The sequence below is a fragment of the Emydura macquarii genome, unplaced genomic scaffold (assembly GCF_026122565.2).
Source record: "Emydura macquarii macquarii isolate MOO-44397 ecotype Brisbane River unplaced genomic scaffold, CSIRO-AGI_Emac_v2 contig_1483, whole genome shotgun sequence".
NCBI lineage: Eukaryota > Metazoa > Chordata > Testudines > Chelidae > Emydura > Emydura macquarii.
Genome location: NW_027131620.1, coordinates 14,694,747 through 14,964,237, shown reverse-complemented (window position 1 = coordinate 14,964,237; position 269,491 = coordinate 14,694,747). Strand labels below are relative to the sequence as shown.

Sequence of the window (269,491 nt, the reverse complement as noted above, 5' to 3'; positions counted from 1 at the left end):
TCTATGTGTCTGATAATTCTATTTTTTACTATAGTTTCAACCAATTTGCCTGGTACTGAAGTTAGGCTTACCAGCCTGCAATTGCTGGGATTGCCTCTGGAACCTTTTTTAAAAATTGGTGTCACATTAGCTATCATCCAGTCATCAGATACAGAAGCTGATTTAAATGATGTTACATATCAGAATTAGTAGTTCTGCATTTTCACATGTGAGTTCCAACAGAACTCTTGGGTGTACCCAGTCAATAAAGGGATAGTTGAAATCCACCATTATTAGTGCGTTTTTTATATTTATAGCCTCTCTGATCTCCCTGAGCATTTCACAGTCACTATCACCATCCTGGTCAGGTGTATATACCTACTTCCATATTCTTATTATTCAAGCATGGAATTACTATCTATAGAGATTCTGTGGCACCGTTTGGTTCATTTAAGATCTTTATTTCGTTTGACTCTATGCTTTCTTTCACATATAATGCCACTCTCTGGCCAGTACGACCTATTCTGTCCTTCCAATATATTTTGTACCTTGGTATTACTGTGTCCCATTGATCATCCTCATTCCACCAAGTTTCTGTGATGCCTATCATATCAATATCCACATTTAATACGAGACACTCATTTCACCCATCTTAGTATTTAGACTTCTTGCATTTGTATATAAACACTTAAAAATTGTAATTTTTTAGTTGTTTGCCATTATGTGATATATATTCATTTGACTGTCTCTCATCAGCTCCTACCTATATTTTATCCTCTTCCATCCTCTCCTTCTTACTAGTATATAGAGAATCTCCATTAATAGCTTAATTCCCAGAGCTACCATCTATCTCCAGTTTGGAGGCTGCCGGAATGATTTGCAGTCTTCGCACAAGGCTCCCTTCAGAGTATTGGTGTCAGGAATGTCCTTTCACAACAAAAGGCCATCAGCAAAGGGCTATGAAATGCATGCTGAAACACTAACATTTCAGACACATGACATAATTTATTCCTGGTGGGATATGGTTCTTACCTTCAGAAACTTCTGACTGCTTGGCAAAATGGGTAGAATAACCTTTCTGGACTAAGAGGGGAAGTGAATGGCAGGTAACAGAAGGATGCAAAGGAAAGTTTTGCTGGTGTTACACCATTCGCTGAGACAGACAATGATCAAACAGAAAAACCAAACCTAATGGAAGGGACTTCACAAAACTTTAATCTGCTGCCACAAAAGATTCTGCTGTTCACTATGGGAGTCACCTATGCTACCAAAAAAGAAAAAAGTTAGAAAACATTGTTTGCACAGTTACACTCCTAGAAGTCAGGAAGAGACATACGTATAGTCAGGGCCACTCAAGAAAATCTGCTGCCCTGGGCAAAACTTCAGTGTGCTGTGCTCAGTCTAGAGAGCCTGTATTGTGGGGCAAAGGAAGCAGCAGCCACAGCATCTATCAGCAGAGCTGGACGATACCCGTCTCCTGAGACGTGGGCAAGTGGTACTGGTGGTGCTAGCTGGAGGCTCTATGGGGGGCTGCTGGGCAGGGGCTCCCCTAAGCTGCTCAGGTCCAGAGACTAGGAAAGAGGTGGGAGGGGACTGGGAAAGCACAGCAGCCTGCCTGACCTGAATGGCTTACATCAAAGACTGCTACACATTAGAGTGCTCTCCCCTTCACATCCCTGTGGAGCGGTCTCTGCAGGGCCACCCAGGCAGCTGGCTAGTTTGTCTATAGCTGAAGTGGCCTCTGCTCATGGCAGGGTGCCCCAGTCTTTGCTCTGCCCCTTTTGTGTAGGTATCGTTGCTCCTTTCATTACACTCTCACATCATCTCATTGTGTAATTGTTTCTTGGAAACCAGGATCACAGCAGACAATTAGATAGCAACATGTAGCATTCTGTAAAACCTGTGTGTTCTTGTATACTCATTCTATATCCATTGTGGTAATGGTTCAATAGATCTTTCATGGCTTAGACCTGTTACATGCACTCTTCTCTCACTCAGCTCTGTAGTTTAATAATTGAGGCCCCTGATCCTGCAGACACTTGTACACATGCTAACTTTACTCATATGAGTAACCCTATTGGCTTCAATGGAACAACTCACACTAGTAAAATTATTTGCGGTGTTGTTGCTGTGTTGGTCCCAGAATATTAGAGAGACAAGGTGGGTGAAGTAATATCTTTTACTGGACCAACTTCTGTGGGAGAAAAAGACAAGCTTTCGAGCCACACAGAGCTCTTGTGCGGCTTGAAAGCTTCTCTCTTGCACCAACAGAAATTGGTCCAGTAAAAGATATTACCTCACTGCTAAAGCTGAGCATTGAGGACAGTGTTTGCAGGACTGGGGGCCTTACTCAGCAACCATGTGCAATATATTTTATTTTCCAATCTGCAGCAAAGCGTTCTTTAGATGCAGTTCCCGGAATGAGGCAGATAACCACCAAGTTAACTAGTCTCCACACGCACGCACAGCATGGCTCCCTTCGATGCAGCTCAGGAGGGGAATCTGTTAACTACTTAGGAACCATTGGGGGTGTTTAGGCAAATTCACTCAGGTTGTAACACCGTAGAGGTACCACCACCGGGCGAGGTTTGCCTGTATTGGTTCAGAAGAGTCCAGCAGACAAAGGAAGGACTTTGGATAAATAGCCTGAGTTTCAACTGACTCATGCCAGCTTTCTGTTCAAACAAACGGACAGGACCTTCTGTCCGAGGAAGGCCCCATTCCTTCCTGGGAAGGGTTGGAAGGACTTGACCTGTTCAAGGGAGGTTCTTGTTTTGAGCAAAGGGTGGTCTCAACTTGTAATCCCAGCAAAATCCCTGTGTGTGGTTTCAAAGACTAACTCCTACCAGATCCCCTGCTGTCATAAGGGGTGGGAGGAATTGGGGTGTCTCTGGTAAGCTTATTAGCGTGTGTGTAGGGTTTTTTATTATTTTAATGTTTTTTCTATAATGCTTTCACTGTAAGAATATATTTGCTTACTTAGAAAGGATTGTGTGGCAACTTAACTGTGAGCAATTACAACTGTTCATAGCCTCTGCGGAGGAGGCACAGCAAGCCTGCTTAGGCCGCCTGGCTTGCTGGAGATATCCCAGTGTAAGCAGGGAACAGTGCGGTCTGGAAAAACGGGTTAGGAGGAAGAGAGATGTGACTCTAGCTCAGAGAGGTGTCAGCTGAGGAGCCTGAAGCATAGAGTGGGTGCCCTCAAGGGACCATGAGGGGGAAATACAGGTGCAGTTGCCCTAAACCGTGACAGTCTGTACATGCCAGCAATTTTTCATTTTTTATACTACACTTCATCTATAGCATGCTGTGCATAGTCTACTGTGAATTTTTCATATATATGATTTTAAGTCTGCCTACACGAGAGTACTAGATGATGCTACAGTTTTTTAAAAAAAAGAGTCTTTCTCTGTACTACTTGAGAAATGGTGTGTGCTCATCTAATTAAAGACTAGCGTCTTTAGAGCTGGTTGCAAATTGTTGATAAAAATCAGAAAATAAAAAGTTAATCCTTTTTTTTTAAACCCACCCCCACCCCTGCTCTATCTCACCTGCAGACCGTGGCCGGGCTAAGATGTATATGAGCTTAACTAGGCTATTTTCTGAATTTTAAATGCTTATTGATGACACTGCACCATTCTTTTAACTTCATTTTTTAAAAACAAAAATATTTCCTTGATTGTTTCTTATTACAGAAAAAAGATACAAAAAAGAAATTCAATAATATGGAAATTACTGAGCTAGACACCACCAGCCTGTCATGTCTCCTGCACTCTGACATGCATCTCCTATGCTCCTTAGGAACGATGCAGCTTTTTATCTTACAAGATGCTAAATAAACAATTTGCTGCTGCTTCCACTTTGATTAGCTAGAGCTCTTACCATTTATCATAGATTTTAGAGGTAGAAAAGACCTATCATCCTGTCCAAGGAAGCAGTGTTCCCTGAAGTTCATTTTCTTGTGCTTTGTCCAATTCAGCAATAAATGTTTGAAGTGAAGGGGCTTCCTGGGAAGTCTGTTCTGCTGTCTGCTATATCTCACTGGCAGGGAATTTCTCCTGCTATTCAGCCTAAATTTTCCCTTCTTAATTTCTTCTCTGTCCTCCTAGTTATAGCCTCATCTACCACATGAAATTATTCCTCCCAATCATTGGTGTTTCCAAACTTCAGCTATTTGTAGACTGTTATCCTGCCTTCCTTAATCAAACCACACATGATTCTCTCCTTTAATCTCGCCTCATAAAGCAATCCCGCAGTACCCTTGCTCTTCTCTGAACTCCCTCCAGCTTGTTCAGATCTTTCCAGGCAGTTGTCCAGATGTGGTCACCCCAGAGCCTCTAGAGAGGGACTGTTACCTATCTTTCTAAATGAAATGTTCTAATTCCTGAGTTATCAAATTGGTGTGTGTAGCCACCTTCCCTTTCCTTATGGCTAGATGGGAGGGCGGGGAAGCAGGGAGGATCCTAAAACTTCTTTATTGTAACACGAGGTCACAGTGTAGAAAAGGTTGAGAAACCCTACACCAGTTAAATCACAAGTTATTGGATGCAAGGTGGTAATCACTGGGTTAAGTTTTGTGGCCTGTATTATGCAGTAGATCAGACTAGATGTTCACATGGGGGTTTTCTGGCCTTAAAATAGACTGGTGAAAAACTTGCAGCCCCAGTGGAAGGAAGGCAAAAGTGACTTTTAGCCAGCTGTGCACCCTCCCAATTCTGGGCTGTTCTAGAGCCTGATATGGTCCAGCAGCCTGACCCTTCCTAGTCATGGATGGCAGCTCATCCAGAATTCCCATATCACTAGAGGTTCATTCCTTTCTGCTCCCACCATGCCCTCTTCCTGTCTACTGCACAACCTCTATACTGAGGCTTATGGGGTGGGTGTGGCTGACAGCTGTCGTCCTCACTGCCTGTGTCGGGAGAATTCTCCACTGTTACAGTTGTGGGATTTTCCTTCTAGCGTAGTCCAAACCCAGACAAACTCGAATGATGCTCTGTGCTGATACTGTTTATTCTGTGGATTACAGTTCTCCTGGCATAATGTGTCACAGAAAACGATACCTTAAACCTCGGAAGTAGGGTAGTTCCTCTGATCACAGGGCAAGTGTGAATATTCCCTTAGCACACCAGCTGCGTGGCTTGATTTTGTGTCATGCAACAAACAGACGGATGGCAGATGGGAGCTTTGGGTTTTAAAATTCGTTCAGTTCCATTAGACTGCTTTTCGACACTCAGAATTGCAATATTAATGGTGGTTAACACAGGTTTCCTGGAAACAAAGATGACAACTTGAAAACAAATACGTGACCTAAGGGATACGTTTGTGGGGGTGAGGAATAGTGGAAAGTTGATAAGTAATCGAGAGGAGGATGGAGAGACATATTTCTACAAGTATAAAGGTGACAGCACATCCTATGTGTCACCGGTGGAATCACAGCCACATCCAGTTGTTTGCCTTTTGGGAGCGAGGGCTAGGATGGGATTTGAAGCAAGTGATTTGATCAAATGTTAAATGGGGGTTAGGACAGCAAAGACCCAGATGTGGCTCTTGCTCAGTTTTGGGGAAGAGGATGATGGTAGGAACAGTGAGATCACCGATAAGAATGGGTGAGACTGGGAGCCTGGTCAGCAAGCCCTCTTTAACCACAAAACACTTCCACGCCCGTGGCCCTTAAGGAAACTTTCTCTGAAGTAAATGCAGAAATAACACAGATTTTGGATGGTCCCCTGCACCTGCTCCGAAAGTGTCCTTCCGTTCATTGAACACAGAGGGGTGATGAGACGGAATGTTCGGAGCACAAGCAGGTAATTACCGCCTGGAAAGTGTCTCTGCCTGGACATGGGAAGCGGGGAATGGAAGGATGCAGGAATGGGGTATCACAACGAGGGAACAGGAATGATGGACATCCACTGAATATCCAGCCAGGTGATCATAAGCACCTAGCTAGTCATGGATCTGCAAGGAGGCTACATCCCTTTGGGACTTGCCTTGTTGATGCCGAGGAATGAAACTGTTGACACATTTGTATGTATATAAAGAATTGTGTTTTAAATCGCAAAGTCCAAATGCACTTACATTCAAGACAGCACATCTCCCTGTAAATACCTGATTAATTAGGGATGTAACAATTGTATCTACATCTGTTTTATTAGGAATGGTTTATTACAGTTATAATTCAGTAACCAGCACTACAAAGCTGTTTGCTTCATATTAATGGTTGCACATTTCATTGCAAATGGCTTAATGAGTTTATTCAAGTCATTTATTGTGAAATGTGGAAGCCATAGAATTAAGCAAATGCATTTTCCAGAGTTATAATTGTACTGTGCTCTGTAAACACTCTGTAGACTATTTGTGAGCTGTGTATCTAATCCTGTACACTATTGATAAGATGCGCATAAACAGTATAAATATGGAGCCCCCCCCTTATAGCTCATGAATATGAAAAATAAAGTTCCTGCTAGTTTTCTTCAATCTGGAAAGTAATCTCAGTACACACAAGAAAAATGGCAGATCTGGGTCCTACAGATGTAGAGAATTTGATTACACTTTAACACACATTCATACCCTTCAGTCAAAGAATAAAACAGTCACACAAACCCAACAACCTCAGCAGCTCTGGAGGGCTAAACAAAGTTATGGTTCACATAAAAGAGCTGGATATTGTTTAGAAGAAGCAAGTCTTACTTCTGTTTACCCATCTATCTACTCATTTAATCTATTCAGGATTTTATACCAGGCCCATGACTATAGTGTTTTGCTGGTGTCCAAGGTTAGCCTGTGGTAGAGGCAGTTATTAAACTGGAAAAGTGTCAGCCGGAGTAATTGAGAAACTTACTACAGAGGTACCTTTCAGAACAGAATTGTGCTTTAAATTAATTTTCCATTTTCTGCTAGAAGAGTCACTTTAGGCTCATGGTACAAATTTCAAAAGCACTTAAACGAGTTAGGAGCTTTTAAACCCAATTTTGAAAGTGACTCAGATTGGGATTTTCAAAGATGCCCAGAAGAGTTAGATGCTCAGCTTTGATTGAATTTCAATGAGAGTTGAGCCCCTAACTTCCTTAGGTGCCTTTGAAAATCCCAGCTTTGGTACTTAGAGCTGTAGGGTATATCTACACTGCAATCTGGTCCTTAGGTGCCTACGTTTCATTGAAAAATCACTGCGTCTTAGGGTCTGCCTACATAACAAAAACACCTGCAGCTGGCCCCTGTCAGCTGACTTGGGCTCACGGGACTTAGGTTTTGGGGCTATAAAATTGCAGTGTAGACGTTCAGGCTTGGGGTGGAGGCCAAACAGCTATGCTGCAATTTTCTAGCCCCGCAGTCCAAGCCCTGCACGCCTGAGTCAGTTGACACGGGCCAGCCGCGGGTGTTATTGCAGTGTCGACACCTAGGTACATAACTTCATTGATTTCAATAGGTGCCAAGGCACTTTTGAAAATCCAACTAGGGACCTATTTGCATCTTTAGGTGCCTAAATACCTTTAAACATCTGGACCGAAGTGCTGAAGTCACTTTTGAAAATGAGATTTAGACTCCTAAATGTCTTGACCACACTTTGAAACTTTATCCCAAATCTCTATTTGACCGCTAATGATTAGGATTTTTTCTGATAAACAATGATGAATAAGCAACAGTAGGCCTGGGTAACCTTGGATGGGACAGTAACAAACCCTGTAAGGATTACGAGGGGAGGAGGAAATGGTCTATGAAAATGTATCTGACTCTTATCTTTCCTAAACACTGTGGGGCTTTCAGATCTACTCTGTGGGGACTGAGTCACCAAAACTGTTAGTGGTATAAGTGTTTGCAGGTCCAGGCCCTATGTTAGCAAAGTGTTTCTCTGTACTGCAGTACTATGATTTATTTGTGCTGTGTAAGTGCACACAGCACTTCTCAAAACATAAGGAAAAGTCCCTACCCCCAAAAACTTAACAGTGTAACTTGAGGAAATACAATACACTGGACAACAGTTCCAGCACCAATCAGCGGTGAGGCTTTGGAGGTGAAGTGAATTAACATTAATATTTTATTTATTATTTATATAGGGGTAAATCTTAGAGGCCTCAAACAGAAGAATTTATGGGACAAGTGGGTTTTTAAGGAGGGATTTGGAGGAGAGGGTAAGTGCATTGGATCTGATTCAAAGCCCACGGAAGCAATGGAGAGAATTTGAGGTTGGGATTTTCAATGGAAATTAAAGTAATTAGGTGCCCAAATCCTATTGAAATTCAATGAGAGTTGGGTACCTAACTCCCTTAGGCTTCTTTGAAAATCCCAGACCCTGTTGACTAGAATGGGTTTAGGATTTGACTCTTAGTGCATGAGAAGTGTGAAGCAGTTCTGTGCGTAGTGGATGATGCTGAAGAGAAGAGTGAGAGAGAAACAACAACACACACGCTCAACATCACACCATCAACTATTTGTTAAAGGAGAGTGAGAAGCCTTTCCAAAATGTAATATGTTTAGGATCTTGAACTGCTATCTGCTATCAAATCACAGATACATTCATTTAAAAACAAATAATTGGAAATCCGGACTAGTTCTCTATTCACTTGGACTTTCCATCCATTCTTCCACATGACCTTTGTAATAGAACCAGGTTGAAATGGTCAAGGGTAATAAGAGAATTAATTTTAGACAAGATCTCGGGCATGTAGATAGTTTCCTTGTAATTGGCTATGGTAATAAAGACTCGTCTGATATACTCCTTGCCTTGATCTTTGCATCAATTAATTATTCTGGAACAGTTCTAACTGATAACTCATTGGTGGTTTCTGCTGCTGTTCTGAAATGATAAAATTATACAGTTGACAGGATAGGCCCAGACATGCACAGTTAATTGGGTTTTCTCAGAAGGAAATGACACAGTATAATAATGTGCCCAGGGTGCCATCAGAAGTGTAATTTCTCATTGCCTTGGTAAATGAGAAAGGGTTGGGAGAATGCAAGTTTAGGATTGCAAATTGCTTTAGAATTTATTCCAATATTGCAGATATTTTAAAAAATAACACCATGGCAGCTGATTCACATACACACCCTTCCCCATCCAAAACTATTGTTTTCTCCATGGCTTTGGTGGAATCCCATTGTTTTTTCTAACTAACTCATGTTTTATTTGTCTGGTCACACACTTACAAGGTAGCCTTCTTGCTCGGTGGTTCGTTATAGGTTTGACAGAGTCAGATCTGTGGATCATGTTGATATTAGATTTCTGTCTTCATCCCTCTCTCTTTCCATATGCACACAGGGAGGAGGGGGCTAATTCATTGCTCTTGTAACTCAATTGAAAACTGGAATTACAACAGGGATAACTTTTTGTCTCTTGTTTTCAGCAGAGCTGGTCAAAATTTTATACATTTAAATTGTCTGATGAAAAATTTCATGTTTTAAATATGAAAAAGGGGGATTTTTTTCACAATTTCCTGCCCTGGTTATTGACCAACTCCAGTGGGATAGTTATTATGATAGCCTGTAAGTGCAACCACAATAATAATACCTGTCTGTCTGCCTGCCCAGACTGCACTCTCTTGCTTACATTGTCTTTAATTTTATGGTTATCCCAGGGTTGGATTCTCACTACTTTTTGGTTCTTATACTGATGCAGAGCTGGGCCAATGAAGAGAGAGAGCCTTACTCAATTTCTCCTGCTTGGTCTTTCCTCAGAATTACCGTACTCTTCCTCTCTTCACTCTGTATCCTTTGCCAGGCTGTCTCATCTCACTATCTACATCTCCAGTCTTCTTCACGAAGTTCTCCAGTAGCAACCACTGTGGCAGTTCTTGGGGTACCCGGGACGGTAAGTCATCTTATTACTCCCTGTCTGCAGGTGTTAGGGAGCTACCACTATCAGCCTGTTAGTTACTCAAGCACTCTCCTCTGGGATAGGCCATCCCTGACTTTGCCTTGCAGATTATCAGTAGGTACATCCCAGTCTTTGAGTGCCCTGGAAATGTTCCTCTGAGGGGCAGTGAACCCCAGTTTATCAGTTTAACCTTAAATCACCACTCCTGTGTAATGCACAGCACTTACAATAAAACAAAAGAAGATTTGTTTAAGAAAATCGAGATTCCACTAGAAACAAGAGAGACATATGGAAACAATTGGTTATAATACAAAACAACATAAAATGCAAACTAAGGCCTATGCTTATTAATAGCAACCTTTCTTAAGCCTAAAGTAACTCTCCCCCATCCCCGCAGCAAGAGCAGTGTTTTGCAGAATGAGAAGGTCCCCGAGAGCGTGGCTAATTGTCAATGGCTTCTTTGTGTTTAAGAAAGCGTCTTTATAACTGCCTCACTTGGGTCCTCAGAAGAGCTTGATCCTGGGATTAGACTGGGTCCAAAAATGCTTGGTACATTTGTGAAAAATTGTGATGAAAATAATTTTGTTTTCATTTGGGTTTAAATATTTTCTTGAATTGATTTTTTTTTTTTAACTGGAGACTGAATTTTCTGCCAAAAACTGGGTGGGGAAAAGGTTTCTTTTGTTTTTTGATGAAAATCTGGAAAAATGGAGATTTTTCCATGAAAAATTTCATTTATCTAAAAAAGCCTTTTTAATCTAAAGAGCTCTTTGAATGAAAAATATTCACTGTCTGGGACCTTATCGAAAAGCTGCAGTAGGCTCATTAGATTGATATGTGAACCACCTACTAGAGGGGACAAAGTATGGGCTACACTTTAAGCCTCATAAATCCTCCTGCTTGAGGCAACGTGGCCAGAGCATAGAAATGACAGCCAGGAAAGGTGGGTTCTAATTTCTCACTATGCCCCGACAACCTGAATTTTGGTGAATCATTTCAGGCCAGATTTTCAGAGTTATTTAGGCACCTAAAGATCACAATAGGAGTTAGGTGCTGAACCTGCTTAGGTGCTTTTGAAAATCCCACTAGATGCCTATTTTCATCTTTAGATACCTAAATACCTTTGAAAATCTGGCCTTTCCTCTCTCTGTGCTTCACTTTCCCTATCTGTGAAATGGGGATATTAATCCTTTCTGAAGCGCTTTGAGATCCTTGGATAAAAGATGCTATGTAAAATGCAAAGAATTAACATTGAGTGCTGGATAAAAAAGGTGAAATCTTTTTGAGCCTTTCCTGCTAATCTCATTAAAACTCTGTTTTTATGAGTTGGAGGGTTTGGTGAGGTTTTTTGTGCTCCTACTAGTGCCCTGCATCAGCATTCATTTTTAGAATGCAAGTGACAGCTGCTGAACTATTATGTCAAAACAACACATCTGAGACAGCAAAGACAGAGAAGATCCTCTTTAATCAGACGAGAATGACTCATGTTTGACTAGGTGGATGTTAAGTCTAAGATCTAGCTGCTCAAGCTTTCCCCAAGGACAAGGTGGTGTTAAGAGTTTTACTCACTGATCTGGTGTTCCCCGCTTGTTTTTAGTGGAAATCATTTGATACAGCCTCTGTCAGCATAATGTTAGAATTACCACCAGGAAACTTTAAATATCCAGTAAGTCTCATGAGTTTATTTTCTAGATGCCGCAGCAAAAAGATTAAGATGTGGATCCAAACCAAAACTCCCTCACCAAACTTTGGAGAAGTTTCACTCCCAGAGCTGGGGAGGAAATTCACAGCCTCATAGACACGCTGCAGTCAGCCTTATAGACCATTTTCCTGACTCTCTCGGCCGGATGCTCTGGTCTGCTAACTTCACTTTGCACAAGCAACCTTAGATAGCTAGTGGAGAAATTTCCTCTGGGCCGGGGAATTCTGAGAGCATATCCACCTTCTGTCCTAGAATAACCCTTCCCCCCAGCTCACTGCAGAGGGAGTGATGGGTATTTGGAGGGTGAGGAGGGGCATGGCAGCTATAGCCGATCCTCAGCTGATATACATTATTACTGCTTCTTTGCATCTCTAACTTGCTGCTTGGGATCAAGGAGCCACTGGGGTCCCTCTCAGCCTCTCACTATGTCTGAGCACAGCTTGGATGCAATCTGGGATCTGGCCTTTTGATTTCCTCCTCTTTGCACTGCTCTGTATATTCATCTTGTGCCTTTTCAGTGTCGTTCATACAGCCTCACTCGTATGGATGGATTATAATGGTGGCAGACACACCACCAAACACCAGGAACAATGACATATAACTTGATAAATACCAGGCCCTACCAGCTCTCCCCGCTGCAGTGTGGTCACATTCATGGGAACATTTTTACCCCAGCATGCCTCTCTCGGGCTGGTCCTTTAAATTTGGCATAGGCAAGTGGCTGCAGCCATAAACGGCCATTTTCAAGTGGTAGCTGCTGTCTGCATCTCCCTCTCTCTCTTCCAGCTAATAAGTATCAGTTATGTTCATCCTTTCTTATAGCTGAGCAGGTGGTATGTGCTCACAGGCAGCCTGTCTCATGAATGCCCTGTGACCCCTTTTTGCAAACATCTGCATGCTCTCCTTTGGGCAATGTACTCGGGTGGGAGGCCTCTTACCAGACATATTGGCAGCTCTGTGCATCCTCCTCCTCCAGAGCCCCTGAGACTGGGCAAACAAAGACTAACAAAGACCAGGGGCTGGTTTGGCCCTGGGCAGCCCTGGATTGAGGGGACCCAAGACATCCCCCCTGCTCAGTCCCAGCATCAGCCTCTGCACAGCACAGAGATGAACTCAGCCCAGAGATCTAACCTTTCTTACTCTCCTGCCATCTTGGATTATCCAGGATTTTGGATCTTCCAGTAGCTCACCAGTTCAGCAGCTCTCCACTCCAGTCCAAATCAGACCTGAAACCGAAACCATCCTTTCTCACTTTTCAACATCTTCCCTCTTTAGATTCTGTTTCTCATTATAACTATGCTGTGCCTTTTAACTCTGGAAGGGCTTTGTGTACATGTGTTCAAAAACCACCATATAAACCAAAGCTATTTTATGTTGTGTGGTGTATTCTACCTGAGATAATTTTGTAAACCTCCTGTTGTTGTCAATGGCTGTTCTGCACAAAGACCGTGGGCAGAATTACTATGTGTGCCTAGCTCTGGCTTAGAAAATGGCTTCATTTTATTCCTATTGACTGAATTACTGACACATTAGAGCTTAAATGCATTTAAAAAAAACTTGGCTGGGAGCAGGAGTGGCCTGAGCAATCTTGACTTCAGAGCAACTCTTACTGCTGCTTGGTTGCGTTTCAGTACACGAGTTTTTTCTCTGCTGCAGTTTTGCTGGAGTTTTATCAGCACAAAGATTGTATCTTGTGCTATCAGGTGGTGCTGACCATTTACTCTAGGCACTTTCTGCAGTGGACATTTTATTTTGAAAATGGAAGGAATTAGGAACAGGTTAGAGAAACTCCATTAGGTTTTTTTTATTATGTAAGTTAACCAGAGATGGCTGATTCTTCCCAAGCAGACATATCTTAGTGCCTTCCAGAGATCTGAACCATACAGCCCACACTTGCTTGTGCTCTGAGAGGTCAACTGAACCGCTTGAGAATACCCTATGTGGAACAATTCTGCACTGAATGAGGAGATAACTAGATGACCTAATAGATCTTTGCCATTTCTCTGTTTAATTAATCAGGACTGGTAAAAGTTACTGGATTGACAGCCCGAAAGGTCAGTTGTCTATTTATCCAGATAATAGGAACAGCACTGATTTCTGTTTATACAGACAACAGCTCACCTCCCGCTAAGCTGCAGATATGTCCCAAACGTGACCTGAAGGGTGACAGGAGAATTGAGCTTCCACTGACCATTCAGTCATTGGATTCTTTTCTGAGGCTGCAAATGAGGGCATCAAATAATATCGGGTTTTGTGATATGCACATCGAATCCGTTTGTCCTCTTATTATGCCCCTGTTCATTAGGCATTAGCGTGATCCCACCAAACTCATGTAATTTAATTACCTGAATTTATCATAACACAATAATATGATGATAGTTTTAATCACCCCTGATCTGGGATAGCTTTGAACTGTGGTCTCAGCTGAAAGAATGAGGTCTTGTTTGTCCCTAATCCCAATAATGCACACACTTTGTTGTTGTGAAACAGTTAGGCCTGTTACACACACAACATACGTGACATCAACACTGAAGAAAGGGACCATTAAGCCATATAACAGTGCATGCCATCTACTCACCTTACTGTTACCACAGCCTGCAGCCTTAATGGTGCCAGCCTTCAACCACCCCTTAACCAAATGGTCCCTTCTAAACACATGACACTGCCCTTCTACACCCACCATTCACAGTGCTATGTCCTCCCGGTTGATCTGAGTTACGTGTTGCTGGATTGGGGGGTGTATGTCTGATGTGACACACATTGGAGGAAGGGAGTGCTATTATCCCCATTTCACAGACTGGGAACTGAGGCACAGAAGGATTAAGGGACTTGCTCAAGATCACACAGGAAGCAAATAGCTTGGCCCACTATTGAACCCACCTCTCTTGAGTCCTACGTTGGTGTCTCATCCACAAGGTTGACCTTCTAATCCAATCAGGAATAGTTGCAATGCAATAAAACAGAGCTTTAGATAGGAGCTAATATTGATTGAAATAGTAAAGCAAACAGAGGACCCTGTGATGCCATTTACCATTTCGTTTAACATCTTGTTAAACCCCCAGCCCGGTGGATTGTAAATTACTGTCATTTAGACATACTGAGAGGCCTTTCTCCATGCTGCAAGCTGACGCTGTCTTGTTGGCAGCCAGAGAGGAGTGGGAATGCCAGGTCGTCCTCCCATCTGCCAGTCACACGCTTGAGCTGGCAGCTACCAGACTGCGGCTGTGATCAGGTATGAAGATGCCGTGAAAACTAGGGAGAGGAAAACAGGTTCTGATCAAATAAGAGCAAAGCTGAATCTTAATCTTTGCTTTGAAGCAACCTAACCTCGCATAAGCAGACACCTCCCTGCCTTCTCCACATAATCTCAGCAGGCTCCCAGCCCTTCTGTGAACCAGTCCCTGAACAGCCCCACTGCCCCCAGGTCTAAAATCAAATACTTAAATATTTTTGGATGGAAAATAGCTATAAAAACACAAGGAATGCATTTACTTTATTTATTATTAAAAAGTCTCCAGCCTGGTTCCCTCTGGTTCCTCCTTGTACCCCTCAACAGGCTCCCTGGATCCTTCCATTCCTATGCCTCAACCTTTCCAACTTCTTGATATCTGAGCACTTGGCATGGCAGCCTGTGTGCTGGTCCCTGCTCTCCATCTTCTCACTAGAGGAGCGGACGTTCATGGGAACTGCATGCCAGCAGCCTGTTTCACCCAGCTCTCTGAGCACGCGCGTGGTGTGACAAGAAGGGCAGGTGTTTGCTAAGCATGCTTGTGCTCTGTGGGGAGGTGGGTGTCAGAGAGGAAGAAGTGCAGGAAAGGGGCACTTGAGCTCCGCTGCTGTCAGTAGTAAATGATTTTACTCCTCATTCACTTTCCAAGCACTCAGCATGTTTTTCCAGCAGCCATTTACTAGGCTGCTCAGTCACTGCCCACGAGTAGTAAGATGAGGAGAGCTGATAAGGAGCTTCTGAGGTTTCCAGAATGAGCCTTTAATTGTGTGTTTGGACTCCAAGTTATTCTACTTGCTAGCCTGCCTTCCTTCTGACATGGAGCCATCCTCCTCCCCCGTCCACCACTTCTGCCCTCCTTTATCCCTTGCCTGGCTGGCACCCTTCAGGCACCTTCGCTCACTGTTCTCAGGGTTTCCCTTTGTACCGACACCCCCCCACACACACACTCAATTTTTTCTCTCTCGCTATCAGACGTATTGTCTTCAGTTTCTAGCCTGCCTGTCCCTGCAGCTCTGACCCATTTATAGCAGACTTTATTGATGATTAAAATCCGCCATTTGGAATCCAGTGTTTAACAAGCAGAGGGCTGCTTGAGGCAGGCACATTGGGATCAGGGGGTCCCCTTTGCTCATTTGAAGTGCCTCGCTCCTCCAAAATGTGACGCTGTAAATACACATAATGGAGTCCTGTTCTTTGATGTGATTTTCACTTTATTCTGCTTTTATTAGTTCCTATCCAGAGTTCTGTTGGTTGGGTAGCAAGGACTCCAGATTGAAGATTCTCTGTTTATATGTAAAAGGTTTGTATCTTTGGTGCCAGCCCTCCAGTGTGGCTGTGGGAGCTGGGAATTAAGCTGCGTTCTTCCCTTCTCACCAGAACCAAAGGTGCGGCAAGTCACATTCTATCCAGCTAGGCCAGCTCAGTGCTGTCAGTAGAGTTGCAGAGGTGTAACTGACTGGGAATGAGTCAACAGTTCTATTGAGGATGGACAAGAAGGGTTAGAAGGCAGCTCCCTGGTAGCTGGTCAAACTCAGCAGCATTAGCAGGAGTTAAAAAGCAGTCGCCTTTCGTCACTGAGGGCAGCAGACTTGACCAGGAATGCTCACGGAGTCGGTCCGGGAAGTAAGAGGGTGAAGAAGGTGCCAGTTTTCCACAGTAGCTTTTCAGAGCAAGAGTCACACTTACAAAAATGTGTGTCTAAAGAAAAGGGGTGTCTAAAATGTGTGAAAACCTGGCCCAAAGTAGATAGAACATTTATGTCCATGTTCTTTGACTGGAGCTTTGGGTTCGGCTGCATGGTTTTGTTCAATATTTGTTCGCAACCCCAGGAAATGTTACAAAAGCATTGTACGCTCGCTAGATTAAACGGCTCAAGTTTCAGAATGTAAAGCAGTTTCTGGCTGGGAATGGGAAGGAATCCTGATATGCAGCCTCAGACGCAGTACTGTACACTTCACTAAGGACATTTATAGGTAATTTACCTTCCTTTGAAGTATCAGATGCTGTCCTCTGCCGGAGAAAGGATATCTGATGAGATGGACCCGCTCTGATATGGACTGGCCGCTCTTATCTTCCAAGGATATTTTACATTTTAAACATTTAGTATAAAAAGACCATTTTGAAAGCCCACTAATGCACTCATGGATATTAAATGGGTCTGTTATAAATGTACAGGGACTCAATGTTGCTCTTCCTTACACATATGTAGCTCCACTGAGGTTGAAAGCATGTGACTAAGATCAGACTTTGGCCTTATCTCTGTAACAGCTGGAATAATGCAATGGATATATGAGGAAGATTGAGGGCATTCGAGTGATGCTAGGAACTCTGCCAAATTGGGAACGAATACATGACACACTTGTGAATTTCATTAAGAACATGGTTGACGGGGCCTTTCTTTCAGTGCTATAATACAATAAAGACTGATGTCTGGGAGCTATTGAAATGGTTATAATGGTCTTATTGAGGAAAGCAAATGTAATTAAAAGAGACAGTGGCAGTTTTTCATATTCAAAACATTGCACTTTGCATTTGAAGGCAATTTTGGCGGTTAGCACAGGTGGTACAATCCCAGAAATTTAACCTGATCTAATTTTGATGTCGAATTGCTAAGGGGGGAAAAAAATTAGTTCCCCATCTGATGCCATCTGACACATGTGCAGAGCTTAATGGGGGAAATTAGGCAATGGAAGCAAGAAACAGCATTTAGGGAATGAATGGATACGCCAGGGAAAGCAGGAAGGAATTCAGCAATACACAGTAAGAACCAGGGCCCACTTCAGTATGGCAATCAGCACCATGGAGAAAGAAAAGGGGATATTGTATCTTAGGCAAGTCTGTGCATCTGTCCTGCTACATCCCATAGAGATGGAGTGAGATGGGAAAACCCCATTGAATGATGCAGCCTGCAGATGACATTTTTGCTGGGCCCGTGCTGTTTAGCTACATGTTTTCCAGGACAATAAACAAAATCAGCCATGTCCTTTTCTTTCTTTGCTCAAGTATTGGCTCTTCTCTGTGTGCTGTAAAGAAAGATGTTCCTTGGCCTGGCCAACAGGTGCCAAGATTGAGTTGTGGATTCGGGAGGCTGTTGAGCAGAGATGGGTGTGGAAAGGTTTAATCTTCTACAGCGTCCAGAGTGGAGGTTTCACCCAGTGGTGTGGTGGGATGGGTGGGGGTGAGCTAACTGTAGTGCTTTGTTTAGGTGGAGAGAGGGAGACAGGGCTTGGTGAACGATGTTAGCAAAGGTCCACAAACTGGGCCTGGACTGGAGATCTTTATTTTTGTATTGATTGGACTAGAACGGGGAACCCCCCCTGATTTGGGGTGATTTCAGGATCCATTTTACAGTCTCAGTCTTTCGGTGTTCTGCAGCGATACCATTCAGAGGGGCTTTCAGAAAGACCTGTTAGAGTCGTGTAAACAAAGCACAACTAGCTTCCCATTACCCACAGTGTACACTGGTTCTAATACTGCTACCTAACTCTCACCTACCACCTTTCACCAGCAGATCTCAAAGTGGTTTATAAAGGAGGTCACTATCATCAACCCTATTTTAGGGAGGGGGAAACTGAGGCAAAGAACAGCAACATGACTAGCCTAAGCTCAGCCCAATGGCACAGCCAGGAATAGAACCTGCATCTCTTGACTCCCAATCTAGTGTGCTTCCCACACTTGCCTTGTCCTGTTAGTCATAAATTGTTCCCCACAAGGGGATCAACAGTGTTTTGGCCCTTCTGCTTCCTTCGTGTTATGACAATGAAGTGTTTCTGGTAAAATAGCAACCAACCCAAACCTTCTCTGAGGATAAAAAAAACCAAAACCTCTAACACCTCTACCCCTCCCTTTGTTTTGTAATGATATGTCTGGATTCTTTTGGGGACCAAAAGTGGATGAGCCAAAGTGCTGTGAGAAAATAATTTTTTGTGGCTTTTTCTAGATGTATCCAAAGGTAGCAGATATACTGCAGGAAAATCTGTTTGTGCAAGACTTTGAGCTCAATTGTGCAGACTCAGGAGGGTTGGAGAATCATCCGAACATTTGGGATACTAGAATATGTGTCCTAGGAATGGGCTGGATGGTCTGACAGGCCTTTTTTTGTATTTGACTTCTACAATTCTGTGAAATGGACCTTTGTGAAACAGATGAGCAGTAATGAATGGATGGGTGAACTTCAAATGTTCAGCGTCTGTAGTTTCAGGAAACCCTGCTCAGGAAGGGAAGTATTTTCGGGTAAATAGTTATCTTGGTGGCTAACAAAAATTACCATCTTAGGGCATTACAATAAAATATATATCCCTAAACCTCTGACATGTACCTGATTTTACACTAACCATATCTCCAGATCAAAAAGAGCGGGGTGTGATGGGAGGGAAAGAGTTAAGGGCAGCAGTAAAACGGCTGATTTGTCTTTCATCTCCTCAGATATCAAGGAGGATTTTTGCTGTTACTGACTAATTTCTGAACATCATACTATCAGTAGCTACAGGCAACGTTATCTTCAAGATTCCCAATGAGCAGGTTTCACTTATTCATTGATTTTAAAATGATAGTATATTGTGGTTTACAGCAGTTTAAGCCTGATGTGACTTAGGGTCTTGAAGGAGGCAAAAAGAACTATGTTACTGGCAGCTAGGGAAGAATCTCACTTTGATCAAGGAACAGAAGCATGTGCAATAATTACCGATGGGTGATCTCAAATTTTGGGCACGGGGACAGATCCTGCACAAGGTTGTGGTGGCAAATAGTTGTACCAGATGCCTTCTCTGGCAGTGAAGAGGTTTAGGATGCTTGATCCACCCAGCAGGATTTATTTATTTTTTCTTTAATAATAATGCATCTGAAATAACTTTTTAAAAGTGTAATTATATCTTAGATCTAGTGCTCTTTGGAAACCATCTGAACTAAAAATTATGGGTGAAATCCTGCCCAATTGAAATCTATGGGAGTTTTGCTATTGGTTCCAGTGGGGCCAGGATTTCACCCTGTCTCTCCAATAAGCTATATCACTCAACTGGAGTTGACCCAGAGTAGAAGCACAAATCTGAATCCACTGGTCCATTGGCTGACCTGGAATCTTGAATTAGAACACCCCACAACCGGGAACAAGGAGGTCTGGATTCTGGACCTACATCTGGATTTGAGGTTTGTGAAAAACTGGGGAGATTAGAATGAAAGAGGCAGTTGTTGTGATTCATCTTCTGGCTCTTGGTTGGCATCCCAGTAGTATTGCTAAGTGACTGAGAGATGTGTCATATGAGAGAAAAAGAGAAGCAGATGGTAGCTGGGCGTTATAGTGGGAGGAAAACCCAATTAGAAGTCCCAGCCTGGCTTGTGGCATGGATCTCTATCTTGCACCCTGGCTAACTGCCAGGCAAAAAGAATGACCCGACAGTGCCCGTGGTTGGATTAAGAACATTTTCTTTTCAGTTAGAGACTGATATTGAGGCAACTTCTCAAAACTTCTTAGAGATTCTTTTCACTGGAAGACAGAGAGAGAGACTGAGTCAGAAAAGGTAGGTTAGCTGCTTTCATAGTACAGGTTCGTTATTTCTATACATGGTTGTTTTTTTTTTTAAGGATGGTTTTGTGGTTAAGGCACTGGACTGGGACCAAGGAGATCTGTGTCCTATACCCTTATCTACCACAGACTGCTTGGGCAAGTCACTTAGGCCAAAAATTTCAGAAGAGGGCACAGATTTTGGTTGCCCAAACTGAGACACCAGGGGCCTCATTTTAAGATGCAATGAGCACTAACAACTCTAGTTGAAGTCAGTGAGATGAAGTCTCCATGCCTTAATTTCCCCATCTACAAAATGGGGATAGTAACTTTCCTACCTCATTGAGGTTTGTGAGATAGGCAGATGCTCCAATGCCAAGTACCACAGAAAAGACCATTAAATAAATAAATTAAAATGTGTTTTCATCAGAACCAATGAGACAAGCCAGGCCAGGCCAGGCCAGGCCTCATCTGGCATTCAAAAGTGTGATACGAAAGCTGCGAGAGATCCCTCTAGCACGAGGATCTGCAGCTTATTCTGGGAGGAGCTTTACAGCCAGAATAAATGAAGGGCTAGGCGTGTTTGCCATTGTAAATTCTTTCCTTTTCATACTCCTGCTCAAAAGCAAGGAGCCTGATTCGCAGAAGGAGCTGAGATGGGCTCCTCTTGTCCTTGCTGGAAGGATAAATACGTTGTCAAGCTCCATCTGTGAGTCAGTCCAGGCAGAGTCCACAACAGTCCCTTTGTCCTCTAGTTATTTAGGGTCAAGTCCTGTCATTGTAACTCAGGGCCAGATTTGGAGGGGAGCTCAGTGTCTGCTGAGCATGCGGCTCCCGCTGAAGTAGATGGCGAATTACAGGAGCCCAGAACCTTTCAGGAGCAGGCTTTAGTTCTTATTCAGGCAGAGCTCCCAGTGAAGGCCATGGGAGCTTTGGCCCCTCTTATTTGTCTGTCATAGGTTGTTGACAGTCTGGTGGGATAACACATTCTGGATGGGGGTTGGACAGGATTTCCCTGGAATTTGGCCCAATTCTGTGATGCACTGGCCCCATTGAAGTCAATGTCAACATTCCCCTTGATTTAATAGGTCCAGGGTTTCAACCCATGTATTTTTAGCTGCTTTTAATGTGATTTAGTTGCTGCATACAGGGAGAAGGGTCAGTACCAGCTGGAACCAGCTCTTTCTGGACTGCAAGTGCTTTGCAGGCCACTGTGTTCTCTGGACCACAGTGTAGGAAATACCATGCTAGTGTAATAGTCCTTCAAATGGATGTTGCATATCAAGCTGCAGCCAGGGCACAAGCTCTTTGCTTCCAGTAGCAGTGAAATGGTTGAAGAAGGAAGACTGGCCACTGCAAGGAATGCTACAGATGCAATGTTAGGGGATAAGCCAGATTTAGAAACAATGGATATTGTCTCTGTGAGGAGAAAAAAGATGTTCTGAACAGAGGCTCATGGTGGACAGATTTATGTGTTTGGCAAAAACACGACCCATGTGCATTGCTGGCTGGCACTGCCCTTGTCATGTGGGCTTCCTGATCTGATTGGACTGTTTTTTCCAGCTGATGGCACAGCACAGCTACAGAGAGTTGTCTACTTATTTTAACTGGTTCTACATGTGTTTTTGTTCAATAGGTTAATCTGGCATTGAGTAACTTTTTCAGCCGTTTTTTTCCGCTTGCGGTTTCTTCGCCTGTGTCCTGACAAGCCGAGAGAGAGAGCACAATGGAAAGGAACAGGTGAACAAGATCCTGCCAAGGAAAGGCTTAGGGGCAAAGCAGCATGTCTATCATACCATGAGAATCCAAAGTCTCCTAAAGAACAGCTCTGTGCAAAGACTCATCATCCTCTTTCAGATGGGTCCTGGGAGAGCTGCACGCCTTTCAGGCCAGCCTGAGGCTAACCCACAAAACCCTCTTTGTCAATAGCGGGATAAACTCTCCCTGCACAGTTCCCCATGACAGCTGTGTTTTGGAGGCATTTGGCTGCTGCCAGCCATTTGGGAGGCTTTCACAGCACCGAAGTACAAGTGAGCGTTGCGTTCCTACACAGACTTGGAAGGGCTCTGTCCTTTTTCAACAATAATGGCAAAATCATCCCTGTGGATTTGTGATCCTAAAGTGATCATCTGTAAGGGTCAGGGACAACCTGCTTCCTCCCTATTTCAGAAACACCACAGCATCCACCCACAGTGAGATGATGTGAGACACCATCCCAGTGATGCCTTTTTGTCTCATTTTTATAGAGGCATTTTGTAGTGCCCCCTATACTTAGTCGGCCTAAACTTTCCATTACAAAAGATTCTTGCCATCTTTTCTTTGAGGTATGCTCTCACATCTCCACTGTTTGCATCAACCCTTTAATATCTGGCAGGGGGAATGTCCTCAAGCTATGGAAGAACTTTTTTCTTTTCCCCATGAAATTCTGTTCCACTTTCGCTGAGATATAAGCTGTTAAAAATCACCATTTCCCTGATCTTGCTTGTGTGCCAGATTAATAAGTGACTTATTACTCTAACATTCCAAAGTGCTGGACTCACACTGTTGCCACGGCAGCAACATGAGCAGATGACATTATGCTGGGAAGACCTGCTTGAAGAGCTGGGAGGGTAAGAGGGCTGAGCTGGGGTCCCTCCACCCAGACCGGCCCATAGTCCCAGTGGCCTGTAACCACCTCTGGGGGCCCCATAAGGTTCTGGTGCTCCCCCAACTTCTCAGGCAGAGGAAGAGAGAGACATGGGCTGAGCTCCCCACATACCCAGGACCTAGCACCTGGCCCCATGAGACCTTCCTCCCTCTCTGGGATAATATCCTTCTCCTGCTGCTTCCTAATGTTTTGAGTCCTCTAGCTCAAACAATACGCAGTCTGTGCTGACAGTTCAGGATTCACATGCTGCTGCATCATGGGGATAGGGAAACTGGGACAGTTACACACAATAAAAAACAACTAGGAAATTACATACAAAAATCTACATTACAATAATATTATTTAGGTTGTAAAGTCAAGCACTCAAAAGTTGTGACGTTAGCGCTCAAATGTCAGATTTTATGGATGCCTGTGCAACCTTAATTTGGCCTCTTCAGCATATACATTCTAATACAGTTTTTAATTACACATGCTATTTTTTTCCCCTACAGGACTCCTGCATCATTCAGGGCACAAGATAGATCAGTGGTTCCCAACCTGTGGCCTGGGCGCCAAAAGAGGCCCACTGCTCCCCTCCCGCTGGCTGCAGAAGGGAGCCACAGCTTAAGGACCCAGGTGGAGCATGTTTCCACAGGGCTTAAAAGACCAATGCAGTCTCCTCGCTGCAGCTAAGGGGATGGGAGATCAGCGCTGCTCTCTCCCTGACTGTAGCAGGGAGCGTGGCAAAGTGCTCTGCCTAGGTCCATAGGTTCTGGGATCCCTGCTGGAACCAGAGAGAGGGAAGTATTGATCTCCTGTTTCTCTGGCTGCAGAAGGGAGCCACTGCCTAGGGACCCAGGTGAAGCGCACAGGGCTGGAGGAAGTGTGTGGGTTCCCTGCTGCAGCCAGGGAGCTCCTTCCGTCTGGCTGCAGGGGGGGCCTGCTGGTGGAGACTGGTGGCCCTTCAGGGTTGTAAAAATGGTATCTATGGCCCTTGAGCCAAAAAGGTTGGGAACCACTGAGATAGATGCACAAGGGGACAGAATCTGGCATGTCCTCATTTTCAGTTGTTTGACTTTACAACCTAAATAATAATCTTTTTTTGTTTGTAATATGAGAATAGCTTTGCTGGGTGACCTACATACTCAGAGGGTGAAGAACTCCAGCCCACCATAGGCAAAAATTAACAATCTGTAAGGAAATGGCTGTGTGTTCTGGGATCTGTGAGAGACTGCACCAAAAAGATTTGAGAACAAATTAGTGAAGAGAATTTCAGAACAGCATGTAGCTGGAGCAAAAAAGGAGGCTATTTGCATATTTTATTTATTCTTTGATTACTGTAGGCAGTTCTTGATTCTGAAACCAAGAGTCTATCTGGCACTGTCATCTTAAGAGTTATGCTGAGCACTTTACATCCTCAAAGGACTTAATAAATATTAACCAATCACTCCCTGCAACACTCCTCTGAAGTATTATCCACATTTTACAGGGGGGGAAACTGAGGCACAAGGATTAACTAACTTGGCCAAGAAAGCATGGAGTGATCACAGAAAGTGTCCCTGTTAGAACTAGGAATAGAACTCAGGAGAGCTTGGGTTCCAATGCTCTGCTAAGGCCACCAAACCATTTTTGAGATCTCCTTACTTTTTGTAACATTGGATGAGGTGAGTGACTGCCCTTAAAACCCTTTTGCAAATCCGAAAAATTAGTTTATTCTGGAGTTCCACTAGAAGGCTAATCTCATAGGTCCTGGCACATAGCTCAGGGTTGGGGGGGGGACAGACATGGTGGTTATTTAGGAAACTTGCAAAGCGTTGTGGGACACAAGACATCCTGTGTAAGTATACCAGTAATAGCTAGTCTGTAACCAGTCTCTCAGTACTTCTGGGAAAGGTGCAGGCAGTACTGTACCACATTCCAGCCTACATTTATCACCCATTAAAACAGAACATCAAAGTCACTGTCAAGAAACAGGTGCCTACAGTATCTTACTTTCATTTTCCTTTTAATTTTTGTCACATACATTTTAGATTTCCTGAAATGGAACCCTTGAACTTCTGGATGCAGTCTGAAATTGCCCCAGCTAATGAGCTCATTTATATTAATAGGAATTTAATTCTTCTTATCAGGGCTCCCAGTGGCACAGACAGAGGGACTACCCCTTTAAAGAGCTGGCCTCCACACTCCTTATAGAAGCGCTTTACACTGTTGAAATTCTATTTGCCGGGGTATTTTACACTTCAGTGTAAATCAATATGTCCAAATGAGAAAATTTTAGAAAAAGCCATATGTGTTCTGGACAGTAAAACCATCAAGAAATGGGCTTATTGTCTGTATATCATTGGTCTGCATTTAGTATCTGTTTTCCAGTGGCCAGCATCATGTACATTTACAGTGCTGTTAGTAAATATTAATCTTTTAGTGTTCTTTTTATATTAAATGCTCATGATTTCTTGACCAGACACCGCAGAAACTTTTCTGTTAGCCAAAGGTGCTGTCTAAACTCTAATGTTAAAGAGGATTTTGTTTTGGATAAATGAATGTCTTTGTCCTAGTAGGCTTGTACTTTATTATCCATTCTGCTTTACTCTGAACTTTAGCTGACTCTGGTGTGCTATCAATAAGCTGAATTTTAGCTAGACTGTAGCATGTGATTAAATAATGGATTGTGTATCCTTTTTACTCTAAACTCGTGACTTTTAGGGTAATGTCCAGAAAGGAACCACTTGTAACCTATAGGGAGGGCAGATATTGTCTGTAATTAATAAGATAATAATAACCGAAGGATGCTTTTAACTTATCAGGAATTACTCTAACAAATGATTTCTGTCATAATGGCTTGTTATAGATAACTTTTGTAATTGATAAAATAGTGGATGGTTGACCAGATGTCTTTAGCTTATCAATTATGTAAATCAGATTCCATGAAAAGAAGTCCATGCTCAATAGTCCATTTTCTTTGGCTCTTTTCTATGAACACACGTGGTAGTATATAAAGAGATGCCTGTTATTATAGATGTATGTTGTACAGGACAAAATGGTGTAATTGATAAAGGATGCTCATAAATGCTCTGTAATTGATTAACTTAGTAATTGCCAAAATGGACATGGAACATGTGGTCTAGCAGGTGTATTCTATAATTAATGTATCAGCACGATATTAATGTATGGTGTCAGGTCTAAGTATTAAGAGCTAATTGTGGTCACAGATGGTCCTTGCAGTGATAAATGAGTTACAGATATCATTGGCTTATTGATTCAAAATAAGATCAACATGAGAGAGGATTTTTCTTTGTTTTGAACAGCATATAAGAGATGAGTTTTAGGGAGCTAGTCAGACGTGATCTCAAGTAAGCTGTCTCATTTCCCCAGTTCAGATTTGGTATGTAGGTTTCCTTTTCTGTATTCTGTACAGTTCTGGATTAAGAATTGCTTGATTGTCTTATTTTAGTAAGACTTCAACTGAGTTTATTTGACATCATGACATATTAAATCTGAACACGCAACAGAGCTATATTAATGATTGATAATAAATAAATAAGATTAGAATAAACATGCAAATACTAAATGAGCTTGTTATGAGCAGAGACACCGTGAAGTGTGGATGCAGCCACATGTACGCTACATGCTGCCACCAGTGTAGGCAAGGGCCTGTGTATCGCAGAGAATAAAGCACTGCTTCTAGGCAGGGACACCAGAAGCTTCAGGGGTTACTAGTTAGAAATACACACACTGAATATTAACCATCATTTTTAGAAGTGAAGTGCAGCTCTGTGGATCATAACAAGTGCTTAGTAAGTCTGGACCTAGGCTCCCACCCTTTAGGGACTTAATTTTGAAGAGCCTTCTTTAGCTTTCTCAACCTCTCATGGCTCAGATCGTAATGTCGCCAATTTATTGCATCATTTGACTATCAAATCTGTCTGTAAAGAGGACTAAGGCTTGATTGTGAGCACAGCCTATGGGAATTCATTTTTATGAAATAATATAAATTCACACTTCATCATGTCTGGATGAACTTCATCTTAATGTTCCTTCTTCTTCTCTTTAATCTTTTGCTTTAGATGCACTGCTACTGCCCTATGTATTTGTAGAGTAATTATCATCAAGACATTCAAAAATTATTTTATATCTAATTTAATACATGTAACTCTGTTTCATATTTGATTAAGTATTATTAGCAGCATAACTATCCATAAAATCAAATATCATTAAAAGACAATAGAAAGCAGGATGCAATAATGATTATCTGTGGTAAGGAATGTGGAACCATTATTGAATTATGTAAGGGGCAAAATTTGCAGGCACATGGTTGGCTCACTTTCTACTTTGATGGTTACATGTAGTTCATTGGATCAAATGCTTTGCCTGCTAAGTAATTTGCTTCTTGCCTCTCATATTTACTAGCTCAATTATTGATCTTCTTGGGGATGGGAAAGGAAAAGAGAGAGAGAAGAATTTCCCTTTTTAAAAATACATGTTTTATTTGCCCCCCTGAAGGACTTTTCCCTCAGGAAAAAAATTGACAAATGTTGTTGTTGTTGAATAATATTAGGTTTTCATTTAAAAAAAAAAAAAAATCAGTTTTTGGCAACCATAAAGCAAAGTTCTTTCCCCACAACCAGAAAATGATTTGGGTTTCAATTGCTAAGAACCTAAACGTTTTCAAGATGTTGGTTTTTCAACAAACCACCCCACATAAAAAAGGCAAAGAAAACAGACAGAAAATGTCAGTCCAGTTCAAAAAAAAGAAACCGTTTCTCATTGACAGATCATTTTGATGGAACTTTTACAGCCAACCGCGCTGCAGACAATAATCCATGATGGTCTTTTCATCCAAAGGCCCGGTGTAGCTCTTTGGTTGGGTTCCAGGGCAACAAGACCAACCCAAGGATGTTGGAGGTTCTGTAACTGGAGGTCTAGCTTACACCAAAATAAAACCGCACTGCTCTTCATTCCAGTTCTGTGCTGCCTCAGCTGGGGAGCGAGGGTGCTTTCCAACGAGCCTTTAATCAATGAGTGCATGTGATGCTAAGGAGCATGTGGTAGAGTAAAGGAGATTGAGACAATAAAAATGGTCACAGGGATTGGACCTGCTAAAATGGCTAGTTATGCCTTAAAATGGGGTCTCTGCTGAATCACTTGCAGTGTATTGCAACCTGAGGCTCAGGAACTACAGGCCAAATTCATTCCCGTTGAAACTCCAGTGACTGCAGTGGTGGTTTTACAGTAAGGAGGAATTTGGCCTCCACTTAAAAGAAAAACTAGTACAAACGGCCAAGGATATTAAATGCCCCTGGAGCTCAGCCGGTTTTCCCACTGCTGCGAACCTTCCACGGGAAAGTGTGTGCCCAGCTCCCATCCCATGTCACATTTTTAATGTGTGATCATAATTGCATTATGCAAAGCATCACACAACATAGTGATATCAGACTACAGGGAGAGCTGGAGGCACCATTACAAGGCGCTTTTATACACTTTAGGCTCTCTCCCCATAGACAGGCTGCCAAAACACTGTGCAGCTCTTACTACCATATGTGCTGATTTCTCTCTCCCTCCCTCTGCAATAAATTATGATTAGGAGTAGATGGAACTGAGCCACTGGTGCTTTGAAGCTGTTCAGTTCACTTGTTCGTTGACTGGTTGGGTTACGTGCTTTGCCTAGCAATAAGCTTCCATTTTAACATCCATTTCATTAAGCTTAGTGGTTATTGGCAAGATTATCTGTCGCTTGAATCAGGGAGCGTAAAGTGTCCTCTTACTCCTTTGCCCTGGTATCACCGCTTCCAGCACATTGCGAGTCGCAGACGAGGCATAGCTGCTACATCCTCACTTCACACAAGCGTGTTGGGGAAGCTCCACCCCGGCCCACTCCTCTGGTAGCATAGTTACATTGGTGTGGCAGGAGCATACACTGTGCCAGAGATAGCGCCAGTGCAAATTAATCGCTCCATGGGGCAGTGGGCAGACTGGGTGGGAAACTGTGACTCCCCAAGTCACAGTCTAACGTAGGCTAGTTGACATGTTTTAAAGATGGGCCTTTTATCCTGAGAGGCACCATCCTGGAGCTGAGACATTAAGTCAAGAACCCTTCATGCCTCCCCAGTTTTGTTACTTAGGTGTAGAGCAAAGTCCCTACAGCGCCCTTCACAAGTGAAAGGGGAACCCTCTGAGCCGCAGGTCTGAACTACACAGAGTCTCTGAAACTCAAGGTTCAGAGCAGGATGGGGTTGACTCGGGCCTTTGTCCTTGAGTTACTGCGTGGTGCAGATTATTGTGGGAAGGCAGTTTTAAGAAGTCCTTAAACTGAGGTCCACTCTGCTGTGCTGCATGGAGATTGATGGCACCTTCAATAACAGCAAGGGTTCTTGGGAAATACGTCCAGTGTCCTTAACCGAGAACTCCCCTCCTCGTCACCGGTGTGAAGTGTGCCGCGTTCTATTTGGTCGTCAGTCTTCACTGCTGAACTTTTAACAACAATCATTTAAGTAGCTCTGTAAGATCACACACACATAGAACGAGACATGTTCCCTTCCCAAAAGAGCTTGTCGTCTACCTAGTACAAGCACAAGACAGGACACAGGGCAATGGGTCAGGAGTGGGAGGACATTGAAACTCAATGAGGCGAACAAGGGAGGATGGATTCCCTGGAGCAGTGGGGAGAGTGTGCTTGGCAGATAAGGCCCGGGAGAGAGGAGGCTGCATTCCATTTGGGCAGTACGTATAAAAATAGGTCAAGTGCTTTGGGTGCCTGCTACTGCTGGGGAATCCTTGTCTTCTCTCAGTCCCGGCTAACGTGCCTTTTCTCAGTTCCATCGTCTGAAGCTCTGGTTGCACTAGTGCTGAGTGAGTCATGCCTGCTGTTTTTCTGCTGGGGTCTAACGCGTTACTTTGTCAAGTGCCTTGACATGCTGTGGCAAAATCGCCAGTGCACCGTGCCCCTTCGTGGCTGTATATGGCACTGCAAAAGCTGTGCCTCAGTTTCCTCTATCCATTCGTTGGCCCATTTTGGCTGTTGCTGTCACCTGACCCTCCAGCCAAACCAGGTAACAGAGCCAATCCTTTGCAGGGCCTCAAAGTCCTTAACTTAAAAGTACAACAGAAAATAGCAAAACAACTGATCTTCAGCCCAGCTGGGCTCAGCTGTAGCCTTCTTTTGCAGGCTAGCCCCAGCTGTAACTTGTTCCAAGACTAGCCCGTTCCTGGCTTTCATTCCTCTTGCCTGGGGGCTGTCACATGTTCCCTCTGTCGGTGAGGCTGCAGTCCCTGATCAGTGCCAGGCTTGCTTCCAGCTCAGTGTCCCAGGCTTCAATTATCTCTCAGCCCAAGAGAGCACGCTCCCAGCTACCTCTCGGGTGACTCTCTTCCCTGACCCCTCTGTGTTTTTTGCTTTATGAAGACTCAGCCCCTCCATAGCTGGGTTTGATAACCAACTAGGCCTAACACTCCTCTAGGTGCAGCTCGGTGGATTAATTGGCCTTTTGGGAGACTATAACTCTTTTGTCACCTGGGTGGGGGTATACACCCCATCACACTACCTAGAGTATTGAAGGTACGCTGAAAAAGCCCAAGTCCCTCTGTACTTTAGCCATATAGCTGGGGACAGCGGCGCGCATTATGAATATGGAGAGCACAAACCTAGATAAAACTGGCCCCAGAATTACACCCATAACTAGATTGTAACCATCAGAGAGCCAACAATTAAACCCTTTAAATGTTCTGTAACACAGCCTGCTTACCAACAACAGCTCCTGTCCCTTATGCGCTGGTTAAAGTGGTTATGATCTTTTGTGTCAATAGACTGTAACAGGTCTGACACCACAGTGGGCTGGACCCTGGATTTTTCCACTCGAACAATTTCTATAAATTGGCTTTAACTAGGGGAAACGAATACTTAGTGCGTCTCATCTTCAAAGGACAAACAAGCTAAGCCGCCTTCACAACTGTCCCATGAGGTAGGCAGTCTTCCAATGTGCCTGATGTGGAAAACTGAGGCAGAGAGCAGACTAACATAGGAGTACATAACGAGTTCCAGAGCTTGGATTAGAGCGCAAGAGTTCTGGTGCTCAGACTATTAGACAAGAGAGAAAAGTGTGTGGGAAATGTAAACAAATTCGGTCAGAATTTTTTCTTCTGGAATCAGGGGTTTTATCTGAAAGTTGTAAAATTTCTTTTGAGTTCTAGTCCCTAGTTCTAATAATGCTAGACATTATCAACTATTGTGATACTCAAAAGGTATATAAGAACTGAAAAAGGGTTTTATTAAACTGAAAAGAAAATTAAAAAAACACACACCAGCTATTCAAAAATGCTATGCACATAATTTGACTAGCTTTGACCATTTATGCATATAATTATCCAATTTGCATATGCAAATGTGGTAGTTGCATGTACAAATTAGGTGTGCATGTATCGTGTACCTTTTTGCACAAACATTGCATATGTGGTTACTGTGAATGCTTGTGCAGATTGGGGAAATGCTGTGGACAAATGGCCAATTCTAGTTAAATTGTGTGCGTACATTTAAAAAAAATAGGTTCTCAATTAAAGTTTTTGAGTCAAATGAGTCTAATTGGTTCCAGAAATCAGGGGGTTTGTGTTAAAAGTCTGAAGACGCTTATTTTATATTGGAATTGCATACCAGTTTAAATAATATTAGTTCCACCAACTCAAAGAAAAGTACCATTGAGTAGTACATATGGCCCTTTGGTCTGATGACTTGCACAATTTAACTAACACCTCATTCTTTTATTTCCTGGAGAAGAAAAATGAAATTGCTCAATCAGAAAATTCAGGTTCTTGACTCAGTAACTACACATGCAGTCTGTTTGTCCAGTTTCCACATCCAGAGCTCTTTATTTGACAAACTCTGCTGTCATCCCATCTGCTTGTGGTCAATCCTAACATCAAGGTCAAGGCTTAAAGATGACAGCTCGCTTCATGTGCTCACCAGTCTGATATCTGTAAGTACATCACTATTCAGAATGTAATATTGTTTGGGAAGTTTTCTGTTTCAGATGAGTTATGGCTAAATTAGATCACTGTATATTTCAATGTACAGTTCTAAAACACTCAAGCCCAGGAAGTTCGGTATCTAAATACTTTTGAGGATCTGGGCATTAGGCCCTGATTCAGAAAAAGCATCCCCGTACATGTATGCACTTAGGCACACTTTTAACTTCCCGTATGTGCTTATATCCCTTTGGAATCAATGGGACTTAAATACATGCTTAAAGTTCAGCATGTGCTTAAGTGCTTTCCTGAATCAGTGTCCCAGAGATGGGAAAATAGGGCACTGTATAAAATCTGCTGTCAGTTACAATGATTTCAGGTAGCCTAAATCTCTGTGCCAATTGACCATAGTTATTGTATGGTTGACCAGTAAATATGGCCATAAAACAAACAAACCAAAGGCTCAGTTTTATCCATAGCTTTTTATTTATTTCTGCAGTCTGCAGTAGGGGACCATTGCTTTAAAATCTGTAGACATTTGGACATATTTTACAAGACAGTACAGTTTCTGAATGTCACACATTGATCATAGTTTCATATCACTACATGCATATAAAGACATTGATTTTTCGAATTTTTTGATTTTTTTTTTTTTTTTTACAGAAACAACTGGAGTGATCAGTAAACTTCAACAAAGACTAACTTAAAGTTACAAAAAAAAAAGAAAGAAAAAAAGAAAAAGAAACGGTAAGACTCGAAGTGCACTAATATATGGCTAATGGAATCATTGTTACCCCATAGCATACGGGTGTTGAGTAGACGTTGCTCAAATGGTAAAAAAACATCTTCTGATGCGCTGTCCCTTTATGTGACCCAGTCTAATAGAATGAAGAACACATGCTGACTGGGCAGAATCTGTTGGGGCAGTAGGACATGCATGGCAACAACTACCCTTCAATATACATTTTGGGCTTGCTTTATCATTGCCTCCACTTGCCGCAGGTATAAAATGACTAAACACAGTGCAAAGCATTGGAGAATCAGACTTTATATTTTCTGTCCTTTCACAAACCAGGCTCATTATAATTCCATCCAAATCTGCCAGGAGAGTCCCAGGAATTTTTCCAGTTTTTATTTGGTGTTAAATACCAGCTTTGCTTAAAATTAAAAAAAAAACAAAACATGCCATTTTTATGTCACTAACGTACTGGCTTGTGTGTATGCCCCCACTGCCCTCTGGAGAATACAATCAGAACTGCTCACCTGTGGCTCATAGGCCCTCTATTGCTACCAGAGTGTGTATGTTTGCTGACACGATGGGGGTCTGTGCTTTTGGAGCAGGAGGATCTTCGTTCTATTCCTGCAGGCACTGTGAAATTCTGAATGGGGCTGATATATAGCATAGTGAAAGACAGCTGTGACTTCCCTAAATGGTCATAGGTTTGTTACAACATGGTATGTCTTTGCGAGCATAAAGAGTAGTGCATCTCTAGATGTTTTCCCTCCATTCAAGAACCACTTCACTGGATTGATTAAAAAGCAAGACTCTTCCATGTTAAAGTTGTTTACAGCAGATCAAAATCTTCTAATGCAATAATATATAAAAAGGTCAAGATTGGTGCAATTTAGTACCTGTGGCCAGTCTTTCAGACTTAGGTATAAAGAATCACTCCTTTTCATGGCTTCAAAGTAATCTGGAGGATCTGCCACAATGACAAACCAGCAAGGAATGTTTTATTGTGAAAGCAACTCTGTACACTAACTGTAAAAAAAGCTGGAAAGGATTGAAAAGAGTCCTATACCTCAGGTCCCAAACCAACAGAATATAAAACAAAGCTGGTGGTCAAATGAGGCAAAGTGAGGTCAACAGTACTTCAGAAACGGGACAGATGAGGATAAAAGACGAGAGACGTGACGGGGGCAGCTCAGACTTGAAATATTGCACAATAACCATGAAGGACCGCACATAGATCAGAATTGACCTGTCCTGAAATGGTCTTACTTGCAGATGAGCAAGGAGACTAAAAGGTGCGACACAATCAAAGTAACTGATAAATTATCTGTTGGTAATTTCTTCTAAAAATCAGCAAGTCCTTGTCTAAGATCCTGATACATTTTAAAAATATGAAATGTGAAATCCTAATCCCATTGAAGTAAATGTGAGTTTTACCATTCACTTCAATAGGGTCAGGTGTTCCCTCAAGGTGATCTAGCTCATTTAAAGAGAAATAACGTAGAGTGATCACAAACCAACAAATCTGAATGAAATGATTGTCATTCCCTTTCACGCACTTCCATCTAACTATTACTGCTTTTCACCTCCCCTACCCAGATGGTTTTCAAACAGGTGCAGTGGACAGATGTCTGCCATCCCTGAGATTAAAAAAAAGCCTTTAGTTTTCCACTAGATTTTAAACACTTAGGCCCAAATTCTCTACCGGTATAAATGGGCACAAGCTCTATTGATTTCAGTGGACCTTTCCCCCATTTACGCCAGCAAAGAATTTGACTCCTAAAATGTATTTGCTGGCATCTCAAAAAGATCCGAGTATAGTGGGTCTTTGCGCTGAGCCCAAATGTACTTGTTTTATATAATGCAGCATAGCTGCAGTGTTATAAGCATCCAGTTAAAATTTCAAATGTTTATCCTTGCTCAGACCTACAGAACAACAATACAATAGTATTAATCTCTATTTAAAACTGGAAAGTATTCTTTTCTGAGCTTCTAACATGAACATTTATTGTGCGATGAAGCCAGAATCAAGCAAAAGAAAACTGAGTCATATTTACAGATATGAACAGTTGTGGCACCTGACCATTGGTGTCAAAGGACACTTTTTGGTGGTTTAGGTAACACCAGCAACAAAGGGGAATATGAACTTTTAGCTTTCAGAAGTTTTGTTTGTCTTGCAGAAAAATAACATTTCTTTAAGCACAAAGGCCTAAATTATATTAGTACATGGCTGCAAAACACATGCTGGAAAACAATCACCTTTTTCTTGGGATGATTGGTATTTGAATGTGTTCTTCTGTCATGCGGGAGAGCTAGCAGAAAGTAAAATTTAACACTGGAAAAAGCAAATGTGATTTACTGCAATGGTGAATTTGGTCCATTGCATGTTGAGTAGACCAAGTATTTTATTGATTATATTTTATATGATTATAGATGCCAGAGGTGCAGAGCTATTGCATTGGCTAGTTGGAGATGTGGCTGGCTTTCAGAAAAAGAAACACACATTTTCCATTCATTTATTTCCTCACATGCTAGCTGAGTCTTGCTAATATATAAATCATGGGCAAAGCAACCTTTGCTGGTCATTACAATGTGATTGCATATTGTTTATATATTTTCAAATGTACAGATTTCTAATTAAACCATGTTTCAGGTTTGTTCTCTAGGGTTGGGGCATATAGGAAAATTCCACTGTGTAAACATGGAGTTGGGTTAATAGAAAGGACTGTGCTAGCTTTTCAACTCGGGAAAGAAATTGCCAATGTGCAAACAGTCTCCTCTTCTTCATTTTATGTTTAAAGAGTCGGACCCATCTAAAAAAAAAAATATGGATGTATAGATTTAGGGCCAAAGCTTTCCCAGCAAATTCCCCATTGACTTCATGGGGCCATGAGACGGTTTATGTCAAGGCATTTTTTTTCTCTTGTATTTTTGTTTCATTGTAGGTGGCATTATAACTGGACAGCAGCAAAATGATTAAGAAGAACTAAGTACATGGACAAAACTTTGCCTTAACCAGACCCAAACCCAGTCCCTTTCTGAAGCTTGTATATTCAGGAATGTGGATAAATAATTGTTCTCCACTATTCCTGGCTTTGCCCAGGACTGAAGGTGGCAATACCAAAATACAGAACAATTGGTTAACCCTGCAGTTTTAGGCAAAACCCCACTGGGCTTGGAATTTCAGTGGGAGCTTTACCTGAATAAAGGTCAGGTCTGCAGGCTGGATAAAAGCCTGAACTTTCAGTTCCGGTGCTTATCCCAGTTCTATTACTAAAACTTTTGTAGTTGACTCCATCACTAATTATGATGATGATGGGCATTTCCAAATCTAGTCTTTTACACACTGGGCAAAAACTCCACTTGACGGAAGTCAAAGGCTGCAGTTAAGGGTTGAAGTCAGTGGAATTCCTCCAAATCTACACCATTGCCTTTGAGATCACTGTCTGGGCCATTCTCTTTTTTTCTAAGAAAAAGCATCTTAGTTTCTATGTACAGTCCCTGTTTTGGTGGTGTTTTTGTTTTGTTTTTTTAAAGGACCACAAGCAGGAAAATACAAAAACATGACAACATCAAATAGACTCTGTGACCTTTTGCAGACCTACTTCAGGAGGGATGTTTCAGGTGTTCTCAGAACAGAAACGTAATGAAAAAACCCCCAGGAAATCAGCTATGTAAATGAACAACAATACAGCTGCTAATATATTATTCTGTAATACAAAAAGAAGAAATTTGACTTGTTTGCCCTATTATAAATTTGCTAAAAATACAGATATATATTTATATTTTATATATATAATATTTAAAATCTGAACAGAAAAATAGACTACTCTGGAATGCATGAAAGTCACATGACTTTTCCATACATCAGATACTTATAGAGCCAACACAATGGCAAACAGAAGGTACAGAGGTAACTAGAACATCTGTGCTTTAATCAAGAACTATTTAAAGCCATATTCTCCCCCAACTGGGTGATTCTAAAGCAATCTAAGCTAATGCTTGGTTCATTTTGGTTACCGTAAGTGTAGTGATTGATAAAATACGAAAGCTTTGCTAAAGAAATTGTTACATGGGATTCTCCACCTCCCCATTTTGTTGATTGGCTAAGCTATACTGTACAATGTAAATGCCATACGGTTTGCATTGTTGCATCACCTTGCTCAGGAATTCTACTACTTGCTTAAAAAGAGGTGTTTGAGAAGTCTGGTAAAAACTATTGGAGATAATGTTATGTGAAACTTATCAACAGAGAGGGAACCTGGCATTAGCAACCTTGTCTTTGTAATGAGTTTTAAATACCTCTGTTATTTATTAGACACTGTATCAGCCATAATTCTGTCAAAACATAAATATACAATAGATACAAATATTAACAATACATTACAATTTTACAGAAAATACTGTTTTTCCTTAGAAATGTTTACCATATTAGCTGCAAGGGAAGAAAAGGCTACAGTTTATCACAGCCATAGTTGCCAAAGAGACCAACCCTGCTGGATTTGTTTCTATGTGATGTGCACAAATTAATATTCCCCAGGCCTTTGATACAGTATGTTCAGAAAGAGAATATGTGTTCCATTGGCATTCTTTCTTCTTCTTCTTCTCTCTTATTGATTCTTGAACCTTTCATAAAAATGTGAGTTTCACAAGAGTCTGTTTTTTTTTCCTTAAGTGTGCTTAGGTGAAGTTTCTAAGAAAAGGCACTGAGAAATCTACTACAATAAGTTACTGCTGTTTTCCTTTGTACAAAGCTAAAAGTCAAAAAATCTTTTGCCTCCCCATTAAGAAAACTGCACCCATTCCTTCCATATATATATATATATATATATATTTAAAGTTGTATATTGCATAAGATACAAGCAAGAAGCCAGACATCATGTGCACATGGTCCTTTCAATTGTGATGTCCTTTGCTGCAGTAGATAAAATTCTTTCTCCTTGCTTGATGCGTGGTATACAGTAAAGGACCTGAATGCCTGATATTAGTGATTGAACTGCAGACTTTAGCTTGATGCAAGAGATATTACATATTTCACCTCCAATTTTATAAGATTAGGGAAACATTTATCAAATGAACTGTAAAATAAAGTTGCCCTTTAAATGACTATGGGATTTGGCGAGCATTATGTTTTCAAAGCACTGCCTTTTCTTCTGTAATGAGCACAGACTCTTTGTCTAGCTTAGTTTTTCATTTAAGAGTAGATTTCCCAGTGCTTACATATATATATATGTATTATGTATACACACACACACACACACACACACATATATATATATTTCTTATTCAGACTTTATTTCATTAAAATAAGTTAACCATATATCATTTTTAACTGGGCACAAAATGAGAGCTACATCTTCACACACAAGAAAGAAATGCTCTTCAAGCATATTATATGCTTAACTTTACATTATTCTCTTTCTATAAGAAATCTATAGGACTTTGGCCATTAAGACTTAAAAGGTAGATTTTGAATGATACTTTTGACAGCCAAGTTCAAAAGTGACTCAATAAAATGCTACTTTAATGGTAAGACTAAATAGATGCAATAAGGTGTGTGTCATATTCGATCACACAAGGCAGAGAGAGGGCCTTTGGTTACAAGGAGAGTTGCACCAGTTGTTTTCATTAAAAATGACAATTATTAATCTATACATTTTTGTCAGTGCCATCTAAAAACCAAATGCATCAGTTGGAATGAATGTGTGGTAAACACTACAGTGTATGGCTATATTTAAATGTGATCACCTTCTTGATATGTAAAATATGATTTTTTTTTCTTACATGAAAGCATCAGCTCTAAAAATATTTAAATTGGAAATCACTATTATTTACTTTATCAAAAAAGTTATTTTCCCTGATTTTTTTTTTATTTAATTTTTTTACATTTGTGCTGATGGCTGACATGACTGATGACTTAAACATCGAAATTAAGCTGAGACTCCTCTTTTTAATATTTCTCATTTCTGCTCTATGGCCTACCAGCCCAGAGACAAGATCAATACTTAAAGCTTTATCTGCTGGAAAGTCACTTTAACTTTATTTTCTAATAATTACGCAGTCTTAACAAGTAGCTCAGCAATACGCTGTGCTAGTTCCCCTAAGTACACTTGTATTTACTAAGGGCCAAAACCTGATATCCTTAGCCAGGCCAAATGCCCATTCAAATGAATGGGTGTTGTGTTTGAGTCAGGACTGAGTAAAAACTGACTAAGGATCCTCAGGAATTGGCCCTATATAAGTGCTCTGAAGATGCTTTTGTATCACAGGTACTTTTACTTATTCTGAGTACCTGCTGTGTAACACTTTGTATGGCCTGAGGTCTGTTCTCCTGTCATGGAGCTAATCCTTGAGGTCCTTACTCCTTTCTCTTTCGTCTCACTGAAGAAATTTCCTAGGATTTAGCCGTATTAAGAAGTGAGTAAAAACTGTGCGGAAGGACCTCAAGCTATAACCCAACATGAGGGGGGGTAATCTGGAGAATTGCTCTACATACTGTGAGCAGAATAGCTCCATATATCTGTACAGTATTGTGCCTAGGATGGCCCTCACAAAGCTGTCATTACAATCCATAACAAGTCCTAAAACATACATGTGCTTATTGCTTTCATCTGTACGTGCTGCATTCATTGTTACTGATAGACAGAACTCTAGTATAGTGTGGACAGACAGTTACATTCAGGACTAACCAACGGCTCTTTTGCACTAGAAAGGAACAAAATGCATTAGACCCAGATAGCTTATCTTCCTAGAGCTGCAGCGTAGTTATAAAGTGACACCTGATATTTACATACCACGACCTGTTGCATGCAAAAAGTTACACATCACACCAGGTACTCATAAATATGTATCAAACTCTTATTGTCAAAAGTTATTTACAGTGTAGCTTTACAGTAGAAACAGACACAACATTAAAGTGTTACCATCACAGTTATCACAGGACGGCTTGTGTTTTGTCATAGGTGTGTAACAAATCCCAGTCACAACAGGAGGCACAAATGAAGATAGTGCTTGTTTAAAGTGCTAGATTCTTACACTCTGGTTTGTTATTCCACCTGCACACAAAAAATAAAAACAAAATGCCCCTGAACATAAAGGGCTTTTTTTTTTTTTTTTTTTTTTTTTGACTATTACAAATCAAAGAAAAATGGTATTTCCTACACAAGTGGACATAACTTTATAGAAGGACACTATTTAAAATCTAAGCTGGTTGCTGTTAGTTGCATTTGTTTAAAATGGTCAAGTTTTAAAAAAAAATGATTGAATGTTATTAAAATAGTTGACCTGATTTAACTCTCACTTATATCCATTGTAACTCCATTGGTTTCAATGGAGTCACTCCTGATTTACACCAATGAAAGTGACAGCACAATCAGGCCTGTTGTGTATAATTAAATAATTCCTCTTTTTGCATATTTCATTAACACTTGCATATCTAGTCATTCTACACCCAAAGAGTGTAAAATGCTTCAGACTGACTCATTCCTCTCCTCCTACTGTAAGAGCTAGATTGAGGCTGACCCCATAAATGAATGTGGAAGTCAGAGTGGGAGGGACACAAGGAGCCATAGCTGCCACTCTTTACCCTCTGGTGTAGGGGCCAGCTGCAACACAAGCACTCTACAATCTTGAATGCCTGGGGGCTCCAAATGGGGCAGGCTCATGGGCCCCTGCCTTCTGCACAAGGCAGGTGGTATGGGGTAGTGGAGCATGTAACACCCTGTAAACGTGTTGCACTCTCACTCAGGTGTACGCTACCCCAGCACCTTGGAGGAATTGTGGCCTTGGAGACACCTACTTCTGCGTGGCCTCTTCAGACTCCCCAAATGGCTTGGAAGCTCCGCTCTAGCCCCAGATTAGGTATTGGTTTTAGTAGTGGATAAGCGCAAGTTTCATTATATTCCAGGGAGTGTTTTAAATTAGATACAAGTGGTGCAACTCACCCTGATATTTCAAAATAAAACTGCGGGTCCTACAGTATCTGGAAGAATTAAACACACACAGAACATTTTAATAATTTATTTCTCTAGACCACCGTTATTTTAAATGGACAGAAGCTTAGATTTACCCATAACGCAAGTGTTCCCTGTTACCTTTAGACACTGTATCCATCGGAAAGAAAGATGTAGATGGGAATATCTGGAACAGCTGCGGTGAAGCAGCAAGTATTGTGTTTCTGATAACTTTATACCAACCCCAATGATTTGTTTCAGAGTTTGAATCTGGCTGCCTTGGCCTTTTTTATTGAAGTAACACAAATCAGATGTTAACATTTCCAAAAGGAGATCCATCGTACAAGGAGAATGGATGCATATTTGGTCATGCTGACTTCAATGAAGGACATAAAAGGAGATCGAAGTGTGAGCAAGGTTTGCAATCTTTATTTTTATTGATGTTTGTAGGATGAATCGGGCAACATCTTTATAGTTGTTCCAGAGAAGGATGTTTTCATAAGCCCACACCAAGCCTCCTCTCAGACTGCCAGAAACAAGTGGCTTGTTTCAGTCAAAGTTCATGCCATGCAGAAGCTCTTGTTTTGTGTTGACTGTAAAGACATTCCTTTTAATTTTCAACAAGTGTTTTTGGAGCATGTCAGATGCTTTGATCATGGATGTTAGCATGTCCTCCACCCCCTGGTAATATATGGACCTCAGGTGAAATGTGATTTTCTAGTTTGATAGTCTCCTGATTGCCCTGGTTTTTTTCAGTGATACCTTTCATGGAGTAAATGCAGTTTTGCCTTATAAACGTAGGTGAGGTGGATAAAGCAGCACTCTCTAAATGGTTCTTCTCCATTCTATAAATGTTATCGTTTGGCTTTAGATAACCACTGTTTGTAACATTGTACTTCGGACTTACATTTCCTGGCGGGCTTGAGTCATAAAGCAACTGACCTTCATCATCAGTGTCAGCATCTATATATTTATGTATACTGGCATCATGAAAGTTGAAAGCTATTGCTATCTGCTTCTCTGGCGACGTTGGGGGTGTTCTAGCACTCGCCGTTGTGTAGATAGAGGTTTCTGGACTCACTAAAGAGCGATCAGAGAGTAAGGAACTGTCTGCAGCAGCAGCAGCTCCCCAGTTCTTGAGAGCATCGGGATATATTCTCAATACATTTGATGCGGGTACTAATGTGCTGTTGTCATCTTCCATAAAGTTGACTTTCAGAGATCTTAATTTTAAAGGGTTACTGGCTTTTTTGGAACTGTTGGGACTTTCTATGAAAAAAGTAGAGCAATGGCTACCTTCAGGATTTGGGTTTATCTCCATGAACCTGGTTCCACACCCCTCTGCCCTGATTTGCTCCTGAATTGGATTAACACCTCCTTTGCAGGGAAGTGTAGAAAGTGGACTGTGAGAGAATCTCCCCGCGTCAGGGAAATCTGTAGCACAACTTATAAAACTGTCAATGCTTGACATGCTTCTCATGTCAATGATCCCGTCAGCACGAGTGGTCAGCAAAGGGACCATAGGGCCAGGAATGGTCTCCATTTCTAGCTCTTCCTTTTGCTTTCCAGCGTGTCCTGGGTCTTTAGTGTTGAGGTTTGGCTGTGACTGAGTCTTTGCCATTTTGTTGTACATGTCCTCCAACTGCTGGACATTCAGGTGCTGAGGGCTGGAAGAGGACCGGGCCTTTTCTGGAGATCCTTGTTCCCTAGTTTCAAAAGATTTACTGGAGCTAGTTTCAGAGAGTGTTCTCTTGGTCCATTTCCACTTGCTGGGGGATAAATGATTGTCCTGAACTTTATCCTTTTTGCCTGTGCTTTCTCCATTCTTTTCAACCACAATGTCCATCAGTTCTATGCTACGGGCAAAAGCATCCTTCATATTCATGGAGACAATGCTGCCATTTCTTTTTGCTCTTTCAAGTGCTTCTCTACGCTTGATGGCTTTCTCCTGCCTCTTCTGCTCTTTGTAGAACTCAGAGAAGTTATTGACAATGATTGGGATGGGAAGAGCAATCACTAGCACTCCAGCAATGCAGCACAACCCTCCAACTATTTTGCCTAGGAGAGTTTTGGGGTAGATGTCTCCATAGCCTACTGTTGTCATGGTGATAGTTGCCCACCAGAAGGAAGCTGGGATGCTCTTGAATTTTGTATCATCTTCATCTTTTTCTGCAAAAAACACTAAGCTGGAAAAGATCATAATGCCCATGGCCAGAAACAAAATGAGTAATCCAAGCTCGTTATAGCTCCTCCTTAGTGTGAATCCCAAGGACTGTAAACCAGTTGAATGCCTGGCAAGCTTTAGAATTCGGAGTATCCTCATGATACGAAATATCTGAACCACCCTGCGTACATTTTGGAACTGAAGTACACTTTTGTTTGATTCTGTGAGGAAGATAGTGACATAATAGGGTAAGATAGCTAGCAAATCAATAGCGTTCAGAGGGCCTTTGAAAAACTTCCATTTCTTAGGTGAGGATAGGAACCGCAAGAGATATTCCATTGTAAACCATGCAATGCACACTGCCTCCACGTGGGCCAACTGAGGGTTATCTGTGGTTTGTCCAAATTCATCCATGCCCTGTAGTTCAGGAAGCGTATTTAGTGACAAGGCTATTGTAGATAATACAATGAACATGATGGAAATGATGGCCAGAATCTGCAAAGAAAAAAGAAACTCGTTAGTTCTTTCAGAAAAATATGCTCCACTATTTATCCTCATCATTAATAATTTACAGTATATTTTCACTGAGACATCTCAAGCTAATCTCAAGCCCTTAGTTATACAAGTGTGGTTCCCATAAATACAACATAACAAATAAGTTCCAAATAAGTTTTACTTTGCAAACTGTTTTTAAATGTGTCTTGTATACAAAGAAGGTTGAACACAGATACTCCAAACCAAATTGCTCATCCCTACCTAATCAAGGCACTTGTATCAGACAGTTAAACTGTCTGAAGGATTGTGAGATAGATAATTCAGATGAGAAGCTTTGTATTAGCCATCCACAAAACACCCAGTAAAGTCCGCCTGTAGGTGAGAGCCAGATATCCATGCAGTTTGAGTATGCAGTTGTGTATGCAAAACATACCCCATTTAATGTACAGTTAACATGATTGTGTTCGTTTGGTAATTGCATGTTCATATGGCTGATAATACTCACTTGCATGCACAATTAGGCCATAGGTGGGAACATAGATTATACACACATTTTGAATGACTAAAACAGATGGAAAACTGGCCTGACTGGCCTGTGAAGCTGATAAAACTTTCCCAAGACTTTTAAAACAGATCTTAGAATTCCAGAATATTTCATATTTTGCCTAATCAGCCATTCAAACTCCTCATCGTAGCCTGGAGAGACAGCTTACTTGCCTGGGCAAATCAAATTACACAACTTTGAGAAGAGCAGAGCAGACTAGCACCAACTTCCAGAGAGCACCCCATTCTTGGGCCAAAGGCCTGGTCTGCCCTGCCACGCTGGGTCGATGTGAAATACGCTAGTTATGTAATGTAACTAGCGTATCTAATGTCGACGTACTTATGTGTCTGCAGCGCGGCATCTTCATGATGCTACATTGATGGAACAGCATCTCCCATCGATGCTGCCTTCCGCCTTTCGGGGAGGTGGACTAATTGAGTCGACAGGAGAGCACTCCTTGGGCATGTCTACACAGACCCACTCAATTGATGCTGCTGCATCAATGCCTGCCGCCGTGGCAGTGTAGACATACCCAATCAGAAGAAAAATGGATAGGGGAAAAAAAGTCTGTTCCTGAATCACTGATTGTGAAGAGACTAGGAAGTGGTACAATGCTAAATTAATCTTTTCTCATTACAACCTTAAGACTGTGCGTCTGAGCTGTGCCCTACAGTATACATGCATTAAAACTACATCATGATGTCAAAACTAAAACTGATGTCATTTTCTTTTAAACTTATTTGTGGGATGCTCTAGAGTTGATGGATACTTTGAGAGGCTCTTTCTCTTGGTGATGTCTGCTGCTTGCTAATTGGGTGAGAGGATATCTTGTTTCTTAGGCTACTGACAAAATATGGAAACGCATTCAAAATACACATGTATAGGACTATTTTTATGTATTCATTGTGCTGCAAGGTGATCCTTTTTCCTTATTTTTCTGCTGCTCTGTTTTAAAAACAACATAAAGTCAAAAGCAGCTCATGTAAATTCTGCATTGGCTAAATATACCACAGTATCCAATGAATTATAAAATCCCAGGGCAAGAATTCAATAGAATGAGTTGAAAACAGTGCTTAATTTGTGCCAGTGCTTGTCCAGGCACCTCTAGGCTTGGTCTTGCCCCCGGGCTTGCTGCATCAGTTATGAATGTAAAAAATTGCTTGAATCCTGGCACCTAATTGCTTGAGTCCCGACACCTCTTTCATTACAAATTAAGCCAGGGGTCCCCAAACTATGGCTCGCGGGCTGCATCTGGCCCACTGACACAGTTTGACTGGCCCACTGAGTCCAGTGGCATTACAATTAAGTGCGGCCCTTCATAATATAACGCAGGGGTTGGCAACCTTTCACAAGTGGCATGCCAAGTCTTCATTCCCTCCTCCTGGCCCCGCCCCCTTCCCCTGGCCCCGCCCCTCTCCCACGTGACATGTGCCCACCACCCTGGCCAGGAGCCATTCCCAGCCCCAAGCAGCACTGCATGGCGGCCGCTCCCTCCTCCCAGCCTCGCCCCTTCCCCTGCCCCTCTCCCACATGATGTGGGCCCAGCACCTTGGTCAGGAGGAGCCGCTCCCAGCCCCAAGCAGCGTCGCGCAATGGCCGCTCCCCCAGCCCTGCTCCACCCTGCCCCTTCCCCCCACCCCTCTCCCACATGACATGGGCCTAGCGCCCTGGCCAGGAGGAGCTGCTCCAGCTCACCATAAGAGCAAGAATGAGTGATGTGGCCCTGGAAGCTGAAATTCAGGGACCCCTGAATTAAACAATGGCTGAAGACATGACAAAGAACTACCCCTCCTCCCACCATTTGACTTGTCAGAGATGTTAGCTTTGCTCACAATGACATTGTTTAACTAGTTTCATAATGTGAAAGCATCAAGAATGATCATCAGGTGCATTAGAGAAAGAAACTCTTACACATCACGCTTTCAGTGAAAAGCAGTACAAATACCATAGCAATCAGGATGCCTCAGGTGTTTTTGAACACATCTGCCTGCATGGACAAGAGCTAACCTGGAACAGAGTGCACTCCAACCCTTGCTGCTATAGCAGAAGCAATCACCCACACGGCACCTGTCTCTTATTCAAGGAGTGAAATGTGGATGAATTCTGCAACACTTGGAGGCATTACGTGAGTTGGGCTGCCGTAGTGCACTTCACATATGCTTTTGGAATAGAAATAGATTATATATGCCTAGAAAACAAACATCTAAAGAGATGCTGCCAGGTAAGTTAGGCTCAAAAATGTAGATTTCAATTTTTTTTTTAAATGTGTTAAAACATCTATTTGTAACTTGAAAAGTTTTCATGACCTTTTTTTTTTCAAAACAATGTAATGCAAAACATTTTTAATAATTGGCTAAAAAAATTAATCCGCCCTGTAAATTTTGTAAACTGGATGCTGCTGAGTATTGGTCTGGTAGTGTGTCTGGAAAGTGAAACTAATGAACATAACAGTCTGGAAGCTGGATGAAATGGAGCAAATTAACAGAGCAAATGGTGAAACATTATTAGATTTTTACAATGCCACCAGTATCAATAACTAATTTATTACTGGAACTAGGTTGGAAATTTCCCCTTTCTAAGTGTTTCTTTATACACTGGTTAAATGTAACTTTATTGTTAGAGAAATGGAAATGCACTAATCACTAGAGGCAAACTAGCAATAGGAAACAAATAGCCTAGAAATGAATGTAAACAGGTGTGTGAACAGTCAGAGGCCATCAGAAGTTCGATCAAACCATGAACAATAGAAAAGAAACAAAGAATAGAAAAAAACCCAAACTACTCCAGCCCATAAACAACTAATTTTTTGTTGTGGTGAACAAAGAGATGAAAAGTAGAGGAAAATTTCACAGAAACATTTTGATAAAAAATATTTACACACTGAATTATCACAGAAATGACCCCTCAATTGGCTATAAGATAATTTCTTCAGCACCAGCTGTGACTTGGCATTGATGGATAGATATAAGGCCAGACGGGACCACTACTAAGGCCATGCCAACACTACAAATTGTGGTTGATGCAAGTTACACCATTGTACAGCTGCCAAAGTGTGTATATTGCATGTACGCATTTGGCTGCTTGCATCAGCACTGCACTTACTGATCAGAATTGCTTGCTTGCGTCAATACAAAGTGCGGTGCATGTTGGATAGGTATATGCTGCCATCCAGTGCGATGCCTTTTGGGAACTTTTCTCAAAGTGTTGTGAGATGGAAATGACTCTGAGAGCTAGGGGTCAAGTTCCCAGCCTACAACTTTCTCCATCCCGTAATGCCATCCATGGCTCATAATTTGTGCAACTTTTTTTTTTTTAAATCCCACACAACCATGCAGCATTTCTGTGTCCACCATCTCTGACAGAAGCATGGAGCCTGCATTACTCTCATTAATGGAGAACCATGTGTCCTGTATTTGTAGATCTGCAAGAAATACAACTTTGGGGGGTGGGAGGGTGGAAACATTTTCAAGGACAACTTGCTAAGGGACATAACAAAACTCAAGTCAAGGTTGTTGGTGGCATTCACTGAGCAGCTGCAGATGGTGGAGCGCTGCTTTCTGGGCTTGCGAAATGAGCACAGACTGGAGGGATCACATCGCCATGCAGGTTTGAGATGACTAGCAGCAGCTGCAGAACTTTTGGATGCAAAAGGCCACATTCCTGGATCTGTGTGCCAAGCTTGACCCGGTCCTCCAACGCAGGGACACCGAAATGAGAGCTGCACGGACAGAGGAGACGTGTGGCAATTGCCCTGTGGAAGCTTGAAACTCTGGATTGCTTCTACTCAGTAGGAAATCACTTTGTAGCTGGAAAATCCACTGTAGGGCAGTTGTCCTGCAAGTGTTTAGGGCCAATGATCATTTCCTGCTACACAAGACAGTGACTCTCAGCAATGTGCAGAACAGCATGGATTGATTTATCGCACTGGGGTTCCTGAACTGCAGCAGGCGACAGATGCACACATTCGTATTTTGGCACAGCCTACCTTGCCACAGAGTACATCAACAGACAGGGCTACTTTTCTGTGGTTGTGCAAGCATTGGTGGATCACCAGGGACGCTTCACCAATATCAGTGTGGGCTGGGCTGCTCTGGTCAGGGAAGATGCATGATGTTTGTATTTTAAGAATACAGAACTGTTCAGAAAGCTGCAAGCAGGGATGTTCTTCCCCAACCAGTGGATTACGCTTGGCAATACTGAAATGCCACTAGTAAATCTGGGGGACCCAGCCTACCCTTTGCTCCTCTGGCTCATGAAACCATACACTGGCCACCTCACAGCACCAAGGAAAGATTTAACTTATGACTAAGCAGTTGCAGACAACTGTTGAATGTGCTTCTGGTACACTGAAGGGATGCTGGTGGTGTTTATTCACTAGATTGGCTCTCAGTGAGAAAAGCATCCCAATGGTTATAGCTGCCTGTTGCGTTCTGCATAGTATCTGTGATGCAAAGGGGGGAAAGCTGCCGCTGGGGTGGAATGCAGAGGTGGGGTGGTTGTCTGCTGACTTTGAACAGCCAGACAAAAGCGCCACTACAAGAACCCAGCATTGCACTATGCAGTTGAGGGAGGCTTTGAAAGAGCACTTTAATGGTCAGTCATGGTAGTGCTCTGTGCTGGAGTGTTCTCTGGATCTGGAGCAGTGGGTGCTGCTAAGAATCGTGGAGTGCTCGCTGTGCATTTATAAATATGACTGGGTGTTTTCCTGGAGCTATTAGTTATGTGGTGCTTGCAGTACATGTCCAAGTACTTTTGGTTTTGAATACCACTGTGCATTTTGCAATATGTGTTGTGAACTGGTAATGATCATTTTGTTCTCCAAAAACAGAACTTCACCAAGTGAGAAAAACAATGTGCAAAAAACCCACAGGCAACATAATACAAACTTTTGACATAAATTAATGGAGAGGCACTATAGAAATGGAAAGGCAGCAAACATTTCTGTCCTTTTCAGTGCACAAATATAGTTGCTACACGTACACCAGCTGACAGTTGAGAAGCAAGTGGCGCTTGCACTGTGGAAGCTGTGGTTCTCCCAGGTCAGTATATGTGAAGCTGTGGTTTTCCTTGCTCTTCCCCATCATGAAGAGGTAGGGATAAGGACGTGGGCCATGATGCCATGTGGTGCGTTGGGAGGGCGAAGAGACCAGTGACCATGGAATTTTCTGAGGCCTGCAAAGGGAGCGGAGTCTGGGATTTTTGGACCTGTAGGTCAACCAGAGTCTGCAGCATTTGAATTTGCTGCCTGAGAAGACCCATTTCCCTTGCCTTGTCCTGCTGGGACTTCTGGGCCTTTCTCCTGGCTGCTCTTTCCTTCCCCACACTGTTGGTCATACTGACCCTTTAAGTCCTCTGCTCATGGTCCGATGCAGCACTAGCTTGCAGGATCTCACTGAACATGTCCTCCCTAGTACTCCTCTTTCTCTGCTGCATCAGGGTCAGGCATTCTGCAGGGGGAATCTGGGGGGGCATCCCTCATGGCCACCATTCTAGAAGCTGCTGCTGAAAACAGACAGATCTGCCACTGGCTTTAGTGTCACAATGGAGTTTCAAACCTCCCTTCTCTTATTCCCATAATCACATTTCATAAGAAACGATTATTGACACTTTAGCTTTAGAGCGCCTCTGCACATTACTGTTCTCCAGCTCCCAGCCAGGGGGAGTATGGCTTGCCAAGGTTAAATGCAGGGGAAGGATTTTCTGTTGCACGAAGCAATACAATTTCAGTCCCTATTACATGAGTCTGAGCAGAGGGGAATGGCACTGAATATTGGCACTATTTTCCACAGCCAATGGTGATTTAGCTAATATCTAACTCCTGAGGGCAACAAAGGCACAGAGAACACAGCTGCTGCTGGCGTCCTGATGCCTCTGGAGCTCATCTGCCACTAGCCTGTTTACTGCAATGGTGCCTGGCGAACTCTTTGCAGAGTGGCCTGGGACAGTGTCCTATCATGGAGGGAGAAATAAGGCAGCCATCCCTTTGGGAGAGATTGCAGCGTACCGCCATGAAAATTTCATCGAGATCTCTCAGAAGGATAAAAGGGACATCCTTGTGTACATAAAGTTGTCCCTTGCCCCACCTAATTCAAGAAGGGAATGAAAAGCAGATACCAACTCTACTTCTGTTTGTTGTATCACTACTACTCCTCGTGTGACTAAAACAATGAAAAGTCGATACCTGCGTCTTGTTAACCTGGTGATGGACTGGGTGCCATCTTTAAATGTAAACATTGTAAGGAAAAATGCATGCGTGCACTTACCCAAGGTAATTTCTTCTTCATCAGGCTCATATGTGCTCAGCTGGCAGGACTGGCTAGACTGAGGCAGAGTCTTGAACAAGTCCTAGCTCATGGTAGGGCTGGAGCCCCTGCTGAGTCTCCTTCCTCCCCCTTGCTGCTCAGATGAGGCTCCTCCGAGGTGTTTACAGTGGTCTGTGGGATGTTGGTGGGATCTTCATCAAGTATGGCATGCGGCTTGTTGTAAACGCAGCAAGTCTGTGGGGCACCACCAGCGCTAGTGTTGACCTGCCTGGCCTTGTGGTATCCCTGGTGAAGTTCCTTTGCTTTCACACACCGCTGGTACTGATCCCCATTGTACCCCTTTGCCAGCATCCAGTGCAATCTGCTTGTAGATGTCCACGTTCCTATGGCTACCCTGCCTCTTCTTCCCACAGGCTCAGGAGATCTGATACCTCCTGTTTACTCCAGGCAGGAGCATTTCTAGTGCATGGAGCTGGCATGGTTGGTTGGGCAGTTGAGCACAAGGGTGAGCTGCCCGGTGTGCTCATCAAGTGGGGCAATCAGGAAAAGGCATTTCAAGAGCATGCCAGGGGATGGGGTGGGGCTTACAGAGGGAAGTGCCCCCTGGGTAATGGTGATCAGAGCAGTCGCTGCCCCAGGGTATAGGGCACTCTGGGACAACTGCTGGAGGACTCTTAGGGTCGATGCAGGTCATGCAGTGTTTACACTCACACCGAGTTGACCTCAGTAGGTTGACCATGGTGCCACTTCACTTGGGGCGGTGGTGTTACTGTGTCACTGCAACAGGGTGCCTGTGTCAGCCGGAGATACATCTTGTTTTCTATTGTTATATGCACAAAGAGGTTGATGCAGGTGATTTATATCGACTGCATTTTGTAGTATGGACCAGGCCTAAGTATGACCTGCTGTATGATACAGACCTCTGGATTATCACCCAGTAATTCCTGCAGTGGGCGAGTTATTCTTCTCTTCTGTATCAATGAACATTAATAAGCTGAATAGCTTGCGGGATGAACTAGGCCATGTCTTTTAGAAAGACTGCTTGTTAGCGTCTCAAGTGAGTCTGTTGCGGAAAGCAGAATTGAACCCAGGTATCCTGGCTCTTAGTCCCTTACTGCATGAAGAACTGCAACAAATTGTGGCTGAAAAGAGCAGTGCGTGATAGCAATGGGAATGTCCACAAAGGATGGGCAAACGGAGAAGAGGTGCAAAAAAGAGTCAGAGAAAGAGCAAAAGGCTGGAGGGGCAAAGAGAAGGCTATGGGAGCACTGAATGAGACTGGGGACGATTAGGAGAAAGGCACCCATCCAGATGACCGGTGTACAGTGAAAAGTCCGGAAGAATGCTGGGATGAGGAGACACATACAAAGAGAGGCATAATGGAAACGCAGGAAAAAGGCTCAATAGAGCTAGGGGAACCTTAGGTTCCAAATTCAGACACAAAAGTTGAAGTCAAATATTCCAAGATGGAACTGAATGAAATCCAGAATTTTACTACTTGTTATTTATTTAGTAAAAGTGTTTTCTGGAAGAGCAAATAAATGGCATTGTAAATCAGTGCATCATTCCAGGGAGATCCCCTCACTCGTTATCCTGTAAGACTGTTTTAGTGTTTCTTGCTGTGATTTCTTTGGATATCACCCAAAATTTCTGAATATGTTTGGGATGTTTTAAATGGTAATTCCCCATTGCTTGATAGATTTAATCTCTACCCACTATACACTGAAAGATTTATTTATAGACCTTGATCTGTCTGGTGTGTTTATGTCCTTCACCTTCAATTCAAATATCAGCCACTCCACCTTTACTCAATGGATGACATCCAGCAATAATAATTGGTGTCACATCTTCTATTTCTTTTGATATACTCTTCTGCTTTGAAGATCAAGGCAATGCCAAGTGAATGTAAATGTGAGAAGTAGTGCATTGGAGGGTAGGATTCGTTTTTGGTTGATCAGCTCTGATCACTGAGCTAAGCAGTAAACAAAGGAAGCCATCTATCACTTGTCCTGCAAGTCACAGCACCGACGCCACCTGAACTACTAAGCTATATGATTTCCCCTTTTTTGATCTACAATTCTTTGTCTTTGGGAAGCCCATTAAGCTGCGAGCAGCTTTTAAAATTAAAAGTGTGAAAGTGTCTGGAAGTAGGTAAAGGAATTTGCACCTTGAAATGTACAGGAAAATCATTCTCTCTTCTCTATCTGATCTATCACCATGATATCCGGTTAAGATGGACAACAACTACCAACCAGTGAATGCCACTGGGTGAGTGGTAGTTGAGCAAACTCAGATCGATTATCAATTACTGAGCACTGACTGTGTTTGGTGCTATATAGATCTGGTCCCTATTCTGAGGTGATTGCAATTTGAACTTCTGCCTATCCTACAAAAATCAATCTGGGAACAATAACGTATCCCATCACAACTGGAACGGACTGTTTCAGGGGCACAGTTTTGAACATGGTCAGGTCTCATCTATAATGCAGGCTGGAACTGTGTCTTTGCTATGTTGGAGAACAGCTGTGCTGCCGCTTGGTTCCTCAGCAGGACTGAAGAGGGAGGATGGAAGGGTGATCTGGGAACCATCAGCACTGGGAACAGAGCGCAAAGAGGTCAGTGAGGGGGAGAAGGAGCAGGGAGAAACTTCAAAGGAAACAGAGAGGGCCAAGGAGACATCAGAGAGAAAACAGAGGCTGCAGTGGAAGTGGGGAGAAGGTATGAGAAATGGGAAGGGAGGGAAGGGGACCTTTAGGACGACTCCACTGCTTTCCCCTGACCATGGATCACATTTTAAACAGCCTGCTGAATCAGTCATTAAAAAGCCCTTCTGGGAGAGGTAGGCGTAGCTCCAGGAGCTCTTTTCTGATGGGCAAGCCAGGGTGCTGGAACACTTTGTACCTAGGGGAACTCTGTGCTCATGGCAGCAGTAATTGCCTTTCCATTCCATTCCTATCCCTACTGACCTCACCTTCCTTCTGCCTCTCTCCCCCCTTCATTGTTCACGGCTGCCTGGTGGCCTTACTACAGGCTGGGACAAGCCAGTAGACCAAACTGAGACATAAGCAAGAATAATTCCACGGAGGTGAATAAAGTTCTAGCTGCATCGGTCTGTGAGGATTGGAACCCAGTGTCCTTCACACCTGCTCCTAAGCATTAACCTCTTACCACCTCGTGAATCAGCTGCATATCTGCATTTCTAGAGCCAAACGGCGTCTCTGTCTCTCTGTGCTACTGACCTGAAGCTTCACTGTAGTGGTATCTGACATTCCTTAGGAAGACTGTGAGTGCTACAGCTCTGGGGCAAGGTTGCAGACGGACAGCCCTGAGTCAAGTTCTCTGTTCAGACACAGCATGGGCAGCAGAAATGCAAGCTCTGCCTACGTTCCGCGGGCAGCTGGAGAAGGGGAGGGGATGCTATACCCATGGCCTGTTCAGTTCTCTAGCTCTTGTTGGAGCCTGTTCAGTAGTATTATTTGTATTACCATAGCACCTAGGAGCCCAGGTACAGTAGTGCCAACAGCCCCCAAACACATCTTTTGAGACAGTCCCTGCCCTGTAGAGCTTACAGTCTAAGTACAAGATGGACCCAGGCTGGGAGTGTGAATCAGAGGCACAGGGAGGGGCAATGACTTGCCCAAGGTTGCACAGCACGTCAGTGGCAGAGCCAAGAACAGAAGCCAGGTGCTCCTGATTCTCTGGCACTGCCCTACCAGCTAGACTATGCTGTCTGCCCAAACTGGGTGCCTCTTAGGGCCATTTATGGTAGTCCTAGCAGGTCAGGGCTGAGTGGATCTGTATCCCCAATACATCCCAGCAAGCTCACAAACCCAATTCACATATGGCTGATATAACTTAAAAGAGATGATCAATTCCTGCCATGCATGGTTTCAGGCCCCTTACCGCAGCTAATTCATATGCTGTGTAATGTAGTAAATGCTCTCCCCCCACCTCTCCCTGGCCTCCTGTTGCTTTAACTGTGTTCTGTTATGATTCACCTGCCTCAAAACAACATAGATTTTGTTCGTCCCAATCAAATCCTTCTCCAGGCATCTGTCGGAAGGTATTGGATGGCACTGGCCCTTAATGATATTGCTGTCTTGGAATGCAAGTCTCAATAGGCACAGGCAGAATTCCAAGGACACAAGGAGGCAGTAGAGTCCAGAAAGCTTTGCCTACAAGAAATTGCTCCCACCATTGTGAAGATTTAAGCGAGCTAGCTTCTGATTGAATTTGTCAGTGATGCATTAGTGCTAAGTAACACTGGGAAAAGCAGAGCAAGATTTTAAAGAAAACATAAGCATGGAAAATGCGTGCCTAATGTGCATGTGGAATGACTGTGAGTGCACTTATGGGCTGGTTCCATGCAAATAGCCTGACGAGCCAATTGTGTGCATAGGTGCACCCAGTCTGCGCATGCAACTGCGGTAACCATGCCTGAAGATGCTTTGCAGTCACATTTGTGCATGCAACTACTGTAACCATGCGTAAAGATGATTCGTATGCTCATTTGTGCACTACTCTTGTTCTTGAAACACGTGACCCCTAATAAACCTACCTGCTGTAGTGCTCATTCTTGAAACACTCCATTAGTACGAATTCCTGTGAGTAACCCCACAGGAACAGGATCAGGCCCACTGACCTTGTGGAGGCCTACTGTTATGGGCAAGATGAGCAGGGCTTGGCCCTTAGACTTGTCAGCATGTCCCATCTTGACGGAAACCTGCTCAAAAATTTCTTGCTTCTCTCTTCCTCCTCAGGGCAGCAAAAGTTTGCAGGCAGCAAAAATTAGGAACAGCCTCTTTCTTTCAGAATGGAATCGGGCAAGTCTTAGGGAGGGAGAGATCTACGGAGCATTCAGGCCTCAGGATACTTGTCACATTATTATTGTTTATTATTTGTATTGCAGGAGCACCTGGAGACTCTGACTAAGACCAAAGACCTGAACATTTCACAGCAACTTACCAGATCTGGATACCCAATTCTCACTCAAATGATTGGGAAATGGATGTCCAGATTCCATAGATGGCTTGAAAAATCTTAGGTGAACCTTTTGAGCTCTTTCTGCTAAAGGCAACCTTCCCCGCTGCCCCCCCCCCCCCCCCCCGGCCCCACCTTTTTGTGCTTATTCGCAGTAGTGAAGAAGATCCAGCGTAGGAGGTGGGGGCAGGACAAGACCAAGATAGCATTTGAATATATATCCAGTATTCTTGGAAAGAGGGTGAGAGAGTTGTAATGTAATTGACAAGTCCAATAGCACTTTGGTCTAATCCACATTTTTTTTTTTGTAGCTCCAGAAAGGCTTGCAGGAAAATAAACTTGGCACCAAGAACAAGTTTCATTCATGAAACCTTACACTCCATTTACTAAGGGATTTTCCCCTTCAGTCTCCTTAGTTCCATAAGTAAACAATATACTTTTATTCAGTATAGTCCACAGCTCTTATTTCCCTCCCCCACCCCTCCCCATCCCTGACTACAAATAGTTCTCTGTCCACTCTAGAGCCAACCAACCTATGGAGAATACAGAGCAGTGTGTGGTAGGAGTGAGTGACACTATGCATCGTCTGCATGCCATGGCTATGTTGTAGATGCAGATGTGTAATCAAAAAGTCCCTGCTGCTAGTTGCTTGGCCAGGGTCCATACAAATTTTAGCGGTGAACACACACAGGCACTAGCCTGAAACCCCTGCAGTACCGTAGACATGAGCTAGAGATTGAAAGGCAAGAACAACTGCTTTAGGGGTCAAATGGGGCCAGCTGGTGGCAGTCTGGAGTGCTGATACTTTCCCCCCCACAGCATGCCAGCTTATGCTCAGTGAGACACAAGCACATGGTGAAATGCTTTCCTGAATCAGAGTCAGAATAGAGTCCATTTCATAAAGTAGGTCAGGTCATCCAAACAATCAAACAGACATCACAGACATTAATGAATGAAGCCTCCCGCCCCACCACACTTCTGTGGTATGTAGTATCATTTGTACCTTTTACACAGAGCAAGGGTAACATGACTTGAACCAGAACCCAGGCAGCCTGACACCCAGTCCTGTGTTCCTAACCACTGCACTGCACATACTGTCCCACCAGCTACTAATGGGGCTTGTGACAGGCTTACACAGCCTTTGAAAATCAAATAAAACCTCCCACTTGTCTAGAAAGCAGATATGCAGTCAATAAAGTCCTTTATTTCTCATTCTTAGACACCATTAGCCAGATCCTCAGCGGGGGTGAATCTGAGCAGCCCCACTGATTTATCCGAATTTACTATTGGGCTTTTTATTTCTTCAATGGCCCAAATACATTGACTAAGTTCCACAAGCTATTACACTTGCCTGCATTCTACTATGCAGACTAGCAGGCACTGATACTGAACATTACTACATGCCATTTCATTACGTCTTGTGTGATTATAATATTTTCAAAACACGGATGCATAGCTGAGGAAAACGACTGAATTAGGGCCTCATGCTCGCTAGATAGATAGACACGCGTATGTAAGCTGTATGTGTTGCTCTCAGCTGGATTGAATGTCACACCTGTGCATACTAGCAGGTACCTGCTGGTGGTTAAATACTTCTACACCAGCTACACTACTGATGTTTCTAAAGTGTGAGTGAGTACATAGCACAGCCTGTGTAAGGCTAAGCCCTTCTCCTCATTCATAAGCATGAATAAATCACAAGTTTAATGGTTATAACACTGCTATGCAATCGTTTTTGTTATATTTTTTAAAAATCTGGGGTTTTCAATTTTCTGCTTCTTGACACAACTTAGACTGACGGTTGACTATTTTATTTAAGTTATAACTGGAATAATTTTGTTTGTAATGGAATCCAATTGCAATAGGAGATTTTAAAAGGCAATAAAGGAATGTTGCTAATTAAGTTTCAGTAATTCATTTGCTCACTGCAGCCTTTGTATAAGATTCCAACTGCTTCTGACTCTGAGCTGACGTGGCTGGGGAAAAAAACCCTTCAAGCATGCTTGCTTGCAAATTCCTTAATGCTGTTAAGCACACGTTTAGTTGTCAGAGAGCAGTCAAGTCCCATTAAGTGATAAATGTTGTCAGTCTTTCCTCAGAGCAGAGCCTAGAGTTCCAGCTGCAAATGGTTTGCAGGGAAAGTAAAAAATGATAAATGAAAGAAAATATCAAAAAGGCAAAATTCAAAGGCACATGGTGTCCATGGATATAAATACATTCTTCAAGTTCAAGAAAGGGATAGGAGGGCAGCACCCAGGTCATCTGACGTTCTATTCTATTCTATTCCTGCTACTTTTAGCATAGGAAAACAAAGAAGTTGCTGAAGGAAGCTGAGGCCTGGTTTACACTACAAAGTTAGTTTACCATAAGCTGCCTTGTGCCATCCTACTTGTGCATGTATCTACACTTAAATTTGTCACCCACTGATGTAAGCTCTCCATTATGGTGATGCAGTAACACCACCTTTCCAGGCGATGGTAAGCCATGGTTGATGTACTGAGATTTACACAACATGAACGCAGACACTGCATTACCTGTGTTGACCTTAAGTCCTCCATCAGCTGGCCCACAATACCTGACACTGACCACGCTAGTCGCAATTGTGAATTCCACTGCCCAGCTGACTATGCCGACTACCCACTCCAGCCTGGAGAAGACAGGAGATATTGGATCTCCTGGGCCTGTGGGGAGAAGAAACTGTGCAGGCATAGCTAAGGACCAGCTGTAGAAACGTGGACATCTACAAGCAGACTGCATGGGGGGTGCAGGAGAAGGGATACTACAGGGATCAGCAGCAGTGCCACATGAAAGCGAAGGAACTACGGCAGGGATACTAGAAGGCCAGGGAGGCCAACAGTCGAGCCGCTACCAAGTCACAGACCTGCTGCTTTTACAAAGAGCTGAATGCCATGCTTGGCAGAGATCCCACCACCACCCTGCACACCCCCGTGGATACGTCTGAGGACCCGAATCACAGGCCTCTGGCGTGAACAGCAAGGACAAAGAGGAGGAATAGGAGGAGGATGGGGGGGGGGTCATGCAACTGGGGGGGGGGTCCAGCTATGCCACGAGCCAGGACTTGATTGAGACTCCACCACAGTCCAGTCAGTCCCAGCAGTCGAGCATGGGTGAACCTGCTACAGGGGAAGGAACTTCGGGTAAGTGTGTAAATGTACATGCCATTGCAATGATGTACTGACGGTGCCCCCAACTTCCCAGGACACAGCTACTGACTGTTCATTCATATACTCGTATTAGAAGAGCTAGTGCTACTACAAAGAGTGGGAGAGCTGTTATCAGCCTTTCATCCCTTGTAGAGTTAGGCGAGGATGTGGGGGCATGCGGAACAATTTGTTTATGTACCCAGGGATGTCCCTTGACTCCTTGATGAAACTTTCATGGAGGTGCTCTGCAATCCTCTCCTGAAGGTTTCTAGGGCTGGCAGCCTTATTTCTTCCTCCACAGTAGGACACTTTCCCATGCTAGTTGGCGATAACTTCAGCAGTAAACAGGCTAGCAGTATGAGGACCAAGTGGCTTCAGAACTCCACCAACAGCTGTGCTGTCTGTGTCTGTGTCAGCATCAGCCGTGAGATATTAGCTAACATCGCCACCACCTGTGGTAAATGGTGCCAGGATTCAGTGCCATCGCCCTACACTCATAGTGTCATGCAACTGAGCAATTCCCTCCTCATTTCCCTCACTCCTGGCAGGCCATGCTCACCATGGCTGGTGCTGTGCACAAGCACCATGCAGCAGAAGTGTCAATAAGCAAGTCTTTAGTGTAGTAAGGGAAGGAAGTTCTGAATCTTAATTTTCACTTTCCAGTATGACTATACAGACTACGGCACCCCTGTGTGCTTTATCTGTAGCTGCTGCTGTTGCGCCCTTGAGGGGTTCCTGCTTCACATCCATGGAACACCTGAGCCAGATGAGGAGGAGAAAGAAGAGGAATTGGGATGACTTGTTCAGCAAGCCCGCGCAGCATCAGACCACGAGCAGCGTGCCTGGAGGATGAATACTGCAGACCATATGGAGAAGGAGGCAGTGGGCAGGAGAAAGACCCAGGAATCCCAGCAGGAAAAGGGGAGGGAGATGCACCAGGGCATAGTGGGGCTTCTCCAGCAACAAACACAGATGCTGCAGATTCTTGTGGACCTACAAGTTCTACAATCCCAGGCTCGCCTCCCTTTGCAGTTCATGGAGAACTCCAGTATCGCACCTCCCTCCACCACCCCCTCATCATTCCATGTGGCAGCCAGGACTGCATTCCTATCACTCCACACCAGGGGACATTAAGGACAACCACCACTTCACAAACACTGACCTGTGAGAGCCGTGACTGCTGTATGTGTAGCTCAAATGGACAGGAATGTTCCTTTCCCTTCTCTAAGCTGTTCCATAAATGTATTCAGATTTTAATGTACTTTGCTTTTAACTTGCACAGAACTTTTTAAAGTGTTTTTGTTACTCAATAAACCAGCAACTCTCCCCCCTTTGCTTCACAGATATTATCCAGGACACAACAGGCAGCTATAAACATTAGGATATTTTTCTCACTGAAATCCAATCTTGTGAGTAAACGACATCAGGGCCCCTTCAAGCTACCAACAGCACATTCAACTGTTGTTCTGCACCTGCTAAGCTGGGCGTTGAATCTTTCCTTGGTGCTGTCGAGATGGCTGCTGTACAACTTCATGAACCGGGGCATAAGGGGTAGGCAAGATCCCTCAGGATCACTACTGGCATTTCAACATCGCCAGTGGTAATCTGTCAGTCAGGAAAGAGAGTCCCTCCTTGCAGCTTTCTGAACAGTTCTGTGTTCTTAAAGATGTAAGTGTCATGCACCTTTCCTGACCCATCAACGCTGATGTCAGTGAAGCTTCCCTGGTGATCCACCAGAACTTGCATAACTGTAGGAAAAATAGCCCTGTCTATTGATGTGCTCTGAGGCCAAAATAGGGCTATGTGCGCCGTCTATCACTCCACTGCAGCCCGGGAACCCCACTGCAGCAAATCCATTCATTATGTCCTGCACACTGCTGAGCTGCAGTCCTGCTTAGCAGGAGATTATTAATGGCTCTGCACACTTGCACACAACGGCACCCCCGCAGTGGATTTTCCAACTCCAAAATGATTTCCCACTGACTAGTAACAACCTTCCATCACAAATCCTCACAGTGCGATCACCCCACAATTCACCACCATCAGTGCAACGCTCATTCTTGTGTCCCTGCACTGCAGGGCGTGGATCAGCTCGGTACACAGACCCAGCAATGTGGGCTTGCACATCCGAACGTTCTGCAGCCACTGAGCGTCACCCCAAGCCTGCATTACGATCTGATCCCACCAGGCAGTGCTCGTTTCGCGGGCTCAGAAGCGGCACTCCCCTGTTTGCAGCTGCTTCGTGAACGCCACCAAGCATCTTGAATTGGCTCTCGCCATGTCCCACAGCCATCTGCCCACTAGGAAATCGTCATGTTCCCCACATGTTCTTGTGGCTCTGCAAATACCGGAGGATCGTGTGTCCTGCGCTTTTGGCGCTCATGACACTAGTGCAGAGCTGCGCAGGCTTCATTCTTCTGTCAGGGATGGCCGACAGTGACAAGTCCTGTGCATGGGTTTGTGGAATTTTCAAAATAGGCATGAACATTATAAGGTAGAGATGGGGTGAAGAAAGTTGCATGATGGGAACTTGACACCGCAATCCCAGTTAGCCCTGTGCAACTTTTTTCTGCCCCATCATGCAATGTCAAAATTTCCCAAAGACAGTGTGCTGGATGGTGGGGAGTTACACACCAGGAAACCTACCCATGGTGCATGCCACTGTGCATCAGAACAAACACTCCTGGTGAGTACACACAGTGCTGATGCAAGAAGCCAAGTGTGCACATGCACAAGTGATATACTAACTACACCAGCTTTATGCCAACGTAATGTGCTTTGGCAAAAGTTTGGAGGGTAGCCATGCCCTGAGTGTGCCAAATAGTTCCTAGATCTCCGTTCTGACTGGAAGGATAATGCTTTGTAAAAGGTCACTTAAGCCAGAGGTAATCCGAGTACATTACCAGATAACCCGGAGGTGACCTGAGCGTTACACTTCAATTGTTCTCATCTTTAATATGGCTGCGTAGACCTTGAAGACTATAAATCCCAGCAGGCAATGCTTTATCTCATCCTGATCAGCTAATAGGGTCCATTGTGTCTAAACTGTGTGGTCCTAATATTCCTAACAAACTGACACGGTGGCAAAATTTGTGGCCATCAGGTTTAAGTTTTGTAAAAAGATGGACAGCTAATTACTCCAGATCTGCAGTAACTGTATCACTTTGCAACCTCCTTAATTTCATTGGGGGGTTTGTCAGTAGAGAATGTGACCTGTAGCATTTTCAGTGCCATCTTCCAGCTGGGGTCACTAAGTCTTCATCTTGCCTGGAAACATCCCATTATTACATTGTGCAAATTGACTGTGCTGAAACGTAGACGGGGAAAAAAACATTCCACAAGCTATCTCAGGGGAGAGACACATGACAGCTATTTTCTAATGGAAAACTAAAAACAAAACCTTAACAGCCAAAACTACAAGCATGATGTAATGAAACATCTATTGTTATGTGCTGCAGCTATGTAATGAAGGCTGCAATCACCTCTTTTGTAACAACCTGGATTTCCCAGGGGGTTATTAATTTGGAAAATATTCCTCTTGTTGCCCCTTGGTTTCTAGATGTGGCTTCATCTCTCTTCCTATCCCTCTTTGAATTACCTTTCCCTCCATTTCATTTTCCTCATCCTTCCCCCATCCAGTCAGCAAATTGCCCCCAATTTTATCCTCTTTGGTCCGATGCCAATTTCCCTACCTGCCCGTTGCCTGGGTCACATCACATTTTACCAAATGACCAGACTCTGAAATCCTGTTTTGATTGCCAAAATGAAGGCAATTCAACAAAAACTGGTGTGAATGGTCAGGAATGCAATATAATTACTTTAATTATTTTATTTATTTGTGTTGCAGTAGCACCTAGGAACCCCAGTTATAGGACTCCATTGTGCTTGCACTGTGCAGACACAGACCAAAAAGATCTTTCTTGCCCCAAAAAGCTTACAAATGAAGTATAAGGAAAGAAACAATGCCTGGATACTGACAGACAAACGGGGGAACACAAGGAAACAATGAGAGTATCGGTAAGCAAGGTAGGCAGCGGTCTCAGCATGTCAGCAGTCTAACCATTTACAAGTTCTTTTTGTAGGCATCGTAGCAAATACTTAGATGTGGCCCATGTCTGATCTCATGCCTGCTTTCCAGACACAATTGTCAATGCACCTCAGTACTGACCTCCAGCACTCCTGCCTTGCCTGCTAATCTTGTCAAACGGTATTGTAGTTCTGCTGTGTGAACAAATCTTCAACAGGGACTAGGATGGGACCAGATGACTTGATACTGCCACGCTTAACATTTGAGGTCAGGTCTCCAGAGGAGGAGAGCCAATGTACTAACTTCCCACACCAACCAGCTCGTGTGAAGTCTGCTCTTGTCGAGGTGCTTAGTAGTTTTATCATCTTCATGCCCAAAGATGAAGCCTGTTAAAGAACCCGCTGCGCTGCCCCTGCCTGCTCCACTCATCCCCGGATGCTTCTGACAGGAAATGCTAAGTACAAAATGTTGACATTGTTCAGTGAGATTTTTGGGGGTTTAGATTCACTCAGCAATCTATCAAGACCGCATGAAATCAACTAAATGTAATTAAGCAAAAACGATTACGCTGATTGTTGAACCAGTCTTCCTCTTGTGAATATGCATGAGAATAATTGGCATTAATTCCTTTTAAAAGCAAAGGCACATTAGTACCGCATACTATACTGTGGGTATTTTTTTAAAGAGGAAAACAGTTCCACTCTCGCTCTCTAACCAAAAGGTATAATTATTTTTGCTGCTACGAGGCATAAACAGTGTTCGATATGATACAAGGCTGCCAAATTGTTAGGAAATAAGAGCAGTGCACAAATTATGTTAGCTTGGACAAATGGCAATGACCTGTTAAATGTTGGTTTCAAAGATGTTTTAGCAAAAGCACTAAATGCAGTTGAGGACATCTGAACCTCTGCATGAATTTGTTAGTAGAACTGAAAGCCCTAATGAGTTTGCTAGCAGACCTCCACATCATCAGTACAAAAGTGATTTCAATATTATATCATTATTTAGCATGTTAAGTAGTTATGGCTATGCGTGGCCATAGCATCTGAGCAGCTCATAATCTTTAATGTATTTATCCGCACAACACCCCCATTAGCTAGTAAAGTGCATATATTTTTACTGAGGAGGAAATAAAGACACAGAGATTAAGGCCCAGATCCTCAAAATATACTTTAATGGAGCTGGGCCTGAGTGATTATCCAAGCTGACGCAGTGAGTCAGATCGGGGGCAGAACCCAGGGCTTCTAGCTCCCAGTACAGTAAAATGCAGTGCCCTCTCTACCGGACTGCTCTTCCTGCCTAGCTATGGAGATGGAGCTCCTTTCTTCATAAATAATAATCCTTACAGGTTGTGGGGAGGCGTGCTGGTGGTGCACTGTGTAGAAGTTTGCCTCGATAGATGCTGCCTGTCTCTTCTAGAGCGAGGGGACTTCATTCTCCCTGGCTGAGAGCCCAGCATCTTTCATTAGCATAAAATTCATTTTAAAAAAGAGAAAGACTTACTATCCTGGCATTCTCTTTTAGCTGTGATTTATGTGGGTGGGCAAGGCGAAGCATGGATTAATTAAGCATTTTAATAATTAATATCAATGACTTTTAAGGGATCCCCTTCAAAAAAAAACTCCGGAGAAGAGTGGGGGAAGCATGAGAGCTGTAACAGGAAATGGAAGTCTCCCCTTCCTCCATAGACAGTACTGCTGGGACAGGTATGGTGTGATCCCCGGAGAGAGGTGCACAAAAGCCTCCACAAACAAGTGCTATGAGAGCTAAGAGACCAGGTCTGAGCTCCCCACACTGCCCCTCTTAGGTCAGTGGAAGTGCCCCTGGTGAGGACCCGCATGACTGACCCAAGGAGGTAATGTGGACATGAACCACTGCAGTAATTACACTGGTGGCTGTAAGTTGACCTAATATAGGCCAACTTATGTTTCTAGTGTAGACATACCCTATAGTAATAAAGATAATGCCAAGGCATGGACTCCTACCTCTTTCAGCAAGGGGTGAGCTAGGTTTATGCATCAATGAGTTAGGGCAGCTCTGCAATCCTTAGGGAGAAGGGAGAGGTAATGGCACATTTTCACCCTTTTATTCACTAAGATGCTTTATCTGAGTCAACTTCTTTTAAAAAAAAAGAGATTCTTATTGCTTTAGCTCTTGCTGTCATATTGTGTAAGCAGTTTATCTCCCACAAAGATATGCTCATTCCAGCAAAGCATTAGAAACCCGGTTCTTTTAAAGTCTTCCAAACAACAAGGTGAAAGGCACTGAATGCTGCTTTGAAAACATATCAATAGATGTCATTTGAAAGCTTTAATTCAATTTGTGTGTGTAAGGGTTTGTTTTCCGTTGTCCTCAATGATGAAGCAGAGATCAGGATAGGCTCTACCACCCAGACCTGGATTTTTGATCCTTGGACAGTGGCTGATCTCTGGGAATCTGCCCTTCCTTACTCAGCCATGGTATCAGAAGTCATTTATAAATTAACTTATGGAAAATTTATAGATGACCACCCGACAGGCAAATACGATCTGACTAGGACAATATGTGTGTCTATAGATAGACCCTAAAACAAGTTGTTCTGAGGCAGATAATTCCACTATGAAATTTATGGGAGTTAATATGACAAGGAAGATTAACTCCTTCTGGCTTTCCATCCAGCAAAGAGGACCACGCCATGCTGTGGATATCAGGGTTCTGTCTACACTGTCATTGGGACAGCATGTGCAGGCATACCCGAGCTAACTTTGGTTGAGATAGCTCACGAAACCCAGCAGAATAGCTACAACGGCCTGGGCAGAGGCACAGGCTTGCTGCCTGATCCCCTGACTAGGGTCCAGGCCAGGACTGTATTCAAGTGCTGCCCACATGGTCATGGCTACACTGCTGCGAGCTAGTTCATTTAAAGCTAGCTTGGGTATGCCTACACATGCTGCAACTGTGTCTCCTGACTGCAGTGTAGACACGCCCAAAATGGAGCACATGCTGACCAGACCAGTTCTTTAGGCAGTGCGCCACCCCACATTCAAGAGGTAAGGGGCTGGTGGTTTAAAGGGCTGCGGCAGACCATTCTGGGCTAGATTTCTAGAATCTCTCCAATCACGTGTTGAATTTGCAGGAGCAGTTATTGGGCCTGAATATGCAAATGGGCACTTCTGCCCATCCTTGCACGCCATTCCTTGATTTGGCCTCTGTGGTTTTAGATCATTTGCTGAAAGATCCCTGCCCAGTAGGTTTATTTACCTAAATAGCAGAGATGGGCCAGGAACCAAACCTAGGCCAAACCTCTATGCCACCAGCTTTGGGGTTTCAAAATCCAGAGAAAAAAATTATGGATGGTACCACTTCTACTGCACAAATTTCAGGATTCAGTCAGTGACTGAAAGAAATAAAGCTGAGACAATGCCCAGCTCCCGGCTGCGAGGTAGGGAACAGAAGTAATTTAGGCCCCAATCTTCAAAGGTATTTAGGCCCCTAACCCTATACCTTTGAGGATCTGAGGTGTAGAGCCTAACTAGGGACAGAATTTAGACAAGGCTGCCAGTATCACTGCATCATGATTTTGGGGGAAATGTTGTACTCATTCCACTACGGGACAAATTCTGAATGGACCTTCTTAAATGCATCTGCAGTATTTATTGATGCAGCCACACTTGCACTTAGTCAAACACCAATCTGTCTGCAATTCAGAATTTACACATGCAGTCACCAGACCTGCATGAAGTGTGGAGACAAATTTTGCACATGCCTACAATGAAGAAAACCTGATGAAAAATTGGCCATATTTGCATAGGACTAATCAATGGTAAGAATACTTAGCACTTACATAGACGTTACAAACATCAGTTAATTATGCACTGCAATCACCCTGCAAATTAGGTGAATATTCTTGCTCATTTTACAGATGGGGAAAATGAGACAGAGAGGTGAAGTGAATTAGATGAGATCACATAATGAGTCAATGTCAGAGCCTCATTTTTAGATCTCAGGAGGTTCCTAGATCCTAGTCTTTTGTCCTGACCACATCCCGTGTTCTTCCTACCAGCTTCTCTTTATGTCTGTAATTCCTGTATTTATTTTTGTGTTTGGCACACAGAGCCTGTATCAGACGCAAAACCTCTGATTTTTAATCCTGGACACATATTTTCACACAAGCCAATCCATTCACTCCAAGCTGAGGTCCCCAAAGATTTCATCTCATTCTGCTAGATCAGAAAGCCTTTTGTTAGCATATTGGTACCAATGCAAATGAAAGTGTTTTAATCTCAAGCGCAGATGGTTCCTCTCTTTGAAAGTACTAAACTCTGGATTAGATATCACATATTTAATAAACAGCAACAACTGCATACAAACCAAAGCAGCTTAGAAGACTAATCCTTGGCACTTACTCATTCATTTTAGCATGAGATCCTAGTGAATAGTAAATAGAGATAGTAGATACAGAGCGTATTTAAAGGGGGAAAAATCAAAACAACAGTTACTGTACATGAGCATTTCAACAACAGGGTTTGATACCAACTCGGTTAGCTATTTTGATGCATTCTACATATACCTATAGAAGATGAAAAATAAAGCTTGGGTGATAAATATGTATTGGCTTATTTGTAAAACTCTTAATTGAACTAAAATACCCTTTAAGTGTCAGCTGGCAATCTTGAAATACTTTTCACTTGTGTACTAGCTGATTTCCTCTCTCAGTGATGGGAATGATATTAGCACAATAAATAAGCTTTTAAAAAACACAGGAAATAAGCACCTGTTACCACTGTACAGCCTCTGGCTTTTTGATCTTTTCCAACTCATTCATAATAGTACTTACTATGCACATCCCAAACAGGCAGCTCACAGCCAAAGACCAGCAAAGAAATTATTAACATGCTCACACGACAGAAGACAGACACAAAGGCCACTGTGTCAGCCATGAACAGCCAGTGCTCCGGCCGCATCGGACTCCCAGCATGCGCTGTACACCAGGGCCTGCAAAATGAGCCAGCCGAGATTCAGCTATACACCCGTATGTAGAGGACATTCCCGTTAGGGCCCCTTTGCCATGCTGGAGACGTGGAGCACAGATTTTTTTTCTCTACAGTTGATCTACTGAATTTTCTCCGTTAAAACAAAGTCCCCTGAAACCTTTTGGTAAACAGGGAGGTACGGCCTTCTGATTTGTGGGAGCGGGTGGAGGGAAGATTTAGCTGTAAATGACAAACTAATATGCCCGCATTGGTTTTGTTATGAAGAAAGAACAGTAGCAACTGGAATTCAAGCCCTTGGATCTTTGCATCTACAGGTTGAAAACAAGGGTCAGGTTTGCAGACTTCGTGTATGCAAAACCGTGAGTGGCTACAATGCTGGACTGGGATTTAGGACACCTCAGTTCTAGGCCCAGTTCTGCTGCTGGCCTGTTCAATGATCGTGGACACAAGTCATTCTATTCTTGGTGCCTCAGTTTCCCCCTCAATAAAGTGAGGAAAATGATAATGACCTCCTTTGTAAAGAGCTCTGAGATTTACTGATGAGAGGTGCTACCTAGGAGCCAGGTGTTATTTTGGGCATTTAACTTATGAATGCCATTACTGTAGTTAGAAATAGAAAAACTGTGAGGGTCTTGATCTCTCAGATGACTGGTAAAGGGTTAGGAGAGTTTTTCCACTTATGGTCACTGTTTTCAATACAACTCAGCTAGGTGGTGACCAAAAGGTGCCAGTGTGCTTAGTGGCCTATGTGGAATGAGTTTGGTAGCTCACGAGTCTAGCTACGTATGCAGACTTGTTCTGGTGTTGGTGTTGCAAAAGAAAAACCAAGGGAGTATTAGGTCCAGGTTCCATTTTTTTCTGTTCCCCCAAAGTTTCAGCCAAACAGTTTGACTTTTGACCTACTGCGCTTCTGAATGGTTTCATTTCCGAACATGGCTCTGCAGTGTGCAATGACTGCTTTTGAATCACAGCAGTAATGCAGCTATAAAGACACCACAGCGTGGCATGTCCTGATTATGAGTGAGAAACACGGGGCTGTGAATGACTGACTGGTAATAGCTGTACATCAACAAACACTGGAGCCGTGGGGGGCGGGTGGGCGTTTTGTTTTAACTCTTGACTGTTAATGGTTCTGTCAACACAGAAGTCAAGTCCCCTCTCCTGAAGCTCTGATGCCTCCAATCAGATAGCTGGTCTGGATGGATCAGAGTCAAGGTATTTATTCCTTTTACAAGGTCAGATAAAAGCCATCCTGTGAGTTCATCTAGCCACTGGATTATGCTCTGCCTACAGTCAGACTGAATTATCCCTAATTAGCACTGTCAGACCCTTCAACACTCTGCTCTTCAACTAAGACAAACTAGTAAAACCCCACCTTCTGGAGGGCAGCGCTTAGGCATTTTTAAGAAAGGTCTATAACTAGTTTGTTTTACTCCTGCTTATTTCTGTTCATTTGCAGATGTCCAACAGTCAGCTTGTCTGCATAGACATTATGATTGATCCACAGGGAAGCCCACATTTCAAACAGAGGCTTCTTAACAAGACACCCACATCCCAGGGACAGATGCTAAATGCCTGTTTTGCACATCTGAGTGCTGATCTGAACAAATTTAGGATTCTCATATGGGCTCACAGCCTGAACACAGACAGATATTAATACAGAAAACACAGTTAGGAGCTTAAAAAATAAAAGAGCAGGTGGTTTTCCTATTAGCACACAGTATAGAGATAAGATCAGGTCACCAGCTTCTGACCTGATTTCAAATATCACCAAAGTTTCAGGATGCTCAGCTCTAGGGCTTTGGTCAGGTATGTTTCATGAGCTAAGTTCAAAAGGCTAATGGTCTCTGATTAGTTTAGTGTGGAACAGTGTCCACAGCACATAACTTCTTGGTGGTGGTAGGATATCTCTGCTTGTGAAAGACAACATTTAGAAATAAAAGACTTGCTGTTGACTAATGTGATTTTACTGTGTGTTTCATGGTATTAAGGGTTTTTCTTAAAGCTCGAGCTCCTGGAGTCATGTGAATATGTGAGAATCTTGTCCATGTGCCTCATAGACTCTAAGGTCAGAAGGGACCATTATGATCATCTAGTCTGACCTCCTGCACAATGCAGGCCACAGAACTTCACCCACCCACCCACTCCTGTAATAAAACTCTAACCTATGACTGAGTTATTAAAGTCCTCAAATTATGGTTTAAAGACTTTAAGATACAGAAAATCCACCAGCAAGTGAGCTGTGCCCCATGCTACAGAGGAAGGCGAAAAACCCCCACAGCCTTTGCCAAACCCCCAGAGCCTTTGGCTGTGGAGAAAAGCTTGAGAATGTGACTCTGAAAGACAAACAAAAATAACCCCAAATTTGATATTTTTAAAATCTGATTTCTAAGACAATCTCATAATTTTTGGAGGGCCTGACATGATTTTTGAACATTTGAGGTTGCCAATACTGAAATAAGATTAAGGCTAGATGTCCTGCCTTAGATCTTCCTACAGATCAATTCATGCCTCACGATTTCTTGGTAGTTGCTTCTGAAGAGGAGATTTTTATGCCATGCACAAAGCACAGCTTTAACTTGCACAGCTGCAAAGACCAAGGGTTGCAAACTTGGGTGCCTCAATTTAGGCGCACACATAAAAATGGCCTGATTTTTAGAGGTGCTGATCACCCAGGATGCTAATCGAAGTGACGTGCAGGTGCCCAGCACCTCTGAAAAGGAGGGCATTTATTTACATGCCTAAATTTGGCTCTTGGGGCAGGTTTTTAAAAGAGCTCTGCTCCCATTTAGGTACCGAAATGAAGGATTGAGAGTTTCAAAAGTATTCTGCACACAGAAGCTTCCATTGACAACGATCCTGGGTGACGAGCGCTTTTGAAAACCATTTAGGGCCCACCCAGGTCCTCAGAGGTATTTAGGTGCCTAACCCCCTTGATTTTAAGCTTTGAAGATCTGGGCATAGGGGCCTAAATGGGGGCTGCTGGGTGCTGAACTCTTGCCAGTCTGGCTGTCAGGCACCTCCACAATTAAAAAAACTATTAATAAGAGGAGAAGCATAACCAGGGGCAAAAATCACGATAAGCAGCAAAATAAGAAACAACAGCTTCAGTCTAAATTAGGACCCAATGAAAAAACAAGTCTAGCCGGGGACTGGGGTTTAGAAGAATGACAAAGAGACTAAAAGCCTTCACTGGCTCCAATCTAGCACAGGGGAGAAGTATGTGAAAGTCACTATCCTCTGAGTACTGTTCTGGGCCTTGCATGACGTGAGTTGGTGGTCTCAATCCAGTTCTGAGTGGACATTCCCCGCAGAGAGGCCAGTAATACAATGGGCTTGTTAGTAGCCTCTATTTCTTGCAAAGGAAAAGGCTTTATCAGTGTCACCCATTTACTCATAGGGGGAGCTGGAGAGCAGTGTACACCAGTTAGCCTGTCAGCTGTAGGAATGCTCCCCTCCTTTCCCCCCCATTCTCCTGCTTCACCTATAGAGGAAGCCAAAGAGCTTCTGTTCCAAGTCTACATGCCCCAAGGCTGCTTTATGGAGCTGCCTTTACTTCTCCCTCTCATGCTTAGGGCGTAGCTTCCTCCGAGTGCTCACTGCTAGAGGGTACGATTGGCCTCAAAAGCCTAATTTTCTGGTTCCTGAAGCCTTGCCTCGTGTACCTGACCATTGCTGCTGTTGTTGCAGGTCAGTTCTGAGGCCCACGGGAGTAAGCTTCTTTGAAGCAGAACCCGAGAGCGTCCTGTATTCAGTGCACTGGCTGCAGAGCCCCTTTTGGGAAGCACTTATAATTATAAAAGTATTTTAAAATGGAATCACACAAGCCGATGTGATTATTTAAATGTTGCACAGAGGTCAGCCTGGACCACAAAATTCCCAGCCACGTTTTGAACATTCCAGCAGTTGGGAGGTGCTCAACTCTGGAGTTTTGGGTCAGCCTATTAGAGAGTCGGGGGGTAGCTGTGAAATTGAGGGGTGGGCATGGAATTCTGTCGTTTACAGGGAAAGGCTCAGATTCATAGGTTCATAGATTCTATGGTCAGAAGGGACCATTGCGATCACCTAATCTGATCTCTTGCATAGCAAAGGCCATAGAACTTCCCCAAAATAATTTCTAGGGTGGATCTTTTAGACAAACATCTGATCTTGATCTAAAAATTGCCAGTGATGGAGCATCCAGCATGAGCCTTGGTAAATTGTTCCTCTGGTTAATTCCTGGGCCGTTAGTTCAGCCTCCTCTCTAGTGTTGGAGCCGGGCAGCAATGCTTTGACCCCACCATTTTCTGAGGATTAACAATAATTTGCTGATTGCAAGATGACATTGTGTAACTTGCATAAGAGAGGGCTGCCAACACAGATGCTCATGTTACAGGCACCTCCGTGAGGCAGCGGGTTGATTTCTATAACTTTTCATCTGGACTGGAAATCCCTGAAATACTAGGAAGTTTCCACATCACAATTGGTAGATCGAGCAGCAGTAAGGGAAAGTAAAATGACTAAAACTAAACAATAAGTGATGAGCATCAGCCCCATGCTCTTTACCTTTACACTGCTCAGTACAGCATGCTGAGTTCTTAGCATGCACAAGGCCTAAGAACATAAGAACAGCCATTCTGGGTCAGAGCAATGGTCCATCTAGCCCAGTATCCTGTCTTCCAACAGTGGCCAATGCCAGATGCTTCAGAGGGAATGAATAGAACAGGTAATTACCAAGTGATCCATCCCATTGGTTGTTCCCAGCCTCTGGAAAACAGCAATCCCTGCCAGGCCTGGCTAATACAATCGATGGACCTATTCTCCATGAACTTATCTAGTTCTCTTTTTAACCCTGTTATAGTCTTGGTCTTCACAATATCCTCTGGCAAGGAGTTCCACAGGTTGACTGTGTACTGTGTGAAGAAATAGAAAATAGCACAGAAAAGGCCTGCAGCACAGAGAAGGCGTAAATGAAGCAAAAGATTTGGTTGCTTGGAGTGATAATGGAGTCATCCACAGTGTATCAGAGGTGAGAAGAGCGTGCATAGGGGCCCGGACTGACAATGGGGCCACTCACACCATAGGAGGGGTGAGGAGGACCAAGCATGAATTGGGGCCTGAACTGATAACCAAGGGCAGGTGTAAAAGAAGGAAGGGATGGCTCCCTGTGACATTGGACAACAGCAGCTGTACCAGTCCTTTCATCACTGTATCACCAATTAAATCACCCCAGAGTAAACCTGAGGAGCAAAATTATGCTTAATTGACAGATTCGAATGGGCTGGGGAAAGTTAAAGGACTAATTAGCTCAGGGAATAGAAGACAAGGCAGGAAGGAAGTGGAAGAGGGGAGAGTGACTGTGAGGGAGGCTTTGAGAACCAGAGCCAAGAGAGGTCTTGGAGGGAGAGCTCTCTAAGGGGCTGAGGAATGGTATGTTATTGTAGAGAAGAGGCTGCACAATGCTGAAGGGGGAACACTGTAAATAAACCACATGCGGTGTTTACAAGCAGAGAGTCTCCAAGCAGTCTGTGTGCACAGATGAAGAGAGGATTGGAAGGCGCTCCCTGTCACACTCCCCACAAATATCTCTTCTTTCTATCAATTCTGAATTTTATCAAATCCCATTAGTCGAACTGAGTTGGAAATGGAGTTAAACAGGGAGGCACTGCCATAGGGAAAATGAATTTTTATTTTACTTAGCAGCTTATTTATTGCTTCCTCTTGCTCTCCATAGAGAGTTTCACTGGCAAAGACTTCAAGGAGGTAAGAACCCTAGCAAGCTACCAGCACTTGTGTAACCTTTCGGTGTAGAGATTTAGCTAATGGTTACTAGAGTGTAAGCTCTTTGGGGCAGGGAACTTTGCAGTAAACTGTTGGCTTTTTCAAAAAAAATTAGTTTTTAACAATTTTTTTCACTGCTTTCTTAATCAACATTTTTCTCAATACTATTTTTGAAATGCTTCCTTTACTGAACATCCATTTTCTAGGGAAAACATTCAATAATTGTTTCAAGAGAATTTCGATAGTGTTTATGGATTTAGAATTTCATTGAAATTTCAAATAAAAAATGTCATGAAAAATTCTGAAACAGTGAAAAATGGGACTGTTTGAACCCTATGAAATGGAGACAACTCCAACAGTTTCCACAATTTCTGTGTTAAAACTTTCAACCAGCTCTCATGTCTATCCCAGCACTCAAAAGCAAGCCCATCAATATAGAAGATATGGCATAAAATCCTGGCCTTGTTGAAATCAATGGCAAAACTCCCATTGATTTAATGGGAACAGGATTTCACCCAGGATCTTTTCTTTTATACTATTTGCCAACACACAATAAAACTTGTTAGATTTGGCTCCACAAATCCTTCAGACAACTCAGGATAACATGGACCCCAGTTACCGAGGAAGAGGTGAGATAGCGAACAGATGAAGAAATTAAACCGGTAAGTAAACACATGCTCCTGGTCTTATTTCACTGCACAATAGGGGAGCTTTAAAATGCTCTGATTTAAATTCCAAAGAGACTGCTAAAATATTAACATAACCAGCAACATGCCAGCAGGGGTCTCTTTGCCACTGGGTGGCATCAAATCCTCTATGCTTTACTGCACTGCATCATTTTCTCTGCCACCCTCTCTCTTACTTACTTTCTCTCTCTCTCTCACACATACACAGAGTAGATGGAAGTCGGTCTCCCTCTCTCTTTTGCACTCTTACTCTCACACACATACAATATCACCTCTTCCTCGGTAATTGGAGGTCCATGTTATCCTGAGTTGTCCGAAGGGATTGTGGAGTAAAATCTAACATTAGAGGAGGGGACTGGCTTTGGCCAGAATGTCTTCAAATATAAACAATTCCTTCTCTTCTGAAATAGCTCTGTGTAAAACTTGGCTGTTATTGCTCACGGGACATTGATTACTTTGGTTTTGGTTTTGGATGTATTCATACCTTCCACACATGTATTCGCACTTCCATGGTTTCCCTTTGAATTTCAGAGTCAAACAGAAGCCAAATTCAACCAAAACATGCCTCATTTGGGTCAAAGCCACATGAAGCCACTGTTTAGGGATTATTTCTCTCTCTCTCTCTCTCTCTCTCTCTCACACACACACACGCACGAATTTATCCATAAATCCCTCCCAGGGAATTTGATTTAGGAAGTTTGCAAACCCCTCATTACTCTCTTTTCCTTCCTCCAAAAAAAAATCTGCAAAGGAAATGGGAGCTCTTAAAAATACTATTGAAATAAATAACAGAATATTACAATGTTCACAAGAATGGCCAAAGGCATTGTTATATCACTACTGTAAGTTGTAGCAATTGGGACCATACGGTAAAACATTTTATTAAGGGCAGGTTGGCAAGTGGTTTATTAAGGACAGGTTGCTCTGGCTTAAGTTGACCTGTAATGTATAGCAACTGGGAAGTGTTTCTTTAAATAGTTTGTGAGCCCTCTAATGACTCTCCCTGTCTTCTGTGTTTCTGAAGCCAGCAGACTCTGGCCAGAGCAGTAGCGTATATATGTAGCTCAGCCCTGCATGTCGTATATAGTTATTAAACATGTTATTTGGATCCTTCTGTGTCCAGGTGGCAGCTTTGTTTTATGTTTGTTGTGTAAAGAGCACACAGCACCACCAAAAAGCATTCTTGTTATAGATGACCTCCTGCAATGAAATTCAGATCCTTTGCCCAGTGATCAGCCTAAGCAACTGCTCCTGGTGCTGGTTATACACATCTTCCCTCATCCCAGGCTCTGTGGTGTTATGAAGCCATTCCATGAAGACTACTCTTCTATAAGGCCTCCTTGCCCCACTCAGTGGATCTCCTGGATTATCTCTTCCTTGGCCCACCAGCCTCTTGGAATCCTTCTCATCCTTTCATGATGGCACCACATTGATTCTCATGCCAAGGGAACCACTGCAGCTGCACAGCCCAGGCAAGATTTACCTTAGTTGTATTTAGGTGCTTCAAAGATGCAGTTCTGGTTGGTGCAAACCATGTCATAAGTGCTGCAACACTCAGGACCAAGAATGCAAGTTAAGGATAGATGGTCCTCTAGAATTGTGGGTCCAATTTTCAACCCTGGGCTCCTTTGACAGGAATCCTAGATCCTGCATTAGGATGGGCACTCAGGCTTGTCAGACAGAAACTGGACCACGTGTGACAAAGTGGCTGTACACAGAAAACATGGGAAAAAATTCAAATTTTCTCCATGTGAAAATAACCTTTTCTTCCCCCTTCCCCCCAACTTTCTCAGAGCTCTGCTATGAGTCTGCATTGCAAATTGGTGCCATGTCTGATGCTCTTTTTGGGGATTTCAGTCCGACTCTTGCTGTCACCGTCTCGGTGTTTATGGCTTCATTTCTGTTTTTGTATTTTATTATTCTGCAGAAAATAGTCAATGATGGCTTTTTTCCTCTCAATATAATAGTTCAGTGAACACTCAATAGACGGACTCCAGATGACTGGGTTCTGTCACATCATGATGTCAGCTGTATTATCAATAGGCTATTCAACACCTTCTGAAAAGCAGAAGTCTGGGAGGGTGGGCATATTCCCATGTTGGTTTTGCTATCTGGGTCTCTAGTCATAGGAACGTTAGCATGCTGGTCCCCAATCCTGCAATCGGATACACACAAGTGACCTCCTGCACACCTGTGATTGGGCCCAAGCATTGCTGTGGCACCCCATTTTCTTCACTGGATTCCCACAGTGAATCTAGGGTCTGCCCATACCGTTCCATTTGCAGTATCACAGTCTTATGGATCGGTAAGATTTTTAATACCCATTCTGTCCCAGCAGTTCTATTTCAAAATCTGGCTTTATTCCGCTATTTAGGATGATGCCAGCTTCTTTCCTGATTTCCCCCTGAAGAGCCTTACTTCATGTCTTGTCCACCTCATGGGGTTAAAATCCCCAGAGTGCCACACGCTCAATTAAGAGGATCAAATAATGCTCCCATCCCTCCCCATAACAATAATGAGGAAGAAGAGCAGATTTCATTTGGTGGATCCAAAACCCTTGTGTTATTGCTAGTTTGCAACTATTGATAACCTGTGGTTTGACTCCAGTGTTCAGATTTAATGCCACAGAAGCTTTCATATTTCTGCTCTTCTGCAGGTATTAGTCATACAGAGACGGGACAGATTTTACGTCACTGAATCTGGCCATTAACCAGTCTACATTTTTTCCCCAATGCCAGGAAAGCCCAGTCCTTATTGTGCATTAATGACCTGTGACATTTCCCTGTAAAAATGAAGTTTTCCCACAAAAAGAGCCTAACACAAATTCTTTCCCTGAGCAAGTCCTTAGTATTATTGTGCCCTCAGTCCCTGCATTTACATGCACAGGGGAGCATTTGGTGTGCAAACTGGGTAGTTGCACACATTTGTTTATTTGTGCATGCAAATGCAAGATCTGAATACCCAGCAGGTACCCGGGTAACTTTTGCAAGTGCACTTTAGAGGCCTGCACTAAAAAGTGTAACACTAGCTGTGCGGGGTGTTTTTTCACATCTGTAATTTTAAAAAGTCCAAACATATTTTTAAGAAACCCTGTGAAATAATGTGCTGCCAGGGCAAGTGCTTCTGGGTAAATTATACACCCATGAAAATCATAGTGTGCAAAAGGAAATGCTGAAGGCTGACAGAGCCCTAATTACGGCAGTATCAGTAGGCGATACTGTAATAGTACTGTAGGGTCTTATCAAACTGGCATTTTAAGGTCACCATTTGATCATGTACATTTTGCACACATTCTTTTGAACTGTGTTGCTGGTAAAACAGATCTGCGGGCTGATTGCTAGTTTTTAAAATAAATGGTTTTTTTAAAATTACAGAACACATAGTCCTCATGTCAGGTTTTTAGACATTATTTTCTAAGTAGGCTATTTAAAAAAATACCAAAAAAAAAAAAAAAAAAAAAAAACGGGTCTGCCCGATGTTTCTAGTAGCTGGTCCTTTGTGACAAGTACATTGGAAAATATATAACTTTAGTGCCACTCATTCTCACATTTCCAGCTTGCAGTTTAAAACTAAAAAACCTTCCCCCGCTCCCTCAGAAGTCTCAGAAATCTTGCTACCACATTGTTTATGATCTGGGCACATGGTTTAAACTCTATGATGTAGGAGGAATGAGGAGCCTGTCACTGAAAAATGTTGGACTAACGGGGTGATCTGAAAACCCAAGCATAGGTGCTGGAACTAGGTGTAAGAGGGGTTCTACCACACCCCTGGCTCAAAGTGGTTTCCATTATATACAGGGTTTACAGTTTGGTTCAATGATTCTATTTCTATCTAGGTATTTATAGGGTGCCCCCATTGTAGTATCTGAATACCATGTAACTGTTAATGAAATTATTCTCACAGTGCCCCTGTGAGGCAGGGAAATATTGTTGCCCCCAATTTAAGTGTCCTGCCTAAGGTTTTGCAGGATGTCAGTGGCTGAGCTGGGAGTTGAACCCAGATCTCTTGAGTTTGGGCCCAATGCTTCAACGGCAAGATACTGGAATCCAGCTAGCATGTGGCAAAGCTTGGGCTTATCAATGTCTGCTAACACTTGGTATCATGTTTTTCCACCTGAAGCTGAGCTATTGACAGAGACCTGCTCCTAAAACTACAGATGGAGTCATGTTTACCAATGGGGACATCTGAAACAGCTCTCAAGATCAGCCAACTTGATGAGAAGAATCACACTGCATTTTCCATTTGCTAAAAATTTGGTAACAGCTGTTTGAGTCTACATGAAAAGCCCATATCATCAGAAGGCACAGGGATGTTTCATGCATTGGGAAATTCATGATCTTGTTCATGTGTGGAAAAATTCACCACGGCTGTGGTGGAAAAGCTCTGTAGGTTCACCCATAGAGTCAGGTCAATTACTCACTGGATCAAATGCTTGATTCTTGTCAGAGTTTCTGGTGATACATGCAAAAAGTCACAAGGCAAAAATTCGTAATCTGCGTGCCTTTGTTTTTTACTGAGAGTCTGCATTGTCTTTTGCTACTCACCTGCCTTTACCTTATTTCTGGGAGTTATGTAAAATAAATCAAATGAACAGAAAAGGGATGATTTATTATAATCTAGCTCAGATTATGATTGTTTGGCTAAATTCTACCACAGTCTAGTGTAATTCAGAGTTTATATAATCCAAGGGATAACTTCACAAGTGCTACTGGAGAACAGAAGTCAAGGTGACTGTAACACCACTGTGCTTTTGATGGATTTACTATAGTTCTATGTTCTACAGCAGCTCAGTCAAGGATAAAAAAACCCCAACTCATTAATTATTAGTGGCATTTTGGATTGAGATAGTGTGTAAAATCCATCTATAGGACTAAAACTAGGAATTCAAAACTGTACACATAAGGAACATTAAGAGGGTTGTAAAGACTAACAGCAGCTTGTGTATGTGTGATTATATAGATGTCCTGATTGTTCTAACAGTGAAGTTCCTGCTTCTGTACAGGAAAAAAAAAAACAGAGGTAAGAAAACCATTGTGAATCTACCTGTTGGGAAGAAGCATTAGTGGGATTATTCCTTCTCAGTTGAGATCTGTGTTCTTTTAACCTGCTTGATGTGCCATTATCTCAGTGCAGACTGAGCCCTGTGATGTCATTATAGTGAGGAGGGCTCAGGAACAGCACTAAAGTTAAGTCACCAGCTAAATTCAAACTGAAAGCCACATAACTGTTAATAAAGAAATAGTAATAATTAGACTTTACACTTCTATTCCATTCAAGCAAAGACATGATAGATTAAATGTCACTGCACCCTTGTGACTTACATATTATTATCCCTATTTTACAGAAAGGACAACCCAGGCACAGACAGAACAGCTGACTTGTCCACCATTGTACAGAGAGTAAGAGCCAGCAATAGAACCCAGGAGACCTGGTGTTCTGTTCCTGACTCTAACCATCCCAGAATACGTCCTCCCATTTTCTACAATGTCAAAAGTTCACATCCCACCTTCATTTCAAATATGTGTATTACTTTAGGCTCTTGGAAAGACTATTAGCTAGGGATGAATGAACTCAGCAAGCACTCACTTCTTTTAAAATGTTTTGTGTCTCTATATTCTTAACTATAATTTTAGTCCCACAGCTCAGTGGTCAAAAGGGTAGCAGGACTCCTGCGTTGTGGCAGGTAGTTCTCTCCACGCACCCAGCTCCGCTCAGCCAGCTTTGTAGTTTCTGTTTTGGCGTCCTTCCCCTCCCCTGTGTTAGCCAACACAACTGCAGCTGCTAAATGCAGATTAGTAGGGCCCTACCAAATTCACAGCCCATTTTGGTCAATTTCACAGTCACCCCATTTTTAAAATGGTAAATTTCACAGTCTCAGATATTTAAATCTGAAATTTCACAGTGTTGGAACTGTGAGGGTCCTGACCCAAAAGAGGGTAGTGGCGGGGAGGGGGTGTCAGGATATTGCCACCCTTACTTCTGGTGGTGGGCTGCCTTCAGAGCTAGGGCACTGGAGAACTGGCTACTGGCTGGGTGTCCAGCTCTAAAGGCAGCACCACCGCCAGCAGCAGTACAGAAATAAGGGTGGCATGGCATGATATTGCCACCCTTACTTCTGCACCCCGGCCAGTAGCACCATGGAGGTGAGAGTGGCAATATGTGCTATGCCACCCTCTCTTCTGTGCTGCTGCTGATGGTGATGCTCTCTTTAGAGCTGGGCTCCCAGCCAGCAGCCACAGAGCTTCCTGCAGCTGAGGGAGGTTCCTGGAGATGGGTCTGACCTAGCCCTGAGTGTGGCTCCTGCAGGAAGAGGAAGTCCCATCCCTTGGGACGAGCAGATGGAGCCTGGCACTCTGTAGGAGCCCCTAGCCCTCCCCTCCCCTATGCTAGCCAGATTTCATGGGGGAGATCCGATTTCACAGTCTCTGGTGCATTTTTCAAGGCTGTGAATTTTGTAGGACCCTACATATTAGTCACTCCACTGGACCCCTCAGCCTCCTGTTCTCCCCTCACTACTGCTTGTTCATGTATCTGCCTGGTGTCCTGTGTAAAAGGGCACCTCCAAAATTTCTGCACCTTTGGCATGAGCCTCTTGCTCTTGTCTAGACTTGTGCAGCTAGTCTGGCCTTCTACACTGGGATTTTCAAAACCGCTCAGCTCTTGGCTGGACTGTGCTGCCATTATAGCAAGTGGTAGAACTCCCACTGACTTCAGTCAGTCAGCGCTGAGTCCTTTTGAAAATCCCGTCTTTTTTGCTTTACTCTAGTCTGGCACAGAGACTCTTCTCCTTTTTCCATTCATCACCAGTATTTCTCACAATATACTGTAGTCACTGCTGGTTAATAACAAAGAGAACACTTGAAGCTGAGTGTTGATGTTATCTTTTCACAGACTGTTTCTTTGAAGGACCAGGCATTGCAAAGCACTGGCTCCAGTATATTCTAGCACTACAGCTCACCTGTGTGCAAAGGACACAATTCAATCCTATGTAAACTGACCAAGCTACTCATCAAATAACAGAAACCCACTTTTGCTTTGAAGTTGAGTGAATCCCATAAACCCCAGCAGATGGTGGGAACATAGCTGCTCCTACGCAGCTGTATTTGGCTGGTAGTCTAGAATATGGTGTGGTTCTACATGGGTTACCGTTCAAAAGGGAGCAGCCAGAGTGACTTCTTGTGTACACAGCTAGCTGGAAGTTACCAACATTTCATCGCAAGGAAGACAATGAACATATCCTAAGAAGATAGCGTAGTCATGGATTTCAGTTTCAGGACCATGGGAAGCTATTAAATAGAGAGGAAAAAATGTGGCTAACCGTGTTAAATATTAAACCAGTTTGTGATATGGAATATATATTATTTATAGGTTTTTGATTTGGAAGGAGGGGTTGCTATGGAAAATCATACATTAAGGAAGAATATTTTGCCTCTAAATGTTTATAGCATGCATAACTGTACAGTAAATCAAAAGCATTCTTTGAAAAGGTTTTCCTGCTGGGTAAAGGCCCATTAGGAGGACTTCCTGGCTTACACAGCTGTATATAGCAACTGTAATCCTATTATGCTGATCCTAAACTGTCCTCCACCGAACAGTGAAATGAACTTTACAGAACACTAGAAGCTTAATTAAGCCATCAAGCCTGTTATGAAAAGCATAGTTCTACCTCTTTGTAACTGCACAATCATGTTATCCTGGAAAACATAAATGACATACCTGCATCATATTCACACTGTATATGCTTTATTCTCTTCCATCAGCTTGTTTTTAATCTATGCAAGGAGAGTCCTTTGTAAGAAGGATCATCCTATTATTTCTTTATTAAGAAAGGCCAATTCTGCACACACTTACACATGTGGGTAATTTTATTCTCCTAAGTAGTTAAATTGAGATTACAGCAGTAAAGTTACTCATATGCATGCACGTTGCAGTATCAGGCTGTTACACTATAAACTCTTCAGAGGCAACTTATGTCTGCAAAGTGCCTCATCCAATTTTGGCTACTGAAAATAAATCTTAATAATCAGCTAGTGGTTCCCTAGGCCTGGCCCCTATGTTGGTTTCTAAAGATCTTTAAAGACGACCTTGTCCACATCAAATGTGAAAGAAAGATTTTCAAACTCAACTGTTAGGTTGTAATAAATCATGGCACAGTTTCCTCTTTTACTATGAAATGATTTTCAGAGATTTGCTCTGAATCATCTTTTTAACAAATGTAGAATGTAGAGGTGAACAGTTGGGTCAATCTTTGCTGCTGGAGGTCACAGACAGATTCATATGTCCTGGGCATTCAATTTCAATAGTGCAAGCTGAAGAACAAAGTCACATATTTCCTGACTGTTTGAGCATTGTGTTTAAGCTATACATGTCTTTTAAAAAAGAAATATGTCCAGTTTAAGTTCCCAGGCACAAAACATGGGACCTGGCTACTCAGGAGTCATTTATATTTTCCATGGGTGAAGCCTCTGCCTACAGGACAGTGTAGCACTGATTGTAGGCCAAATGAATAAAACTTGAATGAGTTTTCACTTGGGTCACAACCCTCCATGTTCATTCTTCTGTCCCTCCCCAGTCCCTCTGTGCCCCTGCCTCCCCATTATCACCACAAAAGGCACACATCAGCAGTGGCTGACTTTAGCCCACTGCACAGCAACTGTTACATATTTTTACACAACACAGAAAATGAACTCTCTGTGTTTCCCTGCTAACCCATGGGGCTGTTCACACTTTATAGTGTGTGCACTGTCATCGCTGTCTCGGACTTGGCCATCTACTTTGAAATGATCAGTATGAACATGGATTATGCGCACACCTGCAGGGGAGATACATGGATGGGTTTGCCTAGTCCAGAGTTGGCCATAGACCTGTGCCGAGCATACTTTGGGCTGGCGGGAGGGAGGGGCTGCTTTCCCCTTTGATTATGCATTTTCTCCACCTATGATACTGCCACAGCCTTGAGAGATGAACAATAGGGTCCAGCCTCCTCAATTGTCGAAGCCCTCCCTATCAAGCTAACGAAACTCTTCAGGTTCTCCCACTAATAACATGAGCTCTGATCCTTCATTCCCAGTTACTAGAACCCTCAGGCCTTCCTGTAATGATAAGCATCCCTGACCTGTCCAGATGTTGGAGCTTCCCAGATGTGGTACATGGGTTATGTATGTCTCCCTGAAACCCACACATATTGTTATAGACCTTCTCCCTCAAACCTTGGGCAAGCCCTGGCTTACTAAGCTTCCCCCCGGCAGGTCCTCATTCACTTATCAGCGGTGGGCCGCACTACTGTTATCTTCCACAAGCATGACATTGTAGATGTGCTGCAGCCAGACAGAGGAGACACCAATTGTTACACTGAAACCACAGGAGAACCTGAATACTGATGTCAGCTAGCAGCAAGGGTACCTGACTCTTGGGCATTATGGGCCCAATCCTGCAGATGCCAAATCCCTTCAACTCCCATTGCAAAGAGACTTTCCTGGGTGCATCCAGTGCCTTGCAGGATTGTACCTTATGTCACTATCTCTGCAGTACACAGGACAGTTGATGTTACCTAATGTATGGTCAGCAACAGCTGTACCAGGACCAACAGCACCTAAGCATCAACAGACATTCGTTTTGATAACATATTTACAAGGACTGAAATCAAACTGAGACAAGACAACTGTGGAAGGGAAAGCAGCAGCCTCGAGAATACGACAATGTTTTCTGCCCAAGCTTGCTGCAGACAGTGGTTAACAAAAGAGACCTTCAGTTGCTTAGATGTTTTAGTCCAGGATGGGGTGGGGGATGGGAGGCGGGGCATATTAAGCAGCAGGTTATGCATTTGTATTTCTCTACCTCATTCCCTCGTCCCCAGAGAATGGCTTCATGGTTTCCTGTTAGAAACAAATATATTTAGATGGCTGCCGTTTGGTGCAATAGACTATGGCAAACTAAATATTTTGTGTTCTTGCCTTACCCTGCTGCTAACCCAGATATTATTAGTGAAGCACAACTGGGTCATCTGAATTAATATTAGCCTCTGCGTTAGTTGCCTTATTTACATCACTGTAGCTGTCAAAAGTAGTAGGTGGCTTTAAATGACTATGGTTATTCATGTTGACACTTGCAGTGATATACCGGGATTACCCAGGGCTGGCTCCTCCATATCAACAGAACAGGCACCACTATCTAGGGAAATAAAACACTAAGGGACAGCCAAATCTTGAGCAAATTGTTTAGTGTGTTGATAAATATGGGGCTGTGAGGCGCAGGCATTTTCCAGTTTGCATAGGCCAGCAAAAGACTCTACAAACAGGACAGAGATTAATAATTAAGATTACTTATACAGTCCTCAAAATCTTCAAAGTGCTTTACTCTTTAAAGAAGAGAAGGAACAATATTCAGAAGAGCACAGCTTCCATTTTGGCAGCAAAATATATCCCAATAGTTCTTCTGAAAATTCACCCTAAAGTGCCACAATAAAAAATGTTGGGCTCTGGGCACTTCTGAAAATCAGGCTCATATTTACATGCCAATTCTCATGCTTTTTTAGTGTTTTTCTTAAGGACCACATGCTGGCACTACGATCTAGCATGAAGCATGTGCACTCCACAGGCTTAGAAATCAAAAGGCCAATAAAAAGAACCCAGCATTTATTATTTTTTTAAAAACCCTCATGACTTTTTAAGCCAAACTCATGAATTTTTTGGGGCCGGACTCATGATTTTTAAAGCTTTGGTGATGGTAATACTGTGTTTTTATTGGAGTTGGGCTCCTTGGGAAATCTAGCCCCTCTTGTGGATGCTGGGCACTTGACAACCTGGCCTTGGCCTCCGTTGTCAGTGTGATCACAGCACCCTGCACTGAGGAGTTTGTAGTCTACACAGCCCGTGAGCAGATGAGGGATGGATAATGCGAGATAAGAAAACAAGGGACGAGGTGATAGTCAGCATGTAGCTGGTGCTGGTTTTCTGATACTGTCTGTGTTTCTATCCCTCACAGAGGGGTGCTGCTGATCTCAGAATTGCAATGTTGGGTTGCCTGTGTGAAAATGAACTGGGAAGCCTTTACTCCAGTTCCTAGTGGGCATGTGTCCATATCATGCCACCACTGCAGCTGGCACTAATTGGTCCCCTTGATGACAATCAGGCAGTGCAGAGAGGCCAAGGAGTGGGCAATGGGAACTGAACAACCATATCCCTCCTCACAGTGGCTCCTCCCACTCTGGATGGAGGTGTATTTATGGGGCTGTGGAGCAGCTTGTGTAACCCATTAATGAGTATGTGTTACCGGTCGCCCTCTGTGCTGATTCACAGAAGACATGATTTTGGTAGAGTCCCCAGCTACAGCCTTGTGTCTTAGCTCCGAAGGCCACCAATTCAGTCCCTGTTCCGTCGGCCAAGATGGCAGCCGTCACACTTTCCCTGCTGACGCGTGTGGCACCTGTTCTGACAGTAAGCCAAAGACCTCAGTATATTTATAATGACACATCACAGTCCACAGCATCTTCAGTGTTACGGCAATGACCTGTGCATAATCACCATTTAAGCTGTGTGTGTCTGGTGCATTTACTCTACTTGAAAACAACTTTCTTAGTTAATTATCGCTCCTGCACATTTGAGATTAATTAATGGTAAAAAATAGTAATAATGGTGCCACTGTAGCTTATTCTGGAAGTTTAGTACTGATCAGAAACTGAAAAAGATTTAATACAGAGGTTAGAACAGGAGTACGGGAGTCAGGACTCCAGATTCTACCCCCAACTCTGACACCAAGGACTTGTCTACATAGCAAGTTATTGTGCGTCAAACCAGGGTGTGTGCTACAGTAACACTCCATGTGGTCACTGCTGCAGGGCAGTAAAAGTCACAGAGTATGGCTTGGCTTATTATGTTACAAGTTGCAGCATGTCAAACTGCACTCTGGGACTTTCAGTGCACTGAAGCAGTGTCCACATGGGACGTTACTGCACAGCAAGTTGGTGCACTATAGATACACCATGCAATAACTTGCTGTGTAGACAAGTCCTAGATCAATGTGGGATACTAGGAAAGTCACAAAAACTGCTCTGTACTTCATTTTCCCTACTTACCTAATTCAAAGGAATGGCTTCATTAATAAATGTCTGACTAGCATTCGGAGAACCTTTGGGCTGAAAAAATGGTAAGTATTATGACTAATGATTCAATAACTATGAATAAATTCTTCCCCCAATAACTCTATTTACTTCAATAAAATTGTACTAGAACTGCATCTGTCCCATTAAGTGTTATGATTGAAAGGTTGATTTTTAAAAATGGTGATCATTGGTTCATGAAGGAATTAATTAACTATCCAGATGCATCACAAATGATGCACGCTTTATCCATATTTCCATGGGTTCAACTGGTCCTCCAATAGACAATTATATGTCAGAAGCCTTGATGTCATTTTTATTCAGAGTAGATTTAATTTTGAGAGTCAGGTGGAATCCCGGTGTATATCTTCAGACGTTGATTGGTTTGCATACCCAAAAAACTCTGTCTGGAAATGGGTTTGAAAGAGCAACATTTCTGCAAGCAAAAGTTTTGAAGAGTCTGTACAACTGATTTTTGAAGAAACTGAGTGTAAATTGTATTCACATACCCAACTAGCATTGCAATCACAGTGATTTCATGTTCAAACTGGGTAAGTGCACCTGTATCTAATCAGAACGAGTGATTTGTACATGCAGTTGTCCAATTTGCACATGTAATCACAGTAACTATACATGCACATTAGTCATGCAATTGTTTATGCAACGGCACTCTTAGCCTTCAAGAAACCCTGACTCTGTATGAAAGAGGCTCTCAGAGAACATTACATTTTCTCTCATTTTTTCTAGTTTATGATACGCACAGGCACCTTTGTACTGCTCCACCTGATATTTATCTCCAATGGAAGACAGCAAACATATAGCTTTTCCATGGAAGATGGCTTCTGGATAAATAAAAAACCCTTAATCCTACAACAAACCCTGACACTAACTCAATCCTCATTGCTGTCAGCGCTTCGGAGAGAGCATTATTTACTTATATAAATTCCCTTAATAGGCAGATTCTGCTGCTGCCGCCAATTTCTCTACAGGTATTTAGCATTGATAATAGACCCACTGATAACAGTAAGATAATTGAAGGCATATCAATTTTCCGCCCCAGGCTGAGCCATGGCTGTATCATTCATTCTGCTAGACAAAGTGCAGCCAATACTTACCTTTCAGAGAGACCTGAATCAAGGTTAAGTAAAGAGGGAAGTGGCTAATTTAACCTTCGTCCCCCAGAAACTTTTTCTTTTCAGCTCTGGAGATGAATGTTCCGGCCACTGTAACTCCTGTGTCAAGTCTCACAGTCTTTAATCATAGGAGACAAAGTTTTCACGCCCAGAACACAAAATAACGTTTTACTGAATGACAAAAACATTGGCTAGGCTGAGATGTCATCTTGGGGTGGGGAAAAGCTCCCTAGCTCTGCTATTTACTCACGGTGCGGCCTTGGGCAAATCACCCAGGGCCAGATTTTTAAATTTAACTTTCCCCATGCTTCCTATAGGGACCTTAAGCGGCATTGACCCACCCAACTCAGGGCTGAAATTCCACTAGCTGGCAAGGGGTTAGGTATTGCTCTGCGCTTCTCAGCTGAGCAACGCTGAAATCCCTTTAAGAATCTAGCCTCCAACCTAGCCATGCCTCAGCGCCCTCCTCTGTAGAATGAGGATTAATTAGTTAATATTTCCATGGTGTTTTGAGGATTTAAAATGTACTGCAAGTGCTAACTGTGATTAATTCTGCATCCTCTAGGGGTTTGCCCTATGGTACGCAAGTTGGAAAGGCCTTCAAAGGCACTGGGGGTCCTTCTGCACTGGCCCCTGCAGAAAGAAGGATCTAAAGTTGCTTAAACCTGCCTAGCCTCTTGGTCTTTCCCATTCCTCTCTCTGGCAGTTCTGCTGATTTGAAAGCAAGGCTTCAAATTTGCCACCTTTCTCAATGTCCTATGCAGCGTAACTCTCGGCTTCTGGAAGCAGAACATCAATTTGATGCTGCATCAGTGACAACGGTCAGCAGCAAACATGCAAGGCACAGAACAGAAGGAGATTCTGGGAGATCCTGCAAAGAATGGATTAGAATGCAATTGGAAAAAAGAAATGTAAGGAGAGTTTATTTCATGCTAGTTTAGGGCAGTGTCAGGACACAGCTGCAGGCTGTGCTTCTTGAGAATCTTAGGAAAGTGGCCAGATTTTATAGCCTCATGATGCAAGAGAACATTTTTAATGGTTGGGCTTCTCTTGGGAAGTACTAGCAAGTATTTCAACTGTAAGCTCATTTTCTGTGTGTGTACAGTGCCTAACACAACGGCGCCTCATCCCCAACACCTGACTTGGGCCTCCAGGCATTCTCAGAATACAAACAGATATATGGGCCTGAAAAAACAGCAATTAGGCCCTAATCGCTGGGTGTAAAATACTCCAACATTTTGTTTTAAAGTTCTAGTATAGTCTAACAGTAATCAAGAAACTATTGATTCAAAATTAGAAATCTCCCATATCACGCAAACTGATCAATAAGCAAACACAGCAATGAGCAACTAGGTGGCCATAGAACGGAGGCATTTCTGACTTTATAGTGTTGCCAACTCGCATGATATTTGGAGTTTTTCCTTAAAAGTCCAGCTACTTGAGTCATGTGATTACATGAAAACATCGGCTTTCCTTAAAATAAAAAGAAGGGTAAGTTTCTAGGTTGTGGAGAAAAATTTGAAAACACAAACCTTACAGGCTCAAAACCCAGAAGCAAATGAACCCAAAATGTACATTTGTTTAATCTCATGATTTTTAAGCCAATTTTAAATTTTTTGTGGCCTGACTCCTGAATTTTGAAAGCTTGAGGTTGGCAATGTTGCCATAAACAGGAAAACATTAAAAAAGATAGTCTCCTTTGACTACAATTCAGCTCTCAAATGTATCTCAACGATCCAGGCATATCTGCATATGAAACGAGCACATGAAGTTCTAATTGCCTTAAGATATTTAGTCTAGTCAGCACACTTTAAAATATTCATGTTTTCTACCTTGTTCACCTGTTTTCTTTTCTTATGTGCATCAGTGGGCTTTTTCAATTCCTCTTTTATTGTTCTGTTTGTAGAGGGCACATAAACACCCTTCCTCATGCTGAGCAGTACAACGGTGTTCTACAGGCCAGGTTCAGCCAGCTCTACTCATGCTGAGTTGTACCTTACTCCTAGTTCCATTAAAGATCCAGATGCTGATAACCTTATTTATGGTGAGTAGCACTTTATTCTAGGAATTGTCCCAGTCAACAGCAATGGGTCTGCTTTTGGAGTCAAGTGCTACTCAAGGAGAATAAAGGTAGCAGAATCTGGCCCCGTCCCAATATCCTGTGAGGAAGGAGCAGAAAAAGACCCTTAGGAATGACATCAAATCATGCCAGGGATTCCGTATTTTCTGACAATTTTAGGACCTGTGGCATAATCCTAACAATGACCTGCCAGTCACTGCACCTTGCCAGTGACTTCAGCGGGTGCAAAGTCAGGCTCTATTCTGCTAAGTAGACACTAGATTTCCATGTTTTCTACAGGGTAGCACTTCTGCCTAGTCTATTGTTGCTGCCAGTTTTGAGGGCCCCCAGTTCCGAATCTAAAACTACCACGATAAAGTAGGGCTCGAGCGGGGCGGGGGGGTGCCTTGGGAAAGCACGGTTCTCCTCAAAGAGAGAATTCCTCCTGGGGCTCCTCTGTTCTGCTGAGGGAAGTATTTAGCACACCTTCTTTGGGATGCAGCATACTTCCAGTCAGTTCTGCTCAGCAGGCACCTGGGATAATGGGAAGGAGCCATGGCTCAACCTACTTATGTCCTTCCCTCCCTGTCCACTTGAGTGCAGCCCTGTGCTCCCGTGAGCTCCAGCAAGCTATGATCTGGAAAGCCCTCGTGAAGCCTGAAAATTATAGGGAATTCTCACTGCCCTCTCCTGCCCCCCGTGTGGCTGTGTTAGGGCTAGGGACAATTTAGCCCTTATGGTGGACAAAGACGGTCTGATTTTGCCTCACAAAATGATTCTAAATGGGGAATCTGCACTGGAAAATGTGGAAACTTCCAAATCAGTGGGTTTTGCATCTGTGACAGGGAAAGCAAGAAACAATCTTAGGGGCTCAAATATTAATGATACGCATATTAAAGAGCCCAATACCCAGTGAACTGCCCAAGGCGGAGTGATGGAGACTGCTGTGAAGATACGATGGTTCCCCCATATGAACCATGAAAACTTTTTTTAGACCCCTCTTATATTTGTCTCCCTTCTCTTTACATAAGCTAATTCTAAAATCTTCATGAGATCACAAAGGCAACATCTACTTTTTAAAATCAAATATGTGTATTAAGAAAACCACTGGTCCAAGAGTCCAGAGGTATTTTTCCCAGTGGGGTTGTGATATTAACAATGGATGTGTTTCTTTTTGCCCTCAGGAAATGCACAGGAGCCATCTGGAAGCTCCGTCAACACCAGAAGATTATGTCTATAGCTATACATATTAAACAAAAGCAGAAATCTGTCCAAGGGAAAGCAAGGCCCTCCCTAGTACTGAACATATGGAAGCCAAACTGGACCAATTAAATTCTGCCCTGCTGATAATTGGCAATGTGCAAATGAGAAGAAAGTTTAGAGATAAAGCACTAAAATTAGAATCAGAGGAAATAGACCTACTGTATTTCATGTGCAGTGGATTCTGTCTGTATCATGTAACTGTTGATAGCCCTGTATCCCTGCTTGTTATATTTGCTGATGAAAGGCTTAATGTTACTACTTGCAGCTTGTGAGGAGACCCAGGAGTTCTGCTGAAGTCAGTGGGATTTATATTTTCCCCTTTAGCTTCTTAGCATTGGCACCCATGGCAGTTATGTTGTATTCTGAGATGCCTGTTGGCTATACTGCTGTATCATTGGAATCACATATACTGTAGGATTCCTAAAAGGTCTATGTGATGGTCAGACTGAAAATCCTTTTAACTGCACAGATAAGAAAGATGCAGATTTGCCTCAGTTTCCCAAGTGTTCCCCCATCAATCATTAAAATTAGCAATAGAATTTAGCTGCCTTCTTCCTTTCTTTAACTAAATCTAGGCATTTACCTACCAGCCCTGACAATTTCCACCTCTGATCTCTAAGGAAAGCCTGAAATAATTATAAAACGGTACTTCTTATTCTGGCAGATTTAACTGGCCTCAGTCCAGCTCTTTGGGTCTTGTCTCGCCATCTGTCATTGCTACTCTGCAGAGGCAGAACTATTTAATATTACCTCACCTTGTCTAAAATCCCACAGAGGATTTCCTAACAGCTGATTTGCTATTACAGGACATACAATCCTCACCAGCACAACTCTTTAGATTTGATAGCTCTGCGTTTTTCACAAGTAGCATGAAAGCTCACTCTGAAGTGACACCACTTAGGGCTGATGTCAGTGTCCCCTTTCTGCTGAACAGGAGCCAAATTCCAGGGTCTTGCAGGCCAGCTTCTCACAAGAGGAGAAATCAGTGATGTGGTGGCTGGACGTACTCTCAGTGTAACTTTATTTACACATATACACCAGGTGATCAAACAGCTTGCAGGAAGTCCTTTCTTCCAGAAATCTCAGCCCAGGCAACAGTGCCCAGATCCCAGGAAGCTATTCTGCCCCAGGAATTCACTTTAGTTAAAGAAGAAAACGGAGAGAGTAAATGCTCTCAAAGGACCTGTGAAAACCCAAATTATCACCACCACCACCACAAACAGACTAAAAACTCGCTTGTGTGCTAAGAAAAGGGAGTTGAAAGACTAAACAATAATGCCACTGGGTGACAAGTGCCATAACAATACATAAGCTGCACTCGCCAAGCTGGGGAGGTTACTCTGGGATACCAGTCATCACAGGAAAACAAACGTTGGCTAGGGAATGCAAATTAATTGTGCCCTTAATTCCTGGGCAAGTGATGGATTTGAAAGAAGTTGCAACTGAGAACCTCACTGGGCACAAGACAGTAGTGGATGTCAGCTATCAGCCCCCCCCCTTCCCCTCCCCCCCCCCCAAAAAAAAAAAAAAAAAAGCACCCACTTTGGAATGACCTTTCTTTGGGAATGTCAGCAGAACTGGTGATTTCAGTTTTTCCTTTCAGTGTCTCACTTCATCCATTCTTCCCATGGCTCAACACACTCTTGAGCTACTGTTTGGTCAGGAAGTGGAGGATGGGCAGTGGGTGCAGGGCTCTCTGATCACTTCTTTACTTCTAACTTCACTATAGTGAAAAAGACTCACACTCTGTAGCCTGGTATTTCGGCATTGGCCTGGGATATGATTTAAAGCCCTGCTCTGTCAAACTCAAAGGGATCTGGGATGAAAAATCCTGCTTTGAACCAGACAGAGCAGGAAGTTCAAACCAGGTTTCCTACATCCTAAGCCAGGATCCTAAGCACCAGGATATAGGGAATAAGTCAATCTTGGGCTTGTCAAAAGTGACTGGAGCCCCCTAGACCTAACACCTCCTTACCCATTCCAGATAAAAAAGCTCAGGTTCTGATCTGAAAACAGACATTTCAACACAATCCTATTTTCACAAAAAATGTTCAGAAGGTTTTGTTCCAATGCAGAACAAAAACAAATTCTGAAAACTTAAAGGTTGCAGCGAAACGGAACCGTCATCCTCCAGCTAGTTCCTGTGGTGACCTTCAGGCCATGCTCTGGGGTGGGCGGACGGGACTATCTACCTACCCAGGCTTTTGGGGAGGAAGGGTCATGCACGATGGAAGCTGTCTGTGTTGGGGGGAGGAGAGAACTGTGTCTGGTTATGTTTGCCTGAGAGCTGTGCAGTAGACACTGGCTTTACTTCTGTTAATTAGATTTTTACATTTTGGCAAGGATGCATGGAGCCCAGGAGGGGAGCATTTTTGTATATGTCATTAGAAATCAAAATTAATATAATAAGTAAAATAAGTGCAAAAAAAAAAAAAAAAATCACACACTGCCTGTCTGTGCCAGTCATGGATTCTCCATCACTGACATTTTTAAATCAAGATTGGATGTTTTTCTAAAATATCTGCTTTAGGAATTATTTGGGGGAAGTTCTATGGCCTGTACTATACAGGATGCCAAACTAGATGATCACAGTGACTTTAGAGCAGTGGTCCCCGAACTGTGGGGTGTGCCCCCCTGGGGATATGTGGAGAAACGTATGGGGGGCACAGTGAGGACCTAGACCAGCCCCCACATGGGGTAGGTAGGGAGCGTCACCCAGCCCTGCTCTGCCCCCAGCTTTGCTTTGGCCCCACCCCCGGCCCTCAGCCCCACTCCTGGCCATGGCTTCTGGTTTCAAATGTGGCTCTGGTCCCGTTCCTGGCCGCGTCCCCAGCCCTGGCTCTGGCTGTAGCTCCCACTGCAGCTCCAGCCCTGGGAGGGCAGGTGCGGGAGACAGCGGACCAGGTAAGGGGTGGGGGGCGCAGACCAAAACAGTTTGGGGACCACTACTTTAGAGTCTGTGACTTATGAATCTAAGAGTCATAGCCACTTGAATAAAAAGGCATAGCTCTAAGTAATGTAATTCTTGGAAGCAGCAAGACATGAATACATTAGACATTACTATTTCAAACCAGTATACTCCAAATACAAGAGTTAAATTCACATGAAGATAAAGAGTTGCAGAGTGGACACAAGAGTTCCTGTCTTTTACACTGTTTTATTCAACTCAGTTAAAATACCTTGCAATCTATATCTAAATCTATTGCACCACAATGTCCAAACTGAAGAAATCAGTCATTAGCTGTGGGCTTGACCTTTCCCTCAGATCTACATGTACTGGGTACCTATCAGACTGATGCTTGGAAATTCGCAAGAATCACCACCTGTGCAAGATAATTTCATGCTGCCTCTCTGTAAGATGTCAGTATCTCATAACAACAACTCATGATGATTCTATAGCACCTTTCAGCTAGACTATTCCCGTACTGCTTTCAAGGCCATACATCCTTGGCTATGGATTGCTTTACCACTTCTGGACTGGAATTTTAATTTTTAAATGATAATAGCAACAGGGAATTTTCCTCGAGATTAATGACTGGCTGTAGGGTCCCTGGGCTGTATTTCAGGATAATCAATCTCTCAGCAAGATGTTAATTCTTAAGAAATGCCCTGAGCTTCAGTTATTATTGTTTAAATAGAGCAAAAGATAAAAGGTAGAAATCTCAGTGCACTAATAAAAAAAAACAAGGCTTGATTATATCTGCTCTCTAACAATGCAGTTAGGATATACTAGAAACTCACAGATTGCACTTCATCTGCAGAATGAATTCTCTTGCTGCCCAGATTTCATTAACTGGATTCAAAGAAGAGGCATTTTTGTGATGCACTCTTCTTTTCCTTACTGTTTTCCAAGAAAGTTGCAGATCCTTCTACGACTTCATCAAAGCCTGAGAAGGATTAGATTGTTTACCCCCAATTTTTTCTTAGGAGCTGTATATTAATATTATTTGGGATTTGAATAATAAGATATTAAACTACAGAAATCGGACTATGAGTTGATCTCCCAGCCACCGTGTGTGTGGTTAAATGAGGCAGATTTGTTTAAGGTATATTAAGGGCACTGGGAGGTTGCAAAATTTCACCAGCTGTTCATACAATTTTTTTCATACAGCTCTCAATATGTCATAATTATTCCTAAAGTGTATACAGATGGTTCTCAAAAGCAGTGGAGAAAGCCTGTTATCTCTGAACATTTCCATTGGGTTTTGTGTGACTTATACACTTGATCTTGCAATTTAAAGGAAATATCCCACCTACTTTGCTGTGCCCAGGAGTCTGAGTATCCATTGGGCTGGAGTAATTCAGGGAAGTCCTGTGACCTGTGTTGTCAGGTCAGACTGGATCACGTTGGTCCCTTCTGGCTTTAGAATCTATGAATACCTTTTACTAACTATAAACTGCAAAATGGGTTTGAAAGTAAAGTTGTCATATTGTACGTTTGGCCTTTTAAACGTTTAAGCTGGAAGCAGCTGCCTTGCTGAAAGATATTATTTGTGACCGTGGAAGTGAGGAAGCCCAGAATAAAACATGATTGTAAATCAATTTGCACCCTGCTTTAATACTGGTGGAAGAGAAGAAATACTGCCAGGTTTAATATTTCATTAAAATCTTTAATTTTTAAACATTGATTTTAAGCACTCTCTCTCATTCGCGCTCTCTCTTCTTTAATGAGAATTAAATCAAAAGGGGGAAATATTTACAGCATGAAACAGTATTGCATCTAAAAAAGGTAAAAGAAAATCCATGAGTCAGACCTCCCTAACACGAGATTACCTTAAAAATCATAAATTTAAAAAAACAATAAATTCTGGATTCTTTTTATTTGCCTTCTGGTATTTAGGGTTCACATTTTCAAGCTTTTCTCTGCAACCATGGTCCATGAGGGCTAGAAACTTACTTTTTAAGTAATCACATGACTCCAGAAGCTGGGGCTTTAAGAAAAAAACAAACAGCAGCAATGCAAGACATCATGAAGTTGGAAATACTGCTGAATATTGGGCTTCCCACTTCAACTGATGCCAAATTCAGAGGTGCTCTATGCAGCAGTAGCCACTAGAATTAGTGGATACTAATGCTGTCATGTGAATGGCTACAGTTACCATGTATATATAGGACCTCCTACTTTATCTTAGTGCTTTTACCTCATTTCCTCTTTCAAATAAATTCCTGCTACACTCTGTCTTGTGCCTTCTCATTATGGAACTTAAACCAATGTTTACCTCACCTCTGAATTTCATCTTTAACACCATTTTTCAGAAAGACAGTTGCTGGTGGCTCATTAATGATGATTTTCATTTACTCAACATACGGTTTTGTATCCATCTGATATTATTATATTGGTATGGTAGCACCCTGGCTTAGATTCACATAGGTTATTGAGGGTGGGGAAAAAAAGCATTTTGGATAGGTTTGATCTTGTAATATTTACAATAAGAGTAATTTTTTAAAAATCCCACATTTGGTCCTACTTTATAAACATTAGGAGTGAGCTGAACAAAGCAGGCAGTATTTGCTTGGACTGGGCATATACAGCAGGTTACATTTTTAAATGAACAAGCCACCTGGACTGACTAATGAGATTCCAATTAATAGGAAAACTTTCTCTTGATAGCTGATCCCACACTATTACTTTTGACTGTTTTCAGGCGGCTAGCTGAGAACAAAACTTTCTCAGTGAAGACAAATCAATGGGGGAAGACTAAGAGGATATTTTGAAAAAGAAAATCAGTCTCTTGCTTTTTCAGTCACACCAGCCCAAAGTAGATACTGAAAGCTCACTGTGATGGCATGTCTATGGCTGGTAGACAATGTTCAAATTTCAGTTTTTTGGAAGAAAATATTCATAAAAAATTCAAATTTCAGTGAATTCCTTCCCCCCAAAATTTGCAAAAAAAAAAAAATTCTATAGAAAATTTTAAATTAATAATGTTTTTGAAAAACTAGGAAAAAATCAACAAAATATTCATGAAATTTGTTACCTCCCCCACCACCCTCCACCAGCTCTAGGCATGTCTACCTAGGCTCAGATCCTGAAAGCTATTCGGTGCCTAATTCCCACTGAAATCAATGGAAGCCATGGGGCGAAAGACCTTTGAGGATCTGGGCCTTAGCAGTTAGTGGGACTACCATGCAGCAGCTTGTTGATAGCCACTTAAAGGAAGGAGACTGCTACTTTGGCATAGTCCATCCAAGTATCTTCCATGAAGATGCAATGGCATGCAGAGGCAGCAAGAGCCTGCTGGACTGCATTCCCTGCAGGAGGTCTCCATGCTGGTGCATTGCACTACACAGACAATAAGAACCTGCACTATCCTACAGGACTGGGCAGCACCAGTTGGGCATCTCCACTACAGTGCTTAGCGCTAAGGCTGCCTCTGCACGGAATGTTCAGAAATTCTCCCTTTGTTGGGATAGCACCAACGCAGTTCTACCAGAGCCGGCGATGGCTGGAATGCTAGTGTAGACTGTGCACAAATGTTTTTAGCCTTTGTCATCTATTCCTGCTTGCAGTGGGTCTAGATTGTCTCAGCAGTTAGGCCGAGCATTGGGTAAGCCAGGCAGACAGAATTTCTCTTTCACTTAGGATGGGAGGAAACCCATACTGACCCCACCTGTTCTGTGGCTGTTCTGTGGCGAAACAGAGTCTGCATAACTTCAAAAGTATCTGTGAAGGTGACATGCTGTTGTCATTGAACCCAAGCTCCAACTATGCACTGTGAGTCTTAGTTCTGCCCTGTGCAGCTTTCTGATTGTGTGCATTGTTCACAAGAGTTCTATCTTCCGGGCGCTCCTTCTGGAAGTTTTACATTTTGTACCTATGACCTTCACCCCGCCCGTGGTTTTTTCATTTGTTATTCCCAGTGCTTCACTGACTCCTGAGCTCTGCGGCTCGGGTCAGGCCTTTTGTTGTTTTGGTGGACTCTGTCCCCATTCCAGGAATTAAATAGGCTGCTGCATTTCTTGCACATTAATTCATGTGTATTTTTGCTACAGAGAAAAGGATGCAGGAGAACTTCTGTGGTTTGTTAATATGTTTTATTTCCTGCTAAAGAATGCTTTCTGATAATGTGATGCATTTATCTTCAAACCTTAGCAGTACATATAATTCATGCTATCCTGGGACTAGCCTTTTCTAGTTAATACAACAGGGAATTAAAATTAAATCAGATCCCAGTGATGGCTATTTTGATGCCTTATCTCCCTTTGACACTTTCAATCTTGATTACAGATAAAAGGGATTGTTCCAAGGTCATCAGAATAATCAGGACTAGCTCCTATATTGATTAGGCGGCTGAACGGAACACAAGATTGAAAGATTCCAGTGCATCCATAGAATGAAGCCATCTTAGCCAGCATTTAGGTGGATGAAATAATCAATCCCACTCCTTTAAAGAACAAACAGTCCACACCCAGCCTATAGTTATGCAAGGCTAAGAAATTGTGCTCTTTTCAGTAGTTAGTTTAGCAAAATGAAAGTGAGTGCAAATTAATATAAATAGGCACTCTGGATGCAGTAGGCCCATAAACAATCAAATATAAAAATGTTGGTTTGCCAGATATGGTGCTAAAGCAAAACAGACTGGCTGTATACATAATGTAGTACTGCTATGTTGGAAAATAGGAAATAAGACAGTTACAGAGCAGGGGAGTCAGGGCAAGGGGTGCTGTGAGTGAGAGACTCAGGCATTTAGGGGGCGAAGTAAATCCCAGTTTAGGGACAGCAGCATGATCTTGTGGCTAAAGAACAAGGAGTTAGGAAAAGGACCCAGATCTCCTGACTCTGCCATCATGGACTTGCTCTGTGACCACTTACTTTCCTGATGCCTAATTTTTTCCATTTTTACTATCAGGATAATAGCTACTGCACAGGGATTTTGGCTTTTATTGGCTTTAATGAAGTTGCAAGCAGTGCAAGTCAGGACAGAATTTGGTTCTTAATATGTTTGTGAAATGCTAGGAGATCTTCAGGTGGAAGACACACAGAAGTCAAAAGTATGTATAATTACTACTCCCTTTACCTGAGATGCCAGATATTAGGTATAGCCAGGTCACCAGGTTCAAAGCTAGCCAGAAGAGGTCTGCAGACCATAACTACAATACCTTAATAATTTACATACAACACCATGTTTCTACTTCAGTTCCCTCTAGTTTGCTTTTATCCCGAGGTAAAGCAGCGCAATATGAAATCTGACAGCTTTAAAGGCACAGGCAGTGAAGAATGTGTATTCTCTCCAGTGTGGATGGCAAGCCATAATTTCATCTAATGCTGACTTCATTTTTTTTCTTGATAAACCAACACACTATGATGTTGTTTTGCAAGCCAAGCATTAGAAACAATAGCAATAGGCTAGACCAGCCCTGCTACACAGAAAATCATTTCTACGCTGGGAGAATATATAGCAGGAGCATTCAAACATTTCTCTTCCAAGAACCACTTTGGAAGCTTGCCAGGAGTTGAGGGCTGGGCCAAGTTGCATGAAATGGAGCAGACTGCATCTGTCCATATTTTAAATCCCTGGCATGTTGAAGCTACAGGTCCCACCATACAATGCTCCTTCTTGTTCTGAGCAACATGGATTCCACCACAGAACCTCATCATCTGTATTTAGCCCATGGACAACTGTTTGGCTAGAGCTGAAGTACAGGATTAGTCAGTTAGTGTCTGTACAGCACTTTTAGGATATAGCAGGTCAACTAAGTGTGAAGGACTGGATTCTGATATCAGTTACTCCAGTATAAATCTGGAATAAAAAAATTAAAAAACTACTAAAATGTTCTGTTCTGAGAACAGAATTCAGCCCCAAGCAGTCAGAAAGCTTTTCCTCTGATTAAATGACAAACTTCAAATATTCAAATGCTGCTACGCAATTTTATATTGTGTCTCATTGCTTTTGGTATTGTTAGCATGCCAGTGTCTCCAGGAGTAGATCCTTCAAGATCTTCTACTTTCAGAAGCTAAAATTATTTGCTTGATGTTTCTAATGCAGCACCTATTTCATTCACATTACACTAGGCTGCACCACATCACGTACTGCAAATTCTGCTCATCACAGAGATTCTTATCCTTTGAACTGGTTTGAATGTTTTCCACTAAGTGTATTTTCATCCAAATATGTTGTTTAGTTGAAGCTGAAATGTTTTGCAGAGACATATCAATTTCCATGAAGTTTCTGATGGGAAAAATTCTGAGATCCAGGGCTATCTGGTCACTTCTGACGAGAGATTGGACAGACCCAGATTCCATGTAGTGAAAATATTTTAAAGGTTTTGTTTTCATTCTAATGCAGGATGAAAACCAATTCCAAAACCTGAGAAGTTGTAATGAAGTGGGATTGTCATCTTCCTTCCAGTTCTACTTTCCACTACTCTGAAATATAGAAATCACTATGAAGTGACTGAGATATCTAGGATCAGCAAGCAGCAAGTGACCTGTCCCAGATGACATATTTCTCTATGCACTATTCATTGAGGATGATAAAGTGACTGCTCCATTTCATTGCAGGCAGTGTGTGTGGGAGCCAGCAAGAAACCGGATTGTTACATTTTTAGTGTCTTGCTTAGATTTCTCTCTGTGTGTGGTGTGTTTTTCCCCCAAGAAGAGTTGTGTGTGTGCTTTAAAAGAATATATAACATTTTAGGAGTTTTCCACTATAGATTTTATTAGTGATGATTAATAGCTCACCCTGGTGTGACTTGGGTAGTTCACATCATCAATATTACATTTAGTTACATTTACTAGCAAAAGCAAAGTTCTGCAGCTGCTGCCAACCACATTGGCTGAGCAGTAAATATTTTGGTTGTCAAACAGGAAGTGAGTGAGGAGTCAATCAGCCCATGCTCAGACCCAATGGCAGCAGGAAATAATGGATGTTTTCACATAGACCTGAGTGGTTTAGGAATCACAACATTGATAAGAACATCCTGAAGCAGATAAAGCTAAGGCAGAATGAGTCATGCTCTCGTGACCCTCGGTGCAGGCATTTTAACCAGAATTATGGGGATGGTTTCCTTGGTGTAAGTGCAGTTGGAGAAAGAGAAAGACTGTAGAGAAGGGAAAAATTCTAACAAAGAATTCTGCCTGCTCTGCACCTTTGCTCAGTTTGGAATAAATTTTCATGGGTGGGTGCCTAGGTCATGCCCACACAATGTAGGCACAAAGCAGGTAATTAACTGTATACATAAAACATGTTTTTATGTGCTCTGGATCCCAGTGTACACCTGCTCTTTGTACCTGCATTGGTATATTTTATAGATCTACCTTACACATCTGTATTTGAAGCATAGCCCCCTCCTTTCCACTCAAGTCCATGGAATGGACTCAGCAGTCTGGGTGGATATCCATGTACATTATCAAAACTACTGCAGTAAGGGATTCATGTGATACCTTCGTAGTTCCCTGAGTGTGGAATAGCACACTTGGGTCTTGTCTGTATGGAGCTGTGGGTGCTAAGCATCTATGAATATGAATCAGGCCTCTTTTATTCAGGTGCCTACTTTTGGATTTTGGCACCTAACTGTAGGCACTCCAGTCTAAAAAAAATTTGGCCTATGTTCATTTACTCTATGATAATTGGCTGTTAGCATATGATTGGGGTTATTTATCACTTAGTCTTCGTCATTGCTAAGTAATGGACAGGATGTGGAAATAAAAATCTGTAGTCCCTTGCATTGTCATGCTGTGTATTGTAACTGGTGCTGGGTATCCAAGGCGCAATTATATTACAGATGAGAGGAAAGGCCCTTAAAAAAGTAGACAGAATTTCTTCCCTTTATTTCACCAACTCTGACCGCCAAAATCAAAAAGTGGCAAAGAGATCTGAAGCTAGGGCCGTGAGTATGACACATACTCAGTGCTTGGGGAAAGGTCTGCTTATTGTAGAGTGGACAACAGTCTATCCCATGACTGCTCTGCCTATGTCAGGTTTCAGAGAGATCCTGTGTGGTGACATACTTTGAGAGTTAAAGAAACAGAACCACAGGATCTGTCTATGGCCAGCAGCTTCAGTAAGTCATGACAGCTAGGTCTCGTCCCTTCACTGCAAGAAATACTACAATGATGAGATCAGTAACCACATTTTATTGTCTGATGGAGGAATAGCCATAAAATATATGCTCTTCTTTTACTGAGCAGCAGAGTAAATGCAGGTGGAAAGTTTGCTTAACGTGATGGGACATAAATTACAGGCATATCCACAGGCTAAAGTCATTTGTGCATTCCATCCCCTATTTTTCCATCTATTTCTTTCTTTTTTTTTTTTTTTAAGTCGCAGCTAGGGCTGCATCTTTGGTCTGCTAATTGCACTGTCAAAATCGAGCAACCCTTACATACAAACACAGAAGACTACACTCATACAGGTAAAGGAGAAGTCAGGAAGCCCAAAAGCAAATCTTGCAAACAGTTACAAAAATAAAAGGTGCTGTTATTTTAAGAGAAGGAATATTTGGAAAAGGACCAAACAATAGGAAAAGGACCTTATAAATAGACACGAAGAACAATTATTGAAGGTCCGATTACTGTGGAATTGCACTGTATGATACAAATTACAAGTAGCGTCATTATTCCTATTAGAATCTTTTTATCAGGGTTTAATCATATGTATCCATTTCTAATAACAGACTTCATATGCTTGTGAGTTTGGATTATACTAGGAAAGGCTTTTATTGTTTGAGGAAACAGAGCCAATTTTGTTAGATCAACTAGATGCAGAGGCAAGGTGGCCTGAGGGAAAGTGTTTTATTTACACTGGTTTGCAATGTGAGCACATCTCTCACTACAGTTCATTCAATACCACTTACTGTAATAAGCCTCCGCAGATGGGAGTGATTCTAATGTGCCTTTGAATAATGGACGATGATAAGGCTGGGCACAGCCCAACTATTCACCCCAATGACAATTACTGCAAAATGTTATCAGAGAAGTATTAAAAAATAATTCCCCAGTTAATGATATTTAATTCATTATTAAATGCAGCTCATTGTTGTTGGAAAGAAAGCCATTTAGCAGCCATCAGTTTTGCTAATGTTGCTGTTTTTCTGTAGTGACTAGAAAAGTGGCAGTAAGGAAAGGATTTTTTTATGGTTTTACCCTGGGACTGCCCCTCCCACACTTTCCTGAGAGTTTTGAGGCAAAATCATATAACTAACAACCAAAATCTTCATTTCATCATAAAGCTAGGGCCCAAAGTTGTTTGCCTTGGGAACAAACATCTCCTTCTTGTGAGTTTTTTAAGTACTGGAGTCCTGATTCAGGAAACTATCCCTATTTAGGACAGGACTCTTTACATCCCATTGATGTCTACAGGACTTAACCACGTACTTAAAGTTAAGTACGGGAGTAAGTGCTTTCCTTGAACTGGGGCCTATAATTGCCATTGAATTTGCAGAATCCCCAAAATGCTACTGCTTCAGTTGTTTTAACTTCCTTTACTAGGACTGAAATACAGAAAAGAATATGGAACCTGGCAACAGAGAAGGAACTTTATAGCACCAATATAAACCTTATGACTACAATAACGGATATATTGTACTCCTTGAACTCACCCTTGCAGGATGTTAGGAGCTTTGAGGTATTGGAGGTGATGCCATAGTGGGCTCCACTTGAGAAACTCAGCAGTTGACCGTGTTTGGAGACTCAGTGTATAATACCACATTAATATTCGTCTGAGCTAAAATTCCCTGCTCTGCTCTCTGGCTGGAGTTCCAGTTTAGGCCTTAGTTTTGTTTTTATGTAATTCAAATTGTTCCCAGTGTGAATTTCCCTCAGGCAATGAAAGGAAATGCTGCCAAATTTAAGGAAAGGTGTGTGTGTGTAATTACTTTTACTGCCATTCATTATAGGTATGTTGCTGGCATGTTAATACTGTTGGACACATTTGCATGCTTCTGGCCAGCCTAGAAAAGATGCAGCAGCAGCGGCAGCTTATCCAGAGATCTCAGTAGTAAGATCTAAAACTGAGACATAAAGGCAACCAAACATGTGAACAGAAAAGCTGTCAGCTCTCTGAATTTCCCATTTTCTGACTAGCCCATCGGTTTACCTGTGTGTGATGTTACTACAAAGCTTCATTGCTCATGAAAAGGGAAGATGAAGTAAAGGGACTAGGTAACAGGTGACTTGGGTTCTGTTACTTGTCATTGCCACTGACCTGCCGTGTGATCTTGGGCAAGTCACGTCTAACTGTGGCTCAGTTTCCCCATCTGAAAATGGAGATAATGGTACTACTTGCCTCCCTTTGTATAACACATTGAGATGCAAAGATGCAAAGTGCTACATTAGAGCTGGGCATTATTATATGTAGTTAATAGTAACCTCTTTGCTGATGCAGCAAATAGCAGGATACAGTCTGTTTATTAACAATACTTTGCACTTTTATTTGGGGATTTCTAATTATTTAAATTAAGTAAGCCTCAGAAAACATTTGTACCATTGACATGTACAGATGAGCAGCTGATTAATCACTAGTTCAGACACACAAAGCGAGGCAGTGGCAGAGTTTTTCTAAGGTGCCCATGAATGTAGTGTCTAGGTATACAGTATCTGCTTCTCAGCCTACTCCTCTCAGTACTGAGCACACTCCTTCCACAGTAAGGGTATGTCTAGACTGCAGTCACTGGGCATGATTGCAGCTCGAGCTTTAATCTCAATAGGTGAGGGCTGTACGAGCCCGCCTAGAAACCCGTGTCATTCTTCATGGGACTAGCCTGAGCTGAAGTGCATGCTGCCGTGTTTTCACTGCTCTAGGACCTGTGAGATTGAAGTTAGCTTGGGTAGGTCACTGAGGGACTGCAGTCTAGACCCTTTGAATGCATTTGGATGTGTATAGCTCATCTCCACATGATCTTTGGTGCTGTTTTCCCCCCACTGAAATATCGGACACAAGACAAGGAACTCTGCCACCCCACGATAGAGTTTGAGTTGCCTAAGGAATGCAGAGACCCAATTCCTATTAATATTAATGAGAACTGGCTATCCACAGCCCTTAGCTTGGGGCACTGTTATACAAAGTATTATACAAAGGGAGGCAAGTAGTACCACATGCCCTTAACTTGGGGCATTGAAAAATCTCAACCTTTAGCTCTTTTTTCCATCTCTCTCTCCTTCCCTAACACGAAAATAATAGACTGAACTGAAAAAAAAAATGCATTTCGGGCTCCAAAATGGAATTCCACAACATGTATTTGTTCAACCTTTACATTTAAAACAATGTCAACACGTGCATCATACCGTAAGTCTGTAGCGAACATGTGAGGCAATGTGGGTTGAGACGAGGATCCAGGAGCTCCTGAGTTCTCATCCCAGCTATGCCACCGATTTGCTACATGGCTTTAAGTGAGGCAAGTCACTTAAACTCTGTTTCCTCATGTGTAAAATGGGAATGGTAGTAATATTAACTCAGCAGGTGATGAGAGTTATTCCTTGAACTGAACATTGCTTTGAAGATGTAAATGGCCTTCCAGTGAATGGCTACAAAAAGCAGGCTCAAAAGCAGTCGTGCACTGTGTGCAGATGCTACGTGAACGCAAACAGTAATCCGGTATTGTTTGTTTGCATGGCACACAGCAGGTCAGGTGCCTCAGATTCCTGTTCGATTGGAAGCTCATGACCAGCCACAATATGTTTAGAACACTGACAACACTGGAGAGCAGTGCAGGATCCATCCTTTCAGACAGAGATGACAGGTACACAGGAAACTTGGGGCATTGAAAAATACTGCAAAACTTAGTTGGAAACCCATGGAATGACGGGACAGAAGTCACTGCATCATGGGACGTTGAGCCGGTATCCATGATGTATTGCGATCCTCTCCGCCTCCCCACAACTCCCAGCGGCACAAGGTGGCGAGCGACACAGTGGGATAGGTGCTCTCGCCGTCGATGCTAGAGCACCAACTGCGGACGCACTTCGGTGACATAGTAAGTGCTGTGTGGTCAGGTACGAGCGTTGTAATTACAGCACTTTTTGATCATCGCTGTAACTTGCGTTGACAACACTTTCTAGTGTAGACCATGCTTGAGTAAGTTTCCCAGACCTGAAGAAGAGCTCTGTGTAAGCTCAAAAGTTTGTCTCTCTCACCAACAGAAGTTGGTCCAATACAAGATATTATCTCACCCACCTTGTCTCTCTACTATCCTGGAACCCACTCAGCTACAACAACACTGCATACAACAGTGCAATCTATTCCACCTATAGCCCTATAGTGTTCATTGCAGAGAACCTGTCAGCTTTAAAACATAACTTACTCCAGTCATTATGGCCAACTCGACGCTAGCAGCTTGGGAAGTATAAATGCAGGTAAGGCTAACAGAACAATTATTAATTGTTATAATGAGTGATGAGAGGGTTAGATCCAATACTAAATTCAAAAGTTTGCAATACAGAGATATAATTACCTGAACAGTTCACACAGGGATCCCAGAGAGAGCATGAAGGAACTGGGCTGTTGTGGAAAAGACTGGGACAATGAGACATATCCTGAGTTCCTTGCTTAAATTTTTCATTCAGTCCTTACTCAGGCAAAGCTGTCATTAAAGTCACTGGGAGTTGAGGGGCTGAGCACTTCTCAAGATCTGGCCTAATGTGATTTCACATATATTGAGCTAAAGAAATGGTGCCGGGTGATGGCAGGTTCTAAAACAGGCCCTTGATTTGCCTTGGTTTAATTAAGATAATGAGATATGGAAGGACGAGTGTGGTTTCAAACAGCAAAAAAAAAAAAAAAAAGATGAAGAGCAATTACATTTGGAACAGGAGAGATTCTACCGAATTAGGGGTTTGGGGAATAAGACCTGGCAAAGATAATGTGTACACTAGATTTAGCAAAACCAGAAATAGATAGAGGGGTTGGATGGCTTGGCAGATTTTCCATGGCAGACAGAGCCTTACATATCTACATCATAGATTCCAATCCAGCCTGTCATTCCCATCCGATAGCTGTTTGGTGGCTTGTGTGTAATGAGCTGATATATCTCAGTTCAGTTCCTAGTGGATACTTGTCGCAGATCAAAGTCGACCATCATAACTAGCACTAATTGGTGGCCTCTGCAGTGAGGCTGAGGACTGAATAAACCATGGAGATCAAGATCCCCAGTTGGTCTTAAATTGTGCCCTCCTAGTGAACACCACAGCACATTGTCCATAGAAATTTAATTTATTTTTTTCCCTGAGCCTAGGCTGAGCTGTGCAACCTGTTCAGATCTTAAGACTATTTTGTAACATACTAAATAATAAGACCGATGTTATCACTGACACTAGCCCTGATAAAAAATGGATGGAACATCCTGAACAATGGATCAACTGACAATATTCATGGATGTTACCACGTGTCTAAATGAGGCATGTGCAAACTTACAGGAAACCAGAGAGATAATTCTAATGCTACAGGACTGGAAAGGTATTGAATGCTGAAAATATGATGCCCAGCATTCTCATGTGATAAAAGTAGTTCTGAGGCATTTAATGGGTAGAAGTATTGTGATCTAGTGGTTAAAAACAAGAAACTGATGAGCTGGGAGACCTGGAGTCCATGGGAATTTTGCCATTAACTTCAGTGGGGCCAGGATTTCATCCAGGGGTTCTATTTCTGAGTTAGCAAAATCTTGAATAAGTCACTTAGGCCCCAATTCAAGGAGACACTGGAGCAAACCCTGGACCTCCAAAGAAGAACAATGACTAGTCAAAGAAGATCAGTTGTAAACCTCTGGCAGCGAAGAACAAATAAGTCTCTGGCATGTGCCAGGGATTTTAAGGCTTTTTCCCCCCTGAACTTTAAGCACGTGAGTAATCCCATTTTATTCAACAAAGTGCTTAAGCATCTGTTTTTGTCCCACTGATTATAATTGAACTTAAACACATGCTTAACTTTAAACCTGTGTGTAAATGCTCTGCTGAATCGGGCCTTAATCTCTCTGTTACCCCAAGGAGGATACTCCTTACCTACCTTTGCAAAGTGCTTTGCTTGGATAAAAGCCACAATGTTGGTGCAAAGTATTATTAACTCCAGTAGCTCTGAATTAACCACTGAATACCTCAAAACTCACTAGAGTAAGTAGAGTCGCTACTGATGGGAAACAGACTATGTGTGACAACCACGCATCTTTGAGAGCTCAGTAACTTAGGAGGGTTGAGTAATAGGATTGGCCACTGGAGACCAGAGTTCAAATCCTGACTTGGGTCAGAAAAGGTGAAGGAAGAACTGCAGCTCCTGCCAGGTGGCTGGAGGGAGTTACTTGTTCTTCCCTGCAGAGCAGTCAATCTGGCTACAGGTGCAACAACTGCCCTGAGCCACCTGGCAGGAGGCAGGGAGGGGGTTGCTTTGGGGGGAAGAACTGCAGTTTAGGGAGGGGGTTGCTGGGGACTGGGGGTCACTTGCATGGTTGCAGGGAGGGGGGATGAGTGGGTAAATGCAAGGACCCTGGAGGCAATCGAGCGGCTGGGAGGGAGGGAGGAAAGGGGGGTGGATGCTGGAAAGGCAGGGAGGGAAGAGGGTGGAAATTGGGACACAGAGGCATTGGCGTGGCTGGCAGGCGCAGGGGGTGTGTGTGAGTGGATGAATTCAAGGAAGCAGGCAGTTAGGCAGACCCGGGAGCAATCGAGCGGCTGGCAGGGAGCAAATGGGGTGGGAGCTGGGACCCCAAGCACTGGCGTGGACCCCAAGGCAGACACCTCCCTCTGAGTCTCCCAGTGTGTCATGCCTCATCTGGACTTTTTGTAATGTGTGAACTTTCCAAGCCATGGTCTTGATGACCCTGTCTTGTACTGTTCTAAGCATATTGTTGATGCTTCCTTAAAAATAAGATACTGGAAACGGAATTGGTATTTCTGCATTTACCATATTGCAGCAGACACTGACAACTTTCCTTTTATCTGCTTTTCAAAACACTGCTTTGGATAAATAGACTCATTAATCACATACTTTCTCTTTTTCTGCAAAATTGCTTCAATGGTAGCACCACAGAAAAATGTATTCAAGGAAATCCAAATGCCATGCTAGAATATAAATGAAGGTAAATTCCAAATGGGTCTTTACACATATGCTGCATAATTTAGCAGTGCTATAATTAATTCAGATTGCTTAGTTTTACAAGGAGTCCTTTAGCAATGCAATTAAGCCTATCAGTGATCAAATCTGGTCTGACTTTAGAATTAGAACTGAAGTCAGATACAGTATCAAGAACAACAGGTGTCAAGGCAAGAGAGAGTTTAGACTAAAGAGGTTAACCAAGACTTAATATATGCCTCCCTTAATAAATATTCATTTAACTTCTGTTCCAGTGTGACAGTCTTACTCACTTGTCTGATATTGTATTTCTATGTGGTTTTATAGGCTGAGTCCCCAGGGCTATAATTTATTGACATTACTTAATAAATCTTTAAAAGGCCAAGGGAGGCTAACTTAATAAGAAAGAAGCACTTCCCTTTTATTTGGATTTGTTTGAAATCAGCTGTTTTATGCTTGATAAAATTTAACTTACTAATTATTACTTGATTTCCCCCTCCTCCCTTTCATTTGTAATCAATGCTGTCAGCTAATGAAATTCCCATTCTCCAAGTACCACTAAGGACTCAGTCCTACTCACATGAATAGCCCTTATTTATATAAGTAACCTTGTACACTGCAGAGCAGTGCTAAGTGTTTATTCATAGCAAATAATTTATTTGACAAATGTTGTCTTTTTATTGTTTGCAAACTGCCTATGGGCAGATCAGAAAATCCCCAAATATATTCATTATTCAGAATTATCTGTGAACTTGGTCAGTGAATAATTCTTGGCCTGCAGATTGAATATCTGCAATGAAACAGTTTGTTAACACATCTTGCTGTACTGGTTAGTTAATTAAACCACATGGCATTGTTTTTGTTCTCCAAGTGAATGATTTAGATAACTAACCAACGCCAGTGTGAAGTGAGCATTTTAATTTCAAATGTACAGTTTGAAATTTGCTTCTGGTGGCTATTTGAACATTCAGGCTTGAAATTCTGTTTCCACAAAGATTTCTGGTAGTGGCCCTTAAATGTTTACAGAAAGCCATTGGATGCAGTGGCAAATACAGACAAGTTGTGATTTGTAGCACTATCAATAGGAAATATTTCCTACTATTTGCTCAGGTCTCTCAAAGGGAGTGTTCCCCACTCAGTCCCTGCATGCAGCTGATTGTGAGGCTGTGTCTCTGCATGTAGTTTGATGCCAGTCTACTAATTTTGCATTGACTTTGATTATTTATACATGAGCCCACAGACATTATGGTGGGTGCATGTTAAAATGAAAATAAATACACAAATCCATCCTTTACCCACCAAGGTCACAAAATGCCTAACCAGCCACAGTTTAAGTGAAAGGTGCTACATAAGTTCAAAGTATTATTATTATTCCTGAATTCACACTCATTTCTCCTGGTGCACATACCACCAATTCCTTGGGATACTCAATTATTTGAATTTCAAGCAACCATTGTAATTCTTCATCTTCCTGAAAGGATTTCAGCAGATAATGTATCCTGATGAACATCTCCATCAAAGAGCTTACACTTTGCTGAAATGTTGAAGAGGCAGCCAAAGTGTTGTTTAGTGAGGCAAGTACATACCTCAAGCTTTAGTGCCATGGTCTTGAGGCCAGAATTTTCAGTAGCTGTGAACATAGCACCTATCTGAGATATTTCTAAGGCCTTGTTTTCACTGCTAAAAAGATGTATTTTTACCTCAGGGTATCTAACACATATGAGCTATCCTGAAGTTAAAAACACAGTGAAGACAAGGCACTTTAATTTTAAAATGAGGTCAGCTCACTGAGATCAGCTCTTGGGGGGCAGTTTATCTTGTGGTAAAACTAAAGTGCCTGGTCCTCACTGTGTTTTATCAAGGGATAGTTCATGTGTTTTAGTTACTCCAAGGTTTTTATTAAAAAAAAAAAAAAAAAAAAGGCACTTTTTTAACAGTGAAGAGAAGGCCCTTTGCTCCCATCATGTTGGTATCCCTGGAATCTCTCCTCTCCAAACTATGACATTGCAATCAGAAGTAACTTGTTTTCTCAGTGCTGAATCCCTCTTGGCAAGAGCAGTCCACCTTTTTTGTACACAAAAGGCAATTCATGATCATTTCCACACAAATGAAGTTCTTGCCTCCTTCTCTGAACCACCCAAGTAGAAAAACAAAACCAACCGGAAATGATTTTTTCAGCGTGTCTGGTGAGGTATTTACAACTGTTCATGAAAGACAACACCATTATGAGCCATGCTAAGTAGGAGTCAGAAACAGGTCTGAAACCCCAAATCCAAATACCTTCCAACTGGAAGAAAATTGTTGGCACCAGCTTTTGACCATTTCTACTTGAAATCTTACTGAAAGCATCAGGGAGACAGACGCAGTCAAAGGATCTGAGGAGAGGCCTAGGAGACAGGAATTCTGATCCTGGTCTGGACTCTGGGCATTTACTTTCTCTGTGGTGTCACCTAACTTCTCTGCTAAATTGCCCGTCTGTCAAATGGGAAGAATTGCCCTAATCCTTAACACCTCAGCCCAGATTCTTCTTCCTTAGCATTGCAACACCTAGGCAGCCTGGGAATTTCAGTCCCAGACACAGTTCCCAGGCTCCCCAAACAATGCATAGGGAGAGATAGGTGCCTATGGACGGGATTTTCAGAAGCTAGCAAGCTATGCATGAGGCTGCCCAAGCTAGTCAAGAGTGATATGCTAAGGAGAGGGGTGTAGGTGCCTCAGCATCTGACTAGGTGTGTCCTGGGTGACAGGCCAGAGATAGGCACCTCCTCTGCTCAGGATCCTCAGCTGTGAACCGCAGGGGGCCATAGCAGATTTGGAGGGCGGGGGGGCAGGCAATTTTAACTGTGATTCTAGCGGCTACTTAGGCACCTGAACATTCTGCTTTTTTCTGCAGATTATAACTTGGAAATTTGCTGACAGGAGCACAGTATCTAATTCCTAAGAAAAAATATATATACAAACATCAATTAAAGCCATATTTTAAATGTATATGTAAATTTAGAACAATCAGGAGATAATACAGCAAAATATTCCCAATCCCAAATCTTGAGGTATTAGTTTTGGAGCCTTAACGCAGATATCAGAAACACCAGTTCTCAGAGAAAAATAAAAATAAATAAAATCTGCTTAAAATCTGCTTACTTTTGCTAACAGACATACTCTGTGTTACTGACATTATCTATTCTATTTTAGTGAATTGTTTTTCACTCCACTAAAAACATATTTACTTAACATATGTGACGAAGTTTTTTTTTCTCTTTTGTTAAGAATGGGAATTTATTTTTCTAATTATTTTGGCATTTATGTTTACCAATCACAATCATGTATGTGACTCACTAGCATTTGACTCCATCATTACTATTAGTAACAGACTTGGAACCACATTTATTTTCATATGAATTTTAAGTGATTTTACAGATAAAACTAAAAATACCATTTGAAAATAAGTGACCTTCATCTGCACAGTATCTAAAGTTTTGTGTTGAGCTAATTTTTTTTAAACTGACCCTGTTAAGGTGAGTACAAGCTAAATTTACATTCTAGAATGCTATTATTTGATTGTACCATGAATGACAAGCACAATATGGTAATAAAAGTAATAATGATAATTACTCCAGCCAGGACAGGTTAGGCATTTTAGAACTCACTACTCAAAGAATTAAATTTAAGCACAGAAGACAAATAAAATTATGAAAGGCACAGACCAGTCAAAAAACTAAAATAACGGTACTGTAAATCCTTAGTGAACTTTGAAAGAATAAAATTACAGAGAATATATGTGTATTGTGACAGGAAATACCAAGAAGTCACAACAGCAACGATAACAATACAAGTGTGTGTGCGTGTGAGAGAGAGAGTGTGTGTGTGTGTGTCTGTTGGGGGAGTGTGTGAGGGAGACTGTGTGTTTGTGAGAGAGTGAATGTGTATTAAGGGAGTGTGTGTGAGGAAGATGGTGTGTGTGTGTGCCTGAGTGTGTCAGCCGAGCCTGAATGCTTCTTCAGTACAGCAGCAGCCCCCTGTAGCACCCATTCCTGAGCTAGAGGCACCAGCACAGACAAGCTGCTTCCCCTCAGCCCAGCTCAGCTGACAGAGTGTCTCCTGCCCTTGCTGGATACCTTTTTCATGCTCACCTTACAGTTCCCGGTGCTCCCAGCTGTCTTTTTTGTGAGTGCGGTGCTGCCCCCTCACCTAGCAGTGATCTGCCTCAGGCCCTCTTGTGGTGGGGTCTGACAGAGATCATGTCTGAAGTATGCTCAGAGCCCACCTACAGGATCAGGCCCTGCTGGTGAGCCAGGCGTTGCCCTGCCTAGGCTGAGATTCCTGCCCCAGAGACCTCCAGGGGCTTTGGCTTGATTTAGGGTTCCAAGCGGCTTGTTTGCTGTGGGATGGCAGCAGCACTTTTAGGCAGCTTTGCAAATGCCAACCAGTGAAAATCTGGCAACCAAGGGACTAAGGGTCTGTCTACACAGCAAAGCAAAACCCGCGACTGGCCAATGCCAGCCGACTTGGGCTTGCGGGGCTCAGGTTGCGGAGCTGTTTCATGGCTGGGGCCTGAGCTCTGGGACCCTCCCACCTTGCAGGGTCCTGGAGGCCTGGATGTCTGCACAGCAATTAAACAGTTGTGCAGGTGGGGGCACTTAGTTGCTGTGTAGACAGACCCTTACACACCTAGAGGGGTCAGGCAGCAGCTGAGCAGCAGCTCTGAAAATGGCCATGGACCCTAAATGGAGGACTTAGCATATGTCCACACATTGGGCTTGGGGTCTAATTCCCACCTCAAGGAGACATACCCGTGCTAGCTCTGATTCAGCTTGTGTGCTAAAAACAGACTGTAGCTGCAGCAGCATGCAGGGCGGGAGGGGCTAGCCATCCTAAGCATGTGCCCATCAGAGATGCTAGTCCCTCCTGCTGATTGCGCTGCCATAGCTGCATTCTATTTCACGGTGGCTTGATGGCAGCTAGCTTGAGTATGTTTCCTTCAGCTGGGAATCACATCCCCAACTTGAATTTTAGACATACCCTTAGGCACCTAAAGAGGCAGACAGGCAACTAAATACTGTTAAAAATCTGAGCTTTAGGAGCCTAAGACTCATTGAAAGTCAATGGGATTTAGGATCCTAAGTCACTTTGGAAAACGGAACTTAGCCATCTACTGTACCCCTTTCAGGAGTCTGATTTGTCTTGCGTACCCCCTAGTTTCACCTCACTTAAAAATACTTTGCTTACAAAATCAGACATAAAAATACAAAAGTCTCACAGCGCACTATTACTGAAAAATTGCTTACTTTCTCATTTTTTACCATATCATTATAAAATAAATTGATTGGAATATAAATATTGTACTTACATTTCAGTGCATAGTATATGGAGCAGTATAAACAAGTCATTGTCTGTATGAAATTTTACTCTGTACTGACTCTGCTAGTGCTTTTTATGTAGCCTGTTGTAAAACTAGGCAAATATCTAGATGAGTTGATGTACCCCCTGAAAAACCCCTGCGTACCCCCAGGGGTATGCATACCCCTGGTTAAGAACCACTGATTTAGGACTTCCAACACTGAGTACAGAATTGCCTGGCCCCTAATCACTATCCCTGTCTGTAACTGGGGTATTCTGGGAGTTACCAGCTAACATTTGTAAAGTGCAATGCAAATGGAAAATGCTTCAGTGTTAACACTATTATTATCATAAGGACAACTGCTGTGTTAGTATTATTATAATATGAGAACTAGGATTTCTGAGCCCTAATGAACAACAGATTTTATTCAGGACAGGTCGCTGTGAACATCCTTGGGGCTGACTTAAGTGCTGTGTGTGCTTGGTAGAGGGAGAACTTTTGTTTGTGTAGACAACAGGATCATTATCTGATGCTGAGCGACATACAGTAGCTTACACCAGTCTTTCTGCTGAGGATTTCTCCACCCTTTGCGCTAAATATTAAATGTAAATAGAAAAAAGTCATTGCCTGAGAGGCCTCATCCAGTAATGGGGGGTAGAGGTGGGGGAATCAGTAGAAGGAAGTTTGTGGATCATGCCTGAAGAGATACTAGATCTCTCTGATAGGGTGAATCCCACATCACATAAAATCCTTGAGAGATTCTCTGCTTCTATGCCCTCTGATGGCTAATGTAAATTCATCTTGTATAAGTGAAATCCGGCTCTCTGAACTCTGGCCCTTGCTGGTTGCCATGGGAAATGGACAGATGAAAAACAGACACAGTTTAAAGAAGAATTTAACTAAATTGAAATTTTAGATGTAGAACCTGGTTCATCAGCCTGACTTTGATAAGAGGGATAATAATGTTTCCTTGCTGGTACAGCTCTTAAATAATTGAACAGCATTATTGATCAACCATGCATTACAATACAAATTGATTTAAATATGGTTTAGATGAAAGCAGGGAGTGTGGTGAATGTAAATTTGATTAGTGCCAGGGTCTGCTTTGCTTTGATATCAGTGGGTTCCAGCTCAGAATGAAAGGGATGCTAGCATCTTTTAATTACATTTTGACAGTTTTATATTAGCACTTGATCTTGTCAAATCGAAAAATCATTTTGAGTCCATTTAGGAAGCACAAAGAAGCTTTGCCAGGCACCAGTTTGCCAGTGATTGTTTTTTAAATACAGTTGTTTTATGGTAAATCAACATCCTCTGTGCAAGGACAATAAAGAAAATAACATGACAAAATAGACCCTACAGCTGCTCTCATCTGGGCAGGGGGCCAAACCAGTGCTCAGGAAGAGGGTAATGGTAGTAGAAAGGGGGCATAAACCCGCCTTTGTTCCCTCCAGTGCCCCAGCCCAGAAGCACCAAGTGCTACTCCAGGACAGATGTGAATCAAGCCCATGAAGCAGAACTACAGCAGGGATGGATGGTCATTACTGACTGGGAAAGCATGTGACCTAGTGATGAGACTAAAAGACTAGAAGTCAGGATTCCTGGGTTCTGCCTCTGCCGCTGAATGTGATCTTGTCATTGGGCAAGTCACTTCTCTGAGCCTCAGTTTACCTGCATGAAAATGGGATTAATGATACTTCCCTATCTAACAGGGAGGAGGTTTGCAAGGTTTCATTAGTGTTTGTAAATGGTGTTCCAACCATCAAATGAAAAGTGCTCTAGAAAGGGTGGTGTTATCACTTCCCTGACCCATGCTTCACTTAGCAACTATTGCCACATTTTTTCAAAAGTAGATGCCCATTAGGCAAAAAATAACCTTGTTGTCATGACAGCAGATGTTTCTAAAAGCACTAAGAGCAGCATGAGCATTTAGTAAATGATAGCTGACACTGTTCACAAATTGAGTGTCCCAGGGAAATGGGGTGAAGAAGCTCAAGTCATTTGCCAATGGGCAAAGAAGTTAGATTTTTTTTTCTTCTGAACACAGTAGATATTCCATCATCATTTCATCTACAACAGACCAGCATCTGAAGAGTAGGCTCTGCTGTATCGCGTATAATAGAGCAATGCCAGTGATAGAACATAGGCAGCACATTGCAGTTTATGACAGTGCATTGCGCATATGCAGTTCAATATAGTATATGCAATGGATAGTATATGCCTGGACTGTCCAGTGTCTGCAGTACATACAGAACAGTAGAATGCATTCATTGCAACATATGCAATGCACAGACAAAACCTGAAGTCTGGACATAGTGAAACTTTTAATTGACTTCATGGTGTCTTTCTCAGGACTTCTAGATTTGATTCTATGTGCAGTCCAGTATAGTATATGCCACTGAAGCTGTCAATTTTAGGAACATAGGGAATTACCATACCAGATCAAACTAGTGGTCCACCTAGTTCATCATCCTGTTTCCAGTGGTCACCAGTATCTGGTGCTTCACAGAAAGATACAAGAGACCCCTGAGAAGGAAGATGTAATCTACACTGCATGAAGGTCTCATCCTAACAGCTAATAGACACTGGTTTTAGCCCTAAAGCTTGAGATTTTATATCCTTTCCAAAACTCTTTTGGAAACATTAACTCTTTTAAATCTGGATACTCTTGTTAACCATATAAATATTCAGTCCCTCTTTGGATATGTCTACACTTACAGTGGTGAGTAGACTACAGACATTGTACGTCCAATTAGCATGGGTATAACAGCGGTATAGATAGTGAGGCACAACTTAGGTCAGTACAGTAGAGCAGAGTGGCCTACCAGCCTGAATTCCCTGGGTACATACCTTACATGGGCTTGCTACTTGCCCAAGCAGTGCCTCCCATGTCTGCTATTTTCAGCAGTGCAGTGTCCCACTGCATTCCTGCTGCTGGAGCCTTGCCCCACCACACTGAAGGCTCTGATAGCAGGGAGGCACCGGGGAAAGGCAATCTCAGCAGCCTTAGCGCCTCTCTCGCTGCAAGAACCTTTCCCTGCTGTGATGGAGCCTTTCACTGCAGCATTTGGCTACAAATATATAGTGCCTATACTCTACATGCAGCCATAAGTGTAGATATAGCCTTGGAATCTTGCTAAATTCTCAGCCACAGTGACATTCTGTGGCAATGAGTTCCACAGTCTAACCACCTGTATTTCCTTTGATCTGTTTGAAATGTTCTGCCTTTTACATTCATTAAATAATCCTTTGTTCTTGTATTATGAGACAGGGAGAACAGAGTCTCCTGGACAAAGTGCATGGGGGATGTGGCTAATAAGAATGGGGTGCCTCTTGGCAGAACATGCACTGATGACTAATCTCAGTCCAACAGGGACAAGGCAAAGAATGACGGGTCTTTTGGACTCCAGTGAGTCTAGCCAGTGACTCTGTGAACCGTGGCTGCTTGGGGGGTCCCTCTTTCTCCATCCTTTTGCTGTCTGACCAGTTATTTTTAGGGAATCCAGGGCTGGATCCTCCCACTACAGAATGCAAGTGTCTTTTATGGAAGTCATTCGGAGTTACTCATATTTGTGGAAAGAGACTTGGGCCCCACAAGCGTATGTGTGTGTGGAGGGATTGTTTTGTTACTCTACTGTATACATTGAAAAAAAAAAGTTTATAACAAGAGATATTGACTCAATAGGGCAGAATATTGCTTGGCCTGGAATTAGATCTTGAGCTGTTCAAGCCATCTTGGTCCTGATCATCCCTTAGTAAAAAGCCTAACGAAAACATTGCAGTGGTTTTGTGTAAGGCCTTTCCCCTGGCTAGAGATACTCAGCCATTTAAATATCAACACAGTACCTAAATATCCGTGCTCCTGGTACATCAGATTTCTCTTCTGTCTATTGCATAGGCACCATCTTCAGATGCCCATTTAAAAAGCTTTGAATCCCTGATGATTATTTTAGGCGCGCTGAGTTGACTCTTAACAGCAGCACCAATAGAGCTGATAATCAATCAAAGAAAACTCAGACTGAGAAGAAAACAGGCAGAAATAAGCAAACAAACAAAAAAATAAAACTCTCCTCCTCTTTACTGTGCTTTGTTTTCTGTCTTTGGGACTGACCCTAAGACTGTGTTTTAAGTGCAAGCTGCAGCACAGCTCACCCCCACACTGATTTTAAGACAGGGTTTTTACCACAACAATCTAATCAGGAACTCGGTGTACTTTGTGGGCCACTTTATAAAGGCTTGTCTTCATAGAGCGCTAGTCCATGCTAGAGGGGTATAAACTCTACCATGCACTAGCACATCGTGTACTAACTGGCCCATGTGGCCTCTGCTCTGCCAATTCTTCCAACCTCTTAATCTCCCAATGAGTGGTTCTCAAAATGTTTCATTCTGCAGATCAGAAGGGAAGACTCTCCATGGAACTCCTTTTGACAACTGCTGTGATTACTAGGACTGGCCAAAAATTTGCTATAGAAAAACAGGGTTTTGGACTAAACTAAACACAGGAAGAGTCAGAAAATTTTGACTTTTCATTGAAAAACCAAACACTCAAAGAATGGAACCTTTGTGCTGAAAACCAAAATTTTGGTTCAGAAATGTTGTCCCGGTACCACATGAGAGTTGTGGTTGACTGCCTCCTGCTCCCAATTCTCCTTTACTGGCTGGACTACAACTCCCATGATGCACCACACTAGCTCAGCAAGAAGGGAGACTCTGGGGAATTATGAAACATGTAGTTCGGACATGTAAACATGTAGCCTCATCCATGGAGAAGAATAGGAGCGTGAGTCACCTGACCTACAGCTCCCATAAAGCTCTATAAGGGCATTTCCAAATCAAACATTTGAGGTTCTCAACTTAAAGTTTTGAACCAAAAATATTTGGTTTTTGTATTTTCACCAACAAGTCAACATTTTCCATGGGAAAAAAACCATTTTCCATCCAACTTAAGTTATAACCCGTATACTCCATTATTTAATAGGATGCCCCATTAATATTATACTGTATGCCTACTGCTGTAAAACTTGTTTTAGTGCATGTTATCACCTGACTGAACAAGACACTTGCGCATATGCCTAACTTTAAGCATGTGAGCAGATATTGGAACTACTCACATGCTTAGGGACCTTGATGAATCAGGGCCTAAAAAAGCATGTTGCCTTCACGTCACCACGGGCAGAAGGGGCTGGCCCAAGTGGTTAATCCTTTTCCATCTCTTTCCAGAAGACAGGTGGTCACTTATATGAAGCTTCTAAAGGGACTTCCTATTTTTCACTTATTTAAGAAAAAACAGATTAAAACAACTTTAAATGTCAAATTTCCAGGATGCTTCATATAAAATTAATACCTGCTTGTATAATAACCTTGTTACAGCCAAAAATAAGTGACCCTCTCATAGTGCTGTCTTGTTCATGTTTCTCAGTAAGAATAAGAAGATTAATGTATATTTCTGTTGGAATAAGCAGCTTAGATAATATTACTGAAGGTCACTCTGTATAACAACTCTGTATAGTTATATACAATTCTTCTGTGAGTAATGAAGTGGACGAGTTTTTTCTGGACTATAGCTGAGGTTTTTGACTCATCTCCTCGCTAAGATTAGAGCTGGTCCAAACTTGGAATTTACATTTGACAAGAAATTCTGACATTTCAAAATCATTTCAAACCAGAACAAAACCAAAACATTTAGAAATTTCCTGCAAAATAAAATGATAATGTAATATAGAATGTTTTTAAAGTAAAAATCAGAACAAAACATTTCAAATTTTATCAAAATGGAATGTTTTGATGGACTCAAAATGATTGGGTTAATCAAAATGTTCTGCTTCAATAAAATAGAAATGTTTTGTACTGATTTTGATTTTTTTAAATTTGTATATTACATTATAATTTATAATATAAAATAAAATAAATTTAGAAACAAAAAGTCATTTCAAAATGAAAAACTGAAGTGTTCCATTTTTACCTTATCAAAATGATATTTTTCCATTTTTTCTAAACAAAACTGCATTGAAATTGAGGCATTCCCATGGAAAGTTTTGATTTCAATGAAACAGCATTTTCTGATAAAAAAATGTTTTGGCCCACAATTTTTAATTTTCTAATGAATAGCAGTCACGATCCCTAAAAAGTGCTGTGTCTTTTTCAAGTCACATGAACCCTGCTTGAAATTCTGTTGCGATGTACTGTTCTGCACAGTCAGCAGAATTCTAGAGGGTATCTTCATTAAAAATACAGTGTCCTGCCCAGAGAACTTTTCCTGTATTGTCCTGGCTAGTTATGGCCATTTGCACATACAACTTCAGTAAGAGCTTAGTTGTGTTCTGTTGTACTTTAAAACTCAGACCCTAAAGCTTGGAATCCAACAAAGACCCTGTAGACTTTTTGGCATAAGATGCAGTGACCAGAACCATTTTTACAAAATAGGTATCCACCACTTCAAAAACTTCTGCTTCTGGCAGTGCAATCTAGTTTATTACTGGCCTGCACTAGAAAAGACTCAGCGAGGGGGAAAGCAGCTGTCCGCACTAGCTCAGGTCAGTTTGCAATCAGTTAAAATATCTGTCCTTTGTTTCCAGATTCCCCAGTTCCCTCACCAGTAATAACGGTGGAGTCAATAAATATTACATTACACCTCAACTTCTGAAGCATGTTATTACATCGCATGTATGAAAGTGTTTCAGATCTATATCTGTATCATCCGGTAATATTGCCAGCACAGTGCTGGTACACAGCAAGATGTATTAGAAAACAGGTCAGTGTACTGCTTACTGAATTTGTCAAGGAAGAAATGTTTCAGCATTACTTCATTCAACAGATAGAGCATCTCATTCTACTAAACTGAAAATTAACTGAGCCAGGGCTTGATCCTTCAGTTAGTAATGTGAACTAAAGGGTTGCACAATCAGACCCCAATCTCTTATCAGTAAATAAGCAAATATCTTAATAGAGGGTATCCCTCAACTCCTTGTTGAATGGAGTAGATGAATGGTGTATTTCTTATACATTGTAGTGTTTTTGAATGCATAGGAATTCAAGTGCCATCTTCTGTTTTTGAGAACCTAGTCTGCCCTCTGAAATACATTACTTACACATGTATTTTTGGACATGCTGTTAATTGTAGGCAAAACCCAAAGAGTACAGGTGCCCATATAATTATCTGATTTGCAGCCAAGTCATGACACTCCATGCATAATACTAATATTTGCACCCACAGTTAATTGCAGCTCTATGTATGTATGGGTACAAAATTAAACTTTTGGAAATGGAGAGAGTTTCTCCTTCCCCACATCCCACCCACTCAATGCCACTCCATTTCAGAAGGGGATGTGTAGGAGGCAGGCGGACTATATCCACAGTGCATGTTGCTACAGAGATTCAGTGCTGTGGAGGTGGCCCTCAGAGGATACCATAAATTACAATACTCTCAAGGCTGCTCTATCTTGTGTTGGGGGTACCACTCCAAGCTCCTGTGCTGTGCCTTCTAAGCTGTGCTTCTCAGAGGCATAGCACTGAAGTGGTCTCAGGGACTGTGGCAAGGGCATGGAAATCTTGCCCTTAATCAACGCAGTGAATGGAGCTTCTCTTTTGTAGTTCAGGTTACTTGCTGCTCAGATTTCTCACTTGCTACCTTCTACACAATCAGGGAGAAATTGGGGTTTGGCTGGTCTAGCTGAATTGCAGCAGTAAGGACCTTTCAGTGCCTGGAAAAGAAAAACCACCCAAAGAACTGTATAGAGGCGGGTTAATGGATATATGATGTCACTCCCCCCCGCAATGCCTTGGTGTAATGATTTCACAGGGAACCTCTAATGCGCCATCAGTTTGAGAAACTTCCTCCCCTGCTGAAGCACAGCATCACAGCTGAAATCAGATAGCGTGTCTGAGCTAAGAGTTCCTACATTTCAAGAAAAGAGCCTCTAAAGCATCAACGTTATTCAAAAGTCACCAGGAACAAGCTGGGGATCAACCGCCTCAGTGCAACAAACATCGGCCTTGGCCCAGTACTCAGTTGCAAAGCACAGTGCATCGGTGTGGCCATGAAGCTGCCATGCCCAACTTGTGGATAAGCAGCTGAATTGGGCCATGTGAATCATCACAGCAACTTTAAAATCAACACCTCTGCCATGGATTTCTGCATTAACAAAGATCAAATCTCCAGCTATCTGCCAAGATATGGCCATGCCCCGAAGACAACCCGGAATTTCCCATCTGGCAGGTTATGCAAAACATACCCCAGCAACACCTGAAATCACAAAAACCACTATGGATCACTCGTGACAACCTCCTGTTTCTGGATCCAGCCAGGGAATGGCAAAGTGTCTACCGTCCCAAACAAGCACAGTATTACTGACCCAACAAGCCACCTTCCCTGTTTCCATCTGCCATGCCGCCTTTGGACCACACTGAACTGCATCCGAACAAACCATGGAAGATCCGCCTACTTGATGCACAAGTGGAAAATCAAAGACTTCCCTTCCGTGTGACTGCAATGAGAACATCCACACCACCAAACACATCATAACGCAGTGCCCCAAATATAGATTCAAAGGTGAACTGGATGATATCCACAGCATCACAGAAGCAGCCTGAGAATAGCATATGGACCTACAATGGCACCTACAGAATGTTGCTCTGTAGATGCCATATGGGCATGTGCATGAGAGAGAGACTGTCTGGGGTGGGAAAGATGTTGTACCTCCCCTATATTCACTATATCCCACAGAGCTGTTTTTGCTGAGTCTCGACTCTCTGCAATAACTGCAACATGTGTGGACATACCTGAACTAGCTTTAATCTAGCTGGCGTGGGTTATGAAGCTGTGGCAGCTTTCTTCAGCTTTCTTCAGCACAAGCTAGCCTCCCCAGTATATGGGTCTTGGCTTGTACAGCCCTTGCTGAAGCCCGTGTTGTCGGGGCTTCACTGCTACTGAGCAAGCTGGGTTAACTCTATTTTGGGCATGTCTACATGTGCTCCAACTGCAGTACAAACTTATTGTTAGAGTGCAGAGAAAGGTCCATCTCTTCTCCCAGAGCCAGACTGATAGGTGGTTTGAGATTAGTTTTCAGGCAACGTCTATTCTTTGTTATTAAAGTTAAAAATTGTGAACATAGGGACCAGATCAACATATCTCCATTGAAGTCAACAGATTTCTACAGGGTGGGGGTCTGATCCTTCTGGGAATTTTTATCATTTACAACAATTCCCCAAGTGAAATGGAGCCTGATTTATTCATACACATTGCAGGTCACTCTGGAAGGTTTTGCCAGCATCACAGCATTCAGTAGTTGTGACTTGACATTGCTTGACAAATCCAGGGAACATGAGAACTAGTAGTAAACAGCTAGAAACACAGGATGCTTTAGTTCTGCCTTTCCAAAGATCTTTGATTTTCCTGTTTTACTAAATAGGAAATTAGTCAATCATCTGCTAAGACACTCCCTACAGGTGGATCACTAACGTACAGTCCTGAGATAGGATTTCAGGTTAGGTTTTAGGGCCCAGGCCTCCAGGGTGATGAGCGCTTTCAGTTCCTATTGACTTTGACTGCTGAAGTCAATCAAAGCTAAGGTTTCTGAGCACTTTGAAGGACCCAGAAATAGACAACTGAGGCAAAACCACTTAGGGTTTCATTTTTAGAGATATTAGGAAAGAAACAGGCCCATATATTTGTGTCAACCAGCCTGTTTTACCTGATATGGGGTTGACTGGCTCAGGGGAGTGGTGATAGTATAGACAGCCTTTCACCTCTAGGTAATTGGCCCCGAGGACTGCTTGGTGAAATGCCCGTGTGAAATAAAGTAGTGGCTTCGGTCTGGTTCCTTGTGGACAGGTGTCTATATCATACAAACCACTATCACAATTGGCTCTAATTGCTCCCCACTTGCTGCCAGTGTGAGCAGAGGCCATGGATTGCATGGACCATACAAACTTAATTTCCCTCTCACCCCAAGAAGGTCAGGGGGTGTCTACACTGCAACTGGAAGCGAGCCTCTGAGCCTGGGTAGGCTTGAGCTAACCACCCAAACTTGGATCCCCCCTTACCCGCAGGATCAAGCTCAGGTGGCTAGTGCAAATCTTTGCTGGTGCAGCACTGTCCACACAGTTATTTCTGGCATGTTAGCGTAAGCCTTACTAACACAAGTCTGTCTACTCCCAGCCACAGTGTATTCATACCCTCAAGGTCTGAGGCAAGCTAGCAGTGGAAGATGTGGGGAAGCTTGCATTGCTACTGCCAGGGTATTTAGTCTTTAGGGCTGTGAATCTAGCACTTAAAAACAAATAACATCCCCTGTGCTTTTCGAGATGAATTGCTGTGCAGCTCAGACAATGTTCAGTACAAACACACGCATTTATGTATCATACCAAAATGCTTCCTTTTGAAACCAAGAACTTAATTGTGACCTACTTTGTGTTACCAGTTTATGGAAGTTTTAGAAAGCGCTTTGATGCTAATCATTCTCAGCACAAGAGAAGGAAACCCAAATTTATCTTCCTTTTTTCCCCTCAATGATGACTTATTCTTCTAAGCACTGTGTCTGTCAACTCTCTCCTCCACAAATCAATTATTAATACCAGAACTGATTAGGCACAACACACTCCAGCACTTCACATTCTTGCTGGGTAGAGATGGGAATTAGATCAAAGTATGAGCATTAAAAATATGGATCAATGTCAAATGGAGATTCAAACTGGAAATCATGGATCTTATGTTCTTAATCTCAAGAAACAGAACACAAGGTAACTACAATTCTCATTTACTGCGAGTTCCCCAGTCCTGCCCATTCCTCCCACCTGTGAATTGCTCTCTTTGCTACATTTTGGAGTAAAACAGGTTGCATCAGAATCTTCCATTTTAATATCCTTTTCCATTGACCTCCCAGGAAGGAGATCCATAAAGTTGTCTGACTGAAACATAAAAGGCCAGGCTTACTTCTACAGGACTGAGTTCTGGTGGCTCTTTAGGACTCGCAGAGACAGCAGCAGGGATATATTCAGCCACCTCCTGCTCCCAGAGCATTGTACCCACTCAGTCCATCCCTGCCCACTTTCAGGCTGCTACTGGTTGCCTGGCTTTCTGTTGCTACAAGATCTATAGTAATGTCCATCCCATTAGAAGCCAGCGGAGACCCGGCAGTGAATCTGGCTCTATACCAAGAACTGTATTTCTATAACAGCCCCATACCCATACTGTTCTGATAAGAGTCATTGTTATATTTCTGTACTGAAAGTTTGTCTCTTCATAGGATATCCCAGAATGCAGTGCTTTATTGTTTGACCTTGAGTTCACCAGGCTGGTTCAAGGCCATGGGATTAGAGGAGGACAGCTGGATTTTTATCACAGCTAGGGGTTTGAAGTTTGATTTAAGTATGAAAGGAGAGAGAGAAAGAGAGAGGTCAGCTCAAGGTGGGAGCTGGCTTTGGGGAAGGGACAGCTGAGTGTCAGGAATGGAACCAGACCTGCTGGGGGGCAGTTTACATTCGGAAGGAGACTGTGTCATTTAGGGGGAACAAAAATGGGGAAAGGAGATTGAGTTTTCTCAGTGCTCTGATCTGAAGCAAACCTTTAATAAGGATTGGGATCCGCCTGGGTAGAAGGAAGGAAAAGCACTGACACAGTGAAATGCCAGTTCGCATGGGGGGCAGGAGTGGCAGTGAGTTGTCTGAGTGGAGGGCCAGTTTGGACATAGCAGAAAACTAATCTAGGCTAATGGAGGGCTGATGCACAATTAATCACAATCTTGATTAGAGAGGTGTTCACACAAGGGTACTGTTATTCTAGACTTGCAAAACTCTGAGGAAAATGTACCAGCCCAGACATAAAGCTCTCCATCTCTCAGCATCATGAAAGTAACACAAGACAAGAGAGGGTATTTTAACTCACCTGTCAAAAACATGTAAAAAAGAAAACACTCCTACTTGCAGGCAAACAGGCGACTAAGCTGAGTGACTCTGAACATTAAGGCCAGGGCATGAAAAGGTTCTGATGAGTTTGGTATGTACCTTCCCCCATCACGAGTGCTGGGTTCTCATTCTAACCTTTCCAACTTGTTTTCATTGAGACCTCAAGGCCCCGTGGCTTTACCAGGACTTTCTTTCCTGTATGATTTACTTGTGTCTGTGTTTTTTTGGGGTGAAATTCAATATTCTGGGGACACATATATAGCACCCCTCTTTTGGCTGCCTGGCTCCTGCCTTTTTGCAAGAGCAACACCTCTGCACCCTACAGGCTACCGTCCCTTTCCTGCAGGGACAGGAAGCTCAGGAACATTTGGGTTCATCACACCCAGCAGAGCAGTTGCCGAACTGAAAACAACCTAGAAAAATCCCAGTGGGCAACTGTATGGTGGGAAACTCTTGAGCAGCACCAGTGTCCGGGCTAACTCCAGGGCAGATCACATTGGACTTATCGGGCTTCACAAGATATTGCTAAGGTAGAAAGGATTTGCACAGAGCTTAGCATAATGGAGTCTTGGCCTCTGACTGCGGCTCCGAGGCACTTCCTAATGGCAGAACCAGCATCACTAAAGTCCCCCATGAGAGCCGGCCAACCTCTATAGACCTCAATAGAGGGAACATAGCTACGGCCATGGTGTTAGTGAAGCATTAGTACAAAGTGTGTTGTCCTTCTTCTCATCCATTCATGGCTGCTCTTGAAGAAGCAGAAGAACGAGGATTGCAGGATTGAAAACTCACTGGGTATTAGCGCTAAAGTTCATATTCATTCTGACTGTTACATTGCTGGAAGCCAGCATGGTGAAGTCAGAGCTGGAGAATGAGGGGAAAGGACAAAGCACTGTCAGCAGCAAAGGGGACGTCAAAGGGGGATTCCATCCCCACCGCTTAGCCAGGCAGAGGTGGGGAAGGAACCTGTGAAATGCAACAGGAAAAGAGGAAGGTAAGCGAGTCCAGGAGAACAGGCAGGCACCTTGGGACGGGTGCTTTGTCTCCCATATAAACACCTGGTTAAGGGGAGCGCTGCGCTCCTGAAAGGCGCTTCCCTTGGAAAACGAGAGGTTCACTGCATCGTCCCCTGGCATCTGGCAGGCTCCCTGCAGCATGGGAGTTGGGCCTACATATTCAGCATAGGACAGTGGGAATGCCGGGGAAAAGAAGACCCCAGGGATCTCAAGCCACAGAGGGCTCCTCATAGGAGTCATGCTGCTCCTGGCCCCTTCCCGCATGACAATGTAGGCATGGCTCACAAAGGTGCCTTGCAGCAACTGGTGGGCTCTTGCCAGTCTCAGGTTTATACTCTCTGCTGGGTGCAGGGGGACAGAAGGGGGTCAGGAAGGGTATAACAGCTGCTCAGAGCAACAGTGCAAACCGGTCAGCATTGTGGAAGGAGGCCCCGCCTTGAAAAAGGAACACACCATGTAAAGCTTGTCTTCTCCCAGCTCTTCCCCCCTCCTGCTGGTCAGGCAGTCGCTGGGTGTGTGGCTGCTGCTTAGCCATCTCCGCACAGTGCTCAACCCCAAGTGCATATTTACAGCCTGCCCCACACAAATACAGACACATTCTGGAGACTAGAACAGTTTGGTTCAAACAGCAGAAAAGCTCCCTCTCCTATTACTTCCAGCACCGTGGGTAATTTAGGCCGGGCCTGGGGGATGTGCTTTGTATGATGGTATCCTGCAGGGAGGCAGTAATTCTCCAAGTTGCAAAGACAGAGTTCAAGAGAGAATAAAACAATTCCAAACTGATCAACTAGTGGCAAATTCCTAGGTTTTGTGCCCTGGCCATTTCTGTCTTCTCCCATGTTTCTTCCTTCAGTTCTCTAGACACATCTCCTTCTATAATTTCTGCAAGAACTGGATTTTAAAAAATTAACATTAATTGTATTGCACATGCTCAGGGCCTAGTCCTCTGCTCCCAAGCAAGGACATCCCCCTGGGAGTACTGCACTTGTGAGAGGCATGGGATCAGCCCAGCTAAATCAAACACAACAGTAGCTCCCCCCCCAACCCCCCCCCCCCCGGAATGATTTTAAAACTTAGTTCTAATTCTCCACTGAGGAACGCTTACTGTCTCCCTGAGGTCAGTAGTTTGCAGCCTGAGAAGCACTACCGCAGTGCTGTGGCTGCCTGTGACAAAAAGGGATATGTTTCATGTCACTCCACTGGTGGCTATGAACCAGCTGAGCACCTTTGATCTTTCTTCAGCCATGGTTACAGCATAGGAACTGAACACAAGCCATGGCAAAAGGAATCTTACTCTTTTCAGCTGTGTGGCCCACAGGATAGAGTCATATTACCAGGAGCCAAGAGACTAGGGTTCTGTTCCGGATCTCCCACTGACTCGCTGTGTAACTCTGGGCAAATAACTTGATTTATTTGTGCCTCAGTTTCCCCATCTATAACATGGGGATAATGATGCCCACCTTTATAAAGTGCATTGAGATGCAAGCATGGAAAGTGCTATGTAAGTTTTAAGTATTATTCATATAAAATAGCTACTTTTTCTCTATATGCCACCATCTCTAGAAGCTGCACCAGCAGTTGATTGGAAGGCAAGACACTCCATTTAGAGATCAAACATTCTCACCTCCATTTTGTAGATCCGATGGCACAGAAGATTCTGAAGGGAGAGCCATTGACTCATTTGTAAGACCTCTTCCTTTGGGGCCAAATTTTCCAAGGTCTTCTTACTAAGCATCTTCAATACCTCCGCTGCATTTCATGCAACCCTCCCCCTACTTGCATGCTCACAATCACTAAACGATAGCAAGTAGTGATGGAAAACCCCCATCAGGTCATCTAACCCATCCCCTGCTAGTACAGTAAAGTTCCCGACAGCAAAGTTTCTAGTCTGATTTTTAAACATTCATACTAGATGTACTCATCCCATGCTCTGCGGGTCCATTCCAGCATATAAAATAACTTCAGTGCACCACTAAATTCCATGGTGGATGACCTATACAATCATAATTCATTCCCATACTCCACTCCATTATCTTGCAATTAACTACTGCTCCCCGCTCATTCATCCTCCATTCCATCTTTTTCCCCATTTCAGAATAAAGGGTCCCTCACCTGGCATCTGCCTCCCTCTGTAACAAGGGAGAGCTAGGTTGGATGCCTTCACTGTACATTTGGAGACCCCCCTTGAAAACGGGGCCCCACATGCCACAATACACCTGAGAGATACTGCCAAACTGAACTGAAGCATAATGCAGCCAAAGCAATCAGTCACTACCAAAATTCCTCACTGATGGCTTGGAGGTCTCCAAAGTGCTGTTATCTCCTTCACTTGAAATGGCTTTGGCAATCAAATGCCTTGTTTGGAAATTTCCATTTGTACTTTGTACAATTGTAGATTCTGATATATGCTAAAAACTCACTTTAATTATGCATGAAATGTAAGTCTTGGGCTTTTAGGGATGGCGGAAACAGGCCCATCTTAGGAGTCACTGAGATTTATTTTGGCCTGGAGTCAAGAATCTGCAGCCCTATTTTTGTTTCAGTCTGTTTTGGGTTACTTTTTAAATGCAAGAAGCGGTTTGATACGGGCCAGTTTCATACAAAAAGAGAATGCTGGTGTGTTCCTGCCAAATTCTCCCTACGTGCTTTCCAAAAAGAGAAAATCTACTTCATTCTCTGTGTATAGGTGTTTCCTAGGCACTTTAGGAAATTCCACTAAGCATTATCTGTGTCTTAAGGTACCTAAACACCTTTAAAAATCTGGTTCCAACTGCGTAGGTCACTTTGGAAAACTGGAATTAGGCTCCTAAGTCACTTAAGAACTTTTGAAAATGTTACCCCTGGTTTTCAGTGCACCTACAGTGCACATGCAAACTAACACGCATGTTTGCAAATTGCCAACCTGCAAAGGCACGTGGAGAGTAGGTGCACAACTGCAGACATGCCATTGCATGCACAATTTCTGCTTGAATAACAGGCCCAGCCATTTTGGAACCTTCTTTATGCTGAGTTATTCTTCTGAGCCCTACTTTCTAATGGTTGGACCTTGGATCTGCTTGGATAGACAAGACTGTGGTTTCATGGATCCATGAATATCTGTACACGTTCACTGCTAAATTGGAAATGGAAGTGTGAGGCTATTGACCATACATTGCGATTTGTGACTTTACCTAGTGAACATGGGTTAAATGTGCCTCTGATGAGCTGCCTCAAAGAGTTTGCAGATATCCAGAAAGAGCAGAAAAGAAATCTTTAGGTAGCTGGTTCTTGGTTCTCAGACACAAAAAAAAGTTATAAGGAATCATCTCTTGTTTGCAAACCCAGATCACATCCTAACCAAGGACGATCCTGGATGATCTCCAGGAATCCTGACCCCATTCTTGTATTTTTACCATGCCAGACACCTACTCTGTCAGTTCTTTGTCTCTGTCCCCATTTTACTTCTGTTGTTTTCTTAAACCGATAGATAAGAAATCTTGGTGGCCTCCTGTCTTGCCTCTACACACACAGAAAGGTCTCCTAATAGCATGTTGACCAAACTCTGACTGTAAAGGGGTGACCCTCAGAAATATTTTGCCTACATCCAGAATTTTTTGATTCTTGAAATGGAATGGAGATCAGGAACTGGGGACTTTGGCCTCTTTCTGTTCCCCAGTGATGCTTGGTAGGGCAGAAGAAAGAATGCTCACTTAACGCTCATCCCAAAGGGCTTTTAGTCCATAATGCATTATGACAGTACTGCAATGTGATGTGGAACTGGTTTATGTAGCTGAAAGTCCTCGGCAGGGAAGCTCCCCTGTGGTGTATATAACTGTGCAACTGTTATGAGTTTGCTTTTGGCGGATTGCACCTTTACATTTCTAGCAGCCTGCTGTCAGCAGAAGGCAGCTGCCTTTTTGTGAGGCAGATGGGATGGAACATGTTACAAAGGACAGAGGCCGTACTCTCCCGCAGAGACCTCACTTTTATTCTTGGTTTGTTGTTTCCTCTGAATCTAAAATAAGAGTCATTCAGACTGAAAGTATGTGGGTGCTCTCTGTGTGTGGAAAATCATAAAAGCTCACACAACCTCTAGGTCCTGCAACCATGCAGCCAGATTCTGATCCCCATATTCATGTGGAGTAGTGCTTGATGACTTCCATTGGCTTCAGTGGGACCATTTGTGGAGGAGGAACTAACTATCCAATGTGAATAAGTTTTCAGAACTTGCCCCTGGATGAGTTATAACAAGTTGACTTGACAGTTTCCCATCTCTGATCCCTTTCTCACCAGGCTCTGGAAGGAAGACTAACAAATACTAGCAGTGTGATCTAGTGGATAGAATACTACATGGTGAATTAGGAAACCTAGATCCTATTCCTAACTCTGCCAGTGGCCTGTTATGCGACCCTGTGCTTCTGTTTCCCCTCCAACTCTCTGGCTGGCTGTCTTGTCAATTTAGATCATTAGCTATTTGGGACAAGGCCTGTCTCTCACTATATTTGTACAGCACCTAGCACAATGAGGCCCCGAGCTTGGTTGGGACCTCTACGTACTACCACAATAGAAGTAATAAATAATAATGGAAGAGATTTAGTTATACACAAATTGTGTCTGCCTTGTTCACTTGGGCTGAGTCAACTACAAAACTTGTTTCACTAGAGGAGAAAAAGAGACAATAAATCAAGTATCACCTTTCACTACTACAAATGTCTTGATAAAAGTCTTGCTACCTGACTTCTGGGCCATACTGTTTATTTCCAGATTATGCTTCTGAGGAAGAGCAAACAATGTGGATCTGCCATGATATATTTAACAATGAGTCATCCTCTTAAAAATGATCAGCTGTGAAAGGCTTTCACCACTCTGGGGATAAAGCAGTGATGTATTTCATGTGAATCACAGCAGAGTGTATCCATGGCAACTCAAACCCAGCACTTTGCCAGCAGTTGGGGTAACTGGACTGAAAGAGTTGCAGAAAATAACATTACATGTTAGGGGCTTTTAAAGAAAAATTGAGGGCCGTTTGGAATTACAAATAGCTCTTCTGTATGTTCAGTTTAAGCTTGTTTGATTGGCACATAGCAAGAATCTCACTGGATGAAGTTAGATGGTTAGGCCTTCATTGTCTCATATCAACATCCCTTTAAGAGGAAACCGAACATCTGAGAGCTGATTCCTTTGCAGTGTTAAAAAATGTCACCCAAGTCACCCAGTAATAATGATCACAGCTTCAAATTGTGACACAGTCAGAAAGAAATGCAGGAGCTCTCACTTAGGGAGCTTTCTGCATAAGCCAAACTAACCTAGATTCCGGGTTCAAGGAACTCCTTAACTGAAAACATTGAGACTCAGCAGGTACATAAGAATAATAAGACCCAGATCTTAGAGTGTGCTTTTTGTCTATAGCTCTCAAAGTGCTTTATAAATGAGGTCAGTATCATTACCCACATATGGGGAAACTGAGGCATAGAGCTAAAGTGACTTGCCCAACTCAGGAATATAACTGAGATCTCCCACATCCCACTCCACTGCTTTACCCATTATAACACACATAAACAGGAAGTTTATTGAACGTTGGTATACTTCACTTAAGTCCCACTCTCAGAATTGACATAGGCACTTAAAAGCCTAAGTTCCATTGACTTTCAATTGCTCTTAAACTTCTAAGTCATTCAGGAACTTTTGAAAATGTTACCCCTTGTCTATAATGCATGGGGCATCTACACAGCACTGACTATGCTCCCAGCCTGCAGTGTGCTAACTGGAAAATACAGGATGGATTCTCTGGGGTGGTTCCAAAATTCTGGTCAGGGATCTAGAGGGAGTAGAGATGCTTCCTGGACATTATAGTCTTATTTGGAACAATATTCCAGACCTAATTGACATTTTAAGTCTTGTGTATAGTTAAGCTTCTCTCGTGGCTTGCAGGCACTGTATAGAACCAAGTACTCCAGAACAGCATCCTTCTCCAAAAGATATAATTAGAGAACTTTGAAGCTGAAAGATCCATTACCTTAATTATGAACCTAATAAACAACATTTGTTCCAAAATTAAGGAGTCCTCCATGGACTTAACAACACACTTAATTAATCAGAAAATTGTTATTTTTAATGCTGCAACCTAATTCAATTGGATACAGTTGGAACCATTTCCATGAGAAACATTGTAACCACGACCTGAGACTGCATCCATATTTTGAGCACATTGTTATAACTTAGTGTGGGACTTTGCTATACTTAGAAACCTCAGAGCTGATATAAACCTGCAAAATTCTACAAACTAACAGTTATGTCCATATTTTTGTATGTGTATTAAAAGTTGCACATGGGTAAAATTGAGACTTTCAAAATCTGGGCCACACATGCACAAAAAAAAACAAAACCAAAACTTAACTGTGGTAGCCAGAAGTTCCTGTAAAACAATACACACAGGGCTGCTTGAGAACTGGATTTAGACAAGTAAAAGCTGTTTTTGTCCCACACTGCACACTGATTTTGCCCTACTGAAGCTGTCAAAGCAAAATATGTTTCATTCTGCTCTTTATGGGGCTGCTACAACCATGTCAGACCCTCTGCTAGGTTTGCTTATGCTAATACAATCAAAAGAAATAAATGGAATTGTTCTTAATGATAGCAGGTTTCATACAGAGCTGTCTCAAACTAGCATCTTGCAAAGATGTGAGGTGACAATTTAAACAGTGATCAGCTTGTGTTCTGTTTAAATAAGGTATTTCCTTTATCTCGAACCTCTTTAAATCCATTCATAAAACCCCTCCCCACTGTAACCAGCCCTCCATGGCCATGCACAGTAGCTCTGCGGACACAGATGCAGTTTATCTTTAGAGAATGAAGCTGCCTTATTGCCACGAAGCAATGGGGAATAGCAGACTGCTCTGGATATGCCTCAGAGCATGTGAATGAATCAGGTCAATTTCAGAGGTCAGTAGCAAGGGACAGGCCTGAGCTGCAAAGCAGTGATGTAGATCTGAACTGGAACTGTCCCACAATTTGGGGGCAGAGGTCAATGTCAGATCCAGGCTTTGAGCTCAGGCCCATCTCTAGTGTTAAAACTAAGGATGCATCTACAGGTCAAGCTGGCGGGGTGATTTCCTGCATGAGAAGACATACCCATGCTCACGCTGATTGAGCTAGTGGGCTAGAAAATAGAAGTGTAGTCATGGTGATGCAAGTGGCTAGCTGCTTGAGTATGTACCTAGCATCTCGGGTGGGCTTGTATTCGAGGGAGGGGGGAGTTGGCCACCCCGACCCCTCCTGCTGCTCACGCTGTGGTGGCTGTACTCCTTTTTCTCATGTGCTAGTTCAGTGACAGCTAGCGTGGATACGTCTCCTCCAGCTGGAATGTATACCTCCAGCTCAAAGTGTAGACATACCCGAAGAGTGCCGTAAATTGTAGATGTGTATGTTATACAAGGGTCTTTGCTTATACCTAATCGTGACGTGCAGGGCAGCAGAAGTGATCCGCTCTCTCTCTGGTTTCCTCCACTCACAACTCACCACCATCCTCCCACACACATTGAGCTCCTTCTGGCAAATCCCCCAGTTCTGTAAAGCATTTAAATACACACTTAGTTTTAAATGCATGTTTAAGTCCCATTGAAATAAATGGGAGTTGTGTGTGCAAAGGGCTTGCAGGCTTCACCCCCTGGGATAGCCAGGGCTAGAACCCAGATCTCCTGACTCCCTGGGACTATTGCTTCAGCCACAAAACCATCCTGGTTGTACCCCTAGCTGCTCCATAGGACTTCAGGCCTCGCCCACCAGAAGGGGATGTTATAGTACACTGAAAAGGAGCCAAAGGCTATGGGTCTTTCAAGATAAGACGTCCCCATCTACATGCTTTATCATGGGGAGGATGAGTATATGGCCCCTAGAAAACCAGGTAACTGCTGAGGGACTCACTTACAGTGCATAATACAGGCATCACCTCTGTGCAACATACTGTGTGTGTCTAGTTCATCTATATTTTGTGCAAAATGCCTAGAAAACTGCATCCATTCACTGCACTCCAAGGGCCAACAAGCTATGCTAATAAAAATTCTAACCGCAGGAAGGTAACTATCCGGCTGTGACTATTGCTATAAAAGACGCTGAAGTGGCAGACTCATTTTTCATCTCTCCAGCTGCCTGTTCTAATTACAGCGTCTTTACGTTAACATATATAAAGCACATACATTTATCTATGCATTTCTTTTGTTTTAAATCACAATAATGTAACATCATCCGGCTCATCTCTGATGTGTGGAAGGAAGCAAAGCTGTGGAAATCCCAGGATAAACTGAGCAGATGAGCTACCTGGACTGGTAAGGCACCTACATAACAGTATGTCCACTTTGTGGCTGCCCATTACCCCTGCTCAATGCACAACTGGAAAGCAGGAATGTGCTTATGGGGGTAACCAATGGGAGCGTAGCAACAGTACTAGCTGTGCTGCAGGGCAGGAGAGGGGGATAAGCATCATAAAATCAGCAGATCCAAAGAGAAGGTCTACTCGTCCTCAGTCCCCACCCTACTTAATATTCTTTGCATTTCTTCACGTCTCAAGATGCTTTGTTGTCGTTAACATTTATTTATTTGGCTCTCTAAAGGCGCATGGCTGCTTTACAGAGAAACGAAAGACAATGTCCCTGCTCCAAAACACTCACAATCTAGGCCCAAACTCTGCCACTGTTATCCAGGCTGAGCAGTACTTTACTGTTTGAGTGGTCACATTGACTCAGTGTTAGTTAGAATGGCAGAAATCTGGGTCTACAAGAAACACGAGTAAATGTAACTTCTGCTATGAGGCAGATGATGTAAGTAGGTCACTATATCCCATTTACAGATAGGGAAACAGAGGTCCAGAGAGGTGCGGTGACTTGCCCAAGGTCCCAATGTGACTGTGTGGCAGAGCCAGGACTAGAGCCCAGATCTCCTGACCTCCAATACTGTGCTTTAGCCAAGCCTATGCTGGTCCAATTGGCCATTCTAGCGGCCTGCTCCTTATGACTTCAAGCCCCCTTTACCAGAGGGAGGTGGTGCAGCAGATTGAAGAGGGGCCAAAATCTATAGGCCTTTGGAGGTAAGATCTCCCAATCTTCGTGCTTTAGTATGAAGTAAGGAGGATATGGACCCTAGAACATCACATACCTGCTGAGGATCTGACTGACTCAGCCTGTGCACTAAAACAGACATCTCTAGGCAATGGATTGAGTGTGTCCAGCCCTTGAGGTCTAAGGATGATAATACTAAAGTGTGCATGAGTTCAACCTGTACATTCAGAATCCAGATCCAGATCTGAACAACCCCATAACCAATGGGCATTTGGGTCCAGAGTTTTGGTTTGGGCCTCTGTATGCATTGGAGAGGGGGGCTTTCATTACCTCCCTCTCCCTGACTGGCAGGGCTGGAGGCACATCAATAGGAGGCCTCAGTATTTGGACAGTCCTTCCTGGTACTTCGCTCCTCTACTGCAACACTGCCTGTGCTGCTGCTCTGCTCTGGCAGTTGCCATCTGTTTCCCCATCAGAGTCTCTCTGCTGTTACTCATGTTTTATTGATAGAAACTCTTGGTGACCTCCTGCTATGCATCAGTCGACAAGCCTTGCATGGAATGGGAGTTTTTCCCAGGACTATATCTGACTTCTGCCAGCAGCCTGCTCTTCTCCAGCAGGTTCCCTTTATGCACCTCCATTTCAGCCTCAGCTGGCTAGGCCGCTCAGCTGTGTTTAGTTATGCTAATAATCAGCAGATAAAATGGAATCACTCCAGTTAATAGGATTCGCAAAATGTTGACTATAATTAGCATTGTGCAAACACTTGAAAGCAGTTGTTTCAGCAGAAATGCCTAACAGGGTGAGTTCACCCAAAATGGACACATTTGCACTGCTTGCACCTGCTCAAACCATTTTGCAATCTTCGTGGAAACAATAATATACCTGTCCTAGATAAATCAGGTCCAGTACAATGAATTTCTACAGGGTTAGAGGAACTCACTGTGGTTTTCCCTCTCTGGAGGTACAGAGATACTACCGTAACAATGCTAGCACTATTATTATAAAAAAGAAGCACAGCATATACATGAATAATAATTTTACAATCCCTGACTCTTCACCACATATGATATAATAAATTGATACTTATTTTTAGATAAAAAGACATATACTAAGGCTCTGATTCTGCCTGGGGATCTGCTAGCATAGACCCCGGCAAGGTTGCAGAGTCACATTGATTTTAATAAGACTCTGCACAAGTGGATCCCAATGCAGAATCAGGGCCTATATTGCTCTTTGCAATGCTTTGTTGCTATAGAGTTCATGCGGGATTTCCAGATGCGCACTTTGTGTATATCCAATTTGCATGCTTGTAGCCCCCCCATGTAAATGTTAAAAAATTATTTGCTGAAAATATGGCCCTAAATTTTCCCCAGAGAGCTAGAGAATTGCAAATTTCCTTGAAGAACAAACTATGAAATGAATAATTTTGATTGGTTGCCACGATAGTAGTGCCCTCTTTTGTAGCAACTTATGTTCTAAAGTGATACAAGCTGAGCCGGAAAATGAAGTAACCAAAAAAAGACATCAAGAGTGTAAATATACATGGTTGCTATGACAACTCAGATGCTTTGTTTAGATAAGAGTCAATGGCCTAGAGGTGAGAATAAAAGAATGTGGGGACACAAAAAATGTAACTCTGAATTTTATTTTATTTTTTGGCTCATTATTATCTTCTCTGTTGGCCATAAAATAAAATGCACATTGCAGGATTAACCTGAGAGTCACCTGCTATCAACCAGCTGAAAACTAGCAGTAAACTCAAATTATGATTAAAGCACAGATGCTATTGGGAAGGATATTTAATTGCTTTGTTAACCTTGTAATCAAATAAATCCAGGTTTGCTGAATGAATAATGCCCTGAACATTCTAGGGGCCAGGATCCTTAGCCCTTCTTCAATCCTCTTTGCACTGGTTAAAATTGCCCTAAGGTACTATGTGAAGCCTGGGACCCCTGGAATAGAGGGCATTCTGGGCAGGTTGCAATATGTAGGGTACAAGAGGGATTGGTTCAGACCATTAGGTACCCCAGGGATCCTCGCTGGCAGTACGGCTGTTATCCAGCAATATATAAATTCAGGGCTGCTGTAACTTGGCTGGGACTTGGTTCAGACCCAAGCAACCCTACAATCACATGGTGGAGAGCACCTGTTCCCTGCCCCCAACCACCAACTGGGTTAAATGTGGCTTGGGTGAATTTGGACAACTAATCCAAGGTAGTATTACTAATAAAAATACTCATTATTCTATAAAGCTAACAGCAGCACATCACGAAAAATGTGAAATCAGTTTGTGAATGCTATCAGAAGCCATGCATAACACATTGTGACAAATCATCACATGTTATAAGTAAAGATGTGGCGCTCTCTGGCCTCACTTACAGGAGGCAAATCTGGGGCGACTCCACTGGAGTCAGACTAAAACCCATGTAACTGAGATCAGACTATCCAACTTTTTTATTAATTTCCTTGTTTTCATCTTGAAGCCCCAACAGTGACCTCAATTACTCGCAGAGACCAGTAGGTCTTCACAAGGGCTCTTAATATTTCCAAATACTGTATTTGCATGAGAAAGACAATCCCATTCCCTGACTGAAATGTGGGTAACTATCTATAATTCTGAACACACTGCTGCAGGGCAGAGGATTCTGCATGAGCAAACAATTGATCAACAGCTGTCATGCCATCCTGATGCCACACAAAACCACACACGCAGACTCTAATAGGCCTGTTTCCTGGTCCACATTTCTAGTATGATTGTTCTTGCTCCATTTTCCACTGAACAAGCAGTTTCAGTGGTTCATATCTCCCCACGTTACACAACTCTTATAGAGCTCTATATGTTCCACTCACAGAGAGTCAATCATGTCTGATTGCAGTAAGTAGAACAATGAAAGTGTGATAGAAAAGTCAATCAGCATCTTTCTTGGACAAGGTGGATATGAGGTGTGAAGATGTGAAATTAAGCAATGGCAGCGGAATTTATGAAGGGAAAGGTGCTGCAGCTTTGGAAAGCCCTGGGGAAAGATACAGCTTGTACTAGATGGAAATGATGCCTAATTTAGTTAATTTAAAACCAGATATCATCCCCTGACAGAATGCAAAACATAATCCCCAAAGCATCAAACCCAGCCATGCATTTATTATTTCATACTTATAATTGCACTCATATAATAAGCAATGTTATGCACAGCAGAAGAATGTCAGTATTCCAGACTCAGTTGCTGTACCTGCCATGGCTATGTGGAACTCAGTAGAACTGGCCGGAAAATGGAATCCCCGTTTTGTGAAGAGTTCTGCCATTTCAAAATCTGGTAACATTCTGAATCTAAACGAAAAGCTGCAATGTCGTCATTTTTCAAGGAATGGCAATTCCAAAAAATTTTGATTTGGAACCATCAGAACATTTCAATAATCTTGACTCATTTTGGTAATGTCAAAAGAAAATAATAGAAAATAGAAAATATATAAAATATCATTTTAAAATTAATATTTTCACTATAATATAAAAGATTACACTTAATCAAACAAAATGATAAAGTAGAAACAAAACATTTTACTTTATAAAAACAAATGTTTCAACATTATCAAAGCAGAACAAGAAAGTCTGAATGATTCGACTTCTCACTTGTTGACAATTTTGCTGAAATCAACACATTCACACAAAACTTTTTGATTTTGACAAAACTACAGTTTCAGAAGGACACTATGCCAAAAAAATTTCAGCCAGCCCTAGTATTCAGGTTTTCAGCATCTAAACTGTTCTCTATGTAACTACATAGAAATTACAGTGTGGTTCTATATTATATTATATAATATAATCAATGGTCTAATACACAAAATGAGCTCTGCTTCTCCTTTTCAGGAAGATCTGCACACAGCAGAATGATAGAACTGAAACTTAATTGGGCTGCAGAAACCTAGCTGATTTCAGAGGCTAGGTTATTTCCTGGCCTGTGTTTCTGTTGTGAGAGAACCAACCAAGAGAGTGCAGGGAGGCAATGAAGTGTAACAGAAATAGAGTTAATCATCTCCCCATCTGGTTCATACTAAAACTTTTGGCTCTACATAGCCATCAGATGGCTGTTTGCTATCAGGTGGTCTGTTGGACTATGGTACCTTGATTGGCACTTTTTGCAAAATGAATGTGGTTTCCAGATTTTGCAAGCAAGGAAAAAATTCTGTATTGCTTTCGAGACCCCTATATTTCACCCCCACACTTGCTTTGATTCTGAAAACCCTTAAATATTTCCCCAGGGGTCCATGTCAATCACACCAGAGAGGTGCACATGCATAGTCCACACACGCTCTAGGTTAAAGCCACTGACATATGCCAGTGTGACATACATGGCTGATGGCTTTGGCCTCCATAAAATGATTACCCATGAGGAGGTGCTTTGAGTGACAGCTCCAGGCTTAGTTCCATAAATTGTTGGGATTGGTGGCTCAAAACCTGACATGTTCTGTTTACAAGGTATTTTGATGCACAAGTGGTCTGTGTATTCTTAGGTTCTGCATGGTACTGAGCATTAATTCAAGGGCAGATGAGAGTGCTCAGCATCTTCTAAGTCTGGACCCTGGGGGTAGTAACATCTGAATCAAGAACTTGACATTATATTCCATATACCCCTTGTGGAGAAGTCCCTCACAAGTGAATAGGGATGAAACATGTAGAAATTAATTTGGGTTCTGTAGGAATTATTCTACAAACCTGTAGATTTTAATAGTTATACAGAATTTTTAAACAGTCTTCAAGGATTCAATAGAGAATCATATCTCAACTACATAACTCTACAGGCTGGTTTCAGGAAGCATATTATTTATTCTTTGTTACATTCTATAGGGCCTTTCCACAGGAGATTGCTGGGGTGAAAAGTACGCTATATTTTTCAAGTGATTCATTTGGAACAGGAAACATATTTTAACTAGAGCCAATTAGCAAACATACAAATGCAATTCCAAATGAAATCTGCTAAATGATTGAATATTTTTACATATAGTTTTCCCAGTGTGACTGGAATAACATCGGGTATTCACTGTAAAAGTCATTGTAAAGGCAAAGGATGTTATCCCAAAATATTGAAATTTGATATTTTCAGCTTTGTCCTTTAATATTCTAGGGAGGAAAGATTGTAATTCCTAATTTTTGTTTCAATTTCAGAGAGCATGTGTTTACCACCTGCTTATAAAGCAGTGTCTGCACCAAGCAATTATTTAAACATCAAAACAAAGATAGCATTTGTGATTCAGTTAGGCTTCTTCCCTACCTATGCTACTGGAACAACTTCTCTTCTTGCTCTGGGGCTTTTCTGTTCACTTATCTAGATAATGAAAAACAGCTGAGCTAAAAGTGATTTGCTAAATCCCTTCTACCCAATTCAGCCACAGGAGAGGTGAGGAAAACCCTCTTGAAAACAATTCTGTCACACAAGCCAAGGCATATCCTGGGCTCTACAGTTAGATTAGGTGTTCAATAGACACAACGGCATAGTAGATGGATATTAAAAAATACCTGAGTAGAGCATAGTCCAACTAAACCATCTGTATTCATATTAGTATCTTGTGTAAGTATTGCAACAGAGAACAACAGGGTGTACATGTTACTATAACTATGGTTCACCTTAGGTGAAGTTAAGACACCAGGCCAAAGTATTCTGAACACCCAAAAGGTGGGATTTGTGTAATAATAATATTTAGCTCTTACATAGCACTTTTCATCTGTAATTTTCATAGTACTTTACAAAGGAAGATAAGTTTCCTTATGCCCATTTTACAGAAGGAAAACTGAGACAGAAAGGTGAGATGACTTGCTTCAGGTCACACAGCATACCAGTAGCATAGTCAAGAAATCAACACAGATTGTGCAACACCCAGTTGAGCGCCTATGCAGGGTGCTGAAGCCTGAAGAACGCTCCTACTTTTGTTTAGTTTAGTTTATTTCAGTTTGTTAGCGTCACGTACTAATTCATTGCATCTGCAATCTTGGATTTCTTTTCTGCTATTGTGTTTAAGGTTTTGGTTACTTTATGGTATTACAGTATATAGCTAGTGTAAATGTGTCTTTTGTTTTTATCATGATACTACTAAAATGATATTACACAAATATGGCACTGTTGGATTTGAAGCCTGGAAAATGTCTAAAGAAATCCATCTCTTCTTGCTGGCTGGCTGGCTGGCTGGCTGGATGAATGAATGGATGAGCCTAGAGTCCATCAGATAAACAAATTGTACAATATAACTACAGAACTCTGATCTGTGGTCATGTATCTAGAAAGACCTAATAGTGATAGCTCTCACACAGGCTTCATCTACACAGCAGCCGGGAAGTGTAATTCCCAGCTCAGGGAGACACACATGCATTAGCTCTGTTTGATCTAGTGCCTAAAAATACTAATGTTGCTTCAGCAACACAAGCAACAGCTCAGGCTAGTGCTGGAAGTGTGTAGCCAGGGGGTCAGACAGGACTGTACTCAGGCAGTTAGCCTGAGCTGCCACTCATGCTGAGGTGGCGGCTACACTGTTTATGTTTAGGTACTAGCTCAAACAGAGCTTGTGTGTACATCTATCTGAGCTGGGAATCACACTTCCCAACAGCCATGTAGACATACCCACAGGGAATGTTCAATGGTTTTCCTAATGAATGTAAACATATTTTTACCACTTCTACGGGGTCCAGGGTTACACAGAGAGTTTAGTCTAACTTTAAAATTTAAATTTAAAATTTTAAAGTAATTAGGAAAGATTAAAAAGAAAAAATAAAACAGATGGACTTGAACCAAAGAGCTGGAGTGGAACCAACCCTGAATTTTGGGAGTTGGGAGGTTTCAGAATCTGAATCCTGATCCAGATCAAATATTGTGGCTGGACACATCTCTCTAATAAAAGCTGAACTGTGCCCCCAAATTCAAACAAGCCTGAATTTTGGGTGTTTAAAAATCCAGATGCAAATTTTGCAACCAAGGCCAAGATTTAAAATAAAGGTTTATTGCTAATCTATCTCCATTTTTTTTATTAAAACATACCACACACATTTGCATGCATATGTGCGCACACACACACAACCTATTCTAACTGCATGAGGTTTTAATGTAAAATTTCATCTACGTCAGAATGAGACCAGATTGTGGTAGAATCACTAGTTTGGACCATTTGTAATAGCTGTAGTTAGTTGGTTAGTACCCCCAATGTACTGTGAGTTTTTGCTACTTTTTTGGAAACCTTTGTCAGAGGTTCTCAAATATTTTCATACTTTAATAGAGAGATTACCCCCTGGACACTTCCCTTCCCTGACTACGTCTTCACTGCAAAAGCAGGTGTGATTTTATGTTGAGATTACTAACTCAAGATATCTCCACTAAGATCGTACATCAAGATACCTAAAGCACAGTCAGTTTTTACCTCAGTGTTGCTAGTCAAGATCAACCCCAGGTGGAGATTTGAGGCATAATCTCAACCAGTTACACCGAGGTAAAAAAAATTACTTGTCCTTGTTTCCACTAGGATTTTAATGAAGAGAACTTCTGGGTAAAAGTGAGTTAATAGCTGACTTTTTTTTTGGTTTGGTCACTGAGCTGGAAAAAAAAAAACCCTTTAGTTTGGAACCAAAACTGAATTTGTTTTTTCTTGCTAAAATGAAAAACCATAATAGTTCAGGTTGACTTGAAATTTTCTTTAAAAATGTCAAATCGACTCATCTTGAACATTTTGTAAATTTTGAAAATGTCATTTTGAAGTGACATTTTCAAAAACATTTGTTCCATCATTTCCAAAATTTCTGTTTTCATTTTTTTTTTTTTTTTGTGGCCAAAACTATTCACCAAATTTGACCTAAATTCGCAACTAATTTCCAGGTCCTGAAAAATACATTTTTTGGCAAATTTACTGTTCACCAAAAAATTTCACCCAGTTCTAATCCTGAGTTAATTGTATCAATGTAAAAAAACAGCTTTTTACAGTGAAGGCAATGTCTCAATCATGATAGCATGGGTGACTTAACCCTGCTACTGGCGTTCACATAAAAACTCCTTGGCAGCTACAGCAATAGCTTACATGGGAAAGTAATATTACAAAAGAACTGAATGTATTTTTTGCTTCTTTTAATGCAATTTAAGAGCTGAAAAAATAGGATGAGAGCACCATGTGACCAGCCAGCATTCTGTGAGTTCCAACCAACTCTCCATGAAGTACTGGGCACTCCTACAGAGAAAAATACAGTGGCTCATTTTTCCAATTCTTCCCACAGTTATTGCAGGTTAAATTTGAAATCTGTTGCTTTTTTAAAAATTTCATTCTGAGTTTGAGCTTTGTTTTATGCTCATTTAACTGCTGTTTGCTGGTTTAAATGACAGATGTAGAAAAAACTTTTAGGTAAATTCTAACAATAGGCAAGATTCTTGCAAGATTCTACTCTCAATTATAGTGCTGCAACCCCACAACTTAGTAGTCCATGAAGAGAGGTGAGGATCTAAGAGGGCAGAATATCCAATGTACTTTTTAAATGAGTAAGTGAAATCTAATGTAGAGATGAAAGAGAAAACACTTTATGTCTCGTTCACAGAAGCCTACACAAATATGAAGCAAAACTGCATGCTTGCATTAAAGAGTGTTTTTAAGTCCTGATGGGAATATGGGGCCTAATTTTCAAAGAGGCACGTACAAAAATGTACCTGCACCCGCACCCTGACTTGTGCACACACTCCATACCAGGTATTTGCTGGACAGGAAGGATGGTCTTGTGGCTAAGGATCAGGCTTGGGACTGAGGAGGAGGTTCTAGGCTGTATCCTGTGTGACCTTGAGCAAAGTCACAAGGAACCAGGCTGTCAATAGAGTCTAGCACATTGGGTCCTGAGCCATTTTGAAAATCTGGCCCCAATTGTAAATGGTGAGCAATTAATAATCTGGTCCTTAATACCTCATCCAAGGCCCACTGTAGTCAATGGAAAGGCTTTCTTTGCTTCCATGGTTTTGGGTTGGGCCCCTAACAGCTGTAGCTCAGTTCCTCGTCTGTACAATGAGGGTAAAAATAAAGATCCTTCCTTTCTCCGATCCACTGTCCTTCTTGTCTATTTAGATTGTTTTAAGCGGTTTGGGGTAGAGACTCTCTTACTAGATGTAGATGCAATGCCTAGCACAGTGGAGCCCCTATCTTGAATGGCACCTATAGGTGCTAATATAATAATAACAATAAAATAAAATAAAATAAAATAAAATAACAACTGGCCTATCTAAGCTAGGCATGTGCAGAAGTGAGTGGCCCATGATATCTAAACTGTCCATGTTATTAGTTCACACAAAGCCAACTACCACCAAGTATGGGGACAATGGGATGGCCACCAGGCTGGGGACTGAACTGGAGATCCTAAAAGGATGAGCTGCTAGAGCTTGAGCTAAAGAGCCCTGGGCTAACTGGGCCTGTAACAGACTCACATCCTTTGCAGAGTGGGCACTGAGGGGGACCTGCAACACACCTCACCAGTGGGTTACACCGACTCTCCCATTAATACACAAGGGACATATGCAGCTCTACATTAATGTTAATCGTATTAATGCACAGACTCCCACTCGTAAAGGGGGGGAGGGAAGCCGGGAGTACATCACATGTATACATGTACAGGATTAGCTCATCAGCTGGTGTAAATTGGTCTAGCTCAATCCACATCAATGGAGTTAGACTGATTTACATCAGCAAAGCAGCTGGCCTATTGTTTGTCAAAAAATAGTTATTTAAGTCATACATTAACTTTATAGTGATATACCAATACTACCACACTGTTTGTTTGATGTGACATATGAGACAATAAGATAGAAGTAACAGACCATGGCTATTAATAATTGTTAATCTACAACTAAGAAAACATCTGACAAAACAATACCTATACGGGTTCTTTAAGAATAGATTTGGCACCGTCACCAAAACAAATCTAGTTTTAAAAGATGAAGACCAGCTCTCACATAGAAATGCAGTTCACACATGGAAATTCTCATCACATGGGAAGAATGCAGTACAAATCCCATAGGGTGCACTCAGAAACAAAACATGCTGATCCAGACCTTGAAACTTGGCTCATGCATTTCACTGGCCCCTTTCCCTCCCAATGGGACAGCTAAAGAGAAGGGCTGATCCATCATTTGCTCAATAAAGTTCATACCCTTTGAGAAGTCACTCAATAGTCTCTGTAACACAATTTATAGAGATGTCAACAGTAAAATGTAACAGGATAGACACTAGCAATGCTCGGAAAACATTTTGTTCTGGATCTGTGGTGCCGAAACGGTGGCAGAGAGGAATATTTGGGGGGGCATGGGCCAGCCTCTATGTAGGGCAGGGAGGGAGCATCACCCAGCTCTGCTGTGCCCCCCACCTCTGGTCCCAGCCTTGGCCCCCAGCTCCCAGTACCGGACCCCAGCTCCTGGCCCCGACCATGGCTCCTCTTTCAGCTCTGGATGTGGCCTTGCTCCCAGCCCCAGCTCCAGCCATGGCCACACTCCTAGCCCTGGCTGTGGCCCTGGCCCTGCCCCGAGATCCTGGGTGTGTGTGAGTGTGTGTGTTGACCAGGTAAGGGGGAGTGCAGTACAAAACATTTTGGGGATGACTGTTCTAGACAGACAGACAGATCACTGTAAGGAAGTGTCATTCAGCTATGTCCACTACAGAAGTGTACAAGTACTAAGCACAATTGTCCAAATAACCACTGACAGGAGTGCAGCAAACGCTATCTGCATCTTCCACCTCTTCAGCCTCAGGCCCCAAATAACCAACCTCTAGCTCTGTGTTTCCTGTGAATTCCTCCTACCTAAACAAAGCTTAGTTCTTATTTAGCACCTTTCATCTATACATTTCAAAGAAATCCAAAGACAAGCGAGTATCATTAGCCCCATTTTACAGGTGAGGTGATTGATAATGGAAGGTGACTTGCCCAGGGTCACACAGCAGGTCAGTCCAGTTCCCCAGTCCAGTGCCCTTTCCACTGGGCCCTGTTCCCGTTCTTTAGGGACAGTGGGGATAATTGGGTTGCAAAGTGATTCATTCACTTAACACGCCAACCAAACCCAAAACGTTGCTGAGGTTTGGAAACGTTTGATTCATTTTTGGATTTAATTTGCCCATGCTGTCAAACTTCCTGATCTGCCATCGTTAATACATGCTGTTCTCACAGCTTTTCTAACCTGGCTTTAACAAAATAGGAACATTGGAAATCTCATGGGAAAAACCTTATCTTACAAGAATCCCAGTTCCAAGAGATGAGCTCGGACAAGCTTCTGAGAAACGTCTGCTGGATGTGTTTCAGAATGGAGGTTCTGAGCAGCATGGAGATACTGGAACTGATTTAGGGCCTGATCCAAAACCCATTAAAGGCAGTGGAAAGAATTCTGTTGACAACAATGGGTTTTGGATCAAGCCCTAAGTGATCCTAGTATCACTTGCACAAGCCTAAAACAGGAGTGATTCCACTGAAGTCACCCAGAATGGCAATGGTGTAAAATGGCTGTGAAGGGAGGTCAGAATCCTGCCCTAAAGCATTGCTACAAAACAGCCCCCACCAATGTCATGATTTCATCTGATGAAATATGAACCATGACGGGGGCGGAGGGGGGAGGGGAATGTAATATCTGGAAAAGCCAAAATTAAATAAAAAACAAACATTCTCACAAGGCTAAAGACTTTTATTCTTCCTTTGAGTAAACTCAAAAAGAAGAGGGGAAACATCCAGAATAATTAGCCCAAATAATGCTGTTAATCACAAACAGAAAGAATGCATTTGTTATGATTAAATCTCTAGAGGAGGCTGAGAACATTTATTTTTTCTACGTAGTATAATTATTTTCCTTGCTTACTTGTTGCACATTGTCTGTTTCTGCCTTAACCAGCAACTGTCATTACCAGTAGCATTTCAGCAGAGACTAGTTATTGCCTAAGTATTTCACATTACACTCACTGCTGCTTCAGAGCCAAAATGCTGTAAATAATATACCACTAGGACTTATTACTGTCTCTATTGCCAAGGCTAGCTTCTCTTGCTGTTTAGCACTAGTTTTAAATGGAAAGCTGGAAGTGATAATAGGCTTGGTTCTTCTCTCAAGTACACGGGGGGGGGGGGGGCGCGGCAAAATCAGGAGCAACTGTGTTGAAGCCAGTTGTATACCTTGTGTAAGTGAGAGGGGACTTATTGTTATTCGATTGTTCCTATTAAAGCATCAATCTGGTTTGCAGTCCCATTGTTCTGGGTCCTGTACAGACATGGCCCATGCTAACAATTTAATTAGAATCAAGTCCATCGTACATTTCTCCCTCTATTGATTAGCTGTGTGATCTTGGTTTCTCTTCTTGGACAAGTGCTGACACATTATGCAATGCTGCTCAAATCTTAGACATGGTTGTAAGAAGCCAGCCTGCCTGAAACATGCTGCCTCAAACCATTGGTATAATCAACTGGTTCCTAAATCCAGGAGGCAAGACTCTACAGCAATGGCTCTCAGCCTTTCCAGACGACTGTACCCCTTTCAGGAGCCTGGTTTGTCTTGTGTACCCCAAGGTTCATCTCACTTAAAACCTACTCGCTTACAGAATCAGTCATGAAAATACAAAAGTGTCACAGCGCATTATTAGCAAAAAAATCGTTCACTTTCTCATTTTTACCATATACTTATAAAATAAATCAACTGGAATATAAATATTGTACTTATATTTCAGTGTATATTTCAGTGTATAGTATATAAAGCAGTATATACAATTTGTTGCATGAAATTTTAGTTTGTACTGACTTCACTAATGCTTTTTATGTAGCCTGTTGTAAAACTAAGCAAATATCTAGATGAGTTGATGAGTAGATGTAGCTGATGTACACCCCCCGGAAGACCTCTGTGCACCCCCAGGGGTACGCATACCCCTGGTTGAGAACCACTGCTCTACAGCTCTGAGGGAAGGTCTCTGGGTCTATGCAGGGATGACCATCTTTCAGGCAAGACAACTAATATTCATTGCACCATACCAAAGAGCCATGGAAAATCTCAGATGCATGAGGATAGTAGAATCATGGGCATGTGTAACTAAGAACCCAGGGCATCCTCATGATGACCATGTTCCTGTAAACTTCACCCTCCGACTACCCACTTCTTTATTGTCACCACTCTGTCATTCTAAACAAAAGAGCCGGTTCAGCAAACACTCACTGCTGGACTCAGCGATAACTCCTGTTCACTACTCATGGCAGTAATTACTCTGCTCAGCAGGGTTTGCGGTACTGGAGCCTTCAGTTGTCAGTTCTTTGGAGCAGGCACTGCATCTTATTTATCTGCGAAGTGCCAGGCATATTTATGGCACTGAATGAATAAATAAATACAAACAAACAGCAAATAACCAGTATGTGAAGAATGGCGAATGTATGGCTCTTGTTGTACGAAGGTCTCCCCAAAGACCTGGAGAATTTTGCTCATTTTTAGTGCAAGGGAAAAGCTGGGGGGGGAGGGGAGTTTTTAGCCAATATAATATTTGTATGATAATTCTGGAGTCCTGATCTTGTCCACCAAGAATGGAAGCCAAAGGGCCTGCAGTGGGCTCCCTCAGCTCTGCTTTGTGTTTGCAGCCTGGCTAAGCAGCCTCCAGGCTCACAGCAGGAAGAGCTGGGAGTTAGGGAAGTGGCTTGGGTTCCAGAGACAAAGCATGGAGATAGAAGTGCAAGGCAAAAGCTCTGCTTAAGCAGGAAGTTTGGCGACAGTCAGTTGCTATTTCTGTTGCTATGTTTGGGATGAGGGAACTCTGCCTGGGTTTTGCTAAGGAGGCAGACAGTGCAGTGCAGAGGTTATTGCTGGCAGGATCTGAATGATGTTCATTTCTGCAGGCATGCCCGGCAGCACTTCTGCTGGGGTGCTGGTGGAGCATGCCACATGGAGCGGTTGCTTCCAGCTTCTTCCATGGTGGCCTAAAAACCCCTATGTGCACCAAGCCTTAACTACATCGGCTCTTGGGGAGAACAGAGAACTTGACTCATAGCCGCACGATTGGCGTTCTCTCTTCCATCGTGATGGAGAGGACCATTCCATCCCTATCCACATTCTCTTCTCCCCTTTGTGATGTGCATATTACTTGCCTTTGTTTAATGTTTACAGGCCCAGTTCTGCCACCCTTCCTTACCCTGCCTGTGCTTCCTCACACAAATATTCCCATTACCTTCACTGGTTACAGAATCAGGCTCAGTGAGAACCTAACTGAGCCTCATTTGTTTGCTCCAGAAAAGGGTCTCAGTGTAGCTGCCCAGCCCTGCTGATACAAGAAAACATGATGGGCTTTAGATTAGCTGTGCGCATACAGAACAGTTTAAAAGCCCTAAAATCTACCCTATATCATAGAAATCTGCCGCTCATCTCCTGAGATTCCACACCAAGTGCTCCGTGGCGTTACGAAGTGGTTTCACTGCTTGTCATCTACAGCAAGGCTGAGAAGCATGTAAATGCTACTGCGGCTGCTTCTAGCTCATCCAAGAAACTCCTGCTGAGAGTTCACGCCACACCAGTGTTTGAGAGAGGTGGTCTAGTTCAGGCTACATAAAAGGTCACCCCTTCATGTCTGTGGTATAGTGGGTCTAGGCTTTCTTCCTAAAAGGTAACTTTGCCATTACTTTCCAATATAAAGGGGGTAGGCAGGAGGAGCGGCTAACCCAAGCTGAAGAGCATCAAGTAGTCAAAGGTTGAGCTATTAGTGAGAACACTGCACTCAGCAACTGTCCCAGGAATGGAATCTCCTCTGCTAAATTCAAAGCATACATTTGCTGGGTGCTTAGAGAGCTCCTGTCTCAAGGCTTTTGTGCTATGTTATAAAGGAATAAACTCAGCTGAGGCAGTAGAGAAGCACTGTTGAATCTCTTAGTTCTTGTCTCACCAATGCACAGCAATGCTGTCCCAACAAAAACTGGTGGCCACACTCACACCTAAGGCTTTATACACTTGCACATGTGTTCATCACCCAGACTGCTGTTTAGATGGTTAGAAGTCAAACTGTTTTGTTTCTTTACCTGTTCATTTCAATTTTAAAACACTGCCTGCAGGCAAGGCCCCGGGCACATGTACCATAAAAGCAATCAGTCATTCAGAATGAAGAGGATTCACCTCCTCCTCCCTCCTCAAAAGCTCAGGAGAACAGATAGTGTGCCTAGAATGTGGGCAGATTGCAGTTCTGTCAGACAGGGAAGGGAAATGTGTTCCAGGATCCCGGGCTCCCTCACTGGGAAAGCCCTGCCAGCTGCTCCCTCTCTCTGAAACCCTGGGACTGTCAACTTGAGCAACTCAGCTGACCTCCACTGCCAAGATCTCAAACAAGAAGAAACATGGCTAGGTCACAAACTACTCAAGGCTCACAGGTTAAAACTCAATGCCTTGAATTGCTCCTGGAAAATGAACTGGAAGCCAGTGCATAACATGTAATCGGGTAGGGGAAGGGTTTATATTTTTCATTTTAAATACTACAAAGTCAACACATAGAGGGATTAGAACACTGAGAAGTGAGAATCTTTTGCCCTCTGAACTTTTGCAACCTGCTCTTGGTTTGGAAGCTGCAAGACAGGACTTGCTGCATGTGGGGAAAAGAGTAGTAGACTAAAAGCCTTGTTCTAACATTACTTAAGGGTATCTTCTCATGCACTTTTCCCTGAAGAGGCTTAGAGATGCATACTAAGCTCCTTCATTATCTTGTAGAGCCGGGGTATAATGTATATTTCACACAGGCTGCAGGAGATGTTTAGGATGAGGTGCATTATAGCACACTTTTCATAGGGATTTCGTACCACCTGCTTTTCAGCAAAGGAAGGACATGTGCAAATATACTTGTAAGAATTTGAACAAGTCCTTATCATGCTCTCTGGAGATGTGTCACTGACAGGTCATTTAGAAATGTTAAGTCTTTGCATCATCTAAGTGGATGTTAGGGTTCGAAGGCTAGTGGTGACATTTCTAGGGCCTAGCATTAGGGATGACAAAGAGTTTGTGAATGGAGATGAATTACTGCCCTGATGCCACCTCCGAGCTTACTGCAGGGATTGTTCAGGCAGTATGCTCCAGACCAGGCAATTTGATATATTTGGTCCTAATATTATTTTAATATATCTGAAATATACATATAATATGCACAATGCACCTATATGTGTGTGCAACCTTAAACGTCGTAATTGCTGCCACTTCCTTATGATATATGCATTCATGCACACACATGGAGCTCAACACAACCTTAACTACGTATAAGGAGTTAAGTTATGTGGTGGATTGGGTTTTAAAGGGAGCAGAGTGAGGTGGTGGCAGTGGGAGACAGAAACACGGCTCCTCTTTGTACAGAACAGGATGGGATTCTATTCAGGCCTGATCCAAAGCCCATTGAAGCCAGTGAGAGTCTTTCCAAACACTTGAATGGGCTTTGGATCAGGCCCTATGTTACTGGAGCAGTGGGAACTGAAAATAGCAGTGTGTGTTACATCATCCTCTAGAACGCGACTAGCCAAAAGAGAAGAGATCCCTGACATCCTTAGGTCATGGCTGTCTCCAAAGATGGTGCCACCAAGTTGCCATGCTGGCCCATGCATTTAGGGTGACCAGATGTCCTGATTTTATATGGACAGTCCTGAATATTCAGGGCTTTGTCTTATATAGGCGCCTATTGTCCCCCACCCCATCCCAATTTTTCACACTTACTATCTGGTCCCTCTACATCAGTGGTTCTCAGTCAGGGGTACGTGTAGCCCTGGCAGTACACAGAGGTCTTCCAGGGGGTACATCAACTCATCTAGATATTTGCCAAGTCTTACAACAGGCTACATAAAAAGCACTAGCGAAATCAGTACGAACTAAAATTTCATACAGACAATGACTTTATACTGCTCTATAAAGTGTATGCTGAAATGTAAGTACAATATTTATATTCCAGTTGATTTATTTTATAATTATATGCTAAAAATGAGCAGTTTTTCAGTAGTGTGCTGTGATGCTTTTGTATTTTTATGTCTTATTTTGTAAGCAACTAGTTTTTATGTGAGGTGAAACCTGGGGTATGCAAGACAAATCAGATTCTTAAAAGGGGTACAGTAGCCTGGAAAGGCTGAGAACCACTGCTCTACATGCATCAGATCTTTATACCAAGGGGGTTTTGCTACTTTCCCTGTGGGCAGTTCCAGCCAGGATCTACTGGAGGTGAGCACTAGATTCCAGGACTGTGGGCTGGCCCTTCTGTGCATTTTCACCTTTGCTCACAGGCATGACAGTCAAGTATACTGCAGCTGATTCATTTGTGAGAAGCTTGGCACTGCTTAGCTAACCCTTCTTGCTACTCCCCGGCTGTCTGTCTCAGACACAAATAGGAGGCAGGGTAAAGCTGAAACTTGAAGCTCTTCACGATTTCTATCCATTTTAGAATTGCACATCTCCACAGAGCAGAGATTCTTGTCTTGACATTTCAGTATCTGTGCCTGAAGTTCCGCCAGAAGAATTCTTTGAGGTGAGCTCTTATGATTTGTTCCATGTTTCTGAGACAGGGAACTATATGATCTTTCCATTCTCGTCTTCTAAAAATGAAAGCAGTATATTTCCCTCACCCAGCCTCTCCCAAAATATTTCTTGTCTTGCAAAAAGAGCACCCTGAGAGTGATGCACTAAGGTAAATTTCACCTCCATGCTCCACTTTCATAGCTAGTTAAAATCACGTTTGCTTGTGAGTTGCTACAAACAGTATACACAAGCTGCCACAGAACTATGTAATTGGAGTAGGCCAATACCATACATGGCTGGGAGTCCTGGGAGTTTTAGGAAAGCTTTTACACAGACACAGGACATCAGAAGAGTAGCAAGGGTGCCATTTAGACATTGCAGTAAAACCCTGAATTGCTGTTCCTAAAGATCAACCTGCGGCTCCACACGGCCAGAATAAACGTAGGAGTCTTAGGTTAAACGGTAAATCTCCTCTCTGGGGTCTCAGGTTTATTTACAGACTTTTCCACCCCTTGGTGCAGCCAAAATACCACAAAAGTTAGCAAAGTCCCTGGACACATTTCCATCAGGTAGTTAAACAGTCTTTAAATCCCTGAAACAAGTTGTACAAACAGACCAGCAATTATGAATCCAGAGCCCCTTGTCTTGGCTTCTAGTTAGCAAATCCTTTTCTTTATCCCGATTCAGAAAGGAACTGAGTCTCTGAGCCTCGCTAGACTCAGCAGCATTCATCCATCTATCACCATAGGTATGGTACCTAATGACCTGATTACCTCTGGAATGGGTAAGAAGGGCATTTTCTAGTTACCGAGGCTCAGGAAGGCACTCCAAAAAGGTACTGTGGGATTTAACACACAGACCTCCACACCAATGTCTGACTTGACAGGACTACAGCGCATCCTCCTCGCACTCACATAGATATGTGCACCCCGTTATACAGTCCACAAGAGATAATCCTGAAAAGTAAGCCCATAAAGAATAGCTTCAAAGCAAAAATATTAGTTCATTCTAAGGAGTTGCAGGCTCTCTTACTTGAGCATGCAAATGTCTACTCAGAGCGCTTACAAAGTGCTCGACTCTATAAACTAATAAGGTTCAAACAGTCACTTCTTGATGTCAGAATAGCCAATACGATCTGCAGACTCTTTAGAAAAACCTTGGAGTCATAGACAGTTTTACCAAATAATTCCATTGACTTTCTGGCCTAGAAATGGAAACCTGAGTCTGTTTGTGGGTGTACTAAATCGGGGTCAGAACAAGTCTGAATTTTCTATTTCTATTCATAGTACTTATGAAATAACTATGTGCCAGCAACTCCCATAGCTTCCCTTGCACAGAAAGGAAATGGGCTAACCCTGCTGCCCTGTTTAAAAATGAAAACATTCAGGATGGCTCTGACCTAATTTCTTCCTAGCACAAGAAAGAAAGATTGGGGAAGAGGGGAATCACAGCCATGGACTTTCTGGTTTCTTTGTTCTAGTTTCACTATCCCCCTTGCAATTGATTTACTACTTCAATAATGCTATAGGCACCAGCCTCTTAACAAGACATTATGTACCAATACCTAATAATGGGGTGAGAGCCCAACACTGCACACTGGCGCTCTTAACTCCTGTCAACAATAATTATAGCAGCTGACAGATAATGTGAGACACACAGGTTGGTCCTCAGGGTCAGACAGTGTAATAAATTGAGGACAGATATTAAAATCCTGCCTATTTTTGTGTCTGTTTCAGGCTTGTCAGGTTCTCCATAGGAAAAAAGTCTCATATGTCATTGAACCAGCATATCTGACTGAGCAGCTACGGGTTTTGCCAACTTCCAGAAATGGAGAAGAAAATAATTAGTGGCACGCAGAAAGGATGGCCTTGTGGCTAGTTTATTGGACAGGGGCTCAAGAGTTCTGGGTTCAAGTCATTTAACCTCTCTCTGCCTCAGGCCCTCATTTGTAAAATGGAGATAACGTTTCCCTACCTCACAGGGGGGCGGTGATTCACTGATATGTCAGAAGGGGATGCTTACGTACAATGGGGTTTATATAGGGCCACACATACAGCTTATCAGAGCAACTGGATACGTTTTCATGTCTATGTACAATCCTGATTTGGGCTTACTCCTCCTGTTCCCCTCTCTCTACTCCGCTGGGTAAAGAGGCACAATCTAGCACTTAACGTATGTTGTTTTAGCCTCAATGAATTGGAAACCTCTAATGGAGCCTCAACACTAGAGCATGTCATATCTTGGTTGACCCTTTATCATCTCTCTAGCTTAAAGCTTGTACTTTAGCAGCTTTCTTTGATGCTTAATGAATATACACACACAGCCTTTCCTACACTCTGGGCAGAAAAATGCCTTTAAAAATACATCAGTGAATGATGATCTCCACATGGAATTAATGGACTAGGAACGTTTCTGAATTTTCTTGCCACAGTGATTTATTTGCAGTGGCAAGAACCAATAAATATAGTGGATAAATGGTTAACTTTCCCCTGCAGATGTTCACAGCTTATTACTATTATTATATTATTATTATCATAATTCAGAGACTGGCAGAAGAGACTTGATTAGCAGCCAAAAATCTCTTGGATCTGAGTCTTGCCTTTGTACTCCACCAGAATCTTATCCCCCCCGCCCCCGATGCTAACTTGACCGCATCCAAGAACCGCCTTAACGACACCTGTGGTGTCTGCATGTGTCCCCATTTGCACACATATTTTTGTGGCAGTTACCCCTTCTGAGCTCTCAAGGGTGCCCAGGCAAAAATGGATATGAAATGTTTCCAAGTGCAATGTTTTAAATTCCTTTGGAAGTCTGTCTGGGGGAGGGATGTCTTTGGAAGCCTTGGGGGTGAACTTTGATCCTGTACAATTGAAGTCAAGGATCTGAAGGCAGTCAGCCCCTTTGGACAAGCATCCCAACATTGCATATGAACAAAGAAAAGTTTCCTGATATTTTTAAGCTCATAAGTGGGTCTGAAGTCAGCTCTCAGTTGTTGTTCTTGCCCACAAGCATTATGTTTCTCAGCATGTTTTGAAACACAGGCACTGCTGTGCACAAGTAGCTTGACTATTAAAATTTTCATTTAAAAAAAAATATATATTCTAAAATGGATTTTAAAAACAACACACTGCTTTGTTTTTGAGAGAATGAAATAACAACATAGGGGATTGCGCCAGTCCTTCAACCATGGCATTTTGCAGTTGACATTACTTGGGCCTGATCCAAAGTCCGTCAGGGGTCTTTCAGTTCAGGTGATTAAAAGCCAGGTGAAATACAGTGCTATTATCCCAGTTATACAGATGGAGAAACCAAAGTACAGAGCAGTGAAGTGGCCTACACAAAGTTACTTAGGAAGTCTGTGGACTAAAACCAGAATTTCTTATCTAGCAGGCCAATATTGTAGCCACAAGTTCATCCTTCCTCCTGACTCTTCCATGTACCTTGCACCCAGATTTGCTCAATAAACTTCAGATAGGGCAAAGGATCATAATTTAACCAAAAAGAGAAGTGGTGAAAAGAATCCTGTGGGCTTTGTTACATAATCCAAGAGCCAGTACATGCAGCAGTTATTTAGACTGTAATTGACATTCAAAAGAGTTCCAGGGTATCAAGAGATTCAGGCATTCAAGTGAAACAAACAACATTCCCGTGAGAAATCGTGAGTTCCTAGCTACTCTGTGGCAGTCAGCACTGAATGTGAGGCTTTAACATCATACAAAAACCACAACGTAGGCACATCCAAGTCAAGGCACAGCATCCCTCATCTGTCCTTATTAGACTCCAACTAAACCCAGATGTTGTATGATCCCTTTGCTGGAGCAAGGGCAGCCTGTATTCCAGGAACATCTGACCATGCTATGCCACGTAGGTAAACAGATGGGCCATTAAGCTGTACTGGGACATGGCCCATTCAGTCACAATGGATTTATCTGCTATATTTTTCTGCAATGCAATAATAAAATATAGTTCTTTAGGCGTTTATTTGTCAGTTATAATTTAAAAATAGACTAAAAAACTAAAAGTTCCAGCTCTCCAGGAATTTTTAAGTACCCTTCATTAGCTACAAGGGTGGACCATAAACTATTACACTAAACTGCAGATATTGTGTTACAAGATTATTCGCTATGGGGTGAGAGTAACAGATAAAAAAACCAGCAGTAATTCCAGCCGTCGTCTTCATACCATTAAAACACAGAACTCTCCCAATACTCTGGTTACTAAAATATGTGTGCATGGTGCACACTTTACCACCACAGTTTTACTGACTTTACACCCCCAAGCTTTGCTGCCAATGTACACATTGTACACAAGGAACAGACCAGCTCTCCACCCAGGAAATGAGGTACCCAGAATACAAGCCATCCTAGAGAAGAACGCGTGACAAAATGCTTAAGGTAAATTAAAGAATTTATTGGTAGCCCAACAAAGATTATAACCTCATTTGCCAGTGATCGTTGCTAGACACAGAGAACAAACCTCAAATACCTAGCGAGTGTCTGATAATCTCCTGCTCAAACGTACAGCTGCCTAGGGAAGAAATGTGTGTAGATTTCAGGTTCAGGCTGCAGCCCAGACTCTGAAACCCAGCAAGTGGGGAGAGTCTCAGAGCCTGGGCTCCAGCCCAAACCCAAACATCAGTAATAGGTTAAAGACAGGAAACAAAGGGTAGTTATAAGTGGTCAGTGTTCATGGTAGAGAAAGATAAATAGCGGGGTCCCCCAAGGATCTGTGCTTGGACCAGTGCTGTTCAACATATTCATAAATGATCTGGAAAAAGGGGTAACCAGTGAGGTAGCAAAGTTTACAGGGGATATGGAGTTACTCAAGATAGTTAAGTCCAAAGCAGACTGCGGAGAGTTACAAAGGTATCTCATTAAACTGCGTAATGGGCAGCAAAATGGCAGATGAAATTCAGTGTTGATAAATGCAAAGTAATGCACATTGAAAATCATAATCTCAACTACACATACAATGTGGTGGGGTCCAAATTAGCTGTTACCACTCAGGAAAAAGATCTTGGAGTCACTGTGGATAGCTCTCTGAAAAAATCTGCTCAGCGTACAATGGCAGCCAAAAAACCTATCAGAATGTTAGGAACCATTAGGAAAAGGATAGATAATAAGACAGAAAATATCATAATGCCATAACATAAGTCCATGGTACACTCACATCTTAAATATTACATGCAGGTCTTGTTGCCCCATCTCAAAAACATATATTAGAATTGGAAAATGTACAGAGAAGGTCAACAAAAATGATTAGGGATAGGGAGCAGCTTCCATATAAGGAGAGATTAAAAAGACAGGGACTGTTCAGTTTAGAAAGGGGAGATACGATAGAGGGTCTCTAAAATCATGAATGGTGTGGAGAAAATGAATAAGGAAGGGTTATTTACCCTTTCGTATAATATATAAACCAGGGGTCATCCAAATAAAATAATAGGCAGCATATTTAAAATAAACATAAGGAAGTATTTATTCACACAACACACAGTCACCCTGTGGAACTTGTTGCCAGGGGATGTTGTGAAGGCCAAAAGTATAACTGGGTTAAAAAAAAATTAGATACGTTCTTGGAGGATAGGTCCATCAATGGCTATTAGCCAAGATGGTCAGGGATGCAACCCTATGCTGTCAGAAGCTGAAACTGGACAACAGAGGATGGATCACTCGATAAATTCCCCTGTTCTCTTCATTCTCTCTGTAGCATCTGGCACTGGCTGCTGTCAGAAGACAGCATACTGGGCTAGATGGACCATTGGTCTGACCCAGTGTGGCCATTTCTTTATTCTTATGAGATCTATGAAAAATATTCATGAGCAAATTATTTAAGACTATATAATAGCTGGATTAGAACCATTGCTTGCGTCAATCAAGAATTTGCTACAACTTTTAGATTTTTATGATTGGTAAAACATTGTAAAGTCATCACGTAATAAATTACTTACAACTGACCTATTTTTATTTAGAACTAAAGAAAAACTCTCTTTTTAAGAGTGCAGATGGGCTGTAGCAGACAGACAGGATCAGAGGATGTTTATTATATTGAAAGGAAGTTGAGTCTTTTGAACAAAAGATCTAGAAAAGAGGATGATCAGTTTGTTTCTTCATAATGAAGTTTATAAGAGTAAGGGCAGGAGGAGGAAAAAGGATTTCACAAGCACAGATTGAAAAGCAACTTAAATTAGCAAAACCACCATGGAAGAAAGTGCTCTGAACCTGATTGCCTTTCTAACCATGGCCCTGACTCAACAAGACTCTTAAGCATGTATGTAACTTCAAGCATGAGATTAGTCCCATAAACATCAATGGGAGTACTTGTGTGAGGGGAGGAAACGTAGCCAGGTGGGAAACCAACTGGACTGGACTGGAACTCAGGAGATCTGGATTCAATTTCCAGCTCTGCCATTGTTTTGCTGGGTGACCTTGGACAAGTCACATCCCACTGTGTGCCTCAGTTTTCCTATCTGTGAAATAGGGATAGTGATACTGACCTCCTTTGTAAAGCACTTTGAGATATATAGATGGAAAATACTATATAAGAACTAGGTAATATTATGAAAAAGTACATAGTATCATGATGATTCAGGGTCTAAGGATGGCAGTATTGCCAGCCCTAAACATTCAAAAATCACAAGAGTGGCATAAAAAGACACTTTAGATTATTCTTTTTATTCGCCTTCTCTTTTTTTTAACCTTTAGGTTTCACATTTTCAAGCTTTCCTCTGTAACCATGAGGACTAGAGACCAAGGGCTTGTCTACATGACTCCAGGAGCTGACTTTAAGAAAAAGCACATGATACCATGAGACTTACGATGAAAATCACAAGTGCATCATGTGCAGGTTTCATTATAGTTCAAAGAGTTATTTTTGTCATAATCTGGTAGTTACTCTACAGCTGTAAAGCACCAATGTATCTGTAGCAAGTAAAATAAGGAGACCAGAGACTTAAAACTTGTTCTGGTTTTCTCTCCCAGATATAACCATGTATTTTTCTAGGTCCCATGATATTAAGCAACCACACACTAAACTGTTATCACAGGAAGCCTAAGCAATAAATTACTCCTCATTTACTCAAAGAAAATAATGGAGTTGTTTCCCTTTTTTTTATTATTCAGACCAATGTAGAATGTTACTGAAGATTTGCCAAATATTCTAAAAGTTATGTTGCTGCAGTATTCACACATAAGGCTCTTTGATAAATTGTTGCTGCTTCTATAAACTGGTAAACTGCTCAAGATCAAGAGTACAATCCTGACTCCATTTAAGTCAAAGGCAAAATTTCCAATGATTTAAATGAGGCTAGGATTTTACCCCAGATGTCTATTCCACTAAATCAACAAGAGCTACTTCAATATGGGAATATTCCATCAGAATAATTTTCCAATGGGAAATGCTCTTTTCACAAAATTGAAATTGTCTGAAGGAAAATTTCAATTTTCTGTTCGGAAAAATTAATATGACAGCTCACCAGCAAAAGGTGAAACTGACAAGAGCTTTCCAGACAGGCAGCCGGGCAAGCCAAAAAATCCCATGTCAGTTCTTCCAAAACAGATTTTTTTTTCTGCAAATCCCTTCCCGCAAAAATCTTTGCATTTTTTACTTTTCATCCCTATTTGGTATGGAAAAATTCTCAAAAACACAAATTTTTTCAGAGGAGGAATGGATTTCCATTTTCTATCCAGCTCCATTCAATACAAACAAAAAATGTGTTCTCCTGGTAATTCTTGCTGCTGCAATACATCATGCCATATTATATAACTGAGAAATACCCTAAAGTGATAGGCTGCACTAACACAACTTGTTTCATTGTTAAGTGCTAGAACATGCCACAGTTTCTCATGAAAGTACTATATCAGAAAGCTCCTGCTTGAATCCAAAGAAAATATACCAAGTTCTTTCAGAAAAAAACAACATTACTGACACTTAGCAAACAGCAAGGGACACCTTGCCAGCTATGGCCTCCAGTTCTGCATGCACTGTCATTTACGCATTAAGCAAAATCTCTTTATCAATTGTTGCACACAGTGCATAACCCTGCTATTACTGATGATAATGCACTAGAATTAGATTGTGCCCTTCTTTGCAGCCTCTTTTTGCTAGTGTATTTATAGCCTCCTTCAATCCAGATAACCTGGCTGACAAAGCAGGATTGACTTGATCAGCATGTAAATAAAGTCCAATTGCTGCTACGTACTTGTCTGTCATGGTTATGTTTGGATAGGATTCCTGCCTACCTTTCCTATTTACATCTTCTTGTTTGTTGCATTTACAGCAGATCTAGGTGAATCACGCAAACAAACTATTAAAGAGAATATCAAGTTGCTTGTTTATGCAACCCTTTCAGATTAACTTTCCATGAAACTTTGACTGCTCGAGCATCATGGTCTAATCTGAAGCCAAATTCATTGAAGTCAATGGAGCTGCACCTATTTACAGTGACAGAGAATTTGACCAATGTGTTACTACTGCTGCTGCTTTCACTTTGGATAAATAATATCATTAGCCAGATAATAGGTGCATGGAGGTTCAAAATTAATCAGTAGCCTAGAAATTCAGATATCTGTACTGTCTTCTTTGGTCAACAAAACTAAACAAGAAATCTCATGAGAACAGGTTATTGTCTCAAGATTTCTAGTACTGATTTCCTGCTTCTGTCTGCACCACAAACAGCAACAAAAACATCCTCCCATAGTATTTCAGCACTTTACAACAGAGACCTTCTCCACCCTGGAATTTCCCATTTCTTTGTGGAACGGAAATGGCAGGGGCCAATAAACCAACAATCACAGAAGTAGACCGAGTTTTCCTGACACTCTGCGTAACTCAAAAACTTGTCTCTCTCACCCACAGAAGTTGGTCCAACAAAAAATATTATCTCACCCACCCTATCACTCAAAAACATATTCATTTTGGGATTCACTTCAAGTGATGGCTGAAAGTATGCACTAGTTTTGCATGTGCAGTTATGAAAACCTGGACCACAATGTGAAAGAAGATATGCATGGAGGAGACTGTTTCCCACCCAGTTGTACTGTGGAAACAGCAGAGAGTGGCCAAGGAAGTGCCTAATTGAGACAAATATGCCTTGGTTCTACTAAAAGTTAAGATACAGTAGCTTTCAAGACTCCTGGCCCTCAAACCACAAGATCATGCTGTCTCTCAAGTAAATTAAATTACTTCTTGCCTGCTAGGGATAATGCTTATTTGACCTGATCTGGGTGTATGGACTGATAGGAGACAGTCTGAAAAGGAAAACTAACTCCTCCCTCAGCTGCTCCTTTATAAGTGCTACCAAATGTCAGAGAAAAAGGTTGATTTGCTGGAGCAAATGAGTGATCTGCTCAAGCCAGTTGTGCCCAATTCAGGGTTGGGGAGACAGCATACGACACCAGTTTTGACTGTACTCTCCCTACACTGCAGTGTGGAATGCATCTGCTTCTCAGTGGCACCCGCAGACTTGATTCTGACCTGCAGCACGGTCGTCCCCCCATGGAAGTGAGGGGACATTGAACTTTGCAGCCAACACCCTTGCTCATGAAGAAATGCTGCCTCAACTGCTTGAACTGGATCCCATTGTAGTGGTTCTGCTTGTTCCAAGGTAATTCACAACAAGCAAAGGGAGAGATGAAGAGCATATATGTTTTGTATGTAACTGTGTAGTGCCTAGATACTACAGCCACAGGCATTGCAGATAGTTATATAGGTAATTGACCTTTTATGTTTGCAGATTTGTTTCTCCAGAGTAAAATAAACAAACAAACCCTGATCCAAACATGCTCTCCCATTGTTCTGTCAATTAAAGTTATAAGGCTATTTTAGTCCCCTCTAGCAGGGAAGCATGCATCTGCTGGGTTTCGTTCTAAACAGTAACAGTCAGAAGTCTGAATTATGACAGTGAAAAATACTGAGCAATAAGCATGTAATTGGAGACATAATGTCAGAAATCCACAACACAGACTGCAAGCTAAAACTGAACATCAAATAAACCACCATCATCATCCACATAAGGTTTTAAAAAAATTACAAGCTCCATTCAAAACGAAGTTAAAGTTAGCTGATAAATGGCAGGATTGAGAGTGTGTGTGTGTGTGTGTGCGTGTGTGAGAGAGAGAGAAGCTCCTTCACCATTTTTACATAGTAGTCCTGGGGGACTTCCACATGACTGCGCAAGCGCAGAATTAATGTCCCCCAGAGATTTTTTTCCCAGCAGAATAATTGAGTCTGACAGGGAGGTGAAGGGAAGCTGTAATTACATATTTTGCCCACCAGAGGCTGATGTGGTGCCAAAAGCGAGGGCTGCTGGCTCGTGGGCCAGAGCAGCCAGCCATGGAGAGGGAGGGGGCAGAGGATGCCTTCCTCATATCTGTAAGGCCTCATGAGGAGACACGAGATATGGGGGGATGAACAGAGCAGGGCACACAATGCTACTAGGGGAGTCACACAGACTGGCGTTCAGAAGAGCTAGTGGGGGAACAGACTGGGGCAGGGACACAGGAGCTAGTGGGGTGAAAACATTGAGCCAGGGGCTGAATGGGAGTGGCGGTGCAGGGCCTCACGGGAACAGGAGCAGCTATGTCTGGCTGAATGGGGAGTAGGAGTGTAGGGACACACAAGGGCAGATGTGTCTGACTGAATGGCAAAGGCTAGAGGTCAGCCAGAGTCTGCATGGAGAAGGCTCCCCACCTCGCTAACAATCTCTCCCTCCCTTCCCTAAAAAACGTTCCATACTTCTCTCACCAACACCCAGCAACCCTCCAGGTTCAATTACTTCCTCTCCTTCAGCTCTTCCATTACCCCTGACTCCCCCAAGTCTTTGCACTGCTTCAAAGGGATGCAGGAAATATGTTTCTGTATTGTGGTTTAAATGAATTATTACTCAAAGTTCTGTATTTAATATGCCTATACGGAATCTACTTGTCAAAAAACATTTTCTGAATCTTGTTGTCTGTATAGCTGCAGACATACCTGCTGACAGGTATTTTGAAATAAATTACCAAAATAATTGAAATTGGCATGATTGTACGTGTTATTTTGACAAATAAAATACGCAGAATATTGCAGAATTTTAAAATATTGTGACCAGAATTTTTTCATCTTGAGGAGCAGAATCTCCCCAAGAGTAATATAGGAGGCAATAAGCACAAAGAGCCTGATTCTCATTTATACTAAGGCCCCTTTACACTGCCAGAGAGGTGAAAAGGGGCTTTAAATGAGACTCAGGCCCAGGCTCCGAAGATGAACTGTCTTGGTGACTTGTTACTCCTCTAGCACCCTTGGAAAGGAGGAAACTGCATGCTGAGTTGCATGACACTGTGCATCCTAGCCAGAATAATTGGATGTTTGTTCTGTCATCCTGTAAAGGGAGTTTACCATACAGTTCGCAAATGAGCTGAGGGACGTGGTACAAAATAACTCTTAATAGGCTAATCCCTTGGTCTTCCTGGAGTAGAAGGGAAATCAATGAGGATTGATTTTCTTACTCTGTTTGAGGCCCAGGCTTTTGTCATGGCATTGGGGCTGCCCAATGTGATGTTTCTTTTGTCTATCAACAATCAGGCTGTTTCTCAAATAAAAAAGTACAAGGAATGAGCATAGCTCATTTCAGACCAAAAATCCCCTTTCAAATCTAAATCTCACACATAGAAAGTGTAGGTCTTACAAAGCAGCTATTCTGCTCTGTTCTCCCCTGGCCAGCTTCAGAAGGATGGCTTTATAGATATTCAGACTTTGATCTCAAAATAGTTTTGAACCACTGTGGCTATTTTCATTCATTCATCTCAACAAAGCATAATAATTAACTGTGCACCGCTGACTAAGAAACACACACAAACTTCTCCAGCTGATTTTGTCCTGGACACTAGTTTCTTTTTAAAATTCCCCCCACCCTCAACCCAAACTTTAGGATGGTTAGATCACTTTGGAAAACTCCGCTTGCAAAATTAGGGCAAAAGTGGGGGTGACTCCTCTGAATTCTTCATGGCCAGAAGCTATGATGAACCGATGAAAAATTAGATGGACAGGCAGCCATCAGGGGAACAAAGAGTTAAGGTCAGTCTTTTCCTTTTTTCAGACATACAAAACTGGGAAAACAGTGGAGCTGGTCAGGACATGGAATGTCTAGTCCATGGGAAATTCTGATATTTAAAAATTTGTTGTGGTTCCAAGTAGGAAACAAAAAACCTGAAATTTTGAAATATACCATGGAATAGAAATTCCAAAAAGTTTAGATTCGGAAACATCAGAATGTTTTGTTTTGATATGGTAAAAATATTTATTTTTGATTATGTTAATACAACATATGATAATATATATCAATTATAGGTACACAAATATAGTAAAATTAATATTTCAATATAACTTAAAAGTCTAAACAAAATGAATCAAAATTGTAAGTCAAACTAAAAAACATTTTTACCTTATTGAAATATTTCAATATTATCGAAAAAAGACAAGAAAGCTTAAATGATTTGTTTTGGTACTTTCCTGCTAAAAGTGTTAATGAAATAGATCTGTTCCCATGAAACGTATCAATTTTGATGAAACTGTGTTTTCCAACAGAAAACCGTTCCATACATTTTTTTTCAAGCAGCTCTTACCGTCTCAGGTCATAGGTGGAAGAGATGAAGGGAAGGCTGGTGCAATGATAAGGGCTCTAGGACTTGGTTGGGAGACCTGGATCCATTGCCTTCTCTGCCACAAACTTCCTATGTGACCCTGAGCAAGTCACTTAGTCTCGTTGTGCCTCAATTCCCATCCGTAAAATGGAAATGATAGTATTTGTGAGGATAAATGCAATTAATGATTGTAAGATGCTCAGCTAATATGTTGATTAGGTTCAGATGAGAAACCTCGAGTCTCACTTTCTTCTATATCTTCTATATTAGGGAACAGGCACTTCCACAAGGCCAACAAGTATTTATGAACCAACACCCCAGAGGATTCCACCAGGGATTGCTCAGCAGGATCTCCATCAATCCAGATTTCCTTCTAACTAAAGGTCAGTTTGCATCAAGCACACAAGAAATGTCCAGCTTCTCGTTTTTTTCATGAAAATGTCATGAATTATGAAGATTCTAATAGCAAAATGGCCTGGACCGAAGGGTCTGAACAAGTGAGGTCATAAGCAAGTGCTGGATGGTCTTCAGTACATTCCTCACCCACTGTTTTAATGGGAGTTGCAGGTGCTGAGCACCTCTGAGAATATGACCTGAAATGGAGTTTTTTTTGTTTTTTTTTCCATGGAACTTGGCAAATTATTTTTGGTCCCTATGGCAAAGCTCTATGCAGGGAGTGTCCAAAATGCTCAGCACTGGCCTAACTCTGTTGATGTTAATGGGGATTTTTACCACTGACTTCAATGGAAGCAGAGTTAGACCAACACGGAGTGCTTCTGAAAATCCCACAATAGCTTATGCAGAATCACCTGGCCAGGTACACAAACTGTGCCATGCTGTGGACTCCAGCCTATATTTTAAAAGTCCCATAGCACCACTGTTTGGGACAGGCGCTGGAGTGGTACATCTCATGTTACATTTCAGTACTGAAACCCTTCAGTATAATACATCAGAAATTATAGATGCTGACACATCAGCATCTATAATGAAATTTATCAGATGAATCTCCCTTTAAGTTAGACTGCAGAGTGGCAAGCTGTATGGCAGGATTATATTATACAAAGGAAAGCACCTGCCAAAGAACGGTAATGTCATTTTCCCTGAATTAGAATGTTATTAGCAACTCCATATACAGATGGGCAATTTGACTGCAGTATTTTGAGAGGCACTATTTCCAACATTCACTTACATTGAAGGGAAAGACTAAGACCCACCCTTGCAAAAGTAGCCTCTGTTTTTTATGAAATGCATTTGTTTTTGTGCTCATGTAAATTTGATTTTGTGTGCGCATAACCTACATCTGCACAAGCAAAGTAAGCAGCTGGTAGCCTGCTTTTATTCACTCAGATAAAATAAAACTCAGGGTGTGCAGATGTGTGCCTAGTTTACACATACATATCTGGATACAAGGGTGCAAATCATTTGTCTGCACATACATGGCAATACGTGTGTGCTGTATGCACATAATGCCCTGATTTGCACATGTATGTGGCTATATGTGTGCACATTGAACCATGTGCATACATACATCCAATTGTGCACTTACAAAATAAAATGCATCTTCATATGTGCAGAAATGCACACCAACCTAATCACTGAAAACAAAACCCAAACTTTAGATGTCTAACTATTCCCTCTGCATGCATTAATACACTTTATGGGCACAACACAGAGCTTTTGGAGTGAACAAAAATATCCCCAAGAAAACTGCATGTGCACAATTATGGCTGAGTAGCTATTGACTAGAGCCAGTCAGAAACCAGAATTTCTGTGTGGTAGAAAATACTGAAATTTTTATTTCTTCCTTTCCAAATCAGAATGAAAAGCCAAAATTTCCTGCAGAATGAAAGTCCTGAAAAATTTCAATTTGGAACCCTTGAAACATTTTGTTTTGATAATGTTGAAACATTGCAATAATGTATAATAATAATAATAATAATAATAATGTTGAAACATTGCAATAATGTATAATAATCATTGTAATGATAATGTTGAAACATTGCAATAATGTATAATAATAATAATAATAATAATGTTGAAACATTGCAATAATGTATAATAATCATTGTAATGATAATGTTGAAACATTGCAATAATGCAAATTTTAAATATAGTATAGATACAGTAAATATGCAGATGTATATTATATTAATATTGTTATATATGATAGTGGTAACATTAGTGGTTTAATATAGTATAAAAGTCAATATGAAATTAAAACAAGAAAGTTGAAAGGATTCATTTTGACTTTTTCCCTGTAGTAAACCATCACATTCCCACAAAGTGTTTTGATTTAGACAAAACTGCATTTTCAAATGAAAATCAATTCTGTTGAAAGTTTTTCGACCAGCTCTGATCTTGACTGTGTTGAGACCCCTGTTAAAATTTGGTTCTATAGGTCAAAACACGTCTATAAGAGATGAACCCAATACATAAAGTTCAGGAGTGTTTGGTTTAAACAATCCCCTAAATTTAATCTCTAATTTTTACTGACCTCGCAGAAAGCAGCCCTCTCCTACATGCCTGTTTAGGATAAAAACACTGAAAGCTTATACAGTTTTTTCAAATAAACATTATTCTCTCTTTTCCTCCAGAATTTTTTCTCTTTCCCTTTCAGCAGGACTTGTGCCACTAACTCCCTTAGGTGCCTTTGAAAACCTCCCTCAAAAGGTTTAATATGATTGCATATGACAGGGAGAGGTTGCAGTAGTATATATAGGCTTCGAAGGACTAGATTTTTTGTTGGTAAATGTCAATAAATGTTGATTTCACTGTACAAACACAAACAGGTGAAAAAATATTTCCATCAATAATCATCAAAATTTACAGATAGGCAAAGAAAGAAAAATGCTGCTTGAGAGCTTATTAGAATCTGATTTAAGGATATTTACTTTGTATAATATAATGACAATTTGTGTTTTAACAGTTACAAACCAGTAACTTTTTGAATCTCAACCTCTACTGTCATCAAGTAGTTATTGTCTGACCCCCTAAAAAAATTCCCAAAACTGTGAAAATGTAAATTGATAAAAAGTGAAAAAAATGCTTAAAAATAAACATTGATAATATCTGTTGAAATTATTTTAAAAAAATCAAATTCTGCCAAGCCTAAGTATTTACAAGGATACAAGCTCAGACACTGAATGTTTGGACAATGCACAGTTCTGTCTCTCTTACAACACGCTATTTTTATTCATTACAGAGATCTAAAAAAGAGATGATTTTTAAGGGAGTTGAAGAGACAGGATAAACTGGATGAATCTTTTTGTAATTTTTGTGCAATTTCCAACAGCCGAGCCTCTCGAGCCACAACCTTGGACACCACCCCCACTGCTTGTCCCCCCAGCACCCTTTCCCAATAAAAGGCTTCACACTGTAGTTATCTTGTGTGTTGGTTGTTTGTTTGCCTGTCACAAGCCATGAATCCCTTCCTCCATGGTTGGTGCTATCAGCGTGTCCCAGTGCTGCTTGCCATTTTTGGCAGTCAAGCCCAGAAATATGCATGAGACATAAATAATTCCTTTTTAGAATTTGGTCAAAAGGACACAGCACTGCCTCTTGCCAGAGGAACACTATAACTCAGGCCGAAAACTGCCAGCTCTGGGAACAGTGGGGGAAGACAATGAGTGAAGTTAACGGATCAACTTCAGACTTTGGGAAACACAAATAATACCCATTTTCTTCTAAAGTAAATACGTGCTGATGTCTCCAAGTGTGGGGGTATGTGAGAGACAAAAAACACAAGAGAGAGAAAAAGGAAACCAGCAGATCTATTTCCAACCTGAAATGCACATAATTCCCATTCCCAGTACAGGCAGCCCTGCCTGGTGCTTAAGGAGACCGTGACTAGCAAGATCATGTTTGGAAGAGTCAGAAATATATGAGGAAATTGCCTAGTGCTGGGCCCCCTGTTGGATTAGGGACACTTTCAGACTCAGTCAGGTCACTGCCTCCTTGCCCACCACTGACCGACCCACTTGATAACTCTACTGGTGGGTCTGTCTTGCCAAGCACCAAACCATGGAGCCCCTGCCTGGCCCCCCTGGTCAAGTCCTTCAGATCCAACAATGCTGGTATGACAGACTCATCCCCCCAAAACAAACTCCTCTTGCGGAAAAGAACACACGCACAGGCAGGTTCCAAAAAAAAAGAAAAGAAAAAAAACCCCCAGCTCCCTGCATTATTGTGTCACAGCTGCTTAATTCACCAATTCTGCCTCTCTTACTTCTGTAGGTTATAAAGAATAAAACACACAGACACACAAACAGAGCCAGGGAGGCAGTAGGTTGGCGGCGATAAACGATTCATGAGCAGGGCTCAGGGAGGCATTTGTGACACACAAGATTTCCTGCCCTCTCCAACAAACAAGCAAGAGGGTTTGACAGTCTCGGCAATAGGGAAAATTTCTGGTTTCCCCCTCTCCCCTCTTCTCTGCTGTTTCAGACATTCCAGTTATACTCCTGAAAAACACCCCAAAACCTCATCTGTGCTTCTGGAGGTGGAGCCTGGAAAATTCATGTTCAAAACGGGTTTGGTATAATGTCAGGCTGTGAAATAATCTGCTGTACAATAGGCCACAGTCTCCCGTGTTAGCAGGTGACTCTACATGCCACAAAGGGTATGGCTGCCCTGCAATCATAGGGTGTGACTGCAGTACATGTAGACATACCTACAGTAGCTTCAATCTAGCTAACACATGGCTTCAATGGCAATGAAGCTGCAGCAGACCTGCCTGGGAGCCTAGGTCGTCACTTGGCTGGCCAGCCCAAGCTTAAGTCTGGGCTGTCGCAGCTTCGCTGTTATTGGTCCCCAAACTAACTCAGTGCTGCATTCACACTTCCAATTCCAGTGTCGACACACCCTGAGAAATGAATGCCCAGTGCAGCCCTTGGCACTGCGAATGCTTCCTTTATGTGAGTATTTATGTCAATTCTTGATGTCACCTATCAGAAAAAGCTTAAATATCCTACTGGTGCCCTGAAAAAGAACAGACTCAGGTTTTCAGCACCATGGGACAGATCCTCAGCCAATGTAAATAAGCTTTGACTTCAGTGGAGCTCCACTGATTTACGCCAGCTCAGGATTTGGCCCATGAGTGCAAATACCATGATTATGCAATAGCATTAAATACATTCTCTCCCTGCTATTGGCAAATGGCAGGTCAATACAGCCCAGTATGACTGCATTTTCTTAAGGTTTCAAGGACTTACATCCTGTACAACATGGTAGACTTCACTAACATTTAACAGCAATAACATCTCTGCGTGTCTGACGTAACCACCGCTCGGTGAGACAGATGGCATGGAAGTAACAGGGTTACTCTCATTGAGTCAATCTCACTGCTCATGTTAATAGTAGCAAGCCACTGAAATCAACGAAGTTGCACCAACAACTAATTTGGCCCATTCCCTATAAAGGCCTCAAGAGGGCTCTTTTACTTCCCACCTGCCAGGCAGCTGGTGTGGTGAATTGCAGATTCCCTATGTCTAGTGGGGCTCTGAGCTGGTCGTTCGCTTTATGATGACCAACAATCAAGATTTCTTTATGTTGCAAAAACAACATGCAGAAGAAGAAATCTGAAGTTTGCTCACTGCATAGAATATATTTGCTCAACGGGCTGGTTTACTAAATAATGAGTGACTAAAGATGCCCCAATGACCCCGGTAATTCATTGCCTCTTCACATTCAGTGCTTCATCTTTTCAATGTAAACTCCGTTAATCACTAGATGTCAACTGAACTGATGACTTGCCTTAAATCATCCAATGCAAATTACATATGGAATGTATGCCACCCATGTAATAAACAATTAGTTAATAATTTAGCAGCACTTAGAATTGCAGAGCTCTCTCTAGATATGACTCTACAGGGATGCTCAATGAGATCCTTTCAAAGCCCCTTTTCACCTAAAAGACTGTTAAGAGTTTCCCCTGGCTGTTGATTCTGGCAAGTGACATGTTCCTTTCAAGAAACAACGTCCCCTGCCTAAGTGGAGAGTGATAGCAGTGAGAAATTCTCTGTCTGCACTATGGACCTTTCCTCTTTTGAACTGAATACAAATTCAGGCAGAGACTGCCTGGTCATTGGCAGCTCTGTAATCAGAAGCAAGCAGAGAGATGAAAACAAATTGGGGTCTGCTACCTTGTGGGATTAGCAGCATACAAACGTTAGGAATATTTGTATTTTTCTTTTCGTTATTTTAATTATCCCTAGTTACAGCTCTCAGTTCCCAGGCTGGGAATCAGCTGCCATGGAAACCTTGCAAGTGCCCTTTTCTCATAGTTACTTCCTAAAACAGAGTTGAAGATCATCTCCTAGCAGCTCAGCAAGAAATACGCCTCTGAAATTACCCCTCCTGGTCACTGTGGAATTCTTTGTCTGGCTGCAATATTAAGATAAATGGTTTAGAAACCTATTGTGAAGCGAATCAATCACAAATGGTGATGGATACAAAAGGATAAGCATCCAGAAATACACGTTTACACCATTATATTTTAATCCTGCACTGGATTAACAGGATTCCATTAAGCAAAAACAACCAAAGAGCAGGGTATTTCCAGGAACGGTGCTATTACTATTATCAGGCGTATAAAGAAAAAAAATATAGAGCATGTATATGGATATTTAAAATAACAGTAATGTCACACTATGTAGGCTCTTTCATTAGAGCATCACAAAGCACTTTACAACCTTCATTAAGCCTCAGGACCCTCAGGTGAGGAAGGCAAATATTATACATATGGATAAACCAAGTCACAGAGAGAGATTACAGGCTAAATCATGTCTCCTAAGAGGCTGAGTTCCAGTGTGTGTGTGTGTGTGTGTGTGTGTGTGTGTGTGTGTGTGTGTGTGTGTGTGTGTGTGTGTGTGTGTGTGTGTGTGTGTGTGTGTGTGTGTGTGTGTGTGTGTGTGTGTGTGTGTGTGTGTGGAATCTTTAAGCCTTTAAAAGCCCAAGGCCTCCTGGGTCCTGGTGGTAGCATGGATCTGTCAGAACATGTAGCGAGCACCCTGCCCATTCCACCCAGAAGGGGTCAGCGCTGAAGGTATCTTCCCTCCTTCCCCATTCAAAGACATAATTTGTCCCTAAGGGGCAGGGTTTTCAACATGTTCAGGTGATTAAAGATGCAGGCAGGCATCTAGTGGGATTTTCAAAAGTGCTTAAGCAGGTTAAGTGCCTAAACGCTCTTTGAATCAATGGGAGTTATCAGCTGGGAGGGAGAGATGAGGATTCCCGCCCCTGCTCCAGAGTGCAGATTGAAAGCTGGGTCTCACATCCCCAGTGAGCGCTCTAACCACTGGGCTATTGGGTATCCAGCAACCATCCTTTTTTGGGTGACTCAAAATGTTTCAACAATGTCAAAACAACTCATTTGGACACATCTGGGTTTTTAACTTCTTTTGATTTTTGCTGAAACTGCCAAAAATCGACATTAATTCACAAAATGTTTTGGTCAGCCTGAATCTGCCTTTTTTGGCGAAAAAAGTTTCACCTGAAAAATGTCACTCAGCTCTAGCGCTAGGTACTTCTCAGTCAAGAATGAAGCCAAGGGGCACGTCCAAGTAACTAACAACCTAACTACACAGCACAGTTATGGGACACAAAAATAAAGCAAGACCCGTGTTGCCAACTCTCATGGTTTTGTCATGAATCTTATGATAATTATTGTTTTCCTTAAAGTCCCAGCTCCTGGAGTCACATGGAGATGTGATGATTTCAGCCTTCATTCTTAAAGAAAAAGTAAGTTTCTAGCCCTTGTGGCTAAGGAGAAAGCTTCAAAATATGACCCCTGTGCACCCTAAAGGCTCAAAAAGCAGAAGGCAAATAAAAATCTATTAATTTTATATAATCTCATGACTTTAAAGGCAATTTCATGATTTTTGGTGAGCCTAACTCATGGTTTTTGAACATTTGGGGTTGGTAAATGATGATATTTACCACACACCTTAATGTTAGCTGTAGGTTTCTTTAATTTAGTTATGCTTGGGAGGCTCCAAGACTTTTTTGCCATGTGTTCAGTTCACACTGGCTTGAAGAGAGGGGCAGAGTTTTACAAGCCACCTAAGAAAAGTTTGTTCTAACCGGTGGATGGAAATGAAGGAGCAGTGAAAGTCGGAGGAGGGGGAACCAGTCAATGAGGACACATGAATGAAGGAGCAGGAATGGAAAGAGGACATTAAGGGGGTGGCAAGATGTGCAACATAGGCAAAGAAGAGGGGATTTGGAGACAGATTTTCTAAAGAGCTCATGATTCATTTAATTTTTGTTATTTCCTCAGGTATGTGATGCAAGTATTTAAACAATTCATCCCTGACCATTGCAAGGAACTGTTGTATGGCAACAATTAATCAATTCTTTGTCATCTCCTTGTCATCTGCTGCTTTCTTCACTTGTACTTGGCTAATCTGTCTTTAATCGTTTCAAATGATCTACCATTCAACAAGATGCCATTTATAGACTTAAATTGCACAGCTCCTACCATTTTTGTTGTTGCAAAACCCTTTTGCTGTCAATCAGAGATGGTCTCTTGTTGTAAGATAACAACACTTAATTTGTCTATAGAGAAGAGTCCTTACATGCAATTAGCATCTAAGTGCTGGGGAAATACAAGAAATGGGTAATATCTTAATCAAAATACAGTACAATGTGTTCAACCTATAAAATAACCACAGCTGAAAGCATGGCTTTGTCATACTCTTTCCAAATGCTCAGCTCAGTTCTACCAGGTTCACATAACTCACCCTATGGTTCAGTGATGCAGAGAATTGGAAAATCTGTGCATTCTCATTTATTTACTCAAGTGCCAGGGTGATAGATGCATATAATAGATATATGTAGGGGAGGGATAGCATATTCTACGGGTTAGAGCAAAACACCAGGAGTCAGGAGACTTGGTTCTTATTCCTGATTCTATCACTACAACTATTGTGTAACATACCCCCTCTGCCCCTAAATTTCCCCATCTCTAAAACAGGGATAAGAAAAAAGCCTACAACAAAACCCTGCCCAAGTTTGGGTGCATAATCACAGTGATTGCAAGCATAAATGTTATTTATATGCAATTACCTAATCAATTAGCCATTTCTGCATGAGGTTACCCAATTTGAATGTACAATCAAGGTATGTAGTGTGTGCAAATTAGGAACACAATTAGGTGACTAATTTTTCTGAAAATCGGGCTCTGAGTGTCTCTTGGAGATTCTTGTTTGTAAACAGGGAGTGTCAAACTTTGGTTGTTATTTAAAAGCTCTTTTAAATGGGATTTCTGAATTGCATTTTCCCCCTCTTGTCTTTGTTGAGCCATACATGATCAGATTCATCTGGAATTCAATAACCCCGCAAATTGCTTAAACTTAAAGAATATATTTCTGTACTTGCCAACTTCCAAAAATAAAAGTATTGACAATAAAGTTTCATTGGTGGAGGGATAGACAAGATTTCACCACTGGAAAGACCTTAAAAGATTGTTTATTTTAACTAATTTGAGATTTCCAGCTGAAAGAGAAGCAAAGATATTTCCTCCCTAAATCACTCCATCTGATGTTGCATAAAAGAGGAAACAGAACTGTGTGTGAGGGAGAGAGTCTCCTGCTGACACAGGAGAGCAGAGGAGGAGTATATAAAATGCTAGAATCTGAAGAAAAGCAGAACCCTTTTGTGAAAGAGTACAGAGTCAAGCAGATCAGGGAGGTCAGACCTCCCTCCCAGTGGAAACCAAGTCTTTGGAGACATTCTATGGAGGATTCTATGGGCCTCTTCTCTATTAAATGATTAAAAAGAAAAAAAATCAACTTCCATCTCAAATGGTGATGTCTTTTTTTTTTTTTTTTTTTAGAACTATAGCATTTTTTGGAGGTATTAGTTCTATGCTGATCATCCCCATTTATACATTCAACTAAATGTATGTATCAGCATATGGTGTGCACCAACCAACACTGGAACACAACAGAAGCATCAGTGATATTTCCAAATATCCACCTGTCAATGTACAGTGACGGCTACATTATATTTAAGACCCTGGTTTTTAAAAATATTTGAGGTGCGCAATTGTGCACCTAATCTGCGCACATCCTTACAACAACTGCACATGAAAATTTGGTGTAACAGCACATGCCGGTGGCTGATTACTTTCATTTGTACACTCAGTTACCCACTTTGAATGCACAATTCAGATTCCATGGTGATGGGCAGCATAGGAACGCTTATAAATTAACAACACTGTGGTAAATGTGTTTACAGATACAATGTACAACTTCATGCTCATTTTGCATGCACAATTGCTCAACTAGACTCTTTACAAACCTCTAATGATTCAAAATAAACCAGCTACTAACATGTCAGAATTTGACTACGCTGTGGAATATGCAGTCGCTACCAAGCTTCTTTAAGCAACCATGCTTCTGCCCATCCTTGTTATCTTGCTGGCTTGTCGCTCAGCTCCGTCTAATAATTTATGCTGACGAGTCCTAACTGGGTTTCAGATGCAGTTTGATGTGGGTGGTAGCAAGAGGCTTTTGAAGGTCTGAAAGGTGCTATCGCTACAAAGCTGGCACTTCTCTCAGCAACAAAGAGAAATGTCTAAGAAATCATGTGGTGGTGAAAAGTTTGAGCCTTTTGCTTATTTGAAGAGATTCTGCTCTAAGTGGGAGAAAGAGATGGAGCCATTAATGGGCTTTGAAATTCAAATCTTTGCTGTAAATGCAACCAAAGTTAAAGCTTCTAATCTAATTGAAAAACAAAACCGCTTAAGCTTTTCTCAGATTTATGGCTATTTGAAACCATCTCTAAATATTTTCTAAATTGCTGCTTTAATAAAGCCAAGCAAAAGATTTTACTGAAGAGAAATGGTGTGTTTGTAATTTAACTTTCCCATTGTCTTTTATGAAGTGTGAGATATTCCCCTCTGGTCCAGTACAGCTGGAATTCATTCAAAGCAGCAGTGCACCAGGCAGAAAAAAAAGGCTTTTTAGTTGTTAACACACAGTCTTCAAAATCCTTTGCCCACAGATTTATATACTCTTTGATAACAAATCAGATTGTCCAGTTGTTCAATCTCTTCGAGTATTTCTTGCTTAGAGTCTCTGTAGGTGAAATGTACTTTGGAACACACATGGGGTACGTTTAGGTGCAGAGAGGGCATGTGACTTGCCAAAGGTTCTATAGACAGCAATGGGAGCTGCTTCATGCAGAGCACCTTTGAAAAATCACTTAGGTGACTAAGAGCCGAGATCTCATCTGGCCCTAAAGCCCTAATATTTGAAATCCATACATGTATCGGAATGTCTATTTCTTTCCAAATTTTCCTGACTGTGGATTTGTCTATGCAGCAAACCAAGGTGTGATTTAGTGTGGGTAGGCATACCTGCTCTACCTTCAATCCAGCTAGCATGAATAACAACGGTGAAGAGGAGGGAATGTCTATACAGCAAAGGAAGGTGTGACTAGCACGGTCAGAAATACCTATGATAGATTGAGTCTAGTTAGCGTGAGTAACATTAGCAGTGTAGACATGGTGGCATGGATTTCAAGGCTGGCTAGCAACCCGAGTATGCACCCGGGATACTTGACACTTATGAAAAAATTCATTTAGTTGAAAATCCAATTTTGAGTTAGAAAAGAGTTTCAATAGAAATTTTTTGTACTGCCCTGGCTGAAACTACAACAGTAGTGTTTCCCGCAGGCCACTGGAGAGGATGCAATAGAAATAATTGCTGAATCGGTTTACTGCCAACATGAAAGGAACCATAAAAATGGAAGACCATTTAAATCGTCCAGTCTATCTCCCTGAAAGTGCAGAATAATGCTTGCATTATGAGACTTGTTCTGTTTCTTTGGTTCAGTTGAAAAGAACTTAAGAATGGCCATAGTGGGTCAGAACAGTGGTCCATCTACCCCAGCATTCTGTCTTCCAACAGTGCCCAATGCCAGATGCTTCAGAGGGAATAAACAGAACACGCAATCATAGAGTGATCCATCCCCTGTCATCCACTCCCAGCTTCTGGAGGTCAGAAGTGAGGGTACCTAAAACATGAGGTTGCATCCCTGATCACCTTGGCTAATAGCTATCAATGGACCTATCCTCCATGAACTTATCTAATTCTTTTTTGAATCCAGTTATACTTTTGGCCTTCACAACATTCACTGACAATGAGTTCCATAGATAGACTGTGTATTGTATGAAGAAGTACTGTACTTCCTTTTGTTTGTTTTAAATCTGCTGACAATTAATATAATTGAGTGATTCTTGGTTCTTGTGTTACGTGAAGGAGTAAACAATACTTCCTTATTCACTTTCTCCACACCATTCATTATTTTATAGACCTCTATCACATCTCCACTTAGTCGTCTCTTTTCCAAGCTGAAAAGCCCCAGTCTTTTTAATCGTTCTTCATATAAAAGCTGTTCAATATCCTTAATTATTTTTATTGCCCTTCTCTATACCTTTTCTAATTCTAATGTATCTTTTTTGAGATAGGGCAACCAGAACTGCATGAAATACTCAAGGTACAGGGGTCACATGGGTTTATATAGTAGAATTATGATATTTTTTGTCTTATCTTCCATTTCCTAATGGTTCCTAACATTCTGTTAGCTTTTTTGACTCCACTGCTCATTGATCAGATGTTTTCAGAGCACTATCCACAATGACTCCAAAATCTCTTTCTTGAGTGGCAACAGCTAATTTAGATTGCATCATTTTGTATGTATAGTAGGGATTATGTTTTCCAATATTATTACATTGCATTTATCAACTTTGAATTTCATCTGCCGTTCTGTTGCCCAGTCACAAAAAGGAATTCTAGGAAGAGATTCTATAAATATTACCAATTTATACAGCACTTCATTTTAACCCCAAGATTCTCTCTCCATTTACAGAACTCATGGCCACAACTAATCTCTGCCTAACTCTCCATTAACGAGTAACAATTATGTACTCTCAGTTTTAGAGAATCCAGTAATGAATATTTTATCTCCCTTTTCCTCTTATTAGGTTGCAGCAGTTCTGAGGGCACACGTGAGATGAAGCTTCTCTGTAACATGGGGTAGCGAGGAGCTATATCTTCTACATGTGTATAATCTCTCCCTATTTCCTGTTATGCTATTGAGTAGGTGTGAACTCAATGGATGTTTTTTGTCAGGGAGACACCAAATTGTTCTCAAAATCAGGCAGAGAACTGAAGTGTCAAAAGAAAGAAGTTATATACAAAGATGAAGGAAAATCTGCTCTTTTCAGCCCAAATCGTGAAGAACCTCAGTCTGAGAAACTGAGCTATGCACAGGGATGTTCCTTGGATGTTGCGGGGGGGGAAGGAATCCTCCCTGGTAGGCCTCAGAGCAGCTGTAAAACCACTCTATGGATATTATTGCAACTCCAAGGCATGTGCATTTACTTGCTGATTAATCTGAGTAGTCCTGGATCCACTGGCTCCCGTTCCATGCCTGCCCTGCTGCCAAGTTCCTGCTACACTGGAGAAGATGGGTTCCACTGAGCACAAGAAGTGTGCATGCTTTGAACATACTCTGCAACGCTGCACCTTCTCTCCCACCCCACTTTGCTGAGGGCAGGACCTTCCTCAGACCTGGAGAATGGTGTGCAATTTGTCCTGTAATCATCAAGCCGCTGTATAGCTAGATACACTGCTGTAACTAGAAGTAATGGGATCCTAGCCAGAATGCTGAAGAACATTCAGCCTGACTTGGCTGGGTTTGGACAAACAAACCTGATAGGTTTTTTTCAATTGCTAATTTCTCTGATACTTCAGGAAAGTATTAGGAAAGAGTCCTTCCTCTGTGGTGGCAATCTGCTAAAGTCAAGTGAGAGACTGGATTATTTAGCAGAGGTTTTATTTTCTCCTGATACCTTTAAACTCCTGATATATTTCCTTTTAATACAAGCCAGATTCTGTAACTCACTAAATTACTGTTACTATTTACATGTCTTAGAGTAGTGTCTAAAAGGCCCAACTGACTGTGCTATACAAACACACTATAAAAGACAGTCTGTCCCGGAAAGCATATAGGATAAACAGACAAAGATTTTTTTTAAAAGAGGGAAGACGGAGGCTCAAAGTGAGGAGGTGATTTGCCCAAGGTCACCCAGCAGGTCAGTGGCACAGCCAGGAATAGAAGCCAAGTCATCTGTGTCTAGTGATCCATTCACTGAACTATATCATCCTCGGCCCCCTTGCAAGTTACAGCCAGGAAGGCAATTGCGGATATAATAAAATACCTGCCTAACTCACATAGACTCCATATATAAATAACTGGACCTCTTCATGTGATTGGAATCAATGGCTCCACATGCACAGTTGACACCATTTATTATTACAATATTGCATTAGCTTTTAACTTTTTAATCGTGCATTGTTTCAATCCATTTCCTCCCTTATCTCTAGCTGCTATATTTGAGTGGGGATGTTTCTTGCTTCCATAAGCAGAACCTCATATTCTTATAGTGAAACTTAAAAGTGCATCAAAAATACATCAAAATAGCCCACACTCACACTGACGGATGGCATAAAGTTTGTAATTAACATTTCAAAGCTACGATCAGGCATGCAGGGAAAAAGCAAATAAGGAAAAGATGGGCATACACTGTCACTTACACTTTTTATTATTTCAAAAGGGTGGTGAGAGACCCTTTGAAATTAGCACGTCAGGCCAAGTTCATTCCTGGTGTAACATTATTGAAATCTTGCTGTTTTCTTTTCTGCGTGTTACTTTTCTTGCCTATTTATGTAAAAAGATTTAGTAATCCAGCATCCTGCCATTGGCTAGCATTCTCGTGCTTTAGCTTAACATGACTGCCTGGCTAAGAACATATCTGTCCAGTTAATCAATTAGAAAATAAATAGATTCCACCGCAAAAAACAAATAGTTGCCTGTAGATCCAGTGAATTTATGTAGACAGCTAAAATGACATGCAAAATAAATAAATAAACAAACATCACTCATCAAAGCAGAAAATATTACAGGATATTAAACAGGAAGGGTATGTGAATGAGGGTATCACACATGAATATAGCTGAGTGCTATGGATTTGTCCTGTATCTGACCCTCTCTTCAGAAGGGCAGTCTTTTGTAGCAATTAATCAAGAGGATACTGCATAAATCCTCCAATGCTAGGAGCATTTATCTTTTATCTAATAAAGAATCTGAGTTATTAGCAAAAAGTTTTGTTCTTTATCAGTAGAAAAGGAGAATGAGCTGTACTCATATCGTGCTAATCTGCTCTGTCTTTAACATCTTTCTGGAGAACTATGGTACACATGGTTTGCAGCAGGTTGTGTGCACAATATAAATCCATTTTTATAGAAAAACAGAATATAAAATGGGTGCTCATTTTATTTGGAGGTAAATTGACTTAAATAGTTTTGATCTGAATTATTTAGCCTTATTATTTGAGGGTTTTTCCCTCCCCAAATCAGAATTTTTCCCCTCAGTGAATTTTATTCTGAGCTAATGGTGCTGGATTGACAGCTCTAGTGACAGTCACACTAAGTCCTCTGTTTGTTCCCCGAAAAAGGATGGCAGGAACAGAGGTGCTGCAAGTTTCTCCAACTTTGCCCTGTCAGTCTGTGCCTCAGCTCAGACCTGAAAGGATCAACTTTAGGGTAAAGCAAGTAGTTCAGCCTCCATTGTTGTGACAGAACATACCCCTCTGTTTACACCCTGCACACTATTGCAATAATTTTTGTACAAGGCATGTCTTGTAAGATATTATTTGAAAACTCATAATTTGCTAGTTGGTATCATCCTGTTAAAATATGTGTGGCAAAATTGTAAATAAAGTGATAAGATTTCCCTGTATGATGTTAACACGTTCCAAACCCCACAGCCCTGCCCAAACAGAAGTCAAAGAAGGCAAATAGATCTATCCTAGACAAAGGAATGTGTGCTTGCCTTAATTTGCATTTAAGCAATAAACAGAGTCATCAAAAAGGGAGGGAAACACAGAAAGCTCAAATAGGTGAGATAAAGCCAGCAAGGAACATTCTTCCACAGAGACTCTGTCTCCTAGTGCCCCAGTTGGAAAAGTTTTTCAAAAGGGGTACTGAAACTATAAAAAGGGGGGACATACACCCCAAGGCACCCCTCTCTTTCTCCCTGCCTATTGCATTCACTGTACCTGAAGAGAAAAAGGAAGCAGGCATTGGATTCTGGAGAAGAGGAGGGGTCCTGATCCAGAGTTTGGTCCGTAAGACTGCTGAAAGCATGTGGTGAGAAACTTTGCTTCAATCTGATATAGTTTGTTAAGTTAGGCATTAGTAAACGTTTTATCTTTATTTTTCTTGTAACCACTTCTGACTTTTAGGCCTCATTACTTGTACTCATTCAAAATCTCTCTTTGTTGTTAATAAACTTGTTTTACTGTTTTATCTAATCCAGTGTGCTGAAATTCAAGTGTCTGAATGAGATAATAAACTGGCATATTATTCCCTTAAAGAAATAGCGGACTTAAAACATTTGTACTGTCTAGGAGAGGGGTGGGCAGTGCATGATATACATTTCTAGGGGGAAATTTCAGACTGTGGGGGTTTTGGGGTCACCCTGCAGTATAGCCATGTCTGGTGAGAGTCATAGTGTAACCCAAGTGTGGTTGGCAGGCTGCAGTTACACACAGACACTCAGGGTGTGGCTTGCATGCTGGATGGCTGTTTGTGAGCAGCCCAGGTAGGAGCTACTTCAGCAAAGCATTGTGAGGCACCCAAGGTTGCAGGGCAGGGATGACACAGCCCCCCAATGGCCTGGACTATACCCTGGTATGTCACAATTGTCCATTCATCCATTAGCCTCTCTTCTGAGATTGCCAGTAAGGAAATTAGCTAGTGCCAGTTGAAGTGACAAGTTTTGTGTTGAACATCTGTACATTAGAAACTAGCATAAAACCCACCAACCCTTGTTATTTCTGTTACCAAACAACCATCAGATAACAATGGTTGCCAGGCACATAGATCCTGGATTGTCCCTGGAGACTTCCAGTCACCTAGCTAGAGATGTTATAATGTATAACTCTTCTTTGCAGTGATGCCTATAAAAATCTTGATAACAGTTAGTCAACTGGTGTCCTGAGTTCACTGCCTATCATGTTGACTAGTATTGTCTCATTGTTTCCTAGTGCTTTCCCTGTCTGCTTGTATCCACCTGTTGTCTCTTTCCTTACCCTCAGACTGTAAGCTCTTTGGGCCAGGGATCATCTTTTTGTTTTGTGTTTTTACAGCACCTACCACTATACAGTCCCAGTCAACCACTGGGGCTCCCAGGCACTACCACAACACAAATAATAAATAATAATGTTGAGTTTGGCCATTGATGCCGCAAACATTTGTGTGTGTGATTTAGCCATGTGAGTCATCCCATGAGACTATTCAGTGAGTACAGCACCGCATGAGCGTAAGAAATTGGATTGTACATAATTGAATTAGTTGCCGTGGGAAGAATCATTTCAGTTGCTACAAAGAGCAATTTTAGTAACTCTTGATTGATTCTAAGTGCTGGCAGAAAATTATTTTTATCCATAACCTTGAACCACTTGCCTTTGTCATGGAAAATAATACCAAATAAGTTTATTTCTAGATCCTCAGCTGGTATAAATCGACATAGTTCCATTGAACACAATACAGCGAGGCCAGTTTACACTAGGTGAATCTCTGGATGCTCTATAACTAAAATAAACTTTGATTCCACAACATTTCCCAGGCCAGCATTATTATTCATAATAAAGTCAATCTTGCCACGTTAGCTTTTTTCCCATTAAAATAACCTAAATTTTTACTATCAGAATGACTGATACTGTAGTGTACAGTCTACACAATAAAAAATCTGAAGACATTGGACCAGATTGTATCTGGTATAAATCAGTGTAGCTCCACTGACTCCAATGCAATTAGACCAATTTATATCAGCTGAGGCTTATTAGTGAGCTAGTTTCTTGTAGGCCCCCCAGAAGTTCTTTAAGCAGAGTTGAATGAGAAGAGGGTAATGACTTTGCTGACCAGCTCAGGAAGGATGTCCCATGCAAAGGGGAGGAAAGCAGACAGGCAGTTGTGAGAAAACTGGGCAAACGACTCATCACTAAAGTCATCCCACACAATGGCTTAAAAAGAAAATCAGAAGGGAACTTTAGGCCAATACTAAGATAATGATGGCTTGAAGGAGTGAGCTTTGCCATCAGTGGAACCTGAGTGGATATGTGTATCAAAGGGGATGCTACTTTTGCTTTCCTTGCCCCTTATCTGTGCTGTCATAATGTGGTTACACTGGACACAGAGTATACGGTAGCTCGCACAGCCTTTCTGATTGTACAGCTGCTTGCTTAATGAGCCGTTGCAGCACTGTCTACAATTTTTCTAAGGGTGCCCCTTAGGCAATGGAAATATTAATTGCAACAGTATCATGCCAATGTTTGTGGATTCATAAGCAAGATTTATTAATGAGACTATTGAAAACCATATAAGATTTGCAGGACTAAAAATCTATGGAAAGAGAAAATGAAATGGAGCAAGATCCTGCTTTTATATAAAACTGTCCAGCCCATCTCATGTAAGGGACATGCATGTGCTGGTTGTGGGATGGCAGAGATGTGACGTTCAGGAATGGCAACTGAATTGTGTTTCCCACATGGCAGTACAGAGTGTCCAGCACTGGACCACAGAACCTTCCTTTTCTTACATCTCAGATCTCATTTCCCACATCTCATTCCGCTCCATTCAAGCTTTTCTCCTTATTACAGAGGGGACCAAACTAAGATCCATCTCCATCAGCCACTCCTGCCTGGTTATCCTCACTTAAGCTTGGAAGAGTCTGCCCAATCAATTTCTGCCATGTTTCCTCCCTCTTTTCTAAAAATGTACCTGTCTCCCGCCTCCCTGTTTCAAAGGCCTTCAACTCCTTGTTGAGCATGTGGAATACTTCACTGCATTTTCCAGCTGTGGGCGAGCTGGAAGTCGGGCAAAGCGCCATACGTCCTGGCAGCCAACAGCATTGTAGGCTTAATGAACACTCACCAATGGCTGCTGGGAACTGTAGTTCATTGCTGTATTTCTGCCATTGCAATCAGAAGCACTGCTACTGAGTTCGCATCACATCATGAGCTGGTGAAAATGGTTAATAACTCCTGTTCCACTTTACAGACATGTTCCCTGCCTATCAATATCCCAAAAATACCATGCATCCCCCAGTTTTTTTTTGAGGGGCGAAGGAGAATAAAATGTAGGGGCGATTCCACCTTTAAGTTTTGATAAGTGGGAAGCTCCCTATCATTTCAATTACAGACTGCATGCTGCAAATTCATACCCAAGCTTCCCTTAAATTTGGGTGTTTACTGCAACTCTTTGGTTTGGGCCCATCACTAATTTTAACTACAGAATTTGCCTTGGTTTTTGTTTTTAAGTGGCAGTATCACTTTGCTTTCTCCCAGATCATATCTCCAACTGTAACATCATCTCCATAGACTTCTATTGACATTGTTTTGTCTTTCTTCACTTCGTAACATCATCTCCATGAATAGACATTAGCCATGTTTTGACATCGTCTTCATGAGCTGCCAACGAGCGTTGCATTTCACTTTGTTCTGGTTTTCAACATTCTTTGTATGAAGAGGGAGTCTCGGCTGTTATGACCTCAAGAACTATGGTGAGTGCCATTAGAAAATGAAAATAAAATCAATCACACAAATACCCTGAGAAAAAGCATCCACTGGGCATTTGTTCATAGAACACATTTTTGAGACTTAACTATCCTGCCCGCTTCGCATTTATTTTATTTTATTTAACAGAAAATATTTAGAATTAGGGAAAGACTCTCCCTCTGGGCAAGCAATTCCATAATTGCCACTTTCAGCCAACTACGCCTTCCTCTGAAGCATCTGTCTCTGGCCATTGTAGGATCCTGGATTAGATGAACTACGGGTCTGATCCAGTATGACAATTCCTGATATTTAAGCAATAATTCCTTGTTTTTAAAAGTGAAAACTACCAAACTCATTTTTCTTTACAAGAGTCTTTGCTTCACTAAAATTAGAGAGAGAGAGAGAGAGAGATACCACTCTTAATTATAGAGAAACTCTGCATGGCTAGCCCATTAATTTAGAGACAGCATTATGCTCCGCCGTGTCAGGCATCCAAATTCATGTCTCATTACCAGGCTTATGCCTATGAGGGGGCAGGGCCTGGGACCACTGCAAAAGGAAGTGAACCCAATTTCCCGTAAAGCGGGAACGCCTAGATGTCTGGAGTGAAAGGCTCAAGTGTCACCCTGCAGGAGGGAAAGACTTTGAGATACAGGGATGTCAGGGAAGGGGGGTAAAAATGGAAGGACACTGAGATTTTAAGGGCTTGAGGCCCTCAAACACACACACAAAATTGCTGATCTTGTTACTTGAACTACACATCATATTTAATTTAATGGAACTTTAAACACCTCTCTCTCTACATAAGCCCAATTCAGCTTTAAATGCCATAGAACTGCGCACTTTTCCTTAAAGGATGCTTCGAAGTATTCTAAAACATGCTACTGGTTATGTGACCTCATGATGGGGCAGATTCCCAGCCCTGTCAGGAAGAAGTTAAAGAGCTCCTCTGGGCATAATCTGCCTCAATCCGGGGTACCTGTAAAAAAGCATGCAATGCCTGGAGATGGGTGGGTCCTTAAAAAGGAGGATCCCTGCTCAATGCAGGGTGGCACTCTGAAGGAGCAGAACTTCAACTCACTGCTCCCCGGCCCCTGGAAGCAGGGTTGCTGACCAGGGAAATAGCTTGAGAGCCTTGGCCGCCCAGGCCCTCTCAGAAAGGAGAAGGATGGGTATTTTTCCCTTTTCTTTTTGGCTTCCTGAAGGCCTAGGACTCTGCTTTCTGTGGGCTGAGGAAGCCTACTGACCCTGTGTGGACTACTTTAATTCCCCCTGCAAGGGGGCAGACATCCTGAGCAGTTATCAAAAGGGCAGTTACCCTGACTCTGCAGCCCTCTCCCCCAGCGGGCACTAGAGAGGCATAGCCTGTTACAGACATTCACACAACACGAGGCAGCGGGCAAAGCATCCCTTGTTTCAAGGGAGCAGACACTTAACTGAGAGAGAAAAACAAAAAACAAAAAACAAAAAAGCAAATACTTAACTGAGAGAGAAAAACAAAACAAAAGCCCCATTTGAGTAAATCTGTGTTGTTTGTATTTTACATAATAAGACATGAGAAACCACTGGAAGGACTCAAAGGAGAAAATGAAGAAAATGAGAAAACAGTGGGAGCATTGGAGAGGAGCACGACTTTAACAGCAGCATTTTGAAAAGGCTGAAGAAGGGGGCGTTGGGAAGGAGGGAGACCAGACAGGACATGGCTAGTGAAATCAAGGGGAGAAATAACCAGCAGATGGACAAGAATTTTTGCACTGGAGACAGTAGGAAAGAGGAGCTCTCGGTGTTAGTAAAGAGAACAAAACAACTGGGCTTAGCTAGAGGCAGGATGTGGGGCTGGTGGATGCGGAGTACAGAGTAGTCAAAAACAACATTGAGATGACAAGCCTGTGAGACAGGAAGGATAGTGGAGTTGTCAATGGAGATTATTAGCTAATTTCCCTGCACTATCATCACACATTAGAAGGCAATTTAATACATCAAAGCTACATGGATTCCAGGTAAGCAGCACCCAAGTACTTCTAATCAGATCAGGTCAAATGATTCAGTGCAGAAAGCAGAGTATATTTCCTAGAAGAGCCTACTATCTCTATTAAGTGTCATCACCAGCTACAAATTCAATGGGATGAAAAAAAAAAAAGTAAAGCATTGGACTGGAATTAATTTCACTGAATTGTTGTAGGCTTTGGATAGTATTGTAACAATTCAAAATGCATCACCCTTCATTTAGAGTAATCCCAAATGGATTGCTGACTGCACACACGCAGGCACCACTTGCTCTCATTATGTTGGATATTTCAGCTATCGCTTCAGAACCTTTTGCTGGGAAAACCTAAATACATTTGCTCTTTGAGAGACAAAATAAAACACAGGAAGACAAGCTGTTGTGTTTTTCTCTCTAATAAGGTTCTTATTGTGACAAGTGAACCAAGGGGAATTAATGAAACAAATAAAGTGGTATAAACTTAACAGAAAAATTACATGCTTCTGGGTACGTGTTATATTTTGGGGATTAATTAGGAATGATGTATTCCCCAATTCTGTTCAGCTCCATTATTCCTCTGGAAAAATCTGTCCTTGTCAGTGATTCGTTAATCCCTTCTGTGAAGTTCAGAGTAAGATCTAGCCAGCCATAGCCATGTCTCCTTTGGAAATTGGAATTTTTTAAATGTATTGTTTTCTGTACAAAGATCCACAATGGGATGGTTGATATGTCAACAATGTCTCAGGAAATCTACGGAAAGGAAACAGAGGCTTGCTCACCAGAGATTCACTCCGGGATCAAGTGAACAAGCCTCTTCAACTTCATTTGTAAAGTCCCTGTATTTACTAATTGGCCTTTTTTCATGAGATACTAGAGATTGTTCCTAAGCCTAATGCAGCCAACGAAGGAGGAAAGAGTTCCATTGTGCCTGCCCTGGTGGCCATGTAATGGCTGCCCTGATTGTGACCATGAGCATGGGAAGGTGAGAAAGGATAGCAAGTATTTTGTGCCCAATACTCTCCCCACTATGAAAAGGAAGTTGGCAAGACGTAGGTGGAGTCATGGCAGGTGTGAAGGGAGCAGTATGCTACACCTTATAAAAAGAAATACAATATGTACAATGATTAAAGGATTAGAAAACCTGCCTTATAGTGATAGACTCAAGGAGACCAATCTATTTAGCTTAACAAAGAGAAGGTTAAGGGGTGACTTGGTTACAGTCTATAAGTACCCACATGGGGAACAAATATTTAATAATGGGCTCTCCTTCTATCAGAGGAAGGTAAAACCAATGGCTGGAAGTTGAAGCTAGACAAATTCAGACTGGAAATAAGGCATACATTTTTAACAGTGAGAGTAATTAACCATCCAAGGGTCATAGTAGATTCTCCATCACTGAATTTTAAAATCAAGAATGGATGTTTTTCTAAAAGAATTGCTCTAGGAATTATTTTGGGGAAATTCTATGGCCTGTGTTATACAGGAGGTCAGTCTAGAATCACTAGATGATTAGAATGGTCCCTTCTAGCCTTGGAATCTATGAATATTCTCCCATCTTTGTAGTGCAAGAGGGGAGCATAGAGAAGACAAGGGTATCTCTAAAGCACAATGCCTTATGACTTTTGGGGTGGCACCTTTTTATGCACCACCGCTTGCTCAGACTAGTCCTTAAAAAGAAAGTCTGATGAATACCAAAGTGCAGATGAGAAAGTCATAGATGCCAAAGGAGGTCATGTGCTGCATCACCTGGGTCAAAATACAGTGTTTGAAAGAACACTGCCGAATAAGTGTGCTGTTCTATACACAATTGTATGTGAGCCTAGGAAATACTTTCCACGAAGGGAAAGCTACTGAAAAAAGCATTTTCACAATTCATTACCAAGACAAAAATGAGCCTGTTTTGCCAAAGCATTCACCTTAGTCATCTGCTTCTATTGAAAAGGAAGCTCCCGCTTTATCCCCTTCCCAATGCAAATTAACAACGGGTACAAGCTGTGAACCTCAGATGTGTATCCAGAATATGAACATCCTCCCAGTTCACAAAGTGAGGACTGGTGCTGGGTTTACACTCAGGACCAGCTCTGGTGAACACAATCCTATTTCCAATGGAAACGGTCACATTCTGAGCAAAAGGCAGCTTTTCAAATTCAAAATCCTGTATGATTGAATGGGAAATATTTCCAGTGTAAAAAATGGCTTGTTTGCTGAAATGCACTGGAAATCAAAATTTCAGGAGAGCATAAATGTAGAGCAAAATTTCCTGGAGAAATTTCCCACCAATTTCCCAGAGCTCCTACCACTCTGCACAGCGGATATGTATGGGTGCATAGGTGTGTGCACGCATGTGTGTGGTTTAAAAAAACAGGCTTCCCTTCCATTGAAGGAAGAATGTAAGCACAGTCATATATTTGTTTCAATGTGTTGAGAGATTTAGAGGAAGCTGACTTTGAGCCTTTACGGCACATTTTGTTTCTTAGTTAATAGTTATACGGCTCTATTTTTACAGCGTTTTACTACAGAAAGAATATTAAGCACATAAAACAGTACTAACCCCATGTACCTTACCCACACAAGTAGTTCTTACACCTGTGTGTTTGAAGTCAATGAGATTATTCACATGCAGTCTCTTTTTATGCATAAGGCTTTGTAGGATTGGTCCATAAAGACAGTAATTGGTGCAAACAAAGAATGTGATGAGGGCCACATTTTTCAGAACTCTGCCTGATCAACTGGGTCCTGAGTTTGCAAGTGCAGCTGCATACTTAAAGAGTCAAATCTTCATCTGGAGTAAATCTGTGTGGTTCCGTTGACTTCAGTGGAGCTATATATATTTACACCAGCTGAGAACCCGCTTCAAACACTTTTAAAAATCTCTTATAAGATTCCTTTGTTTGGAACCAAACAATGAAAAAGTACTTTGTGTAAAGATTTAAAATAATAATAAAAACTCACACTACAAAATTCTCACTGACTTTTATAAAACTCTGACTGGGTTTGCAAGTGTAGAAATGGTATATTTTCAATAAAGTAAAAGAACACACTTTCCTCTAGAAAACTTTTCCAACCTGTGCCTGAAGCAGTATAAGCTAAATCTAAATGAAGTAGCCATCTCATGACTCATACGTTCCAATCTCCATAATCTCTGTCAGTAGGTTTCAGACTTGAGAGTTTTTCTCTCTCTAACTTCAGTTTTGCCATAATGTATGCACATGCCTTTCACAGAGCCACTGAAAGTTTGACAGCAAAGAAACAAAGAAGCCATTTTTAGATATCTGACAGAGGGTGTAAATCATACCCTGCTGAATTCTAGATTACCAGGAAAAATTGCTTGTCTTCTGTGTGACTAACTTGCTAGCAGGCTCGTAGTAAGCTTAGTAATAAAAAATAAACTACTAGTCATCCTATCAGAGCAAGTGCATAGTTTAAATGAAAGGATAAGCAATTCAATTCAATCAGAGGTGTGTGGCTGACATACTAAACAGAGCAAATCTCTTGTTTCCAATACACATTTATGAATTATTTGCTAGCTTGTATAGAAAAGCCTAATTTAGCACATCCTGAAATCAATGGAAAGACATAGAATCATAGAACATAGGGCTAGAAGGGACCGCAATGGTCAGTTAATCTAACCTCCTGCCAAGATGCAGGATTTTTCATGTCCAACCCATCCAAGACTCCATTGACTTCAATCAATGTTGGCTAGGGCCTATAAGACTCCCAAATATAATATGCATATCATAAAACACATAGTTATTTATCCCAATTGTACTGTGACTTTTAACAGTTAATCTATTTTCTTTAAAGCCATTACAGAATCGCAAGTTAATACTTCAAGTTTGCAGATCATGGCCATTTCCTCCTGAAATACTAGGGTGAAATCCTAATCCCATTAAAGTCAATGGGAGTTTTACCACTGACTTGGGGCCAAGATTACACCCCAGTCCATGCACTGGAGTTCTCTTGACTTAACTGCTGTATTCATTCTCCACACATCATCTCCAGTCTGTCCCAAACACAACAACTGAAGTCACCTTCTTCTGCCTCTCCAAACATGTTTCTTCCCTTTGAAGCCTTTCTTTGGCTTCTCCAAATGCCAGAACTTAAGGGTCAGAGATGTCTACACAGACTAAAAGATGTCTAAACTGCTCAACCTCTGTTTTCACATCAGCTCTTGTCTCCTGCTGTACCTCTGTGTATTATTGCATCAGAGAAAATGTAAAGTCTCATTGACTTTAGTGGAGGCTGCTTGCATATCTGAGGGCAGATTTTATCCCTTAAACTGAGGCTCCCATCCTGAAAAAAAAAGAATGGCCTGGGCAGACCCATACACTGGCCTGAACTCTCACTGAAGTGAATGGAGTTCTGGCAGGAGCAGGGGTCTGCCTGTATGTCTTTGTTTTGTTTTTGCAAGACCTGGACCTACTAGAGCATCGCTCAATAGAACAAGCTGCCAAGGAAGTTTGTGGAATTGTCATGACTGGAGATACTCAAGCCAAGACTTTATTTGTTATAACTCAATGATTGGACACCGATCAATGGGTTAAGGTTAATGCAGTCAATCTGGGAGGGTGATATCTGATGATCCACTAACGGTCCCTCTCACCTGTATGATTCCAAATTTATAACATAAGGGGGAAAATTGTTTGCAATATTAATGATAGTCTCTTGTTCACTAGTCCAACAACCACATGACACATAAATAAATGAAAAAACACATCACATTTTTATCCACAAACCATGAAGAAATGATTTCCTGATCATATAAAGGTGGTTTAGGATGATCATCATGCCCCTGTAATGTAATGATTTTATTCTATGAAGCCTTTTATGATTTGAGCCAGGAGTATCTGAGAGACCACCCGTCTTTTTAGTCTAAAAATGGCATCCACTGGGAATGGGATCCTCAATCCAACAGCCCTACATTTGTATGGCTGGAGACAAAGTGAGCCCACTGGAAATCCTTTAACTCCAGAATTAGTTTCCTGTTTTAGGGCCTGATCCAAAGCCTATCAAAATCAATGGAAATATTCCAATGAAATATGCTGTTGTTTTGGATAAGCTTGAGGACCTATATGTTTACTCAGCTTTTTTTCTAAGCATTGAGTTGAGTGGAGAATGTAGTATGATGAGTGGAATTGGAGAAAGAGGATCAGGTTTTAGAAGGGATCCTGTCTGGGGTGACACCACGCGTTAGGCATGCAAGCTGGTGGCCAATCCACATCACTTATTGCTAACAAAACAAGGAGGCTTCCCCTTGATTGGTGAAGTTCAGTCAGTGTCAGTTTTGATGGCCTGTTGACCTAGATCATTGTTGTGTAATTTAAAATTATTTTTGATTGTTCCAGCCACTTAGAGAGGGGCTGGTAGATTCATGGTATAAATTGGAAAAATAAACACTTCTAGCACTACCATCAAATTTCTGGAGACTTTTGGTAAATAACTGTACCTGTTTCTAAGTTCGCTTAACTCTAAAATGTTTATAATACCTATCTACCCCATGGGATGGTTGAGAGACTTAGTTAATTAAAGTGTTTTGAGTTTTAGTGATGTTTGCGAAGTGTTTTGTGTTCATGAGATATGTGGATATTATTATTTCTGCTGCTCGGTAGAACTAAGGAGTATGTGAACAACAAATGCAGGCTGGCTTAAAGGAGCCCAATTTATCAGCTCCATTTCTAAAAAGTCCCATTACCCAGTTTACAGCATATAAATGATGTCAAATAGCCAGGGCGCCAAGCTATTTCAGGATACTGGAAACCCCACTGATCGTATCATAGAATCCCTGTGATTGATTTATCTGCTGGTAATCCCCTTTATTATTCTATAGTAAATAAATGGCTCTCCTTGAAATGCCTAATATCCTTTATTGTCCATAAACTCAATGGCTGCAAATATTTCTTTAGGGGTGAGAACCTTAGGAATTATTTCGCCCGCGCAAAAGTGCAAAAGAATTTCAATGGAACTCCCTTCCCTGGCATTTGACTTTCAGACATTTGAAGCTTTAAGACTAAGAATATGAATTATGTAAAGGCACATTGGTGCCAGCTAGGATAGACTCATAAGAGGGTGGCTGTTCTACATCAGCAGAACCTTTAATAGAAGTCCATCTTCAAACATTGTCAGGTTGCATGTGAACTTGACAATTATTGCATGTGATTGATGTGAATAAATTGCTTCATGTAAAGCTTCTTGTCTCATAAAACAAATTAAAAAGGAGCCAAACTGATAAGTTTGCTACCATTCCCCCGCAGTGGTTTGGTATTAGCTTGAAAACCTCAATTATAGCACAGATGTTAGTTCTATAATTAGATCAATTAGGTCATTTCTAATGCAATGTGTGTTATTCACTTCAAATAACAAATACCCTGCAGTAACACCTACGCTTTGTGCACCTTCCCAAAGGGTTAGAAACACACACACATTCAGTTCTTGATGTGCTGCACAGCATTGTAGTGTGCAGCTCTGATGCCTGTTAAATCATCATGTAGCATACCTGGCCTGCAGCTCAGCCCAGATTTAATTAGCTATCCCACAAGTGAAAGAAAAAGATTGATTTTGTCACTTCTTTCTCAGCATGAAGCCCAGTATTAAAGGATTTAATCAAATCTTGTTGAAATTCAAGACAGGCGGCCTAGGTGGTGGGTAACAGCAGTCCTGTGGGTGACTGCACACAAGCCTGCAGTGAGTGCAGAGTTCTCATCTTCTGTCACTGAGTGCTTTTGCAATCATACAAAATGACACTCAACATCACATCAAATCACATCATATCCCCTCCTGTTGGATTCTGTCCTTTCATCATCTAACATTAAATCTTGTAAACCAGCTCAGATCACTGTAAAGTTACAGGGGAAACAAACAACACCAAAACCTATGATTTAATCCTTAACCCTTGGTACCATGAATTTATAACAAGTTCTAGGCAAAACATTTCAGACAAATGTCAAAAAATGCAGTTTTGGTCAACTCAAAACTATTTGTGAATTTGCCAAAAGTTTGCCAGATAGTTTTGGACAGAAGATTTATTTATTTATTTATTCTACATTCACAAAACAGCTGAAGGCGGAGCTTTGAGCTCTCTCACTTACCATGTGGGAGACCCAGTCTTGAATTAGCACTTTGGAGCAGCAATCTGAATACAGACCTTTTCGATTTGCTGAAATATTCGGGAATTTTTGGATTCAGTTCAAACGGAATTTTTAATATTTTTTAAAATTTTTCAGAACTGACAGAGAACAGAAATGTCACCTATTTGCCCGGCTCTACTTATGACCCTATCCTAGGAATACTTTGGCTGGCGACATTAGCTATTCAATGGCAGCCATCTTTCAGATTCTGACATCCATTTGTTCAATTCACCTTCAATACATTACTCTGAAAACCAGAAGTAATGACACACTATTGAATCTGTACTTCACTGTTTGGCCTAACAAGATCCAAAAGGTATATAACTAGTGAAAGGGAAATCTAAAAGAGACCTAGAGTTGAGATTTGGTTTGGATAAAATGTGTATATTTTCCTAAACCTTAACTGAACCAACCAAATCTTCAATCTGCAAAAATTTGCTAAAAATCACGTAACAACAGGCTTTTGCTTGAGATTTATGGCATTTCCTGCTCTCCTGCTGTCTGTCAAAGTAGAAGCACCAGGCAAAACACTTCTCTTGCAGTATCTCTGCATTTCTGGTTCTGATCCTAGACAGAAAAATAATGGGAAAAGGTACCTCAACATCTGAGAACCTTCAAAACATCTGAGAACCTTTGAAAACTAAAGATGGGCTGAAACCAACAACTGACATCAGAATCCTATTGAACTCTGGGGAGCGGAGGTGTTTAAAAAATAAACTCAAAGACAAATTGTGCTATGGGCACCTTTTTCTGTAAGGCATGGAACCAGAATCTCTAGATCCAAACACCCCCAAACTTTGAGGGTTTTTTTACATTAGATCTGAATTTTGGGGTTCATATTCATCCCTCTCAAATTTCTATCTCAGCGGGATATCCACTCTAAGTAAAAAATATCCCTACCCTAATCCATACAACCTAATTTGGCAATTAACTGATCTTTGACTACTAGTGGTAAATATGCCCAATGGCCTGTGATGGGATGCTTGATGGAGTGGGTTCTGAGTTACTACAGAAAATTCTTTCTTGGGCATCTGGCTGGTGAGTCTTGCCCACATGTTCAGGGTTTAGCTGATCACCATATTTGGGGTTGGGAAGGAATTTTCCCCCAAGGCAGATTGGTAGAGGCCCTGTGGTTTTTTGCCTTCCTCTGTAGCATGGGTCACTTGTTGGTGGCTTCTCTGTACTTTGAAGTCTTTAAACCATGATTTGAAGACTTCAATAACTCAGTCATAGGTTAGGGTTCTATTACAGGAGTGGGTGGGTGAGATGCTGTGGCCCACGTTGTGCAGGAGATCAGACTAGATGATCATATTGGTCCCTTCTGAACTTAATGTCTATGAGTAATTGCACGGATATTAGGATGGTGTGGTCATATTCAACAGGAGCTGACTTTTTTTTTAAACTTTACATTCTTTTTACCCGCTTCCTATGTAATTTTTGTCTTTTATGTTGCACTGTGACTGTGAGTAAATTAAGTGCTTTTGAAAGGCACTGGATTGGCACTTGTGGGGAGGGAGGAGCTGTATGTCATTTTCAACGTAACTACACTGACAAGCGAGTAGCTAACCAGTCCTTTGCTAACATGCTGCGTGCCTGATATAATATGAACACTTGCTGTTTAGAAAAAGACATAATTAAACCAAAGCATTTAAATCTAATCAAACAGTATTGATTTCATTGTTAAGTCCTATGTTCCTACGATCACTGGACTACTGAAATATGTTTTTCAAACTGTACAGGAATAGAAAAAATATGGAGGTATTGGGTTACCAACATAGCAAAGAATTCATCAAAACAGCAGCATTAATTTCACATTAAAAATATTGAAATTGATATACTGGATTTTTATGTGAACTGTACATGTCCTCCACCTTGACCATCATTCATTGCAAAATTATATAGTCAGACACATTTTAGTACTACAAAAGGATGCATATTTTTCCTTAAGGGGAAATGCAAAGCGCCAAGTTAACCTATAGAAATGTAAATGAATGCTGCAGCTGAATATATCGGGAGGAGTGTAGGGGGTGGTCTTGGAAAGAGATAACAATATTACCCATGTGATAGAGAAGAGAAAGGCTTTGTTTTTGGAAGGGAAGCAGTTTCTGGGAGAGGAGTTGTTGAGTAAGAAATGGATTTTCAGCAAGGGTATTGTCAGGGCCAGATTAAGGTATAGGCACTACAGAGCAGTGGTTAAGGCCCCAGCTACTTGATTCACATGATGAGGGCATAATCCCAGTTTTCTTTTTAAAAGTTTCTAGCCCAAGCAGTTGCAAAGAAAAGCTTGAAAACATGACCCGTGTGTAACTGATGCAGCGAATCTGCCTGAGTCTGCAGACAGATTGAACTAGTGGCTCTAAGAGGTGTGACCTGCCCCATTCATCTCGATTAGGTGTGAATGTAGAAACCTACTGTGCTAGGGGGCTGCCAATACCATTGCAACAAAAGACACGGTGTGCAGCAGGGGGAAAGGAGTAAAATGGGTTAGGCGCAGCCATGCAAGCCCATACACCGTAATCGCTGAGGTAAATACTGAGGCACCCTCTGCTGTTATGCCTGCCTCTCTGGGATACTACCAAGTCAAGGGGAGCCTGTTATATGGAGATAAGAAGATCCCAGGCCATCCCTGAATCTCTGGGAGAGGAGAAGAGCCCCTGTCACTGCCACTCCAGCTGGAGGGGGGGGAGGGGAAGCAAGGATAGGACAATAGTATTGGGTGGGGCCGTGGCAATGGAACCATGCTGATGTGTGTCATGGTGTTCCTAGGGCCCCAGATTGCTTTAATCCATCCCTGAATATTGATGACTGGGGTTTGATTCAGGAAAGCGCTCAAACACCTGCTTAAGCACTGTTGATTTCAATGGGGCTTATGCAGATGCTTAAAGTCAAGCATGTGCTCAAGTGCTTTCCTGAACTGGAGTCTGGAAGAGGTTAGTGGAGGAGGAATTGCTTCACTTTGCTTTTAAATAGAAATAATAATTATATATTTATACCTACAAACTGTAGCTGTGACCCTTTAAAATTCTACAGCGCAGACAGACAGAGGTCACCGTTAAATGTCAACAGATATCACAGTTACACAGTTACCCTACTCAAAGGCTGTGTCCACACTAGTAAACGTTTGCCAGTATAGCTCTACTGGCAGAATTATGGATGGTAAAAGCCCTGTCTGGAGATGCAATTTACATCGGAAAAAGAGTTCTTGTGCCAATACAGTGTATATCTGAATGGAATAAGCTATACTGACTAAAGGACTTTTTTTGCCGGTATAACTGCGACTACACTAGGGCTAGTGCTCCTTGGCCAGGGATGTGGATTTTTCACACTCCTAACCGACAGAACGATGCCGGTAAAACTTTCTAATGTAGACTAGGCCCAAATAGAAATTACATTAGAGTGCAGTGATGTCTGGCAAATACTGACATTTTTAACGATAACCAACAGTGCATAGATTAATTGGAGATTTTGGCCGTTTTGTATCTCCCAACTATTTGCAATCAGCTGGGCAGCAGCTTGCCGGTGTAATCTTCAGTATGGTATCTAGGGTCTATAACACAATAGTCTATTTCTATAAAGACAGCAGATCTTCACCTTACATTATAATGGGAAAGCACACAAGAGAACATTATCCAGAGAGAAAACAGAGCATGAGTTGCATATTAATCTCTTGTGGCGTACAGCCCAGACAAGATTGCTGCTCCGTAATCAAGTGATAAATCTGTCCAAATAAGATTCTGAGCGTGTCTCCCTGGTTTATATTGCAGAACTTTATGACCATGTGATTCTTCACCTGCAGTGGAATAGTGTCACTGTGTAGCCAGTTAATGATTAAGATTGATCATTTGATCAATGTCCTCAGAGGCTCCCTTTGCCAGCGAGGGACTGTATTTACTTCCTATTGGCTGGCTGTAGCTCAGGATATTCTGACTGTCTGACATAGATGTTACAAGACTTCCCCCTAAGTAATAGGTTAAAATAAAGGGAATGGTTGACTCTCATCTGTTACCAGTGAGGAGGGCCCATTACTAGGGTTGGTTGAAAAATGGGAACATTTTTTTACAGAAGATTTATCCTTTTTTTTTTAATTGGGAAGTTTCAAAAGTAAAACATTTTTGACCAGCTCTTTGTTATAAATTTTTATTCTCCAGGATCATTGCTCTAACTGACCCTGTTGACCGTGTTAAAAATATGCATTGCGTATGTATGCACTTGGGAAATTATTCTGTCTTTTGACAGCTCTGTTAGCACACAGAATTCTGGCAGTTTCCAGATCATCTATCCTAAAATGGGGTAATAAAACTCATTTCCTTTGTAAAGCAGTTTGAGATCTATGGATGAAGAACACTGTAAAAGAGCTCGGTATTATTATTATCCTATAACTGTTTAGGAAGGTGAGAATATATATCCACAAGAACTAACAGATAAAAGTTTTGGTTAGAGCTTCATTGTGTAATGTAAGAAAACAAAGTTGAATATGACCACTACTAAAGCAGGTTTCTCCGTTTTAGTCTGCACACTGTAGGCTTTATTCTGTGGTTTTTCCAAGAAAACCGAGAAGGCTTCAATAGGTATAAAACACTTCTGCAGATCAGCTCCTAGGCTCTATGGTAATTCAAGTAGTAATAATAATAACTAATAAGAGGATCTACAATGGCTTCTTGATAATTATATACGAAATTGATTTTTAAACAACTTTAGTGATATATACAATGGCAGCAGTCACCATACCCTCAGGACCTCAATTAATGTAAATTGATATAGTTCGCTGAAATCAATGTATGTACACTGATTCACACCAGCTGAGGCTCTGGCTTCCCGGGTCTAAATGCTTCACCAAGCTATTCAAAACTTCATGAAGTTGCACTCATTTACACCAGTGGGGAACTTGGCCCCTACAGAGCAGCTATGTGGTTTTTTGTTCTTCTGCAGTCCCGATTAAGAGCACACTTCCAAATGAGATCCAAAAGGCATTTGGATCTTTTCACTTCAAACTGAAAGACCCTCTCTCTATTTTGCAGCACTCTACCATAGCTGATTCTGCAGTATTAAGAGGGGTAACCAAAATACTGTTTTTATCAGCAAACCAAAAGGCCTTGACTTGAATGCTCATTAGAAAGCAGATCAGCTGAGTAAAGAAATGCCTTTATTTACTGAATACTTCAACATTCTCAGGTTCAGTCTTGTCCCGGGTGAGTTAGTGCGGGCTTTCCCATTGATGTCAGCGGGAGCTGGAAGGAAGGATAGAAAACTTTCTTTGGAAGACAAGTATCTTATAAGAGGTGATTGGATAAGACTGTTGTGATGAAGTAAAACAATTAGGGTCTCACTTTTCACCAGAAAATGAACCTCTAGCTTGATTACAGCTATTAGTAGGAGCTATTTTTCATGCATTGTGCTCATAGCGCTCTAAGAATCAAGCGGAAAACACTTTACCCATATGAATAGTCCCACTGCTTTCACTGGGGCTACTTGTGTGTGACTAAGGCTAGCATATTGTGACCCTAAAAGAGCAGTCAGATCCCCATATGCCAAGTAAGGTCTCCTGTATGGCAGCTATTTGGTATGAGGCTTTTATAGGAGGGAGTGTTGTCTAATGGTGAAAGCTGTGGCCTGGTTTTAAGAGAGTTGGGTTCTATTCCCCACTATGCCCACTGCCCTGCTGGGTCACCTTGGGCAAGTCACTGCCCCTCGCTGTGCCTCAGTTTTCCCATTTGTAAAACAAGGATGATGTGTAAAGTGCTTCGAGATCTAGTGATGAAAATCTACCCCATAAATGTTGCTACTGTTAGTAAGAGTCAATATATCGCAGTGTTCCACTAGTTTGTGTATTTTTCAGTTCTAATGGACTAGATTTCTGCAAGTAGAAACAAGTGTCTGAATCAAAAAGGTAATAAAGATGCCTGAACATCTGCTCCAGACAAGAGATCTCTCCAGGCCTTTGGGTGCTACAGATGACAAAGTACCCTCAAGCATTTTTCAAGAATCTTAATTTAAGGAGGGAGAATTTCTTATCTTCCATAGTAATTTAGAGACTGAATGCTCTTAGCACTCTTGATTAAATGAACAATATATTAATGTCCTAATTCAGCAAAACACTTAAGTACCTGCTTAAAGTTAAGCAGGTACTTACAATCTTATTGACTTCAACTGGACTACTCACATGCTTATAGTTAAACTATGCTCGAGTGCTTTGCTGAATTAGATATTAGAGGGCTGTTAATTTCATCAAGAGTAGTAGAACCATTCAAAGAGTCAGACAGGATTTGAGCATTGTATACACTTTGGGCATAAAGATCTGATGAGTTATACCAATCTGCTTTGATATTTGCACTTTTTGGGAAAAGAAGATAAAAAATAATAATCCCGCTATCTTTGTTCTGATGTGAAAATATCTCACAGCTCTAAAGTCTCTATTTTATACAGTTTCTTTAGAAGACATTTAAAATAATCCATATTCATTAGAGTTTTTAATCCATCACATACCAGAATTTAGCAGGCCTCAAATGAAGAAAACAAATGTACGGCACTTAAAAAAACAAAATCAAAACAGGTATCATGGCTGGAACTTTGGTACATTTGTTCTTTGTACTTTGGAACACCTTGTCATTATTTTACTCAATCTACTGAAACCTCAGAGCAGTTTAAGGAGCAAGTCAGACAGTGGGTGGAACTTGAAACTAATGCTTAGTGATGGGTCATCAAGGACTGTTGTCTCTAAGTGACCCAGCTAAAGTTTGTACACATTATTTTTTAACAATGCTAATGTATCTGGTGCTGCACAAACAGAGAAGTAAAAGGGAAACATAATTATTTTATTTATTATTCTTTTATTATTTATTTAAAATAATTTGTTTTTACAGTAGCACAAAGGAGCTGGATTACATCAATGTAGCTTAAACCAATTCCTTACTGAATGAAACTAAATCAATATGAGAGAAATGAGACTCCACACAGGGGTTTGCGCTACTAGAACTCAATGGTTTTAAAACACTCTGCCCACACCTTTACTTAAACCAGTACAACTCTGTGAATAGACCAGGCCTTCCAGCGCCCTAGTCTTTTCACAATTACCATGATATAAAACCTGCTGATGCAAGTTCTCCATTCAAAATAATGGGGTGCTGTATGAAAGAACAGGTAGGATTTGTAGGTATCTACTAGATAACTGAAACTTCAGAGAAAGAGACCAACTTGATATGGGCTTTAAGTTGGTTTAAGCTTAAAAGAATCAAGTTATCTTTTCAACAGAATATTTTTTAAAATATCTATTTATTATCATTTGTTTTGCCATAGCACCCAGTAACCCTGAATGAGGACTCCATTATGTTATGTGCTGTACACATAAAGAAAAAAAAAGATGATCCCTGCCACAAAGATCTTGCAACCTAAGTAAACTGTTATATAACTTCTGCAAGAGGTGATTTCCATGCCCAAGTTATCTATAAATGTGTAACAAGTTTCCCATTCCAAAGAATAATTGGACTAATAGGCATTTGAACCCAATATAGAACCCTACAAGTAGCATCTTTAAAAACAATCATTCAGTAAATCAAGGAGATGCATCTGTTCACTACCCAGAAGTCAAAAATCCCTATTAGTTCTGCAGTTTAATGAGCATGCAGAAATACGGAATTATACATGCCCCGGTGATCAGCTAAGACTGAACTGGAGTCAGTTGTCACTCGAGTGAGAGACCAGATGTGTTTACCTGGCATGATAAAAGTCTTATATTTCACTAGGTGAACTGAATGTCCTAAAGTTGCCATTGGGCAGTGCTAGAGACATTTAACGAGGTCACATTTCACTTGCATTCACTGACATTGGTAGGAGTCTTAAATTACTCCTATAAAACAACCTTCTATGTGTAAACATAGATAAGGAATACACTGTACATGTCAATCAACAAAAGGAGCTCCATTACTTGAATTGATTTGAAAGGCAGCACAGTTATCACCTTGGGGAAATATCTTTGTACCTTGACAGCAAGATAAGGATACAGTCACCCTGAACCATACAGAGCGGCTTGGATGCATTGATGGTTCAAAAGAGGTAGAGCAGCTACTGGAGCTATTGACACCGAGGGAGAGCGATCCTGCAGCCCTTGAGAGATCAACGGGAGGTCTGCCAAGGTCCATCATTTTAGACCCCAAATCAATGGGAGTTTAATCACAGGAGTGACTAAAATTTAAATATGGACTTCAGGATTGGGCCCTATAGGAGTTACCCTCCTGATTCAAACTTAGCTTTGAAAACCAAGATAAAAAATATAAAATCCAGTGTAATTTTAGTCAGTTATTGAGTTTAAGAATTCATTGTCAAAATAATAAGTAAATCGTCAGACATGCCATTTGACACCCTCTTCTCAACAGTAAAAAACATACATAGGACCTGATCTCAGAACTTTGGTCCCCTCCCAGGGCATCAATATAATCCACCTTGATACATTGCAAAAGCAGATAGACATACTTAGTATAGTCTACAAGAGCAGCAACGGTGTCAGCATTCCTTCCCAACGGATAACAGTGCCATATTCTACAGACAGGACTCTTAGCAGTTAAATGCTGCAGCACCTGCTGAGATCAATCAGAAGTTTATGAGAGACAGATTAGAGGTTAAGAATAGCTCTGTACTGAATGACCTAAATTTAATTCAGCTCCCTGGCAACCTGTGTGAAGGGAAACTCTAAAAGGGCAAGTATTTGGGGACATTTGCTACCAGAATCGTATTTGGTATTTTTTGTTTCTTTAATTCTCTCTCTGTTATTTTCTGATAACAAAAAACAGCATAAAAAACCTAAACTATACAGGAGGAAATGCCTAGTCAAGAACCAGCCCACCCTGAAATGAGACTTGGTGAAGATAATAACAACCCTTCACCCACCCACCCACCCTTCGCAGTGCGCCCTAATGGGATAACAAATCTTTTGGAGCAAGGAATCGTAAATTCCAGAGTTGAACATCCTTTACAGAAACCCCCCTGCTGCCAGCCTCTTTCCTTTCAAATCAAGAAGCTGCTAGATTGAGTTCTGCTGCCGACTGCAATTTTCCCTCATGCCAGCAGTGATAATCTTTCCTGGGTCTAGAAAAATATAACACGGATTTCATCTCGGGCCTTTGTCTGAATTTAGTCATACCCAAGCATGATGGCCTCTAGAAAGTATAGTGATAGGCAGATTAGACAGACAAACTTTAAATGAAATACAACTGCAAAATTATAGGAGAAATATTCCAGACCAGCCTGTATTGATTTTTTAGGCCAAGTTTGCTATTGCCTGTCTGAATCCTGAGGAGGATTTTTCTAGTTACTATTTCCTATGAATTGCCTTTTTTAAAAGTAGACTGATAATAATAGATGCCTACATCAGCAGGCAGTTGTGAGGCTCACTTAATTAATATATGCAAGCACTTTAAGATCCTTCGATGAAAGAAGCTAAGAAGTACACAGTATAATTATTATGTATTATTAATAAACCTCTGGCACATTAATAGGAGAAGAGAGACTTTTGTCTCCCAAAAGTTCTTAATTTTGATATGGAAGACAGAATTAAAACAAAATTGAAAAAGTAAGTAAACAAAACTAGGGAGATCTTTATTCCACAATAGATTGTACGCTCTTCTGATAGTAAAATCTAGAACTACCACCATGTAAGGCAAATTATCATGCTACTTTTTTTCAGGTGTTTGAGGAATACATAGAGTGGAAGATGACAAGGTACAAGGGGAGTTATTTTGCTTTCTGTTATTTGGGTGGGCGAACATAACTGCTCTGAAAAGTTGTAAACAGAGCTTATTAAATGCATGATCAATAAGGTTAAAAACCATACAGTGTCAGAAAAACAAAATGCTGAAAGCAATGGATGGATGCCTCCATACAAATAGGAACATTTAAAAAGTATGAGTCACTATGTTTAAACCATAAGCATGCTTCATATGAATAAGATATTTTGAGAGGTCTGAAAATACTCAGTCTGTACTGGATTCTCATGCAATTTTATAGAAGTGCTGAGCTCTCTTTTCTGGCAAATCTACCTCTGGAGTACTCATTAAACATTATGGGTAGGATCCTGCATCACTGGAGAGGAAGGATGTTCCAGTGATTAGGGTGCTAGCCAGGGACTTAGAAGATACTATGGTGATGGGAGCCATATAATGCATAAAATAGATTGCCATTTATTTCAGTGGTCATAGGATAGGGCCATATACTGCCATATTTAAATAGCTGTTTCAAGAGCCGAAACCCAAATACACCCACTTCTCTGTGTTTCCATTATTGATTTTTTTTAAAATTGTGAGTGACTATGTTACTTCAATGGAGCTATGCTGATTTACACCAGCTGAGGATCTGGCCGAGTGTATTTACAAGAAACAAATAACCCCCCAGAAATGTGGAAGATTTGTAAGCGCGTGCTTAGATTTTTGCTTATCATTATTTTAATGATCTTACAATGTTGAGAAATCTTGAGAAAACATAACATCAGAGGAAATGTGAGAACATTTCTGGAATCCAGCTTGGCAGTCACAGAAGCTTAGACTCTACAGGGTTCAGGACAGAGCTGGAGTCAGAAATGATAAAGTTTGGGAGTTTTGTAATCAGTTACCAATGAAGTCAAGCATGTATATGAGACTTCACATGTCACGAAATGTACAATGAAAGTTCTAAAGCTAATCCTATAATCTAATGCCTGGGTTTCAAAAGCCTTTGTAGAGAGACACAGACAGGTAAATCTTTGATAAATTATTCAATTTACTCTTTTAGCAGAATGATTAGTTTAAAAAATGTAGTCACAAGGTATCTTGATTATAGACACCAATATTCATATCAGTGTTATGCCTTTGAAACAGTTTCTCTAATCATTGCCAATCAGAGAGTATATTTGGCATTTATTCTATTTACATAACACAAATGACGCTTAGAAATCCAATTTATTAGTAAATGAGGGATGGCAAATGGATTCAGATAAAATAAGACTGTTTTGGACTTTTGGCTAGAAAGTGAATGTGGATCCCAATCCAAACATTAAGGTTTGAATAAGTTCATTTCATAATAAGTAGAGCTGTTTATATGCTACAAAATAGTGTTTACGAACATTCTTATTAACGCGAAATTCCTGTTTGATTTGACCATGTTCACACCACTTTGATATCTGCAAACATTTCTGCAAACAGGTTTGTATTGGAATGAATGTTTAAGGGATGGTTGCTCTTCATGTGAGATTTTTCAACTTTATATTTGTGCATGAACATGTTTGTCTGTTATTTGTTCTTTGCTGATATTTTCTCTGGTTTCATCATCCAGTCAGGGTGCAGAAACAGTAACATGTAATTTAGGTAACCCATCACATCTTCACATGGTCTGAAGAGCTAATATTTGAAGTGCAAAGTTCACTAACAATTCATAGGCTGGAGATTATTCAAACAATCTGGTAAAGACTGGCAAATGACAGACATGTACAATAATCAGTGACAGTTTGTGAATGGGAAAAAAGAGTTAATTCACAACAAATGTATTACACAATGAATCAACCAACCAGCTCTTACATCTCCAACGGTAATAGTTATTTTCCTACACTGTCTATATCAGTTCTGGCTGGGATGAGGAATCAAAGTCAACCTTTGTGTGACTGGATACAACTCCACAGACTGCTGAGTGAAACAGGCTGAACCTGAGCAACCAAATTATCAAGCCACATACAGTGCAACTGTTCAGCATCTTTCTAATTCACATGAAGGATGTTTTATCAAAATAAATGCTACAATTTGTATAGGGGGATGTTATTCCACTGATTTGCCATATGACCTTTGGCAAGCCACCTAACCTTTTGTTTCACTTTACACATGTATAAAATGAAATATGAAATATGCTATGTTTCAAGGCGTAAGCATTCAATCTTTTCAAAGCACTTTCAGAGATTTGATTGATAAGTGCAGATATTATAGTAAGAAGGAACTGTTCCAGTTAAACTCAATGGGAGTTTTACCTTCAAAAGGTTGGACCCTTGATTGATACCATGTGAGATAGGGAAATATTATGCTTTGACTATTTCTATATTAGCATTTCTTATGAGTGTATTATAGAGAAGCAAACTCAAAGGCCCTGTATAGGAATGTCTGGCTCTTCTGTGGAGTCTCTTTATGCTCCGGAGAGAAATCCCTGCATTAAGATTCAGATGACTACTGTTGAGTCATGTTGGTAGATATCTCCAGTAAGCTCCAGTCAGGTTTTAAAGTGGACAGAGAAAACTAGGACACAGGAAGACCTTGAGGGAAACCACAGGAACAGCCAAACTTGGGGAAGAAGCTTAGGCTGAGGTTTATGTTGTATTATTGTACTGAATTACCAATAAAGGGAAACCCTCAGGGAAGGAGGGAGTTTGGACACTACTTCAGAGCTGTGTGCTGCCTTAGGGACAAGACCAGGACTCAGCCCATTGACAGGGTACAAAAGTTAGAGATATCAGATACCTAGATATTTCAAATAGAAAAGACCTACTAGGTCATGTAGTAGGACTGTGCTGAAAGAGGTATGTTTCCAATCTCCCATGGTAAGAATCCAATCTTTATCCACTGAATTTACAGGAGCAAGAGATAGCAGCTTCTTTAGACAGGACTAATATTAATGTGTTAACCATACTCTTTGGCCACATTTGCCTCTTCTGCTATTGCCAGGTACCTCCATAGAATAAATCATATTGACTGTGTTTATTATAAGAACTAAATGATCAGCTGTGAACTTTCACTGACATAAATATTTTGCCATTAGTAATGACAAATAGCAATACTCTTCTAATTGTGAAAGTAGCATTGGATTATTCTGCTTTACAAGTTAGAAGAAACCTAAAGGGAACTTTGGCCACCCTGATTCAAAGGAATGGACAATAAAAAGAGTTGATAATTAGATGCCAAGTTTATTCCTAAAAACTAATGATGGGGACATCCATCCCACCAAATAAACTGAATTAAATTAAAGTTGTTGTTTTATTTATTTAAAGGAACTGATTTTCACACAGTTTAAGAATTCAATTGCACACCCCATATGGCTTGTAGCTAAAATACATGCATACACAAATCAAGAAATCATACAGTCTACTGACCGGAACTGGCAATCATTGCACGCAGTTATCTGATTTGCACTTGTAATTGCTCTAATTGCATGCAGTTTATGTGCACAACTGCATGCCTACATTATTTTAAAATCTAGCCCACAGTTCTTCTCATGAACATCAATAATAACCATCTGCAGTTATTGCTGAGAAAAAATTGGAATTTCCATCCCCCAGAAAATTCTAACATTAACAGTTTTTTTATCCCAAATTGGGATTAAAAATTGAAATTTTTTCATGGAATAGAAATTCCGAAAACATTTTATTTGGAAATGTCAAAAGGCTTCGTGTTGACCTTTTTAATCAAAATATTTTGACATCCCCAAAATCAAAAATATTTTCATTTGTTGAACTAACCCAAAATGCTTCATTTTGAGTCAGTTACACATTAAACTGCATTTTTCCATGGTGATGCATTGCCTTGTGGGAGCTGTAGTTTGGGAAGTGGGTATCTCCATTCATCTCAATGGGCCATACTCCTTTGCTGGAGCGTCATATAACTCCATGATGAACACACAGGACTTGGTCAGCAGGAAACCTGCATTACATCATCATGGGAATGAAGCCTCCTCCAGAGAGCTCAGCCCATAGGAGAGAATGCAACTGCCATAAGGCTGATAGGGAAATGCAATTTAATATTTTACTGAACTTTTCCAATACGACACATTTCAAATCAATTCAACAAAATAAAATATTCTAATTCAAATCAAATTGACCCAAAAACAAAATAATTAATTTTGATTTTCCTGATGGAAATTAAAAAAAAAAAATCAGCAAAATTGAGATTTTCCCCACAGAAAATTTTTATTGAACAGAAACTGCATTTTCTGCCAGAAAATCATTCTAATGAAAATTCTTCCAGCTCTATCTGCAGTCACTTTCACTTATGCCAAAGAGTGAAATATTCGTTCAAATACAACCCTGATGGAAATGGCATAACTCCCTTGAAGTCACCAAAGTTGTACCACGGTTGAATTTGGCTCACTGGGTGTAAGATATGCTTGCAACAAAAGGTTGTAAACTCCTCACAGCAGGAAGAGGACGTTTGGGGGTGGGGAGGGTGTCTTTCACCGCACTGAGCACTTTACTGGCTTATAACAATAAGTTAATTTAAATAAAAATCCCATTTGTATGAATGTGGCTACTTGGCTCTGGCACTAAGGTCAGGGAGGAGATTTTCAGGAAGATCAATAAATTAGAGGGGTTCCAAGCTGCTCAAGGAATGAAATCAGAGTCTGAGAACCAGCAGAGTGAGATTCTAAATGGGGCTGTTGGAAGCACAGGAGACACAGTAAAATATAGCAAACAGTGACTGGGCAAATGAGAAGATGGATAAGGAAGGGAGAAAGCTTAATGCCGTAGAGAATGAAACAACATTTAAGGGAGAGATTTTCAAAGGCACAAATGGGACTTGGTGTCTAACTGCCCTTCATGATTTGAAAATTTCGCCCTTGAATATTTTGCATTTCTATAGCACCTGTCATCTAAGGAACTCAGCATTAGCAAATAATCTTCACAATCTCCTCCTGAGACAGACATTATCATACAGATGTGAACAGAAGTCACAGAAGTTAAGTGACTTGGTTAGCAAGCAATAGAACCAAGGAGTCTTGCTTTCCATTCCCCTGCTCTACCAACTAACCACACTCCCTTTGAACAAGAGAAGCATGGGCTGCAAACATGTAGGATTCAGAGATTGCACTGACCAACACTTATGAGGAAGGTCTGGAGCAAAAGGAGAAGAGAAGGGCAGCTAGCAGTCATGCTAAGGTGTACTTTATAGATAATTTCTTTTTGCCGATACAGCTAAATGGCAGTGATTGTCTCTTAGAAGAAAGTTAAGGCTATTGTCAAACTGTTAAATTAAAATTATGGGATATGCCTACTGAGATATACTATACAAGAAAAACATCAAGAGGATTGCTAGGCATAAGACTTCACCTACTTGTTAGCCTGTTCATATTAAAGTTCTTAACTTAGACTCCAAATATGTGTAATTTTATTTTAAACCAACCACAGCTGATCCTAAAACATTTTAAAGGGGAATTGCCAAATCCATTGCATAACATACAGTAAATAAGTCTGCCTGCACTCATTTATACACTGGACTGTGATTGTAGATTATGATACCTTAAACAGAAGGGGAGAAGGTCAGCTCCCACTCCAGAAAGGAGGAGATGCTATTTGTGGGACTTAGAATAAGTCATTTATTGACTGGTGTTCATTAGCTAGTATCATGAGAGGTTTTATTAGGGTTGTGGTAACCCTAAAAGAGAGAACAAGGAGCATTCGGTGGCTACAGTTTCAAACATGTTAGATGCACAACTGTGCACCTAATTTGCTGGTACAGTTACATATGCACATCAGGTAGTTACACATACAAATAACTAATCTGATATATTTGCATATGCAGTTGCAGTAATTTCACAACCAAATTAGGCATGCAATTGTATGCTTATACCGGCAAAAAAGTGGCTTTTAATGTGAAAAGAGACTGAGTTAACAGCAGGCATGTCCAGACAGAGGACTCTAGAGAGGCAATAGGGAACATTTTTGGTGCCTGTCAACAGAAATATTGTGTTTTGATTTCAACCTTTTTTAAAAAGTCTAATTAGCTTAAATTTAAAAACAAAATGATGTTTCAAATGGAAAACCCAGAATGTTTTGTTACAAAAAATGTCAAAACAAAACATGTTGACAACTTCACTGACCCCATTTCACAAACACTTTTGCTTTTCACAAATTAGCAGTTTTCAACCCAAAAATGTCTGACCAGGGATTGTGGTTCAGAGGAAACTCTGGGAACTTTAGGTAAAGCAAGGCATTCTAGGAATGTTGCCAGGGGGAAATAAGTGGCAGAGAACACTAAAGGGAACAGGGCATATTGTTGGTTTAGGAAGAGGTTGGGAAGAGATCTAGAGATACAACTAAAGGGCTGGAAAATGTACCTGAGAAAGGGGTGATGTTTGGGGCTAGAATAACCATCAACTGGGAGGAGAGTAGGAGAGAGTGGCAGCCGCTTGTGTGTCTTCATCAAATTGCTATGGAAGAAACCTACTTGCAAGACTGTTTGTGTGCTCTGACCCAAAGGAGGTGAATCTGTGCACCAAGGGGTGAAATTTATGTTAGGTTTTTGTTTACCTTGGAAGAGGAGACATTTACTTTGGTTTGATGAAGAGCTAAATTAACCTACACAGAGGAGGGGAACAAAGGCAGTAGCCACATTGGACAAATGAAGAAAGAAAACCACAGCTACAAGCCTTCAGCAGAGCAAAACTTAAACACAGCCTTGCTTTAATGGAATGAGCTGACATATCACCTGGCAACGTGGAGAGACAGGAGATAATCAAATTATGGGAGTGCAGAGGGGAGAGCATAATATACTGCTAGCTGCTGGTAGAGAGATGGTGAATTCCTACATAAAATGTAGGATGAATGAGATGAATGAGAAACTAATGTCAAATGGGAGTGTTGGGAATTTGAAAACATTTATAACTAGTTGTATGGAGAAGCAGAATGCTACAGAAGTAGCATCTCAGGGTTTTTTTAATTATTATTTTTGTTACTATTATAATAATAGTCATAAGGAAAGAAGAGAATTTATGGAGGAACCTCTGTAATCCCAGTGTAATGCATCCTGAGATTAACAGTATAGAGCAATGGGCAGCTGAGAGAGAAAAGCTGCTGTACACATGCTAGAGACATGCGTAATACGATTACTGAATTGGAGCTGCCTGATTTCAAGGATAAATATGATATTATTGCAATAGCAAAAACATGATTGAAACAGGGAAATACATGGAAATTTAGCACACCAGAATGGAAAAATTTATACTTCTAATAAAGCAAAAGGAAAGGGCAGTATAAGGGAAGGGGAGAGGAGTGTACCTAGATGACAAAGAGGATATGGAGATTCTACTTAATATGATAATATGCCAAGAAGCTTTTTATAGTCAGGGGAACTTGGGTGATTTTCACATGGTGCTCTAGACCGGCAGAACAGTAAAACAAAAAACAGATAAAACCAGGAAGGAAAGTCTATATGAAAATCAGAGGGGTTTTGGTTTATTTTTTTCCAATGCTAATTGCTCTGATATTGATCAGAGTAAGAGTTTGTGAAAATGAAAAGAAGAAAAGACTATTTTTCTCAAGAGGGAGGAAGACTATTTCTTATAGAGTTGTTTGAAAGATCTAGATGGTCAAAGGATTTTCAGGACCTAATCTCTAGTAAATGAACCAAGTATCCTAATTAAAATGTAGCTGGTTTGTTTTGTAATGTATTTACACAGTCAATCTTGGACCAATTGCAGTCTCTGGTTTCCAGGGAAGTCCTGGTGTCTAGTTGGTTTTATGGCTTGGCAGACTGAGACGTCAAGAAAGTGAATATTGGGCAGAGGTCACTAAGTGAGTGAATGGATTAGCTGAGATTTAAACTCAGGGACCTCAACATCACCAGCAAGGATGCTAACATCTGACATACTCATGAGGATCAAGTCCTGGAAAAGCAATATTCCTATTTGACTATTGGAAGGCTGCTTTTTAGAAAACTACAAGTGAAACCTACCCTTTAGACAAAGGAAGAGCTATCTACGAAAGAATCTGCAACTCAGTTTCATCCATGTTAAATCCAAACGGAAGTGAGGGCAACTGAGGCCAATGTGGTTAAATCAGGCTATAGTGGGCAGTCCAATGTATAAGTAGAAGGCTTTTAAAAAAAAATATAAACAAACTGGTAAGGAGGATTGGGAGCTCTGTAAAAATAAGCTGATGTAAGCTACAAGGATAATCAGAGGAGGAGAAGGAAACATTGACTAAAATGACAGTGAATATTTCAGATAACAGTAAAGGATTCTGCAAGTATAGTCATAACAGTCAGAAGAAACTGATCTATTAAAGGAACAAGTAGGAATTAGAAGCAAGTGATAAAGAAAAAAACAGAAGACTTTGTTATAAAGGTTTGTTTATGGAATGGAGAGTAGTCTAAGGCTCTGACCTTGCAAACACTTATAAATGGGTTTAACTTTATGCACGTGACTAGTCCCTTTAAACACAATTGGACTAAACTGAGCTCCTTGGAACTACTCATGCAAAAAAACTTAAATACCTGCACAGGTCTTTGTAGGACCAGGGCCCAGTGCTGCAGTTGTATTACAGTATTGTGGGGGAGGAGTGTAATGTGCATGAAAGAGTGGAAGTGTTCTATATACATCTCGAGAGCACCCATCATTAGAGAACCTGGAGGAAAACAGCCCCTCTTGAGGCAGACAAAGTGTTAAGAAAAGGTAGTACGCATTTCTCAAATCTTAAAGAAAATGGCATCAACAGTTAGTGAGACATAAACTGCTGGGACTCTCTGATACCAAGTCTGCTATTTGGAGGCTCTCAGGGGGACTTGATATTAGCAAATCTAACAATATTATTCTTATTTTATTTAGGCACTAATATGCTCCGCATTGCACAAGACATTTGTTGTCCTGAGGAGGTAGCAATATAAAAGCCAATCAAAGATTCAACAAGATGTATGGAGAAACACACAGGAGATGTTAATTTAATATGTTTATTTTTAGCTCATTCATGCAGTGACACTCTCTCTCTCTCTTTAATTTAAAGAGCCCACTTCTGCCCTGATGTACCTACCTCTTCCTTTAATGGTGGGATCAGGGCAAAACTGGGCCCAACGTGTCTATCAGATTTACTGCAGAAAGTTATTATGGAGTTGTCAGGTTAAACGTTGTAGAGAAACTATTAGAATAGAAACAACAAGGAGTGACTTAGTTAGGGAGCCCAACTTGAAAACCTTAATCTGATTAGGACTTGTTCCTTATTAGTTATCACCTGAGAGACGGGGCAAAGCTGACAAAGGCAATGCATGTGGGCGTGAGGGGAAGGATCAACACTTTGTTGAAGTCAAGCATTGGCTTAGCCTTATACAAAGGGTCAGGGTGCAGAAAGTAAAATAATTGGTTGAATTATTTTTAAAATTGCTTAAACAAGAAACTGCAAGCAGCTCATCTATGTGACATATTTAACTGGAAAGAGCCTTCTACCAAGAAGCAACAAATCCAGAGACAGGAGAGAGTAATCAGAAAGGAGGAGAATTCTACTGACGCGGGAGGAGATTTGAGGTTGAGAGGAGAGAACTGGAAATAGGTTATCTAAGTATTTCAGTCTACTCCAACTGTAAATTGGGGAATGGGGAGGAGGGAAAAACAGGAGCTGCTGGTTTGCAACAGCTGAAGGACACTTTAGTGATAACTACTGGAATAGTTTACTATGGTCCCCTTTCCATGGGGAAGGTTTGAAAGCCCTGGAGAGGGCACTATGCTGGCAAAACAGAAATATTCTCATTTTAAGAGGAAATGTGAAAAGGGTGAAGGTAGCAGAAGAATTACTTGTAGGTCACCTACTCTATTAGAAGGACTTACACTGATGCAATAGCTGATGAGGTGAGGCAGTGGGTCCAGATTCAGAAAGTGCAGTCTTAAAGTGACAATAACTGGGCACAACTGTTGGCTTCCGATAATAAAGGGTCAGACTCCCAAATCCTCACTCACTCCTTTCAGTGGTCAGCTGCCCAGTGACTTCAGTCAGATTGTGGCCTGTGTCAGGACTTCAGGATTCAGCCCAATAAATATGTGGATGAGTTCTCAGGGGAAGTTATCAAAGCAAAGAGAACACTGTGCACAAGCCCAAGAGCAGTGAGTGGGAGCCACAAGCAAGGAGGCAAAGGTTTCACTGGCCCTACTGGCCTTTTTCTGCCTAATCTAATCATTAATCATACCTATTTTCCTTGCTGCAGTTAAAATGACTGGAATCTGTATTTGGGAACCACTGGAATATTTGAAGACTGACAAATGACAGCACCACTTCAATTATAATAATGAAACCCCAAAGTGGCAGCTTAGCATGGGAAGGACAATAATGCATTTGTAATTCATTCTGGATTAGGCCAAAGCCTGCAGTGCCGAATGCATTTTCTCTGAGAATTTTCTCCGAAGAAAATCCTGGAGTGTATGTATTTCACCTATGAATCACAAAAGACACTTACTTGGCAAGAACGACCCCTGCTCATATGCAATAAATCATGACCATCACCAGTCCCTAATGGATTCTGAGTCAGTGCCGCAGACAGCTAAGCCCGAGGCCTGTGTTTCAAGATTCCATAACTGTGCCAAAATATGCTTATAAATAATTAACAACTTCAGCATGTCATCCATGCCACTGGAAATAAAACAGACATTCTGTGGCTCCGTCTGTCATTAAAAAGCGATAACCAGTTCATCAAAGCAACACACCTTTCCTTTTCCCTGCTAGCATAAATCACTTATCCCACACACACTCTCTTCAAACTATCTTCCCAGAACTTTAAAGACACTTTCGTTCAGACCTGCAATACTGCAGTAGAAACAAAGCCTATTTTTTCAAAATCGGGAAAAAAACAAAACAAAACATAATCTGCTTGCTACAGGGACAAGGATCCAATTTGCATATAGAAATGTAAAGCAAGAAGATGACACTGAGAAAAATAGCTCTGCGTTCATTTTGCTTTATAGCAGTATTGTAGGAGCATTAGAAATTTCAAGTTTTCAATCCTTAATGTTCAGTCTGTTGTATTTTCTAATGCTTAATACTGCATTTCAACCTCTTTTAAGCTTTATTTTTTATCTCCACAGTTACTGAATAGCCATGTTTGTTTGCAGATGTTTCATCGCTAATGAAGATGTGCAGCTGCAAGGACATTTCACTAATGTGGAGCAGCTAATTAGCTGTCAACTATGACACTAATTTCTCAGAACTATGACTATCTCTTAAAATTATATTAAAATAGAACTGCTGAATTCAAGTGTAACAACTTCAAACCAAGCAGCACTTAGTCACGTATTACCTGCCATGGAACTTCAATAGCATTGAATAGAGGGGGAAATTAAAATGCGCTGGAAGCAGGTAAACAGATTTAAACATTGTCCTTAGTTAAGCTGAAGACTGAAAGTGCATGCGACTCCCTCTGGATGCTTATTTTTTACCTTGAAAAGTTAAGATAAGCCTTGAAAGGCAACATTTATTAGTAGCCTTCCTTGCTTGCTATTATCTAGTTAGAAATTGCCTTATGCTGAGTGATACACACTATAATATTTCTACTAGTTAAATTCAAGCTAGTAAAACTCATAGAAAACTTTATATAGATCTTTACAGTTTTGGACCAAGATTGGACATTTACTATGACAGTGCATCAAAACAAGACATAGGACAAGTAGTAAATAAACCCTAAATGCTTCTCAAAGAACTTGCCAAAGTACAGCAAAACAGCCCATGCTTTAGATCAACAAATAATCAATGAATCAGCTTTCCAACTGTAATTGTGCAGCTGTTCCAACTGGCCTCTAAGGACTGAATGGCTTCTGATGTTTATTTCCCTTTCCTCAATTCTTTCATCGACCCACAGATGATAATTAATATGAAATCCTGGCCCTGTTCTGCATGAGCAGGGTTGAATTGTGTGGGAGGCAGACTGATTCCTCAGGCCCTCCCACTCTCCCAGCCCCACACACACAAAAAAAACCTTACCCAGAAAAGCAGAAGAGACAGAGATTCCATGAAGTCCACTAGGGACTTCGCTCTTGTTAATCCAAGTTAAATGAATGGCGCCCAGACACTGGGGTGATGGGTAGCAGTCCAAAACTCTAAAGGCACATGCATCTAAGCCATGTCCCCCTGTTTGCTTATGGTAGTTGGCCATACAAGCAATATACTGAGCAGAGATCTGAGAAGTTACCTTGGCAGCTACTGAAGAGTTGGGTTTCTCCAGAAGATCCCAGAGTTTTTTCCTCTTGTCGGCGCAGCAGGTGTTATCAAATTCCTCCCCTTCCCTTTCCCTCAGAGTCTCGGCTTCTCTCTTCAGCTCCTCGTTCATCTGCTCTTTCTTCTGGTGGTACCTGGCCTGGCAGCAGGACTCCAGATAGATCTCGTCGATCCCCCAGTAGTCCAGCTCCTGGCTGAAGGACAAGGCGCACATCTCCTCCATCATGTGCAGCTTGCCCGTGCGGTAGAAGTTCAGGATGGAGGTAAATGCCCCCGGGTGCCTGTCGAAGAAATACTCGTTCTCCTCGAGGCTGTAGTCGTCGCAGATCTCCATGAGGGAGTCGTGAGCGTTGCAGTCCCTCAGCTTCCCCAGCCTGGTCCGCGGCAGCCTGTCCAGGGTCCTCCACAGCACCTCGTGCGCCAGGCCCCCCACGTTGAGCTTGACCCGGCGGGAGCAGGCCTTGCTCCGGACGATCTCCATGGGGTCGGGGGGCAAAGAGGTAGACGAGCGAGAGCCATGCTTGTTCATCCCCGCCGCCGGCATGGCTGCGCGGGGGGGGAGGCGGGGAGCTGCAGCGGGGCCGGGCTCTGGCGCTTCACCGCCGGCTCGCTTCACCTGTTCGCCTTCCCCTCCATGCCCGGGAGCTGCAAGAGAGAAGCCCAAAGCCACGGATCATTGCCCGGCCCTGCCGCTGCCATTCAGCAGGCCGAGCGAGCCGCTCCGCCTTGGCCGCTGTTCAGCCTCGTGGTGCTGAAACCAGCCAGGGCTCCTCGGCCCGAGGGAAGGGCGGGGAGAAGCCGCCCGCCAGGCACCCTGCCCCCGGGCTGTGCACCCTCGCCGGTCCCCGGACCGGAGGCGGAGCGCGTCTCCCCCCCAGCCCCGCTGGCAGGGGGCGCCAGGCGCTGTGCACGCCCCGGAGCCGGCGGGAACTCGCGGGGTCACGCGCGCCTTTTCCACTCCACTCCCGCCCCGGATAGGGGTTGCCGGGGGGCGCGAGGCGGCGCTGGCTCGGCTCTGCCTGAGCCTGGCGAGGGGCAGCCCCTGCCCGCCGGGCCTCGCACGCTGGAGATCCGGGGGAGGGATAAAACTCTTTAAGCACAGAGCCGGGCCGTTTTCCCCAGCGGAGCGCCCCCAGGCCCCATTGGCTTTAGCGGGGCTGGCGGGGGGCGGGCGATTATTCTCTGATAACCGCTGGGCTCTGCGATGCCACTGGAGAGTTACGGCCACACGCAGACAGAGACACAGACACGCGCGGAACCCGGCTGTGACACGCACAGTTCGCCCACCCCGCGCCCTCCCCTGCTGTGCACACTGTACACACACACACACACACACACACACATACACACACACACACACACTCTGCTGTGCACACTGTAGACACACACACACTCTGCTGTGCACACTACACACACCCTGCTGTGGTGGCGGCACGCGCCTTTCAGACCCACACAAGCCACGCGCACATGATGTTCACTCACTGGCTCGAAAGTCATCACAGAATCTAGGAGTTTCTTTGCTCTGAGATGGCTTCTCCCCTCCCCCTGAGGTCCCGCGGTTTTCTTTGGTTAAACATGGGGTAAGAAACCGTGAATTTAAAAAAAAACCAAAACAAAAAACCCCACAAGCTTGTGTGATGCTTAGCACAAATCTGCCCCGACCCTGGGCACCCGTCTGCAAGCCTCCATGCCAGTCCTGTACTCCTCGTCTGCTACCTGGTTATAAATGTAACCCGAAGACGTCAGGCACCCAGGCTGCCGCTAAGGGTTTACGTGATGCCACGTAATTACGCACCCTGCATGAAATGCACAGTCCCCCTCCTCGGCATGGAGAAAGTCAGGGGCGCAGCAGCTACACGACATCGGAGCTCCGCGCTGAGCGAGCGCTGCCGAACCAGGAGACCTCGCTGCGGGGACCAGGGCGTGCGCGCCCCTCCCACAGCTCCGAGGTGCAGGGACTAGAACATGCACTCGGGGGCAAGGGGGCAGGCCGCTTCCAGCTACGGGCTGCCTGTGTGGATGACTTGTTCTGCAGAGGCTTTTCCTAACTCCCCGCTTGTGAATCTCCCTGAAGATATGGGGGGGAGGAGGGGAGGGTTTATTGCCAGTCACTTTAAACATCGCGTTTCACATCTTGGAGATCCGTCCAGGGCCTCTCCCCCCATCTCCATCCCCTGCAGCAAGTATAAATCAGCGGAGGGCTAGGAAATAAGCATAAAACCAGCACAGGCTGATTACGACAGCCGCTGCCTTGCAGCTTCCCTGGCACTGTTGCTTACACAAGACGGCATTAAAATAAACCCAGGGAAGATGGGAAGCAGTTCACACTATCCTCCATGCCCTGCCTTTCAGCCGTATAAGGATTGCCAGGGTTTACAGGCGCTCTCCTTCGCCTCTAAGAGCCAATGGCGGGATCCTAGCCCTCGCAATAAATCAATCAATACAACAAAGCCTGTGTCTTTAAACAGCAGCTGAATCTGCTCCTGGACTGTGACCGTGGCTAGAGCCGTAAACTCTGGAAAACGCTTCTAACCTGCTTTCCCCTTTCCCCAGGCGAGCTCGGCTACCTACCTTCCTCGCCACGGATCACAGCGAATGCAAAGCTGGGCTGGCCGCGGAGAACAGGGCATCGAAGAACGTGTGGCTACATCATGCATGAGACAGAAAGCGATCAGCAAGCTGAGGCCGTTTGCATCCCTCCCTGGAAGCCTCGAGCAGAAAGATCACAGTAATATTCCAGTATGTCCAAGAACCCCAGTGCTGGGAGGAGGGGGGAGGGGAAGAGAAGCAAGGCAAATGGGTCCACAGACGCCTGAAAGCGGCAGATTATTCCAGGATCTTTTTGCAAGAAGCTTCTTCCCAAGGCCTTCACTTGAACGAGGTTTTCTTCCTCCGCCCCCGTCTAAATTCCAAGATGGATCCACATTTTCTCTTTTTAAAGACACAAAGAAAAGCTCCTCTATTTCCTTTTGCTGCCTCTTAATGGAGATCAACAAGTCTGGTCTGAATCTCCAGCTTTTCCCTGCAATTCTGTCCCAGAGTTGTTTAGAGTGAAGTGGAAGTTGGAGGTTGATGAGAGGAGGGCAGCTCCACCATGAGCTGGGATGCAGCATTGCAGGGGAAGTTAACACTTGCCTGTCCTGGCTGCAAAAGGAGGAGGAGCCTGGAGAATTTTAGGAAGAATGTGTGTGTGAGAGAGACTCCTGATTTCTTCTTAAGAGAAGCCACCTTCCCCCCCAACACACACACAAAATCTCTGTGTTCCCAGATAAAATGATACCGCAAAAAACCCTCAGGGATATGTGTCAGAATGGTAACTGTTAGGAGCTGAAAGCCATGATGTATTGTTGTTAAATGTATCATGGCCTTTTCCGGTTGCCCAGGCCCTGCTTGTTGAACTAGAAGCTACTGGGGGTTGAGCTGTGGGATATGTACCATATGGGGTTTTGTCCTTGTCTATCATTTAACCCTTTGCAACTGTGTAATGTGTTGTTACTCTGGCTTCAGTAGGAGTTTAGTCTGAGTGAAGGTTTCCTCCATGTTCCCTATATCCCAGCCTTTATTCTGTTATATCTTAATTGTTGCATGCATAAATTGATACTTGAATATGGGGGGAGGGAAGCAGATCTCTGGTGTTGGTTAAGAATATGCACTTTATTAAATAAGGCAAGAAGGAAAATTTCTTAGGGATAGGGGGTAAAAATGAAGGAACAAATCTGAAGCATGTGGCACTATCAAGCAGCCCCACAACCTATTTTCTGTATCCCTCCCCTTCTCCATGCACTTTGCCTGTTATTTGCTGCCTTCCTCACTCCTGGTCTGTATAATGTCAATTTAGACTGCAAATTATTCAGTCTGTAAAGCACTTGTATTGGGTGCTACATGGATAATAATTAAGAGATTATTCCTGCTAATAGTTTTCTCCACTTATTACTATGCTTCTCTCACCATCCAATCTCCCACCCTTGTACTATCATCTAACTATGTTATCTGTTATCCTTATGACTTGGGCCGTCAAATCTTCTTCGCATGTAAATGCCATTGAAATCCAAGACAGTGCCATACACACAGGGTTTGTAGGGTCAGGATTTTTTATCTCTTAAGTAATAATACCTAGCTCTTACATAGCACTTTTCATTAGTAAAGCTCAAACCACCTTACAAAAGAAGTAAACATCACTATTTAAATTTTACAGATGGGTAAACTGAGGCATAGAGTGGTTAAGTGACTTGCCCAAGGTCACCCAGCAGGCCACTGGCAGAGTTGGGGATAAAACCCATGTCTTCTGAGCCCCAGTCCAGTGCTCTGTGCACAAGGCCACACTGCTTCAGAGAAAGGATATTCTTGTCATTAAAGTCAGCAGAAGATTTGAGTTCTATTCCTGCTTCTACTACAGGCTTTATGTGATCTGGGGCAAGTCATTTCACTTCTAGGGCTCAGTTTACCCATCTGTAAAATGGGGATAATAAATAATTAGCTGCCGAACAGGGGGTGGTAAGGTTAAAGTTTGTAAAGTGATTTGAAATCTTCAGTAAGAAGGTACTAGATGAGAATCGCTTATTTGCTTGCAGTATCATCCATGATATCCTAGGCGGCGGTGCGTTATCTTACATGGTAATAAAATTAGGCCTCTGTCTGCGTAAGATGAACCATCTCTGAAGGATCAAAATTATATGCTAAAAGTTCAAGTTGAATGGAGAGATTCTTTTTCTAACTTTTTATAAATAGGCCCCACTCTCTCAAACAGTAGCCCAATGCTAAAGTGGCATGGTTATCTGCTCCAAATGCCTACCAACTTCCCTGCAAGACTCATTTTTATCTTTGACCTAATGAAAGCAGGACACAAAAGACCTCCCTGGAATACCTAAAACACAATGGCATCAACAGACACCTGTCCCTCACAGGCATCAGATCCTGAAATGCACCAGATTTGGCTTAGAACATCATGGAAGTGAACAACATGTCAATACAGATAAATCTCTAGGACAGAGGCAACCCCTACTTTTATCAGCAGAGCATTTATAATCTTTGACACCATTTTTATTACACTACTTATATCATTCACATGTTTCCGTAGAAACCATGGAGTACTAGCTGAACAGATCATTGTAAGAAGGGGGGAAAGGCTCCACAACAAAATAGCCTGAGACCAAGTGGGCAACACTGACTCTCCCCTTGTTGACTGTTCACATTAGACTCCTTCCTGCCAGTTACTACTCAAATTAATAGCCTGACACTGGAATCAAAGTGATTTCTCATATAAAAGCTGCAGACTCAGACCCTAAATAAGGAAGAAGGATTACCAAACTGATCACACCTGAAAGGCTATTCACAGAGAATTTCTTTTTCTGTAACTTTGCGTCCTCTCAGAAACTGCTCACTGGATCAGCTCAGAGAAATCGTCAGGAAGGGACAGCATAGGAAAGGAGATGATAGAATACACGATGCAGCTTCTGGCAAGTTCCCTAACCCAAAAGCACTTGGTCTGTATGGATAACCTCTCTCAATTGATATCTTTTATACTCAAAACATCTCAAATCTTAATTTGTGGCTTGTTCTTTCTAAGCCTATGGAGCCAGCCAAACATTTGAACAGTGATCAGTGGCAAAATCTATTTCTTCCCAATCATTTCTAGTTATTAACCAGGAGATTCCTTAAACCTCAAATACTTCAGAGAACATGTCCAGTCTATGTTTCTGGGTTTACCATTAAATGAAATTACCAATCTACATATCCAGATTTACCTGGTAAGTGCCAAGGAGGGTAAACCAGACTTTTAATCATCTACCCATGGGTTGCAGTACCACAGTGGAATAGTCTGAGGCTACCTGTGAAAATATCCTGCCAGTGATCAGCACCCCAAAATGCCATTGACTCCCATAGGGGTTCCACAGCTGGCAATGTGAAAGGGTTGCACCTTTTTAAATGCCAACTTAAAATCGTTTCCAACTTCTCCCTTCCCATTCCTGTGGGGCAGGGGGAAGAGGTTGATTTGCTGGACATAATCTAAACGATACAGCTCGGAGGAAACAAAGGACTCCTAAATACAAGGCAACTCCAAGGTCTCATGACAATGAATGATGGTTCTCCAGCTGTGGCCTGCAGAACATTTTGGGGCAGACCATGTGGTTCTGGCTGCTCAAGATGCTAGTATTCAAATGTACTAAAAGACGTCACACACCAAACACTTCTCTGACATTGCATGTCGTCACCATGTGATGCATGGTGAATGGGAGAGGAAGTCACCAACCGGGCACCAAAAGTCTCACGCTGTTAAAATGTGTTCCTCATGATGTAAATGTTGGGAACCCCTGCCCTCTTAGTCATTCCTTTTGTTTCAAGGCCTTTTCAGTCAGGCCAATGAACTATCAAAGTATATTTACAGGGATTTCCAAACTTCATGTTCAGCAGCCCAATGCCCCTGCTCTTAAATGGGGAAAGGATTAAAAAAAAATTTAAAAAAAAATCAGGTTTCTGCCCAGGACTCCCCAACATGTGTTTCAAAATGAAAGAACTGAGATACACAGTCTTTGAGAGTCAGACAATGGCTTGTGCTAGTGACAGCCCAACAACTCCAAGATACTAAAATACCAGGGGAAAGTGCTGGCGGCAGAGGGCCCACACCTCTGGAGTTCTTTCCATGCTGAGATATAATTAAAGACAAACCTGTAAATGACTGGGCCCACCCCCAAAAAATTATTACCAACTTGATCCTCCCCCTCCCCACCCAGCTGACCTTTCCATCCTCACAGAATCCTTTGAGGAAAGTCTCATTTCAGTTGCAGCTGCAACCCTGTTTGGTTGGAAAGTAACTGATCGCGAGCCCTCAGATGTGCCATCAAGGCTCTGCAGGAAAGTAGTGAAGAACATGGGAGAGCTGAGCTGTGGTGGTTGACATTTTCATCAAAGGCAAATAGCAGGGGAGAGTCTCAGCTCTGGGGAGCAGAACAGAGGGCAAGAAATGGGAGAAGGATCGAGTCCTGGGGCTATTTTACTTGTCCTTTGAATGCCGGGTAGCAAGGCTAGCTGGATGGGAGAGGACTGCAAAGTGAGTACAAGTTGCTTTGGGGCATGGAATCATGGTTCTATGAGTAGCAGAGCTGTGAGAGAGAATGCTTGTCAGATAAGGATTGGACGTACCATTCAGGCTGCAGAGTGACAGAGAAATCCCTGAAAAGATTCAGAATCCAGTAAGTCTGGATACGGAGTTGAAGTTTTAGGTATATCTGAACTTTTCAGAACCTTTTTGAGGTTTCCCCCTCTTGAGTTGCCAGCATCATTGCTGGCTGTAAGGGTCCTTTCATCCACCGCTCGGGCTTTAGTTTTACCCTGTAACTCTCAGTCCCAGGCCATATATAAAAATAGGCTTCCAAAGAGTCCAGCTTAGGAGAGAGTACATAGCAGGCAAGATGTGAAGGCTGAGAGGGTAAGAAGTCAGCCAGCCTAATGCCTGCATTCACTGTATAAAGCTCTTCATCAGACTTAGTTCTTAACTGGGGGCAGGCTCCTTTGGTCTGTGAGGCTAGGCCATAAAGAAATGCAAGTCTGATTTGGTTCTTAAAGAAGCTCTTTTTCAAGTTACCAGTCCAGAACGCACATTAAAAGCCATCCCATTTGACTCCAGCCTTATATATTTCTGTGGAGGAATCGTCCCTTGCATACATTAAATAGCATTTCAGCACTTACTGACAATGGGCACACACACATTGCTGCCTCTCTTCCTAGAGTGATTTAGGAAGACCACATGTTCTCAGTGTTGTTAATGAAGATGGATCTGGAGGATTAATAGCTCTTATGTGTTGCAAAAACACTGGCGTGTTCTCTAAGGTGGTTGTAGATGTAAAACTGCATTGCCCACTGCCACATCTGTCTTGGTAACATCCTGAACACACTGAATTTGAGACAGCACATAAATGCACGAAGGAAAGGGAAAAAACACTTTTAAATGTTTCCTCTGTGTGAGTTTAAAACCCACACAATGGGTCAAATGCGTCCCTGGTGTAGCACAATGGTTTCAGCAAAATTACCCAAGAGATTAATTTAGCCCTATTTGTAAACATTATAGTCCTGATTCTTCTCCCTATCCATCTCCAAGGGTGCACAAGGCTGGAATTGCAGCAGCAGTGGCATGGTTTCCCTGCAGCAGGCTGCACAAAGACTCCAAAGCAGAATGCCCTGGTGACCCATAGAGAGAGGTAGTGGGGTGGCATAGGGTTAATGATGGACAATTTTGCCAGTGGGACTACATTCTGCACTGGCCAAAACCAGAGAGTGTATCTGTCCCATTGCTTGACACTGGATTGAGAGGAAAATTTTATTCTCCCTACTTCCACTGTTAGCTCAGATTTTATACCAGGGGAAGAACTCCCATCCTATGAGATTTGCCATCTGACATTTAGCTTGAAGCTCTGAATTCTCCAAAGGAATTTTAGTTTTATATTATTTAATGACTGTGGATGCCTAGGCCAGGGATTTTTAGGCCGATAGGGCTAGATCCTACTACTAGTCACGCAGGTGTAAAATCAGGAATAAAGCCATTAGAATCAAAGAAATTACTCCATACTTGCACCAGTGTAACTGAGTGCAATAACTGCAACATAGCATTTACTATATTAGATCAAAGCATTGGTCCATCAAGGCCAGTATCTTTCCTTCAGCTGAGGCCTGCAAATACTGATCAACATTATATATTATTTGGGGTATCAATATCTCTTGGAGCTAGAACTCCCTGTGACCGTCCTGTGTACCACTCCGTTTCTGTGAATGCATAGGCAGTCATGAGCCAGGCTGGGAATCTCTCTCTTTCCTCTCTTGAGTGTATATCTAACTAAACCTTGCTGTTGTTACCTAACCCTGGATCTGTAGTGCATCTCTTCCCCTGCTGACACAAAGCTGGTACCTACCGTTCTGAAGGAAGACAAAAATCCACCGTGCCCATTCCCAGCAAAGCACCCTGACAAATGTGCATAACTGTGTCTATGGGAAAAACTGTATTTTCTGCCCAACTTATGCCATGAAATATGAGACTGATTCACTCTTATCTTAGCCAGCAAGTTTACAAGTATTGAACCTTACCTTGAATGGCACTGAGCAACCGCGACTCCCATCAGCATCAACAAGACGTTCGGTTGCTCCTCATCATCCATAATGACCAGGCCCATTAAAGCTTTCCATTGTCCAGTGCTGCATTTCATTCTGTGGCTCCCTGTGGAAGTGAATTCCAGTCCAAACTCCAGAAAGCCCCACGGACTCTTTCTTTCAGTCCCACCATAGCCCTTGCTTCTCTATAACTCCTTCGTAAGGCCCCCGCCAGTGCCAGGAATTCTGTGCACGCTTTAGTGCAGGACTGGGATCCAAATTTGTGCCCAAGTAGGGCAGCTGGCATGAGAAGAAGGAACTGATTCCTTTGTCTCAAGGACTAACTGTGTCATCTGCATCACTGTGCCTGGGCTTTATTGGCTTGGGAGCCTGAGAGTGCATGCAAACCCAGGACTTGGTCTGCATGACAGCAGCTAGTGGGCAAGGCTCAGCCAGGCTTTTGGTCCTTGTCTTAGTCATGACAAAAACCAAATGGGCTCAGTGGAAAAATGAGAGCTTTCACACCCTCAGAAGGCATGTCACTTGCTGACTCATGCAGCAGGCAAAGCAAACTGATCCACTGTCATGATAACATGGTCCCATTTAGTCAAGGGAAAGATCATATTAAATATGAGGCATGACTCTAATAATGAAGGTTTGTGGGCTTTTGGGGTCAATATGCACATGAATATGGCCATGGTCAGCACTATCCACACACTAAGCTGCTACTTTGTGGTATGGGGTGTGTGTGGGTGGTACCCTTAAAGGGAAAGCACATACCTCCTGAAACAATCCCAGCTGGTGAGAAGGGGACAGCTACACCACTCCAGCCTACTTGCAAGCTTCAACTGCCATTGCTGCTTCTGGGAAGGGAGGGACATGCTTAAAACGGTAGTCCCCTACCAAACCTGTCCCAGGTGGTGGGAAAGGGTGCAGAAGTAGCATTTCCCAAAAATGAGAGATCTTGGGTGGATGTTTATGTAGTCTACCCCTAGCATCAGACTTGTAGATGATACAGGCTCTTGGATTACATTAATGTGAACAATTTGGGCACAATATTAATATATTTGCTAATCTCAAATATTAATAAAGTGCTGTCAATAATGGGTCAAACTCAGAAAAAGAAGGCATAGTGGATAGAGCACTGGACTGGGACTCAGGAGACCTGGGTCCTATTCCCAGCTCTGCTACTGGCTTCCTGGGTGACCTTGGGCAAGTCACTGCTTGCTGTATGCCTCGGTTTCCCCATCTGTAAAATGAGGATAATGATAACTTCCTGTGCTTTGAGGTTTATGGGTGAAAAATGCTAAGTGAGAGCTAGATATTTATTATTATTATGGTGATTGTGATTTGGTATGAGTCGGTATTGAGTATTATTAATCCTTTATGGTGGGATTTTTCAAAGGGATCAGAGTTAGGCCATAGCTGAGCATTTCTGAAAATCCCAGCTTTAATGTGAAAATCATTGGGAGCTATGCTCCTAAGCGACTGAGGGACTTTTGAAAATGCTACCTTTTATTTGTCTTTAATGTGATGAGGGCATGTCCAGCTACCTAAAGAGATATTTCTCTCCATGCAAAGTGGAATCATTCTTTTTTCAAATGCATCATCAATAACATGTATAAATTAAAAACACTGAGCCCACTAACATGTGATCTGTCAGTCTCGAGCATTTTGAATGCCCTCTTCGTTATAGTACCTAGATCCTACATGCAAAAAAATAAGACTAACATCTTACAGGATTTTCCTTTGGACTAACTTGTAAAAGCTCACTGGCAAGATCCTGTTTCTTTCTTACTTGGCTTGAGTAATAGACATGTCTCTGTGGGGTGGCACAACCATTTTTCTTCCCCTTAAAAATTTTTTAAAAAAAAATTGAGCTCTGAGGATTCCTACTGGATTACCTTCAAATGACTGGAACATGACCCTGATTAGGTTCATGGTAGCTGTTTGTAAGAAAACATCTCCAGCTGATATTGGAAGCTCACAGCCAAAGTGATGGGCAGCTGCTGATTTTAGGCAGTGCTAGCAAGCTTCAGTTGTGTGCAATAAGATATAAATAGAGATGTAGTTAGAACAAGATAAATATTATTGACACTACTGCATCTGTAGTAAGCACTGAGTATTAAGTGTAATTCTATCTGATTCACAGGCTCTGAGTGATCTCTCTAATTGAGTGGGAGAAAGCCCTACCAGCATTTAGAAAGCCAGCCTGTGTTCTAGCCCTACAACAGGTGGTGTGACAACCACTTCTGGCTACTGATTGGCACATTGCAATGATTTGCTCTTACTCAGCAATCTGGTAGTGAGGGAATAAACTCCAGTTTCAGGTGATAGCAATTATGTCTCACTTGAAAATTCTAGGGGGGGCTCTTTTTTGGAAAGACTGAGACAATAAAGCCCTCTAAAGGTTTATTAAAGAGCTGGTTTACCTTTACCTATTCCATGTTATGTTGCAACACATTGGTTTTAAGGAACTTGAAGGTTGCTGCTCTACTATAAAACAGCCGCTCAGTGCTTCTTTGTGTCAGCAGGGAATCAAACTTAAAGTCTTCCCCCACAGAAGGAGAGGATCTTACCCTTGAGCCAAAGAAGAATCTCTATGAGTGGTTAATAGTGTAAGGTCTAGGACACACACAAACATGGTTCTGGTTCTATCCAGCAGAGGACAAGCATGCATAGACATGCCAGCCAGTTCATTACAACAGATAGAATACAAAATAACACAGAGAACCCTCAGCACCCATTGAAGTCAAGCAGAGTTAAGGGCTCTCAGGTCCAGAGTATTGCAATTAAGTTGCTGATTTCAATGGGAGTTAGGTGCTTAAATACCTTTGAGGAGGAGGTGGGCATCAGAATCTACTAAGATTAGGTACTTAAGTGCCAGGTCTACTGCCATTCACTTGTCTTTTTTCCCCCAGGAAACAAATATATAGTTGTACTTACACATCACTCTACATAACACCAAATAGCAGGAATATAATGAATTAGAGGTTTCAGTATAAAGGTCCTTTTTTGGGGGGGGGTTAATATGCAGATTGGATGAGGGGAAAATCCTAATATAACCTTCAGTCTGCAGGGAGCTGGTTGAGGCTAAAATTAAAGTTGTGCTATGAGGATAACATCCCAAAAGAAAAAGGACAAGAACACAGTGACCACCATCTGTGTATTGAAATTCACACATTCAAGAAAAGCTACATTAACCAGGAAAGTGCCAATAATATTTGTCAATGTTCATGGCACCAGTCACTGCTATGCATGAGTTTCATTAGTTATATTCTGCAGAGAACTCAGGTTTAAAAAATGAATCCCCTCCATTTTGCATTGTAACGCTTTGTTATCCTGAGGTACGGCAGCCCTATGCATGCCTGCGAGACCCACTGACCAGCTCCCTGCCTGATTCCTAATCTTGTCAGACAAGCAGAGATAAAGAGAACTTGTTATTTTTCACACTTCCAGCCTTGTGCATGGCATCAACAGGAGTGAGTTAGGGCAGACTGAGGTGCTTATCCATTGCAGTCAGCACCCCTCCCAGGCCCCACAAAGACTAGCCACATGCCCCTGCCTTGACAGACCCTATCTCCCAGTTGGGACCCTTCTTTTCCCTCTATACTCCCCACTTCTTGACTTCCATTTGCTCCTCCCCAGATCTGAGGCTTACCTTCCCAGCTCCCTCCCCCCATACCTTTTAATTGAGATGGGGTGGGGACACGTCTTAAAAGACAATATTAAACATATAACTAGCCTAACTGGTAAATTGCCCCGATAAATCCTAGAGTAGGAGGCAATCCTGGAAAATCTCATCACACCAACCAACCAGGCCTTAGATGGTCTTTTCAGGCTAGTGATGGAAACAATACCATGCACTTTCCCCAAAGGATCTCCAAGGGCTTGGCAAACACTAATTCATGTTCGAAGCCTCCCTGCGAGGAAAATACTGCTATGTCCTTTTTATAGATGGGAAAACTGAGGCAAAGAAAGGTGAAGAGACCTGCCCAAGATTGCACAGGAAGTAAGTAACTCAGCTTGTTACAGAACTCAGGAGACATCCTCTTGTCTATGCTGTATGGGGTAGGCTTTGACCATTAATGAGCTCTATATGTATGAACACCTGCAATCATGCAGAGCTAAGTTAAAGTCCAAGGGACACCCCCAAAACACACACAGGGGTGTAGAATGCCAGCATGTTACTCATGGTGCAGTCAGGACCTTACCTCTTAACATTATTCTCTAACCTTATCCTAGCTTCTTCCAGATAACTGGAAAGTGCATTTTTCAGGTGTCAGCAGTATAAATGAGGGAAGCCTTTATGGGGTCAGTTACTAATGCACATACTTTAGAGGATAAATCTGATATTGTTTTCATACCTTTTCAAGTTTTATTTATGTATAAAAGTATTTTGCAGTTAAGTAGCAGGAAATCTAATGATCTGGCAGATTAAGAAAGCCTTATCTGTAAATTCTGCCCTTACTTACCCCTCCATGTTACCCCCACTGGGTAACTTTGCCCTGTGATTTCACTAAACATCACTGTTAATTTTCCCTTCCTACAATGTAGTGCAACAACAACAAAAACTACAGTTGCTTTGCAGTTTTGAATGTTTTATGCCAACTACGGTGAAGTAATAAATGTAAACAGGTGAACATTTAATGATATGAGTGAAGGAATGCTGTCCAGGGGCATGTCCATATATGAGCAGAGTCACTGGGTGCAGGAAAAGTGCAGAAGCTGCTTTGCAAAAGGGGCTTGCCAGTAATTGGATACACTTATGCCAAACCGTGCTCCCCAAAATGCTAGAAACACTTGCTCTATCCCTGTCCAACAGGAGACTTGGATAGCAAAGAGCTCCAAGGGTCATTCCCCAAAGATATTCATTCAGGAGCCAGGATCTGTGTCTATTGCAACCACCTTTGCACAGCTTTCCAACATGTGGCTGAGCCAAAGCCCATTCTGAAATGTAGTCAAATGGCCAGCAGTAGATTAAGGTAGGGTCTTTGGGGCATCCAACTCCAAGGCCCAAATACGGTGAAATCCTCCAAATTAGATCTCAGGAACATGGTGTTCTCTACCTCTGCGAGGCACGTACTGGTCAGTGGTTGATTTCCTCTGCAGCACAAGGTCCTAAGGAGAGAGTATGGCACAAAGACTTGGTGGGAACCATAGCTGACCAGCTTTCTCCTGCATAGGTGGGATGACACAGAAGAGAGGCCACTGGGTTTTAATCCTCACCCTGAAGGTTGCAGGATTTCATTTCTCTGGATTGATTTGGGCTGCAATGGGTTTTCTAGCTATTGGTTGTGGCCACATCTCCTGTTTGCCATTCATGTACTGTACTGGGGATCCTTTACCATTGTTATTGTTTACTCTTATTATTAATTATTTGTATTGTGGTAGCACCTAGGAGCCCCAGACATGGGCCTGGTCCCTTTATTCTAGGTGCTGTACAAATACAGAACCAAAAGATGGGCCCGGACGAGGGGCGGGAGGGTGGGGGTGGGGGACGTGCCTTCTAAATGCCAGAAGCCAGGCCAAAAGGCAGTAATTTAGTTCCTCTGTAATCTGCTTGATTTTTCCATTCTTGTGATGGGGCAGACTAAGGGATTAGGAAGTTTAGTGAAAAACAAAAATCCCCTGAAGCCCCTTGCCTTTCAATTACTGTGTTTTTCTTGGCACCCTCCCCTACTCACTGAACACAGCAGAATAGGAGCGAGTCTTATCACTGAGAATCAGGTACTCACCTGTGCACTTGGAGGTTCATGGCACTGAAACAGAAGATGCTAACCATGGGCCAAGCTTTCCCCACATGCCGATTTAGTTGGCTGTGCAAATCCAGCATTGTCTGTGTGCTACGAGGCACGTTAAACATGTGATGTTTTGAAAATTCAACTCCCCCCATTCCACTCCACCAATAATAAGAGAGCTTTTAAAACATGTACTGGGTTAATTCAGGGAGCTAGCAGGTGAAATGCATTGCCATCCAACAACACACAGCCTCAGACCATCCCTCCTGAGCTGGGCATGCTGTGGAGACATGGAGCAGAGCACTTTGATTTGCTTTAGACTGCCCTCCACTGGTCCCGGTGGGAGCAACTTTGATTGTCTCTGGGAGGAGCCAGTTATAGCTTTCCTTGACCAAAGGGATGAGGTTGCAGAGTAAGGCTCATGAGAAGTGAAAAGAACAAATTGTGGATGCTCCAGAATCCCACAGGGGCTCAGGGCTTTCCCTTGGGAAGAAAAACATCCTGTTGCCAAAGTGCTGCATTGGCATGGCACTTTAATGTTAAGTGAAGCAAACCTGAGAAAAAGTGGGAGGAAACTGACCACTTCTGAGTGTGGTTCTGCTCTGAAAAGTGACAGTAAAAGTGGCAGTTTAGGTGCCAGTTTTATTTCCTGGCAGTCATTTCACAACAAGTTTGCTCTGTTGATGAGTAATAAAGATATTTTTTCATAACTGCTAATGTTGCAGTCTCATCCTGGGACCTGAGAGTCAAACTGGCTTCTCTCTGGCTCCAGTGTCATCACCAGTAATAATTCAATAAACACATCTTCAATTCAAACTTTTTTAACCATTCTGTTGCTGAGGCATGAGCCAGAATAGAATCCACCTCTCCTTGCCCTGGCTGTTCAGGGCAAGAAAGAATAAAAATCAGTTAAATTTGTTTTTTGTCAGACAAGTCAAAAGAAATTATCCTGGATGTACAGAAGAAGCATATCTGGGTACAATCTTGCCCTCCCCCACCTCTTTCTCTCATATACACCCACTTATTACCATTTGCTGTGCTAAACAGAAAATATAGTGTTACCTTGAAACTTAAAGAATTTAACCCTAACCAATAGTTGTAACAATCCCTAAAAGATGCAGTTACAAGCTAGCTTGTCTTCTTTTCAGTTTCCATCTAAAATCTGAAATGGACTCAGACCATCAGCTTGTTTCATGGAAGCCACCAGTCAGCCATCAGATGGCAATGACTTTCAGTAAAACTAACCAGGGCTGGATTTGAATTTGTGAGTTGGAGGTCAAGTCCTCCTCATTGTAAACTATTACAAAAGCCCTGCAGCCATCCATTGCAAGGAAAGCTTATATCACCCTTTAGCCTTATTTTTGGTGCCTGTTATCCCTGTTCCATCCCGCTCCATATGCTCTTCATTCTTTTACCAGTCAATGACTTGATGGGGCTTATTTTGGAGCCAGTAATCACTGTCCTTTAATCAGCCAGAGGGGTCACTGTTGAGCAGCTGTAAAGAAATTCCATTTCCCAGGGCTGAGTGTGCTGCTTTCTTGGTAGAATTTGCATTATTTTCCATGTCTAATATGTGTATTTTATTAATCACATTTTAATCAATTGGATTAAGAAGATCATTTTAAAACACACAGCCTACACTGTTTCCCTGCCACATGCCAGCTGCAGTTTTAGAGGCATATTTTTCAAGTTATCAGAGTTCAAATGCATTGCAGAGGAAGGTAGCAAGATTGGAACAAGGAGCAAAGGTTTTACTCCCATTTCCACCACAACTTTCTGTGTAACCTTAGTGAGGAAACAACCTCTTTGCACCTCACTTTCTCCACTGGTACATTTGAAATCATAAGACCGTCTCAACAGGGCAAGTGCAAAGCTTTGTTTATGTTCTTAGATGCTTCTTTGAGAGGCACCATAAAAATGGTGTTATTAAATAACGGTGTTAATGGGATTTGCATAATATGGGGAATAAACCAACATCAAACAGCACACATCCCAGTGAATATAAATAATCCATAGTCAAAAGCATTATCCCCCAAAACGTGGAGAGGGGAATTAAAAAGTAAAAATATTCGTAAAGAAGAAGGAGTCAAGGGTTAAATAGAAAAGCAAAGAGGAAATTTGGGCAAATAGGGGGGAAAAACAAAGAGGATTTAAAAAAAAGAGGCCAGGGTTGAATAACATAAATTAAGGGTCCGATTCTGAGCCCCTTACGCAAACTACCTAGTGCCTACTGTCACAAGTAGTTTCATTAATTACGATTGGGAATAACTGCTTGTCAATGTGAGTAAGGGGTGTGCAACCTGGCCCACAATAAAATTAAATGGGATAAAAGGCAAAGGTAAAAAACACCAAGAAAAGCAACATCATGGGCCAGATTCTGAAAGCCTTACTTGTGCTGTGTATCACTGCACTTCACTGATGTCAGCAGGACCACTTGGGGAGTAAGGTGCTATCCATCAGGAGTAAGGGTATCAGACTTTGGCCATGTGTTGTTAGCCCTGACCTAAACAATCCAAATCAAGTCAGTGGTGGCTAGCTATAGACTTTAGTAACAAAAAGTGAGGCCTGAAAACAGGTCACATGCTTTATTAATTGGGACTAACAACACACATGCCAGTCATCACACAGCCAAGGTGGGTGACCTGAAGAGGAGCTCTGTGTAGCTTGAAAGCTTGTCTCTTTCACCAACAGAAGTTGAGCCAGTAAAAGCTATTACCTCACCCACCTCGGCTCGCTAATATCCTGGACCAACATGGCTACAACAACACTGCAAACAGTCATCACACAGATGACTCTTGTGTTGTGTTCTATTGCGTTACCCCATGCTTCATCTTTTTAAAGCGACAACCTCTTCTTGGCAGAGATGATCTCTTCCTATTATTTGTACAGTGCCTACCACAAGGGGGCTCAACTCCTGCCTGAAGCACTGCGGCAAGTGAAATAAAAATAGTAATGCAAGTTTTTAAAGTAAAGCCATAAGGAGAAATTGCTATGGACTAGTTTTTAAAAACTGGCATCTTTCTGCTTTTGACTTTCATTGTGCATTAAATATTGACATTAGAGCAGATTGATACAGAGGAAGAGTCTAATTTAGGGGGCCCGAAATTGAAATATTACAGTAGACTGGGTAGATTGTCTCTAACAAACCCAGAAGCTCCTGCTACAGCTTTATGTACGCATAATGAGGAGACCATTTGAACATTCTATAATTGTCCTCTAAATGAAGTACCGTAAACATTTGCTCATATTTTAGAAACTATGTCTCCAAAGGTTTGTGCACTAAAGCAGGCTGCTTCAATACATATTTTGGCCATAAACGACATGAGCCATCTGGGTATTGATATTTGTGTGACTTTTTATGGTAAATAAGAAGCCAATCTTTCATACTTTCTCCTAATAAAGAATCACTGCAACTGAAGCCCCTAACAACCTCTCATGGCACAGAAAGAAATTTAGCATCATCATTCTTTCCTTGCGTTCCTGGAGCTGCTGCCCACCCATACTAGTAGAATATTACTTCTCCTTCCATACTAGCTCAGTTGTACTGATTAGCATATTTGTAGGGGAGGGAAGAACACAGGTTCCATCCCTTTCCCCACCCCTCTCTGTAGGGGTGCAGGGGGCAGTGTCTTTGTTAAGTCCGTTTTCCTGCACTTACCCCCCTCCCACCACACAATACACACATGCCCATGAACACCAGGGAAGCCTCCCAGAAGAGTAAGAGGTCTCCTTACATTCCAGTATGTCCCTGCACAGCCACGAAGTGCAGGTCACAATCTTACCCTTAATAACTAGCAATGGGTTTTATTCTAATTTGATACATACCAGCTTGCCCATTCTGCAAATTACAGCCTATATATATATATAAAAACAAATGTAGTTCCTGAGTGTCAGGATCAATGGCTGATTTTCATCATAAGATCACAACAGCTAGGAGGCATTCTGCATGTCTCAGCCCCATTCCAAGTACACGCAAGACCTATCTTGCTCACACACACAAAACTGTTTGAAACGCAGGGGACAGCCTGTTCAGCATAATTTGTTCATAGAAAGATTTAGAAAAGCCTAACAGCTGTAATCCTTTTCAGAACATGGGCTGCAACAGAAGTATCCTTCCAATATAATTTTTAAGCATCATAATACAGCTATCATTTATTTATAATCTACCTGATTAACTGACTTGTATGCTTTTTTGCCAGAAATGTTCATTGTACAATGCTAATTACTTTCAGAGTATCACATACAGATGCAGGTTTTTCCCTAAGGACAGTTCCTTACCATATCACATCCATAACATTATGAAAAATTACTGGGTTATCTTCTCTTCCAAATACAAAAGCCTTCAGAAAATTATGCAACTGTGCAATGTACATGGCCCTACTCTTCTGATCTTTGATAATCAGGATATATATAACAGAAACACACACAGAGCCAGATCTTCTTGTGTGATGCAGGGGATTTTGGCCACGAATGAAGCATAATCAAACTCAGAAGGGACGGCCCCATGCAAGGGGAATCCTTCAGTGGCGCAGAGTCAGTGCAGTAGTTTCTATGTCAACTCCCCTTTGTGTTGCCTCTCCCTGATGCCAATGCAGTTGGCATGGCTGGAGGAAAGGGGGCATAGGCCAACAGCTCTCTGGGGCCACCAACGTCTTCCATAAATTAGAGCAGCCTGAAGGCTAATTTATGTCTGGGGGCCAGCCTGCATTCAACAGCTCCAAGATCAGGCAAGTGCAAATGTGAACATTATGCCATCTTTCACCTTCTCTGCCCCACCACACCCCTCCTACCTTCCTATGCTATGAGCAATTTGGCCAGGCCCCCATAATCTTGGCTGTAAACCTACAATCTGAAATGACATCTTACCTTCAACAGTCAAGATGATAAAATAATTCCACTAAGACACCGTATGCTTAATGATGCTGACTCACTCAAGCATATCTTCCTTTCCAAAGTTCTCTCTCATGCTGGTGTCCAGGAAGACCAACCCTCTGTATGGACCCCAAGGCCCCACTACTCAGAAATAAAACCTCAGCTTTCTGTGTTGTGACTCTGCTAGATATATTTAGTCAGACCCAAGGATTTGCAAGAAATTCCATGAATGTGCAAAATTGGTTGAGAGATACGCACTGTAACTTATGATAGCCTTGAAATGTGCTTCCATGACGTAAAGTTCACTTTGACTGTATCTAATAGTTAGTTACTAAAAATGACTGTACTGTGTGTTGAAACTCCCCTATTAACTACAGTCATTTAGTTTTAAAGTTGTAGTCTAACAGGTACAAGGCCAACATAATGGTGACTATTTTTTTTGTAATGTTCTTTCTAACTGCTACCATTACCCCATCCCAATGGATTAATTAATAAAGTCGAAATATACTACTTGGACCTAGAACCAGTTCAATGACAGTTCTCAGAAAAAACAGAGAAACACAGAGGAGACCAGTTGGATGATGGAAGGGAAGCCACTACTATTTAACTAATCTTTCCATTTATAGCGAACCATGATGTCATTCTCTGGCTGTAACATTCCGAAGCCGTATCTTCCTTTGTCAAACCCTGGGATTCTTGCTTCAGGATCTTTCAGTTCCAAGTCAAAATTGGTTAACAAGATGAAAACAAACCTAAAATGATAAAATGACCAGGTTAGTGAAGTATATAATATTGACAATCTACTAGTTTCTATGCTTAGAAAGTAAATGTTATAGGAGGAACTGGTAGTTCTGCCTATAGTTAAGGTTACCTGATACTTCCCAACATTAAGACCCAATTTTCAGTTGCTTATAACTGTCAAACTTTATCCATTCAGATGGAACTTTTCCATGCCAGGTGCCTGCCTCACGCTGACTTATTTTGGAACATTTCAGGAAAAATGGTTCAGCCATTTCCAAGAATGACATTCCAAAAAATACATTGTAAAAACTGAAGGAGTGCTATTGACAAAATAGTGTGTGATCATGTTATTAAAGATTGTATCATAATGCATGTATGCAGTGGGGCCAAATGAAGGTTGCACATGAAAAATTAATTCTGACATTTCCTAAATTTTGCATCCTTAACATAGCTTTGACTTTATAGCCTTAACGTTTTTTGTGTGCAGTATATGTATGAAATTACAGTTTAGCGAGGGACCTGAAAGCATTTCCAATTTAACACCACAGTATACTCTGTGGCATAAATAACTAATTCACAAGTCATTTGGAGATTGTGTGATCTCTGGTGTTAAAAAAAATACTTATTTAAAAAGAAATTAATATGGATTTGCAAAAAAGTTTATATGGGTTATTGAGGAGTAGATACAGAATTTACAAATGGTCACAATTTGTATTCATACAAAGGAGATACAAGAGTCATTAGATAAATATTGTCTGTTTTGCTATTTTTTTTAAACAGAGGACCAGATTTTATATAACTCCATAAGAGGATTCTTATCCTTGATAGTAAAATTACAAGTGGCCAGAATAACTAAGTTTTATAGACTCTCTGCGTTTACTTACAGTTTGATGCTATTGGCTGCATGGAACTTTCCAATACACGTGTTAATTCCTGCTCCCCATGGCATGTTGTAATACTTGAGCCTTTCCCCTCTTTTATAGAAATCTCTTTTCTCTGTGTTGTCTGCATTGAGGAATCTGTCGTATTTAAATTTCTGAAAAAATAACAAAGCATTTCTCTCTCCCAGTTATTCTGTGTCCCACTGAAGCAGATGGCTATCTATGAACACAGAAACAATCACTTGCTGTATATTTGTGTTCTGATACCACCTGAAATGCTGTTGTAGGGAGAACATCACAGGCTTTCAATACACTGATTGGAAGATCCTCGGAGAAGTAGGGGCGCCTATGCTGAGACATACTTTCCAAATGCAGACTGGAGAATATAGGTGAAAACAGCAATGTGCCAGGGGAAAGCACAGATATGGACTTCCCTATTTAGGGAGACTTAACTAGATTTCAGGGACACAAGGACACTACTCTTCTGAGGAACCATGGTATGGATTGGGAGAGAGAAAACAGAGCAAAGAGCACCAGCATGGATTCTGAGGTGGGAGGTTACTACTACCAACCTCGAACTTTCAAAACAGGTGTTCCCTGTCCTGTTAGAAGTGCAGCAGTCAGCAGCTGGGTATGTATGAGCATAGAAGAAAGTGGTTTTCTTCATTTATTACAATCTATTTTCTCTCTTAAATAAGTTATACATTGTTTATCTGCAACTATAACTTGGATTTGATTGTTAATGTGAAAGAGAACCATTGTTGACTGTCCTTCTAGGGAGTTGAGGAAGCCTCTACCTTCTGAGTGTGACTCCACCAACCCAGCGGTGCCAAGGTCCAGTGGGAATGGAACAAAATGGGGCTTGGAAGGGACCCAAGTTTCTCTCCCTAAAGAGACAATGGACAAAGGCTCATGCTGGCATATGGAGAGACCCTGAGCCATAGGTATAAGGCAACCCACCATAACAGATGCAATCAAGAGTTTCTTCCATACTGGCAAACAGTTTTGAAATGGGAAGACTTCAACAATCTCATCCTGCTGGAAACAAACCTCCTTGCATTCACGATAGTAATAATTTCCTAATGCTCACCATTGAAATCATGCAAACATCTGTCCTGCTCTAAACCATGCCTGCCTGAAGAACACGCACAGCCATCACAATTGCGTATTTTCAACTTGGTGACTCACAAGCTGAATCCTTTAATCATGCAAGATAATGCAAACACATACTTCACTGGTTTATCACTTCTGCTTGGAATTCTGCTTATTCTGCTTTGTCTAGTGTAACGACTAAAGGGCCTACAATCAACTAACAGGAAATTCCACCACTGGGGCTGATCTTTCTCACCTATTAGGGCACCAGCTGATTGTCCTACCATTGATCATGTGGACCAAAACCTATTTCCTTAAATGGGAGATTTCCCTGAATAAAGACTGTGGGAATTGACCCTGAATAACAAATACATTGAAGGATAGAGGATTATGGATAGCCTGAGTATGTTAAATTTGTGCATGTGTGTTGACAAATTCTGAGAAATCATTAGGAGAGGCAGCTTGGTCCAGTGTCAAGGGCACCAAACCAGGGATCAGGAAATGTGGGTTCTACTTCTTGTTCTACCGGTGACTGACTATGTGACCTTTGGCAAGTCACTTTACCTCTCTATAGCTCATTTCCCCATTTGTAACATGAGGACAATGATACTTGCCTACAGTAATGTGCATGCTAGTACATATATCTATCTGCAAAATGAAGGGCTTGAGGCAGCCCTGCTGGGAATTCCAGGGAGCCTATTTCAAGTATAGATGGCTAAGGCTATGTGTACACTACCACTTATGTCTGTATAACTTATGTCGCTCAGAGGTGTGACTAGACCAACCCCCCGAATGACATCAATTGCACCGACATAAGTGCCGGTGTGGCCTGCACTATGTCGGCGGCAGCTCTCCCACTGACATAGCTACCACCGCTCGTTGGAGGTGGATTAATTATGTGGATGGGAGAGCTCTTTCCCATCGGCATAGAGCGGCTACACTAGAGATTTTACAGCAACGCAGCTGCATCAGTGCAGACATGGACTGTTATTTGTTTGGTTGCATCTGAGAAGTTTAATTAGTGCTAACTAGCCACCTCTATGGTGTAAATACTTGGCTGCTGAAATATTCTGTGAGATTCCTGAGGACAGTCATTGCTCCTCAGTGTGCATCGGCAGAATGAATAGTGTTTTTCACTCCAGGTTCATGGCAGTGCTGTGTGCTGGACTTTGGCATCACTGTATACCTCTCACTTGGGCAGCCTGCAGGGTTCAGGCTTGTCCTGGAGATAAATGCACGTCAGCCAGAAAATAGCTGGAGGTGACAGCTGCTTACTTCCCTAGCAAGGCCAGTCAATGGACTAGCACTAGACTTGGCCTCCTTGTATCTGCAGGAGCCGCATCATATTCTGGGGCCATGTTCCGGGAGCTCAAAGGGAAGTATTGGTCCCCAAGAAGAAGAAGTAGGGAGCTGACAGGAACCAGATGAGCTCTCGAACTGGAGCTAGGCATTGTCCAGGGGAATCAATGCACTGACACCTAAAGGGAGGGGAGGACAGGGGGCGGGGAGGGACACGGACGGACACACCATTACGAACATGCAGTGATCCTTTCCCATGTTGGATCTCTAGCCTTTGGCAGCAATGCCTCTGGAATCAGACCTTTCTAGCACTTCATTTTTCAGCACTTAAAGGAGCGGTGTCTCTGCAACAGAAGTGTTTGCAGCACTAAGTAGGCTAGGTTGGTCCGGGCCGTTTCCCTCCTCTAAGCTTTGTTCCCCGCTCCTCCCATGATATCCAATGAACAGCTTTTTTTCTTCAGTTTTCCCTTGCAGTACTGTTGGCTAGCATCTCAGTCTGTTGCATGTTTTCTCTGGCACGTTCTCCAGCAGCACGACTGTAACCCCAGCAAATCTGATTCCTAGATTTCAAGGCCATTATGATCTAGTCCAGTGGTTCTCAAACTGGGGGACGGGCCCTCCTAAGGGGGTGCAAGATGGATCGTGGGGGGGCACCATGGGTGGAGTTTGCAGAGGAATGAGGGGCAATGCCCCCCAAACTTATAATGATGGAGCCATCTCCCCCTGCTGGGTGAGGGGCGCCGGGCTGAGGGCAAGGCAGGCGGCGGTGGTGCCCCCAGTGCCTCACACAGGCAGCCCTGGGCAGGGGTTAGGGGTGGGGACCCTTAGGAAGGGAGTGGAGGTGGGGGGAGGCTGTTGTGGGCGGCAGGCCCGGCACTGCTGGTGGAGAGGGGGACAGAGCCAGTCCAGGTCCACGCTCCGCACTTTGCACAGCTGCTTCTGTCTCCAGTGGGAGCGGCACTGTTTCCGGCAGCCGCCTCCTGCCTCCCGCAGCAGCAGCCCCCCAGCCGCTGCTGGGCACGCTCCCCATGTTGCTGCTACTCTGCAGGCTCCTGGAGGACAATCCCGCCTCCCCCACCATTTTCTCTGTCGGGTCACATCCGGCTCTGGAGCTGTGGGGGAGCCGCTGCTAACCCTTTCCCCCCAAATTAAGCAGTCAAGCTCCTTCTGTGATATGTAGGCCCTGTTTTTTTCCAGACGATTTACACCAGCTGCCAATCTGTGCCCATAGCTTGTGTTGTCTTTCAGAAAGATGTCCAGTGTGGATTTTAAAGACTTTGAGTGATGGAGGAGCCACCACACCCTTAGGTAAGTTGTTCCACTGACTCATTAACCTCTGCTTAAAACCTTCACCTCACCTCTCGTCTGAATTTGACTAGCTTCAGCAAGATCTCATTATGCTTCATCTAATTCTGCCTTTTTCTCCTCCATTAAAGAGCTGTTTGCTGTCAGAAATCTCTTTCCTGTGTAGGTACTGTGATCAAATGTTGTCAGGGAACCAGCTGCAGCAGGGGCAGTCTCCTAGCAACATGCTGGCCACAGCTGACCTTAACAGCTGCTGCTTGATTGACTTCCCTGCCTTCTCTTGTGCCCACTTCATCCCCTACCCTTCTCCATCCTTGACATCCCCAGCTCTGCTTCCTGACCAAATCTCCGGCTCATCCATTGGCTCTGGCATTCAGCTTCTGATCCCTGACTCTGACCCTCAGCTCTGTTCTCAATTATAAGCCCAGGTCCCCTGTGGCCCTGAACCTTGACTCCAGCTCAGCTCCATTCTAACCTCCAGGCCTGGCTACCGCTATGGTTCTGTCCATTAGGCCCAACAGCCCACATCCTGGTCGTGTCCTTGACAAGTATAAAGGAACAAAAAAGTTTTTGTAACCTGGGAAATGTCTCAGCAACTCAACATCATGAATGGAGAAACACATGTCATGCTGGGAGGGAGAGGAAGTTACAAATTCCCCCAGGTTAATGGGCATAGACAGAAAAATCTACTAACAGCTTCAATTTAATGCTGGTGGAAGGAGAGGAATTGACAGCATTGGAGACTGAAGTCCTGAGTTTAACCATTAAACAGGAGCTGCACATGCAACAATGGTGCAAGATTTCCTCACGTTGCCCTATCAGTGCACCTCAACTCTAAGCTGTAGGGCCTGCCTCTAGGGAAAGAGAGACTTAATTCACTGGAGTCCTTAATGTGATTCATCTGCAGGCTTTGGGAGCAAGTTGCTCTTCCACAAAAACAAACTTGTTCCCTTGGTATTTTCCAAGGAATCCTTCAGTGGAAAAATGGCATCAGGTCCCTGTATGCCTTTGCATGAAATCAGCTCAACTTCAAATGACAACCGAGCTATCAAGATGCAGCTGCCTGTGCACATCCCCAGCTTGGACTCTCTTCCAGCTGTATCGCTATAGCATTAAAAACTATACAACTTGTCAAAGAGCCAAATGTGACAAAAGCTATTGAGCTGCTATTGCTGTTGAGAAAGGAGAGGTGACTAGAGAGAAAAAATGAGTCAATTTCCTCCATTCTTGCTGGAGGATCATTTTTCTTTTAAAGCAACCTGTCATAGGGTTTCGTTGTGTTCAGCTAATATTTGAAATCTGAACACACTGTCTCTGAATGGAGCACAGTAACTTAACCAGTTATAAGAGGTCTCTTGACCTCACAAACTGTATCTAATGGCATTTACGTTGCTGTAATGCTGACATCATTTCTGACATTTTGGGCCAGGGCAGACTGTATGTAGAGGAAGTAAAAATAGCTTGTTTCTTTGTTACCAAAAAGAAAATTAGCAGGGGACTTGAAAGGTGGGGGGAGGTAATACATGTTTCTATATTTAAAGATTGCATTAAGTTGTTATGGCAACTGGATAGTGGAATTCCTGTAACCATAACAAGTCAGCATTACTCCTCACGTACCATTGTTTCCACAATTTCATTTTTAGAGCTCAAGTTTACATAACTTACCAGCCTTTCCCATAACCCTGAATCCTAAAGAGAAAAGAAAAGCAACTCATTTGATCTTTTTCAAGGCAGGCTTTTCCCCTTCAAATGAGAAGCAGATTAAAGGAACATGAAAAAAGATGCTTATAAACCTAAACAGCATTTATTAAAACAAAAGTCAGTTGCAGAAATCCTCAGAACCATCCAAGATACTGGAGCGCTAGGATCCAGATCCAGTTGGTGGCAACCATATGTTAGCATCTGGTGGTCATTCTTGCATGATCCATTCCAACTTGGTTCCAACTGCACAGAGGACCACTGGTAGTTGTACCCATTAGCAGAAACAACAGAGAAACTACTGCCTGAACAGTCCATATGGAATGAACCCCTCTTTCATGCCCACTAATGGTCCCAATCAGGTCAAGCCTGAGGCACTCTTACAGCATGGTAGGAGAAGTCAGCACTACTGCGGCCCATGTTGTATCTGTTCTGTTTGGCTGAAGGAGAAAGGACTTTGGTGTCTCTACCTAGCTGTGTACTTTTAAGGTCCTCATCTATATTGTATCTGAATCTCTAGGGGTCTCAAGCCAAATCTTACCTAAGCATTGAAAATTCATACTTCTTAAAAAGAATACCTATAAAGCATAACAAGACACATAAAAGAAACATCACTGTTGCGCTGCCCATATTAAGATACTGGCTACAACCCTGGCTGAAAGAAACTTCATTCCAGTTTAACTTCTAATTACATTTTGTGCTGTAGAAACTAAATCAAATGTCCAAGTCTCTGACTTACAGCTGTAAGTTAATGGGACTCTTCACACAATCAACCAGATTCTTGCTTTTAGTTCTTACTGAATTCTTGGTTTTAGTTCTCAAAAGTACCTGACATTCTGGGTGTGCTACACATAGTGTTACCCCATCTTCTGCCACCAGCATTTCCACTCTGCTGAGTAGCAGCAGATGTCCAGGGCCTTCAAAGTCAGCTTCCCAGTAGAGAAATCTAGTCACACAGAGTCTGGTATACTCTAAGTGTAATGTGCTTTATTTACACATGTACACCAGTCCTGAAATGAGATAATCAAAGCATGCTGGGCAATCACATCCTCCAGGACTTTCAGTCCTGGTTTCCAAGGAGCAACTCTGCTTCAGGACTTAACTCTAATCAGAGCCCAAGGCAGAGAGCAATCTCTGCTGCACTTGCAGAGCATCCTCTCTCCCCAAGCTGACTTTACAGAAAGCCTCACATAACCCTAAGCTAACAACACCGCAGCATGTCTTCCCAAGAGTGAAAAATTGCTCATGAACTCAAAAAAACACCTTGAAAGACTGTGTGTAACAGCACCACCTGGTGATGCCAGCCAAAACAATAAATAAATAAATACATAAATAAATAATAAGTGTTCTAGTGTTGCTATTGGAATCGTGACTCTGATGTTCAAGTACTCTGCCACTTCACACAGAATAAGTGAGCGACAGATTTTCAAGATGAAAGTGAAGGTGAGAGTGTGAAGCAATACAATTGGAGCAGCAGCCATCAGATCCTTTGCAATGTGTCACTAAAGCAGCAGGTGGTTGTTATATGTTTAGGAGCATGAAATCATTCACCCACACTGGAAAGCACTGAACAGGATTCACCCAAATGGGAGAGAAAACAGCCATCAGTAGTTACAGTACTAGCCATTTCTAAAGAAGTCAGAAGCCCATCTAGGGCATCTGATCAGACCCAAAACGTAAATGTTAGGACTGTGCTAATATTCTTTTGTGATATATCCAATCCTCTGCACATTCTGGGTGGGAATGGGAAACAGTCCATGAGAGGATCACCATATGGTCTCTAGTAATTACTGAGATTGAACTGTAGAAGAGCCTTTTCTCTCTCTCATGCAGCGCTAACCACTATGAGGACCCCTTTGCACTCCATAGATGACAGGGAAAGAGATCCCGCTATGCACTCCTACTTAATGAGATTGTATTAAAACTGTTCTCACGATCTAGTTACATATAACAGTTACACATAATTCAGCCCTTTCTGGTCACAGTAGTTCCTATATACAGTACTGTACATTCCATTTTAAAGGGACGCACATACTTCACAAGCATTTGACAGCACAAACTGCAGATCAGGAGGATAAGCAGTACAGCTTTTCAGAATGTGGAGAAGACAGCTTCCTGCAGACAAGTGTGCAATCAGCACACGACAACCATAGGAACTGCACTGAGATCCAGCTCTCAAACACTGGATTGTGCAACATTAAATGACTCAAATGAAGTGTTTCTGAAATTTCATTTCTATCAGGGCAAAATAAAGTCCAGAATATTTAAATACTAGCCATTTAGGGCCACATTTCCAGAGTTCAGGTGCAGAATTGCATGCACAGCTCAGGTAACTGTATGTATAAATGACCAGAATTGGTCCTTCTCCAATGTTGTTGCCTCATTTGCCTGTGCACTAGTTGGCCACAGTCACCATGAGGATCAAAACCGAGACCTTCAGTGCCAAATGCACAAGACCCCACTGCTTCAGCTAAAAGAGCAACTTTGCCAGCTATCAAAAAATAGTAGAGTCTTTGCTTCATCCGGCCACTAGAGGGAGGCATGATCAAGTTCACTAAGCCAGTGTACACATGATCACAATAAGTGTGCGTGCAAAGTAGGCATACAAATGTATGCTTAAACTCTTTGAAAATCTTGTGCTTATTTTTAGAATGAAATAGTTAACCCAAAAGGGCATCTATTCAAACTGGCATGTGAAAGATGCCAAATTCAGGTTAAATAATGCAGCCTGCCGTATTGTATGTTTGACTCAATCATTTCAGATAAGCCTCTAAAGCTGGGACATTGAGAGGGAAGAGTACAGAATATTGTCACAAGAATCAAGATTCAGAATGACACAAAGTTACCTCTGGGTCCTCATAGATTTCGGAGTCCATCTGTGGGCTTAAATATGGAAAGAGGCAGATCCTGTCTTCTTTTCTCAGGCTGAACTCCCTGCCATCTGCCAGTCTCAGTTGCATGTCTGCAAGGACTTCTCTGCTGATAAAAGGGGCTGCTGTCAAACGCAGTGTTTCATTCAATACGCTGTCTGCACAAGAGGAAAACCAAAGAGAGAGAATTACTGCATTCAGTAAAAAGGAGTGAGCTTACTGCAGGCTGCTCACTTTACACGCTTGCATAATGTGTGGAATTGCACACCTCCAAAAAACCAAATTGTTTAATGAAGTTCCATCATATAATATTCTACCAAATGGCAGAGATGTCTTAGAGGGATTATATCTACTGCATTCCCTGGGAAACTGAACTAGACATAAAGGAGAGAGCACAGAAACACTAGCCATGTCTTCAAGGACTTTCTCTGCATTTCTCCTGAATAAAATGTGAATCAAACTATTTCCTGCATCTCAGTCACTCAGGGGGTAATTGTTTGTTACTGAATAATGTGTGCAGCTCTCTGATTGCAGAGTGGCATGTGCAGTTAACATATATATGGTCCAAACCAAGGAGAAATCCCTCTCTCATCTAAAATCCATGTTTGACCATGTAGGATGTTCAGCCTATTAAATGGTGATGCATGGCAACGCCATTTGATAAATACTTCTGAATATCATGCCACAACTGACTCTTGTCTTCCTCCTCTGTTAAAATGAAGTTTCACTTTTCTAAGTCAATATATTCTAACAGAGACCTCTACATTCAGTAGAGCTGGATAAAGTTAGGGGCTAAATATGTTAAAACTTTAGGCACACAACTATGCATCCCAAGGACTGCACCTACAAATCAGGTGATTGTATGCACAGTGCGCACATGCATGTGAAAATGCCTGATTAGCACATGGCCATATTAAGTGCAGATACAAATTAGGCATAATAATATGTATGCATTTCATGCACACAATTAAACACTTTAAGTATTTGAAAATCTGGGGCTAACTGTCACGTATTCCCAGACCTGAAGAAAAGCTCTGTGTAGGCGCAAAAGCTTGTCTCTTTCACCATCAGAAGTTGGTCCAATAAAAGATATTACCTCACCCACCTTGTCTCTGTGTATTCTCAACAGCATTCAATATATATATATAATAAGCCTTTCTCTGAAGTCTTTGTTTACGTTGAATCATTTTTGCAGTACCTCGTTTAGCCAGAAACATTTTTAAGTTGAACTGAACTGTTTTCTAATTAGTAAGAAAGGCTTTCACTCTCTTTAAATCCGATTCCCCCACCCATAAACAGATACAGAAATGGGCTCCACTCTGGCCTCTTTTATGAAAAAGAAGAATCATGAGGTTTTGTAGCAGTGAATTGCTCCCTCTGTCTTTCTGTGTTTCAATGACAAGATTAAACTGCTTTTGTTATTAATATTTGCAGTATAGTTGTAACTGTATCAATCCCAGGATATTAGAGAGACAAGGTGGGTGAGGTCATATCTTTTATTGGATCATCTTATACTGGTGAGAGAGACAAGCTTTCGAGCCACACAGAGCTCATAGACTCATAGACTATAAGGTCAGAAGGGACCATTATGATCATCTAGTCTGATCTCCTGCACAACGCAGGCCACAGAACCTCACCCACCCACTCCTGTAATAGACCCCTAACCTATGACTGAGTTACTGAAGTCCTCAAATAATGGTTTAAAAACTTCAAGGTACAGAGAATCCAGCAGCAAGTGACCCGTGCCCCATGCTACGGAGGAAGGTGAAAAACCACCAGGGCCTATGCCAGTCTGCCCTGGGGGGAAATTCCTTCCTGACCCCAAATATGGTGATTAATTAAACCCTGAGCATGTGGGCAAGACGCACCAGCCAGACACCCAGAAAAAATTCTCTGTAGTAACTCAGACCACACCCCATCTAACATCCCTTCACAAGCCATTGGGCATATTTACTACTAGTAATCTAAGATCAGTCAATTGCCAAATTAGGCTGGTCCATCAGACCATCCCTTCCATAAATTTATCAAGCTCAGTCTTGAAGCCAGCTAGGATTCTCGCCGCCACTGCTGCCCTTGGAAGGCTGTTCTTCAGCTCTGGAAAAGGAACTCCCAGCATCACAGAAAAATGCAGGGTGGAACAGATTATGTAGCATAACTAGTTAGCTAGTTGTAAGGGACCATTCAAGGTAGAGCAGCCCATTAATATTTCTCTGCTAGATGCCAAAAATCAGGACAGAACAGAGACACTGGATTTATGGTTTATTACAATAATCTGTAATCCACTAATGACCTCTTTTTGTCCTATGGCTGCAGAGGTCTTAATGGGCCACTCTACCTTGAATGGTCCCTTACATATGGGCTACTAGTAAATAATCTGTTCTACCTTTCATTTTGCTGTGATGCTGGGAGTACCTTTCCCAGACCTGAAGAAGAGTTCTGTGTGGCTTGAAAGCTTGTCTTTCAGCAATAGAAGTTGGTCCATTAAAAGATATTACCTCCCCCACCTTGTGTCTTTGTTATTAATATTAAGAATTAGAGCTATTAGGAATTTTTGACAAAACATTTTATTTATTTATTTATTTTATTTATTTATTGGAAGATGCTGATTTTGTTTAAACTGAACCTGTTTGTGAGAAAGGATCAGTTTCAACAAATTTCCTGTTTCGAAAGTTTTTTGGAAAAAAAAGTTTTGAAATTGTCCCAGTGTCTTGTTTCAACATTTTTTAAATGAAAAGGCTTGTTATTTTCAATAGAAAAGGATTGTTTTTTTAAAAAATTTAAGTTAATTCACCGGAAAAATAGGTTAAAAAATAAAGACGGTCAAAATCAAAATAAGGTGTTTAAAAATCTTTAAAATGCTACATTTCAATTGACCCAATCAAAAAACAAATTGGATTTTGCGTTTGTGAAAATGTTCAAGATTTCAAATTTTTGCCCCAATTCAGGACAGGAAAATGTTTCAAAATCTTGAAAATTCAGGAAAATTGTTTCCTTCCCAGCTCTACTAAGAATGTTCTGTTTCATCAAAACCAAGATTGAGTATTACAATAGATTCAGAGTACCTTATCACTGCTGCCAATATTTCAAGTCATTAACCCAAATATAAGAGATTATACTTCATATACTACCACAATGACTCCTATATCTCTAATAACACTTCTGGAAAGACATTCTCATTAAATCTGTTCAGTGCTGCTATTAAAACTGGGTTGACTGGTCCCACCAGCATCACTTATTCTCACTATGCAAAGAGTAGGTTAAAGAGCAGAATATACCATGTAGATGCATTTTATGGGATAGAAAACCAGAAAAGAGGTGAGCAATGCACATGCTAGATAACAGGAAACAACCAAGGTGAAGAGGTGTTTCCCAAAGTATGGTGAAAATAAGATTTACATATCCCAAACACTGTTTAAAACCCAGCTTCTATGGCTTAAATATTGTGTCTAGCTTTGTCACTGAAGAATGTGTGTATAATTAAACCTTTTTACTTTGCAGTTAACATCAATCTAGTTAATCTAAAACTTGTAAAACCTTGAATAGTACCGAGCAGACTATGGGCCACGTTTTTTAATCTTTAAGGGGCACAATTGTGAGAGCAAAGTGGGAATGCCAGTTGTATGCCTACATTTTGACATTAATTTACTTGGAATTTCTTCTGCAACAGCTAGACAAAGCTGTATGCAGAATTTATTTGATTTGAATAAGCAAGTGGGTTGATTTGCATATGCAAATTAGGGTCATAATTGCATGCACATTTTATGCACGCAATTTCACCTAAAGTTCTTGAAAATTGCTAAGTTGGCTGAGAGAATCTAAGTCAAATGGTACACAGATGTCCCCAAAAGAGATGTACTAACCAAAAACAGGAGTTCTGTCCAGCATCTCTTGGCTAATTCCTTGCATCTGTTTCATTGTTTGTCCTCTGTTTCTAATTACTTTTTCTAATTCACCTTGAACTGCTTCCATGGCTGCAGGATGCTTGAGAAGAAACAGGAGAAGCCAAAAAACTGCAGGACCTGCATTACCCTAAAAATAAAACACCCAAAAGGAATCAAACTTTTCTAAATTGTAAGCAGATGAATTTGAACAAACAGAACTTCCATTACATCACAAAAGGAAAACATGAGCCAATGTCAATTCAATTTTCATTACAAGCAAAATCTTTTCAGTCAATACATGTCAGGAGCATGTTGGCAATACTTGAAAATTAACATAAAACAATTCTTGAAGGACTGATTTTAAAAGACGATAAATATCTTTCAAGCTCTTGTGCATTATTACTGATAGTATCTCCGAATGAAATGGCTGCCTCAGAAACATGAAAAATCTCGCAATTCTCCCATTTAAAAAAAGAGGACGACAGAAGGAGCTGGTCAAGTATTCTACAGTCATCTCGGCATCCCAGTGTATGACAATAGCAGAAAGTAAAGGCATAAAATGTAACCCACTGTAGGAATCCTGTACCAATTTTAATAAGATTCTCTGAAGGCAATAGGAGAGTTTTACAACATCAGTAATAGTCCAGGATTTAATTATTAATGTTTCAGTCACTGTATAGAAAACTATACACTATTTATATGCCCATGAGATAAATATCTTCACTCCCTTTTACATCCAGCAAGGGGAAATCTATACTAGGGATTATGTCCCACCTATTGTATTATGGTGGGTGGGATGTAATATAAACAGAGTGGGATTTCAGAAAGCCTGCACAAACCTTATGCACCAAGTAAGTCCCACATAACCCTATTTCACTGGGTTGGGTTCCATTTCATCTGTGGTCAGCATTGCTCACTAAATTATACTATGTATAAATCTATCAGATTCAATAAAAGATTTGCAAGACAAAAGTACCATGATTTGGTCAACGTTACCATTTTCTTATTTGCCCATCCCTTAAAATATTACTGTATATAAATGCTGCCACTAGCCAAACACACAATCCTTTCCAGCTCTGCCAAATCTTGCAATTTTATCATGATATTTGGTGGTGTTTTTCTTAAAGCCTGAGCTCTTGGAGTCATGTGATTATATAAGAATCTCAGTGCTCATTTAAAACAAAAAGTAAGTTTCTAGTTCTCATGGTTGCACAGAAGATTGAAAGTGCTAAAGGAAATAAAATAAAAAGAGCCAAAACCTTTTTTTATTAAAATCTCATTATTTTTAAATTAATCTCACAGTTCTGATTCACACAGTGTAGTTGTAGCCATGCTTACACAGAGCTCTTCTTCAGGTCAGAACTCAAAGAAGTGCTATGCCTAAACTTGAAAACTTGTCTCTCTCATCAACAGCCACTGGTCCAATAAAAGATATTACCTCACCCTCCTTGTCTCTCTAGTTTTGATTCATAAGTTTTGAATGCTTGGGTTTGGTGATTCTGTCTTTTGGCCTCCTAAAGTGTAGACTGTAAGATCCTCAGGGCAGGGACTGTCTTTTGATCTGTTTTTATACAGCACCTAGCACACTGGAGTTCTGGTCCTCAACCTGGGTCCCTAGGTGTTACCATAATACAAATAATAAATAATAATAATAATAATAATGAAAGCCAGAATTAAGTGACAACTCAGCTAGAGTGATGTAGTTGTTCCAGAGTGTTAGAGGAAATATGCCCCCATGTCAAACCAGCAAAGAGAAATACTTGATGAGCCAGCACTGTATATTCTCATTCTTGTTTTTAAAACAATTGTGATGATTAAGTGAAAAGCAAAGTAGCATCGCTGTCAATATGGAGTGCATATACAGCACATTCAATCTAAGTAATTTAAAGAGAGGAGTGCATAACATAAATAATTCATTCTGTTTTGGTAAGTGCAATGACATTTTATCTTGCCTAATTTTCAAGCAAGGCAGTTACTTTTTAATTAAAATACAGGAATTTATACATGCATATGACCATTTAATTATTTGTGTTACAAAGGAAGAGATTTAGTCATGCATTAGAAAGAATAAAGTATCTTTCCTCTTCCTGGAGATTACATTCCAGAAAACTGCATGAGCTGAGTGAGTTCTTCTTGTGATTAAAGAAAGTTTCAGCCCACTGCACAGTGCAATGTCACTGGAAGAAGATTTGTTTGCTGAGATCAAACCAAAAAAAGAACAAAGCACTGAAAAGTCAAGTCAATCCTGAATCTATTTCAATGACTGTCTTAAGGAAAATGTCTTCCCAGCAATTATGTATATTACTGAGCAGATAACAGGAGCTCAAATATTTCAAAGAGGTTGGAAGTAGCACTTTCCTTCCTAGTTCCCAGTGTTGTTGTAGCCATGTTGGCTCCAGGATATTAGAGAGATAAGATGGGTGAGGCAATATTTTTATTGGACCAATTTCTGTTAGTGAGAGAGACCAGCTTTCGAGCTTACCCAGAGCTCTCCTTCATGTCAAGTTCCAGACCTGTGTAAGCACAAAAGCTGGTCTCTCTCACCCACAGAAGTTGGTCCAATAAAAAATATTATCTCACACAGTTTGCCTCTCTAGTTCTCTTCTGTAAGACTGCAGGCAAAAATGCCCACTGGTCGGCCTGATTCAAAGCCCATTGAAATCAGTGAGAATTTTCCATTGGCTGCCATGAGGTTTGGATAAGGCCTTAAAAAAGTGTAATATAATCAGTGTAATGAATAACAGAACTGAATGATACAAGATTTTTAAGCTGCGGCTTGACAAAACCCTCGCTGGGATTATTTAGCTGAGGTTAGTCCTGCTCTGAGCAGCGGTTTGAACTAGATGACCTCCTGAGGTCCCTTCCAACTCTATGATTCTATGAAAGCAAGGAACCCTTATTACACAAAATAGAGGTTACCTATGGGATATTACCTGTTGACTAAGATCCTCTTCTGCCAGTTGGGCCTTTGAATCTCACTCCCCAAAAATTTTATTTTTATTAAAAACTCTGAGCCCTACTTTTTCACTCAAATACACCACGTGGTTTGTGGAGTAAGGCTAACTTTTTTCTAGGAACACCCCTCTTCTCCCCCCACAAAAATAACACTGCAGAAAACCAAATTAAGGAAAATCAGTATTACAAGAGGTTTTTGAAGCTATATCCCACCTAAGATACAAAAATAAGGTCTGATCCAAGGGGACTTTCCATTAACTTCAATGGGTTTTCAATTAGGCCGATAAATAATAAACCATTTTGATAAACTGAGATCATCATCAGGAATGGACACATATCATAACATAATATTAATACCTAGCTCTTATTGCTTTACCAAGGAGGTCAGTACGACTGTCTCCATTTTAAAGATGGGGAAACTGAGGCTCAGAAAGGTTAAAGTGACTTGCCCAAAGTCACTCAGCAGGCCAGTGGCACAGCTGGGAACATAACATTGGTCTCCTAAATCCCAGTCCTGTGCACTAACCACTTGCCAGCACTGTCTGTAGACAATTGGCGGGCTGATCCTACACTAGTGTAACTCCAGTGATGTCAGTATTTTCAAAAGTGGCCTCTGATTTTGGGTGTCCAACTTAAAGAAAGCTTTGGTCAGGTGCCTGCATCTAAATTTAGATGACTAGCATCAGGTACCCACTTCTGTAAATTCTGGTCCAAATCCCTATTAAAGTTTGCTCTATAACACTCCCACATGTCATGAAGAAACAAGACCCCCTAAATATTGGTATTTTTTTCCTATCCTGGTTAGGATTCTATAGTTACACTGTGGTTTTCACCAGCTGCACGATGATCTGAAGTGCTGTCTGTTTGAGTGTCTCCAGGAAGATCTCTGGATTTGGGATGTCAAAATGCTCCCTCGAATGGTTAGGTCACAGACAGGAGAAACTGTCTTTTTAGAAGGCCTGAAGTTACAGCTGTTTAGAAAAGATCCTTGCTCAGGAAGTCAGATGTGATCAAATGTGTACTGAAAATGCCTGGGGTAAGACTGTCATCCGCGATCCGTGCCAGAGAGTATGCATTACTTCTCCTGGGAAAGCAGCACCTTGGTCAAGGACACGGACATGTCTTAAAATAAGTCACACACCATCCCCTAGTGGTGATTTACTTTATGTACCTGTCCAGCAGGTGCATGAGGAAATGTGCACATCGAGGGCTAAATTGTGAACTCCGAACTCACATCGGTAAGCAGTGGGACAACTCTCATGGTTTTATTGTTTGTCTCACAGTATTTGAGGGATTTCTTAACGTTCCAGCTGCTGAATTCATTTTATTACTTATTTATTATTATTATTATTTATTCTTTTTTTTTTAAAAAAAAGCATCCAGCCCTCATAGTTGCAGAGAAAAGTATGAAAAAGCAAACCCTCACATTCAGATGGCAAATCAAAAGCACCCAACATTTGGCTTAAATATCATGATTTTACAAATAATAATCTCATGATTTTGGGGGCCCTGACTTGTGAATCTTTGGGTGGGCAATACTGAGTTGCTTACAAAAGTAGTCCCATTGATATCAATAAGAGGAACTGTGTGAGTAATGGGTTCTTTGCACCCTAACACTTACACCTAGCAGGTTCTTTGCACATGTCTTTGCACCTTAGCACTTACACACGGATAGAGACATCTCGTCAGCTGGTGTAAATCCTCACAGCTCCACTGAAATCAATGGAGCTACGACAATTTCTAGCAGTGGAGGAAAGCTGAGGATTTGCTCCATAGAATTTACATGCACAGGACTGATTTATGCTTGATTCATGTCACTTGTCTCAGTGCATGCAAGTGATAATATCCAAAAAGCCTCAGGCATAATTCTGTAAAAATCAAGGAAATTCAAGATTAAATTTTCATGGCAACTATAATTCACAATATTACGCTGGGTATTGCAGCTCATATGGCCCTCTGTAAAAGGGTCTTAGAGCAATGAATGATCACACATGCCTGCTTTGTAGTTGATATGGTGCTGGATTCATGATCACTCGCTGTCCAGAAACACTCTGCTGATCTGCAGTTGAAATTTGCCACTCGGGGTACAATAAGGACAGAGCCAAGTCCCTTGCATTGCAGGAGTGGGACCTGCGTTTATGCCTTTAACAAACTAAATTCTGTAATGAACAGACTAGACCTAGTGCATATGTTCACCTGCACTGCCCTCAAATGGATGGAATTAGAATGGCTCTACTATGTGTCATAGATCCTACACTGCTAACAATCATATGATTCTTCTTTCACTCAAGTGTTATAGACCTGTGCTTTTGGAAAGGAAGCTCAATATTCTGTCCCCATTGTTGTCTTGATGTGAAGAGCAGCCACGAGGAAGTTCCCAGCTTGGTCCCGGCTTTGTCACAATATTACCTTACATCAATGTGGGTGTTTTATTTCCTTTGGTGTTTTCTCCATGTGGTTATTTAGTATTTTCCAGTGGCCTCACAACCTCTCTAGTGGAATCAGTATTATAACTGTTAGTCCTAAGGGACCCCTGCACAATTTCCAGCTTTCTCTCCATCCTATTATCTCCCTGAAAGGGTTGATATGGTTTTACCTGTGTGGCCCAGAGCTGCAGCAGCATGGCTCTGGATTGCATATCCTCATCCACTCCCAGCTCCTCTAGATGCTGCTTGTAGCTCTCTAGCCAAGAGCTTCTGTTGGCTTTGGAATTCAGTCTTTTTACCGATAGCAGCTTCCAGAGATGCCCCTTGATGCTGGCAGCTTCCTTCTTTTCCGCTACACATAAAACAATGGAAGAGATTTTGTTACTAATATAAATTTTAAGAGACACTGCAGCTGACCTGTTCTAGTTTAAGGTGTAAGTGAGATGGAGAGAAGGAACTTAAAACTTTCACAATGGTGCCATCTACTGCCCATAATTGCTCTTCTAGAGCAGCTCCTGTGTAAACGGAGGGCCCTGCTCAGAAATCACTTAGAGCCTATGTGTCTTAATTTCCATGTGGTTTCCAGAGCAATGGTCCTTTCCTGTGCGCTCTCAGCAATCCCAGACACTGAGACTCTAATCACATGTGCTGGAGCAAGGAAGGTTTGGGAGGAAGGAGAGGTTAAGAGCAAATCCATAAGAAGGCTGGGAACGAGGAACAGTTATACCTCTCCACGGTGGGGTATTCAACAGCCCGGGGCTCCCTGCCAGAAATGCTCTTCTCATCCCTTGTCTACACTGGGAATTGAGTTGTGTTAGAAAATGTGTTGATTAGCATGCTGCTAAACTCCGTTTAGCCCCATGTGTAGATGGACAGTCATGTTTAAAAACATTAGCTACTTGGAAGCTGGGATTGAGCACGCCCAGCTAACCCATTTCTAGACAAACCCTTACACCCAGACTGTTCCACGTGGACGTGCTGACGTTCCGATGAGGTGGACATTTATTTTACCAGCAGAAAGTCCAGGTAACTGGGTTCCATGTGAGCTGGGAAATTTTAACCCAGGCCCATTGCAGGGGTCAAGAGGCTGCAGTACAGCCTCATCTGGCTGCTACTCCTGCCACACCGTGGCGTGTTATGTGGATCTGGTGGCCGTTTCGCTTGCCTGCCCCATCTCCACTTTCCACACCAGACTATGCAGTGCCAGTGCAGACTTCTCCAGGTGGCACACAAAGGAAACACAATGGCCACTTCAGCTGGTCCGAGTCTTGCAATGCAGGGAGGGCCTCAGATGACCTCAAGTGCCTTGGTATCTCATGGGAAAGAAGGGCAGGTCCTTGGGGTACTGAAGGTCTAAACCATTCAGGACTTTATAGGTTAAAGCCAGCACTTTTAAATTGCACCTGGAAATGAACTGCAAGCTTGTGCAGATCAGGGAGTACAGGCATAGTACAAATGGCCAGCTGCATTCGGCACTGGCCAAAGCATCTGAGGTACATGCAAATGGCATAGTATATGATTTGATTTGCATGTGCAATTGCATGAACTGCACCTACAGAATTAGGTGTATAATTGCACGCCTAACATGCTTGAATATGTGGCCCTATGTCTATGTGGATGGTTTTTTTCTAGCCCAAAGGCACTGACTTGCAGTTAGCATGGAGCGGGCAGCTCTCATCAACAGCTGGTCCAATTTATAGAATTCATTGTAGACTTCAGCTGAATGGGTCCGGTCTTTATCCTGGCAGGAAGAATCAGTGTAGTTTTCTTCTTCATTGCCATACAGGGTCAGGTAACCAGCTCTGTTTGGGATAAAGGGTGAAAATACATTTTTACTTGAAATGCCATGGACGAAACCCTGGCTGCACTGAAGTCAAGGGCAAAACTCCCATGAGCTCAGTGTGGGCCAGGACTTCACTCAATGTCATTGGTGTTTTAATCTTAATAGACTATATAATTAAAAGGCTCTGTGCAATGTATAGTGAAACCTTTGTAGGTGATATGTGCAACAACAGTTACTTCTTAAGGCAGAGGATAATGGCATAAATAGCATTTTGATGGGGTTTTTTTTGCATGTGTTTTGTTTTGCTTTCCCAGGAAAGATTTGCCCTTAGAAAGTCCAACATCGAATATTAGGGTTGGAAGGAACCTCAGGAGGTCTCTATATAGGATTTATTGCATCAGATTAGTAAAAACATGCAAACCGGTATGGGGTCTAATCCAGCTCATATTAAAGTCCCCCTTGGTTTTTATATATTACACACTCAAAAGGCTGCAAAGTCAATCACTCAAAAGTTAGGAAACACCATAATTAAGGTTGCCTCCACAACCTTAATTTCCCCTCCCTCCCTCTCATGTGTGTGCATTATTATACTGCATTTAATTACATGATCACATTTATTTTTTCCACAGGCTCCCTCCTTTATTCAGTGCACAGGAGGCCTGGTCCTCATTTAATGAGCAGCTATTGTACATTTTGTTTTTTCCTCATTGTTCAGTGTGTGGTCCCAGACCTCATTTGCTGCATGCTATTCAAACCCTGGTCTGAAGACAGAATTATTATTTTCCTCATGGGCTTTTCTATGGTGCTTATTACTATAGTATCTTAATCCTTCACAAAGGCACTCCAGACTCTTGCCTTCCCTGCTGTCCCAAGAGAGCCCCTGCAATCACTCCCTGACCCAGGGTGCTTTGGGAACACCCCACCTCTAGGACAGCCTCCAGCACTATTTGCAAGCTCTTACCCGCACTGATTATTTGCCACGCCCCCAGCTCTCTCCTGCTGCAGCTGCCTGGCGAGTGGGCTGCACCCTGCTCTAGGGCCCCTTACAGCACTGGGGCCACCAGGCAGGGAACAGGCACTTTGTTGGTCCAGGAGCAGCTCGGCCTGGCAGCTCCTGGCTCCAGCGTGTGGGACGCTCCTCTGGTCCTGCGCAGCCAGCCAGTGCCCTGCAGCCCCCACCACCACCCTCCACAAAGGCCGGAAGCAAGCCAGGCTCCGGGCACCTTTGGTGAGAGGGTCTCGAGACTGCTCTCCCATGGCCCCCCCGCCGGCCGCTTGTGCCTCGTCACCCCCTCCCTGGGGATGCCCCCAACCCACCACTCATGCCTCTTGGGGGAGGGGGCCAAGTAGAGCAGTGGTGGAGTGTGGGCAGGACGGAGAGGCAGAACAGGAGCCTCCAGTGGCTGTCTGGGGAGGCTAACCAAGCCTATTATACCCACCGCCCATGTACATAGCACTGTATATGTTCAAAGCAATCCTATTGACTTTAGTTGCAACTGTGTGTGCTTGGCCCTTCTGCAAATAAAACCCCAGGTATCAAGGTGGGTCCTCAGAAAAAGAGGAAGACATCATTAGTGACCACCTATGAAAAGCTGGGTTTAAATGGCTTGTCTAGCATCCCACGGGAACTCTTCGGCAGGATGGAATCCAGTTCTTCAGGGCAGCATTCAACTGTCTTAACCATGAGGCTGTCCTTTCTTTTCCTGAAATCCCGTCTCATTAATTATACACCTTCCAAAGTCTGCAACAAGTGAGACAGGGATCCTACAGACAACAGCCTCCTTACTACACAACCCTCATTCCTCCCCACAGCAGGTCCAACCTGTGCACTGAATGAGGCAAAGATCCCATGGAAAAAATAATATGTGACCATGTAATCAAAGGCAGTATAATAATGAATAGGCACCGAATTAACTCTGCATAGGATACCTTCAGTCTGGAACTTCCTAACTTTTGAGTGCTTGACTTTGCAACCTTAATAATATTCTCTTAATGTAGTTATTTGAGGTGTAATTTCCTAGGTTTTTAAAAAAGCAAACAGAAATTCTGTCACGCAGCATCCCGTGTGTGTGTGTCTATTCTGTTGGATATAACTGTTTTTAAACAAATAAATATTTCCCTCCACAGTTTGCAAGCCAAACATGCAGTGCTGTACCCTTGTAAGTGCCACTGAAAGCACTGACAACGAGAGTTCTGTGGCACTTTAAAGACTAACAGATTTAATATTTGGAAGCATAAGCTTTCGAGAGGCTAGCTCTCTTCTTCAGATGCAGTAATACAAAAATAGGTAACACAGAGGTATCATATAGGAATCCAAGTGCATTGAGAACAATGGGGGAGGTGGAGTCCGGTACTTAAGACCTAATGACGACCATTGAGTAGGAGGTGAGAATGGGTGGGCAAAGTAATTTACCTTCGGTAGTGAGATAGCCATTCCAAGTCTCTGTTTAAACCCAGTTTGAATGTGTCAAGTTTGCAGATCATTTCTAACTCAGCAGTTTCTCTTTGAAGTCTGTTTTTGGAGTTTTTTTGGAGAAGTACAGCAACTTTCAGGTCAGAGACAGAATGCCCTGGTCTGCAAAATCAACCCAAACTAAACTACTTTAAAAAAAAGTCAGATGAGCCAAATATTCCTTTTCTGTAATATCCCTTTTCTTGGAGTTTCAGTAAAAAGAAAACTTCACAGTTATTTCTACATTTAGAGCCCTCTCAGTTCTAATGTTCCTGGCAGTAACTCCTGGAATCGGTGCTATTAGGAGTAAGGCTGACAGAAGCAGGCCCTGATTTTGCATTTCTATAGCACTTTCCATGTAAGGCCTGCCATTTGTTTTCTATATGTCAATGAGCAACACTTCTGTAAGGCAGGTAAGTGTTCTTAGCCCCAGTCTATAGACGGGCAAAATGAGACACAGTTATGGCCAACATTTCCAAACCCGGCTACCTAAAGGCAGGCAGAGCTGTGGGTGCTCAGCAGCTCTGAAAATCAAGCTCCTTATCTTGGGCCTAAAGTGACTTGTTCTAGGTCACGCTGCAAGCCAGAGGCAGAGCTGGAAAAGCAAACCCAGGTTTCCTTGACTCGCAGGTGTGAGGTTTAACTACTAGATCACACTGCTTCTTCCCCTTTCCTTCATAATAAACTTCACTCCTTTTGCCCCTACAGTGCACTGTTGGAAAGAGGAAAGCTCCAAAACAAGGCAACAGTGACTAAAGTTTTTTAAAAATTAGATGTGTCTAAAAGAACCATTGTCAATATTGATAAAATAACTATACCTGCGCTTTTATTGCGCATTCCAGGCCTGATTCTGCTCTTCCTTTACACCGGTTTCAGGCCAGTGTATCCTCACTGGCTCTAATGGCATTGCTCCTTGTTTACAGTGGTGTGAGAGTGACATCAGGCCCTACATCATTAAAGCCTGGTGCAAACATCAATTTTTTTTTTTTTTTTAATGGGTCACAATTTTAAAAAAAAAGAACAGCACTGACTTGCTATCATTCCCCTTCCAATCCCAAGGGAAGAAGCTTTACAGCTCAGCACTCACCTGAACATCATACCATAGGAGAGATGAAACAAGCCTTCCTCTTTCCACTGCCGGCTCAGTTGGCTTGGGTCAGAAAGCAGAACAGTCTGAAGGTTGAAGAACGTTGCCTTTGTGAGGGAGGGAAGGCTCTTGTTTTGCAAAGTCCTGTAGAAGCAGAAGTTTGTTGATGAAACACCTTCATGTATAAGTCTCACTGTTCTATAATCAGTTAGGCCCCAGTCTCACCTACTTATATCACACTCATCCTAGGGGATCTGAACTTCGTCACTGTGCACAGCTCAGATTCGTGTTCTGTGCAAAGGGGAATGTGCTGGGCAGAATCCTCCATGCTGCACTAAGCCACTTCCATAGGAGAAGCAACATCTAAGCCCTGATCTGGATTCTGTTGTTGCCCATTGTGGAGCGCAAGACCAGCTGCAGGGCTCTAGCATACATTAGATGCTCCCCAGCATTTGGAGTGAGGTTGAAGTTGGGACTTGGATGTTTTGCTTTGGACCCATGTTCTGGGGTAGAAGCCACTGAGAATAAATGACAAACATGGAGATGCTACCTATGTAGATTTATTTTTAGTGCCTTAACAGCTTTGTACTCCTGTGTGGAAAAGTGGCTGCTACAGGCTTAGCAAAAGGAAGGCCAGTTTGCTATCACATCCGGCAGAGATTTGCCTTTAGTGGAAGCCACTGGTCAGATGAGAGTTTTGATTGTGAGAGTACGTTTTCCCATGAGCTACTGGATTTCTTAGGCTGTACTTCCAATGAACTGGAACTTTGGCTCTGCATGATGCTAGTACACCGAGCTCGGTTCTTAGAAAGAGCAGCCACCCTGCGATTTCATTAACCAAATAGGATCCACTGCTCCTTTCGTGCTACTCAAATGGTTTCCAAGGGACTGATTATGGATCATTCTCCTTAGCGCACTGTCAGTCTGGGACTTCCCACGCAGGACTCTCAGGGGGGATGTGCACAGCACTTCAGCAGCAACCCTGCCAGGTGAAGAAGCTGTACTGATTTACCATGCTCGATTCAGAACAATATACCCCTTACACCAGTTTAGCTGAGGAGCACTCACAAATGAACCTGTCAACCTTCTAATCGAGGGGTGACAATCCGAGTGCTAGCAATTCACATAAGAGCACAGTAAAGAAAGTGCATACCATAAAATAGCAGTGCCCTCAGCCAATGCACAAACGCAATATTGCAGAACAAGTAATCTGAAACCAGCCTTGGTTTAGCCAGGATCCAATTTCTTGTAAAATGCTTTAGCACAAGAGGGTAAACTCACCCCCTCCAAGCAATTAAAACTCCAACAATTTTTAAACTTAAAGATTAGAGGGCAGGGCCTGGCGGAGGGTCACGTCTGAATGATTCACATCAACGTTTCCCAGAACTTAAAACTCCCACTGACCCAAAAAAAAAAATAGTCTGAAGGAGGAAGTGCACCTTAAAGCTATTTTCAGCTGTTCATGTCTCCGTGTGATGTATCTATTGGCAAAACAGAGATGTTCCCAGAAGTTCAAACCACAGCCTATCCCATTTTTATGCCATTCAAGCATAAACACAATCTTTCATTGCTTTCAGTCACGCTGCTGGTGCTCCATCAGACACGCATTCTTTGGAGGGCTTTGTTTACCAACGTAAACTATGTGGTCAGCATATTTATCTTCAGCCAGGTTGCTTCCCCTTCTTTTATTGAAAGGTTTTAAACATGTCTCGCAGCTATCACACAGTGAGACATGCTTCAATCTCTCTAATACCTTAAAATATTAGATATAAAAATAGATACCGGGGAGACTAAAATAATGACAGCCTCGGCATTCTGCTGCTTATTAATGTCCCCCTCCTAGTAACTGGAATTGCTTCAAGATGATTTTTACAGGCTTCGGGATTGTGATATTTGCTGGTGTACAAGTACTGTGAAGTCCCGACAGTGAGAGACAGGCACTACCAATTCGTAAGGTCTATATCTGCCCTGGAGAAACCTTTCCTGATATTGGCTCTGTCATGTGAATCCTGATGTCCATGGCAGGGTAACATGGGGAGGGTTGGGACATTGCACTGTGGAGACCACTTTGTGGCTACTCTAAGCAGCGTTAAAGTGCAGCCCTTCTGCTGCTGGCTAGTGCTTCTGGCTGACCGATGCCCTCTCACTGGTTCCCATCAGGACACGCATGTCTGCTAGGCAGAGTTCCTAGCGCTCTCTTTAGTGCTATGAAGAGAGAGACCCTGTGCTGCTGCTTGTTGAAGAGACAGGCTGGAACTCGCAATGTCCTCTCCTTCCATGCTGGCTTTTAGCTTGGAAACAACTGCAATATAAACTGAATCAGGTTTCACATCAGTGAAGTACACCTTTTGTGGAAGACGAACACACTGTGAGAATTTGCTTCCCAGAAGGAAGGGTATGTATGTCTCCTTTTTGTATTGTACCGCTTTGTCTTTAGCCAATGAACTTGGCTATGTTTGGTTATTTGGTCTCTTGAACATTGTTAAGAACGGATCACAAGTGTAGTCAAACAATTGGCTCTGTCTTTTAGTCACAGTCCTGAAGTGCCCTTCCCTGAGCACAGTACACCAGGTCTGGCCTCTCCAGAGCCATAAATAGACAGATGATCACCTCCCCCAAGCACCTTAGCCTTCTTTTGCTGCCACATCACGTTACATTTTAAACCCACTATGGCTGTTATGGGCTATTTCTATTTAAAGTTAACAAAGATGGGTTGGGATCTATCCAGCTTCCTAGTGCACCCATCTCTAGTATTTAGAAGCCAGGCTTCTAAGATAGTTTGCCCATTGTCATTTCATCCTTACTGAATGGCTCTCTGGGGAAAATCTAGAGAGACCTCAGGTCTTACCCTCTTCACTTTTGCTTTGTGCTTAAACTGTAGTTAATGTCCCTGTCCTGGACACCAGGAATGTCATCTCCATGATGGAAGTGCATGGCTTTCTCACTGGAAAATAATTTCCCAGAGTAAACTGGCCCAAATTTTCTTTCATATCATACTCACGATCTTAGCATGACCTTCTCCTCATTGAAGTCATAGTCAGGCAGTTTGACATCAAACATTCGATCCATTAAAAGACGTGCAAATTTGCTGAAATCCAGTTTACAACTTGATTCCCAAAGCACTGAATCATACGAGTGAGGGTCCAACAAGATGGTGATACGTTTCCCAGCAACCTGGATCTAAAGAAGAAAAACAATCCCCAGTATAAAGTGAATGGGTCTATTAGCTTAATGAACAAAATAATACATTCAAAATGTGAAATATTACAAAACAAAGGGACAAACGCTAAAATCTGCATTCATAAGTCCGATCTCTCAGCCACAGCCCTTTTACTTCATTATTCCCCACTGAGCACATAGCCTCAGCTGCTGCAAACCAGTGCAGGGCCTTTGACCGCAGTAGAGGTACAATGATTTACACCCGCTGTGGTCTGAAGAACCTTTTGCAGTCAATAGAGAGCAGTGTTCAGCTGACAGCTCCCATGGAAACACAGGAACTCACTGATCAAGAGGGCAACATACCTAGTCACGGTTATTTACACAGCTGGGCTCAGAAACAGAAGATTCTTAGGACCTAAAATGTTATGGCTCTGAACAACACAGGTAGTTATACAAGTTAAGGGACCCAATCTGCACTTCATACTCAGCCAAAACTCCCACTGACTTGAACCGTTCCAAGGTCATTTCAGCTACCCACCAACACCATACAACATTATGAGTGCATCCGCAGTCCTCTGAAGCATCAAGTTTTGGCCCCTACAAGAGGCCGAATGGATTGAAGACACTAATAGTCTAATCCAGGTCTGGGAAAAAAAATAGATTGCTATGAAAAATGAAGCTGCTCTGTGGCATGTGCAAAGGTTATGTTAAAGCCAGCCTCTCTTGTATGGTTTAGTTTAAAAGCAGCTCCAGGCTGGCTTAATGCATCTGGGGGAAGGAAGAGGCAGAGTGGCCAGGAAAGAAAGGGGACAGTTTGTAGATATCTGCGCTTGTCTGTGATGTACAATCAAAGCTGTTTTCACAACGCTTTCTAAGCTACTTTTGGTTGAACAACTGAACTGTTAAATCATGGAGTTAAATCATGGCAGCACAGACAATTCACAGCTGGCACTTACTGTGAAAATATCACCATGTTTTTGCTTCATTTTAGACAGGAAGCTGGCAGCATCTTTTCCAAATTCCACAGCATGTCCCAGCCAAGGAATGATGCCTTTGTCAAGTGGAGGTTCACTCAGTAGCCTGGAAAAAAGATCAATAAAAGCTCTTAAAGCCTGCGGAAGGATTGTCCTACAGTTGTTTAATAGCCATTGGCACTTAAACTCCTTCTTTCCAGCACGCTATGGGTGGGTCAGTGTGCAACAACATTACCATCTGCACCTTACTTTGTCTCATAGCTCAACCGTGCTTTATAACATTACCTGGCTAGAATCATATGGCCAAATTACAATCTGGTTACCCTAGTCTGAATCTTTTTAAATCTCCAGGGTTCTACAGATACAACCCAAAAAGAGGATTTGAAACCACTATCCTGAATCATAAAGGAGCAAGGACTAGTCAGGATTTCAAAGGAAGGGTTTGTGGGTTGTTTTGGTTTTTTTCTTTTTTTAATTCAGTGACAGCGTCTCAGATTTATGCTGGCTAAACAGTATAATAGAAGTTACATACATAAGTGTTAATGACAAAAATATATTAATTTGGGGTTTATTCTCTTTCTAATACAGCTAATTTAAAAGAAGAAATTCAACGGCAATACCAAAGTGCATTAAAATAATTCTCTGGGTCTTGAAAGCTGACAAAAGACTGAAATCTTAGGATTTAAAGCGGTCTCACTATTGCATCCGTAACTCACCATGTTATGCCTAGGTATATCAGTAACATATATATGACAAAGGGTCTGTCTACACAGCAAAGAAAAACCCGCGCTGGCCCGTGCCAGCCAACTCAGACTCACGGGACTTGAGCTTCAGGACTATTTCATGGCTGTGTAGACTTCCGGGCTCAGGCTGAAGCCCGGCTGTGAGGTGAGAGGGTCCCAGAACTCAGGAATCTGCTATACTCTGTTCTGAGAGACAAGATGAGTGAAGTAATATCTTGCACTGGACCAACTTTTTTTGGTGGAAGGTAGAAGCTTTCAAGCTACACAGAGCTCTTCTTCGGGTCTACAGCACAGCTACAGCAACACAGCAGACATGATCTGTTCTGTAAAGACTAGCACGTGTTTGGATGTTGTAAAAATAATAAATCATAATTCTACAGCAACACACATAGGGTACATTCTCAATCCTATGCAGTACCCAGGCACAATGGGATGCAGTAAACAGAGCACTGTCAACCCTGAAAGACCCCTGTGATAGTGGAAAATTGATCAGCAACTCCAAAATGAGGGCTGCAAAGCTGTTAAAATCTCTGGGCAATCCAAACAAACCCAGAGGGCCAGCATGCATAAGCACCTGATGCCTGTGCATTCAGGTTGCATCATCGGCACAAACTCACTTGAGGTGTCATTGCTCTGAGTATATGAAAAGTGGCAAGAATCTGACTGTTTGGAGCATTTGGAAAGAAAATAGGAATCTCGTCCATTTAATTCCCCTGCCAGATGAAAAGCAATGGTATGAAGTGCCCATGTAGTTCCCTGAGCAAGATAAATCCAATACCCTGAGTTACTTGTTGTTAGGTCATTCATGGTAGGAGCTGGGATTTTAACACAGTGACAGCCTTCTTTTTGGAGGGTCGGGATCACACTTTGATTTCATTATCACTGGTGTAAAAAGTAAAGTCAAAGGAATTTCTCCAGATTCACACCACCAGTGTAGCCAAGATCACAGCCAGAGAAATAACTACCAGGAATGCCAAGGATTAGTTCTGGGGCAGGGCGATGCCAGGGTAGAGAAGGGCCTATGTGGAGTCACACACAATTTGAGACTGGGAGTCTCTTTAGCAGCTCAACCCACACTCTGGCATCTCTCAGAATGAGGGTTTGACACCAGGCCCAGTGAACTCTCCTGTACCTGGACCACTTCTGCTCCCATTACTGCTGTGTCCATCCTAAGCAGCATACTCCACTTGCCGGTCAGGGGTGCGCTGGCTCAATAGCTAGCAATGGGCGAGGCTCACAGAGCCCAGGGGTCTGCAACCTGGAAGGAAGGCAGGGCTCTGTAGCACAAGTCTGCCTTTGCACATGTGGTTTTCTGCCCTTTAAACCGATGGGTCAGTCCCGGCCCCACCCAGAATAATTCAGGCGCGTTTTGAAATCATCTTTTCTCTCTCTCGAGGGAATCCTGCGCAAGGGATGAAGGACAGTCCCTAAAAGCCAGGCTGGCCCGAGCCAACGCCTTGCACATGCTATAGGGACCGCCGGCTCTCAGATGCCAGGCACTGTTTTCCTTCCTCCCCTTCTCCTACGGGCAGCTTCTCTGGGTTCACCTGTCCCTTCATCCCCGGGTTTCCCGGGACTCATCCCGTCTCCTTTCCGCTCCTCTTCCCAGGCTCACCCGTCGGCAGGGCCCGGCGGGCTGGAGCTTTCCACGTGCGGGGCCTGCAGCGCCCGGGCCTGAACTTACCCGGCAAGGGGGAGGCGGCGTTTGGTGCGGGAGAGAGACTCTCCCCCTCCGCCCTGCCCCGCACACACCTGCTGTTCTCCCGCAGCTCCTCCATGGCCGGGGGCTGCAATGGGGTGTGGAGCAGAGCTCCGAGCACAGCGTGTCCTCTTCCCCCGGCTAAGGAGGGCAGCGCTCGTCGACAGCACCGAGCCCTCGGACGCACGAGCTGGAGGAAGGGGCTCCCCCCCCCCCAACCCAGCTGCAAGCACCCCCCCCCTTTTCCCCTAGGTGCCCGTAGGGCCGGGCCCGTCTCAGCAGCGCTGCGGCCGCTCGGCAATGGGCAGGATCCGGCCCGGGCCCGGCCAAGGCACGGCTCGAGCGCTGTGTCCCTAGGTCGGTGCTGCGCCCCTCACCGTGACCTCGGAGCCTGAGCTCGCTCCTCCGCCAGCCAAGCAGCCCCAGGCCGCTGATCCCTGCAGCCGGGCTCCGCGGGGACCCCTCTCCGCCCAGCTCCGGGCGGGCTGCCCCAGCGCACGCAGCCTGCCCCCCGCCCTAGCCGGGCTCCCCAGGCGCGGGGGCCAGTACCGGCCACTCACCGCTTCCGCCGGGAGCCGAGCGCCAGCAGCAGCAGCAGCAGGATCGCCAGCAGGGCCGCGGCCGGTGTCCAGCACATGGCTGGGCTCCCGCTGCTGCTTCGCTCCCCGCCAGGCTGCTCTGTCCGACCGTGCCCGTGCCCCTCACTCTCGGCTGCCTTGGTCTCCTCCCCTTGCTTCCGTCTGTCCTGCCCCCCCGGCTCTGTCCGTCCTGCCCAGCCCCGCTGCGGTCCCCCAGGGGATGCCGCCCACGGCCACCTGCGCTCCGGCTCCAGCCCCGTGTGGGTAAACAGCGCCCCCGGCCCCCCGCCGCTCGGCCCCGCTCACCGGGCTGCTGGGCGAAGCGCTCCGGGGCTCCAGTTCCCGGTCTCCCGCTCAGCGGCGGCACCGACCCGGCTCCCTCCCGCGCGGGTTCAGAGGGCAGGACGCTGAGCCCAGCGCTCCAGAGCCTTCCTCAGAGGGAGCCTCTAGAAACCCGGCAGAAACTCGGGGATGGGTAAACCCAGACCCTTCTAGCCCCGCACCCCTGGATCCAGTTTCAGTCGGCACCAAACCATCCCTGGCGTGAGGCTGGAGACAACAAAACCAGCCCGAGACCGGGCAAAACCGGCACCAAGCCCCCGCCTCATCAGTGCCCCGGACACGGATCCCCGGGTAGAGGGAAAACCCAGCACATCCCTCGCCGAAGGAGCGGCCGCAAACTCTGGTTTTCACTGCGCTGTCCCTTTCCTTTTCCTTTCCCACCGCCCCTCTGCCCCGTAGCGCCAATTCACGACCCTCGTGTTGGAGAGCATCAAGCAGCCCATTAGTTCTCGATAAACAACAGGCAATACCTGGCTCGGTTGATGCAGAAGCATTTCTAGGCGACCCATCGCTGTAGTGTCTGCGCTATCTAATACCGACACCAACCTATCATTAGTGCTAGGTGATGAATGAGTGTTTAAAATAACCCCTTCGAACCGAAAATAAAATACACTAGATGTCTGACAAGAAGATAGGAACATAGGGCTTGCCCGATTGAGTAAAACCCAAGATCCATATAGTCCAGTATCCTCTCTGTGGCAAGGGCCACTACCAATTGCTTCATCAGAAGATGCAAGCACGTGGAGCAGGCAGAGAAGCAGGATAAACTCCCTGCTCCCCCTTCCCCTCCCCATTTAAGTCTGTTCTGGTCTCTAATGTGTGCAACAGCACCGTGCAGCTTCAAAGCTTGTCTCCACCAGTCCAATAAAAGATATTACCTCCCCCACCTTGTCTCTCTGATCTGGAACAGTTAGAGATTGGCTTAAACCCACAGCAGGACGTTTAAAGCCCCTTCCCACATTTTTGTCATAAAGATACTGCTGGAAGAAATAATATTTGAAATATCCCATTAAAATGAAAACCCAGATCCAGCTTTAACTATGGAGCCACTACCAGCACTTCCATAATTACATGTGTATGTACATTAAGTTATCTTTTTTCCTTAAAATTAAGATTTCTATTTAGAAATACTAGTATAGTGCAACTTTGGTTGTACTCTGCATAGCTGAAAATGAGCCTATGCTTTATAGACTGAAGCCTAAAGTTGAAGAATTATTTTATTATCAAGGATCTAACTGAAAACCTTGCTGAAATAGATATTGTTTCTACAGCTGGCTAATATTTCCATCTCCTTTTTTGGTTTGAGAGAGATTACTATTGTTTCCCAATCAGTGCTATTAGTAGCTACTGGGATCACTATTAGCAACACAGAAACTGTACCCTACCTCAAATTTTGAGCTGCAAGAGTGGAAAAAAAGAAAACCGAGGCCTTTTCAGGTTGTTAAAGAAGCTACTACATGAGGCTGAAGGGTGAATTTCTATTAATATTAATGTGCTTTACAAGTGTGGCAGTGGAGATGGGGTTCATTTCAAAACTCAAGGGGTTTTTCCTTGTCTCTTGTTTTTCAGGGTTGAATTTGTTCCTCTGAAGGGAAATTCTAAGCAAGCGAACAGTGCAGTGGAGAAGAAATTCATCCATCACTTCATCATTTAGAACCAGGGGCCCTGGTGGGTTGTGGGCACTTTATCCAACTGCTTTTACAAATCTCTTTAAAATTAAGTAAGAGTCATTCAGATTGTATTCATCA

At 42.3% G+C, this 269,491-nt stretch overlaps 2 protein-coding genes across 3 annotated transcripts; both read right to left on the bottom strand.

Annotated features, from left to right (window-relative positions):
• Positions 1-40,532: 40,532 nt before the first annotated feature.
• KCNB1 (potassium voltage-gated channel subfamily B member 1) lies at positions 40,533-216,631 on the bottom strand. The gene is made up of 2 exons (XM_067554641.1): positions 216,062-216,631; positions 40,533-43,140 (listed from the first exon to the last, which is right to left on the bottom strand). Exons 1-2 carry the CDS (start codon positions 216,629-216,631, stop codon positions 41,122-41,124), a joined length of 2,589 nt encoding a protein of 862 aa, XP_067410742.1. The 3' UTR covers positions 40,533-41,121.
• An 11,052-nt stretch (positions 216,632-227,683) lies between these two features.
• On the bottom strand, positions 227,684-267,481 carry PTGIS (prostaglandin I2 synthase). 2 transcript variants are annotated; one of them, XM_067554268.1, is made up of 11 exons: positions 267,384-267,481; positions 264,364-264,487; positions 263,250-263,428; positions 260,249-260,392; positions 256,574-256,728; positions 255,097-255,278; positions 249,525-249,693; positions 245,641-245,822; positions 237,404-237,555; positions 230,904-236,530; positions 227,684-230,343 (listed from the first exon to the last, which is right to left on the bottom strand). In XM_067554268.1, exons 1-10 carry the CDS (start codon positions 267,458-267,460, stop codon positions 236,386-236,388), a joined length of 1,509 nt encoding a protein of 502 aa, XP_067410369.1. In that variant the 5' UTR covers positions 267,461-267,481; the 3' UTR covers positions 227,684-230,343; positions 230,904-236,385. The 2 variants fall into 2 exon arrangements, with proteins under 2 accessions (XP_067410369.1, XP_067410368.1); XM_067554267.1 differs by having other exon boundaries at positions 227,684-230,286.
• Positions 267,482-269,491: the final 2,010 nt, after the last annotated feature.

Coding starts and splice junctions, on each gene's coding strand:
- KCNB1 (XM_067554641.1), bottom strand. CDS start 216,631: ATGCCGGCGGCGGGGATGAACAAGCATGGCTCTCGCTCGTCTACCTCT. Junction 43,141..216,061: donor ACTCTTCAGTAGCTGCCAAG/GTAACTTCTCAG, acceptor TTTTCTTTGCAG/ATTCTGGCCATCATTTCCAT.
- PTGIS (XM_067554268.1), bottom strand. CDS start 267,460: ATGTGCTGGACACCGGCCGCGGCCCTGCTGGCGATCCTGCTGCTGCTG. Junction 263,429..264,363: donor AACATGGTGATATTTTCACA/GTAAGTGCCAGC, acceptor TTTCTTCTTTAG/ATCCAGGTTGCTGGGAAACG. Junction 256,729..260,248: donor TCCTATGGTATGATGTTCAG/GTGAGTGCTGAG, acceptor TATCCCAAACAG/AGCTGGTTACCTGACCCTGT.